Below are 251250 nucleotides of genomic sequence, written 5' to 3'. Positions count from 1 at the left end.
ACGTAGGACAGAACAAGAGACACCACTGTAACCTCATAAAGCTCGTTTAATGATTGTTCAATGAATAATCAAAAAGATGAATGAATAAATGAATACTCTCTAAAGATTATGGGATTGATCGATGAGTTTTTTTTGTTGTTTTCCATTTGGGCATGGTAGGATTAAACATAATTAAATATTACTTTACATTGACATGTCGCCCTGCAGAGGTTAGTGAGGGGAGCTGAACTGTTGCTCTGTCCAGGATCTGTTTCTGAATGGATCCGTGGAAACTATGAACCTTCCGACCTGCGTTCAATAAGTTACTCTGTGCAAAGTTTGCACTGAAAATTTTTATCTGTTTTGAAATTCAAAGCAAAAAATGTGTGTGAATGTCACCATAGCTACTCAATGAAATTTAAGTGTGAAGCTGCCATTTTTATTATGCAATTATGTTTTACCACCTTTGATTATTTCTGCTTTTGGGTCCAGTTCAGCTCAGTGACCTTTGCCCTATTGAAGCTGCTAGTTGTGTCTAAATTTCGCCCAAATAGCTGTTGGTTTGAGAACATTTTAAACATTTTAAAATAGTTCCCCATATTCAACATACCACCAACATTATGCAACATGGCAGAAACACACAATGAACAGACCCCACAGAATGATGGTACCTCCATCGGACCTGACAGTTAGTAAATAAAATTTTACACTGAGTTGTCTGATCCATCTACATTCTGACAGAGCAAACAATTGCATGACTAATTTGTATGGATGCACTAACAGTTCAGTTTCTTCTTCTTTTTGTATCAAGCACTGATGGAATTAAACAGTGAAATGTTTGCAAGAAGCAAGAAGCACTACAGTATATGGATGTAAATTTTTATTTTCCAATCTACAAAACAATGCAAAAGGTTTCATAGCCACACACGTGCTGCTGAAAATGAACTGAATTGCAGGTAATCAAAGTAATGTGCAATGAGTGGACTGAGTCAGCCCATTCTTTTTCTTTTTATGTGACCTTTTAACCTTTGATTCCTCCAACCCGGAGGACTTAAGGTGTAGTTAAATCTAATTCCAGATTTCAAAACACAATAGCATGGATTAATACGCTTTGGGATCTCAGCTGTTGTAATGCCATCTGTGTGCAAATGGGGTGAAATTGTGGAGAAGCCACAAATTACTTTATTGACTCCTTAACTTTCTGAGTGCTTCTAACCTGATGGGTGGCCGAGAAGGGTCTGGGGTCGTAATGGAGCGTCCCAGAGACAATTATTAGTAGCCCGCTCTCACTTGATTGTTGGCTGGAAATGAAACAGGCTGATTAAAGGAAGAACTCTCTAATGGAGACTCAGGTGTCTCAACAGCCCAAAAGGGCCCGAGCCAATCTTGCACTGATGAAATGCGGGCACAGCCAACGTCTCACACTGCAGGGAGTAAAATTATGTCTTCTAGAAATGGCTTGGAAACATAAAAAGTCAGAAGTAAAAATGTTCTACCCACAGGTGTAATCGCAGGGCAATCTACAGATTTGGAGTTGCCTCATCAAAAGCTCAACACTGACAAGACGAGAAGACGTTTTCTCATGTTGTAAGTGAAATAATCTGCCTGTGAAACTTGTACTTTATCATCAATATTAAGAAATTATTGACTTGAAGCAAGCTCCTCCTATTCCTGCTCAAACATTGCGTGTTTTGTCTTTTTTCAAGAGTAAGGTATTTGCTCTAGAAACAAGACAAAAAAATACTTTTGTTGCTTTTGCAGTGACTCACATCAGAGTTTGCAACTCATTCCAAAACTACCTTTCAACCAGCTGAAGATGCTGGTTTTATGCCAACTACAGGGACATTTTAAGACAGATTAAATGCCTCAAAACAAAAGCCAGAGTTACTTTAATTGGGATACATTAAAGCGCTTTTTATGCTTAAGGACTGGGCATAAATTCATCACTGTAAAAAAAAAAAGAAGAGTATTTTCCCTCTCATATTTGTTCAGTTTTTGCTTCTTTTTTTGCCACACATTTCATATTTTACTAAATACAAAACGCGGTTTTTAAATGCTGTATGTCATGTATTAAACAAACCAACAAAACCACGACAGGCCTTGTGGATTGTGTGGATAAGGCTTTAATGTGGCGCTGTGTGGGAACCAGCCGCTGCCCTCCTGCGCGCAGCAGAAACAGATTCCAGGGCTTACATCTTCCACATCATCTCAACTCGGTTCTCTCCAGAACCTCCCACAGGTAGGTAGCTCTCCTCCGCGCTCTCATCCCGCACCGGCGTGGCGGTGCCTCACTCAGAGATGCGCACTCCGCCGCGGCCCCCTCCTCTCCCCCCTCAGCCCCGCCGTGTCTCAGGCTGTCCAGTCCCGTCAAAGTGCGCGCCGGGAGTCTACACATCTGGACCGACAGATGAAACGGATGGTTTCATCCGTGAACTCATGGATTTTTCGTGTGCATCCGAGTGTGACCGCGAGGGGGTCCTGCAGCGGCGAAACACCCGCAATGCAACACGCGGCGGCCGTTGAACGCCACGACGAGCATCTTCCCGTCGCTCAGCGGGTATCTTAAAGAAATGCTGTCATTCGTGAGCAGGGCGCCGTCAGGCAAAGACTTTGCGTGTTTTCTCCACGTTTTTTACTTGAAGTTGAGGCTGTTGCAGTCAGGAGGGGATTCCTCCCACCACACTGTCGCTGCTGGTCGCCTGAAGCTCCAGGATCACTCAGTCAAGTTCTCAGAGGAGTAAACTGTTGCCTTGAGTCAACTTTGTCAGTCAGTGTTTGGATCTGGGATCCGCTGAGTCTCCACAGCCTTCCCCTTACCCTCCCCAGCCTTCACCCTCAGCGCTTTGAGGAGGGGAGAGATGGAGAGCAGCAGGTGACTCACCGCTCACCGCCGCTTTAGGACGTCTTCTGGGGACTCACTGGACACACTGGGAACACCCAGAAAGTCCCAGGACAGGATGGTGAGTGCGTTGCGCACGGCGCGTCTGCATGCCTGCTGTCTGCGCTTGTGTGAGAATGAACAGCAACATGTCACACGGGCTGACAGGGGAGAGTACCGCCACTTTCAGTTTGACACACAACATAATTGGTTAATTGGGCAGATGTGAAGTCAAATAAAGCAGAAGCATTCGTTCATCTGTTGGTAAAGGAGATAAACTGTAGTCTAGCATCTATAACGTCTCAGAGTTGTTCCCTTTTTGTAATAAAAATCTGCATCTATAAAACTTTACTGAAAACATGATATGTTGTGAGACACGTTTTTTAATGGTTGCTGTTGATGGCTCACCACAGTGGGCACCATTCAATATGGGGGCGACAGGAGCGTTCTAAAAAGTTCTTAGAACCCAGAAAGGGTTTTCTCCACTTAGTGGGAAGCGTGCTCCGTCCCTGCACTGTAAAAAACAAACATAAATATGGCAGCGCATTATTGGAAGAGCTAAAGTCATTATCTGATTTTGTAGATTACGTGGTGATAAATTAAAGTGCTTGACTCTTTTAATTCATTTGAGTTTTTTTCACTTATGCATTTGGAGATTAAGATGATTTTTCTGCATGAAACAGTGATTCTTTCAAACAGAGTCGAGAGGGACACAGCTTTTACTCTGTAAGCAAGAAGTCTAAGAGGAGCATTTTTAATACTTTCTGGCAAAAGCACCGGTTAAGATTCAGACGAGCTTAAGAATCTTGGTAAAATTATTCTATAACTTTGATTTATGAAACTTTTTAAGTTGTAAAAGCAAACAAAAAATATATACCAGGAGCAAAAGAAGAGGGTAGTCCACAGTGCTATTCATGCAAGATCTGTATTTTCAATTTCCAATTACTTTTGCTGCATCATTTAAAAATGTCGGTTGCTCTTTTTGAAAAAAAAAAAAATCCATCCACAAACTTTAAAGTATTTTATTGATATTCATCTGACAAAGGAAATACTTTTTAATATTGGTAAAGAGTGCTGAATGTGAATGGTTGTTCATGCTTTTCTGACACACAGATTGCGGTAATTCTTGTGTTTTTACAACATGAACCTGCTGAACAGGTTAAGGTTCTGTTCTGGACAGAATCTTAAACTCATGGTCCTCGTGGGCTATGAGTGTTAAAGAGCAAGTGTTCTTAAAAAGACAGAGGCTCAGTGCACTAACTTACAAAGTCAAATTTCTTTTAAGTCATATTTGAAGTTTTATAAAAACTGAAGGTAACACGGCTACTTGATTGTGTTATAAAATGTCACTACTTGCTACCTGTGGATTTTTAAGCAGCTCACCTTAATTGTGATTTTTTTTCCCCTCACTTTTAAGAAAGTTCTGATTCAGAGTTCATTTCACAGCATATCAGCACTAAGAAAAAAATCCGTTCAGACATGTTTATTAATCAATTTGCTGCAGAATATAATATGAAACTGTCAGAAAAATGTGCTTAAAAATAAACTAATTTGCAAATTAGCTTATTTTTAAGGTAACAATGTATTGGAAACAGTTCTGTTTGCAAAGCTAACACCAAAGTATGTTAGCTTCATTCTGCAACATAGATTGGTGGTGTTATGTTTATTAAAGAATGAATCAGATCAATACATTTAACTCAGACAGTCCACACTCCAGTCTCTTCTCCACACTTGTGGCAGTCTGGACTATTTCACAGCGTTTCTTTGCAGACAGCCCTATTAGTGTCTTAGATGTTTAATAGTGATTGATGTTTGATTAAAAAAAAATAAAAATAAAAAAGTCCTGCAGTTATTTTAGTTTAACAGTTGCCTCAAGTAATTGCCTCTGACTTAAACTACAGGAACACTGGAAAGTGTGTAAAGAGGTTTTTGTTTAATAAACACCCCATTGTACTTGATGAATATTTGTGGGACTGAGGGGGCCCACAAACTGAGGATAATGTTGAATCTTTAACTTTAGAGGCAGAGCTTTGTTCCTGTTTGGAGATCTTTCACCGTCAGTAAGCTTCCATGATCCAGCCAGCTTCCTGTCCCGTTGCCTCACCATCCTTTGTTTTTCCTTACATCCTAACAATCCTGATGCATGTGGCCGGACTTGCACACAGACATTCACCAAAGCCTCGCCTCGGTGTGGTGGCTACAACTCCTTGTGTCACAAGATGCTTATGATAGCTGTGCATCAGCAGCTGGCTTTCAAATCACAAGGCTTTTTTAGTGGCTGATCTTTACACACATATTAAGGGCATTTTAGTGAGCAATCATGTGGCCTCTTCTTTCGGGAAATAAAATGCAAAAAAAAAAAAATTCTCTAATTTGTGAAAATAGATATTTCAGTCATGCCTCTTCTACATAAAGAGAAACTCAGAAACTTGGTACAACATTGAACCTGCTGGAGGCGACAAGTTGCCTTTGGTCCCACCATCGTGAGATCAAACGCAGAAGAATGAAGACCAGAAACTCCTGCAGTTGAACTCTGACTTCAACTGTACCTTGATTGGTCCACTAGGGGGCCTAAAACAACCACTGCACCAACCTCAACCACTGCACACTTCAAAAAAAAAAAATTAAATATACCATCAGAAATCATTCATTCATCTGGAACAGAAATGTATATTTTTATTTTGAATATTTTTTTTTTATGTATATAAAACTGTGTGTAATTTAACAAACAGTTTACTGGTCTGTTCTACTTCCTATTGAGGTCGTCACTTGCTGAGTAAATGCTCATTCATTTGCTGTGGACCTTTAATGGACTTTTAATGATTTAGTGGAGCTATAAAGCTCTGATACTTTGATTCACCATGAAAACCATTTGAAAATAGCTCCAGACACGACTAGAGGCCCTCCTTCAAGACCATAAAAACAAACTGTGATCATTTCTGGTGCCTGTAACTTTCAATAGACCACTCAACTCTGTTGATATAACATTTATGACATTATTACACGCTTGGTGACCACAACTGTCACCCAGTTGTGATCACCGACAAACAGCCTTTTACATTGCAGTGGGAAATTTTTTGGTCTGCTCTCAGTTACAAAGTAATTTTTATATCAGCCAAATCAGAGGGTTTTTGAACTTGAACAGCCCAGTTTAAGGGCAGGCCATAAATCAATCAGATGGGAGTTCAGACTTTGTCGAGGTCACTCTAAAATTAGCTTTTTTTTTTAATCATGGGTTCTGTGCAGCATTGTCTTTTTATATCACCCAAATAAGCTTGTAGTTCCTTCAGGATATTCAGCAAATTTATGTCAAACCGTCAGAATCCTGGGTTGTCTTGTGTTTTTCTGAGTTGCAGTTTTGTTCATTTGTTGATCTGTGCAAGCACCTGTGCATTTTAGTTAGAATAAATTAATTTATTTTCTATTTGGTTACAGTTTTGTTTTCCTTGCTCTCCTCTTGGTGTTACTCCTCCTTGCTCTCTTCCATCTCTCCCTCAGTTTGCTTGTCAGGTCCCTTCTCCCACTTGCAACCAATAAGTCACCTGTTCCTTATTGGTAATCAAACTCCTCTGTTTGAAAGCCCCATACATTCTGGGTTCTGCCATTATTTTCCATTTCTTTTCATCCTGTTCCTGTTTGTTCCTGCTCTTGCTCCTTGGTTCTCCATTGTTTATTGTATGTTTTGGTAGATCATTTTTTCATAAAGTTATTCAGCTTCATTCACTGCCTACATCTGCTCTGCAACTTTGGGTTGAATCATACACACACACACACACACACGCACACACACACACACCCCCACACACACACAATAACACAAACCTTTGTTTTCTTTTTGTTGAGCAATGGATTTTGTCTTGGAGCTTTCCCTCTTTCTCATTCTTGAATCATCAACACTCTTCTTAACTGAGCCAAGCATGGTGTTTGTGGCTTTTGATGTTCTTGGTTCTTTTGTGACCTCTTGGATTATTCATTCACGTCCTTCTGAAGTAATTCCATCTTTGAATATGAATCAGGACAACATGTTATTATTTAATATCCCTTTGCCTACTTCCTATTGTTCTATTTATGATCTTTTGAGTTTACAGATTTGAAAGTGTGGTCAGTGAAACAGCACCAAAAATGTGGATAAATATCTTGTGAGATTTAAAAATATGTTTTATTTTATTGGGCACAGACATTTCAGATGTTACACAATATTTATTTTATCATTTTATGTTTTTTTTGTTTTGTTTTTGTTTTACAGTGTTTGTTAGTTCTACTGACTTCATATATTTTACTACCAAACGTCAAGAGATTTTTGTAAATTTTAGCCATCATCAAGTATAAAATAAATCTAAGCCTAGGGGATGGACCAGTGATGGATGACAGAGGGGCGACAGTGGGTGAGGAGTTAGTTCATTCTGTGACCGGCTTTTTCCATCTCAGCCGATGTCTTTGTCCAAGATACTTTACCCGCATTGCATGCTGGTGGTGGTCAAAGGGCTTAGTGGTGCTGATTCTGGTAGCCTCGCATTCAGACAATGCAGCTATAGCTACAATGTAGCTTACTATTATGTTGTATAAAGCAGTTTGGAGTCCTCTGGACTAGATGAAGTGCTATACAAGTACAGACCTTTTAGCATTTATAGGAAGTTCTTCAACTAGCTCTATGGGTACTTCGCTTCCAACAGTCTGCCACGAAAGAAAGGAAAAAAATATAATATATGGGTTTAGTTTTCTGAAAGTCATGTGACAAATTCAAGCAATATTTTTGGTTTCTCATGGTTTCCTTTCCTTTTAAAGAGCTACATCATTCAGCTGAATGCATTGTGACAGTCCAGAAATGGTTTGTTGCCTGGGGGTGATCTGGTACCATAGAGGGATAACAATAATCTAACTGCTTTCGTAATAATGTGAAATTCCTCCAGATTTTGAATTAATTTTTTTAATATTGTACCTGTTCTATCCGTCAGCTGCTCACTGAGGCCTGTTTCTCTCTGGGAAAACATCAGTCATCTCCCTGTTTCTCTTCTCGGGAATCATCTCCTCACCATCACTCTTGGCCTCTTTAGACACTTTCCATTACTGCTGCAGTTTAAGTCAGAAGCAATTACTTGAGGCAACTGTTAAACTAAAATACCTGCAATACTTGTGGGCGGGGGGGTTTAATCAAACATCAATCATTATTACACATCCATGACTCTAATAGGGCTGTCTGCAAAGAAACGCTGAAATAATCTGGACTGCGACAAATGTGGAGAGAAAGAGATCAGATAGAGACTGGAGTGGAGTGACTGAGTTTAAGGTATTGATCTGACTCATTCTTTGATAAATACAACACCACCAAAGTATGTTGCAGCATGATGTAACATACTTTGGTGTTTTCCATGCAAACAGAACTGTTTCCAATACAGCATTGGAGGTGGAGGCTTAGAAACTGAGATGCAAGTAAATCTGCTTCAATTCTGTGGGCTCAACTAAAGACTAGTTGGCGACAATAAGGTCTACAGGTGTCCGTTTTTTCTACTTGAGCTCGACAATCATCATCTGACTGCTTGTGCAGTCACTGATGGCGTTGGAGTGTCGACCAGATCGTCTGTTCGTCTTTAGAGGGAGTACTGGTGGTGTGGTAACAACATGCAGCACCCAGAACATGGGAGGGACAAAAATGCCTGGTTGAACTAATTGTTAAATTTATCCATCTGGCCTCTAAAGCCAGAACCCCAGAGAAATGAGTTAAAGGGTCTTCATGTGGAACTTCAGAGGTTACTGGAGCAGCGTTGGTGAACCGTCCGAGGCCGGAGAAGCCTAAAGGCAGGAGATCTGCTTCTCCAACATCAGTCTTTGGATTGAGTCTGGAGAGCAGAGCAGTGAGCGGTTCAATGTTTGAAGGGAGGTCAAAGAAAGGTCTGGGAGTCAGGAGAGAGACGAAAAGAAGCAAAGCTCTGGAAAGGTGAGATGATGGCGATTGATAGAAGTTGGGATGTACATCTCTGTCTTGTGCCAGGGAGAGGAGATGTGGAGCTCAGAGGAGGGTTGTTACACACATACTGGCAATATTCATAGGTGTTGATGGTTAGTAAGAAATGTTTACCACTATATAGCTTTATTGAACAATACAATCTAACCAAGACTCCAATCACTTGGTCAAACTATATTAAAAGACTACATGACATGAAATGTTAAATATTAAATCGAGTTGTCATCAGAAAATGTCAGCACATTCTTGAGACGTGTTGACATTTTTTTTTTTTTTGCTATTAAAACAGCAGCACCTTTGAATATTTTAATTCAATTATTTAACAGAGACCAGCACCATGGACAGCACCTTGTCCATGGTTTAGGTTTCAGTAGTTTGGAAGAATTCTGATGTTGTGTCCATTTAGTCTTTGCAACCATTTCAACTAACTTTAAGATTCCATTCTCTAAGAAAATATATACTTTTCAACACAAGAAGGGAACCACCACATCCCTTAACTGGCCAGCCTTAATGAGTTGTTCTTAATTTCCTAGGCCAGGTCAGGGATGATTCAGAAGAGTCAGACACCACAGTACAGAGGTAACATTGTGAATCACAAATACATACCGAGAAACAAAACTGATTCATTTTTGAAGATTATAACTAACTGAAGGTTTGGATCATTTGACAAAACCAACATATAAAATAAATTTGAAAACGGCCAAAGATCCTGAATAAATACTTTGGTAACATTTAGTAAAAACAACAAAAAAAACATTTATTCATATTTGAGTTTTTTTCATTATAGATATTTTAATTGACAACTTGACTTAAATTTACCCTAAGGTTAACATGACTGTAAAAAGCTGGAGAAATGTGACCTGACCGGAACTCACCTGCACAGGAAGGTGTTTTGGTGACAAATGAACTTGACCCATTTTAAATACGTTCCATTAAACATAGCTGTAAAACTCAACTTAATCTTTCAGTTTGATGAAAGAAGGCAGGCCATGTAAGAAACATAATTTTGAAATGTTTTTAACCTTAGAGTAAATGGAACATCTGTATTTGCATAACTGAGTAAAAAAAAAAAATCCCTGCTGTTTCTGGCATCAAAAGCTGTTAAAAACCTTGATGTTCCAACACATACTGCAGGGTATTCATTCTCCTCTGCAGGATCTCTGTTTGCTGTGGGACTAAATCCACCTGAGCTAATCAACCATCATATCTAACAGCTAAAAATTAGTGTCAGCAAGAAAACTTTATTTAAGATGGCAAGGTCAGAGCAGAACAAAGACTTCACAATGCTGCAAGTGGCTCCCACATGCATTAAAAATGCCTCATCATGCTGTCGAAGCAGGTGAAGTTTGGGGTTCTTTTGTGTCCGATGGTGACCTCTGTAGTGCAGGTGTTTGGCTCTGCAAGAAACAAATATAACTAAAAATGCGTGTTTACTGTGTGTGGGAGAGAGAGATGATGTTGACAAGATGTACATCCTGAATGTTTCTTTGCTTTGCCAACAAACTCTCACAGGTGCTCCTTCAACCTCTATACGAGTAATGACTTCTCCACCTTAGGACTCGGTAACTAATTCACGGCTTGTCCGTTGATGGACGGTGTAGAAAAAGACTGCCTCACATTGAAATTACACATCTAAAGCTAATGAAGTCGTTCACAGCGAGAAGACAGGCCTGCTTCTGGTGCAGGTAGTGTTTAAAAATTAAGCACATGCTCTGTAAAATGTGCAAGGTTTCATTCAGCTCCTCTTTCTTCCTGGTTTTCACTTGCAGAGGCTCCTGCAGGCAAAGACAAAACAGAAGATATATGGATAGCGACACCTAAATAGGACACAGATCTAATGTGTCAGTGGAGTGAAGCTAAAGCTTTAAAAGTAATCTAAGGTGATTTTAAAGTGTCACTGTGGGCGTGTTTCTACTACAGAACTATTTTTCCATGAATCAGGCTGTTTTTGTGAGTGCCTAAGGTTGGCTGAGAATCTTTGTTTAACTTGGGATGCATGTTTCTTTAGAAAACCAGAGTTCTTGGAAAAATGCCACCCATGCTTGTAAAAAACAGACAAACGCCTCAGAGAAAGTCCTTTTTGTTGTGATGCAACTTTGCAAACCAATTCCCCGTACTGCTGGTGGTGCTTATATGAACATATATAGAATCACTGCAAGCTTAGTGGAAGTCTTCATCTGCAAAAAAAACTGCAATACGTCTCCAAGTGCAGCATGCAGATAGCGTGAGGGTTCTCACTGCACCACATTTTGAAATGTAATTCTTTGAATGCCTTCTGCACACATTTAAAAATAAGGTGGTTGCATATTTAAAAACTAACATTTAGTTGATATTGTAGGATTTAGTTGATAAAATATGTTTTACATGTTTGTGTTATGGTCTCCTATCCACCTTTGTTACAGTAAAAATGGTCTTAAAGCTGTTTTTTGATTGGTTACATTTACTTTTTTCTGGATGGATGTTCCTTTTCAAACCTGCATGGTCCTCCATATCTATTTTTACTCAACATACATGGACACTGATGGTGAGCTGATGATGCTTTATTTCTATATCAAAATAGCTTTATTTAAAGCCTTCCTAGTTTACTCAAAACCTTATTTCTAAAATAGGTAATGCACTCACCCTCCGCAGAATGTTGCTCAAGACTCTCACCGTCCGTCACTTTGAGGTTTGAGTCAGAAATTCTCCTTAAATACAAAACCACGAGTCACATGGCAGCAGTTTAGCAGGTGGAGCTAGGAATCCTGACCCAAGAGTTCAACTTGTTAGGCTGAGTGCCTTTTTTGTTCCTCTATAGAAAAATTGCCTCCCAGTTACAGAGAGTTTGCAGCAGAATAGGAAACAGCATTGTTCAGCTTCTGCTGCGGGGTGCAGACACAACAGACCGTTTAAAGTTTGTTGAAAAAGCTTTCTAAAGCACCATCTTGTCTTTCTTTGATCTGTTTATCGTTTTTGCTTCAATGCATTATTGCCTTTAAATGTTGCTATTTTTCCTGAGCTGTCAAGGTCTTTGGCTTTTGCTTTGTTTTGATATTTTATATATTCTGCTCCCTGCCGGCCATTTCTCCCATGTTCCCAGTCCAAGTTCAGTTTCTTGCTTTTCCTCACAGCTGCACCTAGTTTTTAATCAACCACCTGCTCCTGGTTTTGAAATCAATTCTCCAGCTTAAATTCAGTTAAATCAAAGCAAATACTTCCACTCAGTCAGTTCTTGGTCAAAATAGAAATACATTCACTTCAGGGATTAATCAATTTCGTGTTGATCTATCACAAAAATCCAAATGAAATACTCTCGGGTTTTTGTTAGTGATGTGGCTAAATATTAAAAAACTTATGAGGTGTGAAAACCCCATAAGCTTTTTTGTGGATGAAAAAAAAAAAAAAAGTTTATGGGGAAAGCAATTAGCTTAGCATACATGTTGTTGGAGTATTGGCAGTGAGTTTATGATGAGGAAAGAATAGATTTTCAGGCAAAAGGTTGGTCAAATGACACAAATTTAAAACTTTACTGATCTCAGATGTCAACAGTATAATTTATGTAGAATTCTTAAGCCGTAGTACGAAGTAGTACATGGCTGAATGGACCTAAGAGACCTCTAAACCAGCCAGATGGTCTCTCAGCTGCTGCCTGAATTATTCATTTCCTGCAGTGTGGTGCTCATCATGTTGCTCCCTTTGCTCCTGTCATGTAAAACGTCTTTCAAATATTGTTCTTAAAAATTGCCGGGTAATTTATTTATGAATAATGAAACAATGACATAGCTATGAAGGAACTATCTTTTGTGCTTGTCCCATAACTTTGTCATTCCCTGATTATTCCAATCTGATTTTTTTTATTTTTTAAGTTTATGGTTTCCAGATGGCGTCTCGTTGAAGTTACTTTTCGAGAAGTATGAACAGATATCAAAGGGCTCAGCAAATTTTCTGTAGGATTCTATTTGCTTTATTTTCTCAAGTCAGAAAAAGTCCATACACTCACAAGGAATCCCCAGGCTGGGATTCAACCTAGGACCTTCTCGCTGCAAAAGAAAATGAACAACTACAGCTTCACCATGCAGTCTCTCTATTAACACATTTATCATAAAATTGCTAGAAATAATGCTTGGGGGAAAGCAGAAAGTGGAGAAAAAAATCCTCTCCACATTGGAGAGGATTCAGACCCCATAACTATGAAGTTTGAATTTTAACATCACTTTATGTTTTCAATGAGTCACCTCTGATGCAGCAACACACGCACATCCACAGTAAGTAAATAATTGCAAAAGTATTCATAGTTCTTAATTTTTTCCCCCCATTTTCTTATCTTTCAACCAAAAACCTGGGATTTTAAGTTGCAGACTGACACAAGGTAATATTTTTATACATCTTAAAAGTGAGGTGCACATTTGTGTTTTGACTTTTATTATTACCCCTGAACAACATCTTGTGGGACCAATTAGCTTCAGAAATCAACCTGATAGTAAATAGAGTCCACTTGGGTCTAATTCATCCTCTGTATAAATGGAGCTGCTCTGTAAAAGGCCTCAGAGGTTTGTTAGAGAACATTAGTAAACAAACATGATGAAGACTAAAGAACACAGCAGACAGGCCGGGGAGAAAGCTGTGAAAAAGTTTAAAACAGGGCTGGGTTTTGTTTAATCCATCATTTGAAAATAGAAAGTGTATGGCACAAACTTTAATGAATCAAGGGAATAAAATGCTGAAGCAGTAGGCAGTGTTGTAGGGAAAAAGTGCAGAAATATCTATAGGACAAAACTTAAAGGAAAGGTAGAAGAAAGGAAAAAGTCATTAAATCATTTGAATCAGGTGTTCTGGAACAAAGATGTATCTAAAACATGTAGAAAAGCTGATCTAGAGTTAGTCTGTGTAGTGAGAGGACGTTTTATTGTTTTCAGGTATTTCTTAAGAAATTAAGAAAAAATAATTAAGAATTAGGGGAAAAAACTTGAAACCAGTGAAATATCAAACAAAAACTAATTAACAAATTCAATATCTATTTAGAAGAAAAACAAAAAGCATCTTTGTACAAGATTAAAAATACTGAAAATGAGAAATCATAAAACGTGAAACACTTCCTTTCAGAGGCTTTTTAAACCCACTCTGCATAATCACTGGTAACTGCAGTATAATGACATAATTAACAGTCAGCCAACAATAGTGAACCGACAGCAAGACTCTAACATCCTCACACTGTGTTCTGTTGAAGTGTCACATGGAGCGCTGCAGCAAGTGGCACATTATCGTTTTTATTTCTTTATTATCATGACTTGCTAGAGGAGCACCCAGCTGTTCATCTGTCCTCACAGAAGTGAGTGCAGAAGCTACACAGAGACAGCCAGCAGCAAATCATCCATGTGAATCAGATGGAGCTGACACCTCCAGATGTGTTTGTTCCGTCAGTTCAGCTTTGTGTCTGAACAGAAAGACATAGAAATTAAGGTATTTTTTCTCTTTTGCATACAGTAAACCCTGTTTAGTCACCAACATGGAAAATATTTATCTGCAGTCATATCTTCTACTCTTCCACCTTCTAAATTATTCCTTTCTTTCCTTCATTATATTCCACTCCCTGTGTTCGGTATGTGCAACATCTGTCCTTCCTACATGTCCAAACAGTCTCAGCCTTGTCCCCAAATTCAGTTAGCTTGAATGGTTGATTGTAGATACTAAATTACAATCACCTTTAGTGCCTCAACGCAGTGCAGCTTTACTCTTACCTGCTTTTCTTTTTCACCTTCACATTATTTTTTGCATTGCCTTTTCAGAATATTCTCCAATCTCTCCTCTACCTGTTCTTTAATCTCACAACAGATCACAGCCTCTGCTGTGATTTCACAATCGTCTCTAACTCCTACTGCACACCTCACCACAGTCTGACTGACTCTTGTTTATGCTCTGCAGCACACCTGATTTACTCATTCAGGTCAAAACTTCCTCTCCTGGCATCCTGTTGCAAAATGATCAAAACATGGTGCAACTGCTTTCTAGTCTCCTTGGTCTCATAATACACCATCTTTTTAAATCGTCGTATATTGGCCTCGTTTGATAGGTTCCTTTGATTTGTTCTGTTAGTTTAATGGTTTTCTTTCTTCCTCCCAGTCTGTTCATTTCCCTCCTTCCCTCAGTCTGCCAGCCATTCTGCCCTCCTTTTCAGCCATTTTCAAATTCCTCCTATTGGCTACCTGCTCTCTTCTCCAGCTGTCCCCAATCACCTGTGATTAGCTCTTCTGGTTCTTTTGTCACTTTCACTTCAGTACTAAAGCTCTTCTATCTCCTCACATCCTTGCTAGATTCTTCCATTTGTTCTGATGTTCCTGGTCTCTTGTTGTTACGCTGCTTCTGTTAATTATTTTGTTCGAATGCTCTCATGCCCTGGCTCCTTGTGCGTTTTTCCCCAGGATAATTTTAAGTTGTTTTTAGTGTTTTTTTCCCATTAAATAACCATCATCAGGATCATCATGAGCTCCAGTCTCCATTTTGGTTCTGCAACACTTTTCAGTTTTATTGCCTTGTGCAACTTTAGAGCACAAGAAAATCCCACTGTCCTGATATCAAATGTCAGAATATTCACAATAATATGATCACCTGCGGATCATCTCCACCTCCACAGCCATGTGCAACATTTGTTTTTTCACCCAACTCCTGCTATTATGAGCAAGTCACGATGACTAAATCAGTAAATTACTTTAGCCTAATTATTAAAATCCATGAACAATGCGTCAGTTCGTCATGAATTCATGTGATTCCTCCGCAGTTGACAGTTCATCAGTTCTAAATATTATTTCATTGTTATCTTGTGCATGAATAATAATTGTTCTGAGTGCAGTGTGTTTTTTCTCATCCAACTGACACACTGCTCTCGTTTGTGGAGTTGCCACTATAATTAACCAGTCAGTCGTTACTGAATGTATTAACAAGCAAAGCTTTCACTCACCACCAGATTGTCTGTTTATGGTTGAGAAATTTTCCTTGCTTTCTCTCCAACATGTCTGCTTCAAACTCCACCTCAGCTCAGATCCCATCTGAGTCATTCCCCTGCGCTTTCCTGTGAATGAATCGCCTCTCAAGTATTTCTCACTACTTGAGCTAGCTGCTCATTAACCTGCCTGTCCATCCTCCACTGCCCATTGTCTTGGTAATAAATGTCAGAATACTCACAATAATACTCATTCTGACCCATCCTTTTCACCCCCAGGGTCATGTGTAACACATTTTGCACAGACACAAGGTTTTCCCCTCCCCAGCTGTACTCTGCAGCAATATTCATCCCATCTTTAAAACTGAGAAAAATAACATGCCGTCTCTCAGACCATCCTGCTCCTTCAGCAGAACTCCAATGTTGCATTTATACGGCCTTGAGACACCTAATAGAGTACACTTTTTTCTTTTTTCTTTTTTTTGCAAATAATCCTTTACAGCTGTGCTCGGGCTTGAAACTAACAATAATTTGATTCAGTTTCATCATCAAAATCACAAAATAGAATTTAAAAAAATAAAATTGTAAAAGTCCATCATAGAGCAGGCCAACTTTTAGAAAGTTGCTGAAAAATGATGCAATTAAATCTGAAACGCCAAACTAGGGCAGCAATGCCGAAGACATTAGCCACCCAGAGGGAAAGTAGTGACAGCAAAGTCTCCAGCTAGAGTTTGAGTTAATACAAAAAAAAGATTTATTATTTCATGACTTGTCCAGTCTGGAGGATGAAGTCTGGACAAATGTTTGGAGACTTAAGACAACAGTGCCTAAAACAGTGATTTAAAAGCACTGTGACAAACCCAATATGACTGGAATATGATGATAAACTCTGGGCCACAAAGGGAGGGAGTGTTTCTCCGAATAACAGTGCAACTAAAGTAGCCTAAATATATTGTAAAATAACATAGCAAATGAAATTCTGAGTTTTAAGCATAGCATCAAGCTGTGTTTTACTTATGAGGGTCAAACTGCAGCAATGTGGATGACGGTGAGAACTATAGAATGAAAAGTGCAAACGAAGCTACTTTATTGTCTACCTGCTCCTCTGCTGAAGCCCATATATATATATATATATATATATATATATATATATATATATATATATATATATATATATATATATATATATATATATATATATATATGTGGCATTGAGTCATAGGCTTTCTTGTAATCAATCCAAGCGGTGCACAGACCCCTACATGGGATGTACCACCGACAAATAACTGAAGTGGCTGATATCAGGAAATCCTACCAATGGCTGGAGAAAGCTGGACTCAAGGACAGCACAGAGGCCCTCATCCTGGCCGCCCAGGAACAGGCCCTAAACACCAAAGCAATAGAAGCTCAGATCTACCACACCAGACAAGACCCAAGGTGTAGGTTGTGCAAGGAGGCCTCTGAGACAGTCCAGCACATAACAGCAGGGTGCAAGATGCTGGCAGGGAAAGCGTACATGGAACGACATAACCAAGTGGCGGGCATAGTGTACAGGAACATCTGCAGAATATGGACTGGAAGCCCCGAGGTCAAAGTGGGGAACACCCCCAAAGGTGGTGGAGAATGACCGAGCTAAGATCCTGTGGGACTTCCAGATCCAGACAGACAAGATGGTAATGGCGAACCAACCGGACATTGTGGTGGTGGATAAAGAACAGAGGAAAGCCGTTGTGGTGGATGTAGCAATACCAAGTGACCACAACATCAGGAAAAAGGAGCACGAGAAACTGGAGAAATACCAGGGCCTCAGAGAGGAACTGGAGAAGGCCTGGAAGGTGAAGACCACAGTGGTGCCTGTGGTCATCGGGGCCCTTGGAGCAGTCACCCCCAAACTGGAGCAGTGGCTCAAACAGATCCCAGGAACAACATCAGACATCTCAGTCCAGAAATGTGCAGTTCTAGGCACAGCCAAGATACTGCGCAGAACCCTCAAGCTCCCAGGCCTCTGGTAGAGGACCCGAGCTCAGAGGATGAAAGAGAGAGACCACCCGCGGAGGGTGAGAAGGGAATTTTTTTTTTTTTAAATCTAATATAGGATTAGATAAACATTTCTTATGAGGGAATTGATAATGAAATATTATACTCTATTTTTTTTAACCAGGAATACAGGTTAGGGTTTGCCAGCCTGTAGACTCAAATTGTTTTCTGGACAAGGGTAGTTATTTTTCTTTTTTTGAACTCAAGTTACACAGTCTTGTGTTGTATAGTAAAGGAACTGTGTTTTGTATCTTTGACAGTCTCTGTGAACTCTGTTGTGCAATAAAACTTCTGATAGCTGGAGGACATTTGTAAGCATTCCACATGGAGTGAAGAGGGGAGGTTTAACAGCTTTTATGACACGTAAAGAAAAAAGGCAAACATCTCATACTGTAACAAAGCATGTGATGCCAAACCAGACAAATCACCAACAGATCAATTAATGGATGGAGAACTGATTAGGATTAGTATGGAAAAAAAAGACAAGTGCAATCTGAAAAGCAGTTGGAAAATTAAAAAAAAGAAATATCTCCACTGAATTTGACTTTTTTTTTCAGTATTTGTAGGCGAAAACGAAACAAAAATGTTCACATGCCATTTTATCCAAGTTAAGTGTTTAACTACTGAACAAATAAAGATCAAGTCCCTGCATCGATGTGGGTTAGGATTCCAATCCTGTACTGAATGTCTTCAGGACAAACTCATTGTGTTTCCTTTAAGTCCTTAGAATTTGATTGACTGTTTAAACGTATTGCATATTGTCTCATCAAATTAACCAGTGATAAGGTATTGTGCCTAAATGCTTCCATCCAAAATACAAGTTTAGATGTTTTGAAACATATCTACCTCTATATAAAAATTACTGAACAGAAAACAAAGCAAAATAGCAGGTAAATTGGAAAGAGTATTTATTTGAGTTGCTCAGTAAAGGCTCCCACATACTCATACTTTTGCTTTGGGCTATCAGCTTGTAATTTCAGACAAATTTATTGGGTAATTAAAAATAAATTGAAACTGAACTCTAACTGGTATTTCTAACCTTGACTGTGTTAGTTTTTAAATGTTATATTCAGTGTTGTGAATTTGAAGTCTACATCAAGGACTTTGGGCATAATATTTAATTTATGCTCATAAATTGAATGAGCATAATGACATACACTGTCATACAAATGACAGTAATGTCATACATTGTCATATTCCTGCTATGAATCTTTATTATTCTTGATAAATGGCATGTTACATAAACTAGAAATTCAAAATGCTGTTTCAGCTGTGTGGAAAGAGAAGGTCCTATTCAGAGGGACTGAAGCAATAAAATAGAGGCCTAAACTATTTAATTTCTCATTTTTCACGGCATTAAAAAGAGGCAGAGTGCTCTTCCACAAAAATCCACTTCAAGCCTGGAAATTTGTTCCACTCAAACCCTATAGATTAGAGAGGCCTTTCATAGAAATGAAGTGGATTAGATGTCATGAAATATTGCGGTACTTTCTAGCGGCCATACATTAACACATACCATGGAAAATGCAGTAACTCGACTCAGGAGGACTCGTATTGTTGGACTAACTGTATGTTTCAATGTGAATAGGCTCAAGCTAGCACAATGGCAAAGTACTGAAAACCCAAAACTTTACATTTACAGGGCAATCCACGAGTTGTCATGAAATATTATGAAATAAAACACGTCATTGCGTTCATGATATGTCAAATAAAAGGTCTAGGTCTGCAACCCAGGGCATTGTGGGTAAACCCACCCAGGCATATGGCATGCCACGCGACATTCATTCAATCTCTGGACTAATCATGTTAACTGTTGCGCATCTGAAAGCATTGGTCTCAGTATTGCCTGCGTCTATGGTGTCCTTACAATGGCAAAGCAAATGGATTGCTTGGAGAACAAAAGAGAGAAAGTGAACCAAATGATGAACCATCGTTGCTATACTTGGCATATGAACACTTGGTGTATATGTAACCACTGCAGCACATAATCCTCCTCCTCTCTCTCTCTCTGAACTGATGCATTTGTCTCATGTACACAGAGCAACATGCTGGATAGTTCGCTCTCTGCTCATATTGGACAGATTCTTGTGATAGCACTTTGAAAAAGCAGATGGTCACAGTTTTAAGTGAGATGTGAAAGTCAACCAAACCAAAATACTGTGAAGCAGCTAGATATTTCCCATCCAATGGAGCCCAGTCCCTCAGACTATCTTCATGTGAACATTAACCTTAAAGAATGAGAATGACAAGACTAAATACTGTTCCTTTTATGCTTGTCTAATCATAAAGGTCTTGTGAATTTCAAACTTTTTTGAAGATCTTGTACCTATTGTAAGTGTTGTTGTACTTAAATACAAAATGGATTTGAATTTAGAGATAATCAAATACAGTTCAGACTCAAAAAATATTGAATTACCCTTTAGTGTGTCATCGGGAGGAGTTTTGAAGCAGAAGGTACATTTAGCACTGCCATTAGTGAAGGTCTGGTAGTGGTAGTCTCGTGGTGCGTAAAAATTGTTTTCTAATCTTAGTTGCCACTCTGTCACCGTTTCAATCGAAACACGGCCAAGCAAATTATTTAAAGGTCGTTTCTGCATCAATGTTGCTAGTCAACTGTTGTGTGTTGCTATGGTAACCTTTCAGACTGTGGTCCTAGGTCTCTTCAAGTCATAGACCAGGTGTAGTTCTAGGCTGATCTCTCAACTTTCTCATGCTCATTGACACAATTCATCTTTGTGCAGATCTACAGTTTTGTCCATGGTGTCCAGGTCTTTTGTCTTGTCCAGGGCAAGACAAAAGACCGAAGATTGGAGTGTGGGTGTGTGGACAGGTACCTTTCATACAGGTAATGAGTTGAAACAGGTGCAATTAATACAGATAATGAGAGAAGAATAGAGGGCTTCTTAAAGATGAAATAAGAGGTTTGTGAGAGCCAGAGTTCTTATTTCATGTAATAAAGTTAAATAACTATTAACTTATTCTTTTAGAACATAAAGTAGTTATTTACAAATCATAAACCACGATTTTCTTCACTTGCAAACAGTCAAGACTGTGTTTTAATATGGACAATTATGGCATATTAAGATATAGCTTAATATGCAACTTACTCATGCTCCTCCTAACACACTTTCAAAGCAAGTGTGTTACTTTTGTAGTCTCTCCGTCTCACTGACCTTTAGTCTCCAACTGGCCCTCCAGCTATGTGCCAGCTCCATAGTCAGTTCAGTCAATGTTTGACTGAACTGACTTGACTATTCTATTATATGACTCTTTGACTATTAGTTTATTCATTTGGAACATAAAGTGTCCTAGTCAATTACCTTCATACCCAATGCAACGTGGATCTAAAAATCAATTGAACATTGATAAAACTGCACTCATTATTTGTTCATGTCTTCCCGCAGCTAAAAGCAGAGGTCATCCTACATCAGTCCGATGTCTTTGGTAAAATCTGTCTGAGCATTCTGTAAGTGTGTTTACCCCTCCGGGATCCATTTATCACATTTGCAAGCCTTTAGCAAACAAGTTGTCCTGCAGTCAAACAGAAGAGTGAACAAAAGGGAAAAATCAGGTCCTTGTTGTCTCAGGGTGAAAATACTTTAGGTAATTTTCCATTTCCTGCTCTGGGGTTGAACACTGGTGGGTAAATGTTTTCTCCAAATAAAACTATAAAAATTCAAAACTGATAAGCCTCTTCTTTATAGCGTCACACTTTAAGTCCTTAAGGATTTCAGTGAATTAGTCAAACATTAGGTGGTGCTTTTCACCAAGTTATACAAATCAAAAATCAGTTTGGCATGTTTTCATAAGTCTTTGAAGACGTCCTTTTAGATTCCATTGAGTGTACCTGCTATAAAAATTATAGACCGTCAATCTTACTGCGATGACATCCTGAAGGTAAAATGTTGAAAAGAGTATGAGCTTCTTAAAGAGATGGAGGCCAATTTCAAGGCATCAAATTGCAAAGTCAAATTTCTCTAGTTATGTCCAGTACATAAAGCATTTTATTTTATTATAAAAAACAGATGGTAACATAGTTACCTGATTGTGCTACAAAATAGTACAACGCATCTGGAAAATGCATAATACCACCCCTTTAGAGGTTTGCAATGTTGGAGATGTTAGAGTATTATCTGATTTTATAGTGACTGCATTCTATTGACATGTTAGTGTTTCATCAAAATGGAGAAGGAAAGAGAATTATGCTAACATAGCGACAAGTTAATATTTAAAACTGTCATCATGAGTTTAGAACAGAAATCTGATCAAAGACATGGGAACCCGGTAAGTGTAATCTGAGGAATCTTCAGAATGTGGCTCATAGCAATAGTGTATGAATCTGTAGAGTATTTTAAAAAACAGTTTCAGTCAAATTAGGCCATTTATTCTTATACCAGAAGAGGGCGCATTATGACCTCATGCTTGAGAGCAACTTTGACTTAAATGTAGGGGTCAAACATTCTGATTCACATGAAAAAATGCCTAAAGGGATCACAAGGTCCTGCAGAAAAACAGCCTTTCATGCTTCTATAATTTATGTGCTGTAATCTTTGGCATGGATCACACTGACGTCTCTAAACAAATTAAACAATCAGCTTTGACACAGGATGCTTTGATACCAGAAGGAAACGTTTTTTTTCCCCCGCTCAACTCTTGTCTTGGCATTTCTGAATTTATTTCACATTTATTTCTGAATCTTTTTAATATTCGGTTTTAAATATGTGCTGCAGTCAACAGCCTAAATCCCAGTTTTCAGTGGTTTCAGAAAATTGGGTTTCCATTCACACCAGACTAAGACCGCATCATGAAGACAACTTCCACAGTGAGACTGTGGTGGTGCACAATATCAGGGTCCTGGTTGCCACAGCTGAGACAGATGAAAATCCACCCAACAAAAACAAAGCAAACAAACAAAAAAACATTCAGGCTTCTTCAGGATACAGATCATCACATGCTCACTGAATGGAGCCTCCAGCTGTGGTGACGAGCGCTCACCTCCAAAATACACATAGGCTGTTTGTTTAAAGGCCAAAGGAGGAAGGTTTTCAGATTAAAAGAAAAGTAATTATATTTGTCATAGCTCTTATTAAATATAAACCCAAGGAGAAGACAGAAGGGAGGAGGAGAAAGTGGCACTAGTAACTTGTAGAGATTATAATACAATTTTACAAAACTTGTAATGTGACATAAAAACCAGCTTCAGACCTACAAAGGGACTGGCCCACTGGGGTCAGTGAAAAACTGATTCTGTGTGGTTTTTAGTTCAGCTAAGATGCATTAAGAATAATGCACCAATATATCTGCATAGATCTGTGATAACTGTGGAGCATTTTCATCGGTTGAAATGGCCTGGTCAAACTACAAGTCTTAATCCAACTGAGACCCTGTTGCAAGATTTGAAAATGACTGTTGCTGATCTCCATCCGATTTTACGGAATTAGTTATTTATGAAGAAAAAAAAAACTTTTCTACATTTGGAAAGCTGAAAGAGACCTACCCCAGGATGTCATGTTGCAGGTTGTGTTGATATTGATGGACCCAGAGGCATCAAGTAGATTTTGATGATTTAATAAATAAATAAATAAATTTGTTTTGCTTTTACAGGAACCCAGGAAATGAAGGATGGCAGGGAAAACCGCAGGGAAGTAACAGGGAGATAACAGGAGAAATCAGAAAGGAGTGGGAGAATAAAATGTGTATATGTAATGGGAGAGAGAATGCTGGAAATGCTGGTCAGGATTAAAAAATGACTGAAATCAGTTTTCCATGTAGCCACCATGACCCTGATCTGGGTAACTGATGGAAAATGGCTCGTTAGCTGATCTTGAGGCTGAGTATTTGTGTTTATCTCATACCTCCAGCCATTTTCCACAGCAAATTAGTAGATTCTTGGAATCCTTGTTTAGCCTTGAAACAGCTGCTCTAACAGAGGAAGGTTTGTTATTCCAATGAAATGCCTATTATAGCACTATTTGAGTGTATAACTAAAGATTTTCTGACGTTACAGAGGATGCTTACAGCCTCAGTGTCTTTACCCTGCGATTGTCTGGGTTCAAGGTTCAGCAACCAAATCTAAAAAAACAACAAAAATCAACAACCACAACAGCAACATTACCCATACAAAAAGCTTTGTATTTTTTTTTTTTTTTTTTTAATTACATTTTCCAGTTAAGGCCAGATATAAAATCTCAATAAGATCAACTTTCTTGAAATTATTTGACCACATGTTGGTGAACTTGTGGCATGCAAGCATTTAAACATCACATGATTGATTTCTTAAGGACTTTAAGCCACAAACGCTGTCACTTTCAAACATGCAGTGCACAAAGCAATCAGTCTAATCATTAACACAATAACACACACATTTTTTAACAATCTATAAAACCTGAGTGTCTTTGTTCTTCTGTGTTAAGGTGAACCCCCTGTTGACAGCTATGAATAGATTTTCCCATATTTTTTTCACATCACTGCCACAGAACATCAAACACTTCAGTTTCTTTATAACAAGCATCTCAAGACAAATTCAGTCAACCACAAGTTGAACTTCAGAAAGAGCTATCTTTTGCTCAACTGACCTGACGTTAAAATCTGATCTGTTGACATCAAATACTTTGAACAATTTTCCACTTATTGATCCAAACTACAGTGGATTCACTAGAAACAGATTTTATACTTAGCAGAAATCTTTCAGTAATGATTATACTCACATGGGTGTGAGCTGTACACACAAAGTAAATAAAGGTTTTATATCTGTACCCAAAGGAACAGTTCTTGGAAAAATACAGCAAAGAAATGTGCCTTCTAGGAGACACTCTAAGCTTTTGGGTAAATTTATATTTACTAAATAATTTTATTCAACTAAGCGTACATTCAACATACAACCCATTCTGACACAAAAATAGATATTGTATATTTTTATATCATAAAATTATTTAAAAAGTAAACATATTATTCTCAAAGTGAATTTGACAAGGGCGAAACTGTGGTGGCAACTGGTCAGAGCATCCTGTACCTCTTGTGGAGAGTTTTCAATCAACAAAGAGCGCTATGTATTTAAAGAGGTCAAAGAAAGAGAAAGGAGAAAAAAGCATGTATCACTACTGATATCCTAATTGATATTTACCGTTATTTTTTCCTTAGTAAGATTTTCTCTATGTTCTGTAACTGAAGTCCATGGTTTCACTCATCAGGGTTGTTTTGTCAGGAAAAGGGGGACCAACACTCAGGTGATCGTAAGGTTTTCTTGCAAATGTTGGATAAATTATAAAGATACCTTAAAAACTTTAAGGTATTGGAAAAAGACTTGACTCTTAGCATAGGCTTTGCAGGGACAATTTGCATTGTCAAAGCAAGGGAAATGCTAAGAATGTCTGAGGTAATTGTCATACGTGATGGCAAAGAGCGCTATGTATTAAAAGAGGTCAAAGAAAGAGAAAGACTTGACTACATTGTGTGGAGTCAAGTCTCTAACACCACCACTGAACTGGACTGATCTTAAGAGTACTGCCTCTAAAGTCAATGTATGCAATAGATGTCTGATTAAAAATATATGCAGTGGGTATGACGTTCAGGAGAAGTGCAAACAACTATCTATATATGTGATAATATTATCGTTGTAGGTTTCAATAATTGATACATGAAACATTTTCATAACAACTGACGGTGACATAGTTACTTCATTGTGCTATAAAATGGCACTATATCCCTGCAAAATACATAATACTGTCCTTTTTGAAGCGCATGAGTCAAAAAGATCAAGCAAAAAATGGTTTCCATTGCAAAAAGTCAGTACATTAAGTCATTAGAACCAGAGATGCAGAGATGTTCAAAAATAATTTTAGAGTTGATTGTAAAGCTCTGTTTAGGATGTATTTGACAATAATATGAAGTGAACTGTCATATGATAGTGAAACCTTTACCATCTAGACGTTAGCAGGGTTTGGAAGCTGGTAAAAGACTTTCAAAACATTTTTTTTTTCACAATGGAAAATATGTACAAGTGTCACTCAAAGGTGTAATGTATTACAAATTCATCTGAGTGTTACAGAAATAAGCATGTACACACATTTGACTGGATTCCACTCAGCTGAGTTAGAGACCTGCTATTGTGTCAGATGCCTTGTAGGTATGGATACTTTGATGCTTGATGAACTTTAACCTGAGAAGTTTTTGCAGAGATGTGTCATCAAGTCTGCTCTGGAAAAAAACAGCTACAACAATAATCGCAGCCCAACTTGAATTGCAAACAATATTGTGGCCTAAATTTTATGTATAAGCAGTCTGATTAAAGGGTCCGCTGCAAAAATACATCCACACTAACATTTGGTTAAACATCCCTAAGCAGGTTGCACCTTAATCTCATATCTTTCTACTCTATAAGATTAATATTATGTTTGGATCTAAAGAGGAGATGTCTAGAGTCAACACGCAGCTTTGATTATTACAGCTAGAATCTAGTGATCAGGGCCAAAATCTGGGTCCATCTGGGTAGTGATGGACCTTGACCTGAACATTCAAAGACACATAAAGACAATTACAAAGTCCATCCATCCATCCATCCATCCATCCATCCATCCATCCATCCATCCATCCATCCATCCATCCATCCATCCATCCATCCATCCATCCATCCATCCATCCATCCATCCTTCCATCCATCCATCTTCTTACACGCTTATCCCTACTGAGGTTCCGAGGGGTGCTGGTGCCTATCTAAAGTGGTCATTGGGCGAGAGGCGAGGTACATCCTGGACTGGTTGCCAGTCCATTGCAGGATTAAGGACTAATGTCCCAATAAGATCTATAGCAACTCATCCTGCATTTAACTAGACCAACTGATTACTGCAACAGTGGCTTCAGGTCTGTCTAAAAAAATCAGCTAGACAGCTGATCCAGAATGCAGTGGCTCACGTTCTCAGTAAAACTGGGAAAATAGAGCACATTACCCAGTTGTAAAGTCCTTACACTGGCTCTCCATAGCTCAGAACATATACTTTAAAATACTTTTGTTATTTCACAAATGCCTAATGAGTGTACTTTGATTAGCACCAAAATACATTAAGGTAAGGTATTGTTGTTGTACCAGTCCTCCAGACTATATAAGGTGTTCTGGTGTAAATCTACCCTGCATCCCTGAAACCAGAACCAAACAAGGGGAAGCAACATTTAGCTTTTACGCTCCACAAATCTGGGACAAACTCCCAGTAACCTGCAAAACACCTAAAACGCTGAGTTTCTTCATAACAACTCTGAAAACCCACCTGTTTAGAGTTGCCTTTGATTAATAAATCTGGAATATTGATCAGTATAGCTATTTAATATTTCAACATTTTATGTTTATTGCTTGTTTCATAATTGGTTACTGTATTGCAGTAAAGCATTTTGCCAATCAAATGAACTTGTCTTGACTTAAATGCCATGAAACATTTGATTCTGTACTTAAATAAAGTGGCCTGCGAGAGTTTTTGCTGCTACATACATCGCGGAAGCCCGGATAATCACCCTCCACCTGGGCAGAAGGAATTCCCTACTAATTTTCAATGGAGGTTCATTCTTCCTGTTTATGAGCTCACGTGAAGGTCCCACGCAGCGAGTTTCTCTTCGCTTTGATTGACTGGTTATGGAAGGAGGCTGGGCTCCACTCCACACTCAAGTCCCGCCTCGCGTGTGTTTCTTGCTGGGAACTAAAGCTATAAAATGAAGCGTTTTAGCACAATAACAGAGGCGCAGCGTGAAGTTAGAGTTCACCTAGTGAACTGCTGTACGGACACTTGAGACAGACTGATGCTTTAACCAGCCAGCGCGTCGCCGACCAGGTTTCTTGTCACTTCCAAGCCGAAAATCCCTCCATCTAGTCGCCGGGTGAGATACGGAGCAGAGCCATGGCGGGGGACGGTTCGGACCAGCGAGCCCTGCAGTATGAACAAACTTTGGTGAGTTTCACTTGTTGCATTTTGGCACTTTCGTATTAATCCACGGCTCTCTGTGGTCTCCGAAACCAGGACTGACGGATAGTACCACCTGGCTTTCCCCGCACACATCTGGTAGCTAAACAGCAGATTGTTTTTAAAAGTTTGTTTAGAGTGGAAATACAAGGAAACTGTGAACATGTCATAAGCCGAATGATCCATTGTGACATTTACATGCTAAAAACTCAAGTATGAGTCTGTAAGTCTGGGGCGAGCAGACTGACAAACTTGTTTCAACACATTTTGAACGAAGTTCAACTTGTGTTTTCTCGCGTGTATAGCCGCTGTGTGTCGCTTATGTGTTCCTGAAGGCTTTATTGCACATTCCACGTTCACAGACAAGGTGACACAGTTGGCTAAAGAGACGTTTCTAAAGTGTTAAGCAGGACATATTCATTGACTTTACAAGCACAGGGAGCGGAGCGGCTCGCTGCCAACATCTGGATTCAGATTCAGCCAGTGTCCTATCTTTTTAAGACTAGATTTTAGCCAGACTTGAATAAAACAGAAAAAAGATGAGAAAGCTCCCCTCTTTCAATTCACAAAGTGCATATTATTAGGCTTATAATTATTCATACCCCATGGCAGTTTTGGATTATAAAGTAATTTAATTAATCTAAGAAGGTTGTTTCTAAATTTATGTCATACGCATCTGCAAAAAGATGTGATGTTAGAACAAAACATGATATGTCTAACACTGCACTTTATTTACATTACTACGTGTCAGAAAATACAAAATATTACAAAAAACCTTTTTGTAATATTTTGAGACACTATGCATTTTATTGAAGCTGTGATTTTCACAGATTTGTTGGTAAACATCATTGTAGTGTGCTCTGAAATTAAAAAGAAGTAATGCATTATTTTAGTTAGTTGGTCATTTTTTCTTCCATCCTTAAAATATGCAAGTTTTTGCTCTATGTGCATTTAGTTTTCCCTGGTAACTCCTTTAAAATAAACTGGTATGCAGACTTGTATGTGTGCAGCTCAAATTAAATGTTTGTCAAGTCTAATTAGCAGAATGTTATCTTGACAGCTGTCATAGTGGTTACTGTATGTGTGAGGAGTTCAGTGCGGCGGCTCCACTGACCTCAGACAATAGATGTGTTCATTGCTGTTCGGGCGAGACTCAGTGTGGAATAATGTTCAGTATGTTGGTGCAAGTGACAGTGGTGCTGGCTGTTGGGTCGCGGTTTTAGGCTCATAAGTTACTGATGCACTTTGCATAAATATTGGCCCTCTCAAAGAAAGTCTGTGTGAAGCTTTTAGTTGTTTTTATTCGGCTGAACCTGACTAACATTGAACTCTTACACTGCAACGCCTTCTAAAACTTGTAATAAAGTTGTCTTATATTTTAATGTGTTTTAAGGTGTTGCATGATGCACTGTGTGGATGTCCTGTTTCTCTCATACTGTTTAGCATTAATGCCACAAGGTTCATCTGACCATGTTTGTTGTGTCCTCTACTGCAAAAGTGACTTTTTTGGGTTTCTTGCAACAGATGCATCCATTTTGCCACACTTCCACAATGAATGGATTTACAGAGGGTACACCTGAATTGTAGATCTGTGCAGCATCTCCAGAGTTGCATAGAGGGGTTTTCTGATTAAAGCTCTGCTTGCATGACGAGTCAAGTTTCTCTATTTCATAGTAGATTAGTATTGTTTTAAAACCTAACCTTGCTTTATCTCTGGCCTGTCTGCTGTGCTCCTGTCATTGGTTTCTCTTTTTAATGTTTTCAATGAGATGTCTCTAAGAAAAGCATATTGCTTATTATTAATTTTACAACTAACAGGTGGCTGTGACTAAGACAAGCGGCTTCATTTTTATTTCATATATTTGCTGTGTAAGGTATTGTGTTGTCTTGTGAAACTGTAGGAAGCGACTTTATAAGTCACTTCTGAGTGCCTGGATGTGTCTTTTTGGAGCGGAGATCTTCAGCTTGTTCCTCACGTTGGTAAAGAGGGAACTTTGTGTGGATGTTTCTGGATAAAACTTCTGTCAGGCCAAAAGAATCCCCATTTTATTTCTGGTTTTATACGGACCAGTTCAGTGGCACTGAGGCTTTAAATTAAGAGCAACCACAGCTGTAACACCACTTTGGGCCTCTGTTTCCTCTGTTTGTAAAAGTTTCTTTGTAAAAGGAAAAACGGTCCCCTCCTCCCCCCACCCTGTGTTCTGTTAATCTGTGTGTGCGGTTGTGTGAGAGATTACACAACTTGCGACCCGCTGATTCAGCACTGGACACTCCGTCACCCTGGCAGGTCTCGTGCTCGGCCCTACGGCTCTCTGTAAGGGAGAAAAATAAATAAGTAAAAGCCCGACGGCTGTTGTCCAACTCTCCTCAACCCAGCTGCAAAACAATGGCATAAACTACATAGAACCAAACAGAAATAGAAAACGGTTTCAAAATGAGAGTAACCTCGTTTACCATCAGTTCCCCCCTCCTGCCTCCTTTCCATCTCCTCGCTGTGGGCTGTAGTAACATGGTGTCTTTGTGTGATATTGGCAGTCGTGATGGTTGTGTGGGTTTTGTTGTGGGCAGCGGATGCTCAAAGAGGCCAGTGTGGTTCGGTTGTGAGAGAGAATGAAAAGCTGGCTGTAGAGAAAAGCTGGCGGGGTCAGGAGTGCCAAGCTCTAAGACGGAAAAACCTGCCTCAAAGTACCGTTGGTAAACCTCAAACTGAGACATCGGTTCACATTTATAAACACCTGACCTGCAGATATGTCTGCTGTGCATAGTCGCTCGTTACTGAGGCAGTGGATTGTCTGTCATTTGTTTTATCAGCAATATTAGATCCTTTTTTGTTGTTTTTTTTCATGTGACCAAAGGTAACATTTTATTATGTGCTGCATAATGGCATTGATTGTGGCCCTTTCTTGAAGTGTGAAGTTAATAACTCACATTTCATGAGGCGTGACGAGTCTTTCTCCCCAATAAAAGGCTGTGTTTATCTGAATCACTCCAGTGAAAGTGCAGATATGTGGTTGATTTTAATTAATAATTTTATAATCTTTGTTGTGCCAAACACTGGGCATAAATCATACTGTAACCTTAACCCTGACTCTTTTTAAAGAAGCATAATTTAATTTGCCCATCTGTTTCCCATAAAATGAATATAAGATTAAAGTTAATATAAGATGAAAGTTTCGTCCAGGCTTATTGGATTTCATGTATTGTTAAGACGTATTTGTCAACTTGGAAGATTTCAGTATTTTTTTTATAAATGTGCTTAAAATGTGTCTTGTGCAGGATGTGATTAGTTGTTTGCTAACTATTTTGCCCAGTTTTTAGACTCTGCCTTTCAAAGGCCTGCAGGTGAGGTGACCTGGTCATCAGAAAGTATTTTGTTTTTTGATTTTAAACCAGATATTTATGTTTCTGTTCCCACATCTTTGAATGTTGTTTACCAACCGAGCATAGAGGCATTTGAGGATGTTTTTAGTGTAACTCTGAAGGTGTAAGAGCTCTTGATGTATCTAAATTTGGGTGTAAGGAGAGAAAATCTCTAGTCAGTTAATGTTTGTGCAGAAGGCTACGATGCAGTTGTAACTTTCACTCCCACATGTGCAATTTATCACAGACTATTCTTTTTAAAATCTGAACCCATTCTTTGGAAAAAACAAGGAACCAACTAAAACTAAATTATTCATGGTGATCTATTGTTTCTCTAATACGTTTTCAAAGGCCATTCAAAGTTAAACCCATGTGACTCTCTTTCACTGCTCTAATTTAGCTCACCCATTATGCTTATTAGAGCAGTAGTTCCCAAATATTTAACCTTAAAACCAATAGAAATAACAATAAAAGAGATTTATGACTCAAAATATGAAGCAGTTAAACAGGGTATAATGACATCATCATTATATTATTTTTTTAGTTTTTGTGAGTTCTGTTTTCTTAAAATTAACATAAGAAATCTGCTTCTTATAATTTTGGTATTGTTTAATTTTCAAGAATATGTCAAGACCCCATTTTTGTTGATTAGTGACCCCAACAGAGGTCCCGACCCCTACTTTGGGAACCACTGCATTAGAAAATGTGCTGTCATGGTAACGGGATTCTGTGTCAATAGCCATCCTAGTATCGTGTTAGACTCCTAGTGACTCGATGGCTGCTGGTCTGTTGCGGTAACAGTTGTAATGAGCTTTCTAGATGGCTTTGCCTCCTCTGAGTTATGGGGAGATTTAGTGATGAGATTTATGGTAGCAGGTAAGATTGGCTGTTTTACTTGTGCCTCCATGTGAAAGCATGTATTATGGCTCCTCAGTTGGTAGTGTTTTTAAAATATTTCATACAGAGTTAATCAGGTTTGGCTCTTGTCTAATTCATTTCTGATGTAGAATCATCCATGTCTGCATCTCAATACTTTGAACAACAGAGTTTATCTCCAAGCCTACTAAATTGCTAAGATATTCATATACCTTGAACTTTTTCAGATGTCATAATACAAAGTTCAGTTAAAACAAATAATGAATGATGCATATAGGGTTGTTGTACTGCTGAACAATGAACCTCAACATCATATCATGTGAAACCCCTTAACAAATTTCTAGATTTGGGGGCAGCATGTTAGAATATTTGTTACATTGCTTTTGATTTGTTCTTTTCGTAGACTTGTGTTAGTTATTTTAGTAGAAATACTGCATGTTTGGACACTTATTCCCTCTGGGTTTGGAAGCTTTGCAGATGGAAAGGAGTTTTGTTCTTAGTTTTTTGTATTGGAACAGTTATGTAATCATGACAACAAGGTATTATTTTTGCAACTAGAAGTAGCTGATGATTATTTCAAAAGCTCAAATGAACCTGAACTCCAAATCCCAGATGAGTTAAAAATAATGCTTCACGGATGCAGAGCAGGACCAAAGAGCAGAGAGAGAAGGTAGAAGTTCAAGCCATCTTTTTCATCATAATGGGCAAGGATCACGACCTCGATTCTCTGACCTGCTCTCTAGCTATACAGCCAGACTGAGATTTAAAAATGAGCAGCAAAACCAGATGAGATGGATTAGCAGTACTTGCCAATGAAAGATGGTGTCATCTTTAATGAAGGATGTTAATGTAGAACATTGTCTCTGCTGCTTACTGAAACAGTCTTTAGTCAGAAGCCTCTTCAGATTTGTTGCTACCAGAGATCCTCTCTTCCCATAGCATCACCATCCATGACAACTCTTTGGAGATGTCTGAATGATATGAGTTGCAACAACATGCAGTCTTTCTTTGCGCTAAAGTATTTTTGAATTGAATTTACTTTTTTTTTTTAGGATTGTTTCACACCAAAGCATCACCACAGCATGACATTGTCATCACCATGTGTCATCATTGTGATGAAGTATTCAGTGATGTTTAGAGAACACCAAACTTCCCTAAAGCTACATCCTGACTTAAACACGGTCTAAACATAGAATATGCAAAGCTTTATTTTAGATGCAAGTTTAATAATGAGCTTAGTATCTTGCATCTGCTAAATGCTGAGCTTTGCAAGCAAATTTTAAGGTCTTAAATACAAAAAAATAAAAAAAACTTAAATAGTATAAAATGGCAAAAAATTTCTTTTTTTTTTTTTAGATTCATGAACAAATTTCGATTTGTAAACACTTAGTTGCACTCGAAACCTGAAAAATGGATTCAGATATGACATGCATATTGGATAAATTTAACACGTGAAATGAAACGGTAATTATTGATTAAATTGAAAGAGGAACAATTTCAGAGCAACAAACATCAGAGTTCATTAAGTTTCCACCAGGAGAAAATTTTGGTTGTTCATCTGGTTTGGCTATTTTCCAAAGCTTACTTGGTACGTGGTGTGTTACTCTTCATTGTGAATAACTTCAAGAGTTCTTGAAGTATCACAACCCATGCTGTGATACTGCAGCATGGGTTTCATGGAAAATGCGATTGAAACAAAGTCCTTCCTTGGTTTCACCCCAACAATTTTTGCACAGACTAATCAGTTAAAGTTTTCGTTTCTTTTTTTATTGTGGCTTGGGATCTTTTTTGCAAAGTAGGTAGAAAAACATGAAAGTGAAACTGCTATTGAGAAATATTATGACTTGTTAACGATCGCATAGATGTTTTCATATTGTGTTCTTTACTGTGCCCTTTAAGATTTCAATTTGACATAAAGGGCATTATAAATGAAGTCAATTATTATGAAAACATATTTTTCTTAATCCCATGCTTTGTGCATTGCTCTTGCATTTTGCTTTTACAGTGTAAATTTCCCGTTTACGCTGTCCACATAAACTTACCTCATGGGTAAATTCTCCTTTTATTGTTCAAGATGGGTCAACAGCTCCTCTCTTCTTCCTGAATGTGAAGACAAGTGGTTGCTTAACTTGGGCTGGCTTTATCTGCAGATAAGCATCAAAAGCTCTTAACAAAAGTTGTCTCTGTGTCACTAAAGACCAACAAATTGCTTTTATTTAGTTAATTTCTTATCAACACTGTTTGCTTTCTTGACGAACAGCCCTGATAAATTGCCCCAGTCAAGGGTTAAGCTAAAAGAAAAGTTTAGGTCAAACAATAATACAATAGAATCAAAGCATTTTCTCTCATAATGAGGAGCTATTTGTAATAACGGTGAATTAGACAGACGCCAAAAGAAGTCAAAGCAAATGTGGAGAGTGTGTTCAGGTGAAATCAAAAAGTGTGCATTCCACTTGCTCTTTGTTCTCTGACGCTTTTTGGGTTGTGTTGATGATTAATCGCAGAGAGAGAGAGACAGAGCTTGAATGATTACACATGAGGCTCTTTGAAGTGTTGAGGCGTGCCTCTTCATTAGTGCCATACATTATTTCGACCTGCTCTCAAATCTTGAGCAGAGATTGATTACACAGAGAAAACTGAGATCTCAATTAAACGGAGGCCAGTTGAGGCAGAACCCTCTGAATCTCAGTACTCTGCAGAAAAAGGTTGATGAAAAGCTTCAAGTTGACTGCAAAAATAAAAAAGGATTAGTTTTAGGGTTCAATTGTTGTGAGGGAAATAATGGAGCTCATGTGAAGTGTTGGATCTCATTTAAGCATTTTCCAGGGGTGGAAAAGAATGGATATAGGTAAATGTGCATAGAGGTATATTAGCAGTAAAAATTACAGAAAATGGAGTGAAAATTACGGAAATTAGTTTGGAAATGTGTGAAGTTCTTAAATAAAAATGTGTAAGACAATATTCTATGAACTGAACCATTGATTTAAACATAATGTCTTTTTGGGTGCTTTAAAATTATCTCATATTGGTGTCCAGAGATATGCCATTTCAATTTTAAAATCATCTGAACAGCCGGGGTTATTATGCAAAGATTAGGCAAAAGTTCCCTGCCTCTAGATGTACAAATAAGGACATACCCCACAGGCTTCCAGCTGTAATTGCATTGAAATATTTTTTCAAGATGTACTGACATATGGGAAATGGATCACACTACTTTCTTATTTTTTATTTGAAGTTCTGTAGTTTTTTTTTTCCTTTTTGTCTGAGAATTCAGTAGTATTTTCTGTTACTTGATTGCATAAAATCCCAATAAAATGCTAAAGTCTGAGCTTTTGATGTGACAAAATGGGTAAAAAGTTGAGGAGCAGGAACACGTTTGCAAGTTAGACAGTGAGTAAAATGCATCTTAGTTGTCGGAACAGAACATTCTGTTTGGGTGCTTTAGGAAAATCCAGCTCCACGAAACAAACAGTGGAGCTTATAAGATAACAGATAGAATAAGCTCAGCAGTTACTTTTGGGGTCTATATGAGGCTATTTGGACCATGTAGTTTTCATTTTTCTTTTTTTTTTAATGTTTCCTAAAAAGAGAAGCCCTCCTTTGTTGCTATATAATGTTTTCCTGAGCTACCCTACTCTACCTCTATTTAGCACAAACCTTTACAGAAACATGTTCACCTTCTCCATGGTGTGACTCCTAAGGTTTTTCCCTTTTCGGTTCAAAACAGCCTTTCAGCCAGTCAATATTGTTCCTTCAGATAGGGTCGTGCCCTTTGGCTGTGTGCTGTTTGCTTGTTAGTGAGCAGCATGCAGATTTGTTTTCAAAGATTCTGTTTTCCTACAATCCTGCATCATATTCAGGAGTCGGTTGGTTTTGTCTACTTCAAGTTGAACAGTGTTTAATTGTTGGAATTGCATCTCAGACAGTTTTGGAATCCAGCTGTCCAAAAAGTCAGCTGTTAGATGTCCAGCACAGGCATTGCTTTATTTGAATGATTCTTTCTTTTTGAATTGTTTCACACTGATGCACAGTCAGAGCAACAAAAAAAAAAGCCAGGTTATCTCTAGGTGACTTCTTGCTGTAATAAACTCAACGTTGACACATCAGAGGATGTTCAGTTCATTATCAGCTGTGCGTGTCTGCTATGAGACTTTTCATGTCTTGAGTTGAGTTTACGTTCAACATATCTCAGATAAACTCAATTATGTTGGCGCATCCTGTTGAGGACATAAGATTACATTCAGCTGTATCTGCCTTGGCTGCTTAAAGGCCGTCACCTTGTGCATAGCCAGGATACTTGTAATGACTTTGCAACAAAGATCAGTAAATACTGGAGGGAGTTAGCATAAAAATGGTTGGTGGCAATGGTGTTTGCATTCATAGTTCATGTCTGGGTGTGCATGTTATTGCTGGGAACTATCTCAACCTTGGCTAATTTTACATTTCTAGTTAAATTTTCTCTCGTCTGTGGAATGGAGGGAATCGCATAAATATTAACCTGAGTTGTGATCAGAATGTGTTTAAAATTGTTTAGCTTGTGCTTTTTAAAGCAGACATATTTAAGTCTCCAAAGTTCACATACCCACATTAGTGTAACCTTAAATAACATAGTATTTACCTTAGTCGGTAGCCAGAGGAAGACTGCAGCTGAGGGCTATTGACATAGACCCTGATCTAAACTTAATGCCTTCCTGTCTTGTCCGCTTCACCATCCCATGAGAGGGCAGATTTTTGGCTCATTTCGTCTTTGCCCCGTCTTGATCTGCTGTCATCATTGACCTCCCACACTGAGACTGCTTGCCCCTGTTTATATATCCACACCTTCATCAGCACATTCTCTACCATTAAGTTCCCACATTGACTTGTCTCCTTGCGTGTGTGGTGAGAGGTTATTGTCATCATAACATTGACATAAAAATGTGGATGCTTTCATTTCAATTTGTATGCTGATGGCAGATCTTGGTGTACACAAACATTATCCTCTTAAACTTTAAAAATCTATTGAAAAAAAAAAAAACCCTACATTTTGAACCATCCCAATAAAGTGGAACATGTAAAATTTTCATATCGGTGCATCCCTGTTGAAGTTTTTGAACTGATTCAAGTTTTTGAACTTTGGCTGGCATTAAAAGTAACCAGATAGGCATTTACTCTTTAAAAACCCTTGTGCTTTTTATTTAATATAAATTTGATAATTGGTCACAAACTTTACACACTCTCATAGATTAAGTGCTTTGAAAACTACAAATTAGAAGGGAAATAAATCTGATATTGACCTAATGTTCTGGTTATTCTTTTGAAGTGCAAAGATTGTGTGTTAAATAAATGGGATTGTAACATTATCTTCCAGCATCATCTTCCTCTTTGGTGTAAAAAACTCTCTCCAGCTCTGTCCTGTGTTCATCAACTCCAAATTAAAGCAGTGGCTCTCTTGTTTCCCTGCTGTCTTAATTGCTGCTGGCTTGCCCTCAGTGGAGTGTAATTAAACACACTTTGGTGGTTCATGGGCCCCTGGAAAAGCAGATCTGCTTCCCCTTTGGCAGCACAGGCATAGTGCTGACAGATTGGAGAGCAAGAGGAGAGATGCTTTGATGCATCAAATGCTGGTTATTAACCATCACAGACAAGCTAACACACAGATGACTCTTTGTGTGTCACACACTTAATAGGTCCTTGACCCTAAAGCCTACCTGATTCTTCCTGCCTTGTCTGAGCTCTGACGCACGCACTGCTTGTCGTTTGGCCAGGATGAAACTAGTGGTGTTCAAGTAAGACTGTGTGACATGCAAATACCTTTTGTGCATGTTAAAAGGTATGTCCTAAACAAGCAAACGTCTGGCCAAGCAGTGCTATTGTAATTGTAGTTTTGGTAATTCCAACAAGCGATTCTGACTCTGATTTTATGGCCATTACTGATGGTAGAATTTGGCATCAGGATGAATAATCTAGCTAGCAGTAATGTTGAGCTCAAATGAAATACAATTTATTTAAAGGAGACTAAAATGAAAACACTGCTCCTGCAAGATATGAACAATTTTAACGTGTACAATTCCAGTCTCCTTTTAAGAACAAGTGGATTTGATCATTTACAATTACAGATGAAAAAAGAAATCAGCTGGTGCAATGAGTTGAGAAAACTTCATTTTGATCAGTTGTGAATTGTGATCGACCAGTCTGACACTCAAAACTCTGACTGTTCACATATTTGCAAACTCCCCATATTAAGTTCAACCTGGTCACATGAAATGCAACGCTATATGTGGCTGATGTTGCTATTAATTATAGGAAACTCAGAGATGCAGAGATTTTCTCTTTTTTGACATACTGAGTGTGCATTCACACAAACTCCAGTTTGTTTGCTTAAAAATCCAATTCATTTGGAGAGGTGAGTGTGCAAGTGACTACTGTATATTCTTATAGAACCAAGTCTGCCAGGTAATCAGGTGTGAGACATGTCTGTAGTTAATTTAGTCAGTGCAAAGTGAGAATTTTAGCACATAACAGGAAGGCTGTATAGCTTACTTTAAGTTCTTCCTGCTAAGTTCTAAATCTTCCACAAAAATCAAAGTGTTGCATCTCATTAAACGAGTATGTTGCAGGTGCAGACAATTCTTAAGACGGGTAAAAAGTCTTACTATATCAGCTGGTTTAGATGGTCTTTCCAGGACCTTTTAGTGTAGAAACACAAACTGCTGTACAGTTGACAAATTTTAGAAACTCTGTAAAACTTTTGAGATAAAGACCCCACCTTAATCTCTTTGTGTTTTTTATTTGTCATCTTTTATGACTTTGGAATGCTAAGCCTGCATCTGCTGACTCAGATTTTTTTTGTTCACACTGCTAATAAGCCTCAATCAAAGCAGTTTATACATGGCTGGTTTACAGTAGAATTAATCCTGCTAATCCTACAAACAGTTCCAACAAGCACCTCTGAAGCCGGGTTAGAATGGCTCTTGGAACAGATGTTGAGACACGATAGATGTTAGAACACATCAGAGGTTTAAGTGTAATCCACCCCACTAATTTCTGTCAGGGAGTCTGGACAGAAGGTGGACTGACAGTTGAGGAAATGGGAGGTAAAGTTTCAGAGATCCTGTGCTAACAATTCAGATATTGCAAAGTGCACACTGTGTAATGTTCCCCTCTCTGAACAAATGTTAAAAAAACAAATAAAAACCACGTTCTCCATGATGAGTCAGATCCTGATGATAGTAGACAGATGACTTATGTGTTTTACCTCCTGTGTATCAAGAAGTCCTTATATCCAACAGCTCCAAGAACTTGTAAAACTTCTTTCCAGAAAGACTTTCCACTGAATTCCCTTAACTTGTCAGCTGTCACAGATTCAATTATTACTTTAAAGGTCTTAACTTAATTCTCACCTTACATTACTAAAGGGATGTTATCTCTATTTCATACCTTCTTGTGAACGATTCTTTGTTTTTCCAAAGAATCTTTTGTACAGCTTCTGGATGCTTTTTTTTTTTTCTTCTGCCCAAAATATTTTCTCTAACAAATATAGCATTTGTGCATTTGGTCTATCCTTGTTGTTGCTTTTCCTCTTCCTGCAAACAAATTCCGCAAGATTCTTCATCCCTGGAGAATGACTGGGTGCCTTTGAACCCCTCTCGTCACTCTAACCGCAGCACATTAGTCCTCCCACAGATGCACACACACACACACACACTTTACACACAACATGGAAGGGCACACTATGGATACCCTGCACAAACTGAACAACACGCACAAATGGAAGATGCACATTCACCACACACAAACTCCTACGCTTTGTCAGAAGGGCTGCCCACGGTACCCAGCTGCAGTTACGCGAGCGACTGGTGCGTTAGCTGGTTAGTTCGGGAGCTGATTCGGCTTTCACTTTTCAGTCTTATTTCAGTCCTTTACTTCTGACAAGCCTCTTTGCAGTTTGCTTCAGAGGAGGAGTATGCAGCTCTATTTGAATGTGATTTATGCGTTTTGTTAGATTTCAGATGAAATTACAGTGCCTTGAAGAAATATTTATACACCTTGAGCCTTTCCATATTTTGACTTTATGCAACATCAATCTTCTGTGTGTTTTTATTGGGATTTTGTGGGAAAGGTCAACACAGACCAGTGAGTGAAGTAGGGGGGGGGGGAAACTGAAAAGACAATAAGATAAATCTGAAATATTTGTATTCAGTCCTCTTTACTGTAATGCCCCTAAATAAAATGCATGGCCTCCAGATCTATTTTTGAAATAATCTGTGTGTCGTGTGATCACTCGATTAATGTTACTTAAATGTCTGTTCGAGAGCAAGTACGGCACTGCAAGACTACATGGATAATTTGTAGGATACAGAACACATGTAATGAGCTCTAATCAGATGAGACCGAGACTGACAAGTTAAACTAAATGTTAAATACTGAGGCAGAAAAATGGGGATCACCATGATCACACTCCTATGTTGAAAAATAGTCATGGTAGGATCATGCTGTGGGGATTTATTTCGTCAGCAGAGATGGGTAAGCAAGATAGTCCTGGGGATAAAAGCCATTACTCCAGCCAAAAACTTGAAACGGGGCAGAACAGTGAGCATAAATATGCAGAAAGAGCTGCATGAGATTAGTTTAGAACAATTAATTAGGATCTAAGTTTGACTAAGTATTTTAGGTAGAACTGCTACAATTTTGGAGAGGCCCATGCTGTTCTTTCAACACATAACTTATTTTGTGTCTCCTTCGGAGGTTGAAAGCTTGAAGAGGTTGAGGAAACAATAAGTCAGATGCACTTGCAAGTAGTTTATTTCTGTATCTTTTGAAAGATCCAGATTTTGTGCTTTTGCAAATTAGTCATAGCATGAAGAATGCATTTCCAACGGTAATGTTTTTATTTAGATCTCCTGAAGAGCATTGATTATTCCTCTCTACGTGGGCTAGGAGTTCAGTTGAGATGGATCTGATCACCAATTCAAATCAGACTGGGGTCAGATCATCATGTCAACCTGAAGTATTTGGAAGCTGCTGGATACTTTCTAATTGTATGTAATATTTAATTTGCAGTTAGTAACAGACACTGGCAACAGTGTGTTTATAAAGTCCGTCTCCAGATCCCTGGTGTTGCTGTTACATCATCCGTGTTTGACCCATCTGCATGAAGAACACAAGGCTGAGGCGTCTGTGTGTCGTCTGATGTCAATCTCTGCAGCTTGAGCTTTGAGGATCAGAATCAAACGGCACAGGGGGGGTTTATCACATTTGGCATTCAACTCAGAGAACATGCACACAGATTTGTGGCGACTCACGTTCACCTCTATCATCGCCTTTCAAATGCTATCCTGCTTTTGTAAAGCAGGAAAACCCAGTAGCTGTCTTTGAAAGATTTTAAAAATCTAAAAACATTCCTGAAAAAGTAACTATTGCATCCTGTGTTGCAGCAAACTTTTACTGACATTATTGCCTTTTATTTTCTTCACTTATAAATAACTTGAAAGCACATATGTTTATGTATATATCCCATAATTTCCAGTCCTTTAGTGAAATCAAACAGTCCATGCATTTTCTCAGTAGAACTTTGTGAAAGGTTTATCCTGGTAAGTGTTGGATGAGTAATTTTGTTTCCAAAACACTGAAAAGATATATCTTTGTCATTCAGTTTTTATTAAGACATTTTGGCTAACTTTTCTTTTTTCTGTTTTGCTACATGTGTCACTGAACAGAGGCAAGGTAAAATCTGTGAATTGAAAGAAAACCTTCAAGTAATACCCAAGCCTGTGGCTGATGTTTGGATTAGGACTTTTTCTCAGTTGGGAAAGGCAACATCCTGGGTCCCACCTCTGATCTAGGGTTCTGTGAGCAGTTTCTGCGGTGTGATGGGTGCGTTTATGTAAAGCCCTTTCTGCTCACTTTCACATGGGAGAAGTGGATTATAACAGAATGAGGAGCATTGTGCCGGTTAGACTGCAGTGCCACCTGATGCCACTCCTGGGCAACCTGGTTAGTGCATTTAATAATAGAGATCCATTGAGGAACAGTTCTATTGGTAACGAATGAGGATCGGGGATAAAATTAATAACAATACTTCACTTAAACTGACAGTCACACTTTAAATGTTTGAGATATACATTTCATATGCATCACTACTGAATACTCCTCCAAACCTCATCTGCTTGGGCTATTTTCTGCTCTAAAGTTTTCAATGTTCACAAATATTATAAATAAATCTTGTTTCTGTAGAAAATCTTGAGAAATGACTCCCTTTGATGTTTTATTCTTTTTGTTTTAACAAATCCATCATTATAACTAAAATTTTGCTTTTTTTGACAAAAAGGCAAAAAACTCTTTTTCAAAGTGTGAACCGAATTTCTACAAATTGCTAAATAGAAATATTCAACATAAGTGACTGCATAAATATTCACATTTAGAGTGACTGACCTAATTCAATAGAGGATGAGTCTGTTAGTGATGGTAGTTTCACAATGAATGGGACAGAGATCATTGTAAGTCTCAAGTGATTGTAGTATAAAGACACCTGTGTCCAGAAGGTCCATTTACTGGTAAATCAGTAATCCTGGCTACCATTACAGTACAAAGACATAAGAACACTCCAAGCGTAGCAGAAAAAATGTTATTGAAAAGTCAGAGAATGAATAGAAAAATATCTCGAAGGTCTTGAACCTGAAGTTCAGCTAAGTCCATCATCAAGACATAGAAGGAATATGGCCCACGTGTAAGTCTGCCGAGATGAATCCATCCTCACAAACTGAGTGACTGCACAAAGAGACTGATGAGACGCCACCTCTGACTACACTGAAGGAGTTGCAAGATTCAGCAGCTGAGTTTTTCATTGAGGATCTTAGACTAAATATAACAATAATTTGCCCCTGTCACTTTCAAACCCTGCCCGGTTTGAAAGTGAAACATCACAAAAATATTACTTATTTTAGGTTTGTTCCTCACATACAGACACTTCTGCAATGACGGATCCTCTAATTCCATTAATTTCTTTAATTTGCTAACATAATTTTATAGATGAATGTGACTGAACAGTATTTTGTACGTAGTGAACAGTTTTTTCATAATGGTGAATGGAGTACTCTTCAAGATGTACTTATTTTAATTTATTAACTAGCAATGAGGCCAAAAGTGTGAGAAAAGAAACACTTTTATTATATAACTCTTTAAATTTAAAATGTACAGACCTAACGTCTTGCAGTTGCTGGGGTTTATCCGCCGTCGTGCTTTTTTTTTTTTCCCGCTGAGTTGCTTGTTTTTATTTGTAAGTCGCTACATTTGCCTTAAGGCTGTAGAATATTTTATCTTCATGAGATAATTTTACTGCAGTTCGAATATCTTAAACAAAATGGGAACTCGAGGTAATAGTTGCACATATCCAATTTTTTTGTTTTTCAGAGCAAAATCACAGATTCTAGTTCTCCTCTATGATGAAGTTCAGCTCATTCAAACAGTAGAATAGTTTTTGTTGCATTTGGCACATGTAAATCAACTACTATTTAAGGTTGTTGGATCACCCAAGAGCTCATGTCCTGCCAGCTGCTCTCTGTCTGGGTTCCCACTGCATGTCTTATTTTTACTGCAGGTGGGTGTGAGGTTTTTGTAATCTGGTCGCCTACGGCTGTGCTCATCATCCCATAGCTGGTGCCTCTGTGCTGCAACACCTGACACCGTGTTTGTGTGCGACTGCACCAAAGGGAAACTTGTACTATATTCCTGTTACTTGGATCAATATCAATACATATTTTGCTCCCTCTATCTTAATACCTTTGTCCCTTCCATACTTGTGTGTGTGGCTGCTCATTGTTCCACATTCCACTGGTGGAGTTTGAGGCTCACACACATCGATCTCCTGCTAATAAGTTGGCCCAAGCTTCAGCAGCTCTGCACGCGTCTCCTCCTCTCTGCTCCACTTCTCTCTGAGGGAGGGAGAAGTCTGAAGAGACTCTAACACAATGACTTCTCTAGAGCAGTGTCTAATATTTTGTCTAGCTTTGTTATTGTGCAATTTGAACAACGCATGCCATGATATGATGAAGAATTTCACATGAAGGACACTTGACCTTGGTAGCACTGTGCTGTTTATGCAGTACCTTGATTTTCAAGGTCTTGCACATGCACACACATAGTATATCTTTCTATCTTTACAAGGTCTTTGGATGGACTTCATTAATTTTTTATTCATTTATGTAGCCTGATCCTTATTCAAAACCTTTCCATTATCCGTACATGCCTAACCCTAAACTATCCTGGGTTTGGGCTCCCTAAGGAGCAGGGAGACCTCATAATGTGGCATTTGTTTAAAAAAGGGCCCTACAAGGTGACAAATGCTAACTCTCCCCTCCACACATGCACACACATGCGGACACACATGCACACGCACACACACACACACACACATATATTCATAAAGATATGAATGTGGACATTGGTTACTGTATTACTTCCTGTAATATCAATGCAGTGATAAAGATTGGGCTGTGTTAATACCTTACTGGTTTAACTTGGGCTTTTAACACAAACAAGCACACAATGTGGGTAAATACAGAGGAATTACTAACGTCTAAAAAAATATTTCAGATTTGTAATAACAAAGGAGAATTTTTTTTTAAGCCATTGAAGGAAGTTGTTTTAAAGTGAATAATTTTATGCATAACTATAGATCCTAACACTCATATATCCCACTTTTCTGTTTAATTTTGAAAAGCTTCTAAAATCTGTTTGTCCACTGACTTCATTTTTAACCTTCGTCACTTAATATCAACATCAAAGCTTAAGAGATTTTCTACACCTGATAGGACCTAGATGTGATGTCTTCACTGATCAAAGACCTGATATTTTTTATTATTATTATTATTTGCTGACCAACTGATCAGTTCATTTAATTTTAATCTGTTTGTGTTTTCTCCTATGCTGCTTTTAACTTCTTTGTACAAGCACTTTGAGTTGTCTCTGGCTGAAAGGTGCAAATAAAGGTGTCTTGCCTTCAGGGTTGATCAAGTTAAAAATCAGCAAGTTTCCTTTAAAATGCTAATTTCTCTGCATCACATTGCAGTTTTTCACCTCAGTCACTATGAAAGCCTTGCTTTGAATTGTTTTTCATAATAAGTATTCTCTTTCATTGACTTTTTTCACTCCTTTTCCATATGTACATGCCATCTCTATCTTTATCATTAGAGACAAGATACCTTACCATGCTTGGTGCATTCCAGCTAAATAGCTATGCAAAGTAGAGGAGCTGAAATTTTGAGATCCAACAACAAAGATGGAGATAATTAACCATTCATCTAAGTCTGATGGGTTAATGTTTGAGAGGTGAGAAGTAATTTTAAGTTCCTTTGTTTACTGTGCATGTAGGGCATGACTTGTTGTGTGAGCCTTGAGCTGTTACAGATTACGTTCCATGGGTGGTTTCTGCACACATGCAAGTTAAATTCTAATCTGTCGACTTTGGAGGTTATCTCCCTTTGGTCATAAGAAGATAAAGTGGCTGCACTCAGGAAATGAGTGACTTTAAAATGGTTAGTTTAGAACTTTTGTCTTGTCACTAAATCTACCTACGGGTGACATTATAATGCATGTCACACAGTTTTACTCTAGTGTGGAAACTGTTTAAACTCTAAGTTTATGTTTTACAAAGTTTGGAAGAAATGTTGGAGTCTGTGACTTTTACTTACCAAACAAAGCTTGGCCGTTCCCATTTTTTGGGAAGAAGTTGTGCAATAAGGGCAGGTGGAGTGGCTCCTCTTCATCATATTTAAGGTGGTGTGGCCCAAGAAGGAACCCAGTCATCCACCTGCCTAGTGACATGCTCATACTTTTTCTGGATCTTCAAAGATTAAAAGGGATAAATGGCCCCCTTATGGTCTCTTCATCTGTGCTGGGCTCTCTTTCCAGTTGGATCTTAACAGAGAATCTTTCACGAAGCATCTCGATCAGATGCCTGAAACATCCTCATCTGCTATTCTGCTCCTAGCTGCTATAGGATAATGGAACTCCTTACCTTTCCTCGAAGGTTGAGACCAGCCACCAAGCTAAAGAAGCTAATGCCAACTGCTTGTATCTGGGATCTCTTTCTTTTGGTCATAATCCATATCCTATGACCACGTGTATGGCTCAGAACATAGACGGACTGGTAAATTGAGATCTATACTTTTTGGCGCACTCTTTCTTCACCAGTTTTTGCCTTGAGGAGTGCCTTCATTACTGCAGACAAACCCCAGTTTGTCTATCCATTTCTTGCTCCAGACACAGCAATAACACGTCACTGGCAGAACAAGAAGGGAAGCCCTAAAAATTTAATAGTTTTAATAGACATCGGTGGTGTTAATTTTTTTTTTTTTTTTTGCTTTATCCAAACTCCTATAATTTTCTGCACATTTTGAATGGTGCAGACACATTTTGAGTCTGCGCCAAGCTGGGTTGGAAATGACATGGATGAGGTTTACTACTTTGTAACGAGATGGAGACGAGCTATGCAATCATGCCATGTGCACTGATTAATCAAAGAGCTGGCTCTTCACACAAACGCGCACGCACGGACGCACGCACACACGCGCGCACACACGCACACACACACCCTTTGGACTCAATAAAAGTTGACCAAAAAAACTCTTCCTTTGCCCCAGCAAGCCGGAGTGTTTTGGCTTTTGTGTCTAATAGCTTGCTAGCCACAGTAGTTAGCTTAGTCTCATTGGGTCAAAGGTGTTTGTGTGTGAGTACTTAATAGAGGCAGTTCTTTGTCTAGCTCATTGATTGATTATTGTATCAGCTTGACTCCTCTCACCTTGTACACACAACCCAACAACACCCTGAAAACATATGGATGCATGATTGTCAATTCCCTTTCTGTACAGCCTGTAATTACTCATCTGTATGCTGCTCCATGCACCAAGAATGATATACACACACACACACACACACACCTTGAAAGCCTAACATCACACCACTTAATGCAACCACAGTTTTATTATAGGGGAGTTGGGTGGGCTGGATCAAAAGTGGATGGATTTAATCAGTCGGGTATGGGTATAGCTTTTCTCCTATTGACATCCCCTTGCTGAAAGATGGATTGCTGTCATTAGTTTTAAATTAATTACAGCCAGCACACACCTTACTTTGTCGTACACTCTTTCCCAAATTTCTCCAAGATGAATTCAGAAGATTTGCATAGGTGTCTAGAAGATAAATTAATACAGTATAGCAGGAGTGTGGAGTGTTGTCGCAGTTAAACAAAGTGCAGCCACATTTTCCTCATATAGCTGCTACAAACCCACAAATTAAAGACTACACATTCACCAGAAGAACTGGGAAAAACAGGAGGTGAGAAGCTTCTTTGTCCCTCATGAAAACCTCTGCAAGATGGACAACTTTGTGACATGTTTTTTGTATACAAGTTTGTGTCATAAGTGTGGACAAGAGATTTTGACAATTTATATGCAATTTTATTTGATAAATCTGAAACTTGACAAAACGTGTTTAAGTAACATCATAGAATATAACCGCAGAAACAGTTTATTTGAACACTAACCAGCCATATGAGAATCTTACTGAACAAAACATATTGCAATATTGACAGAACCATATTTTTGCTTAGATTTTAAAACTACTGCTACTAAATAAGGTACATTTTACTTTACATGCATTTTAATTATCTATGACAATGTTCTTCTGCTTTCCTGCATTTTATGTCATGAGCTGAAAGTATTGTTGGAGCCTTACTAAGTAGAGTGTTTATGAAATCCACTGTAGTTTTTTCTCATAATTCAGAAATAATGTGAAATTGTTCACATTTATTCTTCTTTGTTGGCGACACATTGGCTTTAGTCATCTGCCAAGGGTCGTTAAATAGAAACGTTCAACCACAACTTCAGTACAAAATGCAAAATGGTTATTAAAAATCATGCAATGTAAATGTAATTTATTATATTTTTGGATACTTTTGGTTTCTGTTAAAATTACAGACTTCTACATTCTTTTAATGGGAAAACATCAAGAATTTGCTGTGTATCAAATACTACTTATCCACACTAATCCCAGCCATGCAAACACAGAATAGATTTGCAATCTTAACATAACAATATGTCCGCCTATGTTGAGAAGGGAGAACAAAAACTTTTAATATTTTATTAAGAGCATAGCTTTGAGCTGTAGGGGGTTGCGATATGTGTTTTGGGGGGTATATTTAAGACCGCTATTATTGAAATGGATCATTCTGTTAATGGTGGTGTGTTTTGATGGGAATTTAGCTCCAACTGGACTGGAGGTGAGTATGTCCCTGCAGAGGGGGAACTGGCAGCTCTCTTAATGTGGCTCATATCCATAAAATCCTCAGTAGATGAAATCCCACTCATGTTGCAGTCAGCTCTGCTCTCTGCATGTCAGAGAACTGAGGTCGAGACAGATTTTAGTTCAAAATGTCTAAATTGTTAGACTTGCTACATTGGGCATTGATTAGGAGACGAGCATTAGACTGGACTGTTTGGGACTGTGGTTTCCAATGGCTTGTCTTTACCATACAAGATGTTTGTTTCCTGCGATATTGTTGAAAAGGGTTCTGTTTTGTGTTGCAATAAATATGCTCGTACATTTATTTGGAGCGCTCTATTACTCATCTCATAACTCACCATCAGCTAAGCGGTTTTAGTAAAACACTAGAGAGAAGTGTTTTTTTTTCCCTCATGTTCAGGTGCTTGAGCTTAGTGACTGTTTTCAAGATGGAGGGCTTAGGGAAGGTACTCCAAAATGATTTTCCCATGGCAATGCATCCAACACTGATGCCAGACCAATAAACTAGGTTGTTTATTGGATTTATTTGGGAGCTTTTCTGATTTAAAGGGATGTCTAGCTATAAAAACAGTTGATGTCTACTCAAACCAAAAAAGGAGTTGGGAACAGGAAGTCTTGCTTATGATGTATGTACACAAATGTGGACGGCTTTCTCCGAAATCGCATTTATTGAGTTGACTGTTCAGGGCAGGGACAGGTTTTCATTGTAGTAATTCTGCTGTTGTTGGTCATAAAACCATGGGTGGTATCTTGGTGATCAGATGTTAATTGTGTTATGAAAAAGCTTCAAGGTCAGAAAAAGGCACACTGTGAAAGTGTGGGATTTATTTAACAGTACCTGTTGGGAGTGTGACAGCAGGCACATTTCTTAACCTACGTTACTGTTATGAGATGTGGTCTCCTACAGCCATACTACCCCTGTCTTTGCTTATCATCCCACACACTCACACACACACACACAATGTGAGGATAAGGGGCACCACTGTGAGTGTGTCAGTGAAGAAGAACTCCTAGCTGACATATTCCCATTAGGTGAATGGCTTAGCCGGCATTGCTGACAGCTGAGTAAAAATAAATGAGGAAGAAAATCCTCTGCTCATGTTCTCCGGCCCTGAAGCAGCGCTTAAGCCAGTTGTGGGATTCATAATGCTTGTACGAGAGACTAAATCAGCAATGTACTCAACACCAAAGAGATGTTAACATGCTACATTTATCTGGTCTGCTGGTTCTCTACCTTTGTTCCTGGCAGCTAATAAGGCAGCCCTGGGGTTATAATTGTTTCCTTTCGTTTTCATAGAGGGCCACACAGAAGTGTTCATTTGCATAATTTTGTTACATTTTTCATGCACAAACAACATCGTATTAACTGGGATTTCTTTGTGATAGACCAAAGCAAATGGCTTATAATTGTGAAGTGGAAGCTAAAAAAAAAACAAAAAAACAATAGTTTTATATAGTGTACATTTGTATCCACTCTGCTTTACTATAATACTCCTGATCTGAAAGGTGTGTCATGCATAGAGATTCAGCACCCGCTGGGTCAGTACTCTGTGGAACCTCTGGAAGTCTTTTAAGATGTCTTGTACCAACTTTGCATAACCATAGTTATTTTTTTTTAATAAAAAAAAAACTATTTCTTTAGCTGTTATACAGAATAGCTCAAGTGCATTTAGTTGTGCAGAGGCTGCCCTTGTCACAGTCTAACTTCTACACCTTAAATTATTTCCTCAACAGGTTAACTACCTACTTAGTACATTAACACAACTATGTACAGTGCATTCTCATTTAGTTTTTCCTGGGCTGTATGTATTGTATGCCTATTAAATGTGCTACAGAAACCCGAGTCCCACCCAACCCGACCTTCAAAGCATATAATGTTGGCCAGGCCAAAATTTTGGGTCGTATTTGGGTCGAGTTCAGGCTGCAAATTTTGGATCCACTTATAATGGGATTCGTTCATAGTGGCTTACTTTTGGTCACTCTTTCATAATGCCCAGATTTATAGTGTGTGTTAGCTGACCCCTCACCAAATTCTCCCATTTGAGCTTATTATCTCTGGAGCTCCTCCAGAGTTCCCATGCATCCGTTGGCTGATTATTTAGCATGGATGCATTTGCATTTGGGACTTACTGGTCTGAACATTGCACAAGATGTGAACAACTTGGAATATTGCTTTATAACCTAACCTAACAATGTTTTAAACCTATCAATTTACCTATCTCTGATCTTTGCACCTGAGCTAAAAATAGGGCGAATAAGAGCACATACTCGGCTGTCAGCCCAGAGCTATGTCTAGACCTTTTGGGTCATTATCCTGCTGGAGGTGTCATTTGCGGTTTCTACCAGGTGTCCTTTAAACGTTAGGTGTTTAACTCCAACCGTCTTCCAACCAGAGTTCCAGAATAAATGAGTGAATGAATGAATGAATAATGCTGTCTTCTTAATTTTTAAAGGTGCAGATGATGTGTTGAGGATCAAGTTCCTCAAGTTCTCCAAACGGACTTTTTGACATTGAAGTTTGAGTTTAAAATGAAACAAAGTTTAAGGGGTAATAATGCCTTTTCGTGAGTCAGTGGCAGGTTTCTAGGTGAGGAAGCACCTCCATGCTACCACAACTGTCCTTCATATTGTCACCTTCATGGTTACTCTGCGTACATAGAATAAAGACACAAATGCTCCTCCAGTTGTCAGCAGTTTAGTGTTTAGAGGTGATCACTGATCACATTCAACCCTCAACAACAGACAGGGTCATAAATCTGAGCAGCTACTGATATTAGATTTGTTTATGGTCCATTATTTTTATGGTCAGAAAGATTAGAGCTTTGTTGCATTTTGTTTCATTTGTTTTCAACCTTTCTACAAACAAGTCTGCATAAAGAAATATTTCATCTAATGCTACTTCAGATGTTGATTTTTTTTAGATTGTCAAACTGATCATTATGCTACTTAGGCTGTAAACAACCATTGTTTGTTAGTCCAGATCAAAGTGAGAAAGGGCAGATAATGAGTTTTATTTTTAGATGATGAAGATGAAATGGTACATGGAAAGATTAATGCAATGCCAGCAAGAATATGGGTGAGACAGAGTGAGGTCTGCAGGGAGGAAAGACATTTGAGCACAATGAATCTTTGTTTTCTTTCTCTCTGTGTCTCTCTCACACGTGCTCAGTTGGGACGTGGGAAGACTCGGCCATTGCACAGGCCTGTACCGACTTTCACACAAACACATGAGAGACGGGGACACAATGTCCAGCAAATTCATAACCGAAGTCTGTCTGAGCAAACACAGCTGTGACAATAAGTGTCACAACAACTTGCGCTGATAAGGGAGTCCACAAACACTTTTTCTTTAAAATAAAATAAAATATAAAAAACAGAAAACGAGATGCGTAGATGGAAGCCAAAACATAAAGGATCTCCAATCTCAGCCTCTGAAGGTAGAGTTTACGAGATCCTGAGAAAACCTGAGATGGGTGTGCAGCTTGAGAGACTGAAATATGAGACATAACATAAACAGGATTCCAGTGTGAGTGGGGAGGGGAAAACTGCATGTGGGAAAGTCTGATACAGATCCAGGTGAGAGGATGAATAATAAAATAAAAGCTTGGAGGATCCAGCAGCCGCAGTGTCCCCCACACACACTTTAACACACAGCTTAACTCAGAGGAGGGACACTGCTTAGTGCAAGGTGGGCAACTTTTGTCAATATGTCAATATTTGTAATGAAATTAAGGCTGTCTGAGACAATATCCCATCAACTGGAGCGTGCGTGCGTGCGTGCGTGCGTGCGTGCGTGCGTGTGTGTGTTTTGTGTTTGAGAAGGAGAAAGACAAACCTGCAACCATCAGCATAAAGCTGCACTGCACCACATCACCTGCTGCACCCTCTACCCATTACTTTATTAGCGCTGCCTTCACTACCTATTGGGGCTCTTCTAAAGTGTTTCTAAAATAAACACAAAACTATCAGAATTCCCACTAATGTATGTGGGAAATGTATAGTTGCATTTAATCCACACTGAGTTCAATTAAATCTTTCCCTCTGACCTTTTTTTAATTCCAAAGAAATGAAAGGAGAGGAAAGTGTTTGTTTTTCCTTTTAAAGTAATTTTTGCACATTTCAGTCTTCTGTTCTTGTAGAAAAATTTCTAAAAATGGTGGTGATCTAACAAGACTCTGAAATAATGCATCTGTAAACTTCAAAGGTATTATAAACTGAACCTCACATATTGTTTTCCTGTATTTTAAATGTCCATGATGCTTGGAGCTCTGCAGATCAACATTGAATCAAGGCTAAATACCATGCAAATTAGTTGATATGAATCTGTTTAACAGTTGGGATGTCTCCTTCATGAGTTTTATTTTTTTTGTAAAATGTCCAAAGTCCTGGTAAAATAAACAAGTGCATTTTTCCTCTTTATTACACGGTTTACAGTACGGATGGTCCAATATAAACATTTGGACCAATATCTGATATTATTTTTGATGTTTTGGGTAATAATGGTTACTTATCTGTATTGTGCATTTCCCTACCTTCTCGACACTGTAAAAAAAACAAAAAAAAAAAAACAAATTGCTGATGTTGCTTCTTCACTTCAGGTAAACAACCCTCATTCCTGGTCTGCATCACTATCACTGTCACATGCCCAAACAAATACTGCATGGTCAACACCTTCCTCTTGTTAAAAACATACACATCTGGTTCAACTTCATCAATTAACAATGATTCCAAAAGACTCCATTTTGGGTTTACACACTCTTATGAATTCCATTTAAGATTTTTTTATGCTTTTTTATTTTTTTAATTGAATTTTTTTTCCAAGACTGAGATTAAAAAATTAATCATTAATTGCAAAATAAAATAAAAGGAACCAAGTATTGTGTGTACCAGTGCTGCATTTGTTGGTTTGCATTAAAGTCCATGAAGAAAAAGCTTACACACACACACTCTCAGTCAAAACATAAATAACTTTAATAAAGTTAGTCACTCTACAAGGGACTGACTTTCTTAGCTTCATCACGCGACATGAGATTAGCTCAGACCAGTTTTCTCACACATACAGGAACAATGGAAGCATTTACCAACGCAATGCTGAGGTAGAACTGCAGGAGAACAGAGAGACGGAATGGGAGAACCTTAATGGGTGTTAGTGAGGTTTTATGTGATGGGCCACTCTCTTTTTGTTAAACTTGGTGTTAATAATTCTGGGGCCATCTTGAAGGCATCTGAATGAACTCATTTGGCTTCGGAAACACATCAGTATGCCTTACAAAAGCTCCAGGACTTTCTATAACTTTTGAAAGGGGGGACAAAGGTGGGTAAAACTGAACCACTTGGAAGGAGTTGTCTTCCACTCTGCCAGTAGAGCAGGAAGTGCCCAAGTAAATATGGGTTTTCTTAATGGGGCAACAGGAGAGTGCACCTGCTGCTCACGCTCCCACTCCACAGGTGAATGTCAACCCTTTGCAGCGTCGCTGGCAGTTCCTCTGCTCAAGACGTGGCATTAATGCCAATGTGCAGCTGCACATTGAGGCTCATGGTGCCAGAGACGCAGACAAAGAGCCAAAGGGACAAAGTTGCTTTGTGTCTGTGCTTCGTTTTCCTGAGGGGAAACTGCAGCTTATTAGGATAATTATAGTCATGTAGCAGAAACCAGGAGATGGAAATAAAAGCATAATGGAACAGCTGGAAGAGAAATAATTTCTTAAATGGATTGCTGTGATATACGTTTGGTAGCAATCGAATGAAGGCTTGCATCAGACAGGTGAGGCCTGTATCATTAATCTTCAACCGATCACTGTGTGCTAAGCTGAACTCTTTCAGTCAATGCTTCTTTTTTCTCTCTGGTCTTACTGCTGCACATTTACGCTCTGAATTCAGCTCACACTGTAGAGTGGATTCTGTACACAGTGCCAAATGTCACAACTTTTCTTTCACACACACATCAACCCAGCACTTCTTACTTTCTTTACCTTTTTTTTTTTTTGCAATCCTTCCATGGCTGCCATACACCTCCAGCAGCTTTCTTGCCCATTTGTCATATGTCCATCCTTCCTCCTTTTCTTCCATCTGTCTGTGCAGCTCTAAATCAGTGTGAGAGAGGCCCAGACGTTGGCATGGCAGCCTGGCACAAGCACACAAGACTTTCAAGATGCCCCCTGGGGTGCCCCTCTGGAGAAATGGGAAACTGTTACTTACTGTAAATCTTTTTCATCTCACTTGTTCTTCTTGACTTTTTCTTTGGGATTTCGTTTTTCCCCCCTTTTGAATAGGACACACAGTTCAGCTTTAGGACCAGTGGACATAAATATTTTTGAAAATTCACGAAAGCTAAAAGGTCAAAATAAACTCCAATCAGATTTTGGACAGTTTTGTTTTGGATGTGCAAAAGTAAAACCACCAATTTGCACAGCAGCTATTTCTTGGATGTCTGGTTAAAGCTGGTTAGAGCAAGGTTATCAATCAGAGATTGGTTAACGGACCCATCAGCCATGTGAGCAAAGATACAGCATTTAAATCACAAAAGCACTATAAGATTGCTTCATCAAGTATTATCAAATACCTGAATACCTTGTAAACCAAGACAGAAGGTCCAGCTGCTTTTTTTTTTTTTTTTATTCATGAGTTTAGCATTATCACGGCCTTAAAGACCATGATTCTAGACAGACTTTTGTCAAAGTGAGAGATGGGCTTCTCTACTTATTACTGTTGCTTTTCATTTCAAATAAATTCTATATCCATATTATAGTGTTTTCCCAGTCAAGTTGACTACCTTTTACGTTTCCTTTTCCTTTGTTCTCCCATACTGGGATTTCTAAAAATCTACTTTCTTCCTTCCTCTGCAAACAAATGTGCTGACAGGCTTGCAGTGCCTCTATCTGTTAATGTATGGGTCCATGTTTTTAAAAGGAAGCTCAGCTATTGGGACAAAATACCACCTCATCTGCTCTTTCTCTGCTTTGAGCGCCACTTCTACACCCACAGCAAAGATCACACACGCACACACATACACTCAATCAAGGAGCTCATTAGGCGAAGCGAGCTGCACCGCACTGAAGTCAAGCGGTCATTTAGGCTTTACTAGATGGACTGCAGCCAGCTGTGCATGTGCGTGCTTTCAGATCACTTGTGCTCTTCATGCATATTTTGGAGTCTTGTCTGCTCATTGTGGGTCTCCTCTTTTCTGGGGCTGGCTTGTTTGTAATTATTTTTAAACATAAAAAAAATAAATCTAAGGTAATGCTGTTTTTTAACTTTTTAAATATTTTTTCAATACTTGATTATTGGCTCTTTGGTGCTTTGCTGTTTTACACAAACACAATTATATCATGTTATGCACTTTTGCTTCAGAGTTTTGTGTAAACAAAGTTGTGGTGCTAAAGAATCTTACCCTTATGTCATATAATCCGACGGTAATTAGAAACTTATTTTCCACCCTACAGATAATTAATTGAAAAGTGAAATTTTTTTGGCAAATATTTTCAGACATAACAGCCAACTAAACATGGGGTTTATGCATCATCAGTATTTTCTTATCCATGCTTTTCATTCAGTTTGACTTAATATCAGCCTTCTGAAATGTGTTTAACCTAATTTTCAATTGTTGTTTGGAGAAAATCATTGCTGTGCAATACCCCGCTTTATTAAGGTAAGGTAAAACTTTATTAATCCATTGGGAAATTAAGGTTGTCTGTTGCTCACACATTAATTCACATCCACACAACATTAAATAAAAATCGTACAACTGGAAACATCTATACAAGATACACAATATACATACATTAAAAAATGGTCTAGTAAAGGAGCTTAAATACATTAAAGTGCTAATTACTCCGTCTCTCTCCTTTTGCCCTCCCAGAAATCACAGCATTGTGAAGCCTAATGGCCTGTGGGACAAAGGAGTTTTTTATCCTCTCAGTTGAGCATCCCAGTGAGAGAAACCTGTCACTGCGGGAGCTCCTCTGATTGGAGAAAACGGCATGCAGGGGATGGCTTGTATTCTCCAGGACTAAACTGAGTTTAGGCAATGTCCTCTGTTCTACCACTGTCTCCACAGACTCCAGGCAGCTCTGCGGATGAGGCGATTCAATCTCTGTATGTCCCTCTTCTTTGCACTGTCCTCCCAACAAACAATTTCATAAAATATAACAGTAGACACAATGGACTTGAAAAATATGTACAGGAACTTAGAGCACACATTGAAGGAGGCCAGTCTCCTCAAGAAGTACATTTTGCTCTGTGCTGTCTTGTACACATTGTCTGTATTGGAAAACCAGTTCAGCTTATTGTCCAGTTGTAGGCCCAAGTATTTATATGTGCTGACCACCTCTACCTCAATGCCATCAATGATGGTAGGCAAGAGGGGCACCCTACGAAAATCAAGAACCATCTCTTTTGTTTGAGATGTTCAGTTGGAGTTTATTCCTGTGGCACCATGCTCCGAAGTCCTTCACCAGATTCCTGTACTCCCCCTCTCCACCCTCCTTTATACACGCCACAATAGCAGTATCGTAAGAAAATTTTTGCATGTGGCATGTAGCTGAGTTGTATTTAAAGTCAGAGGTGTAGAGGATGAAGAGGAGAGGAGAAAGAACCGTGCTCTGTGGAGCCCCTATGTTGCTGGTCAGAATGGTGGACCTACAGTTTGCCATCTTGACGAAATGTGGTCTGTTGGTCAAGTAATCCATTATCCAGCGCACCAAATGGGGGTCCACAGCCATGCTGTTCAATTTCTCCTGTAGTAGATGGGGCTGGATGGTATTGAAGGCGCTGGAGAAGTAAAAAAAAAAGCATCCTCACAAAACGGCTCCCTCCATCCAAGTAGGAGAGGGAACGGTGAAGCAGACAAAGTACAGCATCCTCAACACCCACCCTCTCTCGGTATGCAAACTGAAGAGGGTCCTTAACGCTCTGCACCTGGGGTTGCATCATGTTCAAGACCAGTCACTCCAATGTTTTCATGACATAAGACGTCAGGGCAATCGGCCTTTAATCATTCATTCATTATGTACTGGAGGTCTTTCTAGTACATAATGGAAACTGGAAAGACCCCCAGTTCCTATTTTGTTGTCACTAATGGGGTTCATTGACAGTAATTAGACAGTTAAAGGGCTGAGAGAGAAGTTGGGAAGACAAGTTGTAAAGGTCTCAAGGTCAGGAATCGACCTTGAGATCGAATCCCAGCAATAACCTTTATATATGAGGGGTGCTCTCTCTACCTCTACACCAGCGATGCCCCTTCTGTTTACCATTTGTCTTCCGTGCTCTCTGTTGCCCACATAATGAGGACACTGAGTGCAGGACAACCCCTTCATCTGGGATCAATTTAGTAAAGCAGGCAGGCTTGGCCATGTGGCCTTTTCTGACTATGCTCAGCATAATGACAGGCTTTCAAGCAGTAATGTCTTTGTTTTGGATGGGTCTGTTTGTTTTCCTCCTCCACTCAGATGCAAATTTCAGAGGGGGTGCATCTCAGAAGGCCTATTTTTGCCCCTCATGTTTGGGTCCTTGGAGTTTCCGTCCCGTTTGAAGTCTACTCGTTTAATTAAAACTTAGGGTTGACGATCATGGATGTGGCTGAGAAGGCCATGCAGAATGCCATCTTTGCACGAGCAGCGGTTGTCCTTCGATGCCAGAAACCCCAAATCTGTACCACTGTTTACTATTTCTCCCATATTGGGTTTTTACATGAACCCAGCAAGGTATATGGAGTCCTCACAGCCCACCAATCTTCTCTATGAAGAGGAATGTGAGAATGAAGATTGAAAACGCAACAAGAGGATTTTTATGTGTTTGAAATTTGTTGATTTTATTTATTGCCTCGAAGTAAACTTCTCACCGCAGTGTGAAACATTCTTCATTGTACATTGTACAGCCTCCTTTTTTCACCCCAAGATCAGCAAAGTGAGCCTCAGAGAAACTGCAAAAACCTCAAAACCTTCACCGCATCAGTTAAAGTTCACAAGAGTTCAATTAGAATCAGACCAAATAACTATGGTTGCCATAATAAATTCTCTTCTCACCTCATAATAACCCTGGCAGCATGTGTGAGGTTTGTAAAGATTCAGTTGAATAAGGCTGGGCAATAAAACAATAACAATACCTATCGCAATAGAGATGCAGTCTATGCAAAATGCGTCCAACAGACTGTAGTTCATGTCACTGAACTTTGATCCGAATCATTTATGAAGTGTGCAACATTACAATCACATAGAACCACTTGGAATTACTATTTAGTACAAAGTTTCAAATCAAGTTTCATGGTCTACATATCTGGCCAGTTTCGTGGACTCCACCTGACCTCATAAAGTCCTAATGATAATAATCAATAATCAGGAGCACTGATTCACCATCAACATTAAACATGTTGGACATGGGTCATAAAGCTCCTGCCTACCACTTAAAAGCAGGAAACAAATTGAACCCTCTGGTTGATTACGATTACGGTTTGTGTTGCGCATACTTCTCATTCAAAAGGAGCATGACTCTTTGAACTGACATGACTGGAGATGCACATGGGTTGTGTGAAGTAGGGATCTAATCATATCAAAGGGCAGATAGTTTATGCAAGTTGTGGATGGCCACATAAGAGGCATGGAGAAAAACATGTCAAAATGGGTCAGACTGTAGTCAATGGCTGATTGAAAATGACATAAGTGCATGTTCACACAATAAAATCTGTGGCTCTTTAAAGGCATTGGCAGTGTTCAGTCTTACTGAAGACGCGTTCAGTCTTTATTTATTTATTTATTTATTTATTTATTTATTAATTATTTAGAGCTTTAACATATTAAAGCTCTAAATACATGTTCATCTGTGAAATGAGAAATGAGCTTAGACACTACTTGGCATGTAAAGCACCAGGCAATTACTTGAACCCATTAGGGATTAGGAACAGAAACCTAGACATGTCTCCTGTATGGAAGTATCAGTGTTTCTGTATGATTAAGCAATATTTTTCTTATGAAGTATTGAGTGTGATCATGCACATTTGACCTCTGATCCCTTGCTTAAGTTAAGGCCTGTATTTGTGCTGATTTTTGCTGGAACTTCATTGGCCTTAGTGACACATGTGGTGAGCCTTTACAAATACCAAGCATACTTGATATGGGCAGGACTTGCTCAAGATGTGCTTGCAGCTGTGGGAGATGGCAGCAGTCAACCTTTCTTCAAGTTGGCTGAATTCTCAGTTTGATTTCAGTTTTCAGAAGTACAAATCCAACTAGGAGGTGCTCCATAAGCTGAACTGCCTTTTTCCCCAAAATATTCTCCATTCCTTGTTTCTATTGATAGTTTTAAGGCATGAATTCCTGTTTTTCTCGACCAACCTGTTGTAATCATTGACCCTAATTATACTATCGTGACCTGTCTGACTTCATTGTTCTCATAAACCCCGAGCAGGTATATGCAGGTTTGTGCGAGAGTGTGTCTAAAAATAGAGTTGTAATTGTGTGTACTGCAGACACTGTTACAAGGTGCAGCAGATGAGCTCTGTGTGTGTGTTTGTGTTTATGTGGGTGGATGCACAAATTCGTGTATTCCCTCAAGTTATCCAACCAGTTTATTTTGCTGGGCAGTAAAGAATGAATTCCAAGAAGCATAAGAACTGCTTTGAAGTCCTGTTTAATGCCAACATGTGTGAACATCTAGCAAAGGTCATCGGAGTGTTTAAAAATAAATAGCAGTACATCTATTACTTTGCTGTGCAGTTACAAGAATAATTGTTTGAGTTAAAAAGGGAAGTAATTGCAATCAAAAGTGCTGATGGAAAAAATCAGCACTTTTTTTAGTGCCAGTTGTATGAAAACCATTAGTTTATACAAACTCCCCTAACTATGAAGCTGCTCCCACCCTTTTTCATTGAGAAATTATTTCATTGAGAATCACACAACATTTTGCATGTAGGCCTAAAACCTTTTTATAATAAATTTTTATTATTTTTTTTTATTTTTAGATTGAATAGTTCTGTTAATGTTCACTGCGTGAAACCCAACTCCTGCTTTAAACCTTTCCTGTCTGCTGTCTTCCTTGGTTTTTCATAAACTAATGTTCTTAACAAATCTTCAAGGAATGTCTGTTGAATACTGATGAATTATAATTTGGTTGTAATGTGAGCAATTTCCAAAAGGTATGAAAACTTTTGCAAGAAATTATTTGATAAAACTTGCTATTTGGCTTTCTAGGCACTAATGTGAGCCTTTGTGAACTCCTTGAAAAAATTAGAGCCTAGTTATGGGTGGCCAAGAGGAAAATCATTTCTCTTGTTCCATTATAATGACAGAGTGTTTCGGAGGAATAGTTGGTAAAACTGGGTTTCTTCCTGTTTCTTGCACTGCTGACTCGACACTCTGTATGTGAACATGTTATACTTTTTGTGGTGAGATCTTTTCTGATAATTTTTCTTCTGGCCAGTGTAAATGGCAGAGTAAATGTTGAAGTTTGCCCTGTATGAAGTCTGTAAGATGGTGCTGAATTTTATTAGTCAAGCAGAAAAAAACACTCAAAGTGAGGGAAGCACACAGTGAGAGTAATGTATGTATTTTAAAGGAAGATCCAGGTAAAAACATGTTTTTCTTAAATCAACTCTAAAGATGTAATACTTTTAAAGAATTAAACATTTACTCTAGTGTTATATGATAGCCACAAGCTCCTGACTGTGACAAATTTACCATCAATACTCTATCACATCACACATCACATATTTGGTCCACTTCACACTTCAGCAAAAAAGCTGATTAATACCAATGATGGTTCAAGAGGCCTCTATTTGTTCCAGTACTACGTCACTAAACTTAGGAGTTTCTGCATCCTGGACTTTATACTGATGGATATGTCCATTCATCTCAGGGCTAAATGTGTCACTTTTCTCCTCTGTAGATGTATGGGCGCTACACCCAGGAACTCGGGGTGTACGCCAAAGAGGAGGCGGCCCGGCTGAGGGAGAGTGGGCAGAAGCGGTCTATCAGTGAACGCAGCCGGACCCTGGACCTGCTGGAGTACAAGGGACGCTGCGCCAAGTGCCGCAGTAAGTGCAAGCAAACAACTCCCATTGGTCAGAATGTGGTCCATGTGAAGCTGCAGAAGTAATCTTTAAATTTAAAGTAAGCGTCATAGCTTTTATCTACAGACATATTTTTTCCCTTTTGGTTTAAATAGTTTGTATTGATTCTTATCAGGGTCTTCACATCTGCACCTGTAGGATGTAGCTGCTCTGACTATCATGTTCAGAGTGTTTGATAATCAGGTCTGCTGTGCAGCAGTGAGTGGCCTTCATAACTGAAAAAGGTCATTTAACATCATACTTAAGAGGACCTGTCAGTCCAGTGATTGGACCACTCTTAATAAGATTCAGGCCTCTGACTGCAGTAATGTCATTAAGGGTTTGTCATGAAGGCCTTTTAATTTCAACCTGGCGCCTCTTTTAATTAGTTATTGTCTTCCAGTGTCAATATCAGAAGATATTAATTATTTTTTTAAACCATTTATTGAAAAAAAATCAGAGTCAAAAGTGTGTGTAAACACAGATTAGAGCATAGATCTGACACCGTGTATGCCTAATCAACCATTATGATGCATCTCTCATCACTGCCTGATTCTTTTATTTACTTTGGTGACAGAAATACAATGCTGGAAGTTCCTTTTTTGGGTTTGAACTGGACATGGTTCTCAATATTCATTGCTAAGGAAGCTCAATGAACTTCCTTAGTTCATTGAGCTTTAATTTCAGAAAGCTAGAAATTAAGCATCAGACAATCATCATAACAAGAATTTTTTTCTTCATAGTCTGTCAGCATTAAGTGAACGTTAAGAGCCCTGCAGTGATCGTCCTTTACCTTTCTCTGGTTTGTTAGTAGTGAAAACAAGGGTGTGTGTATGAGAGCAGGCGTGTGTGATTGAGTTACAAAATGAAGTGTGATAAAGCAGAACACACAACAGGAAAATATGGGCCGTTAACAGGAGTTGGAGGAAATCTTTGAGATTCATGTGGCAGATGAGAAAAGGCTTCTGTTTTCACCTTACTCAATAACTCTGGAGTGTTCCTCACTGGTATGTCTTTTAAGACAAAACACACACTGTCCAACTAGCCCTACAAGATGTAAAATCTGGAGTATTTCTCTTCTGTTATGAAATAATTTATTGAACCCAAAAAAGTTTTACTCTTCAGCATCATCAAGATGTTATTCAGTTTTGAGCTGATATCAAAACTTGACACTTTTAAAAACAGGATAAAACTGCACCAAAGTGTTATGCAAAGACAATAACACAATAGAATAAACTGACGAAAGAGAAAATAAAAGTAAAACATCACAACAGAAAAGTTAGCATATCAGGTCTCTATTAAATGCTAATGGATAAAAATAAGTTTTAAGAAGCGTTTTAAAATGACCCAGACTGTACTGAGCTCTGCTCTGGAATAGGAGCAACAACAGAGAAAGCCTGATCGCATTTGTGTCAGTTGTGTTGCCCTTTAACTGACCTCACCTCGTTTTGCTAATTTCTGTTCTAAATGAGACATCACAGAGTTTGCCACTATATACATCTCATCAGCCTAGTGTCACTTCTCATTCTGTGACAGCAGGGAGCCCTCTAGTGTCGCCATAGCATAACTGCAGGCAGCTTGAAAATGGTTTTGTCCCAATAAGCCCATTTGTGTGCATGAGTGTCCTCTGTTCTCATCTTCCTGATGAGCTTCAGTGTTGTTTTTTGCTGGCAGCTGATGAATCAGTCTTCCATTACTCCACCAGCTCTTGTACTCTTCAGATGGATCACAACACCGGTGGAGGTGCCACTGATTCAATTGATTAGCTCAGTAGGCCACCACAATTATGAGAGATGTTGTTTGGACAGCAGTTCAGCCTTATGCTCACTTATATGTCTGCAGGAAAAAAAGGCAGATATGAACACACAGCAAGGCAGAGCCATTAAGCATGATGTAGAGGATGAAAGTACTTGGGAATCTGACACATTCAGACACTTTGTCATTTTATGTGCTTTACAGCTGCAGATAATGTATTGTGTGTCTACAAACAAAAAGAAACGCACTGCTTACAGGAGGCCCATATTTATCTATATTTTATTCATAACGCACACTCGCACGTGCATGCAGTCTTGCTCATTTGTTGTGGTGTAATGATGCTGAATGCTGCAGCCAACAGCATTGTCAGCATATCATCAGCCATCTCTGTCGCCAAGGAGGCTGTCATCTTTTCAGCTGTTTTCAGTGTATGAGAGAGAAATGGGAAGAGAGAGTGGGGCTGTACAAGCTGTACAAGCCCCACTCCAGACATTCTTCTCAGTAAAATGCAGTGACAGCGGAGCAGCTTGAGCAACAGGTATCGTGTCTGTAGTTATTGCCAGCGGTGTCGCAGATTGTCGATGAGTCACAGCTGACTCGTGGCGGTTCAGACGACTATCATCTGTTAATATGTAAACACGATCAGTTTGGATATTGTTATTTTGAAGAAATAAATAAGAATATTCTGATTATTAGCAGCTGCTAATCAATGAACTTGGCTTTTCAAGTTTTAAAGCAACAAGTCAAGAGTTTTCAGTGAAATTAGCCAATAGCTTTATAATATTGCTTGTCAATAAAACTTCATATCTTGGTTAGTTTTTCTACTTGGTTTTCTAAATTCCACACTTTGGAAAAGTATGGGATTTGATTCCAAATTCCAACATTTATTATCTCTACACAAAACACTCTTTATCCTTTACTAGCTGACTACTGCGGAAATGGCTGCCATAAAGTCTTAGTAAACTTTTATATCTGCTTATGTTTGACCCATTTTATTTTAGAAATAAAATTGACTTTTTTTCATTTACTTTTTTTCACTTTCATTTACTTCAACTTATCTTGTGCGATTTTTTTTTTTTTTTTTTTTGCAAAAAAACATTTTCACATGTCCAAGCCATCCAATAAAGCACATGGTAACTGATCAGAAAATGTATTCTGTTTTTCTTTTTTTTTTGTTTTGGTAAGTCTTTATTTCTGGATGCAACAACAAGAACATTGAGTAAAATGATAATTTATGGTTAATAATTTTGAATCTGTCTGAGCATTAAAAATCTTAAACACAAAGTCCAACCTTTGACTAGTTTTGCTTTATTTGGTTTCACTCTGTAATCTCAGTTTCATTGAGTTGCTGTATCCATTGTATCTTGAACCTGGAAACCAAATGGCCCAAATTTCACCTGTAAATCCTTTAAGTTCTTCATTTAAACCTCGGCTTCCCCTGCCCCACTGGTTGCACCCCACATCTTTCATTCCCTCACGAGATTGGGTTCAGTCTTGCATCAGCAGCTGTGGCTGCAGCTTTGACCTTTCCAAGGCTACAGAAAAGCTGAGTTGGTCTTTTTTTTTTTTTTTTTTTTTTTTTTAGGAAACTGTTCATTTGTTAAGACCAAACAAGCAGAAAGCTGTGAGCTTGTTAAGATTAAGGGGCTGCACAGCTGCAACTCTAAATTCTAAAATTATCCAGTAATATATCTGTTCTTGCATGAGTGTCGTGCAATTCAGTTTTAATTTAATAACCCAATTCTTAAAAAAATAAAAACAAAAATTGTTAGAATCCAATTTGATTCTTATTGAGCCAATAATGTATAATGATACAGTGACTTGTGAGGAGGATTTATTGTTATGTCCCTCATTTTACCACTTTCATTCCACTTAGCACTCCTTCATCCCATGTAGCTATCTCAGGTTTTATAACATGCTTTCAAACTTTTCACAGCAATAAGCTGCAACAGAAACATTCATTCAGTTTGACTTGCAGAGCACAGTTATTCACAATAAATCTTCTTGAGGCAGAGAAAACGGGTAACATTTCCATCCATCTATTGTTTTCATTGCAAGTTAATTTTACATTGAAACTAATTCAAGTTCTCATTCACTTCTTCCTAAATAAACCCAATTCAAGAAACGGAGTGCAATGAAGTAAAGTGAATCTATATATATCCTGATTAGATAAATGCATTTTAATTATGATTCTTTATATAATTCTTGATTGTGAAATAGAGAAGAGGGAGAAGAAAATAAATCAAGACTGAATGTGGTCTTTACTGTAGTACTTCATTTTTAGTGTGCATGGGATGAAGTGTCATGGTGGAGACAAGACCCTGAGCAGAACCAGACACAGGAAGGGTAGCCATCTGCCTCCATCAGCTGGGGGTTAAAGGACACACACTCTGTTAAATAAAGGCATGCATACATGCTGTTCAGTAAATGATTCTATGAACGTTGATCAAGTTTTTTATCCTCTGATTGAACTATGTAAAAATATAAATATATAATTTTTAAAAAATTATTCTTTCATGGTGAAAAATGTTCAGATATATTCTTTAAAAGGGACATATTATGTAAAACTTCTAGAAGCAGTGTAAGCATAAACCCCAAACTGTTTTCTGTCAATAAGTTCATGTTTTTTGGTGTCTGGAGACACAGACGGAGTGAAGCTGGTCAGCGGGTTTTACCACCTTATGTGCTGTACAATGGCTGCTGGAAAAGACAAGTGTTGTTGACATCCAGGAATGGTTGCAGCTCCTCGATGGTTGTGCAGGAGTCTTGCAAAGGTCAGAGATGTACAATTTGTTTTTCAGCCATTTTATCATGTATATATGAAGTTTGAATACAATTATTGAGTTGGGGGATGCAGCCAGCAGCAGTTTATTTGCATAAAGGTGACAAAAGGCCCTAAAGCAGCTTATTCCAAAAGGAACTTAAAATAAATGATTTCTATGCAAAAAATATAATTAATATTTTTTGTGTGGCTCATAGACAATAGGTCATCTTTTAAAGTTATTTTGTGGTTTTAGATATAAATACAGATTGATCTTTTCTGCAAAACTGAATTTTTCCCTGGTTAATTTAAAGCACAAATAATGAAGCATAATGAAGGTTTCCCTTGAAACAGTCTAGCCTCATTAAACCCGACAGTAACTCTGAGATGCAAAGCTGAATGATTTTCATCTCCCTCAATGCCTCCATTTGGAGAGCATAAAGAGGAAAACAAGTGCCGCAGGAGTGAGCATATGGTATTTTCACCAACTGTTGGCTGTTCAACCAGCCGGTGCAGTCTGTGGGGAAAGGCTTGTTGCTGTGTGAGTATTGGTCAGCAGGGGGCGGCGTTGAACTTTACAGCGCTGCATTGTGACGGAGGCAGCAGGTGGAGGAGCCCTGGCAGAGATGAAAAGTGGACTTCATGGAGGAAGTGGGATCCTGGCAGGGCTTCTCTTCCTCTGCGGATGAGTATTTTATTTGTGTGTGTCTGAGTGTAATCTCTGGGCATTCAGGAGCATCCTGTCAGCTTTCCTGTTCACACTACATTAATGGATCCTTCACAAATACTGTATATGAATTTAGATATTAGTCTACATTTTGTGAAGACATTAATCTTAAAGGAATGACTGTATTTATCTGAGAAAATCTTTCAGTTTGAAAATCAGATGTGACTTTTTTTGTACTTTTGTTCTAAAAGTGGAAGGCATGAAATTCTGAAGCTGCCAGAAAAAATAGGTCCGTACACAAAATCATTTCTAGTGTGCAGCCATAGAATGTAACTGACCGTGACGCCACAATTGAAATCCCAGGTAAGCTTTCTTTAGTCTTGGTGAGAGGATTATACTTGCCAGGACAAATCCACATCAGCTTCAATTTGTTTTCTTTCTTGTAAAAGAGAAGGTGCCACTAAAATCAGTTGGTCAAGGTCCTGAGGTTTTAAGGCATGATGATCTTTAACAAAAATATGGATTCAAGGTACAACTGTGCTAAATTAAACCTTGAACAAAAAGAGTTCCACATGATCTAAGAGATTTTAAAGCAGAAAAACAACTATTCTTTCTGTTGCTTAAATAACACTGTTTTTCAGTAACCTTAATGTTATTTACACAACAGTGGTTCCCATACCTCTGCTTCTGACCCCAAAGTAGCTGTAGGCAAAGACACAAGACAAATAATTGTAGTATATTAAATAGCTGTAAAGAATTGTCTGCGGCAATTGGGTAAAACTGATGAAAGGATAAATTTTGTGACAATAAAACCATTTGAAAATAGTAAAGGTTGTCAATTAAAATGAAGATTCAGTTTTTCAATAAGACTGTACTAATATTTGAGAATAAAAAAATGTTTGCAATGCTTCAAAGTTGTTTTGGTATATAATACAATCCAGTTCAGCTGTTGGAATATCTTCTCTCCTCAGAGGGAATTCTGCAACACAAAGTCTGAAGGAAATGTCTGCTTGTGTGCAGCTAATATTTCTCCTGCACCAGTGGTGTTTAAATTTGGCTTTAAGTTATTTGTGGCAAGTTAAGATGTTAAAAATGCTGACAAACCTTCGCTTCGATCCTTCTTTTTTCCTCCATTGACTTTGTAATTGAATAAGGAACTTCAGTACTCCTTAAAAAGCAAACATTAAAAAGTGACACCAAAACAAACCAGGTGGACTTCCAGCTACCACTAAAGTTGTACACCAGACTGTAACTTTGCCCACTTAGCTCTGTACCATGACACCCGTACTATTAAGTCAATTAGTAGAGGCAGCAATTGAAATAGTGATCAAAATGTGTTGATTTCAAGAAGCTGAACATATTGTTTAGCAAGCAATAATGACCTTTGGGAGTCAATGATCTAGCTGTGTTTATTGTTTTTATCTTTGATTCATAGATGTAAGCAAGAATATAGAATAAACATTCACTGAGTTAAATTGTACAGAGTAAAATATTTTGGGATGAACTCTGGGAGTCTAATAAGCTGATACTTATTATGCATATGCATAATTTATGCATAATTTGTTAGGCTATCTGCTGCAACCACCTGCTTTCTGGACGGATTGCTTGTAGTTTTGTCAGCTGTAGTTCTAAAACGATTTGTCTTCATAAGAGTGATAGGTAGCGCTCCTGCAGGTACCATGTCGAGACTGCAAGGATCCTGGAGGACTCAAAACATTTCCAAAGAGCCAAAGTGTTCTTTCCTGTAAGTTAAAGTTTTCTTTTATTTAACTGGCTTATCTTGACAGTAGAAACCAGCAGATTCTGCATTAAAAAAAACAACAAACTTCTAGACAACTGTCTTTTTTCCCCCCATTAATGTTCATTCCTTTGTCCGCATTGCTGCAGAGAGAATCATTTGTAAGCATATGAGAGTCTACATGATGAATCCTTTCTCAGGCTTGTTGTTCACTGTCCCCCTCTTCCATGCCCAGCCTCCCAGGGTCAACACACTCTAACACACGGTGTTAGCAGCTGTGTCCATGAGGTGATAAAATCCACACAGTTGCCGTTTCGTTTTCTGTCCCCTGACTCGTTCCTTCTCTCACTTTCAATCCACCTTGCACTGATATGTCATATAATTGGCTCCAAGATGTCACGCACACACGTTTCGCCTCAACAGGTGTGATGTCAGCAGGAGCTCAGCATGGCACCACATGTTGCCATGGCGACCCGCAGGCACCTTGCGACCAATGGCGCTCACATGCTTTCGTGTTCATCCATCTCTTTTTTTTTTTTTTTTTTGTCCTTGTTGTCTTTTCGCCTTCATCACTTTCTTGTGGTCGTTCCTTTGTTCCTGTTCATGTTCCTTCATCTATCCTTCTTTGATAATGATAGGAACTGGATGAAAATGTCAGGCCAGAAAACCACCTGATGAAATGCCTGGGTACAGACATTTTTCAAAGGACACACACATGCAGCCAGAGTTAACCAGTGAGACTTCAGAGTTCTCTTCTAGAGAACGCTTACACACCACAATCTAATAAACCAAACGGTGAATTAGCAGCAATTGTTTCATAAAACTCAAGATCAACATAAACAGAAATGAATGTACCAGTGGAAATTGTGGGAGGTATAAGGATTCTGATGAAGATGCTTGTAACACTGTGTGTCTTATCTTGTAGACCTGGCATTCCACTTAAAAAAAAAGAAAAAAAAACTCCAACTTTCAAGAACATACCAGTGATGGCTAAAGCTCGACAGAAATTCCTTACAAATATCTGAGAATGGCCCAAAAAGAAAAATGTAGTTCTCCAGGCAAAGTGTAGACTGCAGTGTGATTGAAATGTGGTGAAAGTTTTAAAGAGAAACTAATGTCAGCAAACATCAATGAACTGAAGTGGAACCTCTGATCAAGTTGTTCCTAAAAACAACTTTGAGTTACTGCTGTTGAAGCTATTGAATGGTGGTGTGTACTGTATCACAAGCTTTGTTTTTGTTTAGTAAAGCATAAAAGGGAAGAATACAGTTGTTCTTTTGTGTGCTTAAGACTAGAAAAACTGTAAGAACCCTTTTTTTTTTTAATAGGAGGTAGGAGTGTAACAATAGATATTCATGCAGACTGTGTCCGGCATAGTCAGTTTAGGTTCAGTGCACGCATGTATCAAATAATAGCATCAGAACACAGGCAGAATGTTTATCTGCAACAATAAGTTCACAAAGCTACAATCCATCATAGAGGCAGTTCAGCTGTTAGAATTGTGCTCCACCAGAAAAAACTGAATTTAATTACTCTCCTGAAACAACATCAGGGTGAATGGAAACACTGAAACCAGAGCCTGTCCACAACTCACTTTCCCCCCAATGCCTTACTGATTTGTTTCCAGACTGGGCTGAAAGGTGCAAACTTTTTACCCTTTTCATTTATTTTGTCATATTTGTGATGCCAGCGGGGGACGTAGTCTGAGTCTCCTATTTTAAGTCCTCATACATTAGATTTACAAGTAATAGGTTTGGTGTATTTTACATCAATAATAATTACGTTGTGATGGACTGGAGCGCAGCCAGCCACTAGAGGGTGATCAAAACAGTTTTCACATTTATTCATTTATTTGCTCAGATATTCACAAAAAACCCCATGAATTTCATATTTTTTTTAATACTTCAGTATTTGTATAGGTGCTCCAGTTGCTTGCAAAATCATTCATACATCTGGAACTTCCATTAAACCAAAAATATGAATGTTTTGTTCATTTGTTTTATGATGGGCCAACACATTTCCAATTTGGAATATGTGGCAAGACTTAAACATTTCTTCTCATATTCTTTCTCTTTAATCTATCCACACTTGAGCAATTTTCCACCAAAACACTTACTGGTGTATTTGCTGTGAAGCACAATTCCAAGAATATTGACTTAGAAGTGCTGAATACCAAAGCATGCCACATTTACAGGTTTTTGTCAATAAAAAGGGAATGCATGTCCCTTTCTTTCAACCTCACAATTATGCATCACAAGGACACCAATGACAACATTATCTCTTGCCCCTGTTCTCCCCACATTGCCCCATCTCTCTTTTCTGTTACCTTGTTCATTTGTTAAACTGCTGCATGTGAACAGGGCCTACATCCATCACAAAGTAATGACATTATGTACTTAACTTTTTTTCCTGCAGTGATAAAGTGAATAATGGAGTCTTGGAAAGAGGAAAAAATGCACATACCCAAGCTGTGCATTGTGAAACAATTTCATATGATTTGTTTGTTCTCCAGGGTCAGGCTACCCGTATGTTCTGGAGGCCCCAGCCCAGGATTTTATCTCTGGTAAACAAACAACAAAATGCAATACCCCCAGGCTGCCTTCATCAACTAAAATCAAACCCTCAATTTCACCTCTCCATTACTGCAGCTGCAGTTCTACTTAGTTAATAACATGTACTAAATGGTCATTATGTGTTTCTGCACTGCTGTAATGCTTTCAAACAGTTTCCAGTGCTTTGTGACGTCTTAATCCCCCCCACCATTAATAACAGAAAAAGCTCTGCAGACTCAAACGCCAGTGATTGTCTCAGTGCAATAAAGTTTCAAAACAGCTTTGTGAAACACACAACATTATACACTTACAACTTCTGGCTTCTTATTAATAAACAACCAACGGAAAAATACCCCAGTGTGCTTAACATTGCTATTTTGCTGTGTCAGTAAAGACTAATTCCACCAGCCTGGGCTTATTACTGCTTGCCTCCAACCCTAATGTGTAGTCAGGAACAATGTCTAGATATAGATGTGTGTGTTTGTGCATTTGTTTTTATTACCCTGGGGGTCCCGAGCATGAGAGCACACCAACATAGAGGGGCCCGGTTGTGTTGTGGGGCCCAAAATGCTGTACCCCACGTGGGAAACCACTCTAAAGCAGCGTGGGATGCTCTCCTAACATGCCTCATGCTTTTTTTTCCCACTTGGCCCACTTGGTAGTAAAAACTAGAAAAGTGGGGACCCCCTGCTGATTGAAGATGGTACTGCAAGTATATACACTGCAGGAAGTGTGTGTCTTTTACAGGAAGTGTGTGAGGACCCCTCACACACGTTTTGACTAAGATTGGCTGATATATATAAGCTATTACCTGAAGTTTCCGGAAGTGTTTTTTTATAATTAATGGTGTAAAACATTATAACAGCACATTAATGTCTCTCTCTCACTTTGTGTGTGTGTGCGTTTGTTTGTAATACCTTGTGGGGACGATTTTCCTGACATATGCTACGTTGTGGGGACCAGTCGCTCCTCGTGGGGACCTGATCCTGGTCCCCACGAGGGGAAACCCTGTTTTTGGGTCAGGGGTCAGAGTTAGGGCTAAGGTATGAATTGAGTTTTGGTTAGGGTTAGGGTTAGGTATGTGATGGTTAGGGTTAGGAAAAGGGTAAAGGTAAGGTTTAGGCTGTAGAAATGAATGGAAGTCAATGGAAAGTCCCCACAAAGATAGCAAATCAAATGTGTGTGTGGGTGTGGGTGTGTGTGTGTGTGTGTGTGCGCGCGCATTTGTTTGTAATGCCTTGTGGGGACCATTTTCCTGACGCATATTAAGTTGTGGGGACCCACTGCTCGGTACCGAAGCTTGGTCCCAACAATGGGATACGCTGTTTTTGGGTCAGGGGTTAGATTTAGGACTAAGGTGTGAATTGAGTTTTGGTTAGGGTTAGGTATGTAATAGATGGGGTTAGGATAAGGGTAAGTTTTAGGCTATAGAAATGAATGGAAGTCGATGGAAAGTCCCCACAAAGATGGACATGCAAACGTGTGCATGTGATTGTCTGTGTATAAAAAAGGGGAACTGAATACATAGTGCTAGGCTATGCAGTAAACTAAGTGTCATTGGCTTGTTACTGCCGTCTTTGTGAAATTGGTCGTTCTCCATTAATAATATATATATTTTTTTACATTTTGTTTCATTATAGCCACAAACCTCAATGTATTTTATTGGAATTTAAATATCAGACTAACACAAAGTAGCACATTTTTATGAAGTGGAAGCTGTCTAAAACCTCAGATTGTGCCTGTGTTTTCAGCCTAACTGAGTCAGAACCTTTTGCTAAATTAGCTTTCTAGAGAAAACCAGCTGAATGTTTGCTGGAGTATGTCTCAATCAGCTTTGCAGGTCTTGAGGCAAATTTTTGCTCTTCCTTCTTTGAAAAAAAAAATAATAATAATAACTTGACCTCAGTCAGATTGAAATCTTCATATTGAAGATTTGAAAACTGTGCACATCAGTTTTCAAATCTTGTTCAGATTCTCAATTGGGTTTTAAATTGAACCTAATTGAGGTCCAGTTTAAAACATAATTTTTAAACTGGAGGCATTCTAATTCAGCATCATAACCCTGGATGTAAGTTTTGGGCCATTGTTTTGCTGGTGGGTGAACCTCTAGGGTTTGTGGTTTTACCTTCCAAAGGTTTGAGCAATTCCTGTTTCAGCACAGTTTGATAAAAGGAACTGATAGTTGGCATGTTGCAGGAGAACTTGATATCATGCTGACGAGATAATTAAGCCATTGCTTAATTCAAGACCAGAAGAATAATACATTTCTTGCTCTGATTCCCAATCCAAACTTTTTAGTTTTGCAGCTCTTTTATTTTGAACTGCTTCTTTTTTTTTACTTGCACTTGGCTAATTTAAAATCTGATGCAACTCAGATGGGACACTGTTTGTAAAAATCCTGAAAATAATTTGACAACTTATGAAAAATCTTTAACTTGTGTGTGTGTGTGTGTGTGTGTGTGTGTGTGTGTGTGTGTGTGTGTGTGTGTGTGTGTGTGTGTGTGTGTGTGTGTGCGTGTGTGTGTGTGTGTGCGCATGTGCACGTGTGAGTGTACACCGATTGGCGCCAAGCATCAGTTTCAGTTGAATCCATCCTGTATCAGTCAGCATTGGCATTTAAAACTCAAATGATCCAAACGGTGGCGTTTGGCTATCTATGCTCCTCCTGATCTAATTAAGCAGGTGGTTTTAAACACAGCGAGCCGTTTCTAATTGAATCTCTGCCTCATGCATGAAGCTCCATAATGAATGTGGAGCCACATAGACACGAGGGAGCATGCCTCATTGCCATGACCGAGCAAAATTGGTGTATTAATGGTCAGCCTTTTAGGCCTTTTACACTCTTAGAAGGCTGTCACCTTGCATAATACATGAAGGGCTGATTTGAATAATTGGGTTTTCAGTGGAAGCAGTAATGAGGAATCTGCACCGGTAGTGTTGGTCTTCAGAGGTGTGTGTTCACTCTGCTTTTCTATTCTCCTCATTTTCACAGTAAAATCACAGCAGAATGGGACCAGTGTTGGTTTCCAAAATGGTTTTGTTCTGCCTAAAGGTCATGCAAACGCAGTCTGCTGTTGTTGCAAAGACCTATTGTAGGTGCAGATGTTTACATGCCGCATTAAATATGCACCCCACAACTTTATCTGAAATGCTCAGATAAATCATTAGCAATTGTTTGATTGGAGATGTTTCAGTCCAGCCATAGTTTTTTAATTTGAGAAAAAATATATAGACGGGAGTGACGCAGGCCACTCTCTAGTGCAGTTTCCTAATGTCAGATAGAGGAGCTTGATGCATTGTGTATCCAAGGCAACCTAAATTAGTCTCAGCAGGTTTGTGGGCACTATGTCTTTTGGTGAGGAGAGATTGAGCAAGTGCACATGTAAGACTAAAAAAGGAAAAGAAGGAAGGAGTGCAGAGAAAGGAAAGACAGCATAAAAGAGGAGTTAAGAGTTTCAAATAAGACCTGCAAGAGAAAGAGAAGGAGATGTGGAGCTTAGAAGCCAAGCCAGAGGTTGAATGTGATTAAAAGATGGATGAAGGGATCGGGGGAGGATACATGGGATGACTCTGGCAATAAGAGTAACTGGGAAGGAGCATGCTGCTTATTGCATGCCATGAAGAATAAAGGCAGCAACTAGTCTGTAGGACCGCTGTGATTCTGTGCCTGTGCGGAAAAGCCACCAAGGACTGTAAGCTAACAAATTTATACATCCAAACAGTCCAAATTACACTTGATGTTGTAAAGGCACATAGACAATCTGCCCAGAAGCACAAGGAAGTCATGCCTGCATCTGTGCATGCTGACACACACACACGCACACACACTATTCTTACATTGACTGGATGACAGAAGGGGTGTAGGAACACAGACGGCCCGTGGGTGAGATGATGCACAAGCGTGCACACATGCACTCACATAACGCATAAAGCTAAATATACTCATGTACAAGGCCTGTTCCTCTGATCTGTCACAAAATTGGAGATGGAGTGATGGAAAGCACAGGCAAAACTCTGTGATAGTGGAAGCGTTTTTAACAGCTTTTGCCTCAGTTCACAGCTCATGGTGTTAATTGGAGAATGTGTGCATGTGGTTTTCTTTCCAATCCCTGCAGTATTTTCTCTTCACCTCATGCACCCCTTCAACGGCTGTATTTTCCCTTCTCTACCATCAGAATGACTGCATGCACAGGACCTTCAAATGTTTTTTATGCTGTTTTTTTTATTAACCTCTGATTTACATTCAGAAAATAAGAAAACATTCCTCAAAAATCATTGATGCATATCACAATGGGATGTCCTAAGGTGCTTCAGTCCCATTTCCTTCAGCAAGTTCGGACCGCCACAAACGGTACTAGGGACAAAGAAGAGCTCTGGCGGAGTCCAATCTGCACTGGAACCACGTCCAACTTTCTAACAGAATATGGTCACGATTCTTAGTTTGGTTATGCAAGATCAAAATGGTCTTTTAAAAAATATAAAATATGTCTGGGTGGGAGCAACAGGCCTTCTTAAGACTTGTGGACTGGAGAACCAACAAACTAAAACTTCACAAAAGATACATTAAACAAAAACGCAGTGAAACTTTATTGCAGCATGATGCTGTGGGGAGGTTTTTCTGTACCTGGGAAAGTATTGAAGGCTTAACACTGCTATCCAGGGAGGAAATATGCATGATCAGCAGGTAACATCTGTCTGATGTGTACAAATTAATTTTTCATCAGTTCAGTACACAGCTGTTTTTAACACTCACAATGCAGGGACAGTTTGTCTTAGTTTTTGGGAATGTGCTTTTCAATATCGACTAATTCCTGGACTGAAACACGGCTCTGATCTGGGTAATGCCGCTCAGCTGACATGTTTTGTTGTCTTCCTGCAGTTTGCACAGTTCGCTGCCAAAAATTCCTGATCTCACGAGTTGGAGAGGACTGGATCTTCCTGATCCTGCTTGGACTGGTCATGGCACTCGTCAGCTGGGTGGTAGACTTCTGCATCGCTATCTGCCTACAAGGTGAGGGAGGAGGCTTTTATCAGCAACATGCTCTACTTGTCTTGTTAAACTTGAATGTCTGTGATCAATATGTTGAGGCTTGACAACCAATTTGAAAAACTTAGATTTTACTTTTTGCCTAATAGAGAACAATTTCAGGCCTGCCAACACAAGTCATCTTCACTTTGGAATATGTTGCAAGCCTCTCAGTTTATTGCTGAGTAAGTAACAGGAGTAGTCTTAAGGGTGATGGAAATTAGTGTCTGGATCACTTTGAATAAGGCAGTCTCTCACCTGGATCAAAACTCATATCCATCATGGTTACGTGATGTGAAATAAAGAGTTTGTAGAATATTGTAGTTACTCTGGAGCCTTCCCAATGGAAGTTGATTCCTAGGATAAGAATGTACTGATAAATGTGATTGGGCGTATCTTGTTGGGATACTGCATCATAGGATAAGTTCATAAAAGATAAACCCGATAAAATTAGGAGAAGTCAAAGGTAAGTGAGCAGAAATATTCGATTAGTCATAAACGTCAGGATGGATAATGGGAGGTTTATGTGGATAAACACTAGAAAATGAGGTAAGATTGTAGACCTAGTTTGAAATCTAACAGGATATTATCTAATTAAAATGAACTTCTAAATTAAGTAAAGGTAAAATAAACTAACAGAGATCTGTTTGTTTATAGTTGGTGCTGAACTGGATTCAACCTGCTTGTTTTTAAGTAAACCAATAGGCCTGTTTCTCCCACATAGTCTAACCCTGCATGAATATAGAACCTCCCTCCTGTGTCTGTGCTGCTGCTCTGATTTTGTTGTTTTTTACACACCTGTTGGCTTTACCTATGTATGTTTCAACAGCACAGAAGTGGATGTATGGTGGTCTGGACAGTAATGTGTTCCTACAGTACCTGGCCTGGGTCACCTACCCTGTGGTCCTTATCACCTTCTCTGCCGGCTTCACACAGATCCTCGCTCCCCAGGCTGTTGGTATGACACACACACAGTCGGACACACAAACAAGACAGGACTGCTGTTCAGGCCTTTCAAAACAGAAACAGAAACACATAATGCATTTATTTACCACTATTTGAAGGTGTAGCTTTTCTTCTTATTACATTTATATTTGACCAAAACTTCACAACAAGTCAATCAGTTTTAAGACTTTGAAACATTTCCAGTCATGATGAATTTTTTTTAAACCAAGAACTTTATGTAGAAGCTGGATTGTATTGTTAGTTTTCTCTCATTTACAGAGAGAGTAAAAGAGAAAAACACCTCCACTAACATTTGGATAGATGTCCCTTAGGAAGTTGGACCATTGAGCATTATGTTGCCATCAGCTAGCAACCATTTGAGACTCTTATTAGAAATGGCAAATCCCATGAGTCCTCATCTTTTCAGACTAGAATTAATGGATGTATTAGATTATGCTCCTTTTGAAACATCCATGAATTTGGAATTGGCCTTCAGTCATTGTTTCCTCAGCTCTGAACAGTGCAGCAGTACCACTGGCAATGATGCTGCCCCTCAGCATAATGCTGCCCCCTCCTTGTTGTTAGAAGTATTTTTTCTAGATTCTTCCTTTGCAGCAAGTGATCAAACATAGCACTAGAAAAATGCTAAGTTTAATTAAAACAGAATTGAATTATTTATTTATTAGCATATTTTAATGTTTTTCTGATATTGAATGAAAGGGCTTCACTAGTTAAATGAAAAATTTGCAGAATGTGGCAATTATTTTTAGATGATTAAATGATGATTGCAGCCTAAAGACAGTTTTTTTTAAATGAATAAAGCAAGTCTTTTTAAAATAAATCAGATTTTTTGTTGTGTATTAACAAATGCATTGTTAAAATGCATTATTGAGCTTTTCTTTAACATTAATATTCACGATGACGGAACTGGAAACCTCTGACCAGAAAGTAAAAACCTTCTCTTAGTAAACCTCACATTCCTTCCCTAGATAGCCCTCTCTGTTTCTCTAAAAGTTTGGGAAGGAACAGTAAATTCCCCACTAGTGTCCTGAATACATCAGTACTTCCTGGCATTCAGGTTTGGTTTATTTGAATGCAGCGTAGCACAGTATGTAAGTACACTCCGGCGGGTAAGGAGGAGACTTGACTATCACTAACAGAGGCTAAAGTAATGGGTGCACTCCTAAAAGTCTGAAGGCTTGAATCAGCTCTGACTGAAATGTCAGCTGCTCATCACTCGTCTTCTGTCCTGCAGGTTCAGGCATTCCCGAGATGAAGACCATCCTGCGAGGGGTGGTGCTGAAGGAATACCTCACTTTCAAAACGTTTGTGGCCAAAGTCATCGGTCTCACCTGCGCCCTGGGAAGTGGCATGCCTCTGGGCAAGGAGGTAGCACGCACACACGTGACTGTGATTCGAACACAAACAGGCCAATGAACAATGTAGGGACAGCACACACTGACCCACACAGCACAAGCTGGCAACTTTGCGAATCACTGACTCACTCGTTGCAGTGCACGACTTGTAGGTCTAAAGGCCGCTCTTACTCATGTTGAGGAATGTGCAGCTGCATAGTTATTCAAAATTATTCATATGTGCAGTTATGGTTTTGCATTTTCATTTAATTCCCTCAAATGTTGCAGCCTGTATGTTATTTTTAACACAATCACTGATCCTTAATGGCAAAAGAGAAAATGCAGCCCTGACATTTGGTGTTTGAGGTGGACATGCATCAAGAATTTTGCTCAGAACTTTTAAACTGAGATTTTTCAAGAAAAGTTTAACAATTTTCAAATTTCTCTAATCATATTAGTCGGAGTTTAGGTGTAGTGCAGTAAGTGAAATCTGGAGCAAAGAACTGGGAGGAAATAAACCCTTTCCAGTTTACGTGGAGTGTCTTTTAATCTGATGAGAAGAAATGATTTATTTTCTTGGAAGATGTGTTGTTTATATTAGCTGAGTAGATTTTAATGTAGTCTATTGTTTTTCAAAAAGTATTTTAAGCAGGGATTTTCAGGAATACACATCTCCACTGTTAAAAAATGCCTTATCAGAAATCTTTATTCCATCATGTAAAGACAAATATTAAATCTTTCTATCTTCATCAGGACTGTGCATTAACTCCCATTCATTTCTATGAATCACCCTAAACCTGAAATCAATTTACACCTTAGTCCTAAACCTACTCTGTAACCCAGCAACACATGTTCGCTTTAATCACTTATGACTGGTATAGTGCTCAACTGTGTGCAATATCAAATTCACCATGTATAACAACTTGCCTATCTGTCACCATGTGCAATATGACTTGCATTACTATTTCATTTATTATTTACTTTAATCTATGTGTAACATCACTTATCTGCCTACCTTAACATATACACCTGGAATTTACTTATTTTTTATACTTCATACATTACTGTTTCAGTATTTCTATATTCACTTGTATTTTTTGTATATATAGATTTTTATATTGGTTCTGCTCTTTCCTCTGTACTGCTGTAACAATGTAAATTTCCCCACTGCGGGATTAATAAAGGAATATCTTATCTTATCTTATCTTATCTTATCTTATCTTATCTTATCTTATCTTATCTTATCTTATCTTATGAGGCCCCATAATAAGTAGTGGGTCCTCACAATGTAGTATTTGTTGGAAAAAATGGACCTTACAAGGTGAGAAATGCTAAAACACACATGTACACAGAAACCCCTGAGGGTCTTTTGCTTACGCACCACTGCAGCAGCATCTGTAGTTTTGATTCTGCACGGACCTCTTCCTCCTCTTTATCTGTGCTCCCCCTTCTAGTTCTCTCACTTTTAATCCCTTCAGTTACGCTTTGATTTTTTTTTTTTTTCATAGAGCCCCTGCATGCCGTCACATGTGACTTAGAGTAAATGGGGAGGGGGAGTAAAGTGGTGCTTAACCTGAAGTGATTACGTCTGTCTCACGACTTCTGTTTCCTCCTGTCAGGGTCCCTTTGTGCACATCGCCAGTTTGTGTGCTGCTCTGCTCAGCAAGTTTATGTCTCTGTTTGGAGGAATCTATGAGGTGAGTTTCACAGATTTTGGTATGACTCTTAAGGATTCACTGTTCCCCATTTCTGCTCAGTTAGTTTCAGTCTATTTCACAGGTGGCACTAGCAATATTAGGATGTTTACTTTGCTGTTACTCCTTGCAATGTTATCCATACCACTCGAACCTGTTTCACATTTTATCTCATTTTATTTCTTTGTATTTTGTTAAGGTTTACAAATAAAAACCACTAATTAGTGCATATTTGTGAAATAGAAGGATAAAATATACACAGGTTTTTAAAAATATTTGCAAATGAAATGCTTAAAAATTCAGAATGGATTAACTTTTAGCCCTCCTTAATTTGATATTCAACAACCCAAGGGTTTGACGAATTCTGAGAAGTTCTGGGAAACCGTCCAGTAACTTAGAAAGGACCAGCATTGAGGGTATTGTTGGGTGTTGGACAGAGCCCCTTAAGTATCTACTTCATTCAGTCTCCATATCCAAGGACTTGGGGGAAGGTGAGGTCATTACAGACGTCATCCAGAAAGTTAAACACTCACCAGAAATTAGGCACCACATTTGGACTATAGTTTCAAGAAAAAATTCTGGAAAAAGGTGTTCTGTTCAGGTGGGACCAAAATTAAATGCTTTAGCCTCCATGCAAAAAGTTATTTGTGGAGGGAAAAACACTCCATCACCCTGAACTCAGCATCACATCAGTGAAACATGGTGGCAGAAGTATCATGTTGCGGAGAAACTTGTCTTTAGAAGGAACAGAGATGCTGTTCAGAACTGATTATATAGGATGATCTTATTGAAAATCTATTAGAGGCTGTGAAGGACTTGAAAGCAGCACTGAGGGCAGGTCAGTTGAAAACTTCCTCCCCGATGCATCTATGATCACAAAAATCACAACAGTTCTGGAAAGATTTATTGCTGCGTAAATCTATTCAGTTTAGTGCCAATTATCTAAATTTGAATGTTTTTCCAGCTCTATCTGCTCTCCTGGTTTACAGGTATGGCTGCACTACAGTTGTAAAAATACTGTAATTTCTAAGCATGGAACACGAAAAGGCAATATTATCTTTACTATGCTTCTTTTTAATGTTGCCTTGATATCGTGTGTTTGCTTTTTGTCACACTCAAATGTTAAGATCAAAATTAGAGAAATTTATGCAGAATCAATACAAAATGTAGCTTTTAAACGATGACTTTATTTCCTAACAAGGAAAATGTTATCAAAACCTAACCTATGTGGAAATGTAACTGCCTTCCTTTGATAAATCATAAATGAACTATGATAAGATGCAGTTTAGAAAGTGGAGTTGAATTTCACAAACCACACCCAGGCTTGATTTTTGACGAACCTGTGGAATCAAGATTAACTTGAGCAGAACCTCTGACAAAATAAAAATAGGCTAAAAAGATCTCAGAAAGCTACACACCATACCAAAATCTAAATAAAAACAAGAATAAATAAAATGGGCATCTCTAATTTGATGTTGCACCATTTGTCACATTTCTGTCTTCATTTAAAATCTTCCATTCTTCCATTTTCCCTCTTTTTATTTGTCCATCTTCACATGCATTGTTTTTTTATTACCATTACATCGTTTCCATCTAATGTTCTTAGTGGCTCCTTATCCCCGGAGAGAGTTGTGTTGCACTTTATAGCATTTTAATAGAAAGAGTGATGCATGAGTGAAGTGTGCTGCTGCTGCTGGATCCGACCCCTCTCCACAGTTTTAAGTACAGTATGCTAATGTAACCTGTGGGCTGTGAAAAAGCAGCTTTTCTTTCCAGAGTGCTGTACTTTAAAGCACAGAAATAGGATGAGAGGCTTATATGCATGTGGAGAATGTCATTATTTGTAGAGGGCTAGTTGGACCTAATTGCATAACATGTTTTTATTCAGATCTGTGAATGTGAGGTGATGGGGTGTAAATGCTAAAACATTCAAATGGCTGCGCTGACTCACACAGTTTAATCACTTATTCTCTGCCTGTTTAATGCTGACTCTTGCTCTCCTGCTACACGAAGGAGCCGGGTCTAGTAGGGATTAAGGTAAATCAGCTAAACATTTCCCAGCATGCTTCCCTTCCTTTGTCCTATCAAAATGATAAGAGTTTTACAAGTTTTATCCAATACTGCTGGGACCAAAGGTCACCTATCGGACACCATAAGAAATTTTGGTCTTTTTTGGCACAAAACAGTCCATACAATTCTCTAATATTCAGTAAAATAAAATAAGTTTTATTTTATCAGCATCCACTTTAGTTGAGTTTCTCTCTCAGATAAAATATTTGAATCCATCAATATTTGGGTCAGAGTAAGCTTTAGTTGCTTTCTGATGTGAGATTTGTGTGCGTGTCAGAAGTAGCACCACATGCAAAAGCAGGATAAGCCTCAGATCAGTGAGAGAAATACAAGTGCCTCTAACCTCTCTTTCACATTACAATGCTGCTTGAAGGACTTCAGTCTCCTGGGTACCAAGGTAGGTAAATTTAAAAGGTCAAAGAAAAGAAAAAAAAACTCAATTTCTCAGAATGCTCCTTGATCCACTTTCTCCTGCAGAAAGGTGGAATTGTCTTTGTTTTTGGTTCTTCACTCATCTGGCTTATTATGTTTAACACTGAAACTCCGGATCCAAAGAAAGGAATCGAGTCATTCTCAGTAAGAAAAGTACTGAATACATGTGTCTGATATTATATGAACTGTTTTGTCTTGTTGGTCCCGTTAGGGTTTTGCCAGGCTTCTCAAGATTTTTTTTTTTAATTTGATGAAGTTTAACGCTCCTGTTTCTGGTACTTTCTGTAGATATGTAATTGGTTTGTAATTGACTGTAATGGTGACCTGTCAACAAATTCAGTGACTTGCTAAAATTAAAGAAAAATAATCCTTAAATGCTTGTAAATACTAACTTTACTTGAAGTTGATTGTATATTTATCTAAATTTACAACTCATCTCCCATTTCATTAGGTTTTAAAAAAAATAATAAATTTATCGTTCTGTACCTGTGTTTCAGAATGAGTCGAGGAACATCGAGATGCTTGCGGCAGCCTGTGCAGTGGGAGTGGGCTGCTGCTTTGCTGCCCCCATAGGAGGTGAGTTTGCAGAACAAATTAATTGTTTTGCTTACTGTAAATTTGATTAGAATTAATTGGACTAATCTAATTCAAAGTCATTTTAAAAACAACTGTTGGCCATCATTCCAATTACAGTAAAGGAATTAAAATAGACTTGATGAAATGTATTTAAAGAGCAGATCAGTTTTTCAAAGCTTTTACAAGCTATAGCTACTTAATTTCAAAGTTTTACTTTGTTTGTTCTTACTATTGAACCAACTTCTGTATCAAAGTTAAAATCACTGTGAAATATTTGACCTAAATGTTTTATCTAAAATGATTCAAAATGGGGCTGAAACGATTCCTCGAATGATTCGAGAACCTCGATTATTAAAATTCCTCGAGGAAAATTGATCTGCCTCGAAGCTTCGTTAATTTATGTTTTATTATTTAGCGCACCGTGTTCCGGCCGGAACATTAATTGCGTCGCGCGGAGCTCTCACTTCCACCTCTGAGTTGTTGACGAAAGCTAAGTGTTATCATCTTAACGTCCAATTTTCAAGTTCGGCCGTGGAGGTTTCATTGATTGCTTGATGATGATGCCCAGGTTTTCGTTGTTTTCGGGGACCAATAGACATCCTTAAAATGACTGGAGCGATGCCTGGAGTACAGCAGCCTTTCTCCTCCAGGAGCTGCTGGTTCAAACCGAACAGCGGGAAGAGCGCTGAGGTGTATTTATTCAAATGAGCGGACACGGCGTGCGGCTGAGTAGTTGATGCTTACCGTGTAAATGTAGCTTTACGGACGAACCTCACAATACATTTCATATAACCCCGGTCTCAACAAACGGGAGGCGGAAATCATCTGAGTGTGACGAACGAAGGTGTCAAATCCCGCTGCTAACATAAACACAAAAGCTGGGCAAGGCACACCTGCCAAGCCTCCCGTTTTGCCTGGGAAACGACCGTTTTTTACCCCCCTTCCCCGCAATTTTTTAAAACCATTTTTCTGTAAATATCCCGTATTGCTCTCTGACTGGGTCTTACGTTCCTGCCCTGGTCTACCGGTGGTATCTCCCTCCCCGCCTCCACATTGCGTTCGTTCGTTTATCGGTCTTCCCCGGACTTACCGTCTGTTTCCTGGTCTATTTCCTACCTCTTACATTCGTTCGTTCGAAGATGAATACATAAACTAAAAGCTGGAGTATAGACATTTTTTATAAGGGTATTTGTGAGCCTGCCTCTTTATTATTAAATTGAATAGAATTTCAGATTTTTGAATAAATTTTCTTCAGGTTAACTTAGAAAGTGAGCTATTATTTTTACAGGTTACAAAAAAGTAACTGTTAGGGAAGCTCAAATATGAAAAATTGGACTGATGTTGATATCCAATAGTAACACTGGTGTTATGCTAGATTTACCAATATTTTATTTGATCAATTTTTTTTATCCGATTACTCGATTAATCATGAGAATAATCAATAGATTACTCGACTACTAAAATATTCGTTTACAACAGCCCTACTTCAAAACACATTGAGCTACCTGATCTAACATATGAGATCTGGGTTGACTTGCTCAAAGAAGCAGTTTTCACACTACACACCAAATTGGGTTGTTTAAACAACTCTCTTCTATTCCCATAATGTTCTAAGATATGTCTGTAGGAAAAATATGTCACAATTTATTGCTCTGCCTTGTGTTGCAGGTGTGTTGTTCAGTATTGAAGTAACATCCACATTCTTTGCTGTGAGGAACTACTGGAGAGGGTTCTTTGCAGCTACCTTCAGTGCCTTCATCTTCAGAGTGCTGGCTGTCTGGAACAGAGACGAAGGTAACGTCATTGAGCTACGTTTATATCAGGCCGTTAACCAACCACCTAAACATCTCAGCAGTTTAATGCTGTACATAATTGCACCACACATCTTCACTAATCAAAGCAAAACATCATCTGCTAAAACTTAAAAAAAAATGTTAAGTTGCTTAAGGAATGTTTGTCCGACTATTAAAAATTAGTGCGCATGTAAAAGATTGGAAGAAGTTTAGCATAAATATGATGTTACTGAAGTTTACGTTACCACAATTTTATGTTAAGTATATTTTATCTATTATTTATTAGTTTGGAAACACATGTTCAGGTCCTTTGAGGTCCAGCTACATCAAGAACTTAATTACAACAAACATATTATAGTTCAGCAACATTGACATATGATAAAACATTTTCAAGTGCACGGAAATGTTGTAAGCCGCTATATGTTATTCTTTTATTGTATATAAATATATTTGACTACATTTAAAGGGGTTAGGTGCAGTCTAGCATGACACTGCATTTGAATTTTGAATTTTTTTGCACCACTGGTTAGTACCTTTTTAGACATTCAGACTTTTAAATTAACTTTTTTCTCAAATTGCTACAGAATTTTAAATCGATAATGATGGGAGTTGATTAAAGATGCGGGAGGTAGTGAAAAATTAAGTGGAATTGCCCTTTAGCTATTGGAAGCTGGAATTGGAAACCAACTTCAGCTTCGTCATTGTTACAGTATGTGTGAAATTGTTTGTTGGGTTTAAAATAGAAACAAGAAATGGTTAAAACAGGAAATTAATAAGCCATGACTTTTTAAAAAGAACACTAAGCTAAAATAGATTTAAAAATATTAAAATAAACTGTAAATTAAAATAGATTAACAGTATCACCTTGAACTTAAATAAAGCTATAACCTAGGTTTGACTAAATAGCGTCCTTTAATACCCAACGGTAGGTTTAAATTTCAAAACGGGGATTAAATAAATTATTCTGAAAGAAACAGGAAAACTATTTTGTACTGAAATTTGTGTCATTGTATGTCAACTGTTTGTAATATTGTTGTTTATTTACTTTTCAACAAATAATAAGCTGGCAGTTTAAACTTATTTTCTGGTCTGTGGTCATTAATGCACTTACACTTCTCCCTACTCCCGTAGCCGAACCAAGCACTGTTCCTATTGTCTGTCCTATTAACTGTAAACACATTGTAAGTGTTAACAAAAGCATGAACTGTAGTTGTACCTGCACAGAAAACTGGAACAGCTACAATTAAAACCAACGATTTGGACCTCACATTACCAATTTTGTGTGTTTTGTTGTGGCTTGTTCTATTTTCTAAGTTTTTGTATGTTTCTGCTTATTCAGAGACCATCACGGCACTTTTCAAAACCCGTTTCCGTTTGGATTTTCCCTTTGATCTTCAGGAGCTTCCTGCCTTCGCTGTCATTGGGTGAGTTTTCCCCCAGGTCAGAGGTCATCAACCTGTGGCTCGTTGAACCTTCCACAATGACTCTTAACATTTCAAGGATTTTCCTTATGTTAAAACTTAGAAATCGAAAATACCTAGTAGATATTTATCAAAAATAAATAACCTTTTCAACTCTAAATGTGTTTTTTTTAGCTGGTCTGTGGGCTAAATGGCTTTTCTGATTGTAAAGGTTACAGTCTCCTGCTCTAGGTTGTCTACAATTTGCAATCAGTGATTACTGATAGACTTAAGGGCAAAGCAGACCGACAGCATCACACATTCTGGAAGAACAAAAAACAAAAATCCCAGTGCCTGTAGCTGCTCTTTTTCTGCACTTGGATAGTAGTTAAAAATAACCAAAAGATTTTTTTTGGTCGCTCATAATTGCTAAGCAGACGTTAAGGAAATGGAGGCATTACCATTTCCTGGGAATCATATAATTGTTTGATTCAAGTGTGATGAAGCAGAAAAGTGTGTAAAAGTTGTATAATACCGTCCCTTGAAGAATGGAGTTTGACAATCTAGATAAAAAAAATGTTGTTCAACACAAATTGTACCTAGTCATTTACAGCAAAAGGTCAATTTTTAAACCATAAAGGTGCAGAAGGTAGCAAATCAACAAAAATGCAGGTTTCCTTAAGTCGTGACAGGTGATCCCATTTATTATGGCAGAATCTTGACTTGCTGTAACATTTGGAGGGTGTTTCCTCAGGGTGGCCTGTAAAAGTCTCCTGACATGGATAATTCAGCCCTGTTCAGCAGCTGCCTGTTCTCTGAGGGATGTCCTATTTTATTCTGTCACAGCTTCAGGGCTTTTCCTGGCTGTGAATGATACAGAAAACCCTGGAAAAAAAAGAAAAGTTGGTACGGAGATGGGAGGGATATGCTCTCCTTTTTTCCTCTTCCTTCCATCAGTTTTTCAGAGTTTGCCATTTTTGAATTAGCTGTTAATGTGCTGCTGAAGGAAATAACTTATTGTTCAGCTTTGACTCTTCCTCTGATGCTTTTTTCTCTAAATAATCATTCCAGCCTGGACAACTACAGACTGAGAATGCTTAGTCTCAGTTTCACTTTGTTGCTCTCTGTGCTGACATGTGAGTGGGACAGAGTGCTTATCCGTCCATCTCCCCTCACTAGGATCCATGTAGCAGGGAAAGTCGGTCATTGTTTCAGTCAACTAGGCCAGGACCGGTTTGTGCTGCGCTGCATGCTGCCAAGGGCAAGTCTTTGAAGAGTTGCTTCCTATTCCACTTGCTGTTTGTTACACCTTCAGGCGTCAGAAGTAGCTCGCTTGGTGAAACTCGACCTCATTACCGCACAGAACAACATTCGCATGGAGATGGATGCACCCAGTGATGAGCTTTAATGTAGCTCTTATTTGAACTTAATAGAGGAGAGCATGTTCCCAACAGACTTTGTTTTTTAGAAGCTTTGAGGTTTCCAAGAGAGAATGAACTGAATGTAGTCCTGAGTAGTTGATGTGTACAATGACCCTATTGAGTGAAATGCAAGTCTCAGAGGTTCTTAAAAGGTTGAGGTGAATGTAGCATCTTATGAGCTCTTCCTCAGCTTTTTCTCTTCCTCTGATCCAGTAAGATATGTGTTTCATGTTCTCCTCCTGAGCCTTCTTTGAAGGAATCTCTGTGGAATTTTGTTTCTATAAAAATAATTAATAAACGGGTTAAGGAAAGCTTTACCCAACTCCACCATTACTTAGCATCTCCTCGATCAGCACCTTATGAGGCCTAACACAAATTTAGCCCAAAACTGGAATTAGACCAACAAAAATCATTGTTTATTTTTTTGAGGAAAAAAGGAGACCAGAAGCATACCTGCTGTTTTCTTTATGGCTCATCAGGGGGTTAAAGACTACCTCGTCATACTGGTCATTATTTATTCAAACATATTTGAAAGAATTAATAATGCAGCAAGCATTACACACACACACACACACACACACACACTCTCTCTCTCACTTATTTCCTGTTTCTTTCTCTTCTTCTGGCTTCCATAAAGAGGTCTCCCACAGCGCTTTTAAATGTGTACTTATATAAACCTTTCCTTCGGCTTTTCTCCAGCTCCCCCACACTTCCTCAGCTGACAGCGCGCTCCGTCTGTTTCACTCTTAGCTTTAGTCTCTTGTTTTTAATTCCAGCAATTTTCTTCATCCATTTCGTCTTTGTTCTATTATTCTTCTCTCGTTCTTTTCTGTATTTACATTAATGCTGCTCCTCCACATCATCTCCCTCCCTGACCCGTACTCGTTTTATGGCTTCACTGAATCACATTTGCACTTATTCCTGACACCCGCCTCCAGTGCATTAGAGCCTCATTACATTCCTATTGTTTTTATTGTGGCCAAATGCACTGAGAGCAACATATGGAGGTGGTGCAGAAGACTTGATGCGTTGCTTTGTTTACTCTTGAACTAATTTATTCCATTTAGTTTCACTTTGATCATGCAGAGTGCTTCATCACTAGGGAAAACGGGACTAACTGCCCTGTTTCTCCGTCTGCAGTATTGCCAGTGGATTCGGTGGTGCTTTGTTCGTCTACCTGAACCGACTGATTGTCCAGTTCATCAGAAAACAGAAGACCATCAACAAATTCCTCATGAAGAAGTGAGTACATGTGAAGAATGTGACAGATGTCTCAGGAGAAACATGTACCCTGCTCCCAGATTCGTTTTTTTTTGCATTGTTTCATATGAGTCGCACACTAGAATGTGTTTGTGGGCTCTGTGAATGTATATAGCAGTCTGCTGTATTTTGAGAAGTTCAAAAAAGAATAAATAGTAAAATCAACCCAGAGTTCCAAACGTTTTCTTTGATTAAGCATCTTTTAAGCCAAGCCTGATGAGAAGTCAACTCCTTCAACCCATTAGGAAACTAATTTGCTTTTGTACTATTAACACATCACAGAAACAGTATGCAGGACTCATGCAATGACAATAAGTAACACTTACCATTAGATGAAGTCACAGGCTAATGGCAACTGGGAAACATTTTGTACAATAGTTTTAAAGTGGCATTTTGAGATCACACCCCTGAAAACCTCTTTTATTGTACTTTATTATGATACAATAATACATGGTTTTTATATATAGTGTTTTCCTCTATAAATATATTAGTGATATCTAACCGCTATGATGATGATGATGACCTCAAGGGTTGCTTTTTTCAACATGGCTGCTTACTGAATTTACAGCATGTTTACTCTTCAATAAGTGATGAAGTGCAAATATGGCAAAAAAAATTGTTTTTATAATTTCTTTTTTTTTCCTTTCACCTTTTACTCTTTCAGGCGACTACTGTATCCAGCACTGGTCACTTTATTGATTTCAACACTGACATTTCCACCTGGATTTGGACAATTTATGGCTGGAAAGGTATGGTTCCAACATATTTCAAAAGTTATGACAAAAATAATACTCTTTTGCATAAACTGCATTGCTATGCATTGCTTTACTTTTTCACTTTACTGGAATTTGGAGAATAGGGACCAGTGAGTTGAAGTGGTAGCATCATGAGTAGAGTGATGTGTAACAGTTTCCAGAGCATTCAACAGTCAATCCTAACAGTGAATGAAGATCAAATGAAACAGAGCTCAAGGTTAAATGATATATATGACAGACTTCATTTATAATTTGCCACATCGCAATTTCAATTTAACATTTTACTCATCAGTATTTTGGCTTTTGATTTACAAACTGAATACACATTTTTTTTAATGATACAAAAAGCTAAATAATTTGTAATTATATTACAAATGACGCAAAAAGTACTGCTACCTGCTTCTGACTTGTAATTATTATTTTCTGTGATCTGTAGTTGACTCAGAGGGAGTCTCTGGTGACTTTGTTGGACAATCGGACGTGGGCAAAACAGGGAATTGCTGAGGAATTTGACTACATTGGAAACGCCCAAGCCTGGAAACACCCACAAGTCAACGTCTTCGTTACGCTCGTCCTCTTCATCATCATGAGGGTAGGAATAAAGTAGAGGAAGCTTTACAGTGATGGCATCACACTAATGTAGTGGACTGTGCTGGAGGCGACAACCCTAAAGCCGTCTTCACTGCGGCTGAAACTCTCATGTTGAAGCTTGGAAGCTGTAATTTCTGAGGAAATATTAGCAAAAGATTCTCTACATGTGACATGCAGAACACAATATGAAAGTAAACTAAGAGTCAATTTCAGCTGGATTTGAATTCAGATAGATCAAGTAGAAACTGAAAAGAACCGGATGAAACAACAACAAAATGAAAACAAATATTTTATTTTCCAATGTAAGATCAAAATGGTCCCACACTGCGGACACCTTTTGTTTGCCTTGAGGCTGCTCCATAGTTGATGCTGTACCATAAACGATCAAGAATTCTTTTGGCAAATGCATTCTGTTGACAGATTCGCTTCCTTATAAACACAGTTTGGCACATCAGTGTCATTTCAAAACAATTCCTGTATCGGTCATGTGACTTGCTGAAAGCAAAACGCGCACAGACACGGGGTTTGGTATATGGGCTTGACACATGCGCCGACACATCAGTGTTGCCGGACCCATCACTAGTTTCTGGTAGAGGAGCTGGCCAGCACACACAAAAAAGACTCAAACATGAGCATTATCCACAAACTGTCACTAAACTCTGTGGTTATATGGTTATTATTGTTGAGAGTACTAAACTCTCAACAGTAATACTGCACTACATGTGCTACATGTACAAGCCACATTTGTGACACTTATAACTGCTGCATCTTATGACTACCATGTATGTCACTACCTTACTATTTTTTTTAATATATATATTTATTGAGTTTTTCAAAATACAGCATACATAAATCATACACAAGAGTATGAAGCATATACTTATTTAACAAATTACTGTATAAGAAAAATATACTCTTACCAATACAACAATGCAAATAAAAACATGCAATAACTAAAAGTAAAATAAAATAAGAACAAGTCAAGGCAATTATCTAAATAACTGGTTACAGTGCACTGGTTACTATTCACACTTTAGGATGGTACTACCTGTCTATAAAGGCACGGGTGGCATACTAAGAGGCTGAGCGAGCATCGGGGTCAGTCTTAGACTGAGAAAGATGGTTCAAAAACGGCTGCCAGATACTACAGAACTTATTAGTGGAGCCCGCAACATCATACTGCAGTTTCTCCAAATGAAGAATCTCAGTGAAATCATTAACCACATTTTAAACTGAGGAACCTTGTCAGTTTTCCACAATCTTAATATTACTTTCTTAGCCGTTACCATTCCATACATCACAGTTGTTTGCCTAGAAATGCTGCAGTTCCTAAGTGAAGGAGGGTATCCAAACAATGCAATCTGGGCATCTGTAACCAATGTGCACCTATACACTTCAGGAAACAAGTTAAAAATGTCACACCAATATTGGAAGAGTTTGGGGCATGACCAGAACACATGCGCCAGGGAGCCATCAGCGGACTTACATTTATGACATTTTGAAGATATTGAGGGGAATATTCGGTGCAATTTCATTTTAGAATAATGGAGTCTATGAAACACCTTGAACTGAATTAACTGGTGTCTTACATTGATAGAACATGACCGGATCCTACCAAGACACTCCTCCCAGACCTCACTCCCAATCTGCAAACCCAGCTCCTCCTCCCACGCAGCCCTCAAGGAGTTTGTGGTGAAATTAATTTGCTCTGCAAAGATGTCAACAAAGCTCGAAATTATCTTTTTTGATTCTGGAGAGCCCAACAGAATTTTGCATATCTAATTTTCTTCCGGAAGAGATACAAAATTTGGGATGTTAATTCGAACATAATTTCTAATTTGCAGATATCTGAAGAAATCCGCATCCAGAAGAGAGAAACAGCTCTTCAACATTGCAAATGAAGCAAACTTTTTGTTAATATACAATTTTTTCATCGTAATTAGGCCTTTTAGTCTCCAATTTTTAAATGATATATCCGATAATGATGGGGGAAAAGCATGGCTACGGTAAATTGGGGCATGAACTGGTAGGTTACAGTATACTTTAATTTGTTACCATATTTTCAAATAATTTAAAACAAATTATTTATTCCACCATTTGTAGGAGATATTGGTGCTGAGAAAAGAAATGCCAGAAGAGAACTGGTTATAACGCTACTTCTTTCAATAGCCACCCAAGGGGGAGAGTTTGCAGGAGGTTCTTGAGCATCACCTTCCTGCCAGTATACCAAGGCCCTTGCATTCACTGCCCAATAATAGTGCTGGAAGCAGGGTAATCCTAAACCCCACCCATCTCTCTGGGTTTATCTAAATGAGTTTTTGATATTCTATGGGCTTTAAAGCCCCAGACAAAAGGCAAAATTATTGAGTCCAATGACTTAAAAAAGGCTCTTGTTAAAAAAATAGGCAGACCCTGAAAAGATATAAAAGTTTAGGCAAGGACACCATTTTAATAGCATTAATGTGGCCCATCATTGAGAGTGGGAGTGTTCTCCATTTATCAACGTCTTTCCGAATATTATCCACTTTTTCTAAAAAGTTCAATTTGAAAATTTGTTTGGGGTCTTTAGGCAGAATAACTCCAAGATATTTCAGTTTGTCAGTTATCTTAAATAAAAGGTTATCTAAGAATTCAGAAGTAAGTCTAGCACCTAATGACATAAATTCACTCTTCTGCCAGTTAATAATATAACCTGAAATCTCGCCAAATGACTGAATAAGGTCTAGGAGAACTGGCACTGACTGCTCAGGATGTGATACAAAAACAACAACATCATCAACATACAATGAAATGTGATGGTCAATGTTTCCCAATTGAATTGGTTTGATTAGGGAGTGTTTTCTAATACTAATGGCAAGGGGCTCCATAGCGACCACAAAAAGCAGAGGACTAAGGGGGCAACCCTGACGGGTTCCCCGATGCAGTAGAAAGGGCTCTGACTTGTCCTGGTTTGTGAGGACAGAGGCAGATGGTTGAGCATACATTGTTTTAATCCATGACACAAATTTACTACCAAAGCCAAATTCCTCAAGTAAAGTCAGAATGTAAGGCCACTCCAATTGGTCAAATGCCTTTTCAGGCAAAGAACAGCTCCCTTAAACTTACTGTCAAATTTATGATACATAATGTTCATTTACTGTCTGATATTAAAAACTACCTTACTTATCTTAACTCATCTCATCATTAATGCAATAAGACATATTATCATCTGTTAAATACTATGAAATACTGCCTATACTTTATTTGTCCTGCAGTGTATATTTTACTGTATTGTTTGCTAGATTTCTTCTAACCCATTTGCTTAAAAAAAGTACACATCTGACGCATGGTGCTGCTCTGTCAGTATGTTAGCTTTAAGCTAAACATGATTCATAAACATGAAGGTTTCTAGACTTAAACCTTCAGTGCAGGAGCTTTAACCACCAACAGCATTCAATCTGTAACATGACATTACTCTAGTCGAGGTACTTTTTCCATCAGTGACTTATTAAAAATACATGGAGGGACATTAACAGCCTACAGGGATCTTTTCATTAGTTTATCTCGGATGTAACCCTGAGCCATGGGGGATTTGTAGGCCATTGTAACTTTACAGACGTCAGAGTGGTTGCCATGGTAAGGACTGCTGTCCTATGGGGATGGAAACGACACAGCCGGCAGCATCTTGTCACGTTCACCTGTGTTTGAGTGGATTTTTCTGTGCTAACAAGCAACTGGAGGATATTACCCTGTCATCTACACCCTGCAGACGAGGTGCTCTTTACAGATTTCAGCTTAATGGAGGCCGATCCCAACGTTGCGTTTAATATTAATACTTATGTGCACAAGGTTTTGTGCAGATTGACACTAAAGTTTCTCTACAGTGATCGGACCACTTTTGTCTTTGTTCAGACTCATGTCCCAGATGTTCAGAAAATAATTTAAAGCATGAAAATAAAATTCCCATTATGCTCAAAAGTAGTAGTGTGTAGTTCTGTTGGATCACAAAAAGTAAATCTGCAACCCAGACTCGTCAAATTTTGTCAGTTTTTGCCTTCATCAGTGTACATTGTGCTTTCTGCTTTTATTCCAATGATTTTTTTCCTCCTCATTTCTCCATAGTGGTTAATATAGTCTGTGTTTGACATTTTTCAAAGTGGTTTTCTCAGAGAGGAGGATGTTCAAATCTGTCAAATTAAATGGGACGATAAGGGATTGTTGAAAGTGGGTGACTCAGGCCGTAGGTGGCAAGATAAAGTGGAGATTGACACATTACCATAAAAATATTAATCTGACTGTAGCCTTTATATATGGTTTACTTTCTCTACCACTTATCCACCTTTTGCTCCATTTGTACATTTAAAGCAATCATTGTTGAACCTCAAACTAATATTAGCTTTGGCTAATAATTGATTATGTATTCCAATCTTCTTAGTTGCATTTGCTTATTTCAGTGTCAAGGATGTAATGACTGAGCATATATTAAAACTGATCAATACTGTGATCATTGAGTGGAGCTTTGTATGAATATTAACGAGGCATCTGTAACATCTGTTTAGCTGGAAACTGTTGATACTTTTTAACACAGGTCCACCGATACATGTGCACATAGAGCAATACCATTCCATACCAACTTTATTTATAAAGCACTTTAAAACAACCACAGCTGATACAAAGTGCTGTACATCAAAACGCAACATAAAAATAAATAAAAAATAAAATCTCTTACAGTTTAAAAACAAACAAACATACAATTTAAAACTAGATCCTGCTGGAGTTGAAAGCCAAGTAAAATAGATGGGTTTTAAGACGAGCTTTAAAACACATTGTCGGCGCTGACATTTTCCTTTTCTTGCCTAATTAGCTGTCCTTTCCCCTTGCCTGCTGTGGTGTCAGCCAATCGGCGAAGGCCAGTCATTACACAAGCTTTATTTCAGGGTCTTTGTCAAATGAAGAATGAATGTGACAGTTCAATCTAACCTCAGCAATAAACCTCACATGGCCGCCCCTTCTCTGCTGATTCGAGATTCAGCTTAGCTATTATGTTTGGACACACTGCATAGGACTTTGTGTCTATTTGAAATGCCACCCTGTTCTTTCATTTTATGTCTTAATCTCACTTTTTTTTTCTTTCTCTTTAGTTTTGGATGTCTGCCTTGGCCACCACTATCCCTGTGCCCTGTGGAGCTTTCATGCCTGTGTTTGTCATTGGTAATGAGCAATTAACAATGTGTGTTTTAGAACAGTGAGCTCAGGTCTGTCTTTCTGGAATAGGTGAAGTTAGGCTGTCATTTAGGAAGTTTAATCAGCCTCATCAAAGACTTGGTTCAACAGATAAAACAGGAGAGAGATGACAAATTACACAGGATGTTTTAAAAAGTCTTGTTACAGCATCAGTTTATTGTATCAACTTTTTGCTTCTGGTGCAACCAAAAGAAAGTAGTGACTGAGACAACAGCCTTTTCCTAAAAGCAAGGAAAAACCCATCAAAATTGTTCAGAACTATTATGGCAGAACCCTGATTGGGTCCTAATCGTACTTAAAAATGTCTGCACATTTTGCAGACATTTTGGTAAATGTCTGTAAAATGTGAAGACATTAAGACACACAATGATGGTCTGTGTTTTTCTAACATATCAGCATATGTGAATATTTCAGATCAGCTATAAAAATTCTGAGAAATATGAGCATGGTAAAGATTTTTTGTACAATGTAATAAAAATGCAAATGTGGTGAGGAATATATTTGCTCTCCAAGCAAGATAACCCTGAAAGTAGACCATAAAAGGCTAAAATAAGTTTCCAAAAAGCCTGAGATGACATCACAGGACCATACATTCTCAAGTTTAACTTTAATAGAGGTGTACAAGGGAAAAAATATGTTGGAAAAAATGAGATGCAAAGAATTTTGGATTAAAGTTCTTTGGACAGATGAGTCAAAATTTGAAATATTTGGACACAAGAATAAAGAGCATTTTTGACTAAATGCAACATTCCAGGAAAACAACATCATACCAACTGTGAATGTAGCACTGCAGAATGGAATGTATTAAATGTAGTATTCATAGTTTGGAACCAGGTGTAGTCATTCCATTGTACAGAAATTTAGGTTTATTACTTCTCTACATTTGGGAGAAACCCGAGGTCTGACTGTTTGTTTCTTCATCCCTGTGTACCTGTGGTTTGGCTATTGTAGGAGCAGCGTTTGGTCGTCTGGTTGGAGAAAGCATGGCAGCCTGGTTCCCAGATGGCATTCACTCTGATGGATCCATCTATCCCATAGTGCCAGGAGGCTACGCTGTTGTGGGTATGTTGAGCACTCATTAATTTATTACCGGATAACTTTTTTTTCTTCTTTTCTTTCTGGTTATGCTTTTGAATAAGCATGTATGTCTGATTTTGTGTATTTGTAGCATTCATGTAGTTTTATTCTTATTAGGTTTGAGCTCCCATCTCAAGATCAAAACTTTCTAATTCACCACAAATAAAAAACCTGAAAACGTTATCAGAGTTGAACATAATGGAAACAAAAGTGACCCAACAAAATCAACCGAATGCAAAAGTACTTTTTTGAAAGAGGTTAATTATAACACAATCATCACTTGTTGGTGAACTTTATTAGTAAAGATTCAATAGGTTTTTTTATATACTGTAGATGAGTGGTAGAAATGATTGATTTTACTTTTTCTTTTAACAATTATTACACATCCACAATATTTCTTAAAGTTGCGCGTGTGAGATCCAGTGTTGCTGCAGTCCTACTTGTTGACAGCAGTGCTGATTATGCCTCTGCTGCATCCTCGGCGCCTGCTGTTTTCCTTTTTTTTTCTGGGCTTGCTGATGCTGTTGTGCCGTGCTGTAGCTGATGACTCAGCCCTTTGCAGGCCCGACATTCTGATGAGCCTCTTTCATCTCACAGCAGAGCTCGCTCTAAGGACTGAGCATTAGGACGGGTGGAGAGAGCAGCAGCAGCATTTATCTGAGGGGAGGGAGGCGGACAAGGCTTAATTAAGTTATGGGAAAGAACAATGAAACCTGCTGGTGCAAACTCTCCCATCTAGCATCTGTTTGTTCATTCTCTCCTCGTATTGCTCTCTCTTTAATTCTCTCATTCTCCTCTGTTCCTCTTTTTATCCACTGTTTAAATTGGACTCATCCATTTTCTTTCTGTATGAAGACTCATTCACACCATGCTGCTCTATCTGATTAGTCCCAGATTTTATACAACTCTTTCTACATCACTTTTGAGAAAGGAAAAAAAAAGAGGTTGATGCAGAGATTTCCTCCAGTATTAAATTAGATGCGTGGGTTGATTTCTGCTTTATGGGTGTGTAGGAGAAGAATGTGAATTTATTTAGCTGAGCTGCTCAGAGATTGTGCCAGGCTTTTTTGTTGTCTGTCATTTTGACTGACGGGGTCGAATGAAATCAGTTATAAAATCAATTTTTAAAATGATGACAACAAATTCAATGACATTTGTTTTTCATTCAGCTTAATTAATATTCAGAACAGATAATGCACCCTGCCATCACACTTTCAGTAGATAAATACTTGTTTAAAACCCACATGTTAAAAAGCAACTGTTGCCCCAATTACTGCATATAAACAATTAAATTAAAACATTGCATTTAAATTATGCCCTTCCTGTGCACAAAGTAGTCCAGCTACACCAGCCTGTAACCAGGATGCGCTCTAAAGCCTCTTCAACATGCTCAGCTCCCAGATAGTGAGATACATTGAGTATGTTGTTCAGGTCAGAGGTGATTCAGCTTTTTGATTGATTGATACATTTAGTTTCCTCCACGATGTACTCTGTGCATAAAACTGAGAACATCTACGTTTTTGCACCAAGGGGTCAGAGGTCTGAATTGCAGTTTGTCAAGATCACACATAGCCTTCCGATGTTTCCAGCAAAATTTCATAAAACCATTCAGAAAATATTCAGTTAACACGACCCCTGGTGTTCCAGAGCTTACCATGACACTGAGAGTTGCCTGTTCTGCTGTTCTCCCCCATCCACAGGTGCTGCAGCCTTGTCAGGAGCGGTCACCCACACCGTTTCAACTGCGGTCATTGTGTTTGAGCTGACTGGTCAGATCTCCCACATCCTGCCGGTGATGATAGCTGTTATACTGGCCAATGCCGTCGCTCAATCTTTGCAGCCATCACTCTACGACTCCATAATCAGGATCAAGAAGCTGCCCTACCTCCCAGAGCTGGGCTGGGGTCACCATGAGTACGTACATCATAATATATTGATGAAGAGTCTAAAGCAAATATGCAATAGCACCTGTCTATGAGCAGTGTAAGAGTCTTGTCAGACTGTAATCCTGCTGTCCACAGACAAGTGGAGTAGTTTTCAGTCTTCAGACTTATTCCTCATTTTATTAATACCTCTATAAAAACAGTTGCTTGAAGACGGTTTGACTTGAGGGCAAACCATCTTCAGACCTTTCAAACAATGAAGGACAAAAAACATGTATTTTTATTGAGTGTATGTAAACTTCTGGCTTCATCTGCTTCAACTGCAGCTTTTGCAGGTTTTGCTGATAGATTTTCTGTATTGAGGTTCTTTTCCTTTGCAGGATTTGCTGGGTGTCCTCAGAGATGCACCCATTCAAACATTTGCACTTGGCATTTAACAGCTTTGCTTGGATATCTGCAAACTGTTACATTGGAACAATAACCCAAATGTGTCTAGTTCGCAATAAGGGCACAATGAATGTCACTCTTAATCATTTTTGCTGGAAAAGCTTCTCTTCCCTTCACTATACCACCACCACAATTGAATATTCTGTCATATCTATTGTAAAATCCAGCATTTGAATACATGTACCAGTGGGACTGGCATTGTGTCCAGGATCAGGTAAAGAAAGAAATTTTTCTCAATTTATTTATTTGTTGGCTTTTGTTTTTGTTGTCTTGAGATCAGTAGGTGGCTCTCAGATATCAATTCTTATTGGGCCATCCTCTGAAAATACTTCTATTATTTTTTTTATAAAGTTACATGTGTGGGTTATAAAAAATTTAAAAGTAAACAAAGCTCTGTAAGTCTGTTTACTTATGGTGGTGTGAAATTCAAGCAACCAGATACACACATTAGCATTTACTTTTATGTTTTTTTATTAATTTATTCTCTTTAAGTCATTATTCATATATACTTCTGTGTATGAAGGCAGTACTGCATGCCCCATCCTGAACTGCCTCATCCATTGTGTTTGCCTGTCAGCTGAAAGGCTGTGCAGTCATCATATATGTAAGGGCAATAACTTAGAAATATTATGATGCTTGTGTAGTTCGAACTTTTAAACATGAGTGTGGTTATATTTTTAGCCAATGAATAGAATACCGTTTCAGCTGCCTTCTTTCTCAGGCCTCATCTCAATGAAACAATACACACTTATTTTTTTCACCTTGTACATTTCATTTACTCTTCTTTCCTTCCATGTTTGTCTCAGGAAATACAACATCCGTGTGGAAGACATTATGGTGCGGGATGTACCGTACATCACACTCAACTGCTGCTACCGAGACCTACACAACGTCCTGATGTTGGGACATCTCAAGACTCTGGCTTTAGTGGAATCTGCTGGTGAGTTAAAAAAAATCTACACATCCATGCAAAACACAGAGTTATATATAAATAATCTGTTTCTGGTGTCTTGTGTAACCACTGATAGACACAATTTTGTTCTCCCAGTGCGCCCTCCAGCTGGTATTAAATTCAAACTTTCTGCAATCCCAATGCTGTCCTCATCAAAGTGACTGATTGATAGAAAAAAACCTGCCTGGGCACAGCTTGCTGATGGCCTTAGTCACCTCATTAAAGTGCAAATTGGGTATTTCAACACTGTTTCAATTATACAGTGGTACAGGAACAATTAGCTGCGGCATTTAGCCAAACACCCAATCTGCACGCACCGTCACAAAGGCAGTTATTTAAAGCCGGCAACACATGCACACTAATTATTGGACATTTGCTGCCTTCTGGGCACTTGTTATGCAACTATGCAGACTTCTCTGCAGTACATTTGTTTGTTTGGAAGTTGCAGCCCTCTGCTCGCAGTATTTCCCTAAATCTCTTTCTACCATCTCTGTTTTTCCTCCTTTGCCTTCTCTTTTCCTTCTGTTGCACTCTGCTAATAAATCACCTTATCCCTTTTTTTTATCCTCCTTGGTTTTTGTATCGCTCTTGTTCTCACCCCATGCATCTCTGTCTCCTAACCCAGAGTCAATGATCCTGTTGGGCTCCATAGAGCGTGCCCAGCTGCAGTCGCTGCTCTCCCAGCAGCTCAGTCGCAGCAGACGCATGGACTACATCAGGGAACGAGCTGCAGCAGAGAAAAAACGCATGTCTGATGAGTCGAACAGCGATAGCGAGGATGGGCGCCATCGAGCCAGCCAGGAGGTCCGCTTCCAGGTTAGAGGTCCTTATTGACAAGTGGAATTCTCAAGAGAATTTCTCAAGCAGTTAAATAATTTGAACTAGATCCTCTGTGAAACCATTTCATATTTCTTTTTTGTTTCACTTAAGAAGAACTTTGGGAGTTGATTTTTACAGGGCAATATCTTCAGTACATATTCAGTAAATCTAATAAATACTTTATTGCTGGTTTTGTCAAGTTGCAACTAAAAATTTTAACACAAAATAACACATTAATAAAAATAGTTTACAGATGCAAATATGAAGAGCTTTACTTTAATGTCCATAATTAAAATCCATTTCCCACAGAAGCCACCTGATTACTAAATGGACACCTTTAAGTTTGTGTCTGTATAAATCCAGTTCTTCTGTGAAACCTTGAAATGTTTGTTAGAGAAGGTCAGAAAGCAGACGACATCATTAAGACCAAAGGTCAAGGAGAAAGTTGACCTGAAATCATCTTGTTTTATATTTTTAAACTAGCAGGCCAGACCATGAGAACATTAGTACTTATAGAAGAAGCTTAAAGGTCAATGGAAGCTCTAAGAGATGCAGAAAGTCTATTGACAGGACAATTATTAGTTATACACTACAAATCTGTTCTATGGAAGAGAGACATGTAAAAAATAATCACTGAAACAAGCCAGGTCATTTAGAGTTTGCCACCAACCCTGCAGGAGATGTAGTAAACCTTTGAGAAAGATGCTCCACTCAGATGAAACTGAATTAAATATTTTGGTCCTACAAAACGGCATGCAACATAGGAGAACTAGAACTGCACATTACTCCTGAAAACAATGTGAAACATGCTGTGAGGACACTTTTATTCAAGTCTTTCAGGAATGCCATATTTTAAGTCATCAACAATCTACACACACCCATGTTTAAAAGACAACTCTGCTCCTAATGAATTCAGCAATTAGAAGTTTATTTGTTTACTCTGCAACGCTTGGTTTCCCCCCAATATTACCCACATAATGCAGCTAATCAGAGAAACACTTCTGTCTTTTAGTGGAACTCTCAGAAGATTTTGTTGAATAATGCATTCAGTTATAGGGAGTAAGACACACAAGTGTAACTACCTTATATAATTGAACTGGAAACTTTAAAAATATCATTAACAATGAATATTCTCACTTTTTTCACATAAGCAATCACTTCTTTATGGCTGAAACTAGATGTTTTCCTCACTTTCTGAGCATCAATAACATAGCTGAGCAAAAATGTCTTCAGGTCATGGAAATGGCTGAAAGAAAACCCACTGCAGTCATGAAATTTTAAATCAAAGCCAACCCCACATTCAGCCTCTGAACTTTATTCCTCCCACTGGCCTCTTGTGTCTTTGTATGCATTTTCTTTTTTGTCTTGCCTCCTTCACTCCCTTGATTTGTTTCCATCTCCTCACTCTGCTGAAAGCACATTCATTTATCTAATGCAGGGGTGTCAAACTCAATTTCACCGAGGCCCACTTCAGCATATTGGCCCCCCTCAACGGGCCACATTGACGGTACAAATCAGGAGTGCATCCCTGCTAAAACACACCCCAGACGAAAGGTTGACTTCCCTCATTCAGTTCTGTAGAGGCTTATAATGAGTCAATGGTCCAGGTGAGTTAGAGAAGGAATGCATCTAAAGTTGCAGATGGTAGCTCTGGAAAACTAGACTTGGGCACCTCTAGCATAAATGTATAAAAATACAATGTTAAAAATAAATTAAACACCACCTCATATTGTTAAATAACTGATTTTATGTATTGAAGTTTAAAATATTACATTTGAGTTTCCATGGATGTAAAAATTACTGCTCAGTTTAAAAATTACAATATTTAAATCAGTGTTTAAAGGTAAGCAAACAAATAATAAAAACAAGTCACATGGGCAGACATTATAGACTTTATGCAAAGATTTAGTCTCAGAGGCAACTGAAATCAATTAATTTAAAAAATCCTTTCTGAATATCATCTCATGGTCTCTGAACTAAATGCGTCTTTCTGACCGGGAGCTGTCAGCGTGTTGAGTTATGGACCGGACGCTGTGGAGCGTCTGCTTAGGAAGCGCATTACAAACCTTTGGTTGAAATGTAGTTTGTAGTCAATTCGTGCTCAAAACCTATTTTAAGTCAATCATTGGCCTATAAAATGCTGGGGGGCCACATGTGGCCCGCGGGCCTTGAGTTTGACACATGTGCATTACGCCATAGAACTGCCAATTGGTAATTGAAGTAAAGTAGCTTCGGTTTCAAAGAAGCCGACTGACAAATGAACCATCACGAACGGGGAAGGCTCTTATTGTCTCACTGCACCCCAAGAGATGCATAACCTACAAAAACCATTTCTGTCTGGTTTCGAACCAGAGACCTTTTGCGTGTGAAGCAAATGTGATAACCACTACACTACTGGAACTGAACTTCTCTGCTTTGTTTCATTTTGAGGTTCCAAAGTTGATGATGTGAGATGCAACGCATTAACATTTCAACTGAGGTTTGCACTCAGATGCCTGGATTGAGAGTACAGACCATGACACCACAGAATCCTTGTTGACCTTTAGTAAACACCTCTGATGAATAGAACATGCAAAATCTGTTTCTGTCTGGTTTCGAACCAGAGACCTTTTGCGTATGAAGCACACGTGATAACCACTACACTACAGAAACTCATGCTCTTTGAGGTGTTCCTGGTAGATGATCCACATTTTGTTAGAGACTAATGTCAATGATGGGCATGGAACGATGTCAAATACTTATACCAAAGATCCAGAGAGCACAGTAACTTGGTAAACAAACTGTCAGACTTATAATTGTGCCCAATTTCACATTACAGTCCATAAACTAAGCCTGGGATCAAAGAAATGTATTAAAGATGTCATTAGCAGAGACAAATGGTTCTACAGAGACTTGGCTAAATGGCTAAAAAATAAAATCAATACTTACAAATGGTTCAAAAATAAAATTAAGACATTAAATAAAAAATATCTCTGAAATACAATCACTTGAAAATTAAAAATGGTTCAAAAATAATATCAAGACTTCAAAATACAAAATCTCTGGAAAATAAAATATTATGTATGTTGTTTTGAAAAACATTAGAATATAAGCACTTTTATCAAATTTTCATTGTGGTAAAATCATGTAAGTTCTTCTTAAATCCATGGAAACTCAACAGTTTGTAAGGTAGGTGAGTTAGCTCAGCAGGTTAGAGCACCGTGCTGGTAATGCTGAGGTCAGCGGTTCAAACCCCATATGGGGCAATTCATGCATAAGGTCTTTCAGACAATCAACACTACAAAATAAATAAGGGTTCAAAAATAAAATCAATACAAAATCAATCAATACAAAAATAAAATCAACACTTTACAATAAGGGTTCAAAAATAAAATCAACACTTCAAAATAAATAAGAGTTCAAAAATGAAATCAATACAAAATAAAATCAACACTTCACAATAAATAACAGTTCAAAAATAAAATCAACACTTCAAAATTAAAAATGGTTCATTTATGTTTTCGCATCCACCTGAATAATATGTAGTTGCGCCCCTGGTTGTGTTAATCCATTTGAGGAGCCGGTAGTTTATCTTGAGGAAATAAATGACGGCGCAGAAGTTAATTAGACTGCAACATGTGCAGTCCACTGCTCAACCACTGCGGACGCGGCTCCGCTGCTGCGAAGTATTAAAAACCGCTGGGAGTAACTCATCCAGTGGTTTTAACAAATGGAGCCTCCTGGGTTCACGTTATCCAGGAGAGCGGCGGTCTGGAGGAGCTGCAGTCGTAACATCTGTCCGTTTCGAAGAAGCGAAACCACGCGAATAAATAAATAAATAATAATCCTGGTAAAAGCGCACACCGGACAGGGTAAAACACTCACAGAGTTTTACATCTGTTTGGATCAGACGGATCCAACTGACTGATGAATTAGCGATTCACGGTGAATATTAACTAAACCGCAAAAAATGCGACTAAATATCCGATGTTAATATGATTGTGATTTCACGGATAAAAATAGTACATGACCGTTTTTTTAATGTCGGTCAAGATAACGGATAACAAAAAAAGTCTAACGCGCCCTGACACCAACTCACACACATCTTCATTCACAGTCTTGTAAATTTATTTTTCTTTTCTTGGACGTTTTGATGTTAGCTTGTCGATGTCTCAGTTTTATTCGCTGGGAAAATCAATAAGCAGCTTGAGGTGACTCTGCTGCTCTCTAGTGGTGAGAAGCCGCAATGTTGGCTGGTAACAATCTGAATGCATTGTGGGAGATGTAGTTTGTAATCAATTCGTGCTCAAAACCAATTTTAAGTCAATCATCAGCCTATAAAATGCTGGGGGGGCCACATAAAATGACATGGGCCACATGTGGCCCGCGGGCCTTGAGTTTGACACATGTGATCTAATGGGTCCGACGTTAGTGAGAGTGATGGAGCGTTAAGGGAAGATTAGGTGGTTTAGATTTCATCTTTGTGTTTGTGCTTAGATTTCTACTGAGGAGTCCACCTTCAGTCCAACTCGTCCAGCTGGTCAGAAGCCTCTGAAACCTGCACTGAAAAGATCATCTGTTGTGGAGAGACCCACTGAGCTTCCCACTAGTAAGTAACTACTAAGGTAATGATAATTATTTAATCAAAGTAATACTTGAAGACTTCTGACTGGCTGAACATAAACGGCCTAAAACACGACTCTAGGCTCACTATGAAATCTATAAACAGAGACTGTCATTCCACCTTGAAACATGCAAAGGAGGCATTCTTTTCAGAAATCAATAGCAAAAAACAGGTTGTTGTGTATTGCAGACTTCTGCCCAGGTTCCTCTTGAAAATGAGATCTAGATCTCAATGGGGTTTACCTGGTTAAATAAAGCAACAACAAAAACATCAACAATCCTTGTGCCTTAGTTGATAGGTTGACAAACCCTCCTGTGAGTGAACTCTAGATGAGCCTGCAATGACTTTGCCAACTTCCTTACAGAGAAAATAAAAATAGAGAGTTAATTTGCACATTAAGATCAATTTCACTGATATTCATATTCCAGAAAAAAAAATAGCAGTGCAGAAAAAATTAAAGACCTCTCATGAAACATGCTAACACTCTCTAAGAAGCCTAAAAAAGTTTGTAATTACTGAATGCTGAAGTTGGCTTCTGATCCTTCTTCCTATTGGTGATAAATTTCTCACTTTGTAAACACAAAGAAGCAAGTATGTTTATTGTTCACCCTAGTAGTGTTGTGAACCCAAAGGTATATATCACTCATGATTTTTATACCTTCATCAGACAAAAGCTGAGCCAAATCTGATGTTGAAGTATTTCAGCTTTTCTTTAATGGAGAGTGAGGAGCTCAGCAGTCTAGGAGACTCTGAATAAAGAGATTCTAGGAAAGGTGCTTCAAACAGGTCACAATGGGAGACGGGCTTTGACTGACATGGACCAGCTGGAGACATTATGTCTCCGTTTGTTTGAGAGAATCGTTAGGTCATTTTAGGTCACAGCTAGGAAGAGGCGGCTGAGGAAGAAAGCTTTGGAGAGATTTAGTGCAACTACTGTCAAAACAATTAAATCATGACTAGTAAGGAGAACATCATCGGTTTGAATATTTATCTACTGATCAAACAATGTCAAGCGATGATTGTAAATGTTTCTATTTTCCCTTTGCAGGCCCACAGGACCATTCTGGCATAGCGTTGAAGAGCCTGTTCTGCTCCAGTCCAGACGTAGAAGGTCTGGAGGTGAGAGAACCATGTCCTTGAATGCAGCCAATCAACAGGAGCCCACACACACACACACACACACACACACGCACACACACACACACACGGTGACTCACATTCTGCCGTTCACACATTCAGTGCACCCACACAGTCCTATCCTATCTCTCACAAACAGTCCTTCACGCTTTACAGTACAGTACCTCCCACTCTCTCACACATGCATATTCAGAAAACACTCACACACAGTCTTAGGTGGCTTCCATTTAAAATCTTTCACTTTGTCCCAGCCTTGTGTCTTGCCGCACTTTATTTTATCCTGCAAATGGATTGTTCTACTACATTGACGTTTTGTAATGTCGGTGTTTTCCAGAGGCTTTTAAAAAAATATTAATGTATTTACAAAGTCAAGGTGACGTTCAGGTTGTTAACTTTGTGTGCTTGTCTCTGGTCACCATGGAAGAAAAACAACAATATGGAGACCCCAGTGTCTCCTGAGCAAAGGAGGCCATCCAAACGAGTCCGGATATCCATCGTGGTAAGAGCCACCGTTCTGGGCTCCCAGCATGCCTGGAATCCGCTCTCCAACAATCCATCTACCGATCAATCAATTGTCACACAGCCATCCCATTTCAGGGCTAATCCCAAACGCCGATGGACAGCGATCTGGGCTGAGCTCAGCCAAAGCTGTCCCATCGTGCCAGTGTAGAGCATCCTCTTTCTGATCCAACCTGTAACCTGACCAGTGACCTTTCTCTTCTTTTAATAGTTGATATTGTAGGTTTTGGCTTTGATCCATACAGCTTAACCAGTTTCCGTTGGTCTGCTGGTCAGGAGACATACAGAACACTTGACTGCTAACATGACACTGCTGCTTTGTATTGATTCCACTGCCTCAAAGTGTCCTTGTATCATCAGTTAAAAAAATTATTTTTACCTTGGACAATGGACCACATAGAACAAGGGGGAAAAAACACTGGCATGCCAACATATACAACATATACCAATAAGATGCTTTGAACCTCTGACCATAAGTAATAAGCAATTATAACCCACATAATTAGTGTTTTTGTAGACCTTACAGTATAATTCCTCAACCAAATTACATTTTTAACTCTGAAGATAAACAATTTTTGAAAGAAATTTATAAAAGTTAGGAAGCTGTGTTTGTGTTTGAACTTTTATTCATCTTGATATAATGACTTCTTTAGTGTCAGAGCTGCTTAAAGGCGAGACATCAGCTGCTCTTCTACAGCATGTAGGAAAAGAAACCACTTTAACTTGATGCGTTTTGTTCCAAATATACAGAAACATTACAGAAAGCTCTTCGTCCATTTTGACAATATGGTCCATTTGGCAAAGACTACAGCCAATTTTCAGTGGAGTTGTGGTCAAGTGTTCTGCATATTTCAGTCAAGCATGCTGTCTTTCATCATGGATGTCACCCGAGGTGTCCAATCAGTGACTGCCTCCCAGAGCAGGCCCCGCCCTGTTTCTGGAGTGACCTAATAAAATAATCCTTTACACTCTTGTAACCATTTCTTTCACCCCATATATTTAACTACATAGAGCGACATCAGGTTGAATCCTTGCATGTAGCATTATATTTAATATCAGATAATTGATAAAGAGCTGACACCACCTCAAACTAAATGATGCATCCTCCAAAAATATCAGTGTGGGATTTAATCCGTCGTCCAATTATTCAAGCAGCAATGCATGTCAATCAGTGAAATGAGCATCTAATTGGGAATTGGGAATTATTTCACTGGATCAGCCGACTTTGCATGACAGACAATTTCAGTTGCTCAAATCAAACACAGTTTATTTTAACATAAATCCGTCTGAATGCATTCACCTGTTTGAAAGCATCAGTGAGCATCCAGTAATGTTGTTCTCCGCTCATCACATATCATTTCATTCACTAGGAGCCACCTCCCAGCCTAAAGGGTTTCTTTGTGGTGAGCACATTTGTTTCTCAAACATTCCTGTATGGGTCCAGTATTAAAAAGCACAGGCAGATCACTTTTGTGTCAATGATGTCCTGTATTTAGACTTTCCTCTAAAGTTTCTGGTTGCAACCTTCTTGCTTTTACAGTTACTATAGTAAACTTGTGTTCAGCTTGTGTCCTGCCACCCTTTCTGCTGCTAAAGAATCCATTTACACCTTGTACATGAACTCTGGAGAAAATGACCGAAGTGGAGAATTCCTCTAAGTTACAGATCTTGTTGTGGTTGCAATAAGTAGCCGTATGTTTCTTTCAATTGTGTAACTTATTGGCTGAAGCCAATAGCGTAAGCTTGTGAATAGCCGAACAAAGCCGGTATGTTAAACAACTGCGAGTTTCCACACAGCCCGAAACTCAGATGCCTGGCGGTTAGATTTACTCTGTAAATAAGCTGAATTTAAACACAGTTTACCATTTTATAACCTCTGAAGCTGCTATTTAAAGCTTTGGGCGTTTCTTTATGACTTCAACTTGTATATTTTTGCAAAAAAAAAAGAAAAAAAATCACAATTTTCTTGGAAATTGATGGGGTGTTCGTGTTGTTTTTTTTGTCTGCTTCTGCTCTGGCAACTTGTTCCGTACTGTCCTGGTTTTGCCAGACAGCCAAAGTCGTTGGTCGCTTGGTCGCAGTCAAGAGAACAATCTCCACCATCACTGCAGCCCCTGATGACAGCATGCCACAATATTTGGTTAACGCAACCAGAGCAGCACCAAGTCACCAATTCGCAGAACACACACTGGAAAGATTAGCTTTAATTTGAAATGTTCAGACTATATTACTTTTTTTTAACACAGTAATTACCATAACCTTAGGAGGCAAATTTCTGCAAGGCAATTTTAATTCACATCAGATTTTCAAGTCTGTCGGTATTTATTTATAATGTTTATTATTAATTGATGGACACCAGTCAATCTGCTTCATCTGATGCTGCCATTTATGATTTTAATCAATGATTGAAGAGTATACTTGTGAAGCTCATCGCCCAGTCTGTGCTTAGGCAGATGGAGCAGGAGTTAGACCAAGAGTCGGCTTCCCAAATGTCCCTAACCTCCCATTTATTTTCCCAGGACATGTCCTGAAAGTTACTTTAGTGTCTGGGAAAGCAAACTTTGCCATGGCGGTATTACTGTATATGGGGCATTTGGGATCCAAAAAGGACATTTGGGAGCACTTGCATTCTATGCACTTTCCACTGGTTGGAGGTCTTGTTTTACACTCTGAACCATGATTTTAAGATCTGAGAACCTGCCGCCATGATGGATTGTGGGACATTTGGGTATTTTTGGTATGTAATAAGTGTTTGAGTACTGTTGGTCCATTGTGAGTGTGTGGGGGAAGGGCTGCGGGACACGAGGGAGGGTTGGCTTGGACATAGGGGTATTTTTGGTATTTTACTAAGTGTTTGAGTACTGTGGTTGATTGTGTGTGTGGGGGGGGGGGTTCTTTGGGACCAGTGTATAGATGCTTGTTCTGGAGGACCAGGGGTGGTCCAGCCAAGGTCCTGCGAGGTTTGGGTGCCTGAATCCCAGGTAGAAAAGGTCCATGATTCCCCCTGGTTCTGGAGAACCAAGGTGGGGTCAAGTCAAATTCCTTGGTCCTCCATGGTTCTGGAGATCCAGGGGGTGGTCCAGTGAAGGCGCATGCGGGGTTTGGGTGTCTGAATCCCGGGTAGTGAAGGTCCATACGGGGTTTGGGTGTCTGAATCCTGTTGGCGACAGGTCAGCTTCGGCAGCAATGAAGATAAATAAACTGAGTTCCCATCATCCCCTGGGTCGCCCTTCATCTCTCTGTTGCTCTGGCACATGTTTTCCTAAATTCAGTCTTGTTAATGTAAATACATGATTGCAAACACATGAGAAAATGACTGCATTTTACAACCCACTGCTCATACAGGCCCATTTATAGGCTCCTGTGGTGTAAAAAGCCACAGGAGCAGCGTGATCACACAATAAAACAAATTCAGAAAAATCCAACTGTCATTTTGAGAACATGTACTCAATAGGGAGAAAAATCAGTCAAGATGGGACTTTTTAAAATTCCCAGTGGGACAATTGTTGGTACCCCTAACAATTTGTTAAAGATGATGAAAAGTACATTATGCATTATTGTTTTCAGTTATTTATAGGATTCAAGAACGTATAATTAGCAATCCATCACTACTTTACCCAGAGGTATGACTATTATGAGAGTCACAGTCCTTCTAGCCACTGGACACTGAGCTGGACGAGGCCTCATGTTAATCTTGTCCCCACAGAGAGTGAGTAGGATGATAAGGGAGGATTAAAAAAAAAACTCTGCAACAAAGCATGGGGTAACCAAGTCCTCACAACATCCATATTTCGCTTTATTTATTGAGATGTTTGGGACTGATGTTGGAAAAACTGTCTTCAAACCCGAATTACCAAACTCTCTAAATGTTCCAACTTTGTGAAATGCTAAAGGAAATCAAGCTTAGAATGTTTCTCCCCACTCCATGTAATGTATACGATTATGGCTGGATTTTAGTTTTCAGTTTGAAATGGTAATAAAGGATGGATTATCTGATTTATTTATTTAACTCATCTTTACTTCGATGCTAATTTGTCATACTTTGTCACAGAGGCATGAATTAACGCCTTACATTATCGTTCTCCTCACCCAGATCTCTGCGGGTTTTAATTTGGTCGCCTGCAAAGAGTGTGTTTGCTGGTTCGACTCAAACTGGTCAAACAATGATATTGGGCTTTCTATTGAAACTTACCACAGATCCTTCTTTATAATGATCATATACTATGACATCTCATATATCACATCTCGCGCACTTATTAATGTGCTCCTGTCACTCTTTTAGTCTCATTCCATTTCTGTCCATTTGTCACAAGACATTGGTGCAGTATAACATTCTTGATGTCTTCCATGTGTTTCTGCCTTCTGTTCACAGCTGTAGCCTAGAGGGTAGAACTGGAAATGAGAAATATTTAAGAAAGTAACAAAGAAACCAGAACTCTCTTTCATTTGTTTACCATCCGTTTCTGATGTACTTGGTTCATGTTTTAGCTGTTTTTAGTTAAAACATGAAATAACCTAAATTCATGTTACTGATTTCTCTTCTATTGCTTCTCATCTACAGGATGATGGAGATGTGGAAGACGACATGACACTTCGTGAGGTAAGACCCAGAGTTGATGACACAATGTTTGTATTGTGGCACAGACTTCCCAACTAATAGCAGCTCTCTCCCAGCAGAACAATACAATATTATACATCTTGACAGCTCTTAAAAATGTCCCTGATGATGTCTTTAAGGTAATCTGAGTTAGTGTTTGAAGAATTGAGCTGTCCAGAAAGGAAATGGGGCGCAGCAGTTGTAGGGGCACCCTCCAAGACATGACCTTGAGGGAAATCATGGAGGTTAGGGTTGATGCTGGTGTCACACAGAGGAACTTCTTTCAAGTCTTCGATACATGGAGACTACTTTTCATTTCATCTCTTCTCATTTCAAAGCCTATGTTTGTCTTACTGGAAACTCTGGTTACGCTTGATGTCATCAGTCCGACAAACCTTGGCCCTTGACTTTTTTTTCAATGTGCCCATACGGGTCACTTACCCTGGTGTCAGAGGCACATTGACCACTGACACTACTGCAAAGCACTTCACTGTTTTTGCCATCTTTCTGTCTTTTAAAATTTTTGCTGGTCATCTCTGATCTTCCAAATCTGTGTGATTTGCAGATTGCAGAGTGGGAGGAGAGGCAGCTTGATGAGCAAGTCAACTTCAACAACTGCAAGATTGACCCCGCCCCCTTTCAGCTGGTGGAGCGCACTTCGCTGCATAAGGTCTGATTGGAGCTACAGCTGCTGTTTACCCTCTTTGTGCATAGAAGTGCATCCTTCCTGACGGGTGTGTTTCTCAGTGTTTAGAGGGATTAGCCAGTCGCCACTCTGAGCTGTACAGAGCCTTAAAGCTTTACAGTAGGGGTCCCCAAACTTTTTCCTTTGAGGGCCACATAACTTTTCCCTTCTCTGGTGGGGAGCCAGAGTCAGTTTGTAACAGAAAAAGTGTGACGATTGCAGGAGTGCCTAAATGTAAAAATTTATTGTTTTCCAGAAAGCACAATCAAATAACCCTCTCTGGGTTCTTCACAGAAAAAATCCAGGAAATCCCCCTCAATGCTATTTAACTCATCAACAACATTCTCAAATTTCAATTCCCTATTAAAACCTAATTCTGTTTCTTCTTTTATTTCCAATTTTGACTTCCAATGATTCACTTCCTGCTAAAGAGCCCCCTGGTGGTTAAAGAAAAATCCACATATAAGCCGCACCAGGCAATAAGCTGCATAGTTCAAAGCTTAGGAAAAAAGTAGAGGCTTATAGTCTGGAAAATACGGTATATGAAAAAAAATCGAAATGCTCTCTGGTATTGTTCAGGGGGCCAGACCAAATGTGGAGGCGGGCTGGATCCGGCCCGCGGGCCGTAGTTTGGGGACCACTGCTTTACAGTATTCACAACCCTTGACCGTTTCCTCACAGTGTCATGTTATAAACATCAATGCCGAGGTTTTATGGTAGACCAACATAAAGTAGCACATTGTTGTGAAGTGGAGGGAAAATCTGAAAAGTGTGGTGTGATGTGCACACTTTTCAGATTACATTTTGACACCCCTGAGTGTTCTGATCAGATGAGACCAACCTTTTGCTTTGAGTCAAATTACTTTGTGTGGTGGAAAACTAGAACTGCACATCATCCTGGACACATCATACTGTCAAGCATTTTGGTGGTGGCAGCATCATGCTGTGGGAATTCCTTTCTTCATCTGGTATACTAACGCAGTGTTTCCCAACCCTGGTCCTCAAGGCACACTGTCCTGCATGTTTTAGAGGTTTCCTTGATTTAATGTGCCTGACTCAACTGATTGCAGTTCAGGAAACGCCTGTTAATCAGTTATCAATTGAAATCAGCTGGGCTGCAGCAAGGAAATACCTAAAACATGCAGGCCAGTGTGCCTTGAGGATCAGGGTTGGGAAACACTCTAATAAAGGGCTGATGGGATGAATAAGTTTACCTTCCAGAACCAAAAAAACCTACACATACAGCAGGCGCTTCAATTAAATGGTTCACATTAAAATATGGTCACATGTTCAAAAGGCCCAGTCAAAATCCAGACCTAAATCAAAAAACTATTTGTGGTGAGACTTAATAATTTACATTTACTAAGTTTGAGCTAATTTGTGAAGAATGGCAGATATTTAAATTTTTAGATGTGCAAAACTAAAGCATCATATAAACAGTAGCAAAGGACAATTGAAGTTAAAGTTCATTACCTGCTGAGTGAAAGAAAGGAGCTTCATTCTTTATTTTCTTTCCTGCTTCACATTTCTGCAGCCCTGAGGAGGCTCAGTCTACAGTCACACAAACACAGCTGTGGGTTGAAAAACTTCATACAGAGTGCACCTGCTTAGAGCTCCTTTGACTTGCCAGCAGCCATGGCAGCACCTAATGTCTCCCATCTATAATGCTACTGTGGCTCTCCAAAGTCTTCGGGGCTCCGTATGAATACTCTTTAAACATTTAAGAGCGAGGGATCCTGCACCAATACATCTCGCTTCCCTCCTTTCACTGCATCCTGCAAAAAGTCAACATCACACACAATCTCCCTCAACATAAACAGTGCCATCACTTTTAGAAGAAAATGCAAAGGTACTTCTTCTGATGATTGACTCATTTATTCATTGATGATAGTTGGTGGAATTCTTTCTACGTTTGTGTGCCAAATGACTGTGGAATAAATATAAACACAGGTTGTAGCTGGGATCTCTGGTTGCTGATAATTAGTGTGCTGCTGATCAGTTGATTGTGAAAAAGCCTGTGCAGTGGCATCAATCAATGCACCTCAATTTAAAGAGATGCTGGCGTCCTCACTGAAGCTGCTGCATTCTCCTCTGGGATACCTATTTGACAAATTACATTGCAGCTTACCGTGGCCTAAAGAACACTCAACAATATTTTTCTTGGCACAGCCTTTATTTTCTGTGCTCTGTGGGATCAATTCCAGCTATCCCAGATGGGGAAAGTCTCCCAAAACTAAAGTGCAGCTTGCCTCAGAAATAAAAACCATCTTATCCAGCAGAAAAGTAGTTGAAGATTCAGTCTTTTTATTTTTCTCTAGCTGCACAAATTCACCCTATTCCAGTGTAAATACTATAATTCAACAAATAGGCATAAGTATGATGACCTTGAATAAACATACCACCACGTAACTGCTTTTGATTAAAGCAGAAAAACTAGAATAAAGGAGCTGTTTTATTTGATGTATTTCTTAATGTTTAACATTTGACCATAACTGAATAACAGTATGGTATTAGTGTTAAATAACACACACAAAAAATAATAACAATCTCCACTATCTATTTTATTTCTGCTGTTTTGATTTTTGAACTATGAATTAAATTAAAGGTTAACGGTAGACATTCTGCTCGTTATTATTCTCTCATTATTGGCATACATCCTAAAGTTCAACCACTTAATACTCAACTTTTACAATTACAGAGCAACAAACACAGGGTAAAAAGAAAAGCCTTTTTGTTAACTGGATAAGGAAATGCCTAGTAAAATACTACTGGCGGGATTAAAGCATTTTGTTGGCAACAATTCTGACCTAATTTATGTAATGAGCAGCTTCATTCCTTCAAGAGTTGTGTAAAAGAACACATTCTTTGGTTCTGGTGAAAATGGTAATGTTCAGGCGGATCTAAATGTTTTCTGTCATCCAAACAAAGATACTAACAGGATTGTTAAAATTATTTTATAATAATTGTTAAAATATGGAAGAATAGTGGTGATACTGAAGAAACATTTTAGTTGGAAAGAGTATATTCAGAGGGTCCATCCTGCCCACTGCCTGCAGTACAGACCTGGGGTTGCTTTAGTAGTTTCTGTTCAGTTCAACATATTAATGGAGATTACTACCTATTAATAAAGAATGAGGTTGGTTTTTTGTTGCATATGAAAAAGCTTTTTGTCATTCATCAGTCAACCCAATTAATAATAATAACAATAATAATCAATTTAATTTGTACCACACTTTTCATTAGCAAAAATCTCAAAGTGCTACACAGTGCAACTAAAATCATAGATGAAATCAGCATCATAAAAATCATGTGGAGGCAGAATAGGCTTGCTTAAATAGAAAAGTCTCTAAGTGTCTTTTAAAGTCAACCAATGGTTGCGGAGCTCTCAAATAATCTGGGAGAGAGTTCCAGAGACGGGGGGCAGCCACAGCGAATGCTCAATCTCCCATGGTCTTTAATCTGGAACGAGGAAGGTGGAGGAAGTTGCAGTCTTGTGATCGTAGAGATCTGGTGGATGAATGTGGAATGAGAAGGTCCTTCAGATAATCCGGTGAGATTCCGTTTAAGCACTGATGGGTAATGAGAGCAATTTTGTACTGAATTCTGTAGGTGACAGGAAGCCAATGAAGATCATGCAGAATAGGTATAATATGGTCAGATTTACGGGCTCTCAATAGAATCCTGACTGTGCTGTTTTGAATGTATTGACGCTTCTGAAGATGTTTTCTATGGATTTCAACAAACAGAGAGTTGCAGTAGTCGAGCCTGGAAGAGACAAAGGCATGGACGAGAGTCTCGGCATCAGACAAAGAGAGAGATGGACGAAAATTGGAGATATTACGAAGATGAAAGAAACAGATTTTAAACAGATGCTTAATGTGATTTTCAAATGTAAGATGGGAATCCATTCTAACTCCAAGATTTGTAACAGTGGTGGAAAGGGGGATGTCTTGTCCAGAAAAGAAAATAGTTGTCAAAGTTGAAGATTGAACCTGGTGAGGTGTGCTAGTCAATATGGCCTCAGTTTTGGAGCAGTTTAACTGAAGAAAATTTTGATTCATCCGCGTCCTTATCTCTTCCAGGCAAGTAGTGAGTGAAGGCAGTGAGTGAAAATGGTGGTGATGATGCTCCAGTTCTAATGTAAAGTTGTATATCATCAGCATAGCAATGAAAGGAGATGTTGTGCCGATTAATGATTTGACCCAAAGGCAGCAAGTAAAGGGAAAATTGCAGGGGCCCTAGGAATGACCCTTGTGGGACACCACAGGAGACAGAGACAGACCGGGACTTGGCTGTGCCAAGGCTAACAATTCAGTAGATCTACTGGATAAAGGCACTTGAAGCAGTTCTACTACCTCATCCTGCTGTAATTTGTCTGAAGCTCATCTTTTTTTGGTAAAATCAGGGTGAATAGACCTTAGTGCTTTAAGAAGTTTAAGCTGAATATTTTTGTTTATTTGTATTTTGTTCTTTTGTGTTTGTTTGTTTTTTTCCATTATTAGGTTCAAGCAATGGCTCTATTAATTCTTTAGCTTTTGGCATTAAATCTCACTTCTTTTTTAGATTTTGATATTTATCAAACAAGTCCATCAGCTTGTTGCCAGGTATTTTTCACTGTTATAACCATTTGACTGAAAGCAACAGTCTGCTCATCTCACAGCCTCACCAGTGGCACTATAAAATAACAGCAGTTCATCGGAAAAAAAATCACAGAGCAGCCAGCTGAAATAGAAAGGCTTTTTATGTAAGGTTGACTCCATTAGGCAGCTCTGTCTGGGTCCAGTGTGTTGTTTATGATTGCAGCATTCTTCATTTGAATTTGTTCTGTTATTTATGTTTTTGCTTCTTTTTTCTGTGAATGCAGGAATTTCTGTTTGCAGTATTTGTTTCATTTGCTTCTTGTTTTTGTGTGTTTGGGAATTTGCATAATTAACTTGTTTGCAGCTCATTTTCAAATCAATCAGTCAAGTTTATCTATAGCACATTTCAGCAATAAGGCATTGGCTGTGCGTTTACACCTGTTTGCAGTGTGTTTGTGCATCTTGGCCACCATAGTACAATCGGTTATCTGCCTTAACAGCAATATTAATATTGGATATTGGATGTTAATATCGAGCCAAATTTTTATTTCGGCGCATCCCTCATATATATTATGTATAGGGTAAGATGTTCATGTCTGGTAGCATGAAAATTTACATCATGACAGATTTTCTTCAGTTTCAATTGTTAAATAACAAAATTATATAATTAGCCTCTCAGCAGCTGAACTGTCAAGTGTCTGATCATTCCAAAAGTTTTGAAACAGGCTGATAATGAACCACAAGTTTTCACTTTTATCTCACTTCAACACGTGTTGGTTCCTTTGTTCAGCTTTCCATTTTTAGCTTCTAGCTATTTGGCATCTCCACATACAGTTGCAGCTCTTATGTGGCTGTTAAACCTCTTGTGTTGCCTACTGTGCTAATAAAGATGCTTTGCTACAAAATTTAGTTCATTATTGTTCCATAGCTAAGATAACAAAAGGTTTTTTTATGTGCAGTTTAAAAGGATCCAATTTTCCAACTGTGAAGGTAATTAGCTTTGGCTAATTAGCAACTGCAGGGATAGTATTTTTTTCTCCCTTTTTAAAGTGTGAATGTTCTTGGAAGTGTGTCCAGGGATGTCCAAAGGATCTGTATCCAATTTAGCTGAACATGTTCAGTGAGTGTCTTGTGAATGAAGTGTTGGATAATTAAAGTCAGTGGTGCATTTCCTTAAATGAGCTCCATTTCAAGCCTGAAACATTCACAGAGCTGTCTCTGTGAAGGTTCTGGTTGGATCTAAAGATTAATTCCATCTTTCATCTCCCGTAGACTCACACCATTTTCTCCCTGCTGGGCCTCGACCACGCCTACGTCACCAGCATCGGCCGTCTCATCGGGGTGGTTTCCCTCAAGGAGGTAAGGCTGGCTTTTTCCTCCTTTTTGTGAGAATTGATCTATAATCATTGCAGAATCGAATTCTGCTCATATCCGTGACATCCATTAGCACTGACAGCGCGTTTGTTGTTTTTAAAACTGTCTCATCAGCAGAGCTGTCGCTGTGCTAAACTAGCATACAGTTACACAAAGGCCTTTCAGTCATCTTTAATGATTCCTCTTTTCTGCCTGTGATTTACTGTGGCAGACATAAGGCTCTTGCAAATTGCTGTCTCTTATCTATTGTCTCCATGGAGCTGAATCTTGTATCATCTCCTTCACTTTTGGCTGCTGAACTGCTCTGCTGAAGGCTGACAGTCATGGCCTGGAGATGCCAACTGAACCACATGAGCTACTAAAAGAAAGTTGAAACTCAGTTGAAACAACACACACACACAAACACACACTCTCTCTTCTGATATCTTGAGATTTTGTTCACAAAGCAAAAATAGGACTGGTGACAACCTGCAGCCCAAGTGGAGTTCAACTGGGAACAGCTTGTTCAGCTTTATGCCAAAAATGCAGACACTTGGTCAGACACAGACCAGATTTTTCTTGAAAGCATCCATGGTCCTCCTGCCAGAACGCCTTCAGGGACACATGTTCCAGTAAAACACATGTAGGGACTTTGACATCCATTTTATTTTTCCAAAACTGTTTTTTTATTATTATTATTATTTTGGATTTTAATTTTTCTGGATTCCAATTTTTTACTTTAATCACAGTTCTTAACAAAAAAGTGTATATTGAGTGAATGAAAAATATTTCAATCAAATAGCCAAAGAATTCCAGATGTAAAAACTGTTCTTCACCTTTCAGAAATATAATAAAGTTCTGTTATATTAAATGCTTTTGCAAGATATTCAAAACACATTCTTTGTGCAATATAGAGCCTCACATATTTCATATTTAAAAGAAATAAAAGTCTTCCTTTTGTGAAATCGAAATACATCAGAGTTTAACTCGACACAAAAAAAGAGTCCCAAAGAAACTAACAGTAGAACTTAACCAACTGATGGACTGGACTGGGTATATTTCTGGGGTCCCTTTCCAACTTAGGATGAACGTCAGCCAAAACATTATTCCGAACTCTTTTTTCATTCCTTTTTTTCTAAACTTGTCTTTATTCTTTCAGCTACGCAAAGCCATCGAGGGCTCTGTGACAGTAAAAGGTGTGAAGGTGCGTCCGCCTCTGGCCAGCTTCCGGGACAGTGGGACCAGCAGCAGCGAGACGGAGGCGACAGAGCTCCATAAGCTGTGGGACCGTCACAGGAGCGTGTCACTGCCAGAAGAACAACCCACGTCGGAGTCCGACGAGAAGTCCCAGTGAGGGAAAGCCGAGGACAAATGGGAAGAAGAGGTGCAGGTGGGGGAAGAGGAGGTGGAGGATGCATTGAGATCTTTAATCTCCAAAGCCACAAACATGCAAAACTCCTCAGGGCTACAGATCATTATTTAAGTATAGAAAGTTCTGCTATGCCGATCTCCCTTCTCTCCTCATCTGCCACTCTACCTCCTCCAACACCACCTCCTCGGCTTCTTTACTCACCCTGTGCTTCCTCCAGGAGCCTTGCTGTGGCCCAACCAGACACTCCACAGGAAGACATAAACACCTACCTGGCCCCGGCTCTCCATTTACCCTTGGGGTTCCACAGTGTATCGTGTTTGTCACCTCCAAAGCTGGGTCTGAGTTTTTAAAAAGGGATTTTTTTTTTGTAGACTTTATTTTATTTTATGCTTGTGTTTAGAGTTGGAATCAAGGTTTGAAGATGCAAAATATGTCAAGCAAGTCTTCCACTTGAGTCCTGAAATTCAACAAGGAAGAATACTGTAATGTTTGTGTGTACTGGGAGTGTGAATGTATGAAAGGAGAAAAATGTGTGCATGAAAAGAAGGGCAGCATAGACTCTATCGTATAGGATTTTTTTTTTTTTTTTTAACGCCTTTAGAACAAATTTCAGTCTTTATTGTCCTCTGTGACGAGGTTCAGTCTTGATAAATCAGGAGGTCTGGAAGAATCAGTTTGTCCCACGACCAAGCATTGAACTGATAAAGGGACAGATGCTGAAGTAGTTTGTTGTTTGTCTTTTCCTGTGCATGCTCACCCCTCCACTGCACGACCTAGCGATCAGGTCGAGTGCAGCGAGCAGCCAGGCCTATTGGCACCATGGTGTACACTCCCTTTATTCTGTAGCTCTGGCCTCAAGTGACGTGAGGCTGAAACGCACACAAACACTTTGCAGCAGTGCACTCAGACGGTGGATGTTCTCTGCTTATTTAAATCTGACTCTCAGTTTCTGAGAGGGTTAGGGAAGATGAGGAGGACGGGAGGGAGGAAGGACAGGAATCAAATGCTTGTCTGGAAGACTGGATACTCATCAATCTGAATTTAATCTCTATGTGAGCTGTTATATCATCTCAGACACAACACAAACCGCACTTATATACTGGTACAAAATGCTGATGAAATATTCATTGTCTGCTTAAAACCACTGACCGAAATCTATAACGGACCAACAGGGAGTGATTTAACTTGTTCAGTTGGACAAAATAACTAGAGTTTAGCTGCTGCATTATTATTAGACTACTGTTAGGCATGAATGTGTAACAGCACTGTGTTTTCTGATTCCTGACATGACAGATAACACTAAATACCTTCCATGTCTTCCATAGTTCCTTCTGTTCATTAAGAGAAAAACATTTCTTCCAGCTTCTCCGTCCTGTCCTAAACATCCTAAACGCATGCCTTAGGACCAGGCAAAGATTTTTGCCACCATTCTATTGCCTTATAAAAACTCTCCCAGCCTCCCAATGTGTTCAGTGGTTTTAAATAGATTTTAGCATCTTTTCTTATTTGGTTCTGCAGAATAGGACGTGTCTGCAGCGACAAAGCATAGCTTTGCATGAGAGAAAGCATGTGGCATTTATTTTATACGATCAAAACGCACCAAAAGCAACACAGACGATTGGCCGGATGAATGATGTCTTGGATTTGCCATCCTGTGTCTGTATTTTCTGCCATTCTGCTGCGTCTCCCTCTTATCCAGTAATCTTTATGAGTTTCCTGATTTATAACCGGGTATTGGAGTCTTTGTGGGCTCAGAAACTTACAGATTAATATATTTAATATCATTCCTGTAATCTGAAATCATGATCTTGTGTCTTAACCAATCATCCTTGTTGACTCGTCTCTTTTTGTTTCTGGGGAGACTTTTCATGTTTTGTATTTATCTTTTTGTCGCTTTTTTTTTTTTTTTTTTGAATGATTTAAAAGTTATTTTTGTATATTTAACATGCTATCTGAAACATTTCTACAGTCGAGATTTATTTGTGAAATGCGAATATGCTAACAGGGTGATAGCTTGCGGCGTGTGTCTGATGGCAAACTGAAGAACCAGAATAATGAAGTTAAAGGAATGAACTTGCTCATTCCACAAGTGCCTCCTTCTCTTTTATCAGTGGGAATAAAAGCGGTGCAGAACTGCTTCGCTCCTCATAGACATGTAGACCAGGCACTCGTCCCGAAATATGTAAGTGGCTTGATGGTGTTTCACGGTAGTGTGCAGTTGCTACCATGGCAACCTTGGTGTCTGTTCACCCCAGGGGGGGCTGAAAGCACTCGTCTCATTTGGTTCTGTTCATTTGTTTGCGCCTTTTCATCGATTCTCATTGTTCTGCCGGGTCCTTTCACCTCATCTCATCTCATCTGCTGTGGAGAGAGGTCGCTGGCTCTTTATCAGCCTGCATTAATCACAGTACAAGTTGTACATTTTCTTTTTGTTGGTGGATCTGCTTGTGGGTAATTGATTTGTGCAATAACAGTAGTTCATCTCATTTTCTAGACCTGTTTTAATTGATGACATGAATGCAAGATAACCTTATTTTTGTAAAGAAATCTGAAAAGAGTAAAAAGATTTATGTATACAAGAAGTAGCGTGGTAAGGTCTTTGTAGAGGAAGGTTTCCCAGAAGCCTCTGGAAATTAAAATTCTCATTGCAACAGTAATCTGCACTCTTGGTGTCTCAGTTGGGCTTTTTGGAAACCTTATCTGGAAGACTGTGTGGCGAAGCTGCTCCTCTCTTCCAAGCCTCCCCAGGCACACAGTCAGTTTTATCGTGCTTCCGTCCATCCTTCAGTCAGAGCGGCTTTGATGAGCCCAGATCTTCTTTCCACTCCTTATGGGACTGTGCATTACAGCAAGCCATGTGGTCCAAACCAGAGAGAGAGAGGGGAGCAAAATTCCAGAGTTATTTTTCACATCGAAATTTAAAACATTGTTGTTTTTTTTTGTACATCATGATGAATAAATATGATTTTAACAAACGAGTGTTTGTGTTGCAGTGTGTTTTCTGTCTGAGTCTCAGTCATCCTGCAGCTGCGCTCCTGTCCTCTGTCATCTTTAATTCCCCCTCCAGCAACAGCTGGAACGCACCTGGACTCCTGTGATTTGTTCCCCCATGGTTCCTTCCCACAGAGAAGGTTTTGTGGAGCTATATTCCTGTTAACTGTTGACAAAATCAAGTGCAATAAATCACCTGTAAATCAAAAGGATCAGAAATGGAATATGTTTCCATTGGAGGCAGCCATCACCTTCAAGTTTGTTTTAAAAAGTCCAAACCAGATTCTTAAATAACCCTCTGCATGATGGTGATCTGGGAAAAGAAACTATTGTTGTGCATTCTAGCTCAACAGCTCTGATCTGTCTAAACGGTTAAGAGGTCTTGTTTGCTGAGTATTTCCTGAGAGATGTTTAAGAGAGAAGATATGTTCCCGCTATATTTCTTCCCAATGAGCCACAGAACAATACCTGTAAATCCATCTCAATCTGTGTACTTTATATCTAATAAAACAGGAATCAAGACTAATGATGGGACTAGAATAGACGAAAACATCCATATTAACATAATTCTCTAAGGCCGTATGTGGATCATACAGTATATTGTCCTTGACTACTAATCTCCTCTATTGCACTATTTTCCACATAGTGCAATAGTGCGCTGCTCATGTTCAGTATTCAGCCAACACGACCAATTTCTGGTGTAGAGCAGTGGCTACATGCGTTTTATAAAACTCTGTATGCACTTATGATTGGCTAGAATTGTTGCGTTCAATAAAAAACGCATCATCCAGACGGGCGTCTACAGAGTTACACTGAGATTCTCACTCCCCTGAACATTTCAAAAATCCCAACCGTACTGTAATTTAGATGCAAGCCAAGGTAAAACTGTGGAGTGGCTGCAGTCCAGACAGGAGGCTGTTTTTTTATTATTATTTTATAAAGATTGTTCGAATTTCTCAGCAACAAATAGTATTTTTGTTGTGTAACTAAAAAGAGCAAAGACCCGGAGAAATCTCTATGGATTCCCTGGAATGATGCTAACTAGCTTGTTATTGAACAACACAGTGTTGCTCACCTTTTTCACTGGGACGGGGGAAGGAAGAGGGTTTATGCTGGTATGGTGGTTAGAGCTGTTGCTGACTGACTCATCTGTTGCCAAGTGTGGTAAAAGGTACAGGGACAAGTTAAATATATGAATATCTTGGTATTTCTTTTTTTAAATTAATTAAATACTATGGAGGCAAACAGTAGTCTGTAGCTAAGCTAACTATGCTGAATGGTTGATAATCTCACAGTCTACTCACCTCTCTTGGAGAAAAACTGTTACAAATTCATACTCTTGTTTTTCTCTCTCTCTTATCTCCCTATTTTTTGTTAAAACTTCATTATTTTTCTAGGCAGCATAGCAACCGCCACAGTCGTTCTTGTCTTGTACTAACCGTTAAGTACGTCAAGCAGGAACGAACCATTTCAGGCAGATCCAGAGGGGGGTTTAGTACAAATATGGATATCTGCTTTTTGGTCTGGGAGGGGTAACATTTAATTTTTACTGCTAAAAACTATTTTTAAAAACACAATAACAATAATTAACAGGGCCCCGATTCTTTTTTTAATTTCTGTAAAAAAATATATTTTTTTGTGAAGGGCCCCCTGTCGTCAAAGGCCCTTAGAATTGTCATAACTTTTCCCCCCTATGCCGTGCCCCTGATCCCAACTCAAAGTTTTCATTGACTTAAATATTCCTTCGTTGTGGATTTGTTTAGTTAATCTTGATGTGGATGTAGTTATTTTTCAGTACATAGATCAGACATGGAGAAAAGGGAACATGCAAAGCTATAGATTTCATTTAACAATCTCCAAACAGCTCTTTCACTGAATATTTCTTGGACCATTTTGGTCCAAGAAATTTCGGTGGGTCGAGGCAGGGAGCAACCGGACCGTCTCCAGAGCTTCTGCCTGTCTGTCATCGATGCAAGTGGAGAATAATTTTCAGTTTTTGGTATTTTTAAAGTTTTTAAAGTCTCTGTTGTACCTTTAATCTAAACCCTTCTGTGATTGATGGGATGTTTATAGCAAATCTGACCACTGTGTAATCGAGCTGAAAGTGAGAGCTCTGAAGACAAGAGGTCAGGAGGGTTGCTGGTGCCTATCTCCAGCTAACGTTCCGGGCGAGAGGCAGGGTACACCCTGGACAGGTCGCCAGTCTGTCACAGGGCAACACAGAGACAGACAGGACAAACAACCATGCACACACACACACTCACACCTAGAGACAATTTAGACAGACCAATTAACCTAACAGTCATGTTTTTGGACTGTGGGAGGAAACTGGTGTACCCGGAGAAAACCCACGCATGCACAGCAAACTCCATGCAGAAAGACCCAGGCCGGGAATCAAACCCAGAACCTTCTTGCTGCAAGGCAACAGCTCTACCAACTGCGCCACTGTGCAGCCCGTGTTTGAAGCAGTTGTTTGTAACACCATCTGTCCACGCTGGCACAGCCTGCTTCAGGTAAGTTAAATAAGTGTTCTTGCTGCTGTAGGGACTGATTTGTAATTAAGCTGTTACAAGTTTACAGTATAATAATCCAGTGTGCAATGATGGGATGGTAGTGAAAAAGATCTGTGTTAGGCATCTTAATATAATTAGTAAAATAACCCTTCAATGAATTATAATTTGACAAAATTAACACAAATTAATATTGTAATAATGTGAATGAAAGTGTGTGTTTTCAGGTTTTATTTCAATTGAAAAGAAACCCAAGAATCAGTTGCGGACGGTAACATCAGGTTTGTAATGTTTAATGACAAGAATGAACAAAAAGCCCGGCGCTACTAAAATCACCTCCACTAAATGGAGTCAGTACTCATCTAAATGAAAGCTACGATTGTCATCGAGAGGACACAAAGGTCAAAGGTGAGCCTCGCTGCTGTAGGTAGGGACTCCCAGGGGGTCTGGTCCACTCGCCTCTGTGGTCTGACGTACGGTCACCCACAGGGTCCCGTCAGGGCTCAGGGTCCCTCTGACTGACAGGGGATCCATGTCCTCTGGGAACAGGGATTTATGGGTGAAGGTGTTACTGATGCTGCCATCATCCAGAACCTGAAGAAGAAAGACAGAACATCAGAAACAGAGAAGCAAAGGAAAACAAAACATGATCCAGAAACATGAACTCTAGTTGGTCAAGAGAGGAGCAAGAGTGGAAAACAGACTAAAAACAAGGTGAGAGGTAAAGCTTGTAGTTTTTAAATGTTCAGCACTTTTGTATGCACAGCAGCTCCCTCTGCTGACATGTATAAATTGACAGCAGTACCCCATATCTCATTGTTCAAACCAGTAAACATTACATGGGCTAATGTTGACCTTAGGACCAAAATGGCTATTGAAGCCACCAACAACAAGCTGGAGAAGGGGTGGAGTTATATCCCCAGCTGTGACATCTGGAGACGAGCACTGTGTGAAGTTGTAACAGGCACAGCTCGAGTTCATGCACTCCCATGACAGGTAGATAAATTGCTAACAGAAAAAGAGGAGGAAGAACTAGCTGAGATTCCAGAAGAATTATGGACAAAAAGTCCCTCTGATGTTGGGTTACTTAGCTCAATTCCTCCAGTACAAATTAAAGCAAAAACTAACTGGAGGCCTAGAGTGAGACAATATCCCCTGAAACCAGAAACAGTGGAAGGTATTAAACCATTTGTGGAAGAATTATTGAAAGGAGGAATTATCAGAAAATGTTCACTGTAATACCCCTATTTTTCCAGTCCAGAAGGCAAACAAGAAAGATTGGTGTATGATTCAAGATCTACGCTCAGTGAATGATGCAGTTCAAACCTGACCACCAAATGTACCAGATCCCCACACACTGCTAAACTCGCTTAAGCTGGGTAATAAATTCTTCACAGTAATTGAGCTCAGTAATGCTTTCTTCTCGGCACCAAACCACCCAGACTCACAGTTTTGATTTGCATTCACTTATAAAGGTCAGGGATAAACGTACACCAGATTGCCTCAGGGATATGCTGATTGCCCAACTGTTTTCAGCCAAGCAATTATGGCCCGTTTAGCAGATCTCCAAATCTCAAACAAGTCAACTCCTGGTGTATGTTGATGACCTATTAATAACATCAGAAAGTGAAGAAGCGTGCAGAAGTGACTCACTCGCTCTGCTGCACCACCTCTGTAAAACAGGGAGTATAAGGTTAGCAAAGATAAGCTGCAGTGGGTAAAAAGGGAGGTGAACTATCTAGGTCACACCCAGTCTACTGAAGGGAAACAGATACATACAGTCATTTCTTGGACTTTGCAACTACTGCAGAGCATGGATTCCACACCATGCTGAAAAACTCAGCCATTACAGGATTTAATTCATGGTACACCTATGGCCATGAATGAAAAAACAACTTGGAATCCAAAAGCTGAAAAAGCATTTACAAAACTGAAACTAGCATTAATACAGACAACAACTTTGATCCTCCCAGATTATAAAAATGTTTTTGTCCAAACTGTGGATTGCAGAATTGGGTTTATGACTTCTGTGTTGTTACAAAGTCATGGAAATAAACTAAACAACTACTCAAAGAAACTAGATCCAGTAGCACAGTCCCTACCAGATTGTGTTCAAGCAGTATGCGCAGCGGCAATGGCAGTGAACATGTCAGCAGACATGGTTTTGTTTCACAAAATGGAACTACTAGTCCCACATGCTGTAGATGTTTTACAAAGTAAAATGAATTTCCTCTCACCAGCAAGACACCCATCTTACACTGCAACACTTTTGTCTCAACCACACATCATGATAAAACGATGTAAAGTCCTGAATCCAGCAACATTACTTCCATTGCCCAATGATGGAACTCCACACAGCTGTCTAGAAGCTACTGAACGTTTCCAACCTCCTAGACCAGAAATACAAGATACTCCCTTGGCAACTGGAGAAATTTGGTTCGTTGATGGGTCATGTTCAAAAGACCCTACAGGAAGCAATCAGACAGGTTACTCTGTTGTTGCCATACCCAATAAAATAATTGAAGCTCAAAAACTGTCAAGCACCTACTGAGCACAGGCAGCAGAATTAATAGCTTTAACAAGGGCGCGTGAACTAGCTCAGGACAGACACCCGTTTGTCTACAATGACAGCCAGATTGTGTTCTCGACATTATTCTGTTTTGCAAAACAGTGGGAACGTCGAGGAATGATAACATCTTCATCCTCAAGGTTTTGGGGAAACCTGTTAATAATCCTCTTTTATTTAATACAGAATCATGGATGCTGAGCTTTAATGAGCACAGTAAGGTTCTTGTTTCTGGGAGCTGCTGGAGAAGTTGTCAACATGAATTCCTGGGAAGGTTTACCATTCTCACGTGTTTACACCACTTTTCAGCAGCAGCTCTCACTGGAGTCCCGAAAGCTTAGAAACAGCTTTGGGACTTTTTCCAGGCTGGTAAAATATCAATCAAGGCACTGGAGCAGACCACATGCCTCCTAAACACAACTCAAGTTAAATTGACTCTTGTGACAAAGAAAGCTACATCACACTTAAATCCTCATATTAAAAAATAATTGTTAATTATGCTAGATGGAAAATAAATAACTAGGAATCAACTGGTTCATGTTATTGGAAAGCAATAAAGGGGAAAGTCAACCCTACTTGGATGGCTTCATTAATACAGTAATTGTTCAATTCGGAAGGTTGGGGAAATAATTTCCCCCTTCATACAAAGAGACTCTCAGCTTTGGTTACAGCTAATCTGGAGTAGAATATAATGAACTATATAGCAAATAGTGTTCAAACCAGATACAGTCTTTGCCATCCAAACGTCGTCACACCCCAATTTGTTTTATATTCTGTATTTAATGGGAATTTAGAACAAGAAAAGAAAACATGGAAAATTGAGTTTTGGTCTATTTAGACAATAATTACACTTTATGGGAGTGAGGGAAAACTAAAATTGCAAATTGACAATGAACACACACCATCCTCACATTCAAACATGGACAGGATTTCCTCAGCAGAGACAGAGTTTATAAGAAGGTGGATGGGGACTCATGCACATGAGTCAGTATCGTATCGATGTGACACAATCCACAGTAGGCCTATGAGTGCTGATCCACTGCACACTAAGAATCGAGTTTCCCGTCCGCTGAGCATTTCAGCACCTCGACAGCTCCCATAGGCCACATGCTCACGCTGCCTCCGGCCTCCGCGCTCACCCTCATCAAATCAGATTTGGAAACAAAACGAGATTAGGAGAGGTGGGGCTCTAAATGTCAGTGCCTAGCTCTCCTTTCCAGCCCCTCTGCAGGCAGCCGTTTCTGGTTACTGTCTGTGAAAAGAACAACTCGCTCCATTAGCCACCAGCACCCATCTCAAACACTGATGACTGATCGCTCAGCCAATCCTTGCACCCCCCTCTCCTGTCTAGTCAAAGACTTGCCATTTAGCTCCATCAGCTCAGGTTGCCCACCTGGAGGATTCAATATGTGCCATTTAACTGGGTGTGATGAGATCCGTTGCCTGGGGGTGTATTGTGTTGAATCTAGGCCATCTCAATGAAAGTAATTGTGACGAGTGAGAGACGCTCACGTGTTTTCTACAGCAGTTTCCAAAACCTGCTGGTCACTGGCGATACCACTTACCCCTTTACAGACACAGACACATTCGTTAGTAAGAATCAATAAGAGGCTTGATATAAATTTCTTTTTATAATCTGGCACCAAAATATTTAGGGAGAAAAACAGCCTTTAATTTAAGCAGTGCAAAAATAACTGATTTTGACAAACTCGCTTGTTTCTCATCTCTAAAAAATATCTTTAAAATAAGTGGAACTGAAGCATTTTTAATTTCTTCTTTTAAGCAGGTTCTACTAACTCCTTGAATTCCCATTTCTAAGGTATAAATAGGATGTGACACAGTGGCCGATGCATTTTAGCCACTGGCTACTGGCTGGTGTTGAGAATAAATGATTCTGTGTTTTCCTTTTGTCTCTTTTAACTAGTTGCTAAGCTAAAGCTAAGCTAAGCCTAAAGGAAACCACATGTTAGGAAATGCAAATGGGAGCTGAGGTATTGGATGACACACAAGGTAACGCCCTCTTTGGGGCAGCTCAGAGGGACAAAGGGAGAGGGAGACCCTTTTAGATTGTCATTTGTCTGTTACCTCTTAGAGGTAGCAGGTCATAATGGACCAGCTGTAATTTGGTATTAATAAATGAAATTTATGAATTCAACTCACTGACTCCTTGTCAACCTCATACATCACAAACTTAGCATAGAGAACGGATGATTCTCACACTGGACAACTGCTTATATTCATCTTGTCACCATGGACTGTGAGCACAATGGTAAGCAAAGTAAACAAACCTCAACAGCTGCAACAAAAATGGCGTCCCAGGGTCTCCATAACAAGAGAGGACGGAGGTCGGTTTCTATTACTCCGATATTCCGCCAGAACCAGGATGTGCTTTAAGCTCCCGGGGTTGTGGATCATTGATCTGAATAAATCGAAGGGACCGTGCTGTATTTTGATCAAACGGGTCTCAACTGAAATGGACACATTTGTAAATAACCTCGTTCTTCTGACTGACGTCTGCAGCTGTGAAGTAAGATTAGTCGTCTTGATTTTGATGTCAGTTGCGCTCCTGGCACCGAGAAGCGCTTCTTCTTTACGTGTAGTTTCTGTTGTCGTGGAAACTGCAGGAAGGGAGACCTCGGCTCGGCCGTGACGCCATCCCCTCCTCTTTTTCTATGTTTTCTCCCTCCTGTCTTTTGCACTTTTTAGCTATCAACCCCACTAGGTGTAGCTGTAAGGCGGTAGAGTGATTCTATCACACATGCAGAGCAGCAAACAGGTGGCTGCTGTCCGCTGCCAGGCTGCATTGAGACGTGCGAGCGCCGGGGCTGCAGCTCGGTCTGGGTTTCTGAGTCTGATGGACACGTCCTTTACGCACTCCGTGACAAGGAGACGCGGAGAAAGGGTGTCACAACCTCCATCATGGGTGTGATCAGTTTGGATTAAAAGGTTGTAGGCAATTAAAGGTCGCAGTAAAATTAGAGAGAAAACAACGTTTGTGTTTGTTTATTCTGAGAAAGGAGGAACGGATCGATGATGTGGGTCGAGTCGGATGTTTGATTTCACGCGTGGAAGACAAGCGTCATAGTCTGGGTCTGGGTGACAAAGGTCCGCGGAGAAACCACTCCGCGGACCTTTGGGGAAAATAAGAAACTTATTTCCCCCAAGTTTTCAGTTTATACAGTTGTCTTTTTCTTCACCATCATGGTTTCACCACAGGGGTGCCGGTGTTCCACCCAAATATCTGCTGCAACCTAATCCAGCCTGTATGAGCTGAACTGATATCCGGCTAAGCGCTAAAGTCTTTTGGTTTGACCTCATATCTTCTAGAGTTTACTGGCTCGCTTGACCATATCAGACTTTCCAAGTTCTGGTTTAGTGTTGAATGTTATTGGTGTGTATGTGACTCAGCACAGCTGGAATGTGTGTGTGTGTGTGTGTGTGTGTGTGTGTGTGTGTGTGTGTGTGTGTGTGTGTGTGTGTGTGTGTGTGTGTGTGTGTGTGTGTGTGTGTGTGTGTGTGTGCGTGTGTGTGTGTGTGCCATTGCTGAAAAAGCATGCGTCCAAAATCCACATGGTATATAGCCGCTGCGTCGAGTTAGGATGCAGCAAAATAAATTCAAAAAAGAAACGAAAAGATTAAACAGGCTTCCTCCATCGTGCTTTTCTTATTTATTTATTTATTTATTTATTCTAGGAGAGCAAGTTAAAGCACTTCTTACCAACAGGCGCAGACCCCCCTTTAGAAGTGTAATCTATTACATTTCTTCCCGCAATCATCCACGTGTAAAGAGACGCAGAGCTTACCTCACAGATGGAAAGCCTCCGTCCCTGTCCTCCGCTGGGTTCCGCCGCTGTGCTCACACCGCCGGACTGAAGCCTGTCGGACTGGAGGGGGGTCTGGCCATCACTTCTGCTCAGCTTGTTTCTTCTAAATCCATACACATAAAGTTTTCTGCGGCTCTTCTAAAACCTCTTGTCTCCCTTTGGATCTCAGTCCTGCGTCATCATCCGCAACGTTCAGCACCACAGCGGAGGGACAGCGCTCTTCTCTGCAGGCAGCAGTTAAGGTTTCTGCCCTGACCTGAGCTGAGCTGCAGTGCTGTTTCTCTCTCTCTGTGTGCGTGCGTGTGTGTGTGTGTGTGTGCGCCCGGTGTTAATGGGGTTTTCTCCCCACTCTCCCTTGCTCTCTGTCGAATCCACGCCACATTTTGGACATGGGTCCACTGTCTCTGGTCAGGGAGTGAAGAGTCGACACGTTGATAGAAAAACAATCCATGCTTATCCCGCTCTTATACCGCTTGCGCCGACTTTCCGCCCTCTGAATGTGCTTTTTTCTTGCTGTGTAGGAGCGGAATGAGACGGGATTGGCTGGAGTCACATGAGGGCGGAGTTGTGGGTGCACGCAGAGGAGGAGCTGGTTCTTCATTTAGGATTGCATTTCCTGACCGTGTTTACACCAGCTGACATCATGACAAAGGAGGGCTGTGTTTCAGCAACTCTGATGTAGACAAGAGGAAAGCAGATGTCATCAAATCGAGACACTGATCATTTCTACATTCAAATAAACAGATTGACTTTTCTTGTCAATCTTTAATATTATGTAGGACCAAAACTGACACAATAAGAAATAAAAGCATACATACATGTTTAGTTTTTCCTTGACCTTACACATGAGTTTCCGTCAAGAAATGTATACATTTTCTTTTTCATTTCCCCTAAACATGCGTTTTTGTCAAGAAAAGTAGATATTTTGTTTTGTCTTTTCCTTTTACAAGGCCACAGATCAAATCAAACTTTATCCCGGTGTTTTTATTGTGTTACCAACCGCAGTGAAGTTAGTTTCGAGTTAGATATTGGATGTTTCAATATCCGCCGAGCAAACGGCGTTTAGCTCAACATTGATCCGTTTTATGAATGCTAATTTCGGCCAGCCGTTCTTAAGCTACCTCCTCAAGAGCTCGGAGGTTCAATTAGGGACTGTCAACAAATTTCCAAACCAAACACTTCTGTCAAACAAATGTTAATAAATGCCTTGCCTTGTGACCAACTAATACAAAACCGTAGAAAAGGTGTGCCAGTGATGGGGAGGGGTTGAAATGGTGTTTTGGTAGGGACTCTAATTGAAGGTTTCTGACTCTCAGGGCAACTTCTGCAAAATCGAACAACATCTGATCTGATCTTAAACCAGGCCAGAAAAAGTACCGCCTAATGCAAGTAGTGGTCTTATACTTCCTAAGGTGGCCAGCCCAGGAAATAGAGAGTGTCCCAAAGTCAGCACTGTCTCACTTGGCTTCTTAGGGACACCTAACTGCTTAAGCTTAAACTGGCCATGTTGATGGTATAAAATGCCATCTTGCAGTATATATTGCTCTTTATTTGTGTCAGACCCTACAGAGGCCTCCCCCCCATAGCCTTCAGCAACAGGGCAGACAAAGTTGGATCATTCTGCTGCATTTGTCTATATTGCATTTGTGGGTATTGAAAAACCCAGTGGCATATCTGGAGCCACTTCAACTGAACTCTCACGCAGTGCAAGTTGAAATTTCTCATGCCTTCTTTGACTGCGTGGCTTCCGAGACTTCCCAGGTTCTGTCTGCAACTCAGCCTCAAAAAAAGGTAAATCAACTAATAAATGTTCTATGTTGAAACTAAAGTGTTGTTGTGTTTGTATAAAAAACATAAATTGTGCATAAAAAAAGTTACCGACATAGTAGTGTGGCCACGGGTTTGGCCATCACAAGAAATGAAGCACTCGCACTCTAAAATGTGCAAGATTTCATTCAGCTCCTCTTTCTTCCTGGTTTTCACTTGCAGAGGCTCCTGCAGGCAAAGACAAAACAGAAGATATATGGATAGCAAGACCTAAATGGGACACAGATCTAATGTGTCAGTGGAGTGAAGTTAAAGCTTTAAAAGTAATCTAAGGTGATTTTAAAGTGTCACTGTGGGCATGTTTCTACTACAGAACTATTTTTCCATAAATCAGGCTGTTTTTGTGAGTGCCTAATTTTGGCTTAGGATCTTTGTTTAACTTGGGATGCATGTTTTTCAGAAAACCAGAGTTCTTCAAAAAATGCCACCCATGCTTGTAAAAAACAAACGCCTCAGAAAGCCCTTCTTGTTGTGATGCAAATTTGCAGTACGGGGAATTGCAAAGCAATTCCCCGTACTGCTGGTGGTGCTGACATGATCAATCACTGCAAACATAGTGGAAGTCTTCATACGCAAAACAACTGCAATAAGTCTCCAAGTGCAGCATGCAGATAGCATGAGGGTTCTCACTGCACCACATTTTGAAGGATTAAGCCAATAATATTTGAATTTTTCAGAGCAAGAAATAAATTGGCATTTTTTTATCCTGTGCTACAGGTTTGATCATTTTTGTTCATAAGTATAATTTACAAATGTATTATTTGGGGATCAATATCAGTTTTGTTAAAGTGTGTTACAAATTGGTAAACTGTTTGATTTTAGGCTGAAATTATTGCAGCATTTGTATTTGATTACAAACTGACTTCCGAACACAAGGAATATTTATTTTTTTCTGTAATACCTAATGTCTCTCTTTGACTATATAACATTTTATCTTGGAAATGACAGCCTGTGTTTGAATGATATTACATGTATAAATAAAAGGTAAAATAACCATGAAATGGCTTCTAAATTAGTTACATTTGCAAATACATTGTTTTTAATGACTGTGCTGTTAGTCCTGTGTTATAAACCAGGCAAGTCCAGATGAAACAGTGATACAACAGAAACCATACTGTGACCTACATCAGTTTGAGCAAATAATAAAGTCTGTACTCAATCCACGTCCACACATTTCCAAAACTTTCACATGTGGTACACACTGTTAGCAATGCACAATTGTACACATTGAATCTAATGCAGGTAATCCTTCATATGAATGCGTCATTGTACGCTTCTTACAAAGCATGAGTTTACTGGGGACATTAAGGCTTGCCAGGTTCAGAAGATTTGCTGAACATCCTCAGCAAAACTAAACTGGTCTAAAACATTTCCATGTAGGCATGCAGGCATAAAGTTTGCTTGGCAGCTGGATAGAGCTGCCGTTCTACACATACAGTGTGAACCCTCACATAGAGCAAAAGGAGCCAGGAGCCTCTTCAGAACAAATCCAACAGACAACAAGGTCTCATGTCTACTTCTCAACTGCAACCACTCAGACATGTGGGCATATTGGGGCCTGTCATGATGATGATGATGATGATGATGATGCTTTTTCTTTTGTTGCAGTTAAAGTTAAAAGTCAAAAGATCAAAAAAGTTGTACAAACCTATGCATTTCTTGATCCAGGAAGTTCAGATACGTTCTGCACAGAAACTCTGGCAAAAAGTCTGAACTTAAAGGGCAAAAGGACAAATATTCTGCTGAGAACAATGAGTCAAAATAAGATTGTTAATGTACACATTTTGTCTGGTTTGGAAGTCTCTGAATTGAAAACAAATGACTTCATAGAGTTGCCAGATGTTTTGACTCAAAGTATCATGCCAGTTTCTACATTGAATATTCCCCAGCAAAAAGACCTTGATCAGTGGCCTCATCTTTCAGGAGTGAAAGTCCCAGCTTGCCAAAAACATCTGTGTTGCAGAGCAGTGCCTGCAGAGCCTCAGAAGGAGATTTGAAAAGGATGCTCAGTACAAGAAGGAATTCACTGTATGTGTAAACAACATGCTGCTACAAGGAGACACTGAAGCTGTACCAGCAGATGAGCTACAGAAAGGTGGACAACTGCGGTACATTCCTCATCATCATGGAGTGCATCATCCCACAAAAGGCAAGTTGATTGTGTATCAAATTATAAAGGAGCATCACTGAACAGTCGGCTTCTACAAGGACCTGACCTCACAAACTCTCTGATTGAAGTTCTAATCAGATTTAGAAAAGAGCCTGTTGCGCTAATGCCTGACATTGACTCCATGTTTCACCAAGTTTATGTCTCTGAAAAACATGTCAACTTTCTCCGTTTCCTGTCGTGGCATCATGGTGACACTTCAAAACCTGCACAGGAGTTCAGGATGTTGGTTCATTTGTTTGGAGCAGTGTCTTCTCCCAGCTTCGCAAATTATGCTCTGCAAAGGACTGCTGATGATAACGCACAACAGTTTCCAGCTGAAGCGGTTGATGCAATCAAAAATAACTTTTATGTGGATGACTGTTTAAAATCTGTTCCCACAGAAGAAGATGCAGTGCACATGGTGAAGAGGCTGACAGACATCTGCTTTAAAGGAGGATTCATGCTTTCAAAATGGGTCAGCAACAGTCGCACAGTGCTTATGTCAATCCCAGAGGAAAGGAGAGCAAATTAAATTAAGAATCTGGATTTGGACACAGATCAACTTCCAGTTGAGAGAGTACTGGGTTTACAGTGGAGCACTGAAACAGACAAGTTCAAGTTCAGAGCGTCTGTGCAGGACTGCCCACAGACCAGAAGTGGTTAGCTCACTGTGTGATCCTTTGGGAATACTGGGTCCCTTCAGTATGCCATCTAAACTGTTGCTACAAGAACTTTGTCAACAAAATTTGAAGTGGGATGAAGTTATTCCCCATTCTCTCTTTAGGAAGTGGCTTGATTGGCTGGAGGATCTCCAGCTGATATCCAGTTTTAAAGTGGACCGTAGCATCAAACCAAGCTGCATCAGAAAACCAGACAAAGCACAACTTCATCATTTCTTTGACACAAGTCAAGATGGCTATGGAACAGTGTCATATTTGGAAAATAATAACATCTCACATGTTGCCTTCATTCTAGAAAAAGCAAGAGTTGCTCCTATGAAGCAAACGACAATCACCAGGTTGGAATTGACAGCTGCAGTTCTTGCTGTCCGAGCGAAAAACTGCTGCAAGAAAGAGCTCATATGCTGTCAAGATTAAGACAAAGATACTGGACAGTAAATGCTAATTCAGCTGACAGAAAAATCATCTCTATTGGTGTTATTTGCAGACGCAACAGAGGAAAGTTTGTTGAACAAAAGATGGCAGATCTACCAGAAGAAAGAGAGCCACAGCTCCTTCCCCAAACATTGGAGTGGATTACTTTCATCCTGTAAGTGTTAAAAGAGGACAAAGTCCCCTGAAAAGGTATGGAGTTCTGTTCGCTTGTTTCACCATCCGTGCAGTACATCTGGAAATTGCATACACCCTCGATACAGATTCCTGTATATATGCAGTCCGCTGGTTCATCTGTAGAAGAGGCCCAGTTTCCACCATCAGATCTGATAATGCCACCAATTTTGTTGGTGCAAATCGAGAGCTGGAGGAGAGTTTGGCTGAACTGAACCATGCTAAAATTCAAAATGCTTTTGTGCAGGATGGAATCAAATGGAACATGAAACATCCCTGAAACGTTCCATGAGAAGTATTTTAGTCTCAGTTCTTCAAGAAAAAGTTTTGGATGATGAAGAACTTCAAACAATCTTTTGTGAAGTTGAAGCCATATTAAACGACAGACCCATTGCCAAGGTTTCAGATGACTCAGATGATCTTGAGGCACTCACTCCCAACTATTTGTTGTTGCTGAAAAACAAACCAGTTTTGCCACCAGGACTGTTCAACCAAAAAGATCCTTATCTCAGGAAAAGGTGGAAACACGTGTAATACATGGTAGAGCTGTTCTGGAAAAGTTGACTTTCTGAGTACTTACCTCTGATGCAGGAAAGACAAAAATGGACAAGAACGAAAAGATGTCTTATTCCTGGAGATGTCTTAATTGCAGACTCTACAGATCCAAGGGGATCATGGATGATGACCAAAGTCTTGGGTGTAAACCAGGATGCCAAAGGCTTGTTAAGTTCTCCACAGATCTCAACATTTCATTTAAAAGTAAATCAAATGTTTAGTTTCGTGCATCACATAACTGCCAAAGTTCCTGCCAATGATGCAGTGCCATGTCGGATTGTACTTCTTGTCAAACTCTGTTCAAACATAGGCAGCGATATCCTTCTCTATGTTGTACTTCTCCATTGCCTGCAGGGCACAGTTTGTTTTGCACAGTCTACAGCATCGTGCTGTAGACTGTGCAAAACAAACTGGTCTTTGTTTTGGGATTACAAAACAAGGACCAGTGTTTTGGAAAGACTTGTGACCAAACTTCTTTTGCTACTGGAAGCATCACCCTGAGGAATTCAGGACATGTTTGAGGGAATAGCTCCTTTTCCTTTTTAAAGTAATTGTGACAGCATTCACAATTAGGGGCAGGAGTGTTGGAGCCATTTATTCTTTATTTCTCTATCCATTTAAATTTTGTTAGTTTATTCTTAAATATCTATTTTTTGTATTACTTAGAGTTTATTTGCAGTATATTAAAATGCTGATTTTATTCATTTTTTGTTTTATTATTTTTCTTATTTATTTTCTAAGTAAGACAGGAAGAAATGTGGGTCAGTCCACTTTCTATAAGTGTAGGGGCCTGGTAAAGGACCAGCAGGTATTTGGGGCATAGGCGTAAATCCCGGAGAGGTCAGGGGGTTCTGGACACCCCCCCCCCCCCCCCAATTTGGAAAAGTCTAGAAATTGTCCCCCACAAAGAAATCATGAAAGAAACCCTTGTATTTAAACTATATCAATATAAAAAGGCAATTGAAACAAAGAACAAAGTAAATTTGCCATTCATCTAAGATAAAACATAAGAATTAATTTTTAGGTCCTCCCCTCCACTATTGTTAGAACAATGGTTCTAAAAGACATGTAACACGTTTTATTTACTTTCACTGCTTGATAGGAATTGACAATTGACAATAAAAATCTGTCCACAGTTTGTTATTTCATTACTTTGGCTGAACATGATAAACTGCCTCATTATGCCTTGGATATCAAAACTAGCTAAACTGCTACATAGCTTTCATAGACTTTTTCTGTTGAAAGTAGCCAATATTTCAAATATATTTAGCTCTCTAACTCTTACTTTAATAAGAAGAATTTGAAACTGGAGTGGCTGAGCATTACCACTAGCAGACAGCTCTGTACGGGAGCCGAGAGCAGAGGGGCTACTGCAGCTGACAGTAAAACAAAAATAAAGTATGCCTTTATTTCTCATCTTCTTCAACAGAGCCTTTAAAACCACAAAATAAAATCTGAATATTTTTCTAGAAAACTCTGGTGCTGACCTTTAAGTTTAAGTTATGATACTTTCCAAATATTCAATTCCTACATATTTATAGGTTCTCAGCCATCCAGGACATGAAATAAATAAATAAATAAAAAATAAAAGTTTAAAGCAACTTAAGTTATAATCTAAACAACACATAACTTGTATTGAGAACCACTGCAATAAATCAATATTTCTGAGGAATTTTATTAAGTGGAGTTACTTATTAAAACTTATTAGTCAGAGCCTTACAGTTTTGGAAAGGTGTAGCAGAGATTAGATCAGTGACTCTGAACCAAACTCATATCTAAACAACATTTGAATCTTAGTTTGACTTCTATGGGTCTCAACAGATTGTTTACTGAGAAAAACACTTGTTATTCATTGCTACTTGCTAGACATTTTTGATGGTGTAGCTTGAACACACACAAAAAAATATTAAACCACATTTTACATTACATTTTACTGTAACTTTGCCAACCCCTCCTGCCCAAAATTGCTCTTAAAAAATTTCCCTGTTTATGGTCCCCCCCAATAATGAGAAGGGATTTACGCCCTTGGTTTGGGACCTATGGTTTTTACCAGAGTAAGAGAGGTAGCAGAAAGAACAAAAGAAAGTTTGAACTCTGTAATTGCTGGCTGAAATGGGAAAATAAATCATCCACAACAAACAACAAATTTGGAGATCGAACCTTCTTTTGCCTGTGTACAGAACTTTTATTGGATGTTTGGCTTGGCAAACAATCACCACTACAGTTCTCCATATCTATTTTTACTCAAAATACATGGATACTGATGGTGAGCTGATGATGCTTGATTTCTATATCAAAATAGATTTGCTACATCAGAACTAACATTATTTAAAGCCTTTCTACTTTACTCAAAATCATAGGTATCATAGGTAATGCACTCACCTTCCGCAGAATGTTGCTCAAGACTCTCACTGTCCGTCACTTTGATGCTGGAGTCAGAAATTCTCCTTAAATACAAAACCATGAGTCATAAGGCAGCAGTTTAGCATGTGGAGCTAGGAATCCTGACCAAGGATTTTCACTCAGTCACCTCTGGTGCAGCAACATATGCACATCCACAGTAAGTAAATAATTGCAAAAGTATTCATAGTTCTTAATTTTTTCCCCCCCATTTTCTTATCTTTCAACCAAAAACCTGGGATTTTAAGTTGCAGACTGACACAAGGTAATATTTTTATACATCTTAAAAGTGAGGTGCACATTTGTGTTTTGACTTTTATTATTACACCTGAACAACATCTTGTGGGACCAATTAGCTTCAGAAATCAACCTGATAGTAAATAGAGTCCACTTGGGTCTAATTCATCCTCTGTATAAATGGAGCTGCTCTGTAAAATGCCTCAGAGGTTTGTTAGAGAACATTAGTAAACAAACATGATGAAGACTAAAGAACACAGCAGACAGGCCGGGGAGAAAGCTGTGAAAAAGTTTAAAACTTTTTAATCCATCCATTTTTAATCTTTTTTGTTTAATCCATCATTTGAAAATAGAAAGTGTATGGCACAAACTTTAATGACTCAAGGGAATAAAATGCTGAAGCAGTAGGCAGGTTTGTAGGGAAAAAGTGCAGAAATATCTATAGGACAAAACTTAAAGGAAAGGAAGAAGAAAGGAAAAGGTCATTAAATCATTTGAATCAGGTGTTCTGGAACAAAGACGTATCTAAAACATGTAGAAAAGCTGATCTAGAGTTAGTCTGTGTAGTGAGAGGACGTTTTATTGTTTTCAGGTATTTCTTAAGAAATTAAGAAAAAATAATTAAGAATTATTTTTTCTTAATAAATAATTAAGAAAAATATAACCCCCCTCTGCATCTGCCTGGTTATATTTCACTATAACCAGTGAAATATCAAACACAAACAGCTAATTAACAAATTCAATATCTATTTAGAAGAAAAACAAAAAGCATCTTTGTACAAGATTAAAAATACTGAAAATGAGAAATCATAAAACGTGAAACACTTCCTTTCAGAGGCTTTTTAAACCCACTCTGCATAATCACTGGTAACTGCAGTATAATGACATAATTAACAGTCAGCCAACAATAGTGAACTGACAGCAAGACTCTAACATCCTCACACTGTGTTCTGTTGAAGTGTCACATAGAGCGCTGCAGCAAGTGGCACATTATCGTTTTTATTTCTTTATTATCATGACTTGCTAGAGGAGCACCCAGCTGTTCATCTGTCCTCACAGAAGTGAGTGCAGAAGCTACACAGAGACAGCCAGCAGCAAATCATCCATGTGAATCAGATGGAGCTGACACCTCCAGATGTGTTTGTTCCGTCAGTTCAGCTTTGTGTCTGAACAGAAAGACATAGAAATTAAGGTATTTTTCTGTTTTGCATACAGTAAACCCTGTTTAGTCACCAACATGGAACATATTTATCTGCAGTCATATCTTCTACTCTGCCACCCAGGGGCGCGGTATAGGGGGGAAAAGTTATGACAATTCTAAGGGCCCTTGACGACATGGGGCCCTCCACACACACACACACACACACAAATAAAAAAAAAAATATTTTTTTTACAGAAATGAAAAAAAAAAATCGGGGCCCTGTCAATTACTGTTATTGTGTTTTATAAAATTGTTTTTAGCAATAAAAATTAAACGTTACCCCTCCCAGACCAAAAAGCAGATATCCATATTTGTACTAAACCCCCCTCTGGATCTGCCTGAAATGGTTCGTTCCTGCTTGACGTACTTAACGGTTAGTACAAGACAAGAACGACTGTGGCGGTTGCTATGCTGCCTAGAACAATAATGAAGTTTTAACAAAAAATAGGGAGATAAGAGAGAGAGAAAAAGACGAGTATGAATTTGTAACACAGTTTTTCTCCAAGAGAGGTGAGTAGACTGTGAGATTATCAACCATTCAGCATAGTTAGCTTAGCTACAGACTACTGTTTGCCTCCATAGTATTTAATTAATTAAGAAAAAGAAATACCAAGATATTCATATATTTAACTTGTCCCTGTACCTTTTACCACACTTAAGAACAGATGAGTCAGTCAGCAACAGCTCTAACCACCATACCAGCATAAACCCTCTTCCTTCCCCTGTCCCAGTATAAAAGGTGAGCAACACTGTGTTCAATAACAAGCTAGTTAGCATCATTCCAGGGAATCCATAGAGATTTCTCCGGGTCTTTGCTCTTTTTAGTTACACAACAAAAATACTATTTGTTGCTGAGAAATTCGAACAATCTTTATAAAATAATAATAAAAAAACAGCCTCCTGTCTGGACTGCAGCCACTCCACAGTTTTACCTTGGCTTGCATCTAAATTACAGTTATATGTTGCCACGTCCCTCCTGACCTGCAGTGTGTAACTTTTATAAAAAAAAAGTTTTTTTATAAAAGTATATTTGTTGAAACTGTCATTGTGTTGTGACATTATGGCATGAGAGATCATTTGTGAAAAAAATTATTTCCTCTGTCTTCTCACAGTGCTATCTAGAAACAACCAATTAGAGGCAGGAAGTGGGTTTTAGTGCTGTCAATCACAATCTCATGTGGCTGCTCATCCTCCCTCCCCCTCGCTCTGTGGTATCTTAGCTATGCAGATTCAAACTGTGAATGCTCAGTTTAGTTAACATAGCTACCAATGACAGCAGATAAACAGTTTTCTTGTCACAATAAGTTGTTTCTCCACCATTAGCACATTTAGCAGTGAGTGAATGAGGTTGATTAACAACACTAAGACCCTCCTCCTGGTTCTGATTGGTTGTTTTTGCTCAGAACGGCGCATTACTTTAGCTAACAATACTAGTTCAGGGAGGAGGTGAAGGAGATTGATTTTTTTCACAGATTATCTGTCTCATAGCAAACGGTCACAACATTGTGACAACTTAAACAAATGTGGAGATAAACTGAAGAAACTGTAACAGTAGTTGCGCAGTGGGGGGCCCAATTTAATTTTTTGTCATGGGGCCCAAGATTCCTGGCACCGTCCATGTGCATATCTATTCTTGTTCCCCTCCCATCATTCATACACACTAATTGATTATCTTCTTCCAACAGCTGTTCTATTATATCTCCATTTGTATCAGTTCCCCTGCCATACCCATAAATTGCTATGGGCATTCAAATTTGCACACCAAATAACTTTATTTCTATTTTGTCCCTGAATTTCTTTTATTTTATCCAGCTCTAATCTTTCACATGGATTGTAATAATCTATTATAATAAATGGATCTTTTTATCCAAATTAATCCAAATCTCCTCTCTTAACTACTCTAAACGGCAACCCCTCCACATCCCCCACCATTACCTTCAATCCGATCAAATCTAATAGTAGAATAATTTAAGATTTTAAAGTCAAATTGGGGTTTTAAACAAGTTTCTTGTATACAAATAACCTCTGGAGCTTCTTTTAATTTATCAATAAAATGCTTTAATTCCTGTCCATTTGATTTTAAACTTTTTGCATTCCATTGAGGAATCAAGACCATAGTATAACTATCTCCTCCTGACTGGCCTGAGCACTGAGGTCATCCCTCACTTCCTCACATGTTAATTCATTAATGTTAAGATGATTTGCTGCCGCTTTTCACTATTACTTGAATTCTTTCTGTTTTTGACTTAATTTCCATTGTTGCATTTATAACCCCTGCAATAAATATCACTAGCTTTTTTAAATTCACATACACTTTATTTTATTTTGTTTGGTTTAACTCTGTATTCATCCTGTCAGCAGGATGAATACAGAGTTCATCCTGTATTCAATAGGGTTATACAAGATGATATACAAGATAATATCTGTTCTTTGCTTTACCTCTGCATAAGATAGTTTGTTGCATATTCTGACTTGTTGAACCTGCACCTCGCTCTTTATAACTTCACAACCCCCATATGACACACTGTGGCTGCCACCACAATTATAACATTTTGGCTGCTTGCTCTTATTGCACTGTTCATATTCATGATCCTCTCCACATCATTCACATCTTCTCTTTCCTTTACATGTCTGCGCTGTATGGCCACATTTTTGACATTTAAAGCATCTAATCGGTCGTGGGACATACTCTCTTACATTGTAGGTCAAATATCCTAAATAGACTCTCTCTGGAAGTCTTTCTTCATCAAACTCTATGAAAACACTTTCACTGTTCATTTTCTCTACATTTTTAAAGGTCTGAAGTCTTCTTACATCTTTAACTTTTCCTCCTCTGAGATTTGATTTTATTTCCTCAATTGAAACCTCAATCGGGATACCCCCAATCACTCCCTTCCTCCATTTACTTCCTTCTTGTACCAGACTCACGCTTGTCACTTTATACTTTCCTACTTCTTTCATCCTTCATGCTCTGTCTTTTTGTTCTTCTGTATTACAAATTATCGTTAAGTTTCCATGTCTTAGAACTTTTGCATTAGTAATGTCCCCCACTTGATTCTTCAGAATCGTGGATAGTTTAACTGGAGCGTTTGCAACTCTAACTCTAACAATTACTTTGAACTCCGTTATTTTCCCCTCCATTTCTTCAGACTCATCCCAGTTTTTCACCAATATTCCCCTCTTTCCTACACCTGCGGTCGCTGAATAATTTCCTATTTTTGGGCTCATCCTTTCACTACTCGATGTTTCACTGATGGATGGATGGATGGATGGATGGATGGATGGATGGATGGATGGATGGATGTGGATGGATGGATGGATGGATGGATGGATGGATGGATGGATGGATGGATGGATGGATATCATCTTGAGCATTTCCTTGACGCCGACTTCCAGATGTCCAAGATAGTCTTATTTCTTTATCTTTGTCTTCCTCTCTTTCGGTTCCTAAATTCAACTTTTTAACCATCAATCAATTAGAGAATGCTGGAAAAATGGACCAGGGCTGATTGACTGATTGCAGGTGTGAGGAGAGAGAGCAGAAGGCAGACTGAGGAGAGAGAGAGAGAGAGAAAGTGGCACAGGGGACTAGGAAATTAATCCAACAGTACAACAAAACTAAATACTGGAAACATAATTAAAGTAGAGTAACTAAGAATAACTAGATAAAATAAATAAACATAATAAACTAAAAGCACTGAAAAAGGACTGAACTAAAGACAAACAGGAACAAATTAAGAAACTAACACAGAATAGCAATTAAATTAGAATCAAATCAAACTACAAAACAACTCAAAACAACCCAAGATCCTAACACAGAAGACTTGTTCAGTTGTTCTGCAGCTTTGTCCACTTTTCAATTGTGTACATTTTATTGTTGGTATCTGACCTACAATACCAATGAAATACATTAGGTTTAAGGTTGTAACATCACAAACTAAAAGTTCAAGTGGTCTGAGTGCTTCTTTCAACGTCAGATAAGGTGCCTGGTGCTTGGTGGCCACCTTCTGTTTTATTTTTTTGGTCATTTTAAAACAATGGTCAGAATTTTAAAAAAAAATGACTGAAATCAGTTTTCCATGTAGCCACCATGACCCCGATCTGAGTAACTGATGGAAAATGGCTTGTTGGCCATTTTCCATCAGTTACTGATGGAAACTGACCATCAATAACAAAGGCTGAGTATTTGTGTTTTTCTCATACCTCCAGCCATTTTCCACTGTAAATTAGTAGATTCTTGGAATCCTTGTTTAACCTTGAAACAGCTGCTCTAACAGAGAAGGTTTGTTATTCCAATGAAATGCCTAGTATAACACTATACAGATTTTCTGACGTTACAGAGGTTGCTTACCGTCTCAGTGTCATTACCCATTGATTACCTGGGTTCAAAGTTCAGGAATTAAATCTAAAAACATAAAAACAACAACCACAACAGCAACATTATCCATACAAAAAGCTTTTTATTTGATAAAAGCAATATTACATTTTCCAGTTAAGGCCAGATGTAAAATCTCAATAAGATCAACTTTCTTGAAATTATTTGACCACATGTTGGTGAACTTGTGGCATGCAAGCATTTAAACATCACATGATTGATTTCTTAAGGACTTTAAGCCACAAACGCTGTCACTTTCAAACATGCAGTGCACAAAGCAATCAGTCTAATCATTAACACAATAATACACACATTTTTTAACAATCTATAAAACCTGCGTGCTTTTCTTCTGTGTTAAGGTGAACCTCCTGTTGACAGCTATGAATAGATTTTCCCATATTTTTTTCACATCACTGCCACAGAACATCAAACACTTCAGTTTCTTTATATCAAGCATCTCAAGACAAATTCAGTCAACCACAAGTTGAACTGCAGAAAGAGCTATCTTTTGCTCAACTGACCTGACGTTAAAATCTGATCTTTTGACATCAAATACTTTGAACAATTTTCCACTTATTGATCCAAACTACAGTGGATTCACTAGAAACAGATTTTATGCTTAGAAGAAATCTTTGAGTAATGATTGTACTCACATGGGTATGAGCTGTACAGACATAGTAAATAAAGGTTTTATTTCTGTACCCAGAGGAACAGTTCTTGGGAATATACTGCAAAGAAATGTTCCTTTTGGGAGGCACTCTAAGCTTTAGGGTAAATTTATATTTACAAATTAATTATTCAACTAAATGTACATTTGATTTTTTTAATCTGAACATTTGACATACAACCCATTCTGACACAAAAATAAATATATATTTTTATATCATAAAATTATTTAAAAAGTAAACATATTGTCCTCAAAGTGAATTTGACAAGGGCAAAACTGTGATGGCAACTGGTCAGAGCATCCTGTACCTCTTGTGGAGAGTTTTCGATCGGCAAAGAGCGCTATGTACTAAAAGAGATCAAAGAAAGAGAAAGGAGAAAATAGGCATATCACTACTGATATCCTTTACCATTATTTTTGCCTTAATAAGATTTTCTCTATGTTCTGTAGAATCCTGATGGTTTCACTCAGGATTGTTTTTGTCAGGAAAAAGGAGACCAATTCTGAGGTTGCTGGATAAATGACATTGATACCTTAATACTTTTAAGGTACTGGAAAAAGACTTGACTCTTAGCATAGGCTTTGCAGGAACAATTTGCACTGTCAAATGGAAGGAGGCTGGGCTTTACTCCACACTCAAGTCCCGCCTCGCGTGTGTTTTTTGCTGGGAACTAAAGCTATAAAATGAAGCGTTTTAGCACAATAACAGAGACACAGCGTGAAGTTAGAGTTCACCTAGTGAACTGCTGTACGGACACTTGAGAGACTGATGCTTTAACTAGCCAGTGCGTGGAGAGACGTCACTGACCAGGTTTCTTGTCACTTCCAAGCCAAAAATCCCTCCAACCAGTCACTGGGTGAGATACGGAGCAGAGCCATGGCGGAGGACGGTTCAGACCAGCGAGCCCTGCAGTATGAACAAACTTTGGTGAGTTTCACTTGTTGCATTTTGGCACTTTCATATTTATCCACGGCTCTCTGTGGTCTCCGAAACCAGGACTGATGGATAGTACCACCTGGCTTTCCCCGCACACATCTGGTAGCTAAACAGTAGAATGTTTTTAAAAGTTTATTTCGAGTGAAAATATAAAGAAAATGTGAAAATTACATGAGTTGAATGATCCATTGTGACATTTACATGCTAAAAACTCAAGTCTGAGTCTGTAAATCAGGAGTGAGCAGACTGACAAACTTGTTTCAACATATTTGGGCTCATCGCCCCGCCTACCGCCATCCTTGAAAAAGGCTAGCCTCCGCCTCCTCTCCTCCAGTGGGAGGAGAGCACAGGAACGGCAAGAGGGCTGAGGCTTCAGGGCAAGGTCGGTGTGCTGGGGGGCCAGGGATCTCTCGCAGATCCGGTACCCGTCAAAGGACATGATGTACCCCATCTAACAGGACAGGCACAAAGAGACGGTACTGCTAGAAAACATCTTCGCTCTTAAGACAGTGCTATTGTTATGGAAATTTCATTCATCAAAGAATGAGAATCTGTTTCAACAATAAGAGAAAGATTAATCTTTGTCTTTAAGTTTCTTTATTCGAAGGCAAAAGCGTTCGAAGACCTGTCTCACTGAACACAGTCAGGAGAAGTGCCCTGTACAACACACATCACATCATTATATAGTCACAGCAAGGAAATGACCCACCCAAAGTCAGATCTTATCTCTTGAGGGGATGTTTTATGGCAGGAAAGAGAACAGGAGAAACTTCTAATTCTTCTTTGTCAATTACTCATGGGTGCAGGGTCAAAAAAAGGGTACAAACCACATTTCACACATGTCAGTCCTTTGAGACAATTGTTAGGTTAAGCATTTTACCCAGGATGTCTTCAGGTCTCTTATACTATTACAGCTGCAGAAACATCTATTATCTGGAAACTTCTTTAATGGAAACCACATCTTGCACAAATACAAAAACACAGCAGATATAATCAGTAAATAAATGGTAAAAAGTATCATCAATTCCATGACAGATGAAATAAGGCTAAAGATGAAATTTTCTATTATACTATCTTACGCTGAAGAAAAAGAGGGAGCCGTTTGTCCGGTCTGATTGTTATTTATACAGACCGGGGAGTCCACACCCATTAGGTGGGTGTGGGCTGCGCGCGAGGGATAAACCCTCTAGCAACAGCCTTAAAGGGCTAGTGGTGTTCAAGTAAGACTGTGCAGTTTAACATGAAAATACCTTTACTGCATGTTATAAGGTACGTCCTAAACAAGCAAACGTCTGGCCAAGCAGTGCTATTGTAATTATAGTTTTGGTAATTCCAACAAGCGATTCTTACTCTGATTTTATGGCCATTACCTCAATGGTAGAATTTGGCATCATAATGAATAATTTAGCTAGCAGTAATGTTGAGCTCAAATGAAATACAATTTATTTAAAGGAGACTAAAATGAAAACACTGCTCCTGCAAGATATGAACAATTTTAATGTGTACTATCCCAGTCTCTTTTTAAGATCAAGTGCATTTACAATTAGAGATGCAGAAAAAAAAAGAAAAAAGTCAGCTAGTGCAATGAGTTGAGAAAACTTCATTTTGATCAGTTGTGAATTGTGATCGACCAGTCTGACACTCAAAACTCTGACTGTTCACATATTTGCAAACTCCCCATATTAACAACGTTCAACCTGGTCACATGAAATGCAACGCTATATGTGGCTGATGTTTCTGTTAATTATAGGAAACTCAGAGATGCAGAGATTTTCTCTCTTTTTTGACATACTGAGTGTGCATTCACACAAACTCCAGTTTGTTTGCTTAAAAATCCAATTCATTTGGAGAGGTGAGTGTGCAAGTGACTACTGTATATTCTTATAGAACCAAGTCTGCCAGGTAATCAGGTGTGAGACATGTCTGTAGTTAATTTAGTCAGTGCAAAGTGAGAATTTTAGCACATAACAGGAAGGCTGTATAGCTTACTTTAAGTTCTTCCTGCTAAGTTCTAAATCTTCCACAAAAATCAAAGTGTTGCATCTCATTAAACGAGTATGTTGCAGGTGCAGACAATTCTTAAGACGGGTAAAAAGTCTTACTATATCAGCTGGTTTAGATGGTCTTTCCAGGACCTTTTAGTGTAGAAACACAAACTGCTGTACAGTTGACAAATTTTAGAAATTCTGTAAAACTTTTGAGATAAAGACCCCACCTTAATCTCTTTGTGTTTTTTATTTGTCATCTTTTATGACTTTGGAATGCTAAGCCTGCATCTGCTGACTCAGATTTTTTTTGTTCACACTGCTAATAAGCCTCAATCAAAGCAGTTTATACATGGCTGGTTTACAGTAGAATTAATCTTGCTAATCCTACAAACAGTTCCAACAAGCACCTCTGAAGCCGGGTTAGAACGGCTCTTGGAACAGATGTTGAGACACGATAGATGTTAGAACACATCAGAGGTTTAAGTGTAATCCACCCCACTAATTTCTGTCAGGGAGTCTGGACAGAAGGTGGACTGACAGTTGAGGAAATGGGAGGTAAAGTTTCAGAGATCCTGTGCTAACTACAATTCAGATATTGAATTGTGTGTGCAAAGTGCACACTGTGTAACGTTCCCCTCTCTGAACAAACGTTAAAAAAACAAATAAAAACCACGTTTTCCATGATGAGTCAGATCCTGATGATAGTAGACAGATGACTTATGTGTTTTACCTCCTGTGTATCAAGAAGTCCTTATATCCAACAGCTCCAAGAACTTGTAAAACTTCTTTCCAGAAAGACTTTCCACTGAATTCCCTTAACTTGTCAGCTGTCACAGATTCAATTATTACTTTAAAGGTCTTAACTTAATTCTCACCTTACATTACTAAAGGGATGTTATCTCTATTTCATACCTTCTTGTGAACGATTCTTTGTTTTTCCAAAGAATCTTTTGTACAGCTTCTGTATGCCTTTTTTTTTTTCTTCTGCCCAAAATATTTTCTCTAACAAATATAGCATTTGTGCATTTGGTCTATCCTTGTTGTTGCTTTTCCTCTTCCTGCAAACAAATTCCGCAAGATTCTTCATCCCTGGAGAATGACTGGATGCCTTTGAACCCCTCTCGTCACTCTAACCGCAGCACATTAGTCCTCCCACAGATGCACACGCACGCACGCACGCACGCACGCACGCACGCACGCACGCACGCACGCACACACACACACACACACACACACACACACATACACACACACACACATACTGTACACACAACATGGAAGGGCACACTATGGATACCCTGCACAAACTGAACAACATGCACAAATATACCTATCCATATCCCTATCTCTGATCTTTGCACCTGAGCTAAAAATAGGGCGAATAAGAGCACATACTCAGCTGCCAGTCCAGAGCTAGTATGTCTAGACCTTTTGGGTCATTATCGTGCTGGAGGTGTCGTTTGCAGTTTCTACCAAGTGTCCTTAAAGTGTTTTTTAGGTGTTTAACTCCAACCATCTTCCAACCAGAGTTCCAGAAGAAATGAATGAATCAATGAATGAATGATGCTGCTGTCTTCTTCATTTTTAAAGGTGCTCAGGATTAAGTTCTTCAAGTTGTCCATAGCCGCTGCCTGATGTGCTGGGTTTTTGGTTATCATTAGGATACTTTTCTCCAAAGTCATCTATCAAGCCTCTGAGGTGTTCACAGAAAAGCTGGATATACTCTCTGATTAAATTGGGAAACAGGGTTTTTGATTCCATACATTGAAGTTTGAGTTTAAAATTAAACAGTCAAAGTTTAAGGGGTAATCATGCCTTTTTGTGAGTCAGTGGTGGTTTCTAGGTGAGGAAGGTGGAGACCTAATGACTTCACCTCCATTCTACCACAACTGTCCTTCATATTAAGTCAAGCGGTCATTTAGGCTTTCATAGATGGACTGCAGCCAGCTGTGCACGTGCGTGCCTTCAGATCACTTCATGCTCTTCATGCATATTTCATCCAGTTTCCAAATGGAAACTGGAAAGACCCTCAGTTGACCCCCAGGGCTGAGAGAGAAGTTGGGAAGACAAGTTGTAAAGGTCTCAAGGTCAGGAATCGACCTTGAGATCGTATCCTGGCAATAACCTTTATATATGAGGGGTGCTCTCTCTACCTCTACACCAGCGATGCCCCTTCTGTTTACCATTTGTCTTCCGTGCTCTCTGTTGCCCACATAATGAGGACACTGAATGCAGGACAACCCCTTCATCTGGGATCAATTTAGTAAAGCAGGCAGGCTTGGCCATGTGGCCTTTTCTGACTATGCTCAGCATAATGACAGGCTTTCAAGCAGTAATGTCTTTGTTTTGGATGGGTCTGTTTGTTTTCCTCCTCCACTCAGATGCAAATTTCAGAGGGGGTGCATCTCAGTAAGCCTATTTTTGCCCCTCATGTTTGGGTCCTTGGAGTTTCCGTCCCGTTTGAAGTCTACTCGTTTAATTAAAACTTAGGGTTGACGATCATGGATGTGGCTGAGAAGGCCATGCAGAACGCCATCTTTGCACGAGCAGCGGTTGTCCTTCGATGCCAGAAACCCCAAATCTGTACCACTGTTTACTATTTCTCCCATATTGGGCTTTTATATGAACCCAGCAAGGTATATGGAGTCCTCACAGCCCACCTCTTCTCTATGAAGAGGAATGTGAGAATGAAGATTGAAAACGCAAAAAGAGGATTTTTATGTGTTTGGGCCCCAGGGTCACTAAGGGGCCCCCTCAATGGAACTGATTTTTCTTTCTTTTAGTTATAATTTCTGTCATTATAATATCAAAAACACACAATTTCGCCACGAGGTGATTTGTCTTTGCAATAATATATATTTGATAATGTATGTAGAAATTATTTTATTGATAAAGAAAAAAAAAAATGCTCTTGGGGCCCCCTGGTGACCGCGGTAGGTACCGCACGCTTCGCCGGTATCATGAGCTGCTGTGCCACGTGCAGAGCGCATCCAAACGTCCAACGTCTAACTCCGGTAGACGTTAAGTAAGTAAAACAATGTCTCAAAAAAGGACTTATCCTTCAGGGAGAGATAGGAGGAAGAATAGAAAAAAGCCAAGATAAAGGTTTGTTTTAATGTGTCCTGGTAATGTAATGTAAAGATTAGTAAAGCTGCTAATAGAAAATTAGCTTGATAGCGACCTGGAACGGTCCAGTTCAACAGCCAAACATTTTGCTAGGGTCTTTGTGTGAAACTGAGTTTTAACTTGAAATGAGTTGATTCTCCTGCTTGACTCTGTATATTTTTGAGGTATTTTTGGCTTCAAAACGCCGTATTTGATAACGTTTGATAACAATTATTAAAATTTCTGAATGTTTAACATCGTCTAGCAAAATGTTTTTACGTCAGGCTACATAGCTGCTACATCGATGAGCTGCTCTATGCTGTAGTTGGAGATATGTTATTTGCTGCTGAGCATAATCATTTTGTGGCTAAAACAAACATTATTTTTTACATCAACTTCTAAGTTATGTGAAACATATGTTAAAATCATTTGAAGGTTCAGAATCAGTCCAGCACAGGTCCGCATCCCCAAAATTAAGGAAATCGGCACCCAGAAATTAACTGGTCAATAAATCAGTTGGCCAATAAATGTATCCTATATTATACATGTATACAATGCAAACAGCCAGAGATGCAATACGTTTATAGCAGGTGTGTGAATGATCTAATGATCAGACTGCTAATTGCAGCCAGTCCACATTGTTAGTTGAACTAGAGGGTCCCAAAACCAAATTTTGCTTAGGGCCCCATGGAGGCTTGGGCCGGCAAGAGGCATGGAGAAAAACATGTCAAAATGGGTCAGACTGTAGTCAGTGACTGATTGAAGATGACATAAGTGCATGTTCACACAATAAAATCTGTGGCTCTTTAAAGGCATTGGCAGTGTTCAGTCTTACTGAAGACGCGTTCAGTCTTTATTTATTTATTTATTATTTAGAGCTTTAACATGTTAAAGCTCTAAATACATGTTCATCTGTGAAATGAGAAATGAGCTTAGGCACTACTTGGCATGTAAAGCACCAGGCAATTACTTGAACCCATTAGGGATTAGGAACAGAAACCTAGACATGTCTCCTGTATGGAAGTATCAGAGAGACAGCAGGCGCAAATCGTGACACCGCACCTCGTACTGGCACTTCCGGTGGCAGGTCTGACACCTGCCACAAGTGCCACTGCGTTCGGCTGACTTCGGCTGACCTCGGCACCTCTTACTGGCACTTCCGCTGACACCTGCCACAAGTGCCACTGCCTTCGGGACTAGCTGCCAGAGTTGCCACTGCGTTCGGCTGACTTCGGCTGACCTCGGCACCTCGTACTGGCACTTCCGGTGGCAGGTCTGACACCTGCCACAAGTGCCACTGCGTTCGGGATTAGCTGCCAGTGCTGCCGCTGCGTTCGGCTGACTTCGGCTGACCTCGGCACCTCTTACTGGCACTTCCGCTGACACCTGCCACAAGTGCCACTGCTTTCGGGACTAGCTGCCAGAGTTGCCACTGTGTTCGGGTGACTTCGGCTGACTTCGGCTGACCTCGGCACCTCTTACTGGCACTTCCTCTGACACCTGCCATTAGTGTCACTGTTTTCGGGTCTAGCTGTCAGTGTTGCCACTGCGTTCGGCTGACTTCGGCTGACTTCGGCACCTTCCAAGGGTTGCCACGACCTCATACTGGCACCTCCCACGCCTCACGGACCCCTCTCGCCTATTTTTGCTCACGAGATTTAGGGCGGCCATCTTATAGCGTTCGACCGCTCCACTCAGCGTTATATGTTTAACAGGCACAATGACGTATTTGAACATTTAATCTTTCATAACACGCTGTTTTGTTACTGGAAACCTTATACATGCAGCCATATTTATAAACAGTTGTATTTTTAAAGTATTTTTAATTGTATTATACATACTTCAGCATATTTAAATATGCTTAGTGGGGAAAACAATAGAATAGAAATATAATATTCTTTGGTGACAGCTTCTGTGTCAGAATTAATATGAATGAATTTATAATTAATGAAAATAATGGTGGATCTGGCACAAAGTATTGCATTTCTTGTTAAGTATTCTGTTCCCTTAAAAAAAGCAAATATGCCCTGGTCTATTTTTTATACAGTCTCAAATTTCAGTTTCCAATAAACAGCCTCAGTGAAAACATGTTGACAGTTGCCATAAGCTGTCACTTGTGCCACGGGCTTCTGGGTAAGGTGCCACTTGTGCCACCTTACCACTGGGTAAGGTGACACAAGTAAGGTGGCCATGGGTGCCACAGGCTGCTAACCTCATTCTCTATCTGTTTCAGACAGAATGTAGCATATGAATAACTTTAGATCAAACAAATAGAAATAAAATATATCTTAATTACAACATAATTCTCATACATATTTAAATATACAGCCGGTGTTCAGACTTAAACAGAGAAAGACAACTCCTGCGCTTTCAGATGGGACCTCTTCTGCAACAGGTGATAATAGCTACCAGTAGGTACCTACCACTACAACTGACACTCGGTTGCCATGGTATGTCAGTGCTGACAAGCTCCTGTCAGTTCCGGATTATAATTATTTTCATACAATGACCTTAATATAATGCTATTGATTATTAAACCGGGTAAGTTCACTAATATTGACTTATTAGTTAACATTTCTGACAGTGGCAACATGAGATATTGACAATTCCAGAGTGACATTATGTTCAGCCTGGTTCCATGACAGTGCACAGGATGTCATAAGTTATAGTGGCTGCCTGGTCTATTATCTAATAGACCAGGCAGCCACTATAACTTTCAGTGTTTTTTGTTAAGATAATGCATTTTTTAAAAAAAGAAACATGTTATCATAATTTTCCAAAAATGCCAGTTAATCATTTTTAAATAGTTATTACTTGTTTTTATTTATTACATTTAATCCCCGCTATTTTTCATTATTTGTCAAGTTTATTACAGATTTGTGTGGCATAAATGAAGGTTGCTTCTCTGTGTTTTTTTCTGGTTCGGTTCATTGTCTTCAAAGTTTTCTTATTCAAAGATGAGAGAATGACTAAAATCTGAGCTAAAAAATGCATTTCAACAGCATTTTCAAGGCAGCAGGAGGATTTTCACTTTCAAGTTAAAACAACTTCAATTTTTTTACACCAATATTGAATATTGATAAGTCAAAACACAAATTATTTACACCTCAAAAAATTTGACAATGTGTGAATCTTAAGCAGCATTAAGAACAAGAATGTTACATATTTTTGGAAATAAAAATTACTTTAGTTTATACTTAAGATGCAAATGATTTTTTCAAAGAAAATTGTGCTGTTTACATATTATTTTATTTGGCAGATATGTTTCAACATTTTTTCAAGTTTATGTCACAAAGTATATGCATAGTAATTGATTTGTCAATATTTATTAGCCATTGTATGTAAATACTTTAAACAGCAATTTGAAGTCTACTGTAAAATTCATGTTTAGTCAACGTGTGAATTTACTACATCAGGATCAAATAACTTATTATTCCTCCATGAGAAATTATGATCATTAAGCTTAAATTTATTTTTCAAACTTTATTAATTTCTACAATATACGTTATACAGAGTCTGATTATTATTACTATTATCCAGTTGCAACATTTGGCTTCCTGTTGCACTATGTCAGCCACTGTTCTGCGATATAAACATGGGCAAGGGTTGAATGTCATTTTGATTAAGTAAAAAGTCCTATTAACTATCAGTGATGTGTGATTAACCAGATGTGTCTTTGAACATAGTGACAGGTTCCACTGTAATAGTGACACTTTATAGTATATTCAATTGGCCATCTTGATTGAATTAAACTCAGTCAAAAATATTCAAAGTGTTAAATGGATAAATATACAATTACCATTGAATTTTTTTTTATAAACACGCATTATAAGTAACACGTTTTCAAAAAACTGTCATTGCCATCCCCCAAAACATCGGAAACAGTTGTGACAGCTCTGAAACATCCTGGACATCTAACAGCAGCTCTAGTGGAGGCGAGACTCAGCTGTTACAAAGGTGCCGAAACCAATGGCATCCCTGATACCTTCTGTGTATTTGATTAATTCAAAGACGGAAGGAGTCGGCTGGATTATTCAGATGAACTTTAGTGAATAAATAGGATGAACGAATCATACATGATATAATAAACGTGTAGGAATTCAGCTAACATAAGTATTTATGCGAAAAAAAAATTATTAAATTCTGTCTTCTTCGTCTGTGTTTAAGTTCTTCTTCTACTAGTAATAAAGCATCATGGGATATGTAGTCCATTTGCCTAAGTCAGTAGCAACACTGAGAGCTAGACCCGAAAACAGTGGCACTAATGGCAGGTGTCACCGGAAGTGCCAGTAAGAGGTGCCGAGGTCAGCCGAAGTCAGCCGAACGCAGTGGCAACTCTGGCAGCTAGTCCCGAAAGCAGTGGCACTTGTGGCAGGTGTCACCGGAAGTGCCAGTAAGAGGTGCCGAGGTCAGCCGAAGTCAGCCGAACGCAGTGGCAACTCTGGCAGCTAGTCCCGAAAGCAGTGGCACTTGTGGCAGGTGTCAGCGGAAGTGCCAGTAAGAGGTGCCGAGGTCAGCCGAAGTCAGCCGAACGCAGTGGCACTTGTGGCAGGTGTCAGACCTGCCACCGGAAGTGCCAGTACGAGGTGCGGTGTCACGATTTGCGCTCGGCCCTGCTGAAGTATCAGTGTTTCTGTATGGTTAAGCAATATTTTTCTTATGAAGTATCAAGTGTGATCATGCACATTTGACCTCTGATCCCTTGCTTAAGTTAAAGCCTGTATTTGTGCTGATTTTTGCTGGAACTTCATTGGCCTTAGTGGCACATGTGGTGAGCCTTTACAAATACCAAGAATACTTGATATGGGCAGGACTTTCTCAACCTTTCTTCAAGTTGGCTGAATTCTCAGTTTGATTTCAGTTTTCACTAGGTGGTGATCCATAAGCTGAACTGCCTTTGTTTTCCCAAAATATTCTCCATTCCTTGTTTCCATTGATAGTTTTAAGGCATGAATTCCTGTCTTTCTCGACCAACCTGTTGTAATCATTGACCCTAATTATACTATTGTGACCTGTCTGACTTCATTGTTCTCATAAACCCCGAGCAGGTATATGCAGGTTTGTGTGAGAGTGTGTCTAAAAATAGAGTTGTAATTGTGTGTACTGCAGACACTGTTACAAGGTGCAGCAGATGAGCTCTGTGTGTGTGTTTGTGTTTATGTGGGTGGATGCACAAATTTGTGTATTCCCTCAAGTTATCCAACCAGTTTATTTTGCTGGGCAGTAAAGAATGAATTCCAAGAAGCATAAGAACTGCTTTGAAGTCCTGTTTAATGCCAACATGTGTGAACATCTAGCAAAGGTCATCGGAGTGTTTAAAAATAAATAGCAGTACATCTATTACTTTGCTGTGCAGTTACAAGAATAATTGTGTTTGAGTTAAAAAGGGAAGTAATTGCAATCAAAAGTGCTGATGGAAAAAATCAGCACTTTTTTAGTGCCATTTGTATGAAAACCATTAGTTTATACAAACTCCCCTAACTATGAAGCTGCTCCCACAATTTTTCATTGAGAAATTATTTCATTGAGAATCACACAACATTTTGAATGTAGGCCTAAAACCTTTTTATAATATTATTTTATTTTTAGATTGAATAGTTCTGTTAATGTTCACTGCGTGAGACCCAACTCCTGCTTTAAACCTTTCCTGTCTGCTGTCTTCCTTGGTTTTTCATAAACTAATGTTCTTAACAAATCTTCAAGGAACGTCTGTTGAATACTGATGAATTATAATTTGGTTGTAATGTGAGCAATTTCCAAAAGGTATGAAAACTTTTGCAAGACATTGTTTGATAAAACTTGCTATTTGGCTTTCTAGGCTCTAATGTGAGCCTTTGTGAACTCCTTGAAAAAATTTAGAACTTTGTTATGGGTGGCCAAGAGGAAAATCAATTCTCTTGTCCCGTTCTAATGACAATTTGTGTTTCGGAGGAATAGTTGGTAAAACTGGGTTTCTTCTGGCCAGTGTAAATGGCAGAGTAAATGTTGAGGTTTGCCCTGTCTGAAGTCTGTAAGATGGTGCCGAATTTTATGAGTCAAGCAGAAAAAAACACTCAAAATGAGGGAAGCACACAGTGAGAGTAATGTATGTATTTTAACTGAACCAATTCTGTGTGTGGTGTTGTACCATCCGCCAAATTTCAACAAGGACTTTATTCATGAATTCTCTGAACTTATGGCATGGATTACTTTAGAGTATGGTCATATTTTAATTATAGGTAATTTTACATGTATGCTGCCCAGATAAACCTCTGGTGAAAGACTTTTTGGACTTGATTGATTCATTCCATTTCACGCAATCTGTGGTTGGGCCAACGCACTTAAAGGGACACACTCTAGATTTTCTGCATTCTGGACTTTATACTGATGGATATATCCATTCATCTCAGGGCTAAATGTGTCACTTTTCTCCTCTGTAGATGTATGGGCGTTACACCCAGGAACTCGGGGAGTACGCCAAAGAGGAGGCAGCCCAGCAGAGGGAGAGTGGGCAGAAGCGGTTGGTCAGTGAGCGCAGCCGGATCCTGGACCTGCCGGAGAGCGACAAGGGTCGCTGTGCCAAGTGCTGCAGTAAGTGCAAGCAAGCAACTCCCATTGGTCAGAATGTGGTCCATGTGAAGCTGCAGAAGTAATCTTTAAATTTAAAGTAAGCGTCGTAACTTTTATCTACAGACATATTTTTTCCCTTTTGGTTTAAATAGTTTGTATTGATTCTTATCAGAGTCTTCACATCTGCACCTGTAGGACGTAGCTGCTCTGACTGTCATGTTCAGAGTGTTCGATAATCAGGTCTGCTGTGCAGCAGTGAGTGGCCTTCATAACTGAAAACGGTCATTTAACACCATACTTAAGAGGAACTGTCAGTCCAGTGATTGGACCACTCTTAATAAGATTCAGGCCTCTGACTGCAGTAATGTCATTAAGGGTTTGTCATGAAGGCCTTTTAATTTCAACCTGGCGCCTCTTTTAATTAGTTATTGTCTTCCAGTGTCAATATCAGAAGATATTAATTATTTTTTTAAACCATTTATTGAAAAAAATCAGAGTCAAAAGTGTGGGTACCAAATAACACAATAGAATAAACTGACGAAAGAGAAAATAAAACTAAAACATCACAACAGAAAAGTTAGCATATCAGGTCTCAATTAAATGCTAATGAATGAAAATAAGTTTTAAGAAGCGTTTTAAAATGACCCAGACTGTACTGAGCTCTGCTCTGGAATAGGAGCAACAACAGAGAAAGCCTGATCACATTTGTGTCAGTTAGGGCTGAAACGATTCCTCGAATGATTCGAGTACCTCGATTACTAAAATTCCTCGAGGAAAATGTACCTGCCTCGAAGCTTCGTTAATTTATGTTTTATTAGTTAGCGCACCGTGTTCCGGCCGGGACTTCATTTGCGTTGCGCGGAGCTCTCACTTCCGCCTCTGAGTTGTTGACAAAAGCTAAGTCTCAGCGGCACAAAGTCCAATCTTCAAGATTGGCCCGTGGGGATTTTATTGATTGATGATAATGCCCGACTTTTTATCGTTTTTGGGGAACCAATAAGCATCCTTAAAATGACTGGGGGAATGCCTGGAGTACGGCAGCATTTCTCCTCCGGGGCTGCTGGTTGAAAGCGAACGGCGGGAAGAGCGCTGAGGTGAGCGGATAGACTGAACAGGGCGGGCGGCTGAGTAGCTGATGCTTACCGTGTAAATGTAGCTTTACCGACGAACCGCACAATAAATTTCATATCCCGGTCTGAAGAAACGGGTGGCGGAGCGCATCGTACATGGCTGGTAGATGAGTTTCTGAGTGTGACCAGTGAAGGTGTCGTAAATATCCCGTATTACTTCCCCCCGTGTTCGTCCCCCGGTCTAACGGTTCGTCAGTCCGCTGGTCTATTCCCTCCCCTCCACCCCGTCTTACGTTCGTTCATTCGCCCTCTCCTCCCACTCCAGGCGGCATTTCCCGTATTTTCAAACCCAAAGCGTGACAGGTTAGGTGGCAAGGTGAGTTTAATTAATCTATTAAACTCACTGAAGATGAATACATAAACTAAAAGCTGGATTGTAGACATTTTTATAAGCATATTTGTGAGCCTGCCTCTTTGTTATTAAATTCAATATAATTTCAGATTTTTCTATAACTTTTCTTCTGGTTAACTTAGAAAGTGAGCTATTATTGTTACAGGTTAGTTTTCTAAACTACAAAAAAGCAACTGTTAGGGATGCTCAAATATGAAAAATTGGACTGATATTGATATCTGATAGTAACACCGGTATTATGCCAGATTTACCAATATTTCATTTTATAATTTTTTTTTATCCGATTACTCGATTAATCGTAAGAATAATCGATAGATTACTCGATTACTAAAATATTCGTTTACAACAGCCCTAGTGTCAGTTGTGTTGCCCTTTAACTGACCTCACCTTGTTTTGCTAATTTCTGTTCTAAATGAGACATCACAGAGTTTGCCACTATATACATCTCATCAGCCTGGTGTCACTTCTCATTCTGTGACAGCAGGGAGCCCTCTAGTGTCGCCATAGCATAACTGCAGGCAGCTTGAAAATGGTTTTGTCCCAATAAGCCCATTTGTGTGCATGAGTGTCCTCTGTTCTCATCTTCCTGATGAGCTTCAGTGTTGTTTTTTGCTGGCAGCTGATGAATCAGTCTTCCATTACTCCACCAGCTCTTGTACTCTTCAGATGGATCACAACACCGGTGGAGGTGCCACTGATTCAATTGATTAGCTCAGCAGCCCGCCACAATTATGAGAGATGTTGTTTGGACAGCAGTTCAGCCTTATGCTCACTTATATGTCTGCAGGAAAAAAAGGCAGATATGAACACACAGCAAGGCAGAGCCATTAAGCATGATGTAGAGGATGAAAGTACTTGGGAATCTGACGCATTCAGACACTTTGTCATTTTATGTGCTTTACAGCTGCAGATAATGTATTGTGTGTGTACAAACAAAAAGAAACACACTGCTTACAGGAGGCCCATATTTATCTATATTTTATTCATAACGCACACTCGCACGTGCATGCAGTCTTGCTCATTTGTTGTGGTGTAATGATGCTGAATGCTGCAGCCAACAGCATTGTCAGCATATCATCAGCCATCTCTGTCGCCAAGGAGGCTGTCATCTTTTCAGCTGTTTTCAGTGTATGAGAGAGAAATGGGAAGAGAGAGTGGGGCTGTACAAGCTGTACAAGCCCCACTCCAGACATTCTTCTCAGTAAAATGCAGTGACAGCGGAGCAGCTTGAGCAACAGGTATCGTGTCTGTAGTTATTGCCAGCGGTGTCGCAGATTGTCGATGAGTAACAGCTGACTCGTGGCGGCTCAGACGACTATCATCTGTTAATATGTAAACACGATCAGTTTGGATATTGTTATTTTGAAGAAATAAATAAGAATATTCTGATTATTAGCAGCTGCTAATCAATGAACTTGGCTTTTCAAGTTTTAAAGCAACAAGTCAAGAGTTTTCAGTGAAATTAGCCAATAGCTTTATAATATTGCTTGTCAATAAAACTTCATATCTTGGTTAGTTTTTCTACTTGGTTTTCTAAATTCCACACTTTGGAAAAGTATGGGATTTGATTCCAAATTCCAACATTTATTATCTCTACACAAAACACTCTTTATCCTTTACTAGCTGACTACTGCGGAAATGGCTGCCATAAAGTCTTAGTAAACTTTTATATCTGCTTATGTTTGACCCATTTTATTTTAGAAATAAAATTGACTTTTTTTCATTTACTTTTTTTTCACTTTCATTTACTTCAACTTATCTTGTGTGATTTCACATGTCCAAGCCATCCAATAAAGCACATGGTAACTGATCAGAAAATGTATTCTGTTTTTCTTTTTTTTTTTTTGTAAGTCTTTATTTCTGGATGCAACAACAAGAACATTGAGTAAAATGATAATTTAAGGTTAATCATTTTGAATCTGTCTGAGCATTAAAAATCTTAAACACAAAGTCCAACCTTTGACTAGTTTTGCTTTATTTGGTTTCACTCTGTAATCTCAGTTTCATTGAGTTGCTGTATCCGTTGTATCTTGAACCTGGAAACCAAATGGCCCAAATTTCACCTGTAAATCCTTTAAGTTCTTCATTTAAACCTCGGCTTCCCCTGCCCCACTGGTTGCACCCCACATCTTTCATTCCCTCACGAGATTGGGTTCAGTCTTGCATCAGCAGCTGTGGCTGCACCTTTGACCTTTCCAAGGCTACAGAAAAGCTGAGTTGGTCTGTTTTTTTTTTTTTTTTAGGAAACTGTTCATTTGTTAAGACCAAACAAGCCGAAAGCTGTGAGCTTGTTAAGATTAAGGGGCTGCAACTCTAAATTCTTCTAAACGGGTAAAATTTCAATCCATCTATTGTTTTCATTGCAAGTTAAGTTTATATTAAACAAAAACTAATTCAAGTTCTCATTCACTTCTTCCTAAATAAACCCAATTCAAGAAACGGAGTGCAATGAAGTAAAGTGAATCTATATATATCCTGATTAGATCAATGCATTTTAATTATGATTCTTTATATAATTCTTGATTGTCAAATAGAGAAGAAGGAGAAGAAAATAAATGAAGACTGAATGTGGTCTTTACTGTAGTACTTCATTTTTAGTGTGCATGGGATGAAGTGTCATGGTGGAGACAAGACCCTGAGCAGAACCAGACACAGGAAGGGTAGCCATCTGCCTCCATCAGCTGGGGGTTAAAGGACACACACTCTGTTAAATAAAGGCATGCATACATGCTGTTCAGTAAATGATTCTATGAACATTGATCACGTTTTTTTATCCTCTGATTGAACTATGTAAAAATTTAAATATATAATTTTTAAAAAATTATTCTTTCATAGTGAAAAATGTTCAGATATATTCCTTAAAGGGGACATATTATGTAAAACTTCTAGAAGCAGTGTAAGCATAAACCCCAAATTGTTTTCTGTCAATAAGTTCATGTTTTTTGGTGTCTGGAGACACAGACGGAGTGAAGCTGGTCAGCGGGTTTTACCACCTTATGTGCTGTACAATGGCTGCTGGAAAAGACAAGTGTTGTTGACATCCAGGAATGGTTGCAGCTCCTCGATGGTTGTGCAGGAGTCTTGCAAAGGTCAGAGATGTACAATTTGTTTTTCAGCCATTTTATCATGTATATGTGAAGTTTGAATACAATTATTGAGTTGGGGGATGCAGCCAGCAGCAGTTTATTTGCATAAAAGTGACAAAAGGCCCTAAAGCAGCTTATTCCAAAAGGAACTTCAAATGAATGATTTTTATGCAAAAAATATAATTAATATTTTTTGTGTGGCTCATAGACAATAGGTCATCTTTTAAAGTTATTTTGTGGTTTTAGATACAAATACAGACTGATCTTTTCTGCAAAATTGAATTTTTCCCTGGTTAATTTAAAGCACAAATAATGAAGCATTTCGTTGTGTTATTAAGTGAAAGGTTTCCCTTGAAACAGTCTAGCCTCATTAAACCCGGCAGTAACTCTGAGATGCAAAGCTGAATGATTTTCATCTCCCTCAATGCCTCCATTTGGAGAGCATAAAGAGGAAAACAAGTGCCGCAGGAGTGAGCATATGGTATTTTCACCAACTGTTGGCTGTTCAACCAGCCGGTGCAGTCTGTGGGGAAAGGCTTGTTGCTGTGTGAGTATTGGTCAGCAGGGGGCGGCGTTGAACTTTACAGCACTGCATTGTGACGGAGGCAGCAGGTGGAGGAGCCCTGGCAGAGATGAAAAGTGGACTTCATGGAGGAAGTGGGATCCTGGCAGGGCTTCTCTTCCTCTGCGGATGAGTATTTTATTTGTGTGTGTCTGAGTGTAATCTCTGGGCATTCAGGAGCATCCTGTCAGCTTTCCTGTTCACACTACATCAATGGATCCTTCACAAATACTGTATATGAATTTAGATATTAGTCTACATTTTGTGAAGACATTAATCTTAAAGGAATGACTGTATTTATCTGAGAAAATCTTTCAGTTTGAAAATCAGATGTGACTGTTTTGTACTTTTGTTCTAAAAGTGGAAGGCATGAAATTCTGAAGCTGCCAGAAAAAATAGGTCCGTACACAAAATCATTTCTAGTGTGCAGCCATAGAATGTAACTGACCGTGACGCCACAATTGAAATCCCAGGTAAGCTTTCTTTAGTCTTGGTGAGAGGATTATACTTGCCAGGACAAATCCACATCAGCTTCAATTTGTTTTCTTTCTTGTAAAAGAAAAGGTGCCACTAAAATCAGTTGGTCAAGGTCCTGAGGTTTTAAGGCATGATGATCTTTAACAAAAATATGGATTCAAGGTACAACTGTGCTAAATTAAACCTTGAACAAAAAAAGTGCCACATGATCTAAGAGATTTTAAAGCAGAAAAACAACTATTCTTTCTGTTGCTTAAATAACACTGTTTTTCAGTAACCTTAATGTTATTTACACAACAGTGGTTCCCATACCTCTGCTTCTGACCCCAAAGTAGCTGTAGGCAAAGACACAAGACAAATAATTGTAGTATATTAAATAGCTGTAAAGAATTGTCTGCGGCAATTGGGTAAAACTGATGAAAGGATAAATTTTGTGACAATAAAACCATTTGAAAATAGTAAAGGTTGTCAATTAAAATGAAGATTCAGTTTTTTAATAAGACTGTACTAATATTTGAGAATAAAAAAATGTTTGCAATGCTTCAAAGTTGTTTTGGTATATAATACAATCCAGTTCAGCTGTTGGAATATTTTCTCTCCTCAGAGGGAATTCTGCAACACAAAGTCTGAAGGAAATGTCTGCTTGTGTGCAGCTAATTTTTCTCCTGCACCAGTTTTGTTTAAATTTGGCTTTAAGTTATTTGTGGCAAGTTAAGATGTTAAAAATGCTGACAAACCTCCGCTTCGGTCCTTTTTTCTTCCTCCATTGACTTTGTAATTGAATAAGGAACTTCAGTACTCCTTATAAAGCAAACATTAAAAAGTGACACCAAAACAAACCTGGTGGACTTCCAGCTACCACTAAAGTTGCACACCAGACTGTAACTTTGCCCACTTAGCTCTGTACCATGACACCCGTACTATTAAGTCAATTAATAGCAGCAACAGTTGATATAGTGATCAAAATGTGTTGATTTCAAGAGCCTGTACATATTTTTTGGCAAGCGAAAATTATCTTTGGAAACCAATGATCTAGTTGTATTTATTGCTTTTTTATCTTTGATTCATAGATGTAAGCAAGAATAAACATTCACTGAGTTAATTTGTACAGAGTAAAATACCATTTTATTTTGGGATGAACTCTGGTAGTCTAATAAACTGATATTAGTTGCATAATTAGTCAGGCTATCTGCTGCAACCACCTGCTTGTAGTTTTGTCAGTTGTAGTTGTAAAACGATTTGTCTTCATAAGACAACTGTCTTTTTCCCCCCCTTAATGTTCATTCCTTTGTCCGCATTGCTGCAGAGAGAATCATTTGTAAGCATGTGAGAGTCTACATGATGAATCCTTTCTCAGGCTTGTTGTTCACTGTCCCCCTCTTCCATGCCCAGCCTCCCAGGGGCAACACACTCTAACACACGGTGTTAGCAGCTGTGTCCATGAGGTGATAAAATCCACACAGCTGCCGTTTCGTTTTCTGTCCCTTGACTCGTTCCTTCTCTCACTTTCAATCCACCTTGCACTGATATGTCATATAATTGGCTCCAAGATGACACGCACACACGTTTCGCCTCAACAGGTGTGATGTCAGCAGGAGCTCAGCATGGCACCACATGTTGCCATGGTGACCGGCAGGCACCTAGCGACCAATGGCGCTCACATGCTTTCGTGTTCATCCATCTTTTTTTTTTTTTTGTCCTTGTTGTCTTTTCGCCTTCATCACTTTCTTGTGGTCGTTCCTTTGTTCCTGTTCATGTTCCTTCATCTATCCTTCTTTGATAATGATAGGAACTGGATGAAAATGTCAGGCCAGAAAACCACCTGATGAAACGCCTGGGTACAGACATTTTTCAAAGGACACACACAAGCAGCCAGAGCTAACCAGTGAGACTTCAGAGTTCTCTTCTAGAGAACGCTTACACACCACAATCTAATAAACCAAACAGTGTATTGGCAGCAATTGTTTCATAAAACTCAAGATCAACATAAACAGAAATGAATGTACCAGTGGAAATTGTGGGAGGTATAAGGATTCTGATGAAGATGCTTGTAACACTGTGTGTCTTATCTTGTAGACCTGGCATTCCACTTAAAAAAAAAAAAAAAAAAACTCCAACTTTCAAGAACATACCAGTGGCAGCTAAAGCTTGACAAAAATTTCTTACAAATATCTGAGAATGGCCCAAAAAGAAAAATGTAGTTCTCCAGGCAAAGTATAGACTGCAGTGTGATTGAAATGTGGTGAAAGTTTTAAAGAGAAACTAATGTCAGCAAACATCAATGAACTGAAGCGGAACCTCTGATCAAGTTGTTCCTAAAAACAACTTTGAGTTACTGCTGCTGAAGCTATTGAATGGTGGTGTGTACTGTATCACAAGCTTTGTTTTTGTTTAGTAAAGCATAAAAGGGAAGAATACAGTTGTTCTTTTGTGTGCTTAAGACTAGAAAAACTGCAAGAACCGTTTCTTGTTTTTAAATTGGAGGTAGGAGTGTAACAATAGATATTCATGCATATTGTAAACTTTAGTCAGTTTGGTTCAGTGCACGCATGTATCAAATAATAATAACATCTGAACATAGGCAGAACGTTTATCTGCAACACCAAGTCCTCAAACCTTTAAAAGTGACACCAGAAAAAACAGAATTGAATTACTCTCCTGAAACAACATCAGGGTGAATGGAAACACTGATACTGAAGAATAATCAGTGAAAGTCCAAATCCAACTGCCTACATTAATCAACCAGTCCAGAACACTGGGTAGAATACAGCTGTGCTTTTATGATTCATTAAGTACATCTGATTGTTAAATGTTTGTACGGTCTTATTAAAAAAAGATTAATAATAAAAAAGCTTAATTCCAGTTTGATCTAAAATGGCAACTTTTTGTTTCTATTGATTGAAACATACTGAACTGTGACTTTGAAACTGAAGTATGTAGCAAGCTCTTTTCTTGATAGAGGGTTTCCTGTGTTTCATGACTGTGACAGTAGATCAAAAATAAAGTTGATTGTTTTGTGTTCATTTTAAGCCAGATGTTCTGTATTCATTTTTACCCATTTGATTAAAAAAAATTCCCACATGAAAGACCTTGTGGCTTATTAAGTCATAGCTCTGATAAATGTCAAATGTGCCACAGTGCATGGGACAATTTTCCTTGTTTTGCATGAGTGGCATTTAGTTGATTATCTGGTCTTGAAATATTAACCTGACCTGTGATTGAAGAACACATTTACCTCCGCCATGTGCATTCAATGAGTTTTTCTGCACTATGCAGAAGCCACGTGTGTCCTGTTGATGGGCGCATGTTTGTTGTGCTCCATGCTGACGCATGACGGGGGTGTTCAAGTGTCATTCACATTGAGGCACCAGCCAAGTCCAGGAAACAGGACATGTGACACTCGCATACACGCGGAGTTGGTGGAACTTTCACTTTAATATATCAAGTAACCAAGGAGACCAGACCTGCTCAATATTTGATCCTCTGCCACTCGAGCTGCGTGCGTGCGTGCGTGCGTGCGTGCGTGCGAGCTCTTGAGCTGCTATTACATTGCCTTTACTATGCAGGTTATGACCCAGGTCCAGCTGGTTTGTCAGTCCACTGAAAAGTTGCTGACTGCTACGCTAACTCACATTTATTATTACCATCTTAAGGATGGCATAGGTATTGAATATTGCACTCATTACAGCCAGGACTAATCACATGGAGACGTCATGTGAAACTAAAAAAAAAAACACTAGCTCTGTGCTACTGGATTGAGGTAACATTTGTTGGTGTGGAAGCTCTTACTAAAGGAAAGGGTCATAGATGAGGCTTAAATGGATCCACTACTTGAACATATTGGCCTAAATATATTGTAATTCTCCTAATAACCGAAAAAGTTGTCGTTTGTGAAACATAAAATGCATAATTATAAATAGTAAAAATGTTAATTCTTATTGTATTTTTAACTGGGATCGTTATTTATTTTTACCTGTGGATGGCATGCCAGGTACATTGTAGTGAACTCAAGCCTTTAAAAAAACAATGTGAGACATCAAGGTGATGGAGACGGCCTACAAAACGTTTAGATTACGGTAAAATGCCTCAAAGTTTTTATGTGGCATTATACATGTGTAGTGTATTGTTATTACTTCTGAAATAAATGTTTCTCCAATGAATATCTTTTGTTATAACTAATTATGGATCTCTTTTAAAACTCAGTTGTAAGAAGGGTTGGCAAATATTCTCATGGCTTGTTTATTTTTCACAATAAACTTGTGTTCAAAATGTCTGTTTGGTCATGATAAAAATTAGGAGACTACACACAGCCTATTTTTTTATTTAGTATTAGTTTTAAAAGCACTGAAAAATTCAAATAACCCAACAATAACTGGGTTAAAAAAGAACTAGATTTTTCTGTAAAATATAATTAAAACACAACTTCTGGTGAGGAACAAATTTGAACACTACCACGCATTTTAAATGGTTGAAAATACACACAAGTTTGTACTCAAATTTAGTTTTTTTTTTCCTCCTCCTTGATGAAGTGAGACCAAGGTCATGAAAGAACTGTCTGGGGCCTTTAGAGAGACGATTGTATCAGCTTAGTCTTGTGATTTAAAGAGGACTAAAATAATAATAAATCAACCATTCAGCTATGTGAAAAATAGTCAACAAGAAGAGAAACAACTGCCAACATGGCCAAGGCTGAATGCCCAAGCAAGTTCACTCTGAAAGCAGACCACAAGTGGGGAATGGTTAGATTGCTGGGAAAACATTCTGTTGGACAATCAAAATCTCAGTTTCCTCAAAGGCGGTTGTGTTTAGGCATTCTGCTGGAAACCTATCCTGATTACATTACATAGTGCTGCAAACAACATTTTGACTCTGACTTTCAACATATATAATCTTCTGATGGTGTAATGAGAGGTTAGACCATCCATCCCAACAGCCATCACCAGAGAGAGTCACTGGGTCGCCAAAGTCATTGAGTTTCTAAAGCCACTGGGAGCTGTTTTAAAGAATAATGCTGCACCCTGGTCGAATTCCTCACAGTCTGTCGAAACACTCTGAAAAATGCAGGACTCTGAGGGTGAATAATGAGGGAGAGTGGGTAAGAAGGAGCATGCAGCCATGAGGAAGGGTGGTGTATGGATTGTTCCTTTAACTTAATAATAAAATGGTGAAGGAATAATTGATCTCAAGTTTAACCACATTAATTTAGCTTTTCGAGCAACTTCTGGAAATTTTTTTTGTATCATGGTGTTGAGCTCAAACTGCAGCATTACCCAGTCCAACAGTTGGCAGGAGTTACAGTGAAAACAAATTAATGCCTTGATGAAGTGCAGTTTGGGCCACAGATCAGAGGGACTGCAGTTTTCCAATGTGGCGCTGAGGTTACTGTAAATCACTTACCTCATTGCTGTTGATGGGCTTTACTGCAGCTGCTACCATAAAGAGTAGAGTTTTATTAATCCCATGATTAATTTTTATGTGTTTGGATTGTGATGTCAGCACATGCTTTATACAGAGCAGCTCCTCGTCGTAAAACTGAGACTTATTTGTCAAAGGCCGTAAAAGAACTTAGCTGTTACTTTGTTGCTAACTTTTTAAAGTCTAGTTTCAAACTTGTTTTATCTGTTGTATGCCTCATTTCGTAACCTTTCCCTGCTAATCTGATTTGTTGTGTTAAATCTTTGTTTCATCTTCCTGATCCCAGTAATCTTAATCTCACTTTGGGTCTTTTTACAACCTCTCTGACCTCTCCTTCACTTTTTCTTGTTTGCACTTACCACTCAGCTCTCTTCACTTCCGTCTTGGATGAGAATCCATCAGCTTTTCTTATCCCTCGTCTTAGGCTGTGTGCAAACGGAAGCATAAGGGTTACTGTGCGCCTTCCGCTCCATCCATTTGAGCCTCATGTTTTGAGTTATTACTCTCTAATCCTCAGTGAGACCAGAGCCTGTCCACAACTCACTTTCCCCTCATACCTTACTGATTTGTTTCCAAGCTGGGCTGAAAGGTGCAAACTTTTTACCCTTTTCATTTATTTTCTCATATTTGTGATGCCAGAGGGGGACGTAGTCTGAGTCTCTTATTTGAAGTCCTCATACATTAGATTTACAAGTAATAGGTTTGATGTATTTTGCATCAATAATAACTGTGTTGTGACGATCTGATATTGTGATGGCCTGGAGCACAGCCAGCCTCTAGAGGGTGATCAAAACAGCTTTCACATTTATTCATGTATTTGTTCAGGTATTCACAAAAATAACATTGATTGCATGATTTTTCTAATACTTCAGTATTTGTATAGGTGCTCCAGTTACTTGCAAAATCATTCATACATCTGGAACTTGCATTAAACCAAAAATATGAATGTTTTGTTCATTTGTTTTATGATGGGCCAACACATTTCCAATTTGGAATATGTGGCAAGACTTAAGCATTTCTTCTCATATTCTTTCTATTTAATCTAACCACACTTGAGCAATTTTCCACCAAAGCACTTACTGGTGTATTTGCTGTGAAGCACAATTCCAAGAATATTGACTTAGAAGTGCTGAATATCAAAGCATGCCACATTTACAGGTTTTTGTCAATAAAAAGGGAATGCATGTCCCTTTCTTTCAACCTCACAATTATGCATCACAAAGACACCAGTAACATTATCTCTTGCCCCTGTTCTCCCCACATTGCCCCATCTCTCTTTTCTGTTACCTTGTTCATTTGTTAAACTGCTGCATGTGAACAGGGCCTACATCCATCACAAAGTAATGACATTATGTACTTAACTTTTTTTCCTGCAGTGATAAAATGAATAATGGTGTCTTGGAAAGAGGAAAAATGCACATACCCAAGCTGTGCATTGTGAAACAATTTCATATGGTTTGTTTGTTCTCCAGGGTCAGGCTACCCGTATGTTCTGGAGGCCCCAGCCCAGGATTTTATCTCTGGTAAACAAACAACAAAATGCAATACCCCCAGGCTGCCTTCATCAACTAAAATCAACCCCTCAATTTCACCTCTCCATTACTGCAGCTGCAGTTCTACTTTGTCAATAATATGTACTAAATGGTCATTAAGTATTTCTGCACTGCTGTAATGCTTTCAGTTTCCAGTGCTTTGTGACGTCTTAATCCCCCCCACCATTAATAACAGAAAAAGCTCTGCAGACTCAAATTCCAGTGATTGTCTCAGTGCAATAAAGTTTCAAAACAACTTTGTGAAACACACAACATTATACACTTACAACTTCTGGCTTCTTATTAATAAACAACCAACGGAAAAATACCCCAGTGTGCTTAACTTTGCTATTTTGCTGTGTCAGTAAAGACTAACTCCACCAGCCTGGCCTTATTACTGCTCGCCTCCAGCCCTAATGTGTAGTCGGAAACAATGTCTTGATATAGATGTGTGTGTGTGTGCGTGTGTGTGTGTGCGTGTGTGTGTGTGTGTGTGTGTGTGTGTGTGTGTGTGTGTGTGTGTGTGCGTGTGTGTGTGTGTGTGTGCGTGCACACATTTGTTTGTAATACCTTGTGGGGACTGAAGCCTGGTCCCCACAAAGGGAAACACTGTTTTTGGGTCAGGGGTTAGATTTAGGACTAAGGTGTGAATTGAGTTTTGCATAGGGTTAGGGATGTAATGGATAGGGATAGGGATGTAGTGGTTAGGGTTAGGATAAGAGTAAGGTTTAGGCTGTAGAAATGAATGGAAGTCAATGGAAAGTCCCTCTTTCCATTGACAAACATATGTGATGATTGTCTGTATAAGAAAGGGGAACTGAATACTTCTGGTTAGGCTTTGCAGTAAACTAAGTCAATGGCTTGTCTCTGCAGCCTTTGTGAAATTGGTCGTTCTCCATTAATAATATATATTTTTTTACATTTTGTTTCATTATAGCCACAAACCTCAATGTATTTGGAATTTAAATGTCAGATTAACACAAAGTAGTACATTTTTATGAAGATGAAGATGTCTAAAATTTCAGATGTGCCTTTGTTTTCAGCCTAACTGACTCTGTACTTTGCTAAATCAGCTTTCTAGAGAAAACCATTGGAAGGTTTTCTGCAGTATGTCTCAATCAGCTTTGCAGGTCTTGAGGCAAATTTTTGCTTATACTTCTTTTTAAAAAAATAAAAAATAACTTGACCTCAGTCAGATTGAATTGGGGCATCTGTGCACATCAGTTTTCAAATTTTATTCAGATCCTCAATTCGGTTTTAAAATGGATCTAATAGAGGTCCAGTTTTTTTTAAATTCAGCATTGTAGACCTGAATGTAAGTTTTGGGCCATTGTCTTGCTGGTGGGTGAATCTCTGGGGTTTGTGGTTTTACCTTCCCAAGGTTTGAGCAATGATCTGCATGTCCAGCATTTGTGTGTTTTCTTTTTTCCCTCCTTATATTAGTTTTGTTTAGATCATCGTATATGTGGTGCAGTTTGTAAATACAAATGTGTTTTTATTTTATTCTTTTATGTATGAGCAAAGAGAACATGGTGAATACATAGGCTCTGCATTTTCCTGTCACTTTTGAAAGATGGTGCAGATAGTGGGTGTGCCATAGCTTTGCTCTGAGGCTTGGTACGGTAGGTTGTAAAAGTGTAAATCAGCACACTTCAATGTCTGCAGTGGGCTGCAGAACAAAGTGCTGAGTCTGCAATAGAGAGTGTGTGTGTGTGTTTGTGATGAGAAGGTGGGGCAAGAAAAGGGCAAACTATAGCGAAATAGAAAGCTGGAAAAATGAATGCATGCAAAGCTGTAATGAAAGCATGATTTGAAATGGAAAGAGGTGTAAAAGTTAACACAGGAAATGGAAGTAAAGAGATGAGTGGAGGAGTTGATTTCAGAAGTCTGGAGAGGAGATTGATGAAATGAATGGCGATGAAATGAGGGGCAGAAGAGAGAGAATGAAAAAAGAATTGGGGAGAGTCTGCAATCCATCCTGTGAGTTTTGGTTCACTAGGCTGAAGTGCAGGAAATGAAACAACTTCTTCATTTTTGATCTCGCTGAAAGTGTCATACTCACAAGAGGGAGATTAGCAATTGTTTAATTATTCAAGCTACACTTACACAAATCTGCCCACATTTGCATAGTTAAAAAATCTCAAGTACTCCATGGAGTTTCCTTCTGACATCAGGAAGGAAAATGTCAGTTTTCCAATTGTTGGAATACTGTTTTAATACAATTTCTAAACGACTGAGTCATTGGTGTAAAATAGCACCCATAAATGGAAAAACATGTTGGAGCATCACCTATCTGCACTCCATCAAGATTAGCTGCAAATCCATCTGTTGCACGCTCAAATAAACTACAAAAAACCCAAGAGCTCCATCTCAGACTCAACGACCCTTGATGAATGTGATGAATGTGAAAGATTATGGGAAGACTGATCATATATGGCTTGTTGGCGAGATTTCTGGGAGACAAGTTGACAGATTATAGATTATAATGTATTGGTCCAAGATGCATTTCTTCACACTAAGAACATAGACTTGTATTGATGCCACCAGACCAGGGCTGAGCCAGCATGAACTCTTCTGTAAATCAGTTTACTCTTCTCTAAGTTTGTATCTTGTACAAGACAATGATCTCCAATTACAGTAAATGGCAAATAGCTTGCATTTGTACAGCACTTTACTGAAGAGTGCTCTACGTTCACATTCTGTTTGCAGCAGCAAGAGTGAGTTTGTTTCAGTGATTCATCTTCTAATCATAACAACTTGAAAACTGTAAATTAAAATGGCTGCAAACATGCAATAAAATTAATTGGCAACTGCATATAGTTGATCTGTGCCTTTTTACTGTCTAGTTATTGATCTTTAGTAAATCACCACCCCTGGAGAGAAGGCAGCCTCAGAAATCAAAGGGTCAGGGTGAAGATGGTTGTTATAGTCATTTTCGTAGACTTGGAGGAGACAGAAGAAAAGTGACTTCATGGAAAGATGGAAAAAAGACCCGAATGCATTCATTAAGGGTGGTGTAAGGGCCATTGTATTGATTTTGTGTTTATGTGGGACTGACGGTTAAAAATTAATCAATGACTTAAAGGAAATTCAGAGCTCCAGCTCTGAATGTAAAAAGAAAGTGAGATGCAGTAATGAGTCGTATTAATTCATATACCCTTTATTCATATACCCCTTCATCAAAACGAGTGTAACAAAATACTTTCAGAAGTAACCTAATTAGTAAATAGAGACCATCTGTTTGCAGTTAAATCTTTGTACTTTAAGAGTTTGAAAAGTTCAAGCAGATACCTGGAAACAGATTATGACTTAACTGCAAACACACAAAGACTTGACTGCTAACCTAAACCGACAGACCTCCATTTTATAGTTATTGAAGCGCATTGGTCATGAGCTATGTAGGATTAATGGGGTGATTACAAATAACTGTAACAATGCTCAAGGCCTAGTTTGGTCAACTAAAATAATATTTCCATAGTTCGGATCACTCCCAAAGTACATTGCCCAATTGTTTAACTGATAATGACATCCACAACCTTGACAACAAATTCATTGATCAGTTCCTGTTATCTGCTGTAAATGTCAGCTTTAAGTTGGTTGTATTGCTCAGCAGCGAAGGACATTCAAATTAAGCTTAATTTATTGCGTTTTATAAACATTCGCACACTGCACACAAAGATCAATAACACTGCAGCTGCATGTGGGCAGCAATTTAATGTGAAATAGCAGAGTAGCACTCTACTGGTGCTGTGCTTATTGCTCTTTTTGTTTGGAGACAGGATAATTGTGCTCATCAATAGTTGAATCAATTTGTAATCAAACTCCATTCCTAAGCATTAATTTTGTCCTACTTGACAGACATGAAATGTCAATGTGGTAGACTCTGAGATGTTAAAGGACATAAATAAAACTTTGAGCGAACACAGGCTAGAAAACCTTTCTAAAGTTTACGTCATATTTTAACAGCCGCCTCTGGCAAAAGAGGGAGAAAATTCTTTATTCAAAGTAATATTTGAAGGTTTTAAAGTATTTATGTTCTGCAGTACAATCACCACTAAATCATTAATCGATTTTTAGGAGACGAGGCCTCTCAGCTGTTGTTACTCTGTGTGATTAATCCTTTATTGAGATATGCCTCTTAGGCATTATTTATTGAATATCTGTGAACGTAGCAAACTTTCTCTGGTTTGAAGACATTATGGTACAGTTTCAGACTATAACCGCTGTAACATTAACGGTTGGACCAGCAGGTTTTCATGCTGACTGTGTCATCTCTGCCATCACCTCAGAAGTGATTGAATAGAAAAACATCTCATAGCCACATTTCCTCCAGTGCAACAAACTTGTATTTTTGGAGACAGATTTTTCTCATGAGAGTATAAGTCACAAAAGCAAATATTAATCATTACAAGTATTAAAAATTCAAAGTTATGCAGAAGTGTTAAGGCGCTCCTTAACAAGCAAAATGAAGGAAACTTAGATTATAGCATTTGGTGTTTAGCATGTGATAATCCTCCTTTAATGAGAATTTGGATCCAGAGCAGAAACTGTTTACTTCTTGAAAGCATCTTTAATATGTATTGCAAGGCATTAGTCATCCTTGCTCTGCTTAAGCTTTAAATTGAGGAAAGACGACCTGGTTTGGTACGTAGGTTTAATTTTGCCCTCCTATAGACGACTTAAACACACACCCTAAAGCCTGCAATTAAGGAAGGACACCCAAGCTGTTTATGTATCATAATAAGGTGGCGGATTTGTCCCTGCCTCCGGTCTGGTGGTGCATGTGTGTCCGTGCAGACACACCATTCCACCTCATTAAGCAGACATTGTTCTGCAGCCATAAGACTGGTGCCACAACAGTCGTTACTCGGCGAGTGATTGAGCGCGAGACGAGACGCTTTGGCTGCTCGCTGGGGACCGACGCAGTGGCTGCTACAGAACATTTACATAAGCATCCCCTCCCTTTTCATCTTATTAGCATAGAGAACACATCAACACGAAAGAGGGAGCGGAGGAGGAATGGATAGAGGGATTAATGAATAGACGAGTCGGGAGAACGAGATGGGAGAGATGGAGATGTTACAGTTGCAGGGTTCACAGGAATGACGATGGTCTCATTAAGTAGCAGAACAAAAATTTACAGATTCATATTTGTTTTTGTATCTTTATTTCTCTGATGACATTTCTTTGTTGTCCTTAGGGACCAATTTGTTTCGTAAGCTCTTTCCATTATTTAGTAATCTCCATTCTTGTTTATTTATTTTTTCCCCTGTTCTGCATTGACTCGCTTACAGAATTAGTTTATTTTTCACTGAAATTGCATTGATTCTTTGCTTTATTTAGGATGAGCTAGGTCTGGAGGAATCTTTAAAGAGGCAAACTCTCTGAACCAATCTGGGTTCTTGTAGCAAGAGCTTTTATAGAATACTTTTCAAACCAATCCATGCTTGTTACTGGAACACTGTTTACTGGAACACGAAGACCGTATGATGTAAATTTTGTCATCCGTAGCGACCCACTAGGCACATCTAGAATCGTGTGGAGTTTAGATGTTTTTGAGCATGCGGGTTTTGCAGACGACAGAAACGGCTGGTCAGATCATGAGCAGAAAAAGACAAAAAATACATGCAGAAGAGATCTACTTTTTAAAATTTTAAGCAAGCGTGCAAAAAATGATACATTCTGAACATTCTGATGAGATCTTTGGCTTTCTTCTTTTGTTTGTGGACATTTTATTAGCATCACATTATCTTCCCCGATAAGGCTGCAGTAAAAAACTATTTATTTTTGAGTGAAACACAGATGTGCTCAAAAATGGTCTGAATAGAAGTGCATGTTTATCCATGAGCACTAGGCAATCCAAACTTCTTTTAGTTTTGCAGCTCTTTTATTTTGAACTGCTTCTTTTTTTTTTACTTGCACTTGGTTAATTTAAAATCTGATGCAACTCGGAAAGGACTATATTTGTAAAAATCCTGAAAATAATTTGACAATTTATGAAAAATCTTTAACTTGTGTGTGTGTGTGTATGTGTGCGTGCGTGGGTGTGTGTGCGTGTACACGTGTGAGTATATTGGTGCCAAGCATCAGTTTCAGTTGAATCCATCCTGTATCAGTCAGCATTGGCATTTAAAACTCAAATGATCCAAACGGTGGCGTTTGTCTATCTATGCTCCTCCTGATCTAATTAAGCAGGTGGTTTTAAACACAGCAAGCCGTTTCTAATTGAATCTCTGCCTCATGCATGAAGCTCCATAATGAATGTGGAGCCACATAGACACGAAGAGGGAGCATGCCTCATTGCCATGACCGAGCAAAATTGGTGTATTAATGGTCAGCCTTTTAGGCCTTTTACACCCTTAGAAGGCTGTCACCTTGCATAATACATGAAGGGCTGATTTGAATAATTGGGTTTTCAGTGGAAGCAGTAATGAGGAATCTGCACCGGTAGTGTTGGTCTTCAGAGGTGTGTGTTCACTCTGCTTTTCTATTCTCCTCATTTTCACAGTAAAATCACAGCAGAATGGGACCAGTGTTGGTTTCCAAAATGGTTTTGTTCTGCCTAAAGGTCATGCAAACGCAGTCTGCTGTTGTTGCAAAGACCTATTGTAGGTGCAGATGTTTACATGCCGCATTAAATAAAGATAAATCATTAGCAATTGTTTGATTGGAGATGTTTCAGTCCAGCCATAGTTTTTTAATTTGACAAAAAAATATATAGACGGGAGTGACGCAGGCCACTCTCTAGTGCAGTTCCCTAATGTCAGATAGAGGAGCTTGATGCATTGTGTATCCAAGGCAACCTAAATTAGTCTCAGCAGGTTTGTGGGCACTATGTCTCTCGGTGAGGAGAGATTGAGCAAGTGCACATGTAAGACTAAAAAAGGAAAAGAAGGAAGGAGTGCAGAGAAAGGAAAGACAGCGTAAAAGAGGAGTTAAGAGTTTCAAATAAGACCTGCAAGAGAAAGAGAAGGAGATGTGGAGCTTAGAAGCCAAGCCAGAGGTTGAATGTGATTAAAAGATGGATGAAGGGATCGGGGGAGGATACATGGGATGACTCTGGTGATAAGAGTCACTGGGAAGGAGCATGCTGCTTATTGCATGCCATGAAGAATAAAGGCAGCAACTAGTCTGTAGGACCGCTGTGATTCTGTGCCTGTGCGGAAAAGCCATCAAGGACTGTAAGCTAATGAATTTATACATCCAAACAGCCCAAATTACACTTGATGTTGTAAAGGCACATAGACACTCTGCCCAGAAGCACAAGGAAGTCATGCCTGCATGTGTGCATGCTGACACACACATGCACACACACTATTCTTACATTGACTGGATGACAGAAGGGGTGTAGGAACACAGACGGCCCGTGGGTGAGATGACGCACAAGCGTGCACACATGCACTCACATAACACATAAAGCTAAATATACTCATGTACAAGGCCTGTTCCTCTGATCTGTCACAAAATTGGAGATGGAGTGATGGAAAGCACAGGCAAAACTCTGTGATAGTGGAAGCGTTTTTAACAGCTTTTGCCTCAGTTCACAGCTCATGGTGTTAATTGGAGAATGTGTGCATGTGGTTTTCTTTCCAATCCCTGCAGTATCAGCCCATGCACCCCTTCAACAGCTGTATTTTCCCTTCTCTACCATCAGAATGACTGCATGCACAGGACCTTCAAATGTTTTTTTATGCTGTTTTTTTTTTATTAACTTCTGATTAATAAAAAAAAAAAAAAATTATTTTCTGATTTACACTCAGAAAATAAGAAAACATTCCTTAAAAATTATTTATACATTTCACAATGGGACGTCCTATGGTGCTTCAGTCATTTCCTTCAGCGAGTTAGGACCGCCACAAACAGAACAAAGAAGAACTCTGACGGAGTGCAATCTGCACTGGAACCACGTCCAACTTTCTGACAGAATATGGTCACGATTCTTAGTTTGGTTATGCAAGATCAAAATGGTCCTTTAAAAATATCAAATATGTCCGGGTGCCAAGCAACAGGCCTTCTCAAGACTTGTGGACCGGAGAACCAAGCTCCCATGACAACCCCAGCAGCTCCGCAAAGAGTTTGAAGTTCCCCAGATTGGACAAGAAAATAATCACCATTCATTAATGAAAGCTCTTCTCTTTGTTAAATGAAACAAATGAACAGCAAGGTTTATTTGGTTATTTTGCATCGCTTAATAACAGAGTTGCACAATCAATTCATTGTCATCATAATTTCCATGCAAGCAGTATCCCCACAAAGGATTACTAATTTAATGCATAAAACTGATGTTGATGATATTGGCTGAGGTGCTAACCCCTGAGAGGAGAGGTGCTGATCAGTATGATGTTCAATTTTCACCAAGAACATCATCATTTAGTGTTTTTTCATTGTGGTGTGCAGTTTTGCTGCATCCTTTGCATTTGACTGAATGAATGCACCATGAATGTTATTATAGGAAAGTAACAAGATGGTAAAAGTCCAGTTTGTTAGAATCAAATGGACTTTTTATCTTATCTGATTGAAAAGCATTGACAAAAGCATTAAAATTTTCCATTCATGATCACAGAGCAAATGGTTGCAGAGTAGTGGCATTTAAGCAGAGTTCTTTGGCTCAGAGAGAAAAAGGAGCGATAGCTGTAATAAATTATGAATACTGCTGCACTCAGACTATTGATTTTGCTATCTTCTTCTTCTGAGGGGAGTATGAAGGTTCTTTTTTTCTTTAGATAAGTGAAAACCTGCTAAAAAATGCGGCAACATTTTTCTAAATGTCATGTTTTTTCCCTGCCGTGGAGAAATGTATAAATCCTACTGTGTGAGCACATGCTAATGAGACTGCTCCATTTCACAATCAAGCTAATGTTCAGCTCCAGCAATTGGTCATGATTAGTATTTCTGTTATACATTGTACCAGAACTGAGTTAGTTGGGTGCAGCATATTTAACTGTCTTAACTGTCTTAAACCATCAAGCCTGGCAAAAATGCTCACACTCCTTGAACTTTTCACATTTTGTCAGGCCACAAGCACATTCTTAGCTTTATATGGTGGAAAACTAACGCTTTCACAAAAGATGCATTAAACAATTCCTGCAGTGAAATGTTGTGGCAGCATGATGCTGTGGGGAGGTTTTTCTGCACCTGGAAAAGTATTGAAGGCTTAACTCTGCTATCGAGGGAGGAAATATGCATGACCAGCAGGGAGGTCAGGTAATGTCTGCCTGATGAATACAAACTAATTCTTCATCAGTTCAGTACACAGCTGTTTTTAACACTCCAAATGCAGGGACAGTTTGACTTAGTTTTTGGGAATGTGCTTTTCAATATCAACTAATTCCTGGACTGAAGCATGGCTCTCATCTGGGTAATGCCCCTCAACTAACATGTTCTGTTGTCTTCCTGCAGGTTGCACAGTTCGCTGCCAAAAATTCCTGATCTCACTAGTCAGAGAGGAATGGATCTTCCTGATCCTGCTTGGACTGGTAACAGGCATCATCAGCTGGGTGGTAGACATCGGCATTGCTCTCTGCCTAAAAGGTGAGGGAGTAGAGGAGGCTTTTATCAGCAAAATGCTCTACTTGTCGTATTTAAAGTTCTTGTTAAACTCGAATGTCTGTGATCAATATGTTGAGGCTTGACAACCAATTTGAAAGACTTAGATTTTACTTTTTGCCTAATAGAGAACAATTTCAGGCCTGCCAACACAAGTCATCTTCACTTTGGAATATGTTGCAAGCCTCTCAGTTTATTGCTGAGTAAGTAACAGGAGTAGTCTTAAGGGTGATGGAAATTAGTGTCTGGATCACTTTGAATAAGGCAGTCTCTCACCTGGATCAAAACTCATATCCATCATGGTTACGTGATGTGAAGTAAAGAGTTTGTAGAATATTGTAGTTACTCTGGAGCCTTTTCAAAACCCAATGGAAGTTGATGCCTAGGATAAGAATGTACTGATAAATGTGATTGGGCGTATCTTGTTGGGATACTGCATCATAGGATAAGTTCATAAAAGATAAACCCGATAAAATTAGGAGAAGTCAAAGGTAAGTGAGCAGAAATATTCGATTAGTCATAAACGTCAGGATGGCTAATGGGAGGTTTATGTGGATAAACACTAGAAAATGAGGTAAGATTGTAGACCTAGTTTGAAATCTAACAGGATATTATCTAATTAAAATGAACTTCTAAATTAAATAAAGGTAAAATAAACTAACAGAGATCTGTTTGTTTATAGTTGGTGCTGAACTGGATTCAACCTGCTTGTTTTTAAGTAAACCAATAGGCCTGTTTCTCCCACACAGTCTAACCCTGCATGAATACAGAACCTCCCTCCTGTGTCTGTGCTGCTGCTCTGATTTTGTTGTTTTTTACACACCTGTTGGCTTTACCTATGTATGTTTCAACAGCACAGAAGTGGATGTATGGTAGTCTGGACAGTAACGTGTTCCTGCAGTACCTGGCCTGGGTCGGCTGCCCTGTGGTCCTTATCACCTTATCTGCCGGCTTCATACAGATCCTCGCTCCCCAGGGTGTTGGTATGGCACACACACAGTCGGACACACAAACGAGACAGGACGGCTGTTCAGGCCTTTCAAAACAGAAACAGAAACACAAAATGCATTTATTTACCACTATTTGAAGGTGTAGCTTTTCTTCTTATTACATTTATATTTGACCAAAACTTCACAAGTCAATCAGTTTTAAGACTTTGAAACATTTCCAGTCATGATGAATTTTTTTTAAACCAAGAACTTTGTGTAGAAGCTGGATTGTATTGTTAGTCCTCTCTCATTTACAGAGAGAGTAAAAGAGAAAAAACACCTCCACTAACATTTGGATAGATGTCCCTTAGGAAGTTGGACCATTGAGCATTATGTTGCCATCAACTAGCAACCATTTGAGACTCTTATTAGAAATGGCAAATCCCATGAGTCCTCATCTTTTCAGACTAGAATTAATGGATGTATTAATTTATGCTCCTTTTGAAACATCCATGAATTTGGAATTAGCCTTCAGTCATTGTTTCCTCAGCTCTGAACAGTGCAGCAGTACCACTGGCAATGATGCTGTCCCTCAGCATAATGCTGCCCCCTCCTTATTGTTAAAAGTATTTTTTGTAGTTGCAGATGCATCCTTTGCAGCAAGTGATCACACATAGCACTAGAAAAATGCTAAGTTTAATTAAAACAGAATTGAATTATTTATTTATTAGCATATTTTAATGTTTTTCTGATATTGAATGAAAGGGCTTCACTAGTTAAATGAAAAATTTGCAGAATGTGGCAATTATTTTTAGATGATTAAATGATGATTGCAGCCTAAAGACAGTTTTTTTTTAATGAATAAAGCAAGTCTTTTTAAAATAAATCAGATTTTTTGTTGTGTATTAACAAATGCATTGTTAAAATGCATTATTGAGATATTTTTTTAACATTAATATTCACAATGACGGAACTGGAAACCTCTGACCAGAAAGTAAAAACCTTCTCTCAGTAAACCTCACATTCCTTCCCTAGATAGCCCTCTCTGTTTCTCTACAAGTTTGGGAAAGAACAGTAAATCCCCCACTAGTGTCCTGAATACATCAGTACTTCCTGGCATTCAGGTTTGGTTTATTTGAATGCAGCGCAGCACAGTATGTAAGTACACTCCGGCAGGTAAGGAGGAGACTTGACTGTCACTAACAGAGGCTAAACTAATGGGTGCACTCCTAAAAGTCTGAAGGCTTATTCAGCACAAATTTGGTCAGTTTTTTCCTCCACTCCTCTGTAGAGGAATACAGGGATGGGAGAGTGGAGCCAGAGGTATAAATATGTTGTCAAAAGACTCCTAAATCAAAGCTGGTGAGCTAGAGAGACCCATTCTTTTCTCAAGCTCAGTCGCATTGACTGAAGCGTGTCTGAACAGTTTCAGGTCTCGTCTCAGACTTCAGTCTGGACTTTGACTCCAAAGTTATGCATTCATTTGTATGGGTCAGGTTTGTGTTTGTAGTGTGACAACCACAAACTAATGATGGGTCCCAGTCACCCTAACAGCCCACTTCAGGGTTTCCTCCAGTGCATTATAAGCCTGGCGGCCCGCCATGCTTTATTATCCCCGCCGCCAGGCTAAGTGTTAATTGTTTACGTTTCTAGGAAAATTAAGAGAAAAGAAAAGAAAACAAATATCTTTTTTTTGTTTTGTTTTTTTTAAAGCCAGGCTGCAAGCGTCTCTTTTGCTCTTAGCATTTCACTAGCTGAGCAGATTTAACCTTAAGGATAGGTTTATAATAGATAGGTTTATAGTTTATGCATTTAGACCCGACAGCGCGTGGACCAATCACACAGCTGGTGCCTCTGCGCTTTGCCTCTGCGCTTTGCCTCGCGCGCTGCCGCTGCTTTACCTCAGCGGAATCGCGCGTGCATCCTTTCACTCAAACTGGAGACAGGCTGAGTGACCTGTATGGATATTTACATCGACTTACTGCAAGGAATTATGATCCTTTGGAGAACTCTAGGTAAGAGTTTTAAAACTTGCCGCGTTAGCTCTGGTTGCGCAGCTCAATGTGAACCATAGGAATAAGTTGTAGCGAATTCAGAGGCGCGTTGTGGAGCGGTGAGAATGATTTATCTTTGTGAACAAAAAATTATATGCAGTGTTTACATCTCAACACGCTGTCCAGCATGTGGCTCTGTGTCTGTCTTCCCTGTAAAGTTTATGTCTGTGGTCCCGTTTGGCCGGAGCGTTTGTGGATAACGAGCAGCGCTAACCTCATCATACAGGTTCAGCCCGGTGAGGAGCTTTAACGCTCTCCTCGGAGTCACATTTAACGCTGATTTTATATTATTTTATTATTATTTTTAGTATTATTTTTCCTGTTACACGATGCATCAAACCATATCAAATGCGTTGTCTAGTTAGAGTTAATACACGCGGCTGCACGGAGATCTGAGAAACTCGTGACCGTCAGACACGGTCGAGTCACATAGACTCGACCAACCAGAATAGTTTCTGTGACGATTAAAAACTCAACAGACACGAAATGGAAGAGCTACTAAAGCCACATTAGCAGCATTGAATTAAATCTCCTGCTTGTTGCGCATCTCTGCGTAGTGCAGCAGATTACCTCATCATGCAGCGCCGGTCCAAGGCTCCATGAGGCCTTGAGCAGAATTTGATTTAGGGGCCCCTTTTGTTGCTAAAAATATCAGCACCTCTAACAGCTTCTGTGTTAGATTTAGTGAAATATGGGAGAAGGGAGTAGTTTAATTGGCCAGCCTAAAAAGCAATAAGTTATCATCGCAGTTTACTAAATTGGATTTGTAAATTCAAAGATTAAACTCACAGCATCAGATTGTTGCTGTGGTAACAAAACAATCTAACTATGAATATTGTTCTTTGAAGTTTTACAAAGTAAACTTGCCAGCTCTTTAAAAGCTTGTATTTAAATATTAAACAATTTAAAATAATTAAATGTATGTATGCCTAAACAATTGAATAAAATTTAACAGCATTGATAATCTCAATAAACAAATGTTAACATTTGTATCTGTGGTCTGTTTTAATATATTAGCATTTATGGGGCCCCTGAAGCTCTTGGGGGCCTGATGGAGCCGCTGACTTAATTTGGATTAAACAGAAGTGCAAATTTGTTGTTTTTAGACTAGTTGTGGGTTTAAATAGCATTTCACTGGAGATTTTTTCCCGTAACAGAATTGCACAGTAACACTTTTACATTTCCTGTCAACTTAACATCTTTTAATACAAAACACGGTGGGCCGCCTCGACGCCCTGACCACCGGGCTTAGCAAGTTTTCTGGGGGAAACCCTGCACTTCCAGCGACCCTGGCATGTTGCCTTGATAAATGAAGAAAACGTGTTAGAAATGTGTTAATATTCTGCAGTTCTGTCATAAATATTTAAAGTCATGAATCAGCTCTGACTGAAATGTCAGCTGCTCATCACTCGTCTTCTGTTCTGCAGGTTCAGGCATTCCTGAGATGAAGACCATCCTGCGAGGGGTGGTGCTGAAGGAGTTTCTCACTTTCAAAATGTTAGTGGCCAAAGTCATTGGTCTGATCTCCGTCCTGGGCAGTGGCATGCCGTTGGGCAAGGAGGTAACACACACACACACACGCAGCAGCACCAATAATCATCCCACACCCTGCCATAATGTCTGCATCAGTTTGTGATTCGAACACAAACAGGCCAATGAATGATGTAGGGACAGCACACACTGACCCACACTGCACATGCTGGCAACTTTGCAAATCACTGACTCACTCGTTGCAGTGCACGACTTGTAGGTCTAAAGGCCGCTCTTACTCATGTTGAGGAATGTGCAGCTGCAGCTTTATAGTTATTCAGAATTATTCATATGTGCAGTTATGGATTTGCATTTGCATTTCAGGAATACACATATCCACTGTTAAAAAAATGGCTCATCAGAAATCTTTATTCCCTCACGTAAAGACAAATATTAAATCTTCATCAGGACTATGCATTGACTTCCATTCATTTCTATGAATCACCCTAAACCTGAAATCAATTTACACCTTAGTCCTAAACCTACTCTGTAACCCAGCAACGGTACTTCTTCTTATGAGACCCCATAATAAGTAGTGGGTCCTCACAATGTAGTATTTGTTGGAAAAATGGACCTTACAAGGTGAGAAATGCTAAAACACACATGTAGACAGAAACCCCTGAGGGTCTTTTGCTTACGCACCACTGCAGCAGCATCTGTAGTTTTGATTCTGCACGGACCTCTTCCTCCTCTTTATCTGTGCTCCCCCTTCTAGTTCTCTCACTTTTAATCCCTTCAGTTACGCTTTGATTTTTTTTTTTTCATAGAGCCCCTGCATGCCGTCACATGTGACTTAGAGTAAATGGGGAGGGGGAGTAAAGTGGTGCTTAACCTGAAGTGATTACGTCTGTCTCACGACTTCTGTTTCCTCCTGTCAGAGTCCCTTTGTCCACATCGGCAGTTTGTGTGCTGTTCAGCTCAGCAACTTTATGTCTCTGTTTGGAGGAACCTATGAGGTGAGTTACACAGATTTTGGTATGACTCATAAGGATTCACTGTTCCCCATTTCTGCTCAGTTAATTTCAGTCTATTTCACAGGTGGCACTAGCAATATTAGGATGTTTACTTTGCTGTTACTCCTTGCGATGTTATCCATACCACTCGAACCTGTTTCACATTTTATCTCATTTTATTTCTTTGTATTTTATTAAGGTTTACAAATAAAAACCACTAATTAGTGCATATTTGTGAAATAGAAGGATAAAATATACACAGGTTTTTAAAAATATTTGCAAATGAAATGCTTAAAAATTCAGAATGGATTAACTTTTAGCCCTCCTTAATTTGATATTCAACAACTCAAGGGTTTGACGAATTCTGAGAAGTTCTGGGAAACTGTCCAGTAACTTAGAAAGGACCAGAACTGAGGGTATTGTTGGGTGTTGGACAGAGCCCCTTAAGTATCTACTTCATTCAGTCTCCATATCCAAGGACTTGGGGGAAGGTGAGGTCATTACAGACGTCATCCAGAAAGTTAAACACTCACCAGAAATTAGGCACCACATTTGGACTATAGTCCAAAAAAACTCTGAAAAAAGGTGTTCTGTTCAGGTGGGACCAAAATTAAATGCTTTAGCCTCCATGCAAAAAGTTATTTGTGGAGGGAAAAACACTCCATCACCCTGAACTCAGCATCACATCAGTGAAACATGGTGGCAGAAGTATCATGTTGCGGAGAAACTTGTCTTTAGAAGGAACAGAGATGCTGTTCAGAACTGATCGTACAGGATGATCTTATTAAAAATCTAGAGGCTGTGAAGGACTGGAGATTGGGGCAGAGATTCATTTTTCAGTGGGACTACAACCATAAACGAAGCTGAAATGTAACAGCTTAGTTTCAGGTGTTGGGTAGGCCAGTTAAACTCCAGATGTAAGTCCAACTAAGAATCTGCAGCAGGATTTGAGATTCAAAAAGTTCCTTCGTCCAGTCTGACTGACCTTGATCTACTTAGAAAAGAAGAACAGGTCAACATTTCTGCCTCTTTCTTACTATTTGGTCTTGGTCACATAATATGTCAGTAAAATACATTGACATTGATGGTTATAACGTAAAATAGGAAGAGATTCAAGGAGGGTGACTAGATCCACAAGACACTGTGGTTTTATGTAGTTGCATAATACAAAAATTATTAAGGTTTTTTTCTGAGACTCAAAATGTTGATTTTCTCCCCTTCTCTCATATTCTCCAATATCTTTTACACAATGTTAACATCCATCAATAGCTTATTTTATAAATGTTTAATTTCCCTTTATTTGTCAACAAGCTGCACAGTTTTCAACAACTTTGTGTTTCAATAGGGTTGGAGTTTTATCCATTGGGAGAGCAGTGTGGGATCTTACAGAAAGCAGAGTTTCTCTCTGACTCTCATCTTTCCTTGTAATGAGATGTTAGCAGTGCTCTTTGGGGAATGAACTGTGGGAGAAATTGGAGGGTTTGAAAGCAGCACTTCGGGCAGTTCAGTTGAAAACTTCCTCCCCGATGCATCTATTGTCACAAAAATCACAACAGTTCTGGAAAGAGTTTTTCCAGCTCTGTGCTCTCCTGGTTTACAGGTATGGCTGCACTACAGTTGTAAAAATACTGCCATTTATAAGCATGGAACCCAAAAAGGCAATATTATCTTTTCTATGCTTCTTTTTAATGTTGCCTTGGTATTGTGTATACATAACTATCTGCCCTCTGACAGATTACTTTTGTTTTTGCCTTTTGTCACTCAAAAGTTAAGATCAAAATTAGAGAAATTTATGCAGAATCAATACAAAATGTAGCTTTTAAATGATGACTTTATTTCCTAACAAGGAAAATGTTATCAAAACCTAACCTATGTTGAAAAGTAACTGCCTTCCTTTGATAAATCATAAATGAACTATGATAAAATGCAGTTTAGAAAGTGGAGTTGAATTTCACAAACCACACCCAGGCTTGATTTTTGACGAACCTGTGGAATCAAGATTAACTTGAGCAGAACCTCTGACAAAATAAAAATAGGCTAAAAAGATCTCAGAAAGCTACACACCATACCAAAATCTAAATAAAAACAAGAATAAATAAAATGGGCATCTCTAATTTGATGTTACACCATTTGTCACATTTCTGTCTTCATTTAAAATCTTCCATTCTTCCATTTTTCCTCTTTTTATTTGTCCATCTTCACATGCATTGTTTTTTTATTACCATTACATCGTTTCCATTTAATGTTCTTAGTGGCTCCTTATCCCCGGAGAGCCATGTGTTGCACTTTATAGCATTTTAATAGAAAGAGTGATGCATGAGTGAAGTGTGCCGCTGCTGCTGGATCCGGCCCCTCTCCACAGTTTTAAGTACAGTATGCTAATGTAACCTGTGGGCTGTGAAAAAGCAGCTTTTCTTTCCAGAGTGCTGTACTTTAAAGCACAGAAATAGGATGAGAGGCTTATATGCATGTGGAGAATGTCATTATTTGTAGAGGGCTAGTTGGACCTAATTGCATAACATGTTTTTATTCAGATCTGTGAATGTGAGGTGATGGGGTGTAAATGCTAAAACATTCAAATGGCTGCGCTGACTCACACAGTTTAATCACTTATTCTCTGCCTGTTTAATGCTGACTCTTGCTCTCCTGCTACACGAAGGAGCCGGGTCTAGTAGGGATTAAGGTAAATCAGCTAAACATTTCCCAGCATGCTTCCCTTCCTTTGTCCTATCAAAATGATAAGAGTTTTACAAGTTTTATCCAATACTGCTGGGACCAAAGGTCACCTATCGGACACCATAAGAAATTTTGGTCTTTTTTGGCACAAAACAGTCCATACAATTCTCTAATATTCAGTAAAATAAAATAAGTTTTATTTTATCAGCATCCACTTTAGTTGAGTTTCTCTCGCAGATAAAATATTTGAATCCATCAATATTTGGGTCAGAGTAAGCTTTAGTTGCTTTCTGATGTGAGATTTGTGTGCGGGTGTGTGTGCGCGCGCGCGTGTGTGTGTGTGGGTTTGTTTGTAATACCTTGTGGGGACGATTTTCCTGACACATACTACGTTGTGTGGACCAATTGCTCCTTGTGGGGCCCGAAGCCTGGTCCCCACAAGGGGAAACCCTGTTTTTGGGTCAGGATCCCAATGGATAGAGTTAGGACTAAGGTGTGAATTGAGTTCTGGATAGGGTTAGAAAAAGGGTAAAGGTAATGTTTAGGCTGTAGAAATGAATGGAAGTCAATGGAAAGTCCCCACAAAGATAGCCACGGAAACGCGTGTGCGTGCGTGCGTGTGTGTGTGTGTGTGTTTGTTTGTGTGTGTGTGCGTGCGTGCGTGCGTGCGTGCGTGCGTGCGTGCGTGCGTGCGTGTGTGTGCACGCGCGTCAGAAGTAGCACCACATGCAAAAGCAGGATAAGCCTCAGTACAGTGAGAGAAATACAAGTGCCTCTAACCTCTCTTTCACATTACAATGCTGCTTGAAGGACTTCAGTCTCCTGGGTACCAAGGTAGGTAAAATTAAAAGGTCAAAGAAAAAAAAAAAAAAAAAACTCAATTTCTCAGAATGCTCCTTGATTCACTTTCTCCTGCAGAAAGGTGGAATTATCTTTGTTTTTTGTTCTTCACTCATCTGGCTTATTAGGCTTTACAGGAAAAGTACTGAACTACATGTGTCTGATATTATATGAACTGTTTTGTCTTGTAGGTCCCGTTAGAGTTTTGCCAATTTTTTCAAGATTTTTTTTTTTAATTGATGAAGTTTAACGCTCCTGTTTCTGGTACTTTCTGTAGATATGTAATTGGTTTGTAGTTGACTGTAATGGTGACCTGTGAAACAAATTCAGTGACTTGCTAAAATGAAAGAAAAATAATCCTTAAATGCTTGTAAATACTAACTTTACTTGAAGTCGATTGTATATTTATCTAAATTTACAACTCATCTCCCAGTCCATTAGGGTTTTATTTTTTTTTTTAATTATCATTTTGTACCTGTGTTTCAGAATGAGTCAAGGAACATCGAGATGCTTGCGGCAGCCTGTGCAGTGGGACTGAGCAGCTGCTTTGCTTCCCCCGTAGGAGGTGAGTTTGCAGGACAAATTAATTGTTTTGCTTACTGTAAATTTGATTAGAATTAATTGGACTAATCTAATTCAAAGTCATTTTAAAAACAACTGTTGGCCACCATTCCAATTACAGTAAAGGAATTAAAATAGCCTTGATGAAATGTATTTAAAGAGCAGATCAGTTTTTCAAGGCTGTTGTTACAAGATATACTTAATTTCAAAGTTTTACTTTGTTCTTACTATTGAACCATCTTTTGTATCAAAGTTAAAATCACTGTGAAATATTTAACCAAAATCTTTGATCTAAAATTCTTCAAAACACATTGAGCTACCTGATCCAAAATATGAGATGTGGGGGGACTTGCTCAAAGAAGCAGTTTTTACATCTCACACCATATTGTGATGTTCAACCATCACACATTTAAACAACTCTCTTCTATTCCCTTAATGTCTGTAGGAAAAATATGTCACAATTTATTGCTCTGCCTTGTTGCAGGTGTGTTGTACAGTATTGAAGTAACATCCTCATTCTTTGCTGTGAGGAACTACTGGAGAGGGATCTTTGCAGCTACCTTCAGTGCCTTCTTCTACAGAGTACTGGCTGTCTGGTACGGAGACGAAGGTAACGTCCGTTTATATCAGGCCGTTAACCAACCACCTAAACATCTCAGCAGTTTAATGCTGTACATAATTGCACCACACATCTTCTATAATCAAAGCAAAACACCATCTGCTAAAACTTAAAAAATGTTAAACTGTTAAAAGAATGTTTGTCCGAATATTAAAAATTAGTGTGCATGTAAGATTGGAAGAAGTTTAGCATAAATATGATGTTACTGAAGTTTACGTTACCACAATTTTATGTTAAGTATATTTTATCTATTATTTATTAGTTTGGAAACACATGTTCAGGTCCTTTGAGGTCCAGCTACATCAAGAACTTAATTACAACAAACATATTATAGTTCAGCAACATTGACATATGATGAAACATTTTCAAGTGCACGGAAATGTTGTAAACCGCTATATTTTATTCTTTTGTTGTATTTAAGTATATTTAACTATATTTAAAGGGGCTAGGTGACATCTTGCATGACACTGCATTTGAATTTTATTTTATCTTTTGCACCACTGGTTAGTACCTTTTTAGACATTCAGACTTTTAAAATAACTTCTTTCTCAAATTGCTACAGAATTTTAAATCGATAATAATGGGAGTTTCACTCCAGCATCATAAATACTGGCAGCTACAATCGTAAGTTGTTGGAAGCCATTTGAAATAATATTCTCAGCTTGTTAAATTATCCTGTAATGACTAATAAGTAACTTATCAAACAGCAGGAAGAGCCTGAACTGTATGACTCAATACTTATGTCTGAATCCACTCTGTGTATTATGGCACACATCATTAGCTTTCTGAGAAGTTAACATGTCCTGTTGGTAGTAATAACATCTGAATTCAACGGAATATGAGAAACTCTGGTGGCAGATTGAAATGTATTACCAGGAAAAAGAATTAGTTTGCAGAGCTGCACTTCTAACTCACCAAGCTGCAGGTCCCAAGTGATCTGTTAGCTACTGCTGTTTATTTCCCACACCTAATTTTCTCTACCCATCTGTCTACTGTGTGCTGGCAGGACTTCTGGTCTGCAGGGCAAGCTTGCTTTTTATAATTAGAAACAAAGCATGAACTGTTATTGTACCTGCACAGAAAACTGAAACAGCTACAATTAAAACCTTCAATGTGGACCTCACATTATCAATTTTGTGTGTTTTATTGTGACTTGTTCTAATTTCTAACTTCTGTATGTTTCTGTTTATTCAGAGGCCATCACGGCACTTTTCAGCACCCATTACCATTTGAATCTTTCCTTTCACCTGAAGGAGCTTCCTGCCTTCATTGTCCTTGGGTGAGTTTTCCTCCAGGTCAGAGGTCATCAACCTGTGGCTCTCTGGACCTTACACAATGACTTTTAATAACGTTTAAAAATACATAACAAATGTATGTTTTAGGAGTTTTACAGTTTTTTAATTACTGCAATTTCTTTTTATAATTGCATAAAACTTACACAACAGTACCTGAAATATTTGTTTTAGTATTTTTCACATAATTTTTCATAAATATCAACAACCCATGGAGAAAACTGTATCCATTCTCTTTCTGCAAAAGTTCAAGGATTTTCTTTGTTAAAACTTAGAAATCGAAAATACCTAGTAGATATTTATCAACAATAAATAACCTTTTCAACTCTAAATGTGTTTTTTTTAGCTGGTCTGTGGGCAAAATGGCTTTTCTGATTGTAAAGGTTGCAGTCTCCTGCTCTAGGTTGTCTACAATTTGCAATCAGTGATTACTGATAGACTTAAGGGCAAAGCAGACCGACAGCATCACACATTCTGGAAGAACAAAAAACACAAATCCCAGTGCCTGTAGCTGCTTTTTTTCTGCACTTGGATAGTAGTTAAAAATAACCAAAATTTTTTTTTTGGTCGCTCATAATTGCTAAGCAGACATTAAGGAAATGGAGGCATTACCATTTCCTGGGAATCATATAATTGTTTGATTCAAGTGTGATGAAGCAGAAAAGTGTGTAAAAGTTGTATAATACCGTCCCTTGAGGAATGGAGTTTGACAATCTAGATAAAAAATGTTGTTCAACACAAATTGTACCTAGTCATTTACAGTAAAAGATCAATTTTTAAACCATAAAGGTGCAGAAGGTAGCAAATCAACAAAAATGCAGGTTTCCTTAAGTCGTGACAGGTGATCCCATTTATTATGGCAGAATCTTGACTTGCTGTAACATTTGGAGGGTGTTTCCTCAGGGTGGCCTGTAAAAGTCTCCTGACATGGATAATTCAGCCCTGTTCAGCAGCTGCCTGTTCTCTGAGGGATGTCCTATTTTATTCTGTCACAGCTTCAGGGCTTTTCCTGGCTGTGAATGATACAGAAAACCCTGGAAACAAAAGAAAAGTTGGTACGGAGATGGGAGGGATATGCTCTCCTTTTTTCCTCTTCCTTCCATCCGTTTTTCAGAGTTTGCCATTTTTGAATTAGCTGTTAATGTGCTGCTGAAGGAAATAACTTATTGTTCAGCTTTGACTCTTCCTCTGATGCTTTTTGCTCTAAATAATCATTCCAGCCTGGACATCTACAGACTGAGAATGCTTAGTCTCAGTTTCACTTTGTTGCTCTCTGTGCTGACATGTGAGTGGGACAGAGTGCTTATCCGTCCATCTCCCCTCACTAGGATCCATGTAGCAGGGAAAGTCGGTCATTGTTTCAGTCAACTAGGCCAGGACCGGTTTGTGCTGCGCTGCATGCTGCCAAGGGCACGTCTTTGAAGAGTTGCTTCCTATTCCACTTGCTGTTTGTTACACCTTCAGGCGTCAGAAGGAGCTCGCTTGGTGAAACTCGACCTCATTACCGCACAGAACAACATTCGCATGGAGATGGATGCACCCAGTGATGAGCTTTAATGTAGCTCTTATTTGAACTTAATAGAGGAGAGCATGTTCCCAACAGACTTTGTTTTTTAGAAGCTTTGAGGTTTCCAAGAGAGAATGAACTGAATGTAGTCCTGAGTAGTTGATGTGTACAATGACCCTATTGAGTGAAATGCAAGTCTGAGAGGTTCTTAAAAGGTTGAGGTGAATGTAGCATCTTATGAGCTCTTCCTCAGCTTTTTCTCTTCCTCTGATCCAGTAAGATATGTGTTTCATGTTCTCCTCCTGAGCCTTCTTTGAAGGAATCTCTGTGGAATTTTGTTTCAATAAAGATAATTAATAAACGGGTTAAGGAAAGCTTTACCTAACTCCACCATTACTTAGCATCTCCTCGATCAGCACCTTATGAGGCCTAACACAAATTTAGCCCAAAACTGGAATTAGACCAACAAAAATCATTGTTTATTTTTGAGGAAAAAAGGAGACCAGAAGCATACCTGCTGTTTTCTTTATGGCTCATCAGGGGGTTAAAGACTACCTCATCATACTGGTCATTATTTATTCAAACATATTTGAAAGAATTAATAATGCAGCAAGCAATACACACACACACACACACACACACACACACACACACACACACACACACACACACACACACACACACACACTCTCTCTCTCACTTATTTCCTGTTTCTTTCTCTTCTTCTGGCTTCCATAAAGAGGTCTCCCACAGCGCTTTTAAATGTGTACTTATATAAACCTTTCCTTCGGCTTTTCTCCAGCTCCCCCACACTTCCTCAGCTGACAGCGCGCTCCGTCTGTTTCACTCTTAGCTTTAGTCTCTTGTTTTTAATTCCAGCAATTTTCTTCATCCATTTCGTCTTTGTTCTATTATTCTTCTCTCGTTCTTTTCTGTATTTACATTAATGCTGCTCCTCCACATCATCTCCCTCCCTGACCCGTACTCGTTTTATGGCTTCACTGAATCACATTTGCACTTATTCCTGACACCCGCCTCCAGTGCATTAGAGCCTCATTACATTCCTATTGTTTTTATTGTGGCCAAATGCACTGAGAGCAACATATGGAGGTGGTGCAGAAGACTTGATGCGTTGCTTTGTTTACTCTTGAACTAATTTATTCCATTTAGTTTCACTTTGATCATGCAGAGTGCTTCATCACTAGGGAAAACGGGACTAACTGCCCTGTTTCTCTGTCTGCAGTATTGCCAGTGGATTCGGTGGTGCTTTGTTCGTCTACCTGAACCGACTATTTGTCCAGTTCATCAGAAATCAGAAGACCATCAACAAATTCCTCATGAAGAAGTGAGTACATGTGAAGAATGTGACAGATGTCTCAGGAGAAACATGCACCCTGCTCCCAGATTCAGTTTTTTTTGCATTGTTTCATATGAGTCACACACTAGAATGTGTTTGTGGGCTCTGTGAATGTATATAGCAGTCTGCTGTATTTTGAGAAGTTCAAAAGAATAAATAGTAAAATCAACCCAGAGTTCCAAACGTTTTCTTTGATTAAGCATCTTTTAAGCCAAGCCTGATGAGAAGTCAACTCCTTCAACCCATTAGGAAACTAATTTGCTTTTGTACTATTAACACATCACAGAAACAGTATGCAGGACTCATGCAATGACAATAAGTAACACTTACCATTAGATGAAGTCACAGGCTAATGGCAACTGGGAAACATTTTGTACAATAGTTTTAAAGTGGCATTTTGAGATCACACCCCTGAAAACCTCTTTTATTGTACTTTATTATGATACAATAATAAATGGTTTTTATATATAACGTTTTCCAAACTTTTTTTATTTCAGTGAAAATTGTGAAGGCATGAACAAACGCAAATTGTATTACCTGTTTATTCACTTTGACACATTCTGGGCTGTTCATTTGAAGCCAACAGTAACGGCTAAACATGCATCTCTTGATAATCATTGAACATTTTAAATTTGTGTGATATCTAACCGCTATGATGATGATGATGACCTCAAGGGTTGCTTTTTTCAACATGGCTGCTTACTGAATTTACAGCATGTTTACTCTTCAATAAGTGATGAAGTGCAAATATGGCAAAAAAAATTGTTTTTATAATTTCTTTTTTTTTCCTTTCACCTTTTACTCTTTCAGGCGACTACTGTATCCAGCACTGGTCACTTTTTTGATTGCAACACTGACATTTCCACCTGGATTTGGACAGTTTATGGCTGGAGAGGTATGGTTCCAATATCTTTCAAAAGTTTTGACAAAAATAATACTCTTTTGCATAAACTGCTATGCATTGCTTTGCATTTTCACTTCGCTGGAATTTGGAGAATAGGGACCAGTGAGTTGAAGTGGTAGCATCATGAGTAGAGTGATGTGTAACAGTTTCCAGAGCATTCAACAGTCAACCCTAACAGTGAATGAAGATCAAATGAAACAGAGAGTGCCTCGTGGATGCATTACAAAGCTTAACCAGGATTTGCAGGAGGTTATCAGGCATTGCATTATGGATATGCCTGATTCATATTGTGCAGTTTCTTTGTGGTTCAGTTTTCATGTATGAAAAGTAGACCAGATAGGACTTTACTGGTTACATTTTGAGGTTTATCTGCTGTTCTGTTGCCTGAATGATTGGAAGCATCAGATATTTTGTCCATTAAGCTAAAAGAAGAATCACATTTATAAAAAGTTAATTAAAAGAGAGCTGCATTTAGTGGAGGAATCCCAGCAGATCATCCAGACTGCTACAACAGACTTTTGTGGTTCTTTGGTTGGTTTGTACCAATGAGGAGTCACATGCTAAAGCAGGGGTGGGCAATTATGGTCCTCGAGGGCCGGTGTCCTGCAACTCTTAGATGTCTCCCTGGTCCAACACACCTGAATCCAATAGCTCAATCACTTCCTAAGTGCAGTCAAGTTCTCCAGAGTCCTGCTAACGACCTCATTATTTGACTCAGGTGTGTTGAAGTAGAGACGCATCTAAAAGTTGCAGGAGACCGGCGCTCATGGCCCAGAGTTGCCCATCCCTGTGCTAAAGACTCTAAGAGTCTACTCTGTTTACAGCTAGAGATTGATAGACATGATTGTAGCTGACAGGTTCAAATTGTCCAGTAACCAAAAAAGTTTTTTTTTTAAATATATTTTAAGCCTCTGCTTAAAAAAGAAAAGCTGTATAAATGCTTAAAGGTGTATAAATGTGCCTGTGAGTGCTAGTGACTCAACAGTGTACACTAGAGACATGGACTAGCCATATTGTCCTTTTGCTCCAGGGATGACTCATGAGCATGTGTTGTGCCTTCTTCGATTTTATCCCCTTCATCCGGTTAATAATCGGAATTAGAAAAGGAATAGACTGTCCATCCTTTGTACACTCAGTATTCACACACACACACACACACACACACACACACACAGATTGACTCCCTCTCTTTGCCTTGGCTCCAAATAAGAAAGTGTTGAAGACTTCTGAAGCTCTGCCCACGCTGGCTTACTCCTCTTAAAGCTCCTCTCTTTGGAGTACCCAGTCAGAAATTTGTATCTGTGATCCCTTTGTCTTCCCGGCACACTCTTCATCATCATCTCTGCCAGTGGGAACTTTATCTCCAACACTGTCTGAAGCTGATGTGACTTTTGTATGGTTACAGATGATTTTGTCACAGCATAATCCCTGATGGATATTGTAAAATTTAAATCTCTGGTGACATTTTGTAAAACCTTGAGCTCATCATCTTTTCCTGTGCTCACATTCAGAGGAGGTCTTTCCATTAAAACTTGCTGTGAATCTAGCCACAGAACTTCAGATTTTCTAAATTCTTCAGTAAGATGTGTTTTAGTTATGCTCTAAATCACAATTGTCACATTAACAATCATGGATAGCTGTAAACAAGCAGGTGTGAGCATGAGTAAAAAGCAAAAACAACAGCAAGTAAATGAAAATCATCCCAAATTCAACTTGAAAGACCCTGCTAACACTTTGTACTTTGTGTTCTGAGTCCTGGGGGAGACGTTTGAGGCAAAATAGGTACTTTTAACGTCCCACAAAAGATTGACTATTAGATCACCTAGAGAATTTTCACCAGAAACATTTAACATCTATTGGGGTTAAATATTAAGAAATAATGTGAGGATATCAGTGACAGGCAGTTTCTTCTTTCCAGGTACAACTATCTCTCTTTTGTTTCCCCTGAAAGAAAGACCTGTGCCTACAGTTACCTTCTCCATGTTCCGAGAGACATAATTCCAACAGTATTTTTTTTTGTACTGATATATAAATGATATATACGGCAGACTTCATTTTTAATTTGCCACATCACAATTTCATTTTAACAATTTACTCATCAGTATTTTAGCTTTTGATTTACAAACTGACTACACACTTTTTAATGGCACAAAAAGCTACATTATATTACAAACGTTTGATGCAAAAAGTGCTGCTACCTGCTTCTGACTTGAAATTATTATTTCCTGTGATTTGTAGTTGACTCAGGGGGAGTCTCTGCTGACTTTGTTTGACAACCAGACGTGGGCAAAACAGGGAATTCCTGACGAATTTGACTACCTTGGAAAAGCTGAAGCCTGGAAACACCCACAAGTCAACATCTTCGTCACGCTGGTCCTCTTCATCATCATGAAGGTAGGAATAAAGTTGAGGAAGCTTTACAATGGTGGTATCACACTTCTGTAGCGGATTGTGCTGGAGGCGACAACCCTAAAGCCGTCTTCACTGCAGCTAAAACTCTCATGTTGAAGCTTGGAAGCTGTAATTTCTGAGTAATTATTATTCAGTACATGTGATGCCGATTCTTTGCAAAACAACCTTTCTTTGACGGGAACTATGACTAGCACAAGAAGAGAACGAATTAACGCCATTTATCTGCTTTCTTTAGGTTAACAGTAATACTCTCTTCAAAGCCAATTCTTAATTGGTATCAATTTGCTTAAAAATCACAAGATTTAAATTGTTGTAAAATATCAATATACATTCATATTAGTATTGTGTGAGTATATTAATAAATTACCTTAACAAAGACATTCAGGACACGCCAATATTAGTTATTCTCCTGCTTCATTAAAATGCTTTTAATGTCTTAATATTGAATGATTGGTGTTTCAGCTGCTTTCTGCACAGCTATTACACTCAGGCAGTCGTCTGGTCTTTGGAAATACCAGAGGAGTGTGTATTTTTGCTAGTTTTGCAGAGAGAAATGGGAGTTTTTATTACCTGTGGTTGCCGCAATTACATACTGCATAACAGTCGGTATCAGCAGTAGGTTTTCATCTGAGACTTTACGTTGATCATTTAAAGCTTCTGTGAGTAGGACCCCAATTCCATACCTGGGATTGGATTGGGACATCTCTGCTGTGAAACCTTTTTGAATCAATAATTTTCTAATAGCATTTTTTGCCAAACATATCCTAAGCAGCTATTATGCTTTATGTTGTCTCAACTGCAAGAGATGAAAACGTATCTGCTTGTTGAAAAGCAGCGGAATAGGAACAGACTGTCTGTCTCTGTGCAATTTGAATTGAACTCATTTGTGCCTTATGCTCAGCTGGGGAGCAGAATAGCAGCAACTCTTCTCTGCTGTTGTTGTAACTTGATCGCAGTCTTCGATTATCCCACAGCGCTGATGACAGAGATGACGGGTGATGAGACACATGGGAGAGATGTAAGGAGCTGCAACATTCAGTAGATTATCACTGTCAGCTATCACCTCAGCTGCACAGCTCTGGAAAGGTTGGAAAGTCTGAATACTTGAGGTACAGAATGTAAAAGACCATTTTTGTTCAGGTAAGGGGAGTTAAAGGATTAACACTTAGACTCCTTTAGATTTTAGTGAGTTGGAAAGGAGAGACTGTGAATATTAACAAACCAGTCCAATGTACTTTGTAAGAAAAAGGTAAATAGGACCACCAATAGTACTTTTGCTTACCTTCCATCGTCCGATTTCACTTATACTCTTTTAGAAACTTTGTTATAAAGACAAAACAAACATAAGTTTAAGCCACACGTCACACGGTCATCCCTTATCTCTGAAAATGCTTATTCTTGTCCCCCAATTAGATTTTTTGCTGCTATTAAGAAGAAATAAACGTTCTATGATCAATAGTCATCCATGACATGGACACAACCCTACATGTGAGTTTGTGTTCTGAATTTCACCCAACAAAGTACTCACAGAAAGTAGTGTAGATGTGTGTGGGTGTAGAAACAAAGAGAGCAGGGCTATGAATGTTCATGTGGTTCATGTTCGGGTGACTAAAAACAGGATTTGAATCATTGCATCAACAACCACAGAAGCAAGTTTACTATAAGCTCTTAAAACTAGAGGTCAACCAATATGTTCTTTTTCTATTGCCAGCAGGTTTTTTTGTTTTTTAAATCCTGGTGACAACCAGTGTTTTAGGCCAATAATGTTGGTTATATTTCACTTTTATAATTTTCTCTTTCTTCCTTCTCCTTTACCCAGCTGGCTGAAGTGAGCTAATTCAAACAGTAGCTTGTTTTCCTTCTGTAATTCCAATTATGCAGTGGTGCAGACATTTAAAGATTAGCATTTTTGCACCTCCTGTTCTTGAAAGACTTCACAGTCAGTGAATTAAGTTTCGCCATCATCCTTTATAACATACAGTGGACAAAGCCTGCACAAGAGTGTGTACAAACAGACCGTACACAACGGCAACGTGTGTGGCGAGGTTGCAAACAAGTTTTCCAGTGATGCACACATGTTTAACACGTAACAGCTCGTGTCAATGTGTGCATAAAACTGAAGAAGTAACATTTTTTAAAAGAAGTTAGCACACAGTCTAATAACCACTGTCCTCTGGGGTCCAACCATAGTTCTGCATCAGTCCACAGGGCACTTTGTTAACGCAGTGGCAGCAGCAACTGTTTGCATAAATGTTTGCACTGTCAAGCCTGATTGGTGACACTATAAACAAATTAAATTATTCCAGCTCCTCACTGTGGAGACATCCAGCCACTGTGAATCTACTTACTGTGCATGAACAAGGTTAATAAAAAAAAAATCTCTTCATGTTGGTGCCACATACAGAGCCGCGCAAAACTATTCATAGCCTTTAAACTTTTTCCATATTTTGTCACACAACCTTCAATGTGTTTTACTAGATTTTTTTAATGACAGAACAACATTAAGTAGTGCAGAATGAAGAAATGAAGTATGGTTTTAAGAATGCTTTACAAATAAAATGAAAAATGGGATTTATTTGCTTTCAATATTGAATCTTTAGGTTGTAGTTACAGTTGCAAGTGTTTTCTCAAGCTCACACCTGAACTCTAGTTTTCAGGTTTTGCAGATTGTCAGTCCAACTTCTCAGTCCACTTGAACATATGATTTGCCTCCTAATTCACTGCTAAAAGCCTTGTATCCTGTGTCTTTTAGATGTTCCCTTGATTTACTAATAGGTTATTACAAGTATTTTTTAGGCAAAACTGTAGTCTTAAGATGCGACTATAGCCCCCATCCCACCTCCATTCATGCTTCTAGGTCTTTCATTTTGCCTGTATCTAAAACTAAATCATTTAGTCTCCCTTCCCCTGCTCTGCACATAAACTTCAGTAGCTGTCACCTCTGGTTTACACATCTAATGTTGTTCCTTCTATTTTAAAACATTTCCGTTCACTTTCACAAATCCTGCATATGATGGTTCTCACCCAAGTGATTTTCTCTTTGCACGTGACCTTACACATTCATCATAAACTGTCCAGATGCTACAAAGTTTCCCGCAGGAGGAAAAATATGTTTTCCTCCCATCCGTAGTTGTTACCAGTAGGGCTGTTGTAAACGAATATTTTAGTAATCGAGTAATCTATCGATTATTCTTACGATTAATCGAGTAATCGGATAAAAAATAAAAATAAAATGAAATATTGGTAAATCTGGCATAATACCGGTGTTACTATCAGATATCAATATCAGTCCAATTTTTCATATTTGAGCATCCCTAACAGTTGCTTTTTTGTAGTTTAGAAAACTAACCTGTAACAATAATAGCTCACTTTCTAAGTTAACCAGAAGGAAAGTTATAGAAAAATCTGAAATTATATTGAATTTAATAACAAAGAGGCAGGCTCACAAATATGCTTATAAAAATGTCTACAATCCATGTTAGTTTATGTATTCATCTTCAGTGAGTTTAATAGATTAATTAAACTCACCTTGCCACCTAACCTGTCACGCTTTGGGTTTGAAAATACGGGAAATGCCGCCTGGAGTGGGAGGAGAGGGCGAATGAACGAACGTAAGATGGGGTGGAGGGGAGGAAATAGACCAGCGGACTGACGAACCGTTAGACCGGGGGACGAACACGGGGGGAAGCAATACGGGATATTTACGACACCTTCACTGGTCACACTCAGAAACTCATCTACCAGCCATGTACGATGCGCTCCGCCACCCGTTTCTTCAGACCGGGATATGAAATTTATTGTGCGGTTCGTCGGTAAAGCTACATTTACACGGTAAGCATCAGCTACTCAGCCGCCCGCCCTGTTCAGTCTATCCGCTCACCTCAGCGCTCTTCCCGCCGTTCGCTTTCAACCAGCAGCCCCGGAGGAGAAATGCTGCCGTACTCCAGGCATTCCCCCAGTCATTTTAAGGATGCTTATTGGTTCCCCAAAAACGATAAAAAGTCGGGCATTATCATCAATCAATAAAATCCCCACGGGCCAATCTTGAAGATTGGACTTTATGCCGCTGAGACTTAGCTTTTGTCAACAACTCAGAGGCGGAAGTGAGAGCTCCGCGCAACGCAAATGAAGTCCCGGCCGGAACACGGTGCGCTAACTAATAAAACATAAATTAACGAAGCTTCGAGGCAGGTAAATTTTCCTCGAGGAATTTTAGTAATCGAGGTACTCGAATCATTCGAGGAATCGTTTCAGCCCTAGTTACCAGGCCTTTGCAGAACTTTCTGACATATTAAGGAGGCAATTCAGCCTATAATTCATCTGTGTTGAAGCATGGACACATCTATCATTCCACTTCATTTTATCCCTAGATGTATGTTCAGAGTTGTTGTCAGGCTGGATGATGAACCTCCACTCTTGACTAAAGTCTGTAAACTTTCTCACATGATTCCCCGGTGCTTTATCTCCACGCACCTTTTTCTGCTGATTGAAAACACTATTGTAACTTAAAATAAAATAGAAATATCCTTTATTGTCCAACTGTGGGAAAATTATCAATTTATTTTTTAGTGGCGTCACCCAAAAATATTTATTAATCTATCGACCCCTGTGAAATATTTCTGGAAGCACCACTGCAAAGGATATGAGGTATAAAACAGCACCTGAACAAACCTTGTTGAGCAGTTGAACATGTACTTGTTGCCATGCACTGACTAATGTCCTCTCTCCATCTCCATCACCCTGACTCGACATGCAAAGCGAGGCTGTAATGGCTCGGTCTAATTACAGCCTTTGGTTTTGCTGGGTTCACACTGGTGATTTTCAAAGGCGAGATTGCTCTCACTCCCGCTTCTTCTCTATAATGACTGGTTCTTTTATTCAGCCTGGCAGCCATCTTGTCTTGATGCTCCCTTTTTCATTCTGAAACTTATGAAACACTGTTTCCAGTGATGTGCACAGTTCTCCATCAGCTTCAGCTCTGCTAACAACTAGCAACTTGCCCTGATTAAGCAGTGACAGTGAAATGTTAGCACTTACTGTGAAGATGCTAGCTTCAGCTCAGCTCATTGGTTAGCAGCTTTGTGCACTCTTAAAGTTGCTAACCAATTTGCCATCCTTAATAATTCAATGTTATTTTTAGACTTGTTCTATTATGAGCTCTCAGGGTGAAACAGGTAATGCAGGTGTGTGTCCTTTGCTGTCTGTGTCTGAAAACAGTAGTGTGTGTGCCTTATAGTGTCACAGAGCTGACTGGACTGTAATTGGAGTGGGAATCGAGGAGGGGCTCCTGGGAAGAAGCACTGTCCTCTGAAAATGGTTTACACACAGGATCATACACCGCTTCCAGCTGATTGAGTATAAATGTCCTCCATGGTCCGTCATAACTGATACCACTGACATTTGTACCCTTTAGTTCCTGATAACTCATGTAGTCTTACAGTTTTTCTGGTCACTTTTCTTTGACTTAAATAACAAAAAGAAAATCCACATCCTAATTGAATGGAAGAGGATATGTGTTTTTTCAGATTGCTTTAACCCTTTCATGCATAGTGGTCACTACAGTGTACAGCTATCTAAAAGCCATTTTCTTTTGTTTCTTGTGGATTTTTATGTTATAAATGCACACGGACCACTGAAGTGGACACTAATGCATCATAAAATACACTATCAACTACTGGCCATCAGCTGCAAATGCAAGAAATTATTTTTGTTAAATCCAATATGGCCGACAGACAAAAAAGCATGCCAACCGACCCGGTCCCTCCTTCTACTGTAGACGACTCTTGAAGGTAATAAAATATTGTGACATCAGATAACCCCTAAAGAACAATACTACTGATGTATTTTTCAAATAACAACTTTGTATTTGGAGAAAATTACAATTGATCACCTAAACAAGATAAAATAACATTTTTAATTTTTTTCCTACCTTTTTTTTATGCCTTAAAAAAGTCAACAAAAATATTGAAAAAATATCCTCACACAAAGGATCATAATTCATGCATGAAAGGGTTAACTTACCCTTAACCAATATAAACGCTGTCCAACTAGCACACAACAATTCAAATAAAATGCTATAATCACCAGGTATATATAAGACAGGAGACACTGCTGCGATCTGGCCCAAACACAAGGAAAGTTATTACTTTATAACAGGGTCACAGAGTCACAGTGTAACCTTACGCTTAACAAAGTACCAACTGAAATACAGCAGTGGCCATGATTGTACAACAAACACATTTATTAAAACATAGATCATTCTCCAATCTCTAGTGTTGTTCATTTACTTCAAAAGCATTGAGTTAATTCGAGCTACATCTGGTGCAATGTTCTTAGATAACAGTCTTTTGGTTTTACTAAATAAATTATTTGGAAACAATATTTGTTGAAGAGCTGTAATGATTTAGTCCATCTAATAAAGCATAAATTCTTTCAATATAAAAAAAAATCTGTTTTTGTAATGGTAAGTGTTACCATTGAGTTACTTAGCAATGGTCCTTTCTGCAGTCTGATAAGAAATGTAAGTTTTCTCTCCTTCACATTCCTAATTAGTATATAGATATAATGCTTTCTTTATGTATTTTCAGTGCATGTAGGAGAAGATCCTACCACAATAGATTTGAATAAATTTGCAACATATTATGTAGCCTTAATGTCAGATCCATGTTTCATCAAATTATAGTGAAAAACGTAAAGTCAAATGACTGGCGTCTAAAAACACACACAACCACAGTGAGGGTTTTATGATTGCACTTGTCATTGAGGTCAAAACAAATATAGGCAATTTTCCCAGCCTAATCAGCCTTATTAAGTTCAATACAGAATCTAGTTGGTCTCATTATTTTTAAAACATAATGTCTGTTGGAAGGGAAAAAAGTACAGACCTCATTTCAAACATGCCCTGTCACTAATGATACATAATAGTTGCACTGTTTCATAACTACTTTGACATTTAAATAATTATCTATGTAACTTTTAGCTGTTTTTGTCCAACAGCTTGAAATGGGTTACATTAAAGTATTCGAGGAAACACAAAACTGGCATTAAGAATTCTGTCTTACCATGAGGCTAATTGGGGAGACCTTTAATGTGTTTCAGGGCTTTGGTTCTATCAGTGTGTTTTACCCACATTGCATTTGTTCAAACACTGAGTTATTTTGAGAATGTGTTACCCAAGTGGCTGAAAGGGAACCACAATGGTTTTATTTTTCATTAGCACCCATTTGCACTAATGAGAGTGTCACAAACATGGTCATTTTTAAAAAAATAATCCAGTGTTTTATCTAGAAGTGTAAAATGTGTGCAAATCTTTGCTTTTTTTCTTATGTGGCTATAGTGACTGTTAAAAAAAATTAAATTACACCTGTATCAGCTCTGCACAGAAAAGCCACTATTGGCCTGTCCTCTTAATAGACCAGCTCGTCTCCTACAAACAAATATCCTATTTTGGATCTTCCACAGTATTTTGCTTACATAAGTTTTTTGGCCAACCTACTCCAACTTTATTTAGATATTTCAATATTAGACATGAGTTGAGAACATTTTAGTATCATGACTTTGAGTAAAAAAAAACCTCAGTTGCATATATTTTGAAGAAAAAAACAAGTATATGTAGTTGCCTTCTTTCAGCTTGCTGACCAGCAATGTGCAGCAACATAGGGGAGGGGCAAGTTTAACATCACCTCCATTCTATGCTACCAGAAAGAAATCAATGATTTGACCTAAAGTTTTTCTGCAGTTTTAAATTTAAAAAAAAGAAAAAAGAAAAGAAAAAATTAAAGTCTGACATACCTTGATACGGACAAACTGTCTCATGACTGTTTTTATTACTCGATTGAGGAATAACTTGTTTTTAAGGTTGTTGTGTCCTGGGACTCCTGGTACTGTTCACTGTTCCTGCTAATGGTGTAGATATAAACACAGTCTTGCTTCAGACATGTTTCCGGCTGCTCAAATCTAACTTTGCATTCCTGTCCAGACTTTGCCAACAACGTCTGAAGATGCAATATCCGTTATTGAATTGAACTGAATACAATAACTACCGTACTTCCTCTTCCTCAAAAATAGTATAAGCCTGAAGCAGCTCTATAAATAATATGTCTTATTAAAGCCACCTTCAAAATTCATGCGGTTCATTAGGAATATTCTAAGTGGATTTTAATTTAGGATCCCTTCTGTGTTTTCTGGCTGCTCCTTGAAGGTTTTAAAACATCAAAGCTTTTCATGCTGTAGAGTTATTTTCTTGTACTAAAACCTTGGCTTACTGAAGTCTCCATCCAGTTTGTGGTTGGAAATCCTCATAATTATGTCTGATGGCCGTGGACCTCTTCTGTGAGGCATACAGTGAGTCGATTAAATCAGATTAAATTAAAAATTAATGATTCCTCCGGGGGAGTGAGTCATTTCTGCTGGATAAGATTTGTTACAGTAATAGTTAGGAAACGTAATTGAGTGTAGCATTAGTCCTGGCAGGACAAATAGTCGTGCTTAACCCACATATGATCAGCTGATTTTAATCTGATAACTGTGAGGCTATTATTGATTTATTTTTGTATGTTTTTGTCAGGCGGAAATTCATTTTACCCCCCTCTTGAGTGCAAGAGGTTAAAACAAATCTTGATATTTCAAGAATGATTTATTCTTCCCTTCATGTGAGTTGGTTAGTCCCATGACGCATGTTCTACATGTACTGATGCTTCTGCGGGTATGTGGTGCTCATTTTAGGGAAAATACTAGCATTTCAATGTAGATACATCATTGTGGTATTGATTCTTGATCAAAATCAATGCAAATCCAGTGACAAACTGTCACTAAACTCTGTGGTTATATGGTTTATTGTTGAGAGTACTAAACTCTCAACATTAATACTGCACTACATGTACAAGCCACATTTGTGACAGTTATGTCCATAACTGTACCTTATGACTATCATGTATGTCACTACCTTACTATCTTAACTCATCTCAACGTTAATGGAATAATCATGTAAGACATATCACCTGTTAAATACTATGAGATACTGCCTATACTCTCTTTGTCCTGCAGTGTATATTTTACTGTATTGTTTGCTAGATTTCTTCTGCAGTTTTAAATATTATATATTCATTGAGTTATATATATTTTTTTACTTCCATTGCATGCTACTAATCCTTTATTTTATAGCCATTTGAACAGTTCTTCTCATGCAAAGCATTTCATTGCATTGTTGACTTTGTCTTAATGTGCATAAGACAAATGAAACTGAACAGGATAGAAACTTAATTATGATCCTTCCTGATCTGTGATCACACCATACTGAGCACTATCGCATAAAATTCCTAATACTCTTGAGTGTGGAGGCTGCTATTGATTAAAGACAACTCAGAACCAACTATTTTAAATAGAAGCAGCTTCTACTGTTTGTTCAGGCTGCGAGAGGCTGAGAGACAGAGTTGAGGTAATTAAAAAAAAATTGTTCTAATATCTTCATATATCTTAAAGAAAGTTCCCCATTGACAACCTATTTGCTTAACAAAAGTACACATCTGACGCATGGTGCTGCTCTGTCAGTATGTTAGCTTTAAGCTAAACATGATTCATAAACATGAAGGTTTCTAGACTTAAACCTTCAGTGCAGGAGCTTTAACCACCAACAGCATTCAATCTGTAACATGACATTACTCTAGTCGAGGTACTTTTTCCATCAGTGACTTATTAAAAATACATGGAGGGACATTAACAGCCTACAGGGATCTTTTCATTAGTTTATCTCGGATGTAACCCTGAGCCATGGGGGATTTGTAGGCCATTGTAACTTTACAGACGTCAGAGTGGTTGCCATGGTAAGGACTGCTGTCCTATGGGGATGGAAACGACACAGCCGGCAGCATCTTGTCACGTTCACCTGTGTTTGAGTGGATTTTTCTGTGCAAACAAGCAGCTGGATGATATTACCCTGTCATCTACACCCTGCAGACGAGGTGCTCTTTACAGATTTCAGCTTAATGGAGGCCGATCCCAACGTTACGTTTAATATTAATACTTATGTGCACAAGGTTTTGTGCAGATTGACACTAAAGTTTCTCTACAGTGATCAGACCACTTTTGTCTTTGTTCAGACTCATGTCCCAGATGTTCAGAAAATAATTTAAAGCATGAAAATAAAATTCCCATTATGCTCAAAAGTAGTAGTGTGTAGTTCTGTTGGATCACAAAAAGTAAATCTGCAACCCAGACTCGTCAAATTTTGTCAGTTTTTGCCTTCATCAGTGTACATTGTGCTTTCTGCTTTTATTCCAATGATATTTTTTTTTGCCTCCTCATCTCTCCATAGTGGTTAATATTGTCTGTGTTTGACATTTTTCAAAGTGGTTTTCTCAGAGAGGAGGATGTTCAAATCTGTCAAAATAAATGGGACGATAAGGCAGATTATATCGATGGGTTGGTCCAATGGTTTTTCGCTTGGACCTGCTTCCTTCGAGGACGTCTCCAGCTGGCACTCACTGAGAGCGTCTGTAATCAGAACTGTGACTATAATAATAATAATAACAATTAAAGCTCCGCGGAGCCTCAAGCGGCCCTCGCAGCCAAGCGCCGCTCAAGCCTATAGCCACCGCGTATGTTCCAGCACCACCTCCCCCCAGCCACCGCCTCCCCTCAGCACCACCTCCCCCCAGCCACTGCCTCCCCTCAGCACCATGTCACCCCAGCCACCGCCTACCCCCAGCCACCGCCTTGCTCTCAAGGAGCTGCCAAACCCGCCCTGAAGATAGTCACCTGTCATGTTCGACATTGCTCCCAGACAATGCACAAAAATCTGGTGTAGATCAGCTGATATCGCAAGGAGACACAGGTGTTTGATTAACCTGGGTGCGCAGTGGAGTCAAATTGCAATTAAACTCTATTGGGCTCCTTAGAGGTTCACAAGTGTCACTCATAAAAAGTCTGGAGCAAATGGGATGATGCGTGTGTGAATAAGAGATGATCGTTTGCATATGGCGAGGGACTGCCATCTGGCCACGCCTCCACGGGTCAGTAGGCATTTACAGAGTTCATCTTCATGTCATTTTATGTCAGTCTGCAAAGCATGAAACCCATATGACTTAGAGAGTAAAAGTCAGACATACAGTAGAAAAAACAGGTGACTTCCTGTCGGAAGTGGGCGTGGCTAAGGTGATGTCATCAATCGACCACCTAACTGTGATGAGGTCTGGTCTATAATGAGACATAGAAAGTCTGATGCAGCTCTGACCTGGCATTTGGAAGTTATTTCACATTCATGTTTCATGGTGTATAGTCAAAGTTTGGGACTTAGCCACGCCCCCACGGGTCAGTAGAGTTCATCATGGGAGAGTTCATCATCATGTCATTTCATGTCAGCCTGCACAGGATGAAACCCATAAGAATTAGAGAGTAAAAGTAAGACATACAATTGAAGAAAGAGGTTACTTCCTGTCGGAAGTGGGCGGGGCTAGGGTGATGTCATCAATCGACCACCTAACTATGATGAAGGCTGGTCTATAATGAGACATAGAAAGTCTGATGCAGCTGTGACCTGGCATTTGGAAGTTATTTCACATTCATGTTTCATGCTGTATAGTCAAAGTTTGGGACTTAGCCACGCCCCCACGGGTCAGTCGAGTTCATCATGGGAGAGTTCATCATCATATCATGTCATGTCAGCCTACACCGGATGAAACCCATATGACTTAGAGAGTAAAAGTAAGACATACAATAGAAAAAACAGGTGACTTCCTGTCGGAAGTGGGCGGGGTTAAGGTGATGTCATCAACTGACCATCTCAATGTGATGAGGGGTGGTCTGTAGTCAGATATAGGAAGTCTGATGCAGCTGTGACCTTCTATGTGGAAGTTATTGCATCTTGATGTTTCATGGCGAATAGTCAAAGTTTGGGACTTAGCCACGCCCACATGCTTTGACATAGAAAAATTCCTACGATAACTTTTCATCTTTAATGTCTCAAGTCTCTGCTGACTGAGTTTGAAGTCTCTATCTCAAAAGCTGCAGGAGGAGATAGATCAGATGCGATGTCTATGAAAAAGAGGAAATGGCTGATTTTGATCCAAAATGGCCGACTTCCTGTTGGGTTTGCACCATGGCTCCAAGAGACTTTTTTGTAGGTCCTGACATGATACACATGTGTACCAAGTTTCATAATTCTAGGTTAAAGCATGGCTTGGGGCTGATCATTTAAAAATTTCTAGGGGGCGCTGTAGAGAAATTAGGCCACGCCCATCAACGACTGTTATGGATTCCTGTTCGTGGATGAATAAGGATGCATCCTAGTGAGTTTGGTGCAGCTGGTCTGAATGATGTGGAATCTAGAGCCAAACGTATGGCGGCGGCGTTCCCTCTGCTTCGCCGCGCTGCCACGGCCACGCCCTCTACTGAAAACTCTTGGCGCTTTAAAGCAAGTGAGACCAACATGTTATCTGTCATCCAACACAGAATCATCTTGATTAGGTCGAGAGAGCCAGAGATGGAGCTGTACAAGTCAATAAAAGGCACTTCCTGTTCTGAGGGGGCGGGGCTTAGATGACGTCAGACTATGACGACATAGGATCGTCAGGCATCCCACCAGGATCACTCATGTCAAGTTTGGTGCAGCTGGGCACAAGATTGAGGAATCTACAGCCAAACGTATGGCGACGGCGTTACAGGTCACTTCGCCATGCCGCCACGCCCACCTGGTCCATCAAAGCCAAACAGGGTTGGAATCCATGACACACCAACATGTTTTCTGTCTGTGGACACAGTTTCATGTTTATTAGGTCAAAGGGGTCAGATAAGGACCGTTCACAGTAAAACATGACACTTCCTGTTGTCAGGGGGCGTGGCCTAAGTGATGTCATCATTTGACCATTGGGTGTTGTAGGGGACCCGTTGATGATCAATCACTGAAAGTTTGGTGCTGCTGTGAGTTTTGTTGTAAAAGTTATAACCCTTTTATTTTTCATGGCGACAAGGTGAACTTTGACCCCAGGTAACTCCATTTAGAAGAAAAAAAAACGCAAAACTCTGATAACTTTGGATCGGCCATGCCTTATGAACGATCTGACTGAGTTTGAAGCCGATCGATCGAAGTCCCTAGGACTAGTTCGAAAAAATGCGAACCCTGTGAACGGCCAAAATCGGAACTTCAATCCAAAATGGCCGACATTCTGTGATACTTGCACTATGACATTAATTGTAAATTCTGAGTGTCTTGGGGAGCTGTACAAGTGTACCAAGTTTCAAGTCTGTACGATAAAGTAAGTGAATAGGAAAGGGTCTTTTGAAATTTGCTAGGTGGCGCCCTTGAGCCGTTTCTTGTGCGATTTTTCTGGGGACCTTAAAATACGTAAATTTTCACCGGGCTCTATGCCCCCGCCAAGTTTGGTGAGTTTTTGAATATGATAAAGCCCCCAAAAAGCCAATTTATTTTACGGAAGAATAAGAATAATAATAATAATAATAATTTACAGCACAGTTTCAATAGGCTCTCGCAGCGCTTAGCTGCTCGGGCCTAATAATAATGGAGGAAGTTGGGTTGCGGTCTGAGAGAGGAATTCAGAAGATTGATTTGAATTCCTCAAATCAATCATTTGAGAAATGATCTTGTGAAACTTTTTTGTGAAACTAAAAGCTCTTTAGTTTCACAAAAGTACACCAACTTGGACCGTAGGTGGCAAGAAAAAGTGGAGATTGACACATTACCATAAAAATTATTAATCTGACAAAAATATTTTTTGATGCACCAAAAACCTTTTCCAGGTATCAGAAAAAGGCTGCTGTTGTTTTTCTTTGTGTGTGTGGTTTAAGGACCACAGCCACCCACAAATAGCTGAAATCTCGTAATATTTGCGTAGTATAGAAACACTAAATGCCTTTTTTGTTCAAATTCCAAAAATACCTTAAAATGTGCAGTGAAAATCATTTTAGCATTACCACGAAAGTTAATTTCAACTGTTTTTCTAATCTCTTCTCCGCAATCGCCAGCCAGTAGCATGTGAATTAACAGTGTGTTTAGGTGTTACAGCTTCCAAGCTTCAGTTTCTTTGAAATATTTCTGTTATATAGTCATTTTCATGTTTTTATTATTATTATTATTATTATTATTATTATTATTATTATTATTATTATTATTATTATTTATTTTTATCTAGACTTCAAAGTTTTGTAAATCAATCTCAGGGGTTTGATTATTGCATTTTTGATTATTGAAAACTGTAAAGTTTTTGACTCATAGTAATCAGCACATTAAAGGTTAGATATGGCACACATTTAGAACTTTAATTAAAATAATTTCCTAGTGATTGTTTCAGAAAACCCATTCAGCTGTTCTCAGTTTGAGTTACTTGAATATTACAAATAATTTAGATGGCCACATTCTCCACTCAGTATGGGTTTTTAATGCTGTCAGATAATGTCAAACACCTACAGGAGCCCTGGTGCACTTCTGTGATTCTCTCCACAGAACTCATGGCCTCAACCTTAAGTTTAAGCTTTTATTATGAGTCCAGAGATCCTTCAATACTCCCTCTTTCTCATTTGTGTTTCACTGTCTGGGTGGAAGAGCAACAATACGATGGAAAAGGGAGTCTGAAGAATTCAGTGTCTGCTTTATTTTCCCCGTGAGGCTCATTTAGTGTAATCAAATGTTTGTGTGTCTGGCAGCATGGAGCTTTGATTCTCGTCACAGAGTATGTGTTATGGTGTGTGCTGCGGGGGTGTGTGAACACCTACGCACATATGTGTGTTTGCTCGAGGTGTGAAAATGGTAGCAGTTCAGGGTTGCAGCAGGAGATGCATTACGTCACCATGGCAGCCGGCCTTAATTACTGCTAACTATAGATGGAGCAGAGGGTCCGGAGAGAGGAAGGAGAGAGACGGAGCAATGAGAGTAATTAAAAAGTCTATTTGAAACCATGAGATTAATACAGCAATGAGATTTGTCTAATAGTTTGTATAATACTCCCATTCACATGGTGCACTTTGGGCATGTAAATGTTTAATGCGACAACATCTCAATTTTGTGTGGCTTAGATGAATAAAAAATTCATCCCCCATATTGAAGCAAGAAGTGAATTAATGAACCAAACTGACCTAAATAGTTGAGGAGTAATTTCAGATCATCTCACAGGCTGACTGTAGACAAAACATCACCTGCAGTTCTTCTAAGTTCATGGTGGAAATACAAAGAACCGGTGCTATGGCTTATGCAGCACCAGTTTTGGTTTTGTTATTTTTACTTTGTTTAAAAATACAATTCATGAGTCTGTCCTCCCACTTTTCTTGAAGTAAAGCATACTACGAAGCCCAGTTTTTAGCTGAACTTTAACATCGTGTAGGCAGTGTCAGTCTGAGTCACCATAAAATGTAGTATTATCTAATATTATTTGAGTTGTACTTCACCAGTTTAAAACAAATCCATAAGACAGAAGAAACTACAGACAGAACAGAGCTGTGCCTAAAACTGACTCAAACTGATTATGCCAGCCAGAGGATGATATTTAGATCAGCAGTTCCTACACCTGACTGGATGTCCATAAAAATTAGTCAGGTACATTGTCCTCACATTTTCTTTATATTAATAATTTCATCAATAATCAACTTGACCTGTCCACCAAACTAACTTTATTTAGAGATAAATATACTCTAAGGATTGACTTTAAGTCGTCAGCACATCACTATGAAAATTACCCCAAATACTTATATTTCTGTTGCTGTTCAGGGTAGCATGTTGAGAGAGGCCTTTATTGATCAGTAGTTTGACAGGAAAAAGGGCTGAAACAGAAGGGCAGGACATGCAGTACTCGTCATGCTGCTGGGAATCAAATCTGGGACAGTTGCATCAAGGACTGTAGCCTTTATGGTTTACTTTCTCTACCACTGATCCACCTTTTGCTCCATTTGTACATTTAAAGCAATCATTGTTGAACCTCAAACTAATATTAGCTTTGGCTAACAATTGATTATGTATTCCAATCTTCTTAGTTGCATTTGCTTATTTCAGTGTCAAGGATGTAATGACTGATCATATATTAAAACTGATCAATACTGTGATCATTGAGTGGAGCTTTGTATGAATATTAACGAGGTATCTCGTTGCTGGAAACTGTTGATACTTTTAAACACAGGTCCACCGATACATGTGCACATAGAGCAATGCTTACGCATTGTCGGTGCTGACATTTTCCTTTTCTTGCCTAATTAGCTGTCCTTTCCCCTTGCCTGCTGTGGTGTCAGCCAATCGGCGAAGGCCAGTCATTACACAAGCTTTATTTCAGGGTCTTTGTCAAATGAAGAATGAATGTGACGGTTCAATCTAACCTCAGCAATAAACCTCACATGGCCGCCCCTTCTCTGCTGTTTCGAGATTCAGCTTAGCTATTATGTTTGGACACACTGCATAGGACTTTGTGTCTATTTGAAATGCCACCCTGTTCTTTCATTTTATGTCTTAATCTCACTTTTTTTTTCTTTCTCTTTAGTTTTGGATGTCTGCCTTGGCCTTCACCATGCCTGTGCCCTGTGGAGCTTTCGTGCCTGTGTTTGTCATTGGTAATGAGCAATTTACAATGTGTGTTTTAGAACAGTGAGCTCAGGTCTGTCTTTTTGGAATAGGTGAAGTTAGGCTGTCATTTAGGAAGTTTAATCAGCCCCATCAAAGACTTGGTTCAACAGATAAAACAGGAGAAAGATGACAAATTACACAGGATGTTTTAAAAAGTCTTGTTACAGCATCAGTTTATCGTATCAACTTTTTGCGACCTGAAAGTGTCCCACATGCGCAGTAGAGGGCGCAATAGCGTCAGCGTTCTAAGTGTTCTGCCAACCGCCATAAAAAGAAGAAGTACTCAGTGTTTGCAGAAGTAAACATGGAGGCTAACGGTGGAGCTTAGCTTACATATTTGAAGTTGTTATCTGGCCGGAGCAGCATATTAACAACTTAATCCTCATATAGTCCGTCATGGTTGTTATTTTTCTTCCCGCTTGCGCTTATCAGGACTCATAATAGTGAGATTTGTTGAAAATCAGTAACGTTCAGTTCGGATGAAGGCGACCTGGACGTTAGGTCGCATTTGAATCGGATACGTATCGGATATGGGTCAGATTCGAAAAAGAATCCAACCTGTGCTGTTCACACTGCCATGAAAAGATCGGATACAGGTCGCATTACGTCAAAAAAATCGGAATTGAGTCACTTCAGGCTGCAGTGTGAACGCACCCATGGACTCTGAACTAAATGTGTCTTTCTGACCGGGAGCTGACAGCGTGTTGAAGAGTTATGGACCAGACGATTTGGAGCATCTGGTTAGTAAGCACATTCAAAACCTTGGTTGAAATGGCGTGTTAAAGTCAAGTCTCCATTACAGACCCAAGAAAACAAAAGAGAATGCAATGTTGTGTTAATCCATATGAGGAGCCGGCAGTTTATCTTGAGGGAATAAATGACGACGCAGAAGTTAATTATACTGAAACATGCTTAGTCCGCTGCTCAACCACTGTGGACGTGGCTCCGCCGCTGCGAAGTATTAAAAACCGCTGGAAGTAACTCATCCAGCGGTTTTAACAAATGGAGCCTTCTGGGTGCACGTTACCCAGGAGAGCAGCGTTCTGGAGGAGCTGCAGACATAACATCTGTCCGTTTCAGAGAATCGAAACCACGCAAAAAAAATTAAAAAAAATAATCCTGGTAAAAGCGCACACTGGAGCACTCACAGAGTTCAGTTGATCTGTTTGGATCAGACAGATCCAACTGACTGATGAATTAGCGCAGATTTTTCTGCAGATGGGAACCAGGAGGAAGTGCATTCAGACCCCAGTGGGTGAAGTGATGAATTTAAGTGAAGTCGCTTAATTTAATTTATTAGAAGTTATTGGGGCCACAGTCAGTGGTTTTTGTCACTACGGAGAAAAATCTAGATGCATTTGCCTGCTTAATTTGTGATGGGATCTGGATTCACGGTGAATATTAACTAAAATGCGCCTGAAAAGCCGATGTTAATATGATTATAATATGACGGATAAAAATAGTACATGACTGATTTTTTTTTTTTTTTTTTTTTGCTTTATGTTGTCGGTCAAAATGATGGAGAACAAAAAAGTCTAGCGCAGCCTCTGCCACCAACGTAAGCCTCCTACATCCATCAGATGGGGTTTATAGTCTTATCTTTGTACCTCAGTTGTAGCAATCAGTGCCTTGCAGAATTATTTTACACCTAAATCTACACCTTTCACTCCTGTTGTAACTTTCCTAGGGGAGATGCAGCACTGCAGAATGGAATGTGTTAAATGTAGTATTTATAGTTTCCATTGTACAAAAATTTAGGTTTATTACTTCTCTACATTTGGGAGAAACCCGAGGTCTGACTGTTTGTTTCTTCATCCCTGTGTCCCTGTGGTTTGGCTATTGTAGGAGCAGCGTTTGGTCGTCTGGTTGGAGAAAGCATGGCAGCCTGGTTCCCAGATGGCATTCACTCTGATGGATCCATCTATCCCATATTGCCAGGAGGCTACGCTATTGTGGGTATGTTGAGCACTCATTAATTTATTACCAGATAACTTTTTTTTCTTCTTTTCTTTCTGGTTATGCTTTTGAATAAGTATGAATGTCTGATTTTATGTATTTGTAGCATTCATGTAGTTTTATTCTTATTAGGTTTGAGCTCCCATCTCAAGACCAAAACTTTCTAATTCACCACAAATAAAAAACCTGAAAACGTTATCAGAGTTGAACATAATGGAAACAAAAGTGACCCAACAAAATCAACCGAATGCAAAAGTACTTTTTTGAAAGAGGTTAATTATAACACAATCATCACTTGTTGGTGAACTTTATTAGTAAAGATTCAATAGGTTTTTTTATATACTGTAGATGAGTGGTAGAAATGATTGATTTTACTTTTTTCTTTTAACAATGATTACACATCCACAATATTTCTTAAAGTTGCGGTTGTGCGATCCAGTATCGCTGCAGTCCTACTTGTTGACAGCAGTGCTGATTATGCCTCTGCTGCATCCTCGGCGCCTGCTGTTTTCCTTTTTTTTTTTCTGGGCTTGCTGATGCTGTTGTGCCGTGCTGTAGCTGATGACTCAGCCCTTTGCAGGCCCGACATTCTGATGAGCCTCTTTCATCTCACAGCAGAGCTCGCTCTAAGGACTGAGCATTAGGACGGGTGGAGAGAGCAGCAGCAGCATTTATCTGAGGGGAGGGAGGCGGACAAGGCTTAATTAAGTTATGGGAAAGAACAATGAAACCTGCTGGTGCAAACTCTCCCATCTAGCATCTGTTTGTTCATTCTCTCCTCGTATTGCTCTCTCTTTAATTCTCTCATTCTCCTCTGTTCCTCTTTTTATCCACTGTTTAAATTGGACTCATCCATTTTCTTTCTGTATGAAGACTCATTCACACCATGCTGCTCTATCTGATTAGTCCCAGATTTTATACAACTCTTTCTACATCACTTTTGAGAAAGGAAAAAAAAAGAGGTTGATGCAGAGATTTCCTCCAGTATTAAATTAGATGCATGGGTTGATTTCTGCTTTATGGGTGTGTAGGAGAAGAATGTGAATTTATTTAGCTGAGCAGAGAGTTTGAAGAAGAGTTTTAGATCTGGGGAATGAAACTGATAACAGGAGAATTACTTGGAATGGTTGATTCCAGATTAGTGATTAGTGTTTTGTACACCTCTCAAGAAACCTGAAAACCGGTCATACTTATCGACAGACATGACGCCAGCCCTGCCTCCTTGCAGCAGTTGAACTGTCCTCCGACAACCCAACTGCTATTATGGCAGACGTAACGTACCCAAGACATTTTTTGAGTCATTTTTGCCTTATAAACCAACAATAGTGATGGGTAGATGAGGCGTCATGTATCGTTTCGACTCATGGCAAAATTGTGTCGATTCTGTTTCGATACTGCATCACTGAATACTGGCATCAGCTGAACATTAAAAATTCCTACAAGCAACGTAGTGATTTGACCTAGTCTATGCAATAAGATTAAAATTTTTGTATTTTATCGAATATTATATATTGTGTCATATCTTCAGTTAAATTTAAAATATATTTGATATACAGTCAATAAAAAAGGGGAACATGTACCATAAAGTGAAAATTTAAGTGAATGTGTTTGGAATGAGGATGCTTGTGGACTGTTTTTTTTCCCCCCCACAGATTTTTATTTAAAAAAAAAAAGTTTTTACAACATTTTGAAATTTAGCCTGTTACGCTTTTTTTGACAAAACTGCTGCTGTAGAAAAAGATGAAGTAAACACAGCATTTACAGGGAACCCTTGTTTTTCTTAGGGATTGCGTTCCGAAAATAACCTGATAGGCGAAATCCGTGAAGTAGTTACCTTTATTTTTTACAGTTATTACACAGCATAAATAAATACTCTACATTGAAACCAAAGAACAAATGTGCATGTGCATCAATCGGGCCTTAATGCGATCCGGAGTCATGTCATTAAAACGTCTCCTCCAAGCTGTCCCGCAAGATTCACAGCTGTATCTACGGCAGAGCGATGGATCTCGTCAAGCGAGCCTCCGGTCGGGTTTTACGCTGATTCTGACCAATTTTATCCATCAGGCATTCAAAGTTTCAGTTTTCATCTCCTGAATGGCCAATCTGTATTACTTATATTTAAATACCGTAACGTTATTGGCACACAGGTAGAGAAGAACCGCAGAGACTGTTTAGCCCAGAGGTTCACAAACTGTGGGGCGTGCCCCCTAGGGGGGCTCCGTACCTTTGCACAGGGGGTGCGGAAAGTCGTCTGGATGAAAAAAGAAAAAAAATGAACGCTGTATGCGCTGTGTTTTTACCTTAGAATGGCCAACTCTCTGTTATTCCTCTGTCAATTTGATACAGTAGGGCTTCCGCACTTCCCATATCTGTGTCCTCTGTCACTTTTATCAGCAATTAAAACTGTTTAATCCATTGTTAAAATGTGGCAATCTGTTTTTCCAAGCCGCTTTTAAACGCAACATCAGCACTACGACACTCGCACTGGGTTTACACCTGTGTGGCAGTGAAGGAGACCTGCTGCTGCTGCACAGAGCTATGCAGGTGTGTGTTAGAATCATGGCACCAAACCAGCAAAACGCAAAAAACCTTTCTCAGTTTTCCCCCAAACTAAGCGACTGAGTTGAGTAAAGCTGTTGGATGCAGGTAATGTTAGCTAAAAGATGACTAGCTAATATCAATACAGCACCTTAAGCTTAACAAGTAGCCTGTAGGCTACCGATGTTGTCTATGTTCAGCTACGTACATTCATTTTACCCCCAAAAAAGTTCATTATCCCCTGTCCCCCACCTTCTTAGTGACAGGGAGTCTCTAAGAATCCTTAGAAACCCCGCCTCACACGCAACGTTCAACCATCCATTTGTAATCCATAGGGGGGGCCCAGAAAATGTTTGGAAACCATTGGGGGGGGGGGCGCAGGAGAAAAGTTTGGGAACCACTGGTTTAGCCAATCAGGAAGCAGAACACAATGTACTGTGAAGAAAAACTGCACAAAAAAATCGCGAAGCAGCGAGACCGCGAAAGGTGAATGGCGTTACAACTAGGGATCACTGTATTTCTATCCTTCTTGCTGTGGCTGGTTATTAATCATTTATTTTACTACAACATGACCTGATGTGTTTAGAAAAACACAGCTTTACAATAATTCCATGACTACTGATGGAATCTATTATCAAATCTATTGTTATCTATCTATTGTTTTTAGAAACCTTTATAAAGTTAATAACATTCACATAGATCAAACTTATAAAGAAAAGTAGCTTTAACAACTAGAATCTTAATTTGTGATATTCTTAAACATCTTCTTAAGACCGTTTTGATCAGAGATTACACCAGGCATTTTTGTTGTCTCATATGACTGACAGGGTTGAATAAAATCAGTTATAATCAGTTTTTACCTGTCAATTTTTAAAATGATGACAACAAATTCAATGACATTTGTTTTTCATTCAGCTTAATTAATCTTCAGAACAGATAATGCACCCTGCCATCACACTTTCAGTAGATAAATACTTGTTTAAAACCCACATGTTAAAAACCAACTGTCGTCCGGATTACTACATATAAACAGTTGAATTAAAACATTGCATTTAAATTATGCCCTTCCTGTCCACAAAGTAGTCCAGCTACACCAGCCTGTAACCAGGATGCGCTCTAAAGCCTCTTCAACATGCTCAGCTCCCAGATAGTGAGATACATTGAGTATGTTGTTCAGGTCAGAGGTGATTCAGCTTTTTGATTGATTGATACATTTAGTTTCCTCCACGATGTACTCTGTGCATAAAACTGAGAACATCTACGTTTTTGCACCAAGGGGTCAGAGGTCTGAATTGCAGTTTGTCAAGATCACACATAGCCTTCCGAGGTTTCCAGCAACATTTCATAAAACCATTCAGAAAATATTCAGTTAACACGACCCCTGGTGTTCTAGAGCTTACCATGACACTGAGAGTTGCCTGTTCTGCTGTTCTCCCCCATCCACAGGTGCTGCAGCCTTGTCAGGAGCGGTCACCCACACCGTTTCAACTGCGGTCATTGTGTTTGAGCTGACTGGTCAGATCTCCCACATCCTGCCGGTGATAATAGCTGTTATACTGGCCAACGTCGTCGCTCAGTCTGTGCAGCCATCACTCTACGACTCTCTTATCAGGATCAAGAAGCTGCCCTACCTCCCAGAGCTGGGCTGGGTTCACCATGAGTACGTACATCATAATATATTGATGAAGAGTCTAAAGCAAATATGCAATAGCACCTGTCTTTGAGCAGTGTAAGAGTCTTGTCAGACTGTAATCCTGCTGTCCACAGACAAGTGGAGTAGTTTTCAGTCTTCAGACTTATTCCTCATTTTATTAATACCTCTATAAAAACAGTAGCTTGAAGACGGTTTGACTTGAGGGCAAACCATCTTCAGACCTTTCAAACAATGAAGGACAAAAAACATGTATTTTTATTGAGTGTATGTAAACTTCTGGCTTCATCTGCTTCAACTGCAGCTTTAGCAGTTTTTGTTGATAGATTTTCTGTATTGAGGTTCTTTTCCTTTGCAGGATTTGCTGGGTGTCCTCAGAGATACACCCATTCACACATTTGCACTTGGCATTTGACAGCTTTGCTTGGATATCTGCAAACTGTTACATTGGAACAATAACCCAAATGTGTCTAGTTCGCAATAAGGGCACAATGAATGTCACTCTTAATCATTTTTACTGGAAAAGCTTCTCTTCCCTTCACTATACCACCACCACAATTGAATATTCTGTCATATCTATTGTAAAATCCAGCATTTGAGTGCATGTACCAGTGGGACTGGCATTGTGTCCAGGATCAGGTAAAGAAAGAAATTTTCCTCAATTTATTTATTTGTTGGCTTTTGTTTTTGTTGTCTTGAGATCAGTAGGTGGCTCTCAGATATCAATTCTTATTGGGCCATCCTCTGAAAATACTTCTATTTTTTTTTTTTATAAAGTTACACGTGTGGGTTATAAAAAATTTAAAAGTAAACAAAGCTCTGTAAGTCTGTTTACTCACCGTGGTGTGAAATTCAAGCAACCAGATACACACATTAGCATTTACTTTTATGTTTTTTTATTAATTTATTCTCTTTAAGTCATTATTCATATATACTTCTGTGTATGAAGGCAGTACTGCATGCCCCATCCTGAACTGCCTCATCCATTGCAGAGCACAGGGTCCCAAGAGGCTGCAAGAAAAACATCAGTCAAACAACTCTGCTCTGCTCCCACTGCAGTGGGAAGCTCAAATGACTGCTTTGAAACTGTGTTTGGAAATTATCCAAACTTACATCTTCTAACAAGTTCAAGAGTATTTGTTCTCTACGAAAGGAACAGATTCAATTTTTCTGCATATTTTACAAAACGCATCTCAATATTGACTTTGTTTTGCAGTTCTTTCAGTGATGTTATTCCCCTTGGCTGCAAAGGCAGAGCGTGTTTATTTGCACAGAACTCTTTGTACATAAGGTGACAAATTCACCCAGTTTACTTTTGAGCAAAACAGACTTTGTTCAACAAAAGGGTCTAAATGTGATCAAAAATTTGGGTGAAAAATAGTTGATTGAAACCAGTGTAAAAAGTTAGTCTCAAGCCCTACAATATAACTCTATTTTTTGCTTGTGGCAAAAAAGAAAAAAAAAGAATGACTCTTACTACGTACTCCTGACTCTGTCTTGACAGGATACTCTATCATCAAACATATCAGACATTATTACATAATTATTTCACAGAAAGGTTTGGAAGGTTCAATCATGAAATTATCCATTTTTGATGGATGTACAAAACACTATAAAGGAACACTTATAATAATGGCTGCTCTGCAACACATACAGCATAATGGCATGTACATTTATCAGCATTTATCTTCGAGGAAGAAACTTTGATCTTTTTTCTTCTAGACTGCATTGCAAAGTCAGGTATTTGAATTGCATACAAATTCAACTATACACAGTTTCTATATGTTCATGCATATTTAAAGTCTTCTTCAATGGCTTCATCATCATCATACGTTATTCAAAAAATGGCTTTTACTTCTAAATGTAGAAACTATTACATAACCTATTACATAATCACAGCTCGCTTGTCACCTCTGCTTTTTTAAACACTTTTTCCACCTCACCTCAGTGTGAAACCTGAGCCTTGCTGCACCTTGTTGACGTTGATTAGGCCATGTATAACTAGTCGCTGCAAAAATGTAAAAGTTGCAGAGTATTAATTTAATCAGAATTCCAAGGTGTCAGTCTTATTTAGCATCAGTTGGTGCTATTGGGGAAACCAAGTGAAACAACCTTTCAGGTTATACAGTTTATACAGAATGCAGGATGCCTGATCAGATTCTATTCCCAACTATTACAAGAAAACTTGGATGAATTAAGAGGAAAAACAATTAGATATCTTCCACCTTTGACACCTCAGGGGAAATTTGCCTTGGCAGCTCCTGTGGCCAGTTCAGAGGCAAGCACTTACATTACTCTCTCTCATCCACATGCAAATTAAAACGCTGTCAGCAAGCACAGTGCAAAGAGGAAACTTTCTTCAAGGCCTTTTTCATATTTGGGATGATACAGTTGTCTGGCGCTAGAAGAACCATTTTGCTCTTTAAAAAAATAAGGTGACAAAATTGTTAGTTGTTTTTTTTTTTTTTTTTTTTTCATGTTTTAGTCCTAGCATTGAGAAGTGAATTCTGAAATGTTTGTGAAAAGTTTACTGTGCAAAATGTTCATTTTTACATAGTTAACAGAAATAAACCTAAAGCCCTCTAATTCAAAACCTTCTAATGTTTGTGATATTTAAATTTATTGCAAAATGATACAATACTATACATATCTGACCAATTATGTCTCTCATTAATGTGACTTTGGTTTAGTTATTCTAACTGGCCTAAAACAAGAGATGTTTGGCCTGATCTAGCTTCAGCTAGTGAGAACAAAAAGCTTACAACCGACTCTTCTGGTTTCAACTAATGCATACATAATTCATAGTGAACATACTTCTGAAATGGTGAAAATACAAATGATTCAGGAAACTAATTTAAACCTGGTGTGATTTATAGTTTTAAAATTATAGCCAGTTGCTCTGTGTAGGGGTTTCATTCTTTCACATTACACACAGTAAATTTACTTGGAGTTATTTTCTTCTTCCTATGCTCTAATATACAGAAGTTTATTGATAGGTTTCCTTCGTCTTCCTAAGAGGCCTTCTGGACTAGAGTTGTACATTATATGTATTGAATTGAAGCTTGGAAAGAATGGCCATCAATTTTGTTCTTTTACATCTGAGGAAAGGTCAGCACAGCGAGTTGTCACCGGTTGAAAAGTGGAGGTTTGGCCGCAGTCTGTGTCTTGGCACGGCTGACGGTCTTGGCAGCGGAAGCCATTAAGCGACGGCTGTCGTGTTTGCAGTTCTTGGCCGCCTCCAGCAGGAAGAGAAATCTGAGTGTATCTAACTGGTGTACTGAGGCGTGTGATTCTGCTGAGCTGAGAAGTGCTCACGCAGTGTCACCTAGCTTCACCTGAAGTACACACGGTGATGCAGTAACAACTGAAAGATGTGTTGACATTGTGACTTTTTGTTGTGTTGGCCAGTCAGCTGAAAGGCTGTGCAGTCATCATATATGTAAGGGCAATAACTTAGAAATATTATGATGCTTGTGTAGTACGAACTTTTAAACATGAGTGTGGTTATATTTTTAGCCAATGAATAGAATACCGTTTCAGCTGCCTTCTTCCTCAGGCCTCATCTCAATGAAACAATACACACTTATTTTTTTCACTTCACATTTCATTTACTCTCCTTTCCTTCCATGTTTGTCTCAGGAAATACAACATCCGTGTGGAGGACTTTATGGTGCGGGATGTACCGTACATCACACTCAACTGCTGCTACCGAGACCTACGCAACGTCCTGATGTCGGAACATCTCAAGACTCTGGCTTTAGTGGAATCTGCTGGTGAGTTAAAAAAAATCTACACATCCATGCAAAACACAGAGTTATATATAAATAACCTGGTTCTGGTGTCTGTGAAACCACTGAAAGACACTGTGAGGGTTTTATTTGTAGCTGAAGGTAGTTTATCTCCATACAAGAAACCATCTGGTCCCTCATTTAATTTCTCTGCTCATATTTTCCTTTGGCAGAAACAAATCAAATGAAAACAATTTAAAATCCCAATTTGCCAGTTAAAATGTTGGGATTTATTGCACCCTGCTACATATTTATTGTTAATTGGTAAACCATATCCCAAAATTAACAAATATGTCAGTATTTGGAGTTTAAAGTAAAAATATTCACTCCGTTGGGTGTTTTGTTGATCATCATTGGTAAAGTTTCCACAAGGAGTGAATACTTTTTATAGGCGAACCACAATGATAATATGAGGATTTTAGTTTTGGAAAAAAACATTCTGTTATTGACTGAAAAACTTGTTGACATTATTTGCTTTATTATTAAAAAGATTAAAAGTCTTATACTATTAGCAAGTAAGATTATATTAATGATGTTGCAGTGCAACGATATTTGACCATGTTTTTATGAGAAATTATTGGAAGAAATGGTACAAAAACTCCACTTCTGGTGCTGGCAGGTTTATGTTTTTGTAGTGAATCAGCCTGTTAGTGACCTACAGCTCCAAACTCCAAACTACACATTAGTTCAGCACACATCTGTTTTTAAGGGGCTAAATAACATCTTAAAAAGGTTTTGCAAATCAGAATCCATAATGCGGTGCCTCTAACGTTGGGGGTATCTTTGTTCGGTGTTGCCAATTTTGTTCTCCCAGTGCGCCCTCCAGCTGGTATTAAATTCAAACTTTCTGCAATCCCACTGCTGTCCTCATCAAAGTGACTGATTGATAGAAAAAAACCTGCCTGGGCACAGCTTGCTGATGGCCTTAGTCACCTCATTAAAGTGCAAATTGGGTATTTCAACACTGTTTCAATTATACAGTGGTACAGGAACAATTAGCTGCGGCATTTAGCCAAACACCTAATCTGCACGCACCGTCACAAAGGCAGTTACTTAAAGCCGGCAACACATGCACGCTAATTATTGGACATTTGCTGCCTTCTGGACACTTGTTATGCAACTATGCAGACTTCTCTGCAGTACATTTGTTTGTTTGGAAATTGCAGCCCTCTGCTCGCAGTATTTCCCTAAATCTCTTTCTACCATCTCTGTTTTTCCTCCTTTGCCTTCTCTTTTCCTTCTGTTGCACTCTGCTAATAAATCACCTTATCCCTTTTTTTTATCCTCCTTGGTTTTTGTATCGCTCTTGTTCTCACCCCATGCATCTCTGTCTCCTAACCCAGAGTCAATGATCCTGTTGGGCTCCATAGAGCGTGCCCAGCTGCAGTCGCTGCTCTCCCAACAGCTCAGTCGCAGCAGACGCATGGACTACATCAGGGAACGAGCTGCAGCAGAGAAAAAACGCATGTCTGATGAGTCGAACAGCGATAGCGAGGATGGGCGCCATCGAGCCAGCCAGGAGGTCCGCTTCCAGGTTCTTATTGACAAGTGGAATTCACAAGAGAATTTATGAAGCAGTTAAATAATTTGTACTAGATTCTCTGTGAAACCATTTCATATTTCTTTTTTGTTTCAACTTTGGAAGTTGATTTTTACAGGGCAATATCTTCAGTACATATTCAGTAAATCTAGTAAATACTTTATTGCTGTTGTGTCAAGTTACAACCAAAAATTTTAACAACACAAAATAACACATTAATAAAAATAGTTTACAGATGCAAATATGAAGAGCTTTACTTTAATGTCCATAATTAAAATCCATTCCCCACAGAAGCCACCTGATTACTAAATGGACACCTTTAAGTTTGTGTCAGTATAAATCCAGTTCTTCTGTGAAGCCTTGAAATGTTTGTTAGAGAAGGTCAGAAAACAGATGACATCATAAAGACCAAAGGTCAAGGAGAAAGTTGACCTGAAAACATCTTGTTTTATATTTTTAAACTAGCAGGCCAGACCATGAGAACATTAGTACTTATAGAAGAAGCTTAAAGGTCCATGGAAGCTCTAAGAGATGCAGAAAGTCTATTGACAGGACAATTATTAGTTATACACTACAAATCTGTTCTATGGAAGAGAGACATGTAAAAAATAATCACTGAAACAAGCCAGGTCATTTAGAGTTTGCCACCAACCCTGCAGGAGATGTAGTAAACCTTTGAGAAAGATGCTCCACTCAGATGAAACTGAATTAAATATCTTGGTCCTACAAAACGGCATGCAACATAGGAGAACTAGAACTGCACATTACTCCTGAAAACAATGTGAAACATGCTGTGAGGACACTTTTATTCAAGTCTTTCAGGAATGCCATATTTTAAGTCATCAACAATCTACACACACCCATGTTTAAAAGACAACTCTGCTCCTAATGAATTCAGCAATTAGAAGTTTATTTGTTTACTCTGCAACGCTTGGTTTCCCCCCAATATTACCCACATAATGCAGCTAATCAGAGAAACACTTCTGTCTTTTAGTGGAACTCTCAGAAGATTTTGTTAAATAATGCATTCAGTTATAGGGAGTAAGACACACAAGTGTAACTACCTTATATAATGGAACTGGAAACTTTAAAAATATCATTAACAATGAATATTCTCACTTTTTTCACATAAGCAATCACTTCTTTATGGCTGAAACTAGATGTTTTCCTCACTTTCTGAGCATCAATAACATAGCTGAGCAAAAATGTCTTCAGGTCATGGAAATGGCTGAAAGAAAACCCACTGCAGTCATGAAATTTTAAATCAAAGCCAACCCCACATTCAGCCTCTGAACTTTATTCCTCCCACTGGCCTCTTGTGTCTTTGTATACATTTTCTTTTTTGTCTTGCCTCCTTCACTCCCTTGATTTGTTTCCATCTCCTCACTCTGCTGAAAGCACATTCATTTATCTAATGGGTCCGACGTTAGTGAGAGTGATGGAGCGTTAAGGGAAGATTAGGTGGTTTAGATTTCATCTTTGTGTTTGTGCTTAGATTTCTACTGAGGAGTCCACCTTCAGTCCAACTCGTCCAGCTGGTCAGAAGCCTCTGAAACCTGCACTGAAAAGATCATCTGTTGTGGAGAGACCCACTGAGCTTCCCACTAGTAAGTAACTACTAAGGTAATGATAATTATTTAATCCAAGTAATACTTGAAGACTTCTGACTGGCTGAACATAAACGGCCTAAAACACGACTCTAGGTTCACTATGAAATCTATAAACAGAGACTGTCATTCCACCTTGAAACATGCAAAGGAGGCATTCTTTTCAGAAATCAATAGCAAAAAACAGGTTGCTGTGTATTGCAGACTTCTGCCCAGGTTCCTCTTGAAAATGAGATCTAGATCTCAATGGGGTTTACCTGGTTAAATAAAGCAAAAAAAAACATCAACGATCCTTGTGCCTTAGTTGATAGGTTGACAAACCCTCCTGTGACTGAACTCTATATGAGCCTGCAATGACTTTGCCAACTTCCTTACATAGAAAATAAAAATAGAGAGTTAATTTGCACATTAACATCAATTTCACTGATATTCATATTCAAACAAAATTAGCAGTGCAGAAAAAATTACTAAATTTCACCAACTCAGCCACAAAAACTTAGAAGAAATTAAAAATCAATTAAGCTCCTCCTACCCACAGCTTTCCTTAAGGAAGCTTTGCCTGTCATTGCATCTGCTCTGATTCAAATGGTAAACTCATTCCTCTCATCAGATGTTTTCCTCCAGGCTTTACATGGCAGTTATCAGTTACCGCTGATAAAAATTAACAATCTGGAAAAATCCTTACTGCAGATTCACAGGTCAATTTTCAACCTTTCATTCATTAGCAAAATTATTTAAAAAGCTGTGTTTCAAACTCTTTAATAGTTTAACAATGACAAACCCATTTGTCTTTCAGTTTGGTTTCTCTGCTGACCGCAGTACTGAGACTGTCCTAGTCAAAGTGTTCAGTGACATAAATATAGCCTGGAAGAACCACAGTACTGGTTCTGTTAACTTTATTATGAAGGCGACTGGCAAATTGGGTTGGACTCTCTGGTACAATAGTCAGTTGGTTCTTTGGGTCAAAAGGTAATTTAAAGACCATTCAGTAATTACAAACTAAAAAAGTTTGTAATTACTGAATGCTGAAGTTGGCTTCTGATCCTTCTTCCTATTGGTGATAAATTTCTCACTTTGTAAACACAAAGAAGCAAGTATGTTTATTGTTCACCCTAGTAGTGTTGTGAACCCAAAGGTATATATCACTTATGTTTTTTATACCTTCATCAGACAAAAGCTGAGCCAAATCTGATGTTGAAGTATTTCAGCTTTTCTTTAATGGAGAGTGAGAAGCTCAGCAGTCTAGGAGACTCTGAATAAAGAGATTCTAGGAAAGGTGCTTCAAACAGGTCACAATGGGAGACGGGCTTTGACTGACATGGACCAGCTGGAGACATTATGTCTCCGTTTGTTTGAGAGAATCTTTAGGTCATTTTAGGTCACAGCTAGGAAGAGGCGGCTGAGGAAGAAAGCTTTGGAGAGACTTAGTGCAACTACTGTCAAAACAATTAAATCATGACTAGTAAGGAGAACATTATCGGTTTGAATATTTATCTACTGATCAAACAATGTTAAGCAATGATTGTAAATGTTTCTATTTTCCCTTTGCAGGCCCACAGGACCATTCTGGCATAGAGAAGAAGAGCCTGGTCTGCTCCAGTCCAGACGTAGAAGGTCTGGAGGTGAGAGAACCATGTCCTTGAATGCAGCCAATCAACAGGAGCACAGCCACAACACACACACACGCACGCACGCACACACACACACACACACACACACACACACACACACACGGTGACTCACATTCTGCCGTTCACACATTCAGTGCACCCACACAGTCCTATCCTATCTCTCACAAACAGTCCTTCACGCTTTACAGTACAGTACCTCCCACTCTCTCACACATGCATATTCAGAAAACACTCACACACAATCTTAGGTGGCTTCCATTTAAAATCTTTCACTTTGTCTCAGCCTTGTGTCTTGCTGCACTTTATTTTATCCTGCAAATGGATTGTTTTACTACATTGACGTTTTGTAATGTCAGTGTTTTCCAGAGGCTTTTAAAAAAATATTAATGTATTTACAAAGTCATGGTGACGTTCAGGTTGTTAACTTTGTGTGCTTATCTCTGGTCACCATGGAAGAAAAACAACAATATGGAGACCCCAGTGTCTCCTGAGCAAAGGAGGCCATCCAAACGAGTCCGGATATCCATCGTGGTAAGAGCCACCGTTCTGGGCTCCCAGCATGCCTGGAATCCGCTCTCCAACAATCCATCTACCGATCAATCAATTGTCACACAGCCATCCCATTTCAGGGCTAATCCCGAACGCCGATGGACAGCGATCTGGGCTGAGCTCAGCCAAAGCTGTCCCATCGTGCCAGTGTAGAGCATCCTCTTTCTGATCCAACCTGTAACCTGACCAGTGACCTTTCTCTTCTTTTAATAGTTGATATTGTAGGTTTTGGCTTTGATCCATACAGCTTAACCAGTTTCCGATGGTCTGGAAACTGACCAGTATGAGACATACTGACCAGCAGGTCAGTATGTCTCCTGACCAGCAGTATGTCTCCTGCTGGTCAGGAGACATACAGAACACTTGACTGCTAACATGACACTGCTGCTTTGTATTGATTCCACTGCCTCAAAGTGTCCTTGTATCATCAGTTAAAAAAATTATTTTTACCTTGGACAATGGACCACATAGAACAAGGGGGGGAAAACACTGGCATGCCAACATATACAACATATACCAATAAGATGCTTTGAACCTCTGACCATAAGTAATAAGCAATTATAACCCACATAATTAGTGTTTTTGTAGACCTTACAGTATAATTCCTCAACCAAATTACATTTTTAACTCTGAAGATAAACAATTTTTGAAAGAAATTTATAAAAGTTAGGAAGCTGTGTTTGTGTTTGAACTTTTAATCATCTTGATATAATGACTTCTTTAGTGTCAGAGCTGCTTAAAGGCGAGACATCAGCTGCTCTTCTACAGCATGTAGGAAAAGAAACCACTTTAACTTGATGCGTTTTGTTCCAAATATACAGAAACATTACAGAAAGCTCTTCGTCCATTTTGACAATATGGTCCATTTGGCAAAGACTACAGCCAATTTTCAGTGGAGTTGTGGTCAAGTGTTCTGCATATTTCAGTCAAGCATGCTGCCTTTCATCATGGATGTCACCCGAGGTGTCCAATCAGTGACTGCCTCCCAGAGCAGGCCCCGCCCTGTTTCTGGAGTGACCTAATAAATAATCCTTTACACTCTTGTAACCATTTCTTTCACCCCATATATTTAACTACATAGAGCGACATCAGGTTGAATCCTTTCATGTAGCATTATATTTAATTTCAGATAATTGATAAAGAGCTGACACCACCTCAAACTAAATGATGCATCCTCCAAAAATATCAGTGTGGGATTTAATCCGTCGTCCAATTATTCAAGCAGCAATGCATGTCAATCAGTGAAATGAGCATTTAATTGGGAATTGGGAATTATTTCACTGGATCAGCCGACTTTGCATGACAGATAATTTCAGTTGCTCAAATCAAACACAGTTTATTTTAACATAAATCCGTCTGAATGCATTCACCTGTTTGAAAGCATCAGTGAGCATCCAGTAATGTTGTTCTCCGCTCATCACATATCATTTCATTCACTAGGAGCCACCTCCCAGCCTAAGGGGTTTCTTTGTGGTGAGCACATTTGTTTCTCAAACATTCCTGTATGGGTCCAGTATTAAAAAGCACAGGCAGATGTATGGTGCAACAACTCGGTTCAGTTTGTTACTGACTGTAAGCTGTAATCTTATTCTGACTGGATGCACTTCAACAATTTCAAAATACAGTTAGCCCATGAGGAGTTTTTGTAGCAACCAATTTTTTTATTTCTTTTTTCATTTTAGTTTTTATTTATTTTCTCTGATTGTTTTTTAAATCATTTGGGAAGCTTTATAATAGGAACATAAATTTCAGTGGTAATATTTGCTTGAAGAATCCAAGGATGCATTTAATAATGGCCTATTTTATAAAGATTTACCAACTGGATATTTGTCTTTATTGGTTCCAACCTTTGACAGTGAGATTTTGTAAATTGCACTGTTGACTTTTTAATTTATAAGGAAGCACCCACTTCACAAGGTTAAGCTGCACCTCCATCTCAATGTTAGCATAATACCCAGTACCAGTGTGTTCATTTTGAGCTTCAAAAGTGTTTTATTTAAGCTGCCAGTGGTTGGAAATGATCAAGGAAAAATATAATGATCCATGCATCAGAAAATCTGCAGCTAATTCTCTAGATCTCCCAACTACATTTTTAAGAAACTTTTTCCTTGAAAATGACTTGATCAGAATAAAACATTGCATCCTTCTTATGACAGAATTACAGTTCAGATCATGTTAGTGTAACTCTATTAGAAGTATTATTGATTTGGACTTGAAGCACTGAAAGGGCTCCATCAGCCCAATTATTGAAGTCTGTACAAAATTTTAATCATTCTGCAGTGCAGGGATGTCATGTCATTACTCATGCATCGCCTCAGTCTGTGTGTGAGTGAGTGCGTGTGTGTGTGTGTGTGCGTGTGTGTGTGTGTGTGTGTGTGTGTGTGTGTGTGCGTGTGTGTGTGTGTGTGTGTGTGTACAACCAAAGTATGCTGCTGATAAATGACACTGATCAGTTTTGTTAACAGAGAAAGGAAAACCACTGACAGTATTGTGGGCTTCAACCATGCATCTCATCAAGCTGAGTTCAGAACCATGTCCAGTTCTGCTCCATAAAGATATTTTCTTAATGTTGTATGACCACACAGCCTAAATTAGACCTACCTTAAAGGATTACTTTAGATATTTTAGAGTGAGGTTCTTTGAAGTTATAAGCAGTAATAACTCCCTGCGGTAAAAAAAGATGTCATATCACTAGGAAAAGTGAACTGAAGGTCAGAGATGAATACGCCTCCAATTGGCATCACTGCCAAGCTACTCTGTTTTTGTGAAATTGGAATCCCAATCTTTATGACTTAAACTTGTATATTTTGCAAAAAAAATAAAAAATCTCAATTTTCTCAGAAATTGATGGGCTGTTTGTGTTGGGGGTTTTTGTCCGCTTCTGCTCTGGCGACTTGTTCCATACCGTCCTGGTTTTTCCATGGCACTAGAACAACCACCATCACTGCAGCCCCTGATGACAGCATGCCACAATATTTGGTTAAAGCCAGAGCAGCACCAGGTCACCAATTTGCTCAACTTCCACACCCCAAGGGTTGGAGTTTATTCACAGACTGGAAAAATTGGCCTTAATTTGAAATGTTCAGACAATATTACATTTTCTTTAAACACAGTAATTACCATAACCTTAGGAGGCAAAATTACAAAAGGCAATTTTACTTCATGTCAGATTTTCAAGTCTGTCAGTATTTATTTATAATGTTTATTATTAATTGATGGACAGCAGTCAATGTGCTTCATCTGCTGCTGCCAGTTATGATTTTAATCAATGATTGAAGGGTATACTTGTGAAGCTCATCGCTAAGTCTGTGCTTAGGCAGATGGTGCAGGAGTTGGACCAAGGAATCTTTTTGGGTTTTTAGGGAACCAAGGAGCATGTTAATCATTCCTGCCTTTCAGAGAGACCTGTTCGTGGAATCATTTCAGGTTTTGAATCCCTGCAGTAGATGGTAGATCAACTTATGGCTTCAGCCCTGACCCTTCAGCAGCTCTATTCTCAGTTCTTTTGCCATTCCTTGATTTGTGCTCCCCATTGCACATCTTTGTCATGCTTGGCGACTTTTTCGAGGCCCTCCTCCAGTTTTTTGTTGCGCCGTCATCTTGCCCACAGCGCCCGCCTGCCCTTCATTGTTCTATTGTGACTGTGAAATATTAATGCAGGGCAGATGACATCAGGAGCCTGTTGCACAGATTGATGTTTCCTTCCTCGCTGTTTTCTCTCATTATTCTTCTCCCACTCTTACTTCCCTCGTGCTTTATTTATAATCGCTTGTGGGCTTGTATTTTTCCTTTTTAATTTTTTTTCCTGACAATTTCCATCTTTTTCTTTGTCCATCTTTTTGTTGAGTTTATGCAAGTTATTGAGAAATATTATTGACAAAAATTGCCATCAGAAGACTGAGTACTTTTGTAAGGGGCTGTAAAACGACCACAGTTGTGTTGGTTCAATTTTTCAACGTGTCTGTAAAATAAAAACAAATTTAACCAGTGGCTCAAATAAACAAATTGTAGAAATAATTCTACATAATTTTATTAAAATGGAGAATGTGGGATTCCAAAACTGGTTTGACATGTTTATCCAACGTTGTATTCTCGAGTTATGAAAAATAACTCGAGAACTCAACAATTATCTCTGAAACAGAGACACAATAAGCAAAGTCCCCACAACATCTGGAGCCTTCAACCCCTGAGCCCGATTAGATACATCTCCGTATTTTTGCATCCGGCTTCACAAACTGGAGGGCCTTCCATTAAAAATGCAGTTTGAAAAGTGAGTCAAAGCTTCTCTCTTGCTCTACTTTACAACTATGCTGCCATTTGTTTTTGTTTAGTCAGCATGGAAATAAAAATTTATGGTCTTGGCTCACTAAAACTGATTACAGCAACTGTTTATAACCTCACATTTGGCCTAATTAGAATGCAAATGTTTGCAAAGTGGAAGTTTGCTGACTAAAAAAGTGAAAAGCTTGTTCTTTGCAATTTATTTATTGTGTAAAGTTTAACAGACAGTGTTTCAGTGTTTTACACGCAACCAAGCGAGCTGTTTGTGGAGAATAAACTGGAACTAAAGCAGCTTTGCACTGCTTTTTTGGTACCCCTTCCTGACCCAAAGGATGCAGTGCAGAAACATTCCAGATGAATGAAAAAACTGCTATCGTGACTTAAGCTCAGGAGTGTCATGGTACTAGTACTTTAGCTGCAACATGGCAGAAAAGAAAGACCCTGCAGAGGATAGTGAGGGGAGCTTTATAGCAGATTTCTGTTTCAGCAAGTTTGCAGGAACTGTTGAGATTTTTTTCACTTATTTTTATATTATCTAGTTTGTGTTGGTGATTGCAGAGAAACATTTCATTTTGTTGTCTATCTGGTACACAATGAAATGTTTGATTTGTTTTAAGTTCATGTTTGTATTTCTGCGTCGTTTCACTTTGTACTACTCGGGTCATCGAAGTCGAACGTTACTGGTGCCTGGTTGGATCTTAATGGAAGCAAATTCTAAGCAGTGTTACAAAGACACCAACTCCATTAAAAATGTCCTCCAGGCATCTGATAAGCAGAGTATGGAGGGAACAGGATGGAGTTCTTGTGTAATTTTAGATAACTAAGAGAGGAGGGTGAATTTCTCAGGAAAAAAATTAATGTATATAATGTGATGATGACTGGTTTGCACAAACTAATTTTAGAAAACTTTAAAGAGAGAATTTTTTGTTTGCTTTTAGGCAGTTGAATTTTTTTATTCACTACACGCAAGTTTTAAAGATAGAAAGTGAGCTGCTCAAAAACTGAGAACTGTAACTATCTGTCTGACACAAAGTCATAACAGCTAAACATTTCCTGCAGTATGTTTACCAGTTTACCTGCGCTGTGGTATAACTAGACAATGCAGTTTTGATCATTCCCTTTTTTGAAATTTATTAAAACTTTGACTTTGATTACTTTATCATCTCATTGATGACTTATCCAACCTACACTTAAATAAGCAGAACATTTATATGGATGTTGAGCAACATCAACCAGTCTAATAGTCTAATATTGCCCCACATGTGTGATAATGTCTGTGAAGATTCTAATTTGGAAAGCTGGGGGATTTTGTGAGTGGGCAGAGAGAAATAAAGTGTTTACCCTACTGGCAGTTTGCTGCAGCCACCGCTGTTTTGATTCACTTCCAATCATACATCTTCAAATAAAACAAAAGTTGTATCTTCCTCACAAAGATACAAATGGGTGGTGAAAAAAGCCAGCAGTGTAGCAGCGTGGTCACACAATAAAATAAATTCAGAACATGTCATTTTGAGAACATGTACTCAATAGGGAGAAAAATCACTTGTCAAGATGGGACTTTTTAAAATTCCCAGTGGGACAATTGTTGGTACCCCTAACAATTTGTTAAAGATGATGAAAAGTACATTATGCATTGTTGTTTTCAGTTACTTATTAGGATTCAAGAAATTATAATTAGCAATCCATCATTCTTTACCCTAACCCTAACCCCATATAATAGGGGTATTACTATCATGTAACACAGAGTCACAGTTCTTCTAGCCACTGGACACTGAGCTGGACAAGGACTCATATTAATCTCGTCCCCACAGAGAGTGAGTAGGATGATAAGGGAGGATAAAAAAACTCTGCAGCAAAGCATGGGGTTACCAAGTCCTCACAACATCACTTTATTTATTGAGATGTTTGGGACGGATGTTGAAAAAACTTCATTAAAACAAATCAAAGATGTCTGTCTTCAAACCCGAATTACCAAACTCTCTAAATGTTCCAACTTTGTGAAATGCTAAAGGAAATCAAGCTTAGAATGTTTCTCCCCACTCCATGTAATGTATATGATTATGGCTGGATTTCAGTTTTCAGTTTGAAATGGTTTCTGCAATAAAGGATGGATTACCTGATTTATTTATTTAACTCATCTTTACTTCGATGCTAATTTGTCATACTTTGTCACAGAGGCATGAATTAACGCCTTACATTATCGTTCTCCTCACCCAGATCTCTGCGGGTTTTAATTTGGTCGCCTGCAAAGAGTGTGTTTACTGGTTCGACTCAAACTTGTCAAACAATGATATCGGGCTTTCTATTGAAACTTACCACAGATCCTTCTTTATAATGATCATATACTATGACATCTCATATATCACATCTCGCGCACTTATTAAATGTGCTCCTGTCACTCTTTTAGTCCCATTCCTGTCCATTTGTCACAAGACATTGGTGCAGTATAACATTCTTGATGTCTTCCATGTGTTTCTGCCTTCTGTTCACAGCTGTAGCCTAGAGGGTAGAACTGGAAATGAGAAATATTTAAGAAAGTAACAAAGAAACCAGAACTCTCTTTCATTTGTTTACCATCCGTTTCTGATGTACTTGGTTCATGTTTTAGCTGTTTTTAGCTAAAACGTGAAATATCCTAAATTCATGTTACTGATTTCTCTTCTATTGCTTCTCATCTACAGGATGATGGAGATGTGGAAGGCGACATGACACTTTGTGAGGTAAGACCCAGAGTTGATGACACAATGTTTGTATTGTGGCACAGACTTCCCAACTAATAGCAGCTCTCTCCCAGCAGAACAATACAATATTATACATCTTGACAGCTCTTAAAAATGTCCCTGATGATGTCTTTAAGGTAATCTGAGTTAGTGTTTGAAGAATTGAGCTGTCCAGAAAGGAAATGGGGCGCAGCAGTTGTAGGGGCACCCTCCAAGACATGACCATGAGGGAAATCATGGAGGTTATTGTTACTACCTTTCTGTCCCTGACTGAATCTTCAGTAATGTAAGAGGAGTTCAATTTCAAAGTTGTGATGAATAAACTGCCAAGCATGGTGTGTGCTGTTCTGTAAATGAGAACTCTGTTCATAGAAACGTAAGTGGAGGATTTTATTTGGTAATTTGGAGAGAATGAACACTTGGAAGAATGGACTATTTTTAGGGAAAAATGATTTTCTACGTCTTGCTTTTTATGAGTATTTTTTTTATCATTATTACTAAAATGGTTACCAAATATGTAGCAATGCATCACATGATGATATACTACATTGGGTTCACAACTATGAGACAAAGTAGGTTGAAGGTATGCTTTTGAGAATCACCTTTTATTTTATTTTTTTAAATAATGCAAATGTTTTTCAAATCACAGAAACGAACTGGTCTTCAGTTATTCAGTCTACTGTGGATTCTATGATTCTCTTTGTTTACTGATTACCTTAATGTCTCATTTGTATGTTCGTAAATTTAGTAAAGATTTCATTAATATTTAGCTGTAAATCTCCTCTATTGATTTATCTGATTCAGGTTTGATCATTTTAATATTTTATTATTTGAGCTACATTTGATAGTAACAAATACTGCAGTTGGAATCTGTTTTTTATGTTTTAAGAGTTTGCAACTTTTCCAAACAAGCATACATGTAGCCTTTTAAGAAAGTGGTTGTTGAAATTATATTTTAGTTGTGATCATCTTGTAGGTGGGATTTATCTGCTGATTTCGAGGGTTAGTGTTTATGCTGGTGTCACACTGAAGAACTTCTTTCAAGTCTTCGATACATGGAGACTACTTTTCATTCCATCTCTTCTCATTTCAAAGCCTATGTTTGTCTTACTGGAAACTCTGGTTACGCTTGATGTCATCACAGTCCGACAAACCTTGGCCCTTCACTTTTTTCAATGTGCCCAGATGGGTCACTTACCCTGGAGTCGTATATTTTTGGATATGACATCATTCATAATTCATCCATCAACAGAACCTCTCATTTCCTTTCTGTCAGAAACATATTCCTCACCCTTTTTTTTTTCTTCCTTTCGTTCACTCAAATAACGTTCACCTTTCATAAATCTGCCATGTCACAGCTTCTGTCTTTGTCTCTCTTTGTTTGCCTCTGGTGCTGAGCAGCATTGCAGTGTAGGTTACCTTTGATTTATAATCGCTCAGCGCTGCATCTGTGCCACTAAATGGATGTGATGTGTCAAATAGTGGTTTGGAAAATATGATGCTTTTGTCAGCTGATCACAGGCTGATATTAGTCATAAAGGCTTCATCTGTTGTCAGTATTTTCGGAACACGCTTTTTTTTTTTACAGCCTAACCACAAAGATGTACAGCCAATAAAGACAGGTTCTAAATGTGGGAGTTTTTTTTATTACTGAGAATGTTTAAAATCCCGTTAATCGAGGTACATTGACCACTGACACTACTGCAAAGCACTTCACTGTTTTTGCCATCTTTCTGTCTTTTTAAATTTTTGCTGGTCATCTCTGATCTTCCAAATCTGTGTGATTTGCAGATTCCAGAGTGGGAGGAGAGGCAGCTTGATGAGCAAGTCAACTTCAACAACTGCAAGATTGACCCCGCCCCCTTTCAGCTGGTGGCGCACACTTTGCTGCATAAGGTCTGATTGGAGCTACAGCTGCTGTTTACCCTCTTTGTGCATAGAAGTGCATCCTTCCTGATGGGTGTGTTTCTCAGTGTTTAGAGGGATTAGCCAGTGGCCACTCTGAGCTATACAGAGCCTTGAAGCTTTACAGTATTCACAACCCATGACCGTTTCCTCACAGTGTCATGTTATAAGCATCAATGCCGAGGTTTTATGGTAGACCAACATAAAGTAGCACATTATTGTGAAGTGGAGGGAAATCTGAAAAGTGTGGTGTGATGTGCACACTTTTCAAATTGTATTTTGACACCAATCAGTGTTCTGATCAGATGAGACCAATCTTTTGCTTTCAAATAACTTTGTGTGGTGGAAAACTAGAACGGCACACCATCCTGGACACATCATACTGTCAAGCATTTTGGTGGTGGCAGCATCATGCTGTGGGAATTCCTTTCTTCATCTGGTATACTAACGCAGTGTTTCCCAACCCTGGTCCTCAAGGCACACTGTCCTGCATGTTTTAGAGGTTTCCTTGATTTAATGTGCCTGACTCAACTGATTGCAGTTCAGGAAACGCCTGTTAATCAGTTATCAATTGAAATCAGCTGGGCTGCAGCAAGGAAATACCTAAAACATGCAGGCCAGTGTGCCTTGAGGATCAGGGTTGGGAAACACTCTAATAAAGGGCTGATGGGATGAATAAGTTTACCTTCCAGAACCAAAAAAACCTACACATACAGCAGGCGCTTCAATTAAATGGTTCACATTAAAATATGGTCACATGTTCAAAAGGCCCAGTCAAAATCCAGACCTAAATCAAAAAACTATTTGTGGTGAGACTTAATAATTTACATTTACTAAGTTTGAGCTAATTTGTGAAGAATGGCAGATATTTAAATTTTTAGATGTGCAAAACTAAAGCATCATATAAACAGTAGCAAAGGACAATTGAAGTTAAAGTTCATTACCTGCTGAGTGAAAGAGAGGAGCTTCATTCTTTATTTTCTTTCCTGCTTCACATTTCTGCAGCCCTGAGGAGGCTCAGTCTACAGTCACACAAACACAGCTGTGGGTTGAAAAACTTCATACAGAGTGCACCTGCATAGAGCTCCTTTGACTTGCCAGCAGCCATGGCAGCACCTAATGTCTCCCATCTATAATGCTACTGTGGCTCTCCAAAGTCTTCGGGGCTCCGTATGAATACTCTTTAAACATTTAAGAGCGAGGGATCCTGCACCAATACATCTCGCTTCCCTCCTTTCACTGCATCCTGCAAAAAGTCAACATCACACACAATCTCCCTCAACATAAACAGTGCCATCACTTTTAGAAGAAAATGCAAAGGTACTTCTTCTGATGATTGACTCATTTATTCATTGATGATAGTTGGTGGAATTCTTTCTACGTTTGTGTGCCAAATGACTGTGGAATAAATATAAACACAGGTTGTAGCTGGGATCTCTGGTTGCTGATAATTAGTGTGCTGCTGATCAGTTGATTGTGAAAAAGCCTGTGCAGTGGCATCAATCAATGCACCTCAATTTAAAGAGATGCTGGCGTCCTCACTGAAGCTGCTGCATTCTCCTCTGGGATACCTATTTGACAAATTACATTGCAGCTTACCGTGGCCTAAAGAACACTCAACAATATTTTTCTTGGCACAGCCTTTATTTTCTGTGCTCTGTGGGATCAATTCCAGCTATCCCAGATGGGGAAAGTCTCCCAAAACTAAAGTGCAGCTTGCCTCAGAAATAAAAACCATCTTATCCAGCAGAAAAGTAGTTGAAGATTCAGTCTTTTTATTTTTCTCTAGCTGCACAAATTCACCCTATTCCAGTGTAAAATCACTTTGTAGATTCCAATTGGAAATAGTAAATACTATAATCAGGCTAAAGGATGAAGTAGAGCAGAAATGTATATGTTTTTAATCTTTTAATAGGTTTTAATTGTCTATTGCCAACCTAGCAGCCTGGGAATTCCACGATGATTCATCTCCCTTCAGTTCTATGTCTGGGATATTTCCCATTAAGCTCAATTTCTTTGGCTGGACTTCAACCAGGTCACCTACTTATTAGGCTTCCAACTTGGTGGCAGCAGTTTTTGTCCTGATGGTACACATAGTTTTTAATCTACGGTGTGTGCTGATCAAATGCATATTAATTAGTTCCACGTAAAAAGACTTTTTTTGACTAAAGAATATGTCATTAAGCATTTTTCTCCTTTGTTATTGTCACAAGAGCATCTAAAATGATTTGATTCTTCTGATTAGCAAATGGATTGCTGTAAAAGTACATGTGCTTGAATTCATTAACTTGCGTTAGCAATGGTTCACTTCAAAGGAAAGCATGCAGTGATCATCACTTAGTGTTATAAAAGTCACATGCGGAAAAATAAATTGCTTCCAAGAATATTGCACTTCTTGGAAGAAATATTCCAAGAAGTGGAATATTGCTTCTTGGAATATTCCAAGAAGCAATGGAATATGAATATATATGACTGTTGTCATAAACTTCTCATTTAACACCATGAGAAGTTAAATGTCACCATGAGACATTTAACTTCTCATGATGAGAAGTTAAATGTCAGTAAAGGAGGCTTCAGGAAGTCCAAGGTTGTCCAGCATCTCTTGCTAGAGAGTCTTGCAACCAGTAAAGAGCTTCTTCAACATTATAGCAGGTGGACTTAAGTACATCCGCATAATAAAGCAAACTTATGACAGAAAGTGTCAAGAAAGGAACCATTTTGTTTAAAAAAAACCCATCAATAACAGACTCAATTCTCCAGAAAAGACAAGGATAGACAGCAGAGGTTTGGGACAAAGTTACTTCCTCTGATGACTCTCCCTTCCCAGTGTCTGATGCATCATAAAACCCCAACAAGTAAAAGGTGAATAGCAACAGTGAAGAACGTGATACAGTTTATGTGACATCCTGTCATTAAGACGTGTCTGCCTTACACTCTATAGATGAGGTAGAGTGCCAGTGACTAATTAGACAATTAGTCACTGGCTAAATCTGATGCAGTGTCTAATCTTTCTTGAGGATAGATGAACTCAAACATGTGGTAGCTCACTCACAGATCTCAGATCAGCCTAAGAACACTGGCCACAATGAAGAATGGGGTCAGAGTGTTGAGCATGATGGAGCTCCGTGTCTCAATGCAAAGCTGACTATAGACATGTTAAAAGATTATAAAATTTACATTTTTGATATCTGAGCAAGAAACTCTACAGGTCCTAATGCACCGAGAACATTTGTTCACTAGTCAATGGGCATAATTCAACAAATAGGCATGATAAGTATAATGACCTTGAGTAAACATGCCACCATTTAACTGCTTTTGATTAAAGCAGAAAAACAAGAATAAAGGAGCCGTTTTATTTTATGTATTTCCGGTAACACTTTATTTGACGGGATGTGAATAAGACTAACATAACACCTGTCATGAACATGAGTAAGTCTTCATGAATATATATGACTGTTGTCATAAAGTGTCATTCGGTAAATCATGACACTTTTAATACAAGGTTGACATTATTCAAAATGTCTTTATGACAACTTGACATTAATCTAGACAAAAATGTCTTTGTTATGACAACTTATTAGCCTAGACAAAATTATCTTTATGTCAACTTGACATTAACCAAGAATCATCTCATAAATGGATCATAATAGTAGTCATAGCGATTTAATTATTACACTATAAAAAACTTTAACAAAACAGTGATCGATATTTCCACTACCTGAAATAAAGCGAAACAAGTACGACCAACAGTAAAGATTTCATTAATCTTTATTACACTGTCAAATGATTTAATAACAGTCATTAACAATTTCTTTTACATCAAGTAAAGTGGAACAAATAGCACCAGTTATGAATATGTCATTAAGTGTTACTGCAGTGTCTTTAATATTATCTTTTACCTCGAGTAAAGTGAAACAAGTAGCAATAGTTATGAAAATGTCATTAAGTGTTATTACAGTGTCATTAAATAAAGTGAAACAAGTAACAACAGTAATGAAGATGTCATTAAATATCATTAATATTGCAGTGTTGGTAATAAATCTCACTGTTTTTTGTTGTGTTTTTAGATTTAGATTTTTATCAAGTCCATCAGCTTGTTGCCAGTCTTGCATAACTGCCATTTAAACGTATTTATCGCTGTTATAACTATTTGACTGAAAGCAACAGTCTGCTCATCTCACAGCCTCACCAGTGGCACTATAAAATAACAGCAGTTCATCGGAAAAAAAATCACAGAGCAGCCAGCTAAAATAGAAAGGCTTAGTGGCTTTTTATGTAAGGTTGACTCCATTAGGCAGCTCTGTCTGGGTCCAGCGTGTTGTTTATGATTGCAGCATTCTTCATTTGAATTTGTTCTGTTATTTATGTTTTTGCTTCTTTTTTCTGTGAATGCAGGAATTTCTGTTTGCAGTATTTGTTTCATTGGCTGTGCGTTTACACCTGTTTACAGTGTGTTTGTGCATCTTGGCCACCATAGTACAATCACTTATCTACAGCTATATTAAAATCAGATGTTAATATCGAGGCAAATTTTTATTTCAGCACATCCGTTATGTATATTATGCATAGGGTAAGATGTTCATGTCCGGTAGCATGAAAATTTACATCATGACAGATTTTCTTCAGTTTTAATTGTTAAATAACAAAAATTATAGAATTGTCAAGTGTCTGATCATTCCAAAAATTTTGAAACAGGCTGATAATGAACCACAAGTTTTCACTTTTATCTCACTTCAACACGTGTTGGTTCCTTTGTTCAGCTTTCCATTTTTAGCTTCTAGCTATTTGGCATCTCCACATACAGTTGCAGCTCTTATGTGGCTGTTAAACCTCTTGTGTTGCCTACTGTGCTAATAAAGATGCTTTGCTACAAAATTTGGTTCATTATTGTTCCATAACAAAAGGTTTTTTTATGTGCGGTTTAAAAGGATCCAATTTTCCAACTGTGAAGGTAATTAGCTTTGGCTAATTAGCAACTGCAGGGATAGTATTTTTTCTCCCTTTTTAAAGTGTGAATGTTCTTGGAAGTGTGTCCAGGGATGTCCAAAGTATCTGTATCCAATTTAGCTGAACATGTTCAGTGAGTGTCTTGTGAATGAAGTGTTGGATAATTAAAGTCAGTGGTGCATTTCCTTAAATGAGCTCCATTTCAAGCCTGAAACATTCACAGAGCTGTCTCTGTGAAGGTTCTGGTTGGATCTAAAGATTAATTCTATCTTTCATCTCCCGTAGACTCACACCATTTTCTCCCTGCTGGGCCTCGACCACGCCTACGTCACCAGCATCGGCCGTCTCATCGGGGTGGTTTCCCTCAAGGAGGTAAGGCTGGCTTTTTCCTCCTTTTTGTGAGAATTGATCTATAATCATTGCAGAATCGAATTCTGCTCATATCCGTGACATCCATTAGCACTGACAGCGCGTTTGTTGTTTTTAAAACTGTCTCATCAGCAGAGCTGTCGCTGTGCTAAACTAGCATACAGTTACGCAAAGGCCTTTCAGTCATCTTTAATGATTCCTCTTTTCTGCCTGTGATTTACTGTGGCAGACATAAGGCTCTTGCAAATTGCTGTCTCTTATCTATTGTCTCCGTCTGTCCTCTGCCCACGTCCCTCTCGTTACATATCTCCTGCCTCCCTAACAGCTCAAAACCTCACTCTTTTTCAGTTGGCCAGGAAGTAGAGAGAGGGCTGTTGCTAAGTGCAGGCACTGCTTTCCGGACCCTGACATTTAAAGCTTTTTTGTGCTTTGTTCCGCTATCAGATAAAAAGTCCATAGCAGACAAAAGCTGTTCTCCTTTACAGACATTCCTATTATATCACAATATGTTTAGCACATATGATGAAGAAATCACCAAACTTCTTCCTTGTGTTTTCAACCTGAAACAGAAAGACTGTTGTTTTTTTAACTGAAAAAGTTGTGTGAATTTGAAGCAAGCACATTGAAAACTGTTTCAAGTTTCAAGTGTAAAAGTGTTTTTTTCTTTCTTTTTTTTTGTTAAATAACCACTTGCCTGGTTTGGATAAAAATCAGTCAGAAACAAATTTTAGATGAAATAAGGATTTCTTCCTGTAATTGATGATTAGCATAAATAAATAAATTGGATGCCATACTTTTCTGTGACTAATAAATGGGAAGCTAAAAAAGCTAAATATATATTTATCTGTCCAATTGAAAGACTTGTACTTTGTCCTGCATTTCTATGAATTATAGCTCAGCAGTGTATCAATCCATCCATATTTCCATTGTCCTCCTCAAATCCCAAGATCTGATTATAAGTGGTAAAAGATTTTGGAGGGAAACCCACACACCCCTTTCCCTATCAGCACTCTGCAGCTCCTTCTTGTTCTTAGGCAAGAAGGCAAATATATCCCCACCAGGAAAAGGCCAGCCCACCTATTTCTGGTTGAAAACCATGATGTCTGACTTCAAAGAGCTGAATCTTATATCATCTCCTTCATTTCTGGCTGCTGAACAACCCTCTGCTGAAGGCTGACAGTCATGGCCTGGAGATGCCAACTGAACCACATGAGCTACTAAAAGAAAGTTGAAACTCAGTTAAAACAACACACACACACACACACTCTTCTGATATCTTGAGATTTTGTTCACAAAGCAAAAATAGGACTGGTGACAACCTGCAGCCCAAGTGGAGTTCAACTGGGAACAGCTTGCTCAGCTTTATTCCAAAAATGCAGACACTTGATCAGACACAGACCAGATTTTTCTTGAAAGCATCCATGGTCCTCCTGCCAGAACGCCTTCAGGGACACATGTTCCAGTAAAACACATGTAGGGACTTTGACATCCATTTTATTTTTCCAAAACTGTTTTTAGTATTATTACTATGTTGCATTTAAATTTTTCTGGATTCCAATTTTTTACTCTAATCATAGTTCTTAACAAAAAAGTGTGTATTGAGTGAATGAAAAATATTTCAATCAAATAGCCAAAGAATTCCAGATGTAAAAACTGTTCTTCACCTTTCAGAAATAGAATAAAGTTCTGTTATATTAAATGCTTTTGCAAGATATTCAAAACACATTCTTTGTGCAATATAGAGCCTCACATATTTCATATTTAAAAGAAAGAAAAGTCTTCCTTTTCCTTTTGTGAAATCAAAATACATCAGAGTAGGGCTGTTGTAAACTAATATTTTAGTAATCGAGTAATCTATCGATTATTCTTACAATTAATCGAGTAATCGGATAAAAAAAAATTATAAAATGAAATATTGGTAAATCTGGCATAATACCGGTATTAATATCAGTCCAATTTTTCATATTTGAGCATCCCTAACAGTTGCTTTTTTGTAGTTTAGAAAACTAACCTGTAACAATAATAGCTCACTTTCTAAGTTAACCAGAAGAAAAGTTATAGAAAAATCTGAAATTATATTGAATTTAATAACAAAGAGGCAGGCTCACAAATATGCTTATAAAAAATGTCTACAATCCAGCTTTTAGTTTAATGTATTCATCTTCAGTGAGTTTAATAGATTAATTAAACTCACCTTGCCACCTAACCTGTCACGCTTTGGGTTTGAAAATACGGGAAATGCCGCCTGGAGTGGGAGGAGAGGACGAATGAACGTAAGATGGGGTGGAGGGGAGGAAATAGACCAGCGGACTGACGAACCGTTAGACCGGGGGACGAACACGGGGGGAAGCAATACGGGATATTTACGACACCTTCACTGGTCACACTCAGAAACTCATCTACCAGCCATGTACGATGCGCTACGCCACCCGTTTCTTCAGACCGGGATATGAAATTTATTGTGCGGTTCGTCGGTAAAGCTACATTTACACGGTAAGCATCAGCTACTCAGCCGCCCGCCCTGTTCAGTCTATCCGCTCACCTCAGCGCTCTTCCCGCCGTTGGCTTTCAACCAGCAGCCCCGGAGGAGAAATGCTGCCGTACTCCAGGCATTCCCCCAGTCATTTTAAGGATGCTTATTGGTTCCCCAAAAACGATAAAAAGTCGGGCATTATCATCAATCAATAAAATCCTCACGGGCCAATCTTGAAGATTGGACTTTATGCCGCTGAGACTTAGCTTTTGTCAACAACTCAGAGGCGGAAGTGAGAGCTCCGCGCAACGCAAATGAAGTCCCGGCCGGAACACGGTGCGCTAACTAATAAAACATAAATTAACGAAGCTTCGAGGCAGGTAAATTTTCCTCGAGGAATTTTAGTAATCGAGGTACTCGAATCATTCGAGGAATCGTTTCAGCCCTACATCAGAGTTTAACTCGACACAAAAAAAGAGTCCCAAAGAAACTAACAGTAGAACTTAACCAACTGATGGACTGGACTGGGTATATTTCTGGTTTCCCTTTCCAACTTAGGATGAACGTCAGCTAAAACATTGTTCCGAACTCTTTTTTCATTCCTTTTTGTTTTTCTAAACTTGTCTTTATTCTTTCAGCTACGCAAAGCCATCGAGGGCACTGTGACAGTAAAAGGCGCGAAGCTGCATCCGCCTCTGGCCAGCTTCCGGAACAGTGGGACCAGCAGGAACAAGACAGAGGCGACAGAGCTCCATAAGCTGTGGGACCGTCACAGGAGCGTGTCACTGCCAGAAGAACAACCCACGTCGGAGTCCGACGAGAAGTCCCAGTGAGGGAAAGCCGAGGACAAATGGGAAGAAGAGGTGCAGGTGGGGGAAGAGGAGGTGGAGGATGCATTGAGATCTTTAATCTCCAAAGCTACAAACATGCAAAACTCCTCAGGGCTACAGATCCACCGTGTTCCAAATTATACGCAAATTGAATTAAAGATTAAATTTCTAAAATCCTGCAAGGAAATCCAAGCAGAATCTATCCACAAACTCACAAGTTCAATGGATGCAAGAATTGTGCACGTGATATCAAAGAAGGGCTCCTATGTTAACATGTAACTCTGTCTGTTAAGATGCTTTACATTGAAATAGCTTTTGATTTTAGTACATGTGACCACTTAATGCTGCACATTCAAAGGAGAGTTTACAGTTCTTCATAATACATAAAATGTTTAAAAAATCTGCTGTGCATAATAATTAGGAACAGTGCATTTTGAGGTTTTTTTTATTTTTGAAAAATATACTGTTCTCATTGGGAGCTTTGTTCAGTAAAATTTGATTTATACTGTAATAGTTCATGACTTGAAAATTATACTGACCATCATTTGCATTGACAATTTAGGAAAATCTGAGAAAATATCACTTGCTTAATAATTTGGAATAATTTGGTGTATTGTTAGACTACTGTTAGGCATGAATGTGTAACAGCACTGTGTTTTCTGATTCCTGACATGACAGATAACACTAAATACCTTACAGTTAATAATTCATGTCTTCCATAGTTCCTTCTGTTCATTAAGAGAAAAACATTTCTTCCAGCTTCTCCGTCCTGTCCTAAACATCCTAAACGCATGCCTTAGGACCAGGCAAAGATTTTTGCCACCATTCTATTGCCTTATAAAAACTCTCCCAGCCTCCCAATGTGTTCAGTGGTTTTAAATAGATTTTAGCATCTTTTCTTATTTGGTTCTGCAGAATAGGACGTGTCTGCAGCGACAAAGCATAGCTTTGCATGAGAGAAAGCATGTGGCATTTATTTTATACGATCAAAACGCACCAAAAGCAACACAGACGATTGGCCGGATGAATGATGTCTTGGATTTGCCATCCTGTGCCTGTATTTTCTGCCATTCTGCTGCGTCTCCCTCTTATCCAGTAATCTTTATGAGTTTCCTGATTTATAACCGGGTATTGGAGTCTTTGTGGGCTCAGAAACTTACAGATTAATATATTTAATATCATTCCTGTAATCTGAAATCATGATCTTGTGTCTTAACCAATCATCCTTGTTGACTCGTCTCTTTTTGTTTCTGGGGAGATTTTTCATGTTTTATATTTATCTTTTTGTCGCTTTTTTTTTTTTTTTTTGAATGATTTAAAAGTTATTTTTGTATATTTAACATGCTATCTGAAACATTTCTACAGTCGAGATTTATTTGTGAAATGCGAATACGCTAACAGGGTGATAGCTTGCGGCGTGTGTCTGATGGCAAACTGAAGAACCAGAATAATGAAGTTAAAGGAATGAACTTGCTCATTCCACAAGTGCCTCCTTCTCTTTTATCAGTGGGAATAAAAGCGGTGCAGAACTGCTTCGCTCCTCATAGACATGTAGACCAGGCACTCGTCCCGAAATATGTAAGTGGCTTGATGGTGTTTCACGGTAGTGTGCAGTTGCTACCATGGCAACCTTGGTGTCTGTTCACCCCAGGGGGGGCTGAAAGCACTCGTCTCATTTGGTTCTGTTCATTTGTTTGCGCCTTTTCATCGATTCTCATTGTTCTGCCGGGTCCTTTCACCTCATCTCATCTCATCTGCTGTGGAGAGAGGTCGCTGGCTCTTTATCAGCCTGCATTAATCACAGTACAAGTTGTACATTTTCTTTTTGTTGGTGGATCTGCTTGTGGGTAATTGATTTGTGCAATAACAGTAGTTCATCTCATTTTCTAGACCTGTTTTAATTGATGACATGAATGCAAGATAACCTTATTTTTGTAAAAAAAAGATTTATACAAGAAGAAGTAGCGTGGTAAGGTCTTTGTTTGTAGAGGAAGGTTTCCCAGAAGCCTCTGGAAATTAAAATTCTCATTGCAACAGTAATCTGCACTCTTGGTGTCTCAGTTGGGCTTTTTGGAAACCTTATCTGGAAGACTGTGTGGCGAAGCTGCTCCTCTCTTCCAAGCCTCCCCAGGCACACAGTCAGTTTTATCGTGCTTCCGTCCATCCTTCAGTCAGAGCGGCTTTGATGAGCCCAGATCTTCTTTCCACTCCTTATGGGACTGTGCATTACAGCAAGCCATGAGATCCAAACAAGACCAAGAGAGGGGAGCAAAATTCTAGTTATTTTTCACATCGAAAATTAAAACATTGATTTTTTTTGTACATGAAATGAAATGAAATTTTATTCGAACATGATACAAATATAAAAATAAAATAGTGCACAGTAACAAGAAGTGCATAAGAAAGAAGAGAAAATACAGATTTTTTTGTTTCAGTTAACATATCATGCTCAAAATGGGGTAGGAAGAAGTGAGAACTTATAAACTCCTACCCCCTAAACACTTGAAACTTTAGAGTCCTACTGTCATTAAAAAAATCAAAATCAAAGTGGCAGTCAGAAGTAACAGTTACTAATATTTACCTATACATTTTCCCATTTTATGCTGGTTTGTCTTTCTAAACCCTTACACCAAGTTATCTGCAATACACACCTTATTGCTTTCTGTCACCCATATGTGTATCTATTGAAAATTACCTCTTTGTACTTTCTTTTGAATTGTGTTAAACTATTGCTTTGTTTTAAATCTTCATGTAACTTGTTCCATAACTTTACACCTTTAATTGAAATACAGAAGCTTTTTCTTGTTGTTCTAAAATTGCGGATCTTGAAGTTTGAGTGACCCCTTAAGTTATACCCCCCTTCTCTTTCAGAAAACGTGCTCTGTATGTGCTCAGGTAACAACTTTTTAGATACTTTGAACATAAACTGAGCCATTTTAAATTCTACAAGCTCGTCAAATTTGAGAATTCTGGATTTTATGAAGAGTGGGTTTGTATGCTCATAATAACCGACATTATGGATGATTCTAATGGCTCGTTTCTGTAGGACGGTTACCGGATGTAAAGAGCTCTTGTAATTAACTCCCCACACTTCACAGCAATATGATAGATATGGTAAAATCAGAGAGTTATATAGAATATGAAGTGATTTAGCATTCAATACATGTCTAGCTCTAGCCAATATGGATATACTTCTACTGAGTTTACTCTGTAAATGTTTAATATGAGGTTTCCAACTGATTTTGTCATCTATTATTAGACCGAGGAACTTATTAGCGAAAACCCTTTGTAGAGTTACGTCCTCTATTTGAACTTGGATTTCAGTATTTTTATAACAGTTCCCAAAGACCATGATTTTCGTCTTGTCCAAATTTAGGGATAATTTGTTATGGTCAAACCATATCTTTAACTTACTAATCTCTGAAGTGACTGTTGAGAGAAGATGCTCTAAATTGTCGCCAGAGGCTAGAATATTTGTGTCATCAGCGAATAAGATAAATTTTAATACATTGGACACTTTACTGATATCATTTATATAAAGATTAAATAAAATTGGTCCCAATACTGATCCTTGTGGTACTCCACAGACAGTCTCCTGCCAATCAGATTCCACATCTCCCAATTTCACAAATTGTTTCCGGCTCTTTAAATAACTCCTCATCCAGTCAGAAACTACTCCCCTAATTCCATAGCGTT

At 38.9% G+C, this 251250-nt stretch overlaps 2 protein-coding genes, 2 long non-coding RNA genes and 1 other non-coding gene across 10 annotated transcripts; 2 read left to right on the top strand and 3 right to left on the bottom strand.

Annotated features, from left to right (window-relative positions):
* Positions 1–10040: 10040 nt before the first annotated feature.
* On the bottom strand, positions 10041–11909 carry LOC106903266 (uncharacterized). The gene is made up of 2 exons (XR_001414632.2): positions 11442–11909; positions 10041–10594 (listed from the first exon to the last, which is right to left on the bottom strand). It is a non-coding gene; the product is annotated as an uncharacterized LOC106903266 (long non-coding RNA).
* A 15498-nt stretch (positions 11910–27407) lies between these two features.
* On the top strand, positions 27408–122289 carry LOC106903265 (chloride channel protein 2). Of its 2 annotated transcripts, XM_088011712.1 has the most exons (25): positions 27408–27704; positions 61110–61257; positions 75625–75756; positions 76601–76729; positions 77972–78105; positions 79691–79768; positions 82765–82843; positions 84512–84637; positions 85976–86060; positions 88598–88699; positions 89382–89466; positions 89909–90064; positions 95184–95253; positions 96238–96348; positions 98064–98277; positions 99500–99633; positions 100271–100461; positions 104941–105052; positions 106116–106186; positions 106629–106703; positions 108094–108126; positions 111285–111323; positions 111886–111990; positions 117858–117944; positions 119098–122289. In XM_088011712.1, the coding sequence occupies exons 1-25, from the start codon at positions 27654–27656 to the stop codon at positions 119290–119292; spliced, it is 2742 nt and encodes a 913-aa protein (XP_087867838.1). In that variant the 5' UTR covers positions 27408–27653; the 3' UTR covers positions 119293–122289. The 2 variants fall into 2 exon arrangements, with proteins under 2 accessions (XP_087867838.1, XP_087867839.1); XM_088011713.1 differs by lacking the exons at positions 106629–106703; positions 108094–108126 and having other exon boundaries at positions 27411–27704.
* Positions 103044–103116, bottom strand: trnam-cau (transfer RNA methionine (anticodon CAU)). Its single transcript has one exon. It is a non-coding gene; the product is annotated as a tRNA-Met (tRNA).
* Positions 122290–125078: 2789 nt separating the features above from the next.
* On the bottom strand, positions 125079–139446 carry LOC106909711 (uncharacterized). 4 transcript variants are annotated; one of them, XR_015765058.1, is made up of 4 exons: positions 139401–139446; positions 133080–133196; positions 131181–131874; positions 125079–125405 (listed from the first exon to the last, which is right to left on the bottom strand). It is a non-coding gene; the product is annotated as an uncharacterized LOC106909711 (long non-coding RNA). The 4 variants fall into 4 exon arrangements; XR_015765059.1 differs by having other exon boundaries at positions 133084–133196; XR_015765057.1 differs by having other exon boundaries at positions 131181–133196.
* Positions 139447–146581: 7135 nt separating this feature from the next.
* On the top strand, positions 146582–249859 carry LOC106905162 (chloride channel protein 2-like). 2 transcript variants are annotated; one of them, XM_088011711.1, is made up of 23 exons: positions 146582–146826; positions 158348–158498; positions 180431–180562; positions 181432–181560; positions 184988–185121; positions 185969–186046; positions 190046–190124; positions 190605–190730; positions 191934–192018; positions 194782–194883; positions 195706–195790; positions 198038–198193; positions 214684–214753; positions 216612–216722; positions 220710–220923; positions 224554–224687; positions 226046–226224; positions 227738–227849; positions 229401–229471; positions 236992–237030; positions 238822–238926; positions 244168–244254; positions 247363–249859. In XM_088011711.1, the coding sequence occupies exons 1-23, from the start codon at positions 146776–146778 to the stop codon at positions 247555–247557; spliced, it is 2625 nt and encodes an 874-aa protein (XP_087867837.1). In that variant the 5' UTR covers positions 146582–146775; the 3' UTR covers positions 247558–249859. The 2 variants fall into 2 exon arrangements, with proteins under 2 accessions (XP_087867837.1, XP_087867836.1); XM_088011710.1 differs by having other exon boundaries at positions 226046–226236.
* The last annotated feature ends 1391 nt before the right edge of the window (positions 249860–251250 follow it).

Source organism: Poecilia mexicana, unplaced genomic scaffold (assembly GCF_051168715.1).
Source record: "Poecilia mexicana isolate PSO_F unplaced genomic scaffold, ASM5116871v1 scaffold_13, whole genome shotgun sequence".
Lineage (NCBI taxonomy): Eukaryota > Metazoa > Chordata > Actinopteri > Cyprinodontiformes > Poeciliidae > Poecilia > Poecilia mexicana.
The sequence above is the reverse complement of the archived record's forward strand: the minus strand, read 5'-3'. Positions and strand labels throughout refer to the sequence as shown.

Bases quoted from the DNA above. Each gene is read 5' to 3' on its own strand.
- LOC106905162 (XM_088011710.1), top strand. From the start codon at position 146,776: ATGGCGGAGGACGGTTCAGACCAGCGAGCCCTGCAGTATGAACAAACT. The intron at 186,047-190,045 runs GTGAGTTACACA...CCTGTGTTTCAG, and splicing joins TGTTTGGAGGAACCTATGAG to AATGAGTCAAGGAACATCGA. The intron at 216,723-220,709 runs GTATGTTGAGCA...CCCCATCCACAG, and splicing joins AGGAGGCTACGCTATTGTGG to GTGCTGCAGCCTTGTCAGGA.
- LOC106903265 (XM_088011712.1), top strand. From the start codon at position 27,654: ATGGCGGGGGACGGTTCGGACCAGCGAGCCCTGCAGTATGAACAAACT. The intron at 88,700-89,381 runs GTGAGTACATGT...TTACTCTTTCAG, and splicing joins AACAAATTCCTCATGAAGAA to GCGACTACTGTATCCAGCAC. The intron at 100,462-104,940 runs GTTAGAGGTCCT...GTTTGTGCTTAG, and splicing joins GCCAGGAGGTCCGCTTCCAG to ATTTCTACTGAGGAGTCCAC.